We start from the raw sequence: 288,358 nt of genomic DNA, 5'->3' as shown, positions 1-288,358 counted from the left end.
GGGATGATAAAGAAAAGTCTTAAGGTGTTTGATTTTAGTGTTTGTATCTATTCAATCACCCTATTCTTATATTCTAGTCTATCCTGCTCAGGGTAGTGGGAGGCTGAGGGTTGATCTTGGTGACCCAAGAAAGAAAACAGACTATACCAGAATTGGTATAAGACTCACACACACTGACGCTCACTAACCAATCAATATAGAAACAGTGAACCCATCAGACATGTTTAACCTCTGGTTTACTAGAGGGATTCATTTGGATAATCCTATTCCATTGTCCTTTCAAATTACTTTTACAATGAAATATTGACACAAAAAAGAGCAGCAACAGGCTAGTGTTTGTATATGGATTAAAGCCAGCTCTTGCAGTACATGCAAATTCTGCAAACTGACCAGGTTTTAAAACCAAATTATCTTTACGACAAGAAAGTATAGCTCAGTTCACTGACTATAACCTGATAAACTGATAAACTATTTAATTTAAATGTTCACCTGCACTACTCATCACTGCACTATGTTATTATTATCTTGTCTTGGTATTTTATTTTATTTTAGTTTTGCACATATTAGTCTAACTACTGTTTATATTTATGTTTATATTTTTTTTCTAGTTGATTGTTATTTAATGTTTACATTATTAGAGAGAGCACAGTTCACCAAGTCAAATTCCTCGTGTGTATAACATACATTACATGGCCAATAAAGTTGATTCTGATTCTGCTCTGGGAATGCTATTATGGCAATTATTATAAATCATATTGTACTGTTGCTGTCTTTGCACCATCTACCAAAACAAATTCCATTTATACTTGGTAATAAAACTTTTTCAAATTCTAAATGTGAAACCAGCAATCAAAGGCATCCTGTTTCTTTAGAGCACGTGTCAAACTCCAGTCCTCGAGGGCCGGATTCCTGAGACTTTTAGATGTGTCCCATCTCAAACACCCCTGGTGGAGACCAATGTGTTGTGATCAAGCTCTGCAGAAGCACGATAACGAGCCATTCATTTGATTCAGGTGTGTTGGAGCAGGGACACATCTAAATGTCTGAGGAATCCGGCCCTCAAGGACTGGAGTTTCTTACATTGGTATTTCGTGTGAATATACTTGTCTTTACAATGAATGTAAACTCAACAGCCTTTAAAATCATAACTATCTGATGCTTGTGGGTGGTATCAGTGTGCCCGTATATACAAAGAATCCTAAGGCTAAAAGTAGCTCTTAATGATGTCACAGAAAAACCTTAGTTTTCCTTGCCTTTTTAGATTTTTCTTAGATATTTTCCTTGTTGGGTTAAAAGTAATTCACAAAGCATCTTAGGCCCTAAGAGAGCTCTTAAGGTGAAAAACTTAGTAGTAGTGAGGAGGACTTTTAAGAAGCCTAAAAGTGTCTTAAACCGACAAACAAATCCAACGTTGCACACCATTGAACCAAGCAGCAGCCATGTTGAAAGTCTCAGCTCTGTCTGTCCCTGAACCGCAGTGATATTTGAGCTACACACAGACAGATTCCTTGTTTTATCAATAGATAGTTTCTGGTTTGTTTTACTTTTTTCACACCATCCACCAAGTTGTATTGTTTTAAACTCTAACTGGCACTAAAACTATTCTGATTCTGACTTTTCTCTCACAGCGTAATGTATTGCTAATCCTTGTATTCCTGTGCGATTTGTTAGCTTCCTTGCTTGTGTGCTGTAATCTCCACCTTCGCTTTGATTGCAGCAGGTAGCAGTGCTTCACACTTATCTTGTGCCACACAGGAGAGAGAATGATGTATTGATTAGCAGGGCCAGTAATCACTAACAGCTGTCTGCGTCCACCATTATTATCAAATACATAAAGCAGTTAAATTACACACGTGTAAAGTTAACAATAACTAAATCAATATATTAATCTCCACATGAATGAGGTTCAAACATTTTAAGCTGTATACAAATTAATTACATTTTACTGAATTAAATTAATTTCTTGATTACACATTTCTTACACCATTCATTACTAGGAGCACAGAGCTCTGTTTTTTCTCTTTTTTTTTTTTTTTCCCCCCTTTCTCTAAAAACCAGATTGTAGCAGACTGCATCATACCCAGCAACGGGGTCAACCACACCTCCTTATTAAGATTAACATTTCTGTCAACTCTTTGCTCAGAGCTGCGCTCAGAAACTTCCTGAATCACTTTTAAGCTAAGATTCCTTGCTAGGAATGTTTAGGCTAAGTTAGGAGCTCTCTGAGGGAACTCTGAGAAGCTTTGTGAATACGGGCACGGGAGTATTAAATGTGCATCCCTCCAAGACCTCTGTCATTTATGTTTTCCTGTGCACATCATGAGGCTAAAAGAACACTAACCATGTTTTTATTGTTGCCATTAATGCTGTTCTTAAAAATCAAGCACTTAGGTGTTAGCTACCAACCTTAAAACCAGCACAACCTTCTCACATTAATCATTGCATTGTCAGTTACCAAAGCAGGCCGTGGGCCACGTCCACTCTGCCAGCACTGATTCAAATCGTTTTAATGGCCATCCCATGTGGTGAAAAACCTCCTTAGAGAAAACTGTGGTGGCAGGAGCGATTGACCTACAGTCCCGGCTGTGACAGCTGTGCGTGAGAGAGGTCGACAACATGAAGGGCAGCAGGCATTTGATTAAAGTCTCAGTCTAAGTTTGTAGAAACATGAATAATTCCTGATGTAAAAACTTACACTGACTGAGGGTTTCAAACAGAAACATCCACAAGCTAGGACACTTGGTGCAGGCCGGTCACAATAAACAGCATTAAAAACAAAGATTTACTTTCTGCTCAATAAAGACGATTATAAATGTGTGTGGGGGTCAATGCTTTGAAACTACTCCCTGATGCTAGCCATGTGCAAAAGCTTTCAACTGACCATAAGCCTTCCCTTTTATTTTAGTCTTATAGATAAAACCAAATTAATTTTGGTTGTAGTAAGATGGTCACCCACTTTACCTGGAAGCTATAGTCTGTCATTCTTCTGCAAGGTGTTTCAATTGCTAAGTGGGCGTGCCCATGGAAGGTTTTGGAAGAGCGCCCACTAGCTGCTCGCCCGTGCCCCCTAGCGGGTGGATATCGCCTTCAAAACCCCACCAGATCCACCACCCACCCCCACGCTGTGGTTTTTGACTGTTTTTGTAGCTGAGAGGTTTTTTCCTGGTTTTGTACTTTGCTCTCCTTTAGGAAATAAAGTTCAAAATCTGCTTTTTTCCCCTCGCCTCTCCTTATGTTGTTTTTCCCATTTTTCATCTAAATTTGAAGCGCCTCCAATGCACTTGGCGACCCACAGTTCTCGTCTCCCATGTTATTTGTGACTGTTTTTCCACATTTTCTTTAGACGGGAGGATACTGAAATGTTTGTACAGCACTTAGTGGTTTTTATCTGTGAAAAGCACTCTATAAATAGTTTACTTACTTTTTACAATTGTATTTGTTGTCTTTGTATTCGTCATAATTTAAATTTGTTTTTGTGAGAAATTAGTTTTCAATCAATATAGCAATAAAGTCCCTGATTAATTTCTTTTTAAATTGTTTTTAAACTAAAATACTGGACCTTCAATTTTTTTGTTTGATCATTTAAAGGGGACATATTATACCCATTTTTCACCTTTTAAAATGGTTCCCTGTGGTCTAAATAATACATTTTATTTGTAATGCACTTTACATTTGATACCAAAGTGCTACATGATTAAAACTATACAACACATGTAATAAAAAAACAGGACTAAAACAAGCATTTGCTGTTAAAAAAAAAAAAAAAAAAAAAGACAACACTAAAAAGAGGTATAACTGTTAAAACGAAACCTTGTGTAAAAAGTTGAGTTTTAAATCTTTTCTTAAAAGCGTCCACCACTTGCCGGACCCTGTGAAGTGGTCTTGGAGGGCATTCCACAGGTGGGGAGCAGCGGCTTCAAAAGCCCTGTCTCCTATGCCGAACTGAATGGGGAGCCAGTGCAGTGTACGGAGGATGGGGGATGATGTGCTTGTGTTTTAGCGGTACAAAAAACGTTTTTAATATTGACCTTTTTTTTTTTTCAATACCGCGCTCTTACCGAGGGAGCCGTAATTATAAAATTAACATTTTGACCGTTTTGCTTCACCAAATTACTCCAAAATAACAGATGCACACACTTGGGGTATTTGGAAGCTGTCGACTCAGTTTCAGGTCGAACTCACGCGTTTGGGAGATATTCGCTACACACACGCACGCACACAGACGTTTCTTGCTTTCATAGATGGATGGTTGCTGTCCTTCACATCAAAAGAAACACAAAGGTATTTTAAAATACTTGCATTTCCTCCATTTGTTGATTTCGTTTGCATAGTTGGGACCAAGCCGTCCTTCGGGAGAAGTTTTGTGGCCTGTACTACATGAGGTTATTGAAACGGTCAGGGGTGAAGTGGGTTGGCACACACAATGAAATCCAGCCACTTCCTTTTTGTGTCTTCGGCAGCTGGAGTTCGAAGCAAAGCCACATCTGGTCTTGGCAACCTACAACCGAGCAAGTTCTGTATTTCGTTTTACCTGTAGCCATCACTCCTTCGCTAGCGAGAAAAACAATGATGGACTTTGACAAAAGTTTTCATCAGGTTGGGGGTGGAGTCCATGGGTTGAGATACCATCGGAGGGGAGGTTATTTTCTTTCCTAATTTAGCTTTTGATGTCACAAACTGAGAAAACTTGAAACGGAGCACTTTTCTGTGTTGTAGGACTTACACAGACCACAAACAAAGGACTGGATGGGTTTATTTCACATTTTGTGTGTCGGTGGACACTCAAGTTACCTCATGTGTTCAACAACACTGCAAAAGTGGGTTTTTCATAATATACCCCCTTAAGTTATCAGCATGTCGATTTATTTTGTGCCCTGGTATTAGAACTTTTTTCTCTTTGGTACACATGTCTTGTGCCATATGTCTCTATTTTTACTTGTCTGTGAGTGGTGGACGGGGTTCTTAGAGAGGGTAGGCATTTTTAACCTTGTAGCACTTTGAGCTGCATTCTTCTGTCTGAAAAGCACTTTATAAATTAATTAATTGATTAATAAAATATTTGTCCACTTTAAAAAGGCACATTTAGTTCCACAGTATTTTTTAAATGTTTTTTTTTTTATTTGTTTGTTCTGCTCTGTGCTCCAGAGGAAAATGCAAGAAAAATGTTACGTTTTAGAACACTTTTGACATAATGCCAAATTGTTTAGATTAATGTATAGTTTTTCTGTATGTGTGCGTTATTAAATGTTTGCAATAAAAAAAATCAAACAAAACAAATGTGTGAAATTTTGAATTGAAGGAGGAAATAAAGACTGCTCTATTTAAAATCTAAGTGGTACAATCTACTGCAAGCAGTGCTAATGTACTATAGTATGAGTAAGTGTCTTTGCTTCGGCTCATTGGACTTTATCTGCGCTATTTTGACTCAGCTGATTTCCATTCTTTGCCATCCGTGACCCTTTTGTCTGCTCACATTAGAATAATGCAATCTTGTTTCAATTTTCCTCTTGTCGGCTCCACTTCATATTGGACCCTGGTTACATTTGTATGACTGTGCCCTTGCTGTGTCTCAAAATGTAGTCTTAGAAGCTTAACAGCAGAAAAATGGTAATGTCAGAGCTCTTATAATAATGTACCTTTATTACAGTGTGAAATGGAGTGATCAGAAGACAGCGTCTTCAGCCAGTTCTCCATCTAGAGGATGGGGAAATGGTATGCTATTTGAGTTAGCCAAAAGGCTACTTATGTAATATAAAACTAAAGCAACTTATGAAAGTATTGCCTCTCCTTTCTTTCACTGCCTTTTTTAACAACAACCACAACAGAAAGTCTGTGCCTGGAAGAAATTTCCCATTTTAAAATCATGCATATCGGAATGAAATGCATATTTCCTGTTTTTGTTCACTACAGTTGTGCACCACTCTGTTTACACAGCATCTCATTTGATAACCCTTACCCATGATTTGAACTGAATCTGACGTTTTGAATAGCTCAAAGATTGCTGGCTGGGTCCCAGTAGCAATTTCAAGTGTTGACAGACACACAGACTGCCCAGCAGATCACCGGTATCCAATGTTACATTTGAAACTCTCTGGAGAATGTAAATCAATAAAGCAATTGGAGATTACTTTTTCTTTTTAGATCAGGAGCCAGTCAGAGAGAAAAGTGTCAAGTGCTGTTGAAAACCTGTGGGGGGTTTCCCCTTTCTAGAGCCACCATTTGAAAGAACTTGAGCCATTAGGGAATATTAGATAGCTCACCACCACACTAGCTTGAATGGAAAAGGAAACACAGATCCATTCAGACCGAAACTCAACACCACTGTTCAAGGGAGCACAGTAAACACCAGAATGACTTTATCCTAGGTGTGGAAATGTTTAACTTACAGATTTATCAAGTTTCGTTTTCTAAATAAAGAGGTGGATATGCGTCACTGCAGATATCTCCTAACTTGGTCGTTTTTGCATTTTGGCCCTGTGATAAGCTGACCTATCCTCCCTTCAACAGGAGGGTCAACTGTGAATATCCTAGGTGGATCCCCATGACTATGTACAAGAGAAATGGAAGATAAAACAGTTTCATCAATTAAAAAGAAGATTTTTGTGATCAGCAAGGGAAACAAGCTTTAAATGCATACAAAGCAAGCGCACTCAGAGAACTCAAAACTCCACCAATCACCAAATCTCCCATTTGCCAGATATTGGCAGTTATCTGGATCATTGATTTAGGTCATGGTACAATGATCATTCACACTGGCTGTAATACATTTCCATCCCATTAACGATGCAGTAGGTATGAGCACACCCATTTTCTTTTTTTTAAATTGCTATGGCATGAGCAATCTTATTCCAATCCAGAATAAACTCTGTGGGGTCATTGAGCAACCAACCTGACACAACTGATTTCATAAAGATCAGTCAACTACCAACTGAGATAGTAATTTTCAAAATTTTGTCAATGACCGATCGAGATTTTTATATATATATTTTTTTAACTGATCCAGAATCGGTCTATTGATAGAATCTTCCATGGCAGAAGGTTTATCTTTGGTAAAAAATTTATAAAAATCTGTTAAGTACTTTTGACGTAATCTTGCGTGTGAAAACATCACGTCTGATAAATTACGATGTTCCCTGTACGGAATTACACAATTTGAAAGCCTGTAGTTAGTTCTAGCTTTCTCTCCGAATGTCACTGTGTCTGGAGCCTTTACACAAGGAGGCTGGAAAAAGCATCAACAATTTACAATAAAGTACTCTGTAGCGGACTGGAAATGTCTCTCGAGGCACAATATCAAACTCTCAGGGATCCCACCTTCCCTCGTCTCCTTTTCACTGCATTGCATCCACTTCTGAAGCTTACTTTGTGGGTTCTTATCAGTTTTTCTTTTTTTTACATCTTCCTCAGCGACATAAATTGCTGCTTTCATCAGCTGCTATCATACACGCCCTAGAGAGAGCGACAGAAGGAGGGAAAAAATATGGCGAGAACACATGCTGGGAAAAACCTTGCTTGGTGGGAGAGAATTGGAGTGTGTGCATTTGCAAGGTTTACTTACAGATGAGCAGTGTGTGCATGGGTTTTTTTGTTTAGGAGATATTTCTAAGCTCGTCTTCGACCAAACATGTATGTGTGCATCATGCATGTGAGCTTATGGCATGTGTATGGTTTAGCATAGAACGAAAGAAAAGGATTTATCAGCACGTTGTCTGCAGTGGGTATTTAAAGACATGAGATCATTATCCTCTGCTTGTGTTTTCCATCCCAACTCCGTCTTGGAGATCTAAATCAAAAAGCGAGTGTGTTTCAGACAACTAACAGTCCTGCATTTGTCTGCAGAAACACCAGAGATAAAAGTGAGGAAAGTGAATAAAAGCGAGAAGGGCCCACGAAGAAGAGTGCGTTCACATGCGGAGGTGGCTAATGCTGGCTTGTATTCTTGAAGCAATTTGTAGGCGACTATAATTGAATGTACAGTGAGTTTTGAACAGGATGCCCAGAAATTTCCAACTGCCCACACAAGGCAGGAGTCAGATTCAATGTTGGCATGTGTGCGGATTGTGAGCACCTACAATTAATTTTGTTAATAAACAAATTGCATACACACTGAGTTGTACGCTACAGCAGCTCTGTCATTAGATATGGATATACTATTCCTATCTCTTGTTCTCTCATTTTGAGATGTATTTGTTTTTTAACTGCTGTCATTTAGCTTCTTGTCTAGTGAGATACGTTTCCGATATGGTAGGCTTTACATGCTAACAACATTATGCCAATTACTCAGTGTAATAAGGCGAGACTAATGATTATTGGGATACCCTACTTATGACAGTTTGGATGGTGGATTACTGTACATCACTATGCCGTCTGAATAATCTGTTCTTGGGAAAACTACACCATGAAAGGATGAGTGGGGTACATCGGGGGAAAAGACCTCCAGGAGTTGCTGATATTAGTATTTGCTTATCCTTATATTCCCTAATCCTAAATCTTCATCAAGGAAAATCAGAAAAACCCATTGCATGTGTAAAATACTCTATATTTTGCTAAAGCTTGCTTAAGTTTATGTCTCAGAGAAGTAGCAGCTTCATTGTTTCTATGGCAACAATAAAATCTTAAAGGGGTGATAAGTCACAAAAGCTTGCGAGTATCTTTTGTGGGTGAACTCATGAGTTAAACATGACACACACAGGAATTACAGTGAGTCACAGTTTTCCCAGAAGTGTACAGCATTCAGCTCATTAGTATAAGCTAAAAGCTTGTTTCCGAGTTTTGTGTTTATTTTTTATGCACATTTTTAAGCACACTCAGAAAATAGAAACCATTATTCAATCACACTGCACTTAAATTAGTTGAGCTAAGCTACATCTGTGCCTACAACTGCCTCAGGGCAATGATTTTCAATGAATGATCTCGAACAATGAATATTTTAAACCTTTAATAAGAAAAAAAATATTTTCTACATTACAATTAGGGAAGTCAAAGGAAATGAGTAAAAGCCTGGATGACACAATTTGGTGTGGTTAAATAAAAATTTGATAACCTAGTAATCAGGTGGAGTTAAAGATTATTAGGGGGGTCTATATATAAATATATAGATCGTCTGGAGATTCGTGCCAACCACAATGTGTGTAACATACAATAATGCAAAAATTACCAGTAGCATAATTGATAATGTTGATTACAAAAATGTTTGTCCACGCATTGTTTTATGTTCATTCATGATAAAATCTGGCTACTATCGGCTTCATTTTTGCTGCAGTACCATACATGAGCTGCTGGGTGCAGTGTCGTTTGACCATTTATATTGTAAAGAAGAATTGCGCAGCAGAAGAACCAAACTAAAGTCTCAAAAGCCCCCGTAAACTCTGCATATGCTACTAATATGTAATATAAACTGTAATGGTTTAGCTTCATTTTATTATGTAGGAGGGTTCAAAGTGAATGTACCAACAGAAACAAATATTTGCAAACCTTCATGTTCTCCTACAGTGTTCTGGTCCGACTATAATTTGCTCTTCCAACTTCTTAACCTTCCCCAAATTATAATTTTGTTGACTTGTCCTTTTCTTTCTCTATATTCCTTTGTCAAACTGAAGTAGGACCGTTACAACGTCTAATCCATGCTGTCAAGCAATCCCTTGTGTTGCCACCATTACATATTCCCAGCCTTGTCTCTGTTATTCTCTGTGACAATTCTGTCAGCTGAATGTGACTAATTTTTGTCCAAAGACACTTGCAGTTGTCAAGCGACTGTGCAATAATTAAGATTAAGTCAATCAGAATTACACAATTTAGGTTTGAAGAGAAAATATACAATATTGACTGTTTTATAATGACTAATGGTGATGTAATAAATCTTGAGTTTTAACTGAGAAGAAGTCTAATTAGTGGCTCCAACTACAGTGTTGAAACTAAATATGAGATCCCTGATGGGAACTAAATATTTTTTAAGAAAGCTATCATACTTGAGGAATAACAATTCGGTTGTTTCCAGAATGTGCTTAAAAAAAGGTTGGCCATACCCGGAGCATACTATTACAATATTTGTGTGAGTGCTGGGGTTAGTACTTTGTGAATCATTTATTTGTGCTTTCTGATAAATTAGTGTATTGTAAAAACCAATTCCATTCAGTTCTCAATACAATATTAGGGAGAATAATGGGCAGGCAATAATGATAACCCCCCACCCCCCAAAAAAATTTTAATTGCAGTTTGATAAGATATCATCTGCAATTTGGTATACCAAATTGAGTAAGTATGTAAGTATCCCTACTTATTACTATTAAAAAAACTTTGATACACATGTATTCAGTGTTTACTTTTATTATTTTGATGTTGCTTTTGTCGTAAAGTTTGAGACAAAGAATATAGAAAGATATTTTTCTCTCTCTCACCCCCTACGATATATCTTGTTTTAGTTATTGCAATATCTTATTGCACAATTAATTGTCCCCCACCTTTACTCTTCTGTCATTCTCCCTTTTCTTTTTTTTTTGCAAAGCACACAGCACGCCTGTATTCACACAGACACACACAGCTCGTCCTCTTGCTGGATAAGATGTGGTCAAATGGAGTGTGTGGTTTCCTCTACAGTGTCCTCTACTGTTGGCTGAAAGTAAAACATTCTAAAGATAACAAAGCAACCTTTCTCCCTTTCCTTTTTTAAACAAACCAATATATGGTTATTGGATTTTGTCTTTTAATTAAAATAAACCACACACAGTAGCTGAAATTGAGGTTGAGTCAAAGTTCCATTATCTGTGCTTATGGTTACACAAAGACAGGTTCATTAGAAAGGTGTGAGGGACAGCTTTAAATAAGGTCGCGATACCAAATTCACAAGTCTGAATACATGCTGGTTACTTTACTAAAAGTAAAATTTTTAAAGACATAGTTATAAGCGATGAAAGTAACTAGTTCTTCTAACCAGAACAACGGGGAAAGGCCCATCAATCTTGAAGCAAAGTTGCAGTAATAGGGTGCTTTGACAGATTGTCCCAGAGCTAAGACACAGTAGCCTTGTGGTGGACAGTATATCCACCTATAGAGTGATGGAGACAGGCTTGATCTATGACGGTCCACCTGATTTACAGTCAAAACGAGAGCTGTCCACAGTTAAAATGTGCCAAAACAGTTGGCACACAACTGCAACTATCCACTGTTTTACAATACTAATATATTTCATATAATTTAATAGTTAAATACAGTATTATGAGATTATTTGACACTGTAATAATTATTTGTACTGAAGGTCCCAGAATCATAATTAAACGAACATGAAGATGTTATCAACCTATATTTAGAAATCTGTGAATAATGGAGGGCTACTTGTTTTAATCCTTCTTTGAATGTGAGTCTGTAAGGCGATAGAGTGGAGCAGCACAATAACTCCCAATAACATTTCTGCATGACAGCATTTAATTTGAGCGAAAATATGAAACTGAAGTGGCTTTATTTAATGATAAGAGCTTTGTGTCTATTAGTGAGAAGAACCCCACTGTGTGAGCACATTTCTGGACAAGTGTTTCCACAAGTGAGTGTGTGTCTGAGTACCTCTCACCTGTCTGATTTAAGCGTAAAGAGTACTTCAGTCAAACGCTGCTCATTCTCAATGCTTAGCTCGCTTCAGGCTCGTTTGACTGAACACTTGACAGTCGGAGCAGGTGGCGACATCAGGTGCCAAATCAGCCATGATGTAACCCTCTACATGGCCACCCACCATGCAGCTACACCAGCAAGCTGAGGATATACTGTACAGCAATGCCATGTGGTAGACCAAACATGAGACGAAGGATTTTTCCACTGTTCCTAAATTTAGAACGGATGTGAAAAGAAGTTTGAATGTGTGCAATGGCTTGAATTACTGCAGGACATTTATTTGATCCAGTGTTATACCTACATTTGGTAAATATTATGTTTAGACACATTTTGAAATCCTTTAACCCGAAGAATTATTATTTAATTTGGTTTAAACCTTTGTGTTTTGCACTACTTGTTAAGTCTTGTCATGCGGAAACATCCACATTTTAGCAAAACATATCCTAAAACCACAGAAAAGCAAAACAATAAACATAAAATAAAGAAAAAAAATGTATCAACATGCGTTGGTTTAGTGATACACAATAAAGCCATTTGTGACATGATCCTATATTGCCATTAGCTTGAGACCGCATAATGCAGTGTAGGCATTAAGGCTAAACCAGAGTAGTCCATCTCTCTGTCCACAAACTATTGAAGGGGAAGTATTAAAAAAAACCCACAGAAGCACATCATGAGCTGCATGTAGACATCTATATATATATATATATATATATATATATATATATATATATATATATATATATATATATATGGTTTGCCTCATCCTAATGATTTAAGCTGCTGTATAGGCGGTCCTTCTCCTGAGGCTTAATTTTTAGATGCTTATTAAGGTTATAGTGGAAAACTGAATCAAAATGAAAATATATGGTGTAAAATTGACAACAGTTCCTGAAATGCCTTTTTTTCAATTGACTTTTTAGCTTTTTTCATTATATTGTTTGTGTAAGTTATCAATGGCCAGGCTCAGCGATAGAGCACACGCTAGCCAAGCTTTCATGATTTTGCTGATATTTAAGCAGAAAGGCCACATACATTTTGCCCTTCAAGAGAACAGCCAATGTCTATTGGACATATTAAACTTGGTTGACACTGACAGCTTTGAACTCTCACCTGCACAAGTTGCATGGCATTGCTTGCGGCTATCGTGCTAATTTACATAGCCTCCCGAACTAATCTTTGTACATTTAATTGCTGCAAAGCATGAAATGTCCCACACAGACGATACAAGATCATCACTTTTTAAGAAACAGTTTTGTTTTAGGAGCCTCTTCCATCACCTTTATCAGATGAGCTGACGTGTTTTGTGCTTGTTTGACTCAATGCAATACAAGGGTAAGAAAAAACAATGGAATACCATCTTAAATTAATTATATCTGTGGTCACAGCTAACTGTTAATGTTTTACTCTGCTGCTGCTGCGATAAACACACACTCCTGAAGTAGTGTTAGTCAGACTCATAATCAGAATAGATGCTTGAGTAGCCATGTGTTTGACTTCAATATGTAGTTTATTGGTCAAAAACGACAAAACTTTTGTATCACCAAGGAAAGCCGGTTTGGAAATCAGCTGTTGGAATTCCACACCATAGGTGGAGTTTGAGATTCTTGCCAGGGGGGGCATCCAAAAAAAAAAGTCAGTATATTTAACGTTTTGCTTCACAAATAAGGAATGAAAACAAATTTACTAATCTGTTTTGTTATTCTGTAACATAAGTTGGATGGCCAAGATGGCAACATCTGCAAACGGTGGAGACGTTGCTCCTCAGTTGTCGTCAGAGAAGACATTTTACTGCTAAACACCAACAAAAAAATTACCTCACTACTCGCCTTTCTAACGAGCTTTTTTTCTCGTTTTCACTAGGAAAAAGTACCTCCTCTGTGGTTATATTCCCAGTGAGAGTGGTCAGGGAGGGGGAGTGTCAGCAGTTTTTCACTCTAGCTTTTCAGTCACCCCAAAAACCAAACTCAACCACAATTCATTTGAAATCCTCTCTCCTGGAATTTGTAATCCCAAAAATAAAATAGAAAAACCCATCTTACTGGTTGTAGTTTACAGTCCTCCTGTTTCATATTCAGAATTTCTCTCTGAATTCTCTTACTTTCTCACTGATCTGGTGCTAAAGCACTGATAAAGCAATCATAGTGGGTGACTTTAACATTCACGTTGATGATGAAAACAACAGCCTAAATAAATTATTTACCTCACTAATAGATTCAATCGGCTTTAAACAAAATGTAAACAAACCAACTCATTATCTTAATCATGTCCTGGACCTTGTTCTAACATAGGGTTTAGATATCAATCACCTGACAATACAATATATCCTCAAAACCCTATTCTTTTAGATCATTTTTTGTTATCCTTTGAATTTGGAATATTAGCTTGCCCAAACTCTGAGAGAAGAGTACACTAAAGTAGATCACTGTCTTAAAAAACGTAGCTAGATTTAAAGATTTAGTTCCATCACTGCTTACCTTTGATCCATATGATATCTCAACAGAGTAGTTATCAATGTCTTATGACAGAGACAATAGATGGTCTTGTCAATAGTGCAATGTTGTCACTGCTTAAAAAGAAGCTATGTCATAAAAAGGTAACTCCCAGGTATAATTCTGAATTGCTGAAGCCAGGCTCACCAAAAGCCACAGCTCTGTCGAACCCTCTATTCCTGTCAACCTGAGCAGTGATGACTTCATCTTCTTTACTGATAAAATTCTAACAATCAAAAACAAAGCTAATGTCCCAACTCGCAGGAGTGCTCAATAAGTTCATAAACAAAGCAGATCCTGAAATAACCCCGACATGCAGCTTTTATTTACAAAATTTTACTTCAATTGGTCTATCTGAACTGACCTCAATAGTTAGTGCTTCTAAATCAACAACTTGTCTTTTGGATCCAATCCCAACTCCACTATTTAAAGATGTTTTTCCACTAATTAGCACTAATATAGTGAACTGGATTAATGCATCTCTACCCACAGGCTTTTAAAACCTTTGTATTCAAACCTCTCCTTAAAAAACTACCCTTGATCCAAGTGACATTGTCCAATTTTAGGCTAATATTCAATCTCCCTTTGTTTCCAAAATTCTTGAAAAAAATCATGGCAGGTCAATTATGCGATCATCTACAAAGAAACAATTTATTCGAGAGCTTGCCATCTGGTTTTAGAGCCCATCACAGCACTGAGACTGTCTTAGTAAAACTAACCAATAACCTCTTAGCCTCAGAAAGAGGGTTGGTCTCAAATCTAGTACTCTTAGATCACTGTGCAGCCTTTGCAGCAATAAGTGATGATCCACTGTATCAGAGACTGGAAAGTGTTTTGAGATTACTTTTGTTGTAATTGGCGCCATATAAATGAGGTTGAGTTGAATTGAAAGTTTTGAAATTTGTATTTTGGAGCTGCCAAAATAAATAAATAAAACTTGAAATGTTCAGCACCCACTGTAACTTAAAGGAGAGAGTAGAGTTGCTCAAATTAAGTGGTGTTATGTTCTACATGATATATCATACAACACACATGTGCATTAATATGGGAGATACACTTAATATGGAGGGACAGACTTGCTGGCAGTTGTAAATCACTAAGTTAGATAACAGGTAGGATAGAATAAAATTATTCATATGAATTAAAAGCATAAAAGTCCAACAACATAGATTATGGCATCAAAAGTCTCAGACATTCACCGAAGGTGTAGTGACGTTGTCAATGTGCGCGGCCAAGGGATGCTGATTTATATTATGTACATTATATTAATAATTCAAATTTTTTAACGAATTTGGGATGAATACCGCTCTGCTGTAAAACAAGCCACTTCCAAAGTTTAATGTTTTAAAAGCTCTGATATGATTATTTGAAGCATGGAGTGCTTTCTTTATAACTTTAACTAGTATATTTTGCAAAAAAAACAGAAAATCTCTTTTCTCAAAAATTGAAGGTTTTTCTTTCTCTCATGCTGACTTTTTGCGTTACCTATTTTATTATCTCCTTATTACACAAATTTTGTCTACTCTAAACCCTTGTTGTGAATAACGAGAAGCACTCGTGACTAGCCTTGGCCTTTTGACTTTTATCTCATAATCAAGCCTCCCTTTTGGCTTAGCCCCCTTTTTTCAGAGAAATATTCTAGTAGATTATGCACTTGTGTTGGTGTTCTCAATCTTCTCACTCCATCACTCACAAACAAGACCCTGAGATGTGCAAAACCTTGTGACAGAATCCCTGCTCCTACCCAGAGAGAACATTTCACTGTTTTCAGAGAGAAGATCATGGCTTTCATACTTGAAGGTTCTATCTATACATCTGTCTATCTATCTATCCCAATTAGATACCTGTGATGGTTGCTTTGTTTGAACAGTATCCCAAGCTTGTTTCTGTAAAGTGGGAAATGTTAGTGATCAAAGTGGTAAAAGGCATATCTCTAGTTAAAATAATACCACAAAAGCAGGATCTGCATCGGCCTTTTGTGGACTGAATAACTTCAACAAAGGTCACGTCTTGACATTTATTCTGAAAAACTAAATAAATACAGGCTGACAACACCAAGAAAACTGGATCGAGTTTTATCAGTGAGGTTCTGAAAAAGAAGCAGGGCTTTGAACCTGCAAGAAATCATTTCATGTTGTCACTGCTTGATTAAACAAAAATCTTTGATGGCCTTGTAAGAAATAATAACTAGGTGTTCATGGGCCAGGTAGCTTTTTGTTCATTATTTGACAGTTTGTATACAACAAAGAAACAAGTACGGTGGTAACTGTTGTAAGACATGATTGCTTTTCAAAAGTTGTCATTTAAAGATAAAACTTGCATCTACCTGGACCTTCACAGCATCCCACTTTGAAAAATGATGAAGGTAGATGTTTAACACATCATGGACACATGAAGAGAAAACAAATCTACCTGACCTCACTGTTTGTTTGGTGCCAGTGTCACAGGCCTGCTGATGGCTGGCTGGCTGAAACACACTACAGTGTTTTTGTCAACTTATTACAGTAATAAATGAAGAAAATCTAGACGATCAAGTTGAGTAACCATTGACTAAGTCCAACAACAGTCCAACTCTATGTCGCAAAGGGGTATAGCATTACTGAGGTTACATTTACTGGACAGCGCATTGTTTTGCAACCAATTGTAGATCCAACCAAACTGAGACAGAGTTACAATATGTAGGTAAGACTGTGCCCAATATTGCCATTTGGTTTAGTTAAATGCGAAGACGGGCTTACCTTAAAAAGTATGTTTTTAAAAAAAATATCTGTTTAAAACCATCCTTTATGACAAAATAAAAAGTGTATGATCAGTCATACTGATAATGTGATCAGTATGACTGGTTACTGATTGGTTATCAGTGAAATCTCTGACTGGAGCGCCCATTGTTATTAAAAATTATAATTGTTCTCCTATGCCTTTTTTTGGTCACACATGGTATTTACAAAATTTTGATGTTTAAATCAGACCCATTGCCATAATCAAGCACCTAGTCATGCAGTCTCCATTTGCAAAAATTTGTAATACACAATGGTACATTCTGAGGAGCGCAGGGATGCCCACTTTGCAAAATAATGGTTTGTGAAATGTCATTCCTGCTGGATGTGCCTTCTTCAACTGTAAGTTATATTGATTAAAAAAAATGAAGTGTTTAGGAATAACCACAAAGCAGATGGCCCAAGAAAAAACACATAGCGCGCAAGCAAGGATTGTGCAAGAATGTGGAAGTGACGAATTGCGCTTCTCAGGTTTGGCAAATGTCAGAAGAACGTCTAACGCCTGACTGCATTAAACCTGTGAAGTGTTGTAGAGCAGAGATAAAGGTTTGGGCCTCTTGCTTTCAGTAAAGGGTAACCTTAATGCTTCAACATACCAAGACTTTTTGGACAATGCTTCGCTACAACACAAAGCCAAGAACATAAAGATATAGTTTGAAGAGTTTGGAATTGAAGAACTTGACTATCCCTCACAGAATCCAAAACTGAACTACATCCATCATCGTTGGGATGAACTGGAATGGAGATTACGGGCCTGGCCTCCTAAATGGATGAGCAAAAGTTCCCCTAGAAGTCCTCCAACATCTATGGAAAGACTATAATGAAGGGTTGCAGATGTTATGGTGGATAAAGGGGGGTGAAAACCAAAATAAAGTATATGTGGAAACATTGGTAATAGACTTTGTGTAATTTGTGTGAATACTTCAATTCAGATAGTGTGGAAACATGTTTCTATAGGAATGTTTAGGGAACCAACAGGTGTTGTGAAAGCATCAAAGGTCCCATAAGAGAAATTCATTCAATCTTTTAATTATTTTGCTTGCTGTTGCCTCCAAACTGTACTTTTAAAAAGTAAAATTAAAGATTGAGTCAGTCATCTGTGAAACAGTCTATATCTTATGCTCGTATGGGCATGTGTTGAGTGAATGTGCCAAAGCCAACTGAGCGGGGCAGTGGTTGACATACTTCTACCCAAAATCACAAAGCCAAAAAGAGATAAAAAGAGAAACTCAATTCCACAACAGCACTTGGTCCCAAGCCAAACATCCGCTTCCAGGAGGCTCTTAAGCCTCTTACGGCACTGGCTTCCCTTCTCTCATGAGCTTTTTCTTATTCTCACTCCACAACCCCATCCTCATTCATCTATCTCTTAACAGAAACACAGTCAGCAGCAAGGGCAAACATCAGCAGTTCATGCTGTTAGCCAAGCATGGTGGAGATAGGTGACTTGCACAACAAAATTAAGGAAAATCAATCCAAAAAAATATACGAGTACAGAGGAGAGAAAGTATGGAGGTAAACCGTGCTGAGCATACACATCACTATAAATATATAAAGCAGCTTAACTTTGTAAAATTAAAAAAATAAATAAATTGGGATTAGATTTGACAAAAATACTTTCTCTAGTGTTTGCATTTGTTCAAGGTTGCTCTTTATTACTTAATGAATGTCTGTGTTTTCCTATAATACAAGTAATGTAATTTTATTTATGGTAAGAAAAATACAGTGCTTGCATATTAGAAAATAACAGAAGACAGACAGTAAAATGCAAGGGCTGAAGGATGAAACATGAAAGAGAGCATCTGCAACCCACATTGCTGGCAACTCTGGGTACTTTACCTGCTGATTACCATCAGTAAAGTATATGATTATTTTTCTCCTATATTAAGAGGCAGGAAAAAGCCACATTGGTATGCATGTTATGTAGGCACTCTTGCATTGGGGACTGTTTCAGAATCTTCTATTCTTTTAACATAAGTGCAGTATTTAAAATTTGTAAATCAGATGAAAGTTATCTCCAAATGTCTTTTCCACAGGTTATATTATTTTCATCAGGCGATGAATTTGAGAAAAGCACACTATCATGCATTGGTACAGGAGCTTTTTTTCCTTTTGCTCCAAGAGACAGATGAAATGAATGGAAACGAATGATGAAAATACTAGACCTCATCTATGAAGGAAAAAGGTATTTGTGGGGAAAGGTTTCTTTTGACTGCAAAGGACTTGCGCCCTGTCAAGCGTAAATTCCCTGCCTGCCACCTGTTGAGGGCTTGAGATGGGCACCAGCAGACCTCTTTGACCCTGAACATGAAGAAGCAGATTGGAAGATGAATACATGAAAAGGTCTACAATCCTGCTAAAAACACTTTTTGTTATACTGTTAGATCGGGCCCAAAAAATCCAGCCTGACCCAACCCGGGCCTGCGGGCATGAAGCCCGACCCGAGTTGTATTTAATTGTAGGCCCGAGCCGGAAGCAAACTCGATGTAAATTGTTATTTTACGTATTGCTACTGGTAGATTAATAGCGCTGTGCCTCGCACAGCGAGGGGGGAGAGAGGAGATGTACACACACCCACTGCAGCTCTGCCCAAAAGGTGAATGTGAACGCTGAACAACAAAACGTAGCAGAACGCCATCAATATCCCATCCCACTATCACTTAGAAATTATACCACATTAATATAAAAGTGTTTTTGTTTATTAAAAAATAATATTAATGTAATAGAGATTAAAATGAAAAAAAAGTGCCAAGAATCTAAACTTTAATACTCGGTGAAATGGTCCTTTGTTCCTGAGAGTAGTGAAAATATTATGTATTCAGAAAAAAGCATGAAAAGAGTCCATTTTTACAGGATTCCAGCTACTACAGAAGTCAATGACCAATCCCTGACATTCGGGTTGAAAGAAAAAGACCAATCAGCTGCCCTAAAATTTATTCCTTGCTTGTGGGGGCGTGGGTTTGGACGGAGCCCTGGGGCCATATGGGAAAGGTGGAGCTTAGAGGAAGTCTTGCTAGCTTAAATATTGATAGCTTTTCAACATTACAAATTTCACCTTTAGCTAAAGTTAAAATAAACCATTGATAGTTTTATAAAACAGTCCCCCTGTTAATTAATTCCAGTCAGACAAGGTCACAGGGGATAAAATCATAGACTCCTTATAATTTCATTGGCTTTTTATGTTTTAGGACTCAGAGGAAACCGGGTAAATTTGGATAGAAAAACCTACTGTATGTAAACAAAGGGTATAAACAAGACCTAATCTGTGACGTATGAGCAGAAAAGCAGCATAGCGACCCTCTGACACACACACACTAATGAAGATTACCACAGTTTTTGCTTTTGTTCTTTCTTTTTCAGGTTATTTATCACTAGCTGATGCTTATTGATTTTGTGCTAGATATACATGTATAATTCCATTTCCAGTAGGACACACCTTTTAGTTTATCATGGCTACTGAAATAAAATGTGGTACTGTCAACAATGTATAACATTTATTAAAGTTTCACTTTTAATTGCAGACATAATTTGATTTAAATTGTTTAAATGTGTTGCTCTGTAGTTAGAAAAGTCCTGCAAAAAAATCTGAGTAGTGATCTTCTTCCTGGGACTTTTTTTGTGTGATGATTGGAGTTTGCCTTTAACAATACAGGAACTCATTGTTTCATTACCTGTAAACAAACAGTAAATACCAGATTCTTAGATTTATTTATTTTTTAAGATAAACATTGTTCTTATAATGATCATTATCATTTTTTAAAAGGAGTTAATATGGATAAGAAATGTTATCTTCAGTTTTTTTTATCAAGGCACCCAGATATCCACTGCTATAATTAACCTGGGACTGCCTGTTTGACAAACATATGTGATTTTTTTTTTTACTGCAGACGAAAGTCAGTTCCTGGAGAGATGTGATGCACAGTTTGAACTGTGGAAGGATATTATTAATGAGAAATAGATTTAATTCTTTTATCCATTCATAAAATATGTTTTGAAAGAGCTACATTTTTTTTCTGTCACACACAGCCACGAGGCATTTACTGCAGCTTTATAGTTAATTGCATTGGTGGTGAGCTATTCATCTCTGGTACAAATGCATTGGGTTTTATTGAAATCATTTCATGGCAGGGGCAGGGCAGATAGATAGTAAGTCCTGTATGTGGGGAAATTGCTTTTTCTTAAACTACTTTCTGTGTTTCTCCTCCTTTTTGGATTATTGACACAGAGAAGTCATTCACTGATGAGTCAGTGCGGCACGATGTAGAAAACCTATCTACAAATTGGTTTAACAGGGTAATGAGGTGGAGATATGAGTAAGCTTTCAGTCTTTCAGCTGCACCACCGTGTGCTCCACCGATTATCATTCCTTCCTGCCGACTCATTGCAGCAAACGGTCCACATGCAGCCGGCCTCATAGCTTCTTCAACCAGCTACAGATCCATCCAGAAGGACATATCCCACCACATGGCCAAAAACGCCCTTGAAAAATGCCGATCAATGACTTCTCGTGGGATGTTGGGTGAGGCTGAAATAGGAGAAATATAAAATGAAGGTGAAGGAGGTCAGACATGAGCTCTGGGAATAAGGACAGGGAATCAATGACTGATCGTCACTGTGCCTGCTTCAACCCTGACCCTCAGAACATTGTACTGACATACAATATTTATCTATTGATACATTTTATTCCACACTAAACCAAATTAGTCTATTTTTCTGAGTTGCTTTGATTGACTTTTTGTTGTCTTATTTGACCTACTGTGATCAATGTTGACTCTATTGGGGATTTTATTTGATAACTAACTGTAACTAACAAGGGAGGCTGTCTTAGAGGTGCTTTGTTTCAATGCCTTTGACAGGTCTCCTCATCCTCATTGGTTTACCCTAAGCTGAGTGGATTGGACTGCTGGACATAGCCGGACATTATTTCTTGTCAGTTTAAGACTTACCTATTCTTCATTTCATGTTGGTATCCCCAATTCCCCTTGCATCTGTCGTTAGGCTGATGTTTAAATGTTGACTTTGATAGGGTTTTATTTTATTTTATTTTTTCATATCAAGAAAACATAAAAAGTTTTGGTATTTCTTTGTTGTCATGGTGGTACATTTAGGTTTTTACATATTTTTCTTTGCAGGTTTTATAAATAACTTATGACAAAAATCAATCGTCCATTTATTCAAACCTATCACAGCTGATTTGCGACAAGTCAAACACATGCAAAAACTATATAGGCAAACATTTCAAACATCCCATATTAAGGGATAAAATAAATGTTTTAGTCACTAGGAGATTAAAAAAAAATAAAAACTTGGACTACTTTACTTGAAAATGTGGCCAAAACATTGAGTAGTCCACATTCCAATTAGAAATAATTTTTTGGGAAAATTTTGTTCATGTAAAATGTTTAACTATATTTTACCTGATTTTATAAAGTACTTTTAGAAAGATTTAGATACAGGTGGTGTCTGCAATATGGTTCCTACCTTTTGCATAAATTAAACAAACCATTTCGACTCATTTGTAAAGACAAACTATTACAAGAATCATTCCCCTCTTTTTGTTACAACATAGCACTATGTTTGCATTAAACAAAAGCCTATTAACTATAGTTCCTATGCGCGCAATGTATGTGATGTTACATCAGTGATTGTTTGCAAAATGTTTTTTTAAGAAGAAAGGCAGGAGAGGATCGGCGGCCCCTTTTGTTGAAAAACGCTCTATAAAAAATTTGAATTGTACTCCACTTCTCACAAAGATACAATCCCTTTTCCCAATGGAAGGGTTACATCTCACATACTGAGTCATTGTTCCCAATGCGTGCTCCAGTCTCTCCAGGAGAAGCATACCCCAAGCAGACCTTTTTCTACTTCTGTGGAGAGATTTTTCGAACTGAGCGGATCCCTGTGGTCCTCTGGCCTTTCATGTAAAGTCATACATCCAGCTGGGCCAACCACGCTGTAGAGCTAACACAAAGACACAAATGGGTGTACAGAAAAATGTAGGGTACTAACAGACCTGTAATGGACAAGAACTTACTGTATAGGCCTACTGGTTTCCTTTGACTACTAATATTAATGACTTCTTTGCAGCAAAAAAAAAAAAAAAGCATTTTCAGCCTTGATTGACTGACTCATAAGAATAATGCTGTAAACAAAGCCCTAATATAAGTGTGTTCAATCACCAAAAATGTGTTTTTTTAAAGTTTGCAAAAAGGCAAGGCAAATTTTTTTGTTGAGCGTATTTCACACTCAAGACAATTCAATGTGCTTTACATGGTTAAAAGTGTAGTTGTTTGGTATATTATTGTCAACATTAAAGGGATGTAAGTGCCACTTTTCTCTTTCAACTATTATATCTTTATAATGCAATTACAAGTACTTACGTTTCTGTAATTGAGTTGCTTTTTTGGGTACTTTTACTTTTTTGAGTATATTTCTAAATCAGTACTTTCACTTGTACTTAAGTATGTTTTAAAAGAAGTAATTTGTTACATTTCTACACCCATACTTACTTAGTAAATTCAACTAAAATGATCAACGGATATTGATCAACTACAAAAAATGAAATGACCAGACAACAATTAAATGCATTGCATCATAGCCGACCAACCAGAATAAACGTAATGCACGTTGCAAAACAGCATTGAATGCTAGTTATTTTTTCACTTTTAAATTTCATAAATTTAGCTATATTGGGAGTCTATATATGTGTATATATATATATGTGTATATATATATATGTGTATATATATATATATATATATATATATATTTTTTTTTTTTTTAATTTTGATTTGAATTCAGGTGTTATTTTATTTTCAAAATAATAATTATTTTCTTCAGATGCCTTTGTAGAAAATAAATTAAGTTCCAATTGTGCAAGATTTGGTCTCTTCCTTTTTTAGTTTATGCATGAGTTGGTGGGTTTGCATGTAGCTCAGTTGTATGTGTTGCTTGAATCTTGACCTACTTTGACCTCATAGCTGTTTTCACCCAATAGGCTACTTTATTATAACCATGCAAGTGCCAACCACTCTTTGTTATTACAACACTGTCCTGCAGACTATTCCATCTTACTTCTGGCAGAGAAGACACAGATAAGTGTAAAGACAGATCACCAGTCAATCACAAAGGTAATAAACAAAGACACAGTGTGAGGAAGCTACTCTTTGTAGAACATGCAAACATTGCACAGAACAACTGGGATGTGAACCCAGTTATTTGCAGCGATTAATCAGCATTGCTAACGACCAGTAAGTTACCAAATATTACACAAACAAAATATATAGATAATGTCAAATAACTTTCCTTTGCAATAGGAATATAATTTCCCTCAGAGTAATACCATTTCATTTCAATAGGCGAAATTTTTCGTGAGAGATGGATGAAAGGCCCATTTCTCCTTTTTACTTCACACACTGAACATTTGAACAAGCTCTGTTCCCTCCAGTGGCAGTGAAATTACATGTTGTTGGATAAAAACCAATTGGATACAGTGATTGTGTGGTCCCACAACTATCTATACTCCCACAGTACATCTTTTCTCACTGCAGCAAGGACTTCAAATGATTGACATCATAATAGGCTCATCCAAATTATGATAGAGGTCAAATTAGAATTTAATCATCTCCCTTTTACCCTCTCTCCCTTGAGGGCAAAATGAATAAACATCATTTTGCATGAGACTGATGGGCCAGTTATGCAGAAACTGTGATAACACTCAATTTTTTTTTCTTTTGTTGCAGCTTCAAAGAGTGAATGAGAGTGAAAGACGGAGAGTTCATAATAGGACAGTCTTGGATATGGAGATGAAGTGAGGTCGATAGAGATATATCTGACTTTCAGTGCTCTTGCATATCTGCACTGCTGACCTTGTTATTTTGGTCAAGACCTACAGTTTAGCTGTGTGACATGTGTAGCAAAAAGTTCAAAACACTTTATTACACTTTAAACACTTTATTTAGCATTCTTTAAAATGTTGTCCTTTTTGCTGATGTTTTAATCTGAGAGAACTAATGGGAACTGAGACAAAAACACATAAAAAGCTATAGCACATGTTTGAGTTTCATGGTAAAGGAAGTGGGCCTGTTCGATGTCACGATGTTGTTTATGTATAATTGGAAAATTGTGAAGCTTGGATATTTTCTCAAAGGATGTTTTAATGTTTTTCCTCTGGTACCTTTTGAAAACAAAAGTTGGATTAACTGGGGTTTGAATTAGATTAAAGGAAAGAATGTGTGTCTACCAGGGTTAGTTTCAATCTTCTAGCCCTGTTGTCTGATCTAACTAGCAAAGTGTTTCGTCCTTTTTTCTTTTCATTTTCCCACAAACCTCAGGCGGTTTACTTTCTCATCCTAATGCTTTTAAGAACACAGTCCTATAATGGTGTTCTTCCAGTAGTGACTCGCGTCCAGACAAGGTGGTGTTGGTCTGGGTGTGAAAACCATAGCTTTTTGTTATAATACAAATAGTTGTTCCCAGAAATGATGGCTGTTTGAAAATCTCCCAAACCTTATAAGGCCAGCCCAAGTTAAACAAGTGGGATTTTTTTGTTGTTGTTTTCATTTACAACACAGGTAGCTTTCCAAAGTTGATTATCATGTTTCCTGAATGTTTGTTGTTCATTTCTCCTTTGGCATTTCAGAAGGAAACATCAAAACCATCACATTCTGGGTTCTGTGGGTTTGTTTTATGTTTGTTTTTCATGCATCTGTTCAATTTGGATTTAATGAATCAGTTGGTTTCTTTTTCTGTTGGACTTTAGTTTTCTTTAGTTGGCCTTGTTGGTTGAATATATTTGGTCTGTGGGTGTGTGTTTAGGTCTATTCCACATGGCTCTTGAAGTTCTGTTCTGTCAACATAACATATCTTTCCAGTGTGTAAGTGAGTCTATCTCTTACTTCCTGTTCCCATTTGGGTTACCTTCCACTACTACTTAAGGGGCGCTTGATATTGAGATGAATACTTTTGTATTATCTTCTGGTCAGGGTTGTCAACTTTTAACTTCCTGTCCATGTTTCCTATTATTTGATGGCTCTTTGGGTCTTCCATTATCTATCCTTCCAACAGCTCCAACAACTTAAACAACTAATACTGCTGCGTCAGTTTTTAATTAATCATATACTGTAAGTTCCTATGTTTTACCTGAATATGTATTTGCTAAAGCGAGCTAGCAAACAGAATTGGATGCAGAGAGAATTCATAGGCCTGGAACAAAATCTATACCAAACAAACACAAAACAATTTAAGTCAGCTCATAACAGTTTTCTATTACTTCATTTTACCCCCACCAGACAGTCAGATAGAATAAAGATTATAGAGCAGGGTACACACTTGTTTTGTTGTCGAGGCTCTTCTACTTTGGAGGATGAGTATTTGTCTGCAGTGTCATCCAATCCACTTAGAGCTTGGAAACAAATGCTAGCAATATATTTAATACCCCCTGAGATCATGTCGCAGCAGGCCTGAGGCGGCCAATCGTTCATAGGGGCTCACAGGCTGCACAGGAATATAAATAAATAATTCAATATCAAAAAAGAGTGGAGCATTATGCTTTAGTGGGCAATAAAACATGTGGTGTGAAAAAGCTGGTGGCTGCAGCCCACAGAAAGCAAGCATACCCACAATGAGTGTGTAGGGGAGGGAACAGGGAACACCGGGAGCAAAGGGAAAGGGATGAAATACATTTTCACAGCAAATTAACTTCTCTTCATGCCTTGCTGAGTGCACAGACGGCCCACAATAAGGGACCCGCCTCAGATCTATGCAGATGGGACAGTGTCTTCTTCATCCTTTAATGGAAAGGTCTGTGTGTAGTGCAAGTATCAGAAAAAGTTGACCGACAACCTCAAAGAGAGAAGTGATGCTTCAAAAGGAGAATATTAGGAGCATTTGGGGCTAAAAGTAAGAAACCAAGCTTATTTGGTCATTTTGAGTATGCTGATTCAGAATATCAATGATCTCAAGCTGTAACTTCAGCCCTTCACCTCTTAAATTGAAAATCAGATTTGCTGCCAAAACAGCAGATTTTGACCAATCTTTAAAGGAGCATAGGGCAGATTTTAGAAATCAGAAATCTAGTGACACCATGGTGCTTAGTGTAACTGTAGCCATCAGCCAAGCCACCACGGGAACGCGCATCCGATGTTTGTTGATCACCAGAGCACAGCTGATACAAGAGGATGGATACTCGACCGAACCCTGACGGGACCCGACGGCACTGGACAGGTCGGGTTTAGAACTGGTGTTGGGGTTTGGTCACATTGTGTCATTTACGCTGCAGCATTCTTCCTTTCCTGCTGCAGCTGCCACGCACTGATCTGCGGTGAATGGAGAATGGAGCAGAGGACAGTTTTAAAGGAATACACCGTTGAAACACTCCTTGTACACAATATGTGTTATGGCAGTTATTATATTCACCATCATATCATCAAATGTGTGTTCATGTGTACAATTTGTCATGTTTTAATACATGATGACTGCATTACTCTTTGCACTTTTGAACAGCTGAGTCATGTTAACACACAGATAAGAACCCCGGCCTGAACCTTCAAGGCCAAACTCAAACTCACATGCAGATATACACACACTATCAAGGGCAGATACCAGTGGCGCAGGCCTTCCTCATAACATACACGTCTTCATCATCATCCTCCATCCCTTGGGCATCTGATCCCCTCCTTCTCCCTTCAGGGTTGGGACTTTTTCTCATATCTGTATAAAGCTTAAACTGTGAAACTGTTGGTCAGTCCTGTATACCCTGAGCCGGGGACAAGACCTTTTGGACCATCCTGCTGAGGACCTGGCCGCCTTTCCTTCCCACAGGATAGGGCTCTTTTTTTTTTTTTTTTTGTACTCCTTTTCATTTAGTTTTATAATAAATCTTTTTTTTATATAAACATCATCAAGCTTTGACTGGACATCATCATTCAACACAGCATAATTCATGTCACCAAACGAGGTCAACCGCAAATTTGCCATGACACATGAATTATCTTTATCTTTGATTATGTAAATAGATCCGATGGTCTCTTGCGTGTCTCTTGTTTGTGTTTCACTTTCTCTTGTTTCCCGTGCGCTGATCTGATGTTGACATTAACAGTTGTCTGTTAATAAAATCGGTGCTTACCGCTAAAACAAACGTACATATGTCATTTCTTTGACAAAAAAAAATGAGGTTTTCACTGTCTGGTCAGACTCAGACGAGAAAATGCAGCCCGATCCACACACTAACTGTGACACGTTTATTTATTTACCCGCCGTTTATTGACTGTTTACTGCAAGACCTGTGCACATGCCTCTGCATGCATCTGGGGAACCTAACAGTAGTTTGTCTTCATACTCTGAACAGAAATACAATATGTATCACACAATATTTTCAAAACAATAGGGAGAAATACTGTATGTGTGGGCTCATTCTCTTTGGTTGTGAGCGCTTCATCACCCATTAGCATTAAAAACAACTAAAAATAATGTTTATTTGTTCTCAAATCTTGCCCTATGCTCCTTTAACATTTTACAAACTAACAGATGATATAGATATATATGTATATAAAGGTAAATTTTTTGTCAAATCAATTTGGGATTTCCTTAAAATCCATACAAAAAACACTGTGCAGAGAATAAATCCCCACAATCCAGCATATTGTACAAGAATAATCATTGATAATATTAGCAATACTAATAATATAAATTAAATAATTTATTCATGTTCATGCAGAAAAGTTGTTCACTGGTATCACTTTGTTTTTTACACCCGCATAGAGCTGTACATTGTAGCTGAGTTTTTCGACATTTGCATCACAATGTTCTGCACAGTTGTTGGCACGAGGATGGTAAAATGGTAAATGGACTTGATTTTATATAGCGCTTTATCACCACACTGAAGCAGTCTCAAAGCGCTTTACATATCAGCGCATTCACCCATTCACTCTCACATTCACACACCAGTGGGACAGACTGCCATGCAAGGCGCTAGTCGACCACTGGGAGCAACTTAGGGTTCAGTGTTCAGGACAATTCGACACATAGTCAGGTACTGGGATCGAATCCCCAACCTCTCGATCAGAAGACGACCCACTACCACCTGAGCCACGGTCGCCCTGAAATAGAGATAAAATCATCTCTAAGCTAACCATGTCCATAGGCAGTTTTAAACTGTAAATCTGAGCATGAAGGACTTGGAATTCAGCTTGGGAACATGGATATTCAGAATCAGCATATCAAAATGGTCTAAAACCAAGACGTTCCCTGATTTTACTCCAATTTGCCACTAACCGCTAGTTCCAGCAATCTTTTAAAGAATCGGGTCTATGGGATAATTGATGTCTTTATAGATCAATGATAATATAATCTATTTTTAGCAGAATTGTGCTCATCTGCAGTATTTTATCAACGGACTACTGACTGCTGCTGTGGTGACATGATTCATGGGGGTTCTCCATGTCTTTACACTCCTTCTGTATACCTGGACGTCTTTCGAAGCAAAAGAAAGCAAAGTACTTTGGAAGGAAAATCACATTTAAATCCAAGAAAAAGAAAACCAAAGACCCATTAGAAGACGCCCAAAATAGTTTGTCTGCTTTAAAAACAAACGTTTCAAAAACAAAACTAATATATTTTGTCTGTGTGGACATGGAAAGTGCTCTTTATAAAGAGTAGAAACAAACACACTGAGAGTGATCCAATTATAACTGAAACTGCTGCATACATGTTTGAAAGGGAACTTTATATCTTGAGTCCAGTGTTGATAAACCTGTTTACAGAAGAAGGACGCACGGCTCAAGGTGAAGGAGAAGTCTGATGACATAAATGATTGAAAATAAACAAGGTTCTTCACAGCTCCACTGTCGGAATAGGAATATGGTCATGCAAATGGTTTCTATAGCTTTGTTTTAAAAGGAAAAGTAGGCGTTTAGCTTCCTAAATGTATATGTGGGAGTAAATTGTGTGTTCTGGAAAATCAGGTTTGTTAAGGAAAGTGAAGATGCTTTGAGGATTTGAAATTAAAAAATAATTATGAAGTGGTATTTTCAGTAGTGGTCAGAGTAGATGTGCAGTTCTCAAGCTTTTTCTCCATTTGTCACAAAAAAGATTATGGTACATAGTTTGTTGAGTTTGTTTCAGACCTGAATTCTTCTAATCCTTTTAGAAACACAACATCGCCATTTATTCAGAGAACAAACCTCTTAAAGTTAGTTAGATAACTAAAATATAAATGCCTTAAATGCATTTCTTTAAGAAGAATGACAAGGTTATGGCTTCATATTGGGTGAGCTAAATGAAGATATCATCTCAGCCCTGATAAGCCTATTTATAGAGAAAGCAATATCAATGCTGGAGGAGAAGCTTAGCAACAAGCCTTGAACTTTTTTTGTTGCTAAGGCTTTGTAATGAAGTAGTGCAGCTCTGACAATGCATTAATCTAATGTAAATTAGTTTCTGAAAGTACAAGACAGAAAAGCAACACATTGACTATTTAAACAGTGTGATAATCATTTTAATCATCTGCAATATAGGCTGTGTCTAACTATCCAATGCAACATTATGTATCCTATGTCTTTGTGTATAAAATATATAGAAAACACCTTAACTCATACAGATTTCATAAATTGTTTAATTTAATCTTTCTATACACACTTCTCGAGCCAGCCCAAGGAACTGAAGGTAGTAGAAAGAGCTAACCAGAATAATCAAAGTACAAGGAGTATTTCAAAAAAGCTAAAAACAAGTTTTCCCTTTTGTGTCATTAATTTAGTCATTTATAAAAGCAATAAGTGTTTGATCACTGAATCAATTAAAAACAAACATTCTATAACAAGAAAAAGTAGTGGTATGGATATGAAATTAAAAAAAAATTTGGAGGGACAATAAAATGTTGATATCATCCACTTATACACTGGCAAACCAAAGCAAGAAAATCAAATAAATGCAGTGCTTTGACACTGTAATGGTAAATGTGTTGCTTGTGAAGAAATGGGGCTTTAAGCACTGTTGTAGCTATTTATTTGGTGAAATATTTTATAATAAATATGATTTTATTAAATACATCAGGCCAATTCAAGCAAATTTCCACCCCTCGATTGCCGCCTGTAAACAAAGCAGAGTAAAAGAGAAGAAGTGAGAAGTAAACCAACTCTACTCTTGTTCTGCAAAGCATTGGTTCTTTAAGCGCCAAACTATTGCTTGTTTAGTACAGTAGGTCAGAACTTTGATTTTTATCATTTCTCTGTTTGTCTACTATTGCCACTTCATAAAACTTTAACCCAGGGATGAGTAACTCTTATCACAGTGGGGGCCACAACTGTATAGTTTACGCCAGAATTTAACGTAAAGACTGATCTGTACTTTAATACAAGAGAAAAATGTTTTTTTGTTTTGTTTTATATATTTTTCTCATCATTTTAGTATAATTTTGTTGTTTTGTTTTGTGTTTTTGGATCTGTTTTGTTTTATTTTTCTGACAATGTGTGTTTTTAATATCATTTCGTGCAGTTGCTTTGGGAGCTTCACAAAATTAGACCGAGGTCCAGGTCTGAGTTAGCCTGGGCCTGATCCACACACACAGAAGTAAGAATGATTAGGTCAGGAAAAAGGTATTGAGTAAGTTTAGTATGCTTTAAAAGTTTTAACATTTCCTACAATTAGATGATTAATGCATTGGGAAACATCCTTAGAACCCACTTCAGTGGTTTATTACTTTGGAAAAGTGAAGAAGTAGATGATTAAATAAAAGATACAATTGTAAAATACAACATACTAATTGTGAAGCAGAAAAGTCTATATTTCTTTAAAATGGCCCCAATCTACTGTTTTAGCTGCTGGCCATTTACATAACCAGGAAATGACTGTAAAGCCTGCTGCTCCATTTTAACCATTGATTTCCATTTTGATGGGCTGTATGCAGCAAGGCATACAGACTTTGTCAGTTGGCGAATCAGTTTTTCTGCAGCAGCACAAGAACTTGTTCTCCATCAACCTTATCATGTACATGTGTATGTGAAGATCCCTGCTGCAAGGATGCGGATGCTATCCCCTAGAATTTATATCAAACTGAGCGCAAGCATCCAAGAGAGCAGAAATAACTGAAACATGTTTTAAAAAGAATGTGACAGAGTAGAGGGCTGTCCTCACCTCATTCTCATAAAATTGCACTGTGCCACAGTTAGTAAAGGCACAAATATCTGTATTATTTATTATAGTAACATATATTTAAAACACTGCATGTGGATGTGGCACTTTTGCGTCAGACATAAAATATTAGGTGTGAAAAACAGGCACTAAGTTGCTGTTAGATGTATTACACTGAATAAAAATATAAACGCTTTTGTTTTTGCTCCCATTTTTCATGAGCTGAACTCAAAGATCTAAAACATTTTCTATATACACAAAAGACCTATTTCTCACAAATATTGTTCACAAACCTGTCTAAATCTGTGTTAGTGAGCGCTTCTCCTCTGCAGATAATCCATCCCACCTCACAGGTGTGGCATATCAAGATGCTGATGAGACAGCATGATTATTGCACAGGTGTGCCTCAGGGTGGCCACAATAAAAGGTCACCCTGAAATGTGCAGTCTTGCTTTTTTGGGGGAGGTCTGGGCGCATAAGAAAACCAGTCAGTATTTGGTGTGACCACATCTCCTTCTTACAGAGTTGATCAGGTTGTTAATGGTGGCCTGTGGAATGTTGGTCCACTCCTCTACAATGGCTGTGTTAAGTTGCTGGATACTGGTGGAACTGGAACACACTGTTGTATACGTTGAACCAGAGCATCCCAAACATGCTCAATGGGTGACATGTCAGGTGAGTATGCTGGCCATTCAAGAACTGGGATGTTTTCAGCTTCCAGAAATTGTGTACAGATCCTTGCAACATGGGGCCGTGCATTATCATGCTGCAACATGAGGTTATGGCTGTGGATGAATGGCACAACAATGGGCCTCAGGATCTTGTCACGGTATCTCTGCATTCGAAATGCCATTAATAAAATGCATCTGTGTTCGATGTCCATAACATACGCCTGCCCGACCATAACCCCACCGCCACCATGGGCCACTCAATCATAACGTTAACATCAGCAAACCGCTCACCCAGACGATTCCACACAAACATCTGCCCTCAATAATGAAAACCGGGATTGATTCATGAAGAGAATACCTCTCCAACGTGCCAGACACCATCAAATGTGAGCATTTGCCCACTCAAGTCAGTTAAGACGTCAAACTGCAGTCAGGTCGAGACCCCGATTAGGACAACGAGCATGAAGATGAGCTTCCCTGAGACGGTTTTTGACAGTTTGTGCAGAAATTCTCTAATTATGCAAACCGATTGTTGCAGCAGCTGTCCGAGGGGCTGGTCTCAGACGATCATGCTGGATGTGGAGGTCCAGGGCTGGTGTGGTTACACGTGGTCTGCAGTTGTGAGGCCGGTTGTATGTACTCCCAAATTTTTTGAAACGTCTTTGGAGATGGCTTATGGTAGAGAAATGAACATTCAATTCACGAGCAACAGCTCTGATGGACATTCCTGCAGTCAGCTTGCTAATTACACGCTCCCCCAGAACTTGCGACAACTGTGGCATTGTGCTGTGTACATTTTTAGAGTGGCCTTTTATTGTGGCCACCCTGAGGCACACCTGAGCAATAATCATGCTGTCTAATCAGCATCTTGATATGCCACACCTGTGAGGTGGGATGGATTATCTCTGCAAAGGAGAAGTGCTCACTAACACAGATTTAGACACATTTGTGAACAATATTTGAGAGAAATTGGTCTTTTGTGTATATAAAAAATGTTTAAGATCTTTGAGTTCAGCTTGTTAAAATGGGAGCAAAAACAAACGTGTTTTTGTTCAGTGTAATTAGTAAATTTTGTTTTAAATTTTTGTATAATGCAGTAATCCAAAAGCCTTCAACCATTTCATATATGTGGTCCTTTTTGTTTGAAATAAGAGACATTAACAGAGACAGTTATGTTCTGTATAATTCTAATATTATTTATACACAATCACCGGCCCTATACCACTCTGTTTTTGGTTCTGATCCTTGAAACAACACCTAGGAAAACACTCCCAACGGGAATCCAACAATACGTGTCTCATGTGGCACAAACATGGATATAATCTTATCCAATTTGAAACCCTGTCAGCAGAGATTTCTTCCTTCACGATAGCCACATTTGGAGAATTCTCTGAGGCTCTCTAAGCAAATGATGATGCAAGGCCTGGGAATAAAAAGAAACCTGTTAAATGAATAAAGAAAAACATATAAAACCAAAATATGAAAAATTGGATACAATGACATAATACCGTATCATACCAGAGATGACTAGACTTTTGTGGTAATTTATGATACAAATCCCAAAAGATTGTGTCCCAAGGAAAGATTGGACACAATCTGAGGACCTCTTTCTCATTCTTATCACTGAGAAGAGTGACTGTAGTGGGAACTAACTCAGAATTTTTCAATAGATGTCAATGAGATAAAGCAAACACATGTTCCAGCTTTTTAAACTAATTATCAACTCAAGACTTACAGAATATTAAATATACACTTCAATGAATAACGGTCAAAGTTTGCATCCCATCGTCCCATGCAGACTCTGAGCTTTATTCTGTTGCATGTGGAGACGGGGAGGTAATGAGGTCCAGACCAGATGATGGAAGTTGTACCTTAACTTCCTATCAGCTAAGTTTCTCCCAGTTGCTCCTTTGTTTTTAAATCCATCTCTGAACCTCCATGGAGGCTTAGGTGTTTTTCAATCTATCTTGGACTTTAGTCTCTCTCCTCTTGTCCTTATGTGTGATGATTTCGTCTTAGCTTTCAGAAACTGCCGCAATTTCTCAGGTAGAGCAAATACCAGTGGAGTTACGGTCATTTAAATTAACGTGTTCCCCTAGATGCGTTCAGGTTCTTTGGGAAACCAACACATTTTCATGACTTTGTAAAATCCAGACAGACATTCTGGATAAGATGTGAAAAGAGGACGTGTGCGAGTAACTCTGGACGCATGGTCACCCTACCTGACCAGATCATAATATGCCAATGCTGATTGGTTGAAGTCTCCAAAATGGCAATGCTCACATATTACCAGCTATTACGTGTATTTGAAAGCTAAAGGTTGACATGAATAACCGCAATGACATTTCTTACACGATAAAGTGACAAAGTTGCCAGTGTTATAACTTGCCTTGCGGCAAACCAGCACCACATTGGAACTGTTTAATGTTCAAACTGTAATTGCTTGAAAGTTTTTGATGCCATTTATACCAGTGAATGTAGAACTCACATCTGAAGGACTTCCTCACTCGATGCCCTCCATTGGAATGCGTTCGGCATTGTGCCAACTGTGTAACGTTCTGTCAGTTCTGGGTGAAACTTGGTGATTTCTTTATGCTTTTAGTGGCAGCAGAAAGGGAAAACAGGTGCTTGCACAGTCCTGGAGGACTTTTCAAGTAATGTAATAAAGATGCCAGCTGACAGATCCTGCTGTCAACTTACTGCTGTGCTCTCAGCATCTTTTCTTTGTTCTTACAGTGTTTGGTTATGTTTGAACAAAAGGTAGGATGTGCATATCCTTTTGACAGGTAATTCAAGCCCCCCTGAAGGCCATCTGAGGAGGGTTTGGTCTGACATCTTTGACATCTTTAGGTATTCTATTTTATTACAAATACTTTACAATTCCCTTTAGCAGATGCTTTTATCCAAAACGACATACAACACAAGCGGTTACGTTTAAGGGACTTGCTCAACACCCCACAGTGATGATCCAGGTTGGATTCGAACAGGTGACCTTCCAATTAGAAGCCCACTACCTTAAATCAGTGGTTCTCAACCTTTTCAGCCCCTGATCTCCAAAATAAAGGTTCAATAGACCGGGGACCCCCACTGTACCTGAAGGTGGTTGAACACAGACTTGAACATTGAAGAACAATCATGTGGAGAAAGGGCCATCTATAAGAGGGAATGAAGGGGAGAGATTTTTAGGGCCCATTCATAAAGTCAACAAATCGACGGTCCATTGTTCTATGAATCTATAATAATCACGTTGATTTATTTATATGAATAATATCCACTGTTATCCAGGAAGCTTATGATTAGTTGTGCCACAATATATAGTCATCTTAAAGATGTAAATCCTTGTTGTAATCAGAAATTAAAATGGGTTTATAGTGACCAAAAATGGTGGAAAATGTGGTGAGATGGGATTTTAAAAACCCCAGAAATTGCTTAAAAGTTGCACATTAGTGTGTCAAAAATGGACAGAAAAAAAAAAATGAAAAGAAAAATTGAAAAGGGTTCAAAGTGTCAAGATTGGCTTAAAAGTGGCAGAAATGGTGGGATGGGGGTTGGGGTAATGTATAAAATACCAACAATTACTTTAAATTGGCAAATAATGGGCATGAAAAAATGTGCATGTGGTTAAATTGGCAACAATAAGCATGGATATGATGAAAACAGGTTAAAAGTGACACTGATGGGTCAACATATGTGACATTAGGTGGGAAAAGTGGTGGAAAGGGTTTATAAGTGCCAAAAATGTCTTGAAAGTGGAAAACATTTACAGAAAAGGCATTGAAATTGAATTGAGAAGTGGTAAAAATGGGAGTAATGTAGCAAAGTGCATTAAATGGACCAAAAATGGCAAGAGTGATGAAAATAGGTTAAAATATGGTAAGTTTGGTGTTGTTGCAGAAAAAAGGTAAGAATAAGCAAATATGGGCTCAAATTGATCAAAAAAAATTCTTAGTTTCTCAAAGGCATCTGGCAACATCCTCCCAGTGTCACGCGACCCCAAGGTTGAGAACCCCTGCCTTAACCAATATGCCACCACTGCTAATATCTTGTTGTTCCATACAAGTAGACTAAGACATACTTTTCCTCTTGTGGCAACATATCCAGCTGTACAACAGCACTCCATGGAAGATGTTTGAAAGATGATGCAAGGAACGAGTCTCTGGATGTGCTTTGTATTAACTCGCCTCAAGGAATTCTCTACGGTTGCACGTTAATGAGGTGATAAAGTAGGAGATGAGGGGTGGGAAGTAGGTGTGAGCACAAGACCAAATTACCAGGGATTTCACTTGTGATCTGCATTTAAATTTATGTCAGAGATGAGCTGCGACGTGGCTGGCTACCAGGTGCTGGAGGGAAGCTTAACTGAGGTGGAAGGCTCATCAGTTCCTCTATCTTTCATCCAAGAGATGCATAAAATGTATGAAACAGACAACTGGCATGTGTGGATCATTGACAGTGTGCAGGCATCTTAGCGTGAGGTTGTTACTTTGAAAGTGATCCATATCCAGCATCTTTCTGATTTTGATCAGTCTTTCTCCACCTGTCTTTGAGCTGCTACAGTAACCACCGTATCTTTTTCTTTTCATTAGGACATCTGCAGGGGGTTCATGCAGCTTTTAACGGAAATCAAATAATGCTCTTATATATGAAGTCGGCTAAAAATACCAAAAACCATTTGACATTAGGATTTGTACTTGAATGGTGATCAGCAGGGGGAAAAATATATAAAGTTCTAACATTTTAACCTTTTCATTTTTTAACTGGGCTTTTGCTAGTCCACTGTTTTTCACGTATACATTCGTTTGGTATCCAAGCAGTTCTGTACATGGTCATGGAGGGCTATCCCAGCTCATGTCGAAGGCAAAACTTTGGATAAGTCTTTAGTCTGTTGTATTATTAACTAGTCAGTAGTTCAGACTCTTTCGAAGCATAACATGCACAAATTTCAAATCTTGACAAGTTTGTTTAACTAAATTGTTGAAAAAAAGAAATCCGTGTATCTAAAAGCCATTGATAAGTCCAGACTATTTTAAATATCTGAAAATAAGATGTTTATTTGGGACAAAAGGGAAATAATGGTTAGGGTTATAAAATCTAAACTAAAAGGAGAATATACTTAAAACTAGAAAGGCGACACAATGCAGAAAATGCGAGACATCCAGACAGTGCTAAATATTTATGCAGTAGACAATACTGTATTTTGATTATTTGCACATACTTGTTTCACTGGTAGATCCTGATGCCTTGGCCGTTTGAAAAGTAGCTAGGCACCCCTGTTGTAGACAATGTACTATCGCTACCCAATACCTCTAACCTGTGTATTGTCACAATATTATGGCCAATATCTGTATCTCCTTTTCTCTGTATATAGTTGTAGTGCAGTCTTTGTGTTAGTGCTGTGTTTATCCTATATTTTACCCCATTGCTTCTACCTTTATCTCTGTATTACCTTTTGTTCTTCTTGTTTAGCTGCAATATCGTCTTTATCTCTTTGGATTTTTCAATTAATCAGGCTTATTTCATGCCTCATTGGCCAACTCTGGCAGTCGCAGTTTTGTATCTGGGTTGAAGTAAAAAGATAACTCACAAAAGAAACAAAGATTGTATCAGCAGAGAAGAGGCTTTGTAATCATAGTCATGGTACAATAGTACTATTATAGGTGCTGTGAGTATAGCGATGAAAAACATATTGCTTAAATGTTATTATTTCAGGGGCATAACCAGGTTAATGATGCTTGTGACAAGAGATCAGTGAATAATATCAGGGGTTATAAAGGTCAAAAAGGGGCTCTCTTTTCAGATAAAATGTATAACATACCATACAATGTAAACGTATAACATTCCACTCTGGTGTGATGCTAAAATGACCCTCCAGCTTTTGATTTCTTAGCATTACGATAAAGCAAAAGTTGTTAACCGCAGTCACACGTGACAGGACTGGCAGACACACATGACTTGGCACAAGCTTTGATGCATTCACTAGAACTTTAGTAGACGGACCACAACCATGTTGCCTGTCAGGAAAAAAGCCTCTAACCTAATGTTTGATTGACAGCATGAAATGTTTTCCAGACTCTGTATGTAGCAGACAAATGAAGCAATCCCAATACACGCTCCTAAAAAGCTAAAGTTAGGGTCTTCTAGCCTTCATAGAGAACATATTTCAACTTTTGTGGAGAAAACCGTGCTTAAGTTCAAGCATCAAGCGAGAGAACTTTAAACAACAAACAATGAAGAGCAAAGTAAGCGCATTGCTTTAGCTAGGGTGACCATGCATCCGATTTCACCCGTACATGTCCTCTTTTCGTGTCTTGTCCGGAGTCATGAAAATGTCCAGGTTTCCCAGGAACCCTGAACGCTTGGGAACAGTTAATTTCAAAGACTATCACTGCTAATATTTGTTCTATCAGATATTTTTTTGAAAGCTAAGGAATTGCTCCTTAGAGCCAGTATCATGTAATTACAGTATTTGTACGCACACGTGATGGAATCAATAAAGATGCCGCTTTGTTTTGGCAAAATTGTCAGACACGCGGCAGAGAGAATAAAAAAGATTAAAGTTCAAGATGGATTGAAAGATTTAAGCAGGAAGATGCTCCTGGATAATAAAACCTCCATGGAGGTTTATGGATGAATAAATGTTGTTCTGCTTTTCTGTAGCTATTTTTTACGTGTCTACATTAATTTTTATTCTTTTTAAACCTTATGGAGTATAACAACTTATTTATCTACTATGTTGTATTTTGCCATAACAAGGTAGATTCAGAAAATCTCGAGTACTTTTTGAGTATGCTGAGGTTTACCCAAGTGTCCTCTTTTTTGGAAATCAAAATAAGGTCACCCTAGCTTTAGCCTCTACATGAAATACCTTGTGCTTTAAATCTAATGTTGGTTATATTGTGAATGGCAATTCTAAGCATGAAACAGAAAATGTGGATGTTGTAGTTGCAAGAACCAAATTTAAGTAGTAAATGTGTGCAATGAATTGATATAAAACATAGTAACAGTGAGGATCAGTCGTTTCTAAACAGCTCTTGAACATTATTTAGGCAGTGTGTGCCAATCACCTTTTGTTCCCAGCAACAAACAATAGGCTACCATACACGATGGCATTGTCAATCAAAGTGCCTGAGCATTCATGAAGCGACATGTCACTGATAAATGAGCTGGCTAAAGAGGCTTGTTCGTGACACACCATTCACATGATCCTGCCAACATTTGAGACCTCTTGAGGATTGTTCCATTATGGAAGCAGGCAGGGAAAGAAATGCACGCACATCTGCTGGAGCCACAGGGTCATAATCACACAATCTTATACGGTGTTACAAAGTCTCCTGACCCCTGTGCTTAAACACCAGGACGCCCCTGACCCTGTGACACCCAGCAGAAGGTAAATGCACCAAGCCACACAGAGAGTCCTAAATGCATAAAGATCCATTCAGTTGTTTTGTCGGTGGGAAGCAGAGAGCAGCCCACTTCCTGTGAAGTCATCAATCTCTGGCCGTGATTAATGAAGATGTAGCCAGACAGGAGATTTGTGTGCCTTCTTCACCCTCATTGAACATTTGTTTATGTCGCAGTGAATTTTCCCCCCGTTTTTGTCTGGTTTTGCTTTGCTGAAGAATAAAAGGTGAGAAAAGACAAGTCAGGGGAAAAAATTAAATGAAAATAAAACAAGCTGATTTTTTTGCTGATTCATGTCCTAAATAAATAGGACCTGTAGGCGTGACTCAACGCTCATGCATCAAACTCCTAATGTTATACTTATATACACTTGTGAATATATCAGTAACACTTTATAATAAGGGTCCCTTAATTAACGTTAGTTAAGACATTGTAAATAATTAATTAACAGTATAATAATAAGTTATTAATCATTATAATGTATTACCTAATATGAATGAATATACCAGTTAATGCATTATTCAGCAGTTAATTAATGTTTACTGCACAGTTATTTAAACCTTATTAGCCAATAAGCCTTGATAAAATTTACAAAATGTAATTACTTATCCATATGTATGCACACTTAATATCAGGGATGTAACGATTAATCGTAAGGCAGTTAAAAATCGATTCATAGGTATCACGGTTGATATCGATTTTCTGAAAATTGAATCGCAGTACTTTTTTTTAGGCGGCGGGCGGAGTCTGCTAATACTTTCTTTCTGGCCGCCTTCTACTCTTAAATATGTTAATAAATGATTAATTGCCCCTTTAGCACCGAAAGAATATCTGTAATATTACTTGAATATCTGTAAAAGTCACGTTTTTCTATTAGCTCTGTCTGCTAGCATAGCATCTCTTCTTCACTGCAAGAATTTCTGCATGCCAACCGACCACTGTGTTACCAGCGCCCTCTGCTGGTCCAAACAAATATGACGTAAATCAGTGTAATCACGGTTTTTTTTTTTTAAAGTCCAATTGTTAAGGCACAAAATACATTTTCAGTTGCACTTTTAAAAAGAAAAAGAACTATTAAGCAGTTTTGCATTGTTTATTATAGAACCAGAATTGAAATTAATAGGCTTCATTTTCATTTCTATTATTCCTTTATTTATTTCATTCAAGATTTATTTTTAGTTAAATTGCATTGTTTTGAATAGTTTATCAAGGGATTCTTTTGACAATTAAATATAAAAGGAAAATAATACAGTATTTTCTAGTTTTTTTCCCAAAAAAAAAAATTTGTCTACAGTCCCATTTTGTAAAATAAATCATGAGAGAATCGTATCGTGAACCCAGTATCGTGAATCGAATCGTATCGGGAGTTGAATGAATCGTTACATCCCTACTTAATATACATCAATTCATATATTAATAAAAACGTAATAACGTCTCTAGTAATTATTTATTTATGGTGTTTATTAAGTAAGGGGTTGCATAACATTAGCAACCTGACAAAAGCCAAAAAGCAATTATTGATTGTTAATTGTAATCAGTGACGTGCCATGAAGGGTTGGGTAGGCAGTGCGTTCCAAATCGAGACCACCAATGTCAACACCAATGACACTTCCATATGTTTCTGCTGGCAAGTGTTAATTCAATTCAACTTTGTTTGTATGACGCAATTTACAACAAAATCATCTCAATGCGCTTATCAAAATAAAAAAATTCATAATAAGAAAGAAAAAACTGAACAAGATCCACATGAACAAGCATTTAGCCATCTAAAAAAATCAACATTGTAAAACACCATTAAAGAAATATAGCCTCCATACTCTCCCAACAATATGTATCTCATGACACGGCAACACATCCATTGTTTGTGTTGGAAACACAGAAACCCAGAGAAAATGACAACAACAACTCAGAATAGCCTCAGTGAGGTGCATCCACAAAGCCTTACCTTTGCTGAAGGTCTAGTAGCTCAGGTGTTGGTCTCCCATCTTTTAAAAGCTGTCATTTTTCGGTAAAAGAAAGTTTTTTTTATCGTCTCTAGCGCTGTTATCCAGCCCACTAGCTAGAGAACGTAGCATCAGCCACGCTGTATCACTTCACTAATGTACTCTGAAGGTACGTATAACATTTAGCATAGCACGGTTACGTTCAAAGGCAGCGTAGAGAGTTCCCTTTTACATAATTGGTTTTCATCTTGGGGAACTGACTGCGCATGCGCAAACACATAAAAACACACTATGGAAACAGAGGCAGAGCATCAATGTGCTTTTGGGAGGGGGTGTGGCCTCCTCCTGCCTAACAGCAGAGTGAGACTGTGTAGCGTCTCTGTCATACCAGTAAATAGCGATGTTTAGTCATTTAGGCTATGAAAAGCACAAAATGTTGACACTTTCAAACTTATAGGTACTGTAGGCTATTGGAAGTGGAAAAATAAGTAATTTGTGATCATATTATAATTAAAACAAAAAACCAAAATATCAATTCACCCTTGGGTAGGCACTGCCTACCTTGCCTACCCTGACGGCACGTCACTGATTGTAATGCTTATGAGGCTCTCTCTACATTCATTAAGGTTTATGTCAACTTATTAATGCATTAACTGATATGTTATCTAATGTGAGGTAATACATTATAATGATTAGTAAAATATTAATAAACTGTTAATTAATGCTTAATAATGCATTAACTCACGTTAATTAAGAAATCCTTATTGTAAAGTGTTAGCAATACATCTTCTGTTTTTAATTTCAAACTTTGGGTTCTTATCAAAAACCCATCTGTGATCTAAATCCTATTTTGAGCTGGTTGTTACCATAATTGTAACAGAAAAAAAGATTGTTACAAGCCATTAAGCACATTGATAAATGTTTTTGTCACTTGTACTGTGTGTCTGGAAATTATGGGATTTAGATTTAACATTTAGCATTTAGATTCAACATTTAGATTTAAATGCAACGTTTAGTTTTAACATTGACATTATATTTTTATCAGAAAAGTAAAGATCACAAATTTAACAAATATTGCTGTAAACCTGGTCAAAAGTAACATTCAAACATTGTTGCTAAATGTGGCAAAAAGTTGCTGTTTGTTTTAGCATATGCAACATTTGTTCTTTGTTTATCAGATCCTATTTCATGTAAACCCAAAAAAAACAAAATATTCAAAGACAAATGGCCTTTTAGTCCCAAGTTATTAGTTGGTGCCCTTTGATACAACATTTTACTGACTTTATTAGATCTCAGAGGTTTAAAAATCAATAATGCTTGACTTACTCAGTCATTATTTGACCATTAGGTTAACACAGCAAAGTTGTTTTTCTCCTTCCTGAATTTTCCAGGTCCTTTAATTCCTCTTCTGATACTCTTCTAAATCGCAGTAAACATCTTTTAACCGTTGGAGATATTTTTCTTTTGGTCTGATGTTATTACTGTGCCATCACTTGGCAAAGGTTAGAATTTAAGCAGCTGCATAAAAATCTTCACGAACAAAGACTTGTGTAGAAAAAGTACACAAGAGTGTTTTCCTAATCTGACATGAGACAAGGTACAAGGTAAAGTGAGAGAAATTTATAACAAGAATATGAAAAATGTTATTACATTATTAGATCCGGCCTGCTTCGTAAACATGTGGGTGGTAAGGCAGCAAATGGATAAAGAAAAAAAACATTGAGAAATGTCTATAGCTTTACTTCTTGTTCACTTACTACTTTATTTTTTGCGTTGATCTAATCTTTCGCCGTTTCTTATTCCAAGTAGAATAAATGGGAAACTTTTCACCATTGTCCTATTCATCAATCATCTATACTTGCATAATCTAGTCAAGTGTCAGTACAGCTGGAGAATCCTAATATTAGTCTCCGTCACTCACGGTCCCATGTTATAAAGCAAGTGCAGTCAGTCCTGGCCGGGCTTGAATATTCCTTAATCATTATTTCCTCCAGAAATAAAATAGGAGACAGCACCATCTGGGCATGTTCTCAAAGCCCTCTCAAGCATAACACATAAGCACAAGGCACCAAGAAACACTGAGCGACTCGGCAAAGTATGTTACCCCAATGCTCACATATGTGACAGACACCCTCGTGAGATCATACCCTAGCTCACAGTTTTCATCCTTTGCAGTAACTTTCTCAGTACAAGCCGAAGCTGTGCTGCGGAAAAGTTTTTTTTTTTCTGACAAACTATTCCAACTGTCGAAGCTTCATCCCCTTGAGGAAAGCCAGTGAACATAAAGGAGCAAACGTATCATTGTGCATGAGCAAAAGGAAAAAAAATGCATCTAAGAGAAAGAAAGGGCACTTTATCTAAAGCTAATGATAGGTAGTAGAAGCTACCAACTTTCACTACAGAAAAAAAAGATGGGGGAATAAAAGGAAAGACCTCACCGATCGATTGGACTTTAAAAATGCCAGTAAAAGCTGAAAGTGAGAAAGAAAATGAGGCAAAGTTTTCCTCTGAAGCACAAAGAGTATAAAGCTCTTCCACTGGGATACTGTCACTTTTTGAGGTCTTTTCTTTTCTGTCACAAAAAAAAGAAAAAAAAAGTGCTGCTTCCTCTATAATCAAAAGTATACCTCATGCAGCTGGCAGACTGCTGTGCTCATGGACACCTGGCACAAACTGGAGGAAGTGTTTGTGCAAACACTTTTTCTTGATGTGAAACCTCCAGCAGGATGTCATAGTACTCACTTACTGATTAAAGCTATTTCTGTTCCCAGAGATCTACACCTTACTGGTTGTTTTGCCTGCGCTATTGGTAACTAAGGAAATAAATGTTTGTATCATCATTTCAGCAAAAGGTTCGAATCAGACTCCAGGCACAAAGGATTTTCTGTTGTTAAATCGCACTCACTCTCACTTTCTATTTTTGACTGCGGTGGGTGTTCACACCACTGCAGTACATGGATGGATGGATGGATGGATGAATGGATGGATGGATGTGTTGCGTACTAGAGACTCCTTTGCTGTTTAATGAAAGAAAGCTATTTTTGTTGTTACCATAGAAACAGCAAAGAAGAAACAAAGTTGTTCATTATTACATGATTATAGATTTGCCATATTGTTTGAAAAAATTCAAGAACTGCAGAATAAATGGTATGATAAAGGAGATATTTTGCAACTCTATTCAGTTGGATTAATTGTCATTTAGAAACATGGTTTAGGTCGAAAATTAACAAAGTGTCAGTCTTGGTCCCACCCCATGGCATAATATGAAATGATAAAAAACTATTTTAATAAATCTATTCACGAGCAACTAAATCAGTGATTTTCAACCTTGGGGTTTGGACCAGGGTCGCCTGGAGTTTAAATGGGGTCTCCTGAATATTCTGAAAAATTAAGAAATGAATTATTGAAATGTTTTAAATATTATTCTTTTTTCTAAAAATAAAAATAATAACACACAATTTTTAACAACATTATTTCTATAGTTTCACTTTGTGGATCTAGTTAAGCTAAAATGCAGTATTATATATATATATATATATATATATATATATATATATATATCTTTGGGGTCGCCAGAAATTTTTTATATCAAAATAGGATCACGATCCAAAAAAGGTTGGGAACCACTGCACTAAATAATGAAATTCTTTAACATGTGTGTTATCACTCTTTTATTCAATCATTATGCTCCATTGTTGTTTTTAAATAGTTTACTAAGCAAAATGTTGTAGTCGGACAAAGAAGTACTTGGATTCATAAATAAGAGAAAGGGATACTTGAACCAAAAAGTTTGAGAAATATGGTTCAGGCATTGGGGAAAGGTATTTTTTCTTTTGGTTATTTGACAATCCACTGAGAATGGAAAGGTGTGTGTAACTGCCTCGTGTGGCTTAGAGCTCTACTAAATTTGAAGCCATAAGCCAAACACATTTGTCAAAGCAGCAAAGTAGGTCGAAGGGGGAATAATGATTGTAGATGATACTATTGCTCAAAGGCAAGGCCACCTGCCATCTGCAGTCAAGATAAAGGGTAAAATGCGACTGACATGGCAGGGGCTTTTCAACCTGACATTCTTCACTTCAATTTATTACAAATCACACGACACTAAAAGGAAACCATAATATCGACAAGGTGAAAGATGTAACGTGTGAGGAAGTGATAAAATCTGGGTGACATTCACCAAGTTCATGGCGCATCCGATGTGTCTTTTTCATTGTATTGTATTACTACAGTAAGTAATCTTTGTTTTGTTGTTGCTGTTTCTCAAGTTAATCATTAAACAGCTGGGATTTTTCATTATTTGAAATAATAATTGTTTACTGATTGACGTTAGCTTGTTTGGCTTTGTAACAGAGTAAAAGATATTTAAAATTACATTTAAACAATTAGTCATTAGCTTCTGGCTTTTATGTCATTATTATGCTGATGCAATGATAACTCAAGTTTTTCTCCTTTTAAAAATTAAAAAGGTATAATAAAGACCTAAAGCCATTACATGTTAGTTCACAATGGCAAATATGCGAATCGATGGAGAAAATAGTGAACTATTTCCGTATTATTAGGGGGCCAAGCCCGCGGGGCCTGGGGACTGTAGTGCCAAAATCTGTGACCCGAAAAAATCTGTGACCGCTGTGGCTTCTTGGTGGTAAAGAAGAAGAATGCTACGTCAACTTTGTAAACCTCTTCGTAGCTATTAAGAAGCTATTTACTCCCCCTTAAACATGACGCTCCGGTGGGTGACGCAAATGCAGATTGAAGTAGAATTACAAACGTGTTTAAGGGGGAGTAAACGTCTGCCGAGAAGCCACAGGGATTGGAACTGTCACCACCTGTGGTCACGCATTTTTTCGGGTCACAGATTTTGGCACAACACTGCCGCTTGGCTTTGGCTCTCGGTGACGTCGTCAACATCGACTCAACTTGTATGTACTTAAAGTCAACCTTTAGAATTATGACCGGGGGGGCGCTTACAGCTTCTGTTGTCCTTGCGCGGGCAGCTTCCGGTGCTGCTTCTGTTTCAGTTCCTTCCGGTCCCTGCTGGCTCTGGGCCCGCCGGCGGGCACCCACAGGTCGCCTGTCCGGCATGGTCCTGGCCGCCTTTTGGGCATGGGCCTCTGCTTCTCAGCTGGGCTCGGTCGGGGGGCTCACTGAGCCCTCCCCTTGGGGTGCTGGGGGGTGGGCGTTGGCGGGGGGTCTTGGGATTGGGGTCGGTGGGGGGCTGCGTTGGGTCCTTGGCTCCTTGGGGGTCTCTTGGGTGTGTGTGTGGGGGCTGTGGCTGCCTTTCGGCCTGGGATCTCTGGGGTGTCTGGGGGGGCTGTTCGGTCATAGGGGGGTTGCCTGGGGCTCCTTGGCTCACGTTGTTTCTGTTGGCCTGGCTGCTTCAGGCCCAGGGCGGTGCTTGGGTTTGCAGAAACAGTTCTTGCACAAACATTGGTCATGGATGCACTGGTATGCCTTAGGCTGTGGGATAAACTCATACTGGGCTTAACCTTAGGCACGTTGATCCCAAATACCGGTTTTAGGTATAACCACTCACTCCTTCCCTCTTTTCACAGCCACCACCATTATACTTAAGCTAGGTGCTTTGTCACCCGCCTCAATTTCTCCACACTTGTCACCAGACTGGCTTGATTACACAACACAATAAGCACAATAAGCACAGCTATAACATATATATATATATCTCACTCTCTTTTCAAAACAGTCAACTCTTACCCACCCCTTCCATTTCCTACCCTGACTCCCTCTTCCCTGTTCCCTTCTCCCTCACATAGATGTACCACTGACCTCTCTTTTTACATCCACCCTTTAATAAAGCATTTCTTACCCTTCCTTAAGCATGGCTGGTGATGGTCACAATTATGCAATAACAGACATTCATTTATTTAATTCCAATAATAAAACATGCACTTAGTATGAGTAATACGCTAGAATGCAATTTCGAACACTCCCTGAAGCTACTTGTATAGGACTATTATTCAAGGGAAGTATGTGATTATCTTCAAGATACAAAGAGCTAAATATAGCATTAAGTTCACATGTTGCAACATGTTCTGAATACCAATTTCAATATGCAGTATGTGGTTTGTTTTGCTCCACCTATTTTTTTTTTTTTTTTACAAAACACATAGCATGTTTTCCTAAAAATGCACTTCATTTATCAAGGATAGTGATTTTATTATTAGGTGAAATTTAAATAAACATGCATGTGTCTGTAATAGCAGAACCTAAATATCAAATCTATGCAAAGCCTTTAAATCCTCATGATAAAAGATTAAAGGAATACCTGATAGAAATCCCATATTGTGCTCTCATGATGTGACATTCAGGTATCTGTGTGGTTATTTATAGCAACTGTGGAGCTGGAACAACTCCTATATTGAAACTTGGCTTGACAAAAAAGGAGAGATCCATTTAGCCCTAACTCAATAATGTGACAGATAACTTGGGATAGTTGTATCAAGCTGAATGACCTACTGGGCAGCTTCACCTTGGATTTGTGGAACACGTTAGGCTGACATTCAGCTTAGAGTCACAGCTTTAAGAAGAGCTGATCAAAGACGTATAAATATGATTTAGCACTGAACACAGTGACTTTTAGCTGTCAATGATGTTTATGTGTGACATTTAAAACTGTCTAATTTTACCCCAAGTTTGTCAAATGATGGATTATAAAAAATATTAATTCAAAAGTTTTTACATAGAACGCTTTCAATGTCTTCAGCATTTATAGTAGAGGGCTGAAATACTCCTCCAGGCCAATAGGTGGCAGTGTGTAGCACTTAAACACTGAAATGTGGAGAAAATGGTTTGATAGTGTATTTTTAATACATAAGCTATGCGTGTGTCACCAAAACTAACTTGTTTAAGCTACAACACACATGAGTGGAGTTCAATATAAGGAGAATAATTCATCATTAATCACAGAGACACGTTATAAAGTCTAAATGCTAAAGACTGCAACTATTACAAAACTTTAACATTCCATTTCTTCTGAAAGCTCATTATGGGTAAGGCAATATATTCATTTGAATCAAATGTGCACTGGTCTGATCTTTTGTTAATAGTTTCTAAAGCCTCCAAAAATATAAAATCAAATCGTTGTGTTGATAATTCCTTATGCTACAATGAACTCCTGAATAATGTGCTTAAGATTTCAGTCACGTGGTGGCTTTGGTTTTTTTTTTGTTTTTTTTTTATTCTCTATAAATTACAACATGATATTTATACACTACCGGTTAAAAGTTTTAGAACACCATACTTTTTCCAGTTTTTTTACTGAAAATTATTTAGTTGATTGTGTCATTGCACTCTGAAATGAAAGAATAGAACAAATTAGCAATTTGAGTTGAAAAAGAAATCATGGAATTTATGAACAATACTGTTCACCTGATTCTCATGAGGGTCTGGTACCACAGTGTGTTCTAACACTGCTTTTATACAGACAGAGGGGGTTGTACTGGAAGTAACAAAGACAAGTTGGAACACCTGTAGGAATGAGTAGCACCAGCTTTCAAGGCTGATTCAACCATTATTGCTGCAGAACAGCTTTAAATTATTAACCCACTTTGTGTTCCATGAAAAAAGCCTATTTGTATAATTCTGAAATGTACATTATTTTTCAGTTTTGGGTAAACAAATCTTTTTCTTTAACCTCTGGCTGTTTAGTGCTTACCTTTATACCATTTCAAGCTATTTATTGGACTTGCATGACTCGAATTGCTTGTCACAAACTTTGTATGACTTGGCTATGATGTACAGTATGCTTTTAAAATAAATAATAAATGCATACATACATTTCAGACTTAATAAATGACATGGATTTGTCCTTGTGGAAGACACTAACAAAGAACTTTAATGTATTAATCTAGGACATTAAGAACAAGCTGATATAGGTTTATTGATACTTTGTGGAGATTTGCTGTTAACAATTCATGCCCACACGGACAATTTTCTTTTATTGGTATTCAAACTTTATTTGGATATATTTAGTTCCTTCCAATCATCTCATAATATTACTTGATTTAACTAAATACCTGGTTGCCAGTTTTAGTGTGGGAGCAGAGCTAGATTTTGAACACTTTGCTCTCTCATGCCTGTGGGGCAGCACAGAGATATTTGCATTTGAAGATGCACCTGAGGATGAACCCAAAATATTTCGCTTACACTCGCCGAGCCACGCTAAATGAAAAGTAGCAAATCAAATTTGGAGTGGCAACCCATTTTCATATGGGCAGAAGAATGATCAAAGAGACGTAAAACAGTTGCCACAGTAATTTTGGCTGCGTTGCTGAAAGGAAAGTGTGACAATGCTATTTACATTCAGTTCTGAATTCTTATTACAGCAAAAGTTTGTGTAAATTTCACAGATAATCAATTGTTTCTAACGCTCAGACACGAGTGCATCTGAGTGCTCTTACTGTATGTCAGTGTTTCCACAGGAGCCACAACACAGGATTTCTTCCTCATCGCGTGTCAACACAAGCACCAACACACCACCAAATACTAATTTATTCGAGCTCCTAATTTGGTTCTCATTATTTGAGTTGATTGAGATGCCTGTTTCCATGGGAACCCTAAAAATGGCTCTTGACTGGAGCGTTGCCTTGCAGCCACACATCAAATATAGTTTGTATTTAAAGCTAATTGTGTACAATTAGTTTACCTTAACAAATACACTAAGTGCTAGTGTGAATAACAACTGAACTTTTCAATTAAGTGGATAACTACTATGCTATAGTAGAATTAGACACATTGGGTACATGCAAGTTCTCTCGACTTCTGAGTGTTATTTACATTTTATATTTACAGGTATTTTTTAGTGTGTGCAATGTGGTGTGTGAAACCAAAAATTTTAACTGCAAATTCACCATACCAGAAACCTTGAAAAGCTCCTCGGTTGCAGGGCCGCGAGGGTGGATGAGATCTACTCGAAGACCCCAACAACTATAAAAATACAAAACAAAAAAAAGAAAGAAAAAAAAAAAATATATATATATATATATATACTGTATACATATACATATATATTAGAGATGTACGATTCACTCAACTCCTGATACAATTTGATTCATGATACTGCGTTCACGATACGATTCTCACGATTTATTTTACAAAATGGGACTGTAGACAAATGATGACTGAAAAATATTCCTTTATTTTTTTGGGAAAAAAACTAGAAAATACTGTACTATTTTCCTTTTATTTTTCATTGTTAAAAGAATCCCTTGATAAACTATTGAAACAATGCAATTTCACTAAAAATAAATCTTGATTGAAATAAATAAAGGAATAATACAAATGGAGAAGAAGAAAAGTGCAACTGAAAATGTATTTTGTGCCTTAACAATTGGACTTGAAAAAAAAATAAAAATGTCATTGCACTGTATTTACATCAGATATTTGTTTGGACCAGCTGAGGGCGCTGGTAACCCAGTGGTCGTTGGCGTGCAGATATTCTTGCAGTGAAGAAGAGATGCTATGCTAGCAGAGAGAGCTAATAGAATAACGTGACTTTTACAGATATTCACGTAATATTACAGATATTCTTTCGGTGCTAAAGGGGTAAGGAATCATTTATGAACATGTTTAAGAATAGAAGGCGGCCAGAAAGGAAGTAGTAGCAGATTCCACTCGCCGCCAACACTTCTGGACAAGAGAAGGATAAATAAATAGCACCCTACTGCGATTCAATTTTCAGAGAATCGATATGAACCTTGATACCTATGAATCAATTTTTAACTGCCTTTCGATTATATATATATATATATATATATATATATATATATATATATATATATATATATATATGTTCTCCCTGCTATAGGGCGCCGATTGTTAAGTTGCGTATGCTAGAATAAACATTAACTTTTTGCAACATTTACAATATGTGTATACAATGTTATTACATTGCATCTTCCTTAAGTGATGTGATGACGTGACTGCAGATAACCTTTAACGTATTAAGGCTGGTTGTTTGACAACTTTAATCTGATTTAATCACTTTTTATTCTCCTATATGCTGGTCATCTTATCAAGAGTTGCCAAGACACTCAGTCAGCTATACAGAAACAAAATCGCATCACTGAAAACATTTTATATTGCATTTCTATTACATTGCATTTATTGGAGTTCTGGTGAAGATCATAAAACGTTGAGTTACAAATATTGCAACCACATGACGTTGACCATTTTTGTCAGGGACATGTAACCTGAAGAAATTATTTTGTTTTCACTCATGTTTGTGAAATTATAATTTTTACCTCTTGCTCCATCACAACTTTCATCATGGGATATAAACACACAGATTGGACACTTAACACACATTAAACAGAGATGCCTTTTTGGAGGATTTTTGAGTGCAACTCAAATCAATTGCAAATATGATGCAACAGAAATGAAGCAGAAGAATGTGGCATCCAATCAGAGTAGTGCCAGGCAAACCTCTTTACTGAGAGTGTCACACTTGACAGCCTTTGAAAAATTGAAGCAGGATTCATTTTAATAACATATGCAAGCTGTTTGCCAGCAGAGAAAACTCCAGGGAGAAAAGGTTAAAAAAGCAAGCCAAAAAAAGAAAAGGTAAGAATAAAACATTATAATATATAAATTAAAGATCTTGGATTTACATTTAATAGAAGTGATTACTCTCTTCATCAGTTTAACCTGGTGATAGGCCAACAAGGACAATGGAGATAGAGAATATGAAAGTACACACATCTCCAATGATCACTTTATAATCGCATTTGTTTTCTGATTTCATAGTTACATTATTTCTACTCATGCATTTGGGTTTTTATTGAAGTTATCATTAAACTCTGTGTGTATTTCCACCAATATGTTTTTGGCTTTTTTGGAAAACACATTCAAACAAGCCTAAAAGCTTTTATTTAAAGATACCTGTAGTGAATTTTAATTGCAAACTCTAGGGTGGATTTACTAAGATCTGAAATAAATGGTGGTAAACCAGTTGCTTCCCTAAATCCTTTAGTGATGCAGTTTCCTCACCTGCTGCGCAAATTTCACTAAGGGGTCTATTCTCCCGTCTGGCCTTAAACGCTTGCAGTTACGCACTTCTCTCAATCATACAAGTGCAGTTATTTTTTAATGTTAAACTGTTGCAAAACTCAAAATTCTTACAAAATCCTTCAATTTTCCTGAAATTATTACATAATATTCTTCTTAATCAAATAGAAATTTGTCACAAAATCTTTTAAATTTAAAGTGACAATGTGTTGGGACTAATATCTGTCACTTATTGCTTGGATATTGTCAGTTTCTTATTTAGTATTTTTTGTATACGTAGAAGTGCAAACTATAGGGCACAATAATGTTGAAATTACTCATTTTCCCGTATAAAATCTGTGGCCTACTTGAGATCAAACTGTTCCGTATTTGGCCCCTGAACTATAATTAGTTTGACACCGCTGTACGAGAGGTTTATTCAGGTTATTTTCTTTAAATTCATCTTCATTCATATAGCGCCAATTACAACAATACGTCAAATAGCTTGTACCACAAAATACAGAGTTATGATGAAATTACCAAACATTTACACATGAACAAGCAAGTAAATACCTTGTAAAGCAGCCAGGTGATGAAGAAACCTGCCTGTTGGTGAGAAATGGTCGCCTCCATAATGCTCATTGCTGTCGTAGTCAGTGTTATGACACAATAAGCGAGCAGACAAAATGGTGGCTAATGGAAGCAACATCTGTGGCCGGCTCCAGTGGCTGAAGTCTGCAAGTAACTGAGACTTCAGACACCCTGTTTAAGCTATACAGTCAGTTACCAGGAGATTATTGAATGATGGAAAAATTGCTTTCTTCAAATCGGTTATGGGAACATTTGACAGCTTCCCATGGGAGTGGTTAACAAAGACAGGAAGGGATATTGCAAATCATACGCATATTCATTTGTTTGCTTTAGAAGTATGTCATATGTAAACAGTAAAACCCTGTGAGTCATCCACATATCTAAGAATATAATAATTTCCAAAGTTAAACTAAATACACTTAAAATATCACAGTGCAACTACAATAACTTTCTTGCAAAACTCATTAATTAACTCTGCTGTAGAGTTGACTGTAATAGGGTTCAAAAACACTTTATTAACTGAAGCGTTTATAATTCAAATGAAACCCAGATACATTATGTTAAACAAATGAAATGAAAGAACTTTTGCAAAACGGTACAGTTTTTATATTAAGAACATTTCTCCAGTGCTGAGTATGATGATTAAAACTCCATCAGAAATCAATAGCCTATATTTAATTGTAAAAAGTCTAAACTTTGACATAAAATATATCATTCTTATATCAGAAAAACTAATTGTGCACTTTTGTCTCACATATTCTGTTACTATACTTTTAAAAAGGTTGTCACACAGGCTGAAAGCTATCATGACAACCCTAAAACAATAAGGAATAATATGCCATAGTCAACACTGATGCCCATATAGGTTTAATGTATAAAATTCAGGATCCAAAACAATATGAGTAAATGTGAAGAAAAAAAGTAGTTGCAGTCAAAGTTTAAAAGAAAAATCTAAGAGTTTAAACAAAGTCAACGTCATCATCTGCCAGGGCAGAACACACCACCGTCATTACAACCAGATTAAAAAGTTGAGGTTTACATCAGTGGTTCTCAACTGGTTTCACCCTGCCTGGGACCCACATTTTGCCATTAAATCGCGACCCACATTTTTTTAGAATTCAACCAACCAAATTAAGTTTTTCAAAAATTGCTGTTAAAAACATAAATCTCTATTTTCCTGTGCAACATGCATTTTACAGCATGCCTGTTAAAAGAAAAGTTTCTTTCAAAATTAAAGACAAGTCGAACACGAGAGACATTAAGTATTTATTTATTTTTGACCAGCTGTCCGCGACGCGCCCAGTACAGTTCGGTGACCCACTTTTGGGTCCTGACCCACCAGTTGAGAATTGCTGGTTTACACCATACCTTTGACCATTCCTGACAAGAAAGCCAACTCTTTTCAACTTGGGTCTGCGTTATTGAACATCGCTTTGAAAGGCACCACCATTTATCCCTAGTGCCGACAGACTTTTGGTTCTGTCTTTGTCTGAGAATGACTCCAGTTCTAACTGCTATGGGGGAAACTGTGGTATTTCTGCTCACCGTTACTTCTCTTGCTGATGTAAACAACAAACAGCACAAGGTTATAGCTTTGTAGTGAAAGTACAGGCAGTTCCCCCTGGATGATGTCGTCATCCCATGATGCTTTGCATTCCATTCAGGATGGTGGCCTCCTAGCTCATATAACTGTAAATAATGCTGATCCTTAAAAGGCTACAAAAGGATTATGAGTCAATGCAAGACATTTTTTACAACAATTAGAACATTTGGCATCACATTTGAAAAAAACAATGAAGGGTCCCTTTAATATTGTTCCAGTTTCTTGGTTTCTGCCTTTGAAACAAGAATAAGAAATATCCTATGTAATTTAAAGGGATTATTGGACATCGCTGTGGCTTGGCGGGAGTCTTTGTCTTTGGTGTGAAGTGGATTTCTTGGTCAAAAGGCTCCCACAGTGATGCACATTCACACTGAGTTAGGAAAGTCACAGGATAATGGGAGTCATTTCATCCTGTTGTGTTAATGCTTCTCCAACGTTGCATCCCTTCTGTTTTACACGCATGCGCGCTGTGAGCCGACACGCACACACACAACTGTGCTTCTTTCAAAAGAAAAGCAATGATCTCTTCTTTTTATATGTGAATGCGTCTAACAGAGATAAACATTTCATTCTTGTCCTATAGCAGCATCTAAATGTTTGTGCTGGTGAGGATCAAGGGGCTGTGAAGCACTTTTGAGGCTTCGACTATACGTCTGTTACACCGTGGACAAGTTGCCAGTTCATTGCACCAGTGACAGTGAAGAGTACTCAGGTAAACAGACAAATCAAGACTGACAGACAGAGATGGCTGCAGAAAACATAAAAGCTTTTTTTTTTTTACTAGTTTCCGTAGCAACAAAGGTCTCATCTAAAGGAGAGCTGTGCTTTGCTGTGCAGTTTAAAGTGTTGCATGAGAGACGGACTTGTTTTAACTATATCAGAAATAGACATGTAAACTCGTTGGACGGCTGTACTTTGCTGAATGATCTATCATTATTATTATTATTATGTGGGGCCTCAGTAAAACAATTACAAGCAGGGATAAACTGCAGTGTTTCTGTCCACAAGCACACACACAGTTGAGACTCAACGGGAAATCACACACAGCACCTGGATGAGTAACAGTTTATGTCACCAGGTTCAACGTCTCCACACCAGTTGATATGTAAGGTTGCACAGGTCATTCGTTTGCCGGCTGCAGCCAACACCACATCAGCAATATTAAACAGGCTGAGCGGGGGCAGACCTTCTTTTATTTATCATCCGAGCCTTATCATCCATGAAAACTGCTAAAAATCTGGGGGATCTAGGGGCAACTCAGTCGTAGCTCATCCATCCATCACCGCATCCGACCATAAACCCTTTCAGTCTATCCCTCCCCTCTGTAAGTCCTAAACCTGTCACTGGATCTTAATAGTTGTTGACACTGCAGGCACTGGGAAGAAGACAGCAGCCTCTCTTCCTCAGAACAGATGATATATGAATGATGTGAAAGTTATTAAATTGTGCTGGGGGAGGACCTAAATATTTGTTGGAGCATGTGTATTTCTAAAGATGGGAAGCAGTGAATTGTATCAGTTAGTGCCTTATTTTTATTGGTTGTTTTTTAATGGCTTTGCAATGCATGTATGTGATTCTTCCTAAGATGTTAAGGGGGGAAAAGTGTTTGCATTAAAGGGAAAAATAAGGAGATAATCAACACATAAAAATACTAGAATGCAAAGAAAAATTGTAAAAAGTGCTGGGAGCAAACTTTTTGGATGCAAATTGTAACCGTGATACAGCAGTGAGTTGTTTTCAAAGTTACCATTGCACTGGAGTAATTAAGAGCCAACATTGGTAAACATCTGGTCTATTTTACCAATTCATAAAGTGACCCTCGTGTACATACAGCTGCATAAATGGGGATCTATTAGCCTGCTGATAACAAAGTGATGACGCACTGAGCATTACCCAGAGTGTTATTAGTACTTTGTTAAATGTTGTAAGTCTGCTTATCTAAAAATAACAGGGAGGAAAAACAAAGACCACAGGAGAGAAAACGCCTTACTTTTTGCAAAGGGTCAGACCTACTGGTTTGCCAAACTGGGAGCAGCCTGAATTAGAGTTACTACCACTCTACATCAAGAGGAATCAGGGATGCTATTTTAGGCACCATGTTGGAACACTCTGGTACACCTTCATCTTTTCAAGATCTCCTGATTGGCCAGATAACTACTTCAGATGCCCATGGAAAAGCATGGATGGATGGATGGATGAATGGATGAATGGATGGATGGATGAATGGATGAATGGATGGATGGATACATACCAATGACTTCTATGGTTGTACTGGTTCATAAAACAGCACTCTACATCAGGTTGTCATTCATGAAGTGAGTGTCTTTGTGAATTACAACTTAATATTTTATTTCCATTACTAAGTGTTGTGGCGGTTTGGATGAATGACACGGAGTAACACTTTAGGGTTGCTGGTCAGATGCGGACACATGGTTTATCGTGTCAAAGGGTTTGGGAACAGATGTAGTCATAACAGAGCAGACCTTGGTGAATGCTATCAGTGGACGATGGTATCTGGCCTGATGAGGGAAGTCTGACCAGGAGAGAATCCTGTAATTACTAATTAAATACAGGCACTATGAACTCTGAGCCTACAATTTTTATTTATTTTTAAGTGCTGACTCGTGGATATTCTGAAAGAACCATTTTATTGCACCTGTTAAGGCAGCAGTGAGCATTGAGCCCATTTTAGTGCAAAGTCCATTTCTAATCCACTAATGGCAGCATTTTGTTGAATTATGCACCTCTTTGACTGCTGCTGTACTTATAATGAAACATAACTTCATAAAATCAGCCAACAAGTTCTTTTTCAACCGAAGTCCTGCTGTGTGTAGTGCGTTCAAAGTATTTTCTGCAATTTCATTGTAAAGTTTTCACTTATTTGGGCCACTTTTCATCTGTCTTATGTATTTCTTATTGTTTTATTTCCTTAATTGTACAATGTATAAAATATATTTGTATTTGTGACCTTGGGTTTTTGGACCTGAGACCTTTCTAGCTAGTGTTTACAAAAACATAGTGACGCAATGATACTAGGTACAATGGCTGATTTAATGTATGATTAGCTTTTTAGCATTGCAATGCTTTACGGTTTAAAAACCCAAATATGTCCATTTGTCCTATTAATGTTTGACTCCAAGCTGCATAATTTCTCAAAAAAGATTTTAAACTGTCTGGGTTGACTTTATGATGGTTTTTAATTATTCAGTTTGAGACAACACTTCAGTTTTTACACTGGCACAAAAGTGACAAATATCTATTGTTACAACATCTAAATCTTGTGTTCAATGTGTGTGTTTGGTGAAGCTTATCCATCAAGTTATTACCATGATATTCTTTATTTTTTAGCTAAAGATGAACAAACTACCAGTAAATAAGTCACCTAGCAACAAGAGCAAATACTAATATAGCTTGACGATATCGGTCTATTTCTGGCTGTTTAAGGTACATTAGTAGAATAATAGAGATATTAAAACTAATATCTCTTACGGAGTGTTTCATTACAGTATTGTGCTTTAGCTCAGCAATTTAACAAAAGGAACAAGACAAAAATCCACAAATGCATAACACATAAATGCTGAAACTTAGCCCCGGCCCATTAACAATAAAGTAGGAAGTCGGGGATGATAAGCACTCTAATGCATATTAAGCACAACAGTATTGCTGGCAAGAACCATTACTAGTCTTTATGTGAAAGAGGCTTTAATGGATAATTGATTAAGCCATAAATTAGCACCCCACAAACAAGCAAATCAAAAGAATGAAGACAGTCCATTTTTCACCATGTGAGGATGAATGCAGAGTGGAAAGTGTGTGTGCATGTGCCTGTGTGTGTGCCTTTTGAAAAAAGGTTGTATTTTAGTGCATTTACATAATAGTTTTGTCCATCACACAGTAATTGGACGTTTCCAGCACATGCAAATGATCATGAGTCCTGTTATAGCTACTGTTTATTTACTGTATTTCCTCAGCTCCGGAGTTCTGTCCATCATTTATTCCTCTGATTTTATTTACTGGTGCCATTGATTCATATCTGCCAAGTCATCCCACACACCAGTAGAATCCAGTTAATTTTATTTGCTAGGTTTGTTCTTATTTCCTATTAAAGTTTATTACCTTCATCGTGGAGGTCATATTTTCACCAGTGTTTATTTGTTTATTTGTTTATTTGTTTGTTTGTTTGTTTGTTTGTTTGTTTGTTTGTTTGTTTGTTTGTTTGTTAGCAGGATTACCTCAAAAGTTCTTATCGGATGTTTAACCAAAGATAGACCTTACGCCATGGGATTTTTGGAGGAGATCCAGATCAAAATAATGAATCTGGATCAATTTTTAAAAAAATTTAAAATTCCTTTCTTTCACCATTGACTACATTTTAAAAATTCATATATTGGTACGTCGTTGACCAATCTTAATGAAATTTGACTCAGTTAAGTCAGGTTTGTTCCTGAATTACCCCAACGAGTTTCATCTGGAAAGTTCGATTTCATAAACTGTACCTGCAAATACATCCTTTTTACGATTGATTTTGACATTGTCCTCTTTTCATCTACATGTTTGATCTTTTACATAGAGCTCCACGTGTCATATTCAAGACCAACGGGTCAAAGCCAGATTTTCATATTCCATGCATTGGACAGAAATATAACATCCAGATGAAAATCCATACAATAATACATGTTCTCGTTTATGTTTTTAGAGTGTGAGCTATTTTTCATTCAGTAGACAGGGCTTGAGGTTGACTGTAGATTTTAAGTGGTCTGTGTAAAGGGCTCTTGTAGTGAAAGGCTACACACTCTTTAAAAAAAAAAAACTACTCAGAGTAATGATTACTTGTTAACCTTGCTTTGTCAAAAGCAGGCATTTTTCTCCATTTGCTTGTATAAAATATCCATGTTCAATGAAAATATAGAAATATTAGATAAAGACAATTCGTTTTGGTAAAAAAAAAATGTTGAATTAAAGCTGGAATTTTGTGTGATACATTTTTTTTTTTAAAGCTGCATATCCTTACGTCACAGTTGAAATGGCACATTCTCAATCGGTCAACCTTATTGGCTGATAAAAGCTTTAATTATTTATTCAAATTGTGGACGTACTAAGTAATGACTCCTGATTTTCAATGTAGCAAAGTTGATGAAAAATGTACTCATAAAAACATGAGTTTTTGTAATTTATTACTTCCAGCCGTGCCTGTCACTACATTTCATGATTATTGGAAAACTGTTGAGTTTTTTAAACTGTATTTCCTCACATCACTCAACACTGTGTACGTTTGTTGGGTTAGTTTGGGCTGGAGACTCATGTTGGTCAGTGAAGTCAGCAGCAAATCAGTCGTATATTCTCCACTTGAACCATAATTAAATCATTACCATTCATGTTGAGCCTAAAACAATTGGAAAGTTCAGAGACTTTTCTTGAGAAACAAAACAACGGATTGAAGAAACCACGTTTGTCAGCATTGACTCTTCCTTTTATCTGTGTGCTATAACTTGAGTGAATGTGTCTTTTTCTTTTCATTTTTTTGTTGTTTTTAATTTCTTTCTGGCCTGTTACAGCGACTGCAGAACAACTATTATTCTGGTACAAACCAGTTTTTTGTCCATGTATCCTGACTATAAACAAATAAAATAGAAAAAAAAAAAAACTACATTGTCCATTTGTTGTTTTTCATTCAGGGTAGATTTTGTTCTAAATCACCAATGAAAGTGACCTTGGACCACCTATGTCAACCCACCCACGATCCTGTTCCTCGGAAAGAACATTTCAACTGGAGAAATACAATGGACAAAGCCAGCAGGCATTTGACATTTCTCTGACATTTTCCTTACCCCCCATCTCCATTCTTTGTACATACACCTACTGGTAAACAGTATGATGGTTTTACACAAAAGCTTGTTTTGTTTTTTTTGTGTTTTTACAATGGCTGACTGGGTAGCACATAACCTTTTACAAAGCGCAGAGGGAAAAACATGAGACCTCAGAATCTCTTATTCTGCTGCTTTAACTGGACATGTTCTGAGAATGTTGGATATTATAGGGGAAGTTTTGTTGTTGTTGTTGTTTTGTTTTGGGGTTTCTTTTTTTTGGGGGGGGGGTTAGAATTAACACACATCGTTCCAAGCATAGAAACATTTGGTTCGGTGTCCGTAAACAACAAAACCACATGGACAGCAACATGCACACCTCATACAACGCAAAGAAAAAATGGGCTTGCGTGATTTACTTTTCACCAGCCGTGTGTACTTTCATTTTCGAGGCTTAATCGTTGAGACAAACAATATTGTTGCTAAGCTAAGCAGGGCATACAGCTGATCACTTACTCTTCAGCAATGTGCTTTGTAATCAATTAGCATCAGTATAATTACCGTAGCTAAGAGGTAGTACAATAAATATCACTGTGTGTGTGTGTGTGTGTGATTGTGTGTGTGTGTGTGTGTGTGTGTGTGTGTGTGTGTGTGTGTGTGTGTGTGTGTGTGTGTGTGTGTGTGTGTGTGTGTGTGTGTGTGTGTGTGTGTGTAGATCTTACACTAAACATTTTAATGAAGTGAGTTTGTTATATGTAAAACAAAAAAGAAGATGACAAAACAATGTATTTTTGATTAATTTGTAATACAGCTTTGTTGTTGTTGGCAGTACGATAGCATATGAGTAAAGTGTATTAAACATTTAACATGTATTACTAATGTTATTAAATTACAGTTGGTTGTACTTTAAAAACTAATCCAGATAACATTTGAGTAAACTGAAAGTATATCTTAAAAGTTCAGACAAACTACAAAAATATATTTGTCCCTTGACTCACCTCTCCTGCTTCCCCAGCTGCCAACAAACACCTAATCACCAGCCTGCTCCTGAAAGTATATATTTAAAGTTCAATCAAACCCTAAAGATGCATCAATAGTGGTTAAGTGTTAAAGTTGGTTGTACTTTTTTGCCCCAATAAATAAAAAGTAAGATAACTTTGGAGTAAACCGAAGGAATATATTTAAAGTGAGGTCAAACTCCAAAAGTTTATGATTAAGGGTAATAAACTAGAAAAGGTAAAATCAAGATGAAATTTAAGTAAACTGAGAATATAGTTTGTTTTTGGTTTTTTAAAAAAAACTTTTCCAATAAATGATATATTCGGTTATTCCCATCTTGTCCAGGTTTACTGATCAGGAGTCTTTTCACAAATGCATAATGTGCACGTGGCATGATTTAAAAGTTGTTACATACATCACAAAAGCTTCCTTTGGAACCAGAACAGTAAAAACAATGTTTAAGCGGTGGCAAAATTTTGTAAACAAAGCTTGGATTTAAGTAAATTTTTCATTTAAACTTTAGTTCTCTTCACCCTGAAAATAATGATTGCATTTTTAATTTGTTTTGAAATCACTTTTTTCTTTTTTTCTTTTTTGACCTTTTGAAGATTATCCTAATATTTCAAAATGTATAACAGAATTGTATGTATTGCATGTATATATGAATCTTTCCATGTTCTGAATATGATTGGAGATGAGCCCAATGGCTCATTACTTATTGCTCACTTGATCCATTTTAGATATGCTTGTCTAGACTGTGGGAGACCAGGGGGGTATTGTAGAAAAGTCAGATAAATACATCCAGGATGTAGGAGAATGCGTGGTTAGACAAAGTCTGGTCGGCGCTATCTTGGACAAATTGGTTGCACGTTTGCCGAGGCAGGATAAAGAGATGAGGCGTAGTGAAGCCGGCAATGGATGTTTGAGATACTGTAAGTGGGCGGTGCAGCTTTCTGATGAAGACCGTGAATTTGATCACAGAATCACTGATGCTCAGCTTCAATTATACCTGTCCAACAGCTGCTGCTTCTGCTGCATGATGAAGAAATAATAGACATGATATGGAAAAAAGGAAGAGCAGCGCTGCTAAAAAGGAAAGAGAAGGGCTGCTAGACAATAGCCCACTGTATCAATGCATAATATGCAAGATCATATTACATCGTAATGCTAGCTCAGTGGTGGATTTCTCACCTCCCGTGCGGGAGACCCGAGTTTGTATCTTGGCTAATACATTAACTTGTTTTTTTTTGGGAAGATCAATAAAGGGAGAATATATTCTATTCTATTCTATGATAATCAAATAATCAGTGATTTAGAAAAGTGACCTCTTACTGTAACTCTTGCAGTTCACTTTATTAATTCTGCATGTTTGGGCTACTTATTTCAAGGCTATGTTACATATACGTGTAGATAAGTTTCTAGAAAGGATCTGTCATCTATACGTTAACAACAACCAACAAAAAAAAACATAATTCCAATAATCAGTTTAAATTAAAACTCTGACGGCAATTCCACAAACAGGATTTATTAGTATTAGAAAATAGTCAGAGGCCTGATAGAAAAATAAATGATATGAATAGTTTATGAATTATGTGAAACCCTTCATATTCAACAATACAGTATCCATCCATCCATCCATTTTCATACCCGCTTATTCCTGCAATACAGTATCCATTTTCTTATTTTCAGCACTCACTTGAAAAAAATATATTCAGTTACATTGCAGTTATAATGAGTAAGGTCAGATTATTCTGTATCTTTTCAAACTTTTCAGTGTTGGTGTTTTATTAATAAGGAAAATATTCCTAATAAACCGTCTGCCTTCTTCTTCTTTTTATCTTTATATATAAACTATGATAATAAAAAATATTAAAACCAAAAGTCAACGGACAAATTAAATGACTATTTATAATATTTGGGTGAAGAAACATGTAGAAAAACCATAAACATTCTGTAAAACACTCATTTTTCATAGCACTGACAGTAGGGCCACAACAGGGATAACTTTATCCTGGTTGTTAACCTGCTCTGCAGCAGGTTAGCTGTAGAGGCTAAATCACCATGGTTACAGGTTAGCTGTAAAGGCTAAATCACCATGGTTATTTGAATAAACTTGTCCGGCTTTCATTCAACTGACTTGGGGTTAAGTTTTTCAGGATAGCCAATTTTTCCAGGCTTTATCCCCTATCCTGGTTTTGTGCAAAACCCCCCAGATCAACTGGAAAACAGCCTCGTATTTTTTAACGTACCTCAACTTTATTTATAAAGAGCAAATTACAACAAAGTCATCTCAGTGCGCTTAACAAAATATACAGTCGAGGACCAGCTTTGTTTGATGTGATGTAAAACACTTTTGCTCCTATAGGCATCTTTGGGTTACAGCATTAGTACAGCAGTATTGCGTAACTACAACTCCGTACATCCTTATAACATGCTCAGAAACACATGAAAATAGATGTGTAAAGCTGTAACATCATTAAAGTGCTCCTTATATTCATAACAACAAGCATGTATGCGTCTGCAGCTGCAGCAGCTGTAATTAACACTCTGGATAATTTTCTTAGCATACTTCTGCAAACAGATGAGATTGCTACCAGATGCAAATGCACTGTACGTATTATCCATATTTCTATATACATAGTGTACACACCTCATTAATTAATCATTGCCCACAATCATCTGCTGCTGCTGCCGCTGTTATTATGCCGTCGTTCCCCAAGCAGGGAATCAGACGCTGAATAAATATGAAGCCAAAGATGTAGCCACATTGAAAATCTTTCCACAGCCCATTCGCGTAGGTCAGCTATAAGAAAATGACAGAATATTAATGTAGCTAAAGCTGGTACAAAACATTGCACGTTCTTTACTGTTGAACAATAGCAGTGAACAGTTTGTTCCTTAAATGTTGTTTTTCCGATTAAGGCAAGAGTGCTCAACAGCATGAAATAGGTCAGAGCAAAAATAATAGTGTTGTTTAGTTTGTTTTTGAATAAAAAACTGCAGTACAATGCTTTACCTTTTGCATATCGTAATTTGCGTGCATTGTTTAGATTCACAAAATTACTTAATATGGAAAAAATATTAGATTTTTTTTTAACCTTTATTTAAAGGCACACTGTGTAACATTTGGCCACTATGGAGCACAAGACCGATCACTTTCACGCAAGCGCCCCTCGTGGCCACAAGCGCCGCAGCACTGTCACAAAAATCAACAAACAGTCAGTCAGGCCAGCCTCCCCTGTCTTTTAATTGTGTATGCAGACACAGTTGACCTGGAACTTCGGGATAAGGATTGGCTTTAAGGACTGGGCTCACGTGGCGGTTACAGTCTATGGGCTGTAGGAACAGCCACCACCACCACCACCTCCTCTCCCGCGTCGGTGGTGCTCCCCCCTACTCCCTGGCATCGCCGCAGCCGTCGGCCCCCTTCGCCGAGGGTCAGCACGGTGGACGGGCGACCCCGTGCAAGCCAGGTAAGCTCCACCGACGCGGGGAGAAGAAGAGTGCGGCAGTGGCGGCTGCTCCTCCAGCCCATAGACTGTAGCCGCCCAGCACCGCTTCGCCAAGGTCACATGACCTGGTGAAAGACGGCTCGTCTCCTCCAAACTTACATGGTCGGTATTGCAAGAGGGAAACCCCACTCGAAGTCCAGCGCTGTATATTGGGCTGAGGAATCATTTACAATAACTCATATGAGTAAACTCTTTAGGTCAAAAAGTCCATGGTGTGCCTTTAATTAGGAGAGTCTCGTCATGAAGTAGTAGCAGAAGAAGAGGTAAGAGTAGAAGTAGTAGAAGTGGAAGTAGTAGTAGAATAAGTAGTTGTAGTAGAAGAAGAAGTAGTAATAGAAGAAGAAGTAAGAGTAGTAATAGAATAAGAAGAAGTTGTAGTAGTCGTAGTATAGTGGAAGAAGAAGTAGTAGTAGAAGTATTAGTTGTAGTAGCAAAAGAAGAAATAGTAGTAGTCAAAGAAGTAGTAATAATAGTAGTAGTAGTAGTAGTAGTAGTAGAAGAAGAAATATTTTTGGTTATTTTTAATAATATATATTAATATAAAATATTGTTATTACTCAACCATGCAACTTACTGATATGAATATCAATACATTGGATGAACTGTCAATTCAAAAAAATATCTTGTGCAATTCAAATATATTATCAATATATCTTTATTTCTCTGTATTTTTTATGTTGTGTGTGTATGTTGTACACATCTTTACTGTCTATGAAAATGAACCCTTTTTTGGGTGTGTACAAATCTAATTTCTTCTTTATATGTGTCACTACTAGAAATATCAAAAGTGCCGCATTCATAACACCAGTTTTCTCTTCACAACTCGTTCATCTTTTCTTTTGCTCTTTCTTGTAGCTACATTCTGCTGTGACAGCAGTTTTCCCACAGGGATCATTACACCTGCTTTACTTACTTCACACGCTGGCAGACCCAAATTGAGAGATCACCATGTTAAAATCATTCTTTTTGAATTTTCACATCCTAACTATATTTTTAAGCACACTGCATGTTCACTGGCACAAGCCATGCAGGCGTAGTGCACATCTTGTGCACCTGAAAACACATCCGCTGTGCACTTTTCGGCAGTTGTGTTGAGTAATTTCAGTACTTTATTTGTTAAACTGCTTTGGTGAACCTCCTCAGGGAACAGAGTGTATCAACTCCCACACAGGTTAAATATGCTACTCAGAGAGTGTCGACAGTTTGGTAACTTTAAATTAAGGAGACTTTTGGTTCAATGGCAGAGTTCGCTGAACCCAAAATTCAGATACTTGACACAGACAGTCCACCATCTTCTAAATTACAGACCAAGAAATCCAGCGTTATTTAATGTGAGATATTCATGCCAATGGGAAAAAAGTAGGTTTAATCCTGTAAAGGCTGAATCATTAAATGATTGACAGAAAACTCCAATGTTTTTAAACTGAATTCATGAGTTTTAATTTGTATAATATTTGATACATCCAGTTTCAATGCTGAAATATTGTTTTATTTTTCCAACAAAAACATAATAAATAACCAACATGTCAACAAATATTGGTAATTCCATTCATACAAAATTATTTTTTCACTGCTATTTTCATGCAACAATGAGATATCCACCAATCAACCTGGCAATATAACGTATAACATTTCACTTATTTTTCCTCGTTTTGTGGATCACAAACTTTTTATTTTGCATAGTGGTGGTCAAAACAGTTCCTGTTTTTGTTTAGATAGAGATGCACTCACAGTATACATGGGAAAAGTGGCCGTCACAGTGTTTACATCTCTGTCTGTTTCCGATATTGGTTTCCAAATTATGCAATTTAAACATTTATTTACTTTACTTGAAAAATAAAAGATATTTTTTGTTGCTTGATGATACGTAAAATGTAATACAATGACAATTGACTGATTTAGAGTTACATATACTGTACCTGCTATATCAAATCTGATCTATAATTTTCAACACGTTTTACCAAAACAGTGATTATGAAATATAAACTAAGATCATACTGTATCAACCCAGTAACTCTTCTTATTGATGTTTCAGTAAAAAAAATTGCCTGTTTTTCTTACCTTTAAGGGGGTATTGTGTTTTTATCACATAGTACCATTCTATAGCGCACTCCAATGATGATGCAACCTTATGTTGGTCTGTAAATGCCATAAATTAAATTCAAACGCCTTGCAGTAGGCCTCTGTCTCTTTAAGAAGCTCCTACCCGTTCCGACACGCCCCTTCAGCACACTCTCTGTGCTACTACTGCGTCTCCTCCAAATGCATTGAAACTATTATCCATCTTCGGTGCATTTTAATTTGACTATTGGAAAGGAGCTACACTTTTATCACTTGTGAACATTGGACATGCAGGGTATTGTGCATCTGTACGAATTTTGTTCCTGCATCTGACCCGGAAAGTGACTTTGAAGACGAACCTGAGAGAGTTCAGAGGCTTTTACAAGATGTGTCTGCTTGGTAAATTCAGTACTACATAATGAAACTATGTTGCAATGAAATCATAAATATAACATAAAATGCACAATGTTTTTTTTATCATAAAGGGCAACAGCTAAACATTTGATTAATATTTTATTTTTTGTTAAAAGCAACATAAATAATGAAACAGTCCAATCATTTTTGAAGAATGGTCTCATTTTTTGGAAGACTAAAAAGAGGGCAGTTGTCTTGGCATCCAAAGATACATCTATGAAGGCATTTTGTAATTTTGAAAAGTGTCTTGAGTACGATAAGCTCAGGACGCGCAATTCCACCAGGTGTTGGCCGTAGTTTTGTTGACGCTGTGCTGCTGCCTGCTCAAGACACGGATGAGGGGCACTCTGCTGTGGAGCGGTGGGCGGTGACGAAAGATCAGAGGCGTTTCCAGGAGGTGGGGGCGTTCCTAGAAGGACTCAGGCGAATCTACACCTAAAATGGATGCTGTCAGAGTTTTTAAAGAGTACTCAAACATACATGAATGAGACAAGGCAACATTCCAGGCATGTTTTTAATGAGGGAATGACATAGTAACATGAAATGAATCTTGAAAAAGTAAATTTTACATAATACCCCCCCTTTAACCTTTTCAAAATTGGAAAAGTTCTTCCTCTAAAACCACCTGTTTATCTTTCCTCATAAATGACAATCTTGTAGAGTTGCTGGAAAGACCTCTGCTGAACTAATTACTGTCCCATGGTAGATCATCCTTTTCTTGCATGTATATACTTGTATACATTTCATGATCACACTGATCATGTAGAGCAGTAGTAACCAATCTGTTTTGTCCCGTGTACCCACTTAGCATTTTTTTCTCATATGCTTTTCTCATTTGTGGAACAGCAAGCTCTCCGAAACCCCTAACTGTGTCTTCAACATTAATCTACAAATTCAAAACAATGAGTGGAATTTAAAAATGTGTTTTTTAAAGAAAACAATGTATGTGATTACATCAATAGTAAGTTAACATGGTATTATCAGAAGTGTAGTAAAATGGCCTCAACAGCAAATAATCCTGTTTCAATAAATTACAAGAACATATAGTATTTTATTTAGCAATAGTTTGTGGTGAATTTGTTAAAATATTTGCCTAAAAAGATAACTAGGAATATTTCCTGATTATTTTTATATTAATTATTAAATCTTTCCAAGTAGGCCCTGCAATGTGCTCTTGTACCCCTTGGGGTAAGCGTACCCATTTTTGGAAACCACTGATGTAGAGAGTTCCAAAACTCATGTATCAAATATGATACGTTTGATGTTATAGGTAAACAAAAACAGCTAGGATACCTTTAAAATAACTCCTGCATTAATAAGAATTCACGTTTGCCTTTATCCTCTCCAAATTGAACAACATAAATGCTATTCTTACATCCTCACTGCTCACCAAACCATTGCAAATTGTCCTGATTGGATGACATAGGGGGAATTGGAGTGCTTGGGTTCTTTCCTGATGCGATTTATATCCCAGCACAGGAAAAAAAACAACTAATGGCCCATTGGCAGCAAACAGGGAGCAGAAAGAAGCTGCTGCCGGTAATGAGGCCTGCCTGTGAGAGAGAGAGAGAAAGTGAAGAGAAGACAAGGACTCACAGAGAGCAGACTTACGAAAAAGCAATGGAGACAGAAAGAGGAAGGGATGCCAGATGGAGAGAAGGGGTGATAGGGAGAAGTGAGTGACAGCTCGTGACAACGCGAGAACGAGGTGACCAGACTAGAGCGAGAAGTGGGAGGGAGAGAAGGAGTGATTATAAACGGAGACAAAGAAAATGATTAGGCATCATGAAGAAGAAAGATTGAGTGACAAAAGGAAGTGAAGGTAAAAAAGTTGAGATTTCTGTTAAAATGGTTAAAATGTTTTTCAGATTTAATTCATTAATTTACATTTTGGCCAAAATCTCACTTACTTTGAGCTTTTTTCCGTGTAGCATGTTTGCTGCCTCGCTGTGACCTCTGCTTCACCTCTGAACGCTGCTGATCCTCTGACCTGCCTGAGAGAAGAAGAAGACAGCTGAAAGAAGTTTGCCTTCAAAAAAAAAATTGCCCTCTTTGTAATTCTTGAGCTGTCTTTGTTTATTTTGAGTCTTTTTTTTTTTTTGTTATTTCCTCACTGGCAAGCAAGAGACTCACGATTCCACACAGGAATCGCAGCGTTCTCTCAGATTTTCAGCCTCTGTGAACTCTGCAGCTATACTCCATGCAGCTCCTGGAGTTGTGTCATCAGGGCCAAGGTAAAAATGAGCATCGGATGCTCATTAAATTCAAGAAAATTCACATTTTAGCATGAATGAATGTCAAAACTGTAAAGTCTGTGTTTGTTTTTGAATGTACATAAGGGGAAAAGGAACAACATAGCTTTCTCAGTTGTTTCATGGCAATTGAAAGTAGTTCCTTCATCTTTGAAACACTATCTCATTTACATAATGTGTGAAAGCTTTTAATTATGATTGTCATTATTTTGGATTTGCGCATCGACAAGAAAGCAAGAAAAGGTGAGTGCATGGGTTAATCAAGTATCTGTGGGCTGACTGAAATGCTGTTTAACAATCAAGAATACATTAACAACAAGAATATTGTTAGAATTCAAATACTAAGAATGAAAAAAATCAATGAGGGTCAAAAGCTGAAAAGTAAAAGATTTCCTCACATGTCCCTCAGACATATTAATTTAATTATTTTTTTTCTTTTGTCTGCTATCAAAGATTAATCTTTTTTTTATTATTAGTACATAATAAAGGTTTGTCATGTGTTTTACACACGCTAAAGTAAACACTCCGGTAAAATGAATTTCATTGAACCTGCCTGCTTGATTTGAAAAGCACAGACTGCCTTTTCAAACAAATCCGACAAGTTGAAAAGATACTGCAATCTGGTAGAAAAACAAGCTGTCACTTGTAGTTGGCAAAAGCTATAAACATTTCAATAAAATAAATCTGTAATAACACATAATTACACTGCTTGCTGCTTAGTAAGAAATACATGGTACCACACAGCATCCCATAGGCTGACACCTAGGTTAAAGACTGAGGATTGAAAAATCTAGAATCTTCCAATAAAATCTAGAATATAATTTTAAATCCGCATGTTAGCATACAAAGGGCTGAATAATCAAGCTCCTGTATATGTTAAAGACTTGTTAGTGCCCTATTTTCTAGGCAGAACACTCCACTCTCAGTTTGCTGGTCTACTGGAAGTTCCAAAGTGTCCAGAAGTAGAACAGGAGGCTCCTCGCCTCTGGAACCAGCTCCCAGTCTTAGTACGGGAGGCTGCTACTCTCTCCACCATTAACTCAAAACCTACTTATTGGAAAAAGTGTATATTGTATAAAAGTGTAATCCTAACCACTAGAAACAAAGCCATAGACCTAAAAATAGGAACTAAAAATTCTAATTATATTGTAGAATACAAACATTTAATTCAAACACAATCCACCACCACCAGTGGTGGAAGATGATGGATACGGGGTGATATGGTTAAGATATGGCTTCACCTCCCGCACCTTGCCATTCAAGGATTTAAGGTCATTATGTGCATAACGTACATAACAAAATAACATTCCCAAGTTCTCTGTCAAGACCTTATAGAATTCAGGGGCATTTCACCTACATGTAGTCCTCTAGATAGACAGGGTTGTATTAATCCTCCACTACAGACCCCTGTAATATACCCACCACACTGCTTACACACCATTTACACTAATGTCCACCCCATACTCATTCTCATTCCACTCACACGTTGTTTAGCACCAGGTGTTTCCATGCAGGCAGACCTGCTAATACTGTATCATGTTTTTCTGCGGTCTGTGCCTTCTCCCCACCCTTCTCTCTCTTTTCTGTTTCAGGTGTCTTGATGCTGGAGCTAACAGTTCCTGATTCAACTAGTCTGGGACACTCTGATGTTCTATCTCCCTATCCTGTTCTGTTTTTCCTCTTTCTGTCCACAAACCCCAACCAGTCGAAGCACCACCTCTAAGCCTGGTTCTAACAGAGATTTAAAAGGGAGGTTTTTTTCCTCCCCACTGTAGCTGATGGTTGTTCGAGTGGAATTGTTGGGGGTTTTCTTAAGAATTTTATATTTTGATAAGTGCTGTGCTACAAGATGTCTATTGTTGTAATTGGCGCTTTATAAATAATTGAATTGAATTGAAAGGTGAAAGAAAAAGGGGGGAGAACTAGAAGAAGCAAATGAAAAGGTGAAGGATGAAGTGAGTGAATGATGCAGCATCATTAGTAGAGTGTGGACTTGCTTCTGACAGCTGCTACTTTACTCACACTGAGCACATGGTGAAATGAACACTCGTCTAACACACAAGTAGAGGAACACATCCAGGCATGTTGAAGCAGACGTAAAACATACGGAGTACACTCTCCTACACACCTGGATGCACGCAGTTAGCCACAGAGCTTGCATGTATCAGTGGGACCATAAAAACCCACAGCCTAATGTCTGCACACTATTATCCTCTCTGCTGGGATGATGTGCAGCCTGCTTGTTGTATGTTATCAGTATTTCAAAGTTTCAAAGTCAGTTATTGTCTTAAAAACACTTTTTATCTTGATGTTTACTGAATGATAAAGTCAGCTTGGTTCAGAATAAACATTAAGCTGTAATTAAGTACGATGCATTGCTTTTGTTAGTAAAGAAATTAATTTTTACAAAGCAGCCATAGTTTTTGTTGGTTTTAGTTTTTAACTTTGTTGTCAAATTGAAGACCTCATTATTCCCTTTGGATATTTTGAGTTGTTGTATTTATTTATTTTTTTACACTTAAAGTGCCCAACTTGCCACTAAGAGGATTTGTGTTCCAAAAACATCTATCAGCAATTACTTTGTCTTGTACGTTTTTGGACAACATGAGGAAATTAAACTGCTTGGGAAAAGCCCACACAGAGTAAATAACAGTAAATGGTCGTAGTTTCTTCATGTAAGATCAATTTTATTTTTACATCAAAAACTAACACAGTTCTTTTTAGATATTGTTGGCAAAGCCAATCAGATTTCTATACAAATTCAAAGATGAAATGGGCAGCATTTTCCAAAACTATCTACGACTGAATTTATTTATTTATTGAACTGCACTTTTGATGGCCAAACTATAAAAAAATATAGACCAAACAGGAATCACAGGAAGGGATTTTGCTCATAATTTCTTACATTACAAGCATTTGCCCACGTAAAAACTCTTGCTAACTTGACAGCGTGCACAAGCGTATGTTGCATCTGATTTACAAACCATGCTCACCAAAAATGTCATTTGTTAACCGTGCACAATAACACAAACAATATTTACAGCGCTATTGTCTCTAAATAAGGAGTTTTCATTCAAACATGCGGCCCAGGGGGAAAGAACTGGCCTGTGAGGTAAATTTACCAGATATGCGAAGGTACTGTAAGGGTAGCATATTTAGTCATCGCATTTGACAGGCGTGAGATACCAATCACAGCTTGACCCACAGATGGCTGCAGTAAGTGTTGGAGGAAGAGACATAGGTCAGTGGTAGGAACACTTTCATACAGGCCAACTGTTCACCAGAATAGGGCAGTGTTCGAAATGGCATACTCGGTACTACACACTATAAACTTATTGAGTATATACTCTCTACTCTATACTATAAGTATGGTTTGGACGATTAGGATGATGACCATTCCCATTGAAGTATACTTCGAAGTTTCCCAAGATGCATTTTGAACCGACAATGACAAAAACCTGAAGCACACTGAGGCTAAATATCTCTGTTTATTCGCCATCTTTGAAAGTTCTGAAAACATTTTAAGTGAGAAAGTGACCATGGTCTGGTCATTTGATCCATAAACTTTTTATGCCGACATTTCTGAGATTTCCGGAGAGTAATTTCAAAACAAGAGCCCTATAAACAAAAAAGAGTTCAAAAACTAATGGAAGACAAGAAGAGATGCTTTTGTTTGGATAACGAGATGTTTGACTTTTAGCTTGAAGCCAGTCCCAGGATGATTTTACGTTCCACTCACAATGTATCTTGGGGTGGTTGAGTATGACTAGTATGCTCACTTTGCATACTTAGGAAATGTCCCGATATATTATACATCTGGGTATTTCTCGCGTACTCAATCTGTTCATACTATCTAATGTGTACGCACTACATACTCATTTTGATGTCAGATTTAGTAATAGTAGTATGTTAGTATGTGATATGGAACACAGCCAAAGCATGGTTGTGTGCATCAGTGGTCAGCTTTAAAGCAGAAGTAATTTTTAAAAATAAAACACTGGAAATTAAAATTTTGCGGCACTACACCAAGTGGCCCACGGCATTGACTTTCATTCAGACAAATGATTCTATATAGCCACTGAAAAAAATCCTCATAATGAAAATAAATGAAAGGCTCAGTTGATTTTAACCTTTATCTTCTATGTGAATAGAAGTTTTACTAACGAATGTAACCCTACCATCAAAAGTAGTTGCTTCATGATTTTTTTTTTTCATCCTTGTGTGGTGTTGGTTTAGCCACAAAAACAAATTTAGACGAAGCAAAAGCTCTTGAATTTGAGCCTTGATGCAAGAGATGTTGTCATGGTTACAGCAATAAGCTTGTGGTGAGGGTTATTGGCTCCTTGGAGTTTGATTTGTTTCTAGGTTGGGACCCGTCTTACGCTGCAATTGACTGATTAGCATGATGTGGAGCACCTGTTGCGTCCAGTGTGTTACCAGGTTACAAAGTAATGGCTGCACTCACTCCTTTTGATCCTTTTCACAGGAACAGAAAAACCTTCAGAAGAGCCCCAGCAATGTTTGAGAAGAGGCAGAAGGAAGCTTAACGCTTATCTAGTCCTGCCGAATCTGGATCAGACTGACCTGAAAGTTTCAACACGGCTGCTGCTTGGTTCAAGGGTGTGCAATGTCGGACTTGTTTGGACTGCAATGATACCGTTAATAAATAATTTTGTAATGAAATAATTTATTAACGGTATCGTTCTCTACAGTGATGATGTCAACAGTCCTACCTCTTCAGTGATGATGTCATCAGTCCTACCTCTTCAGCGATGATGTCCCACCTTCAAACACAACATCATTGAGCCATCCATGAAAAAACTACTTACCCTCCCACTTTTCTATAGCAATACATACTTCCTACGGGCACTGCACCAGTATATATGATTAGTGTACACAACAATTTTGTACTGAACTAATGAAATTTCTTTGTGTTACAACTTCTAAGTTTAATATTAATACTGTTCCAAAGGGAAACCCCACAAACTGAGATGCACATGCTTTTCAAAGTTGTCCAGAATGTTCTCTTACTAAAGTTCAATTCCTCCCGCAAATCATCCTCTTCTTTGTAAGAGACTCAAGGTAGGAAATAGAAAGGGTGGGGAAGAATATGTTATTTTACAGTGAGAGTGAGATGTGAAGTTGTAGAACATATTGTGCTTATTATGTTGTGTAATCAAGCCAGTATGGTGACAAGTATGAAGCATAGATATAATGATAGTGTCTGTGGACAGGGAGAAGGAGTGAGTGGTAATACCTAAAGCCCAAGGCCAAGGCAGGCTGACTTGATAATACTGTATCATGTTTTTCTGCAGTCAGTGCCTTCTCCTCGCCCGGCTCAACTAATCTGGAACACTCCGATGTTCTGTCTCTCTATCCTGTTCTGTTGGTCCTTCTGTCCACTAACCCCAACCAGTCGAGGCAGATGATCTGCCACCTCTGAACCTGGTTCTGCTGGAGATTTCTTCCTGTTAAAAGGGAGTTGTTTCTTCCCACTGTCGCTCAATGCTTGTTCATGTGGATCTTGTTGGGGTTTTTTCTTTCTTATTATGAATTTTATATTTTGATAGGTGCATTGAGATGACTTTGTTGTAAATTGCGCGATACAAATAAAGTTGAATTGGATTAAAAATATATATTTTTAAGACCTCTAACCAATCTTAATTAAACAATTGTTTTTATTATCTGAACAGTCTAAAGTTATCCCACCATAATTTTGGTGCTAAAGCTGAACTTCTTCCTCCTTGATTCAGCGTCTCAAAATCCAGCACATGTCAGCTCCTGCTGTCTGTCAACAGTAACTAATAGATTGGACAGCACACTTCGGCTTTACCTACCATTGACAGAAAGGACCTGCCAGCACAGGGAAATGATTCAGAACTTTTAAAGTTTTAGCAGTAACAGGAAATAAGGGTGCTGATATATACATAGGAGACAATGCACTCACCATTGTCCATACATCTATTTTCTATACCCACTTTTTCTGGGAATCAGGGTCCCAAGAGCAAGCTCCTTCACGCTAGATATATTTGGTCCAACCTTAGGATCATTCCTTGTAGGAGTAAACTATAGAGTACCAAGAACAAACCCACACATTTATTGTTGCATGAAGGAATGGGAAAATACTGGCTGTTATGATATGGGACGCCGATTGTAAAGTTGCACAGGCTAAGCAAATTTGCAACTTTTAGCAACAAATCATATAAAACATTTTTCTCCTCAATATATGATGTCAATGTTAAATCTAAATGTTAACTTTAAATATTGAATCGAAATCTACATGTTAAATCTAAATGTTAAAGGTTAAATCTAAATGTCACGTGTGAAACTAAATATTTAGCTTATATGCAAATTCACCGTTTACATTTAGCATTCAACATTTAGATTTAAATTTTAGATTTATATTTAACATTTAGATCTAACATTTAGCATTTAGATTTAGATTTAACATTGACATTATATTTTTACAAGACTAAAAATATCCCAAATTTCACAAATATTGCTGTAAATCTGGTCAAAATAACATTAAAAATATTCACTTAGTTTTGTAAACGTGGCTTGTTGCTAAATGGTGCAGAAAGATGTTGTTTATTTTAGCATGCGCAACTTTACAATTGGCGCCCCATAATGGGAGGCTGACATATCGAGTGCTTCATCGTCTTCAAATGAAATGCAATAGTCTCACACATGGTTTTCAGGATAAGATCTTTTAAGCTTATTTTTTTATTTTGATGTTTGCTAAAGTTCATCACAGCATGACGCAACAAAACAACTTTCATTTCCCTCCATTTTGTGTTTTTCCTTACCACCAAAATTGTCCTTTTTCTCTCTCTCTCTCGCTCCCTTTCAGACTTATATTTACAAGCTGCAAGCTGGTGGCTGGGTAAAAATAGTTTCAGTGGTCGATCTGTAATTTGTGTTTCTGAGAAGCGCAGTGTATTGACTGTATGTACAGCATCCTCCTGCTCAGCCTCTCTATCTTAACTGACTGTGCCTTGCAGCAGAAGGTCCCCAGGGTGTTTAGGTCCACGCAGGGAGCTATTCCCACTGCAGTGCTGTGGAGCAAGCTGTCACCGGCTCAGCAAACAGGAGGCACAGAGGCTAAATGCCTGTTCCTGCCGAGGGAACAAGAAAGCAGAGGAGAGAAACAATGAATGGAAGCAAAAGGCTTGTTCAATAAATCCATTTAAGTTAGAGGTGAAAATGTTTGTTTTTTTCCCCCACAATGCAGCTTTTTCTGTATATCTGAAACTGTCCTTTGTTATTTTTCTGTGTTAATTCAATAGACTTTTAATCTAATTAAAACCTATTCATGGCTTGGTTTAATCTTTTCAGAGAACTAAGATGCCAGCAAGTTCACAAGCTGTTCCAACCTAATGCAAAATATATAACTTAAAGTCAGGATGTGGGTCCATTTCAATTGTAATTGCCTATTGGTAATTCATTAAAATTATGATGTAGATATAATTTAATTTGAAATTGATAAAATGTGTTGCGGTTCTAATCATAATTGAATTGTAATTGAGTAATTAGTTGGCATGTAATTGTAATTGTAATTGGCATGAACATTCTATAAAAACTGCCAATTACAATTTAATTAAACACACACCTGTGGAACCATGTTACAGTTCTATGGCTTTCACATATACTGTTAAAAAAAAAAATTCAATTAAAATATGTTTCATATCAAGTTTTCTCACTACCTGTCGGTTCTCTTCAGGATCATTTTACCATTTAAAAATAATTTGAAATCGAAGGATATAGAAAAAAGCATCAGACGTCCACAATAAAAAAAAAATGAAAACCAATATTTTCATGAATAAGGAAGCCTAACAAGGTAAACCAAGAGATGATGAACTAATTAGATGATAGATAAATTTTTTTTAGTATATTTTACAGCTGATTTAAGACATGGGTCCAAACTGTTAACCTGAGAGATGCTAACAGAAAGCTAACACAAGAGGAAGGATACCTTTTATGGGCTCTGTAATTGTGATTAAATGTAATTCAAACTTTAGCAATTGAGAACGTAATTGGAATTAACTCTCAGGGAGGAAATAGTAATTGTAATTTGAACTGTAATTAGGAAAAATGCCGGTCAGTGTAATCGTAGTTGAGTTGTAGTTGAACATGGATTATTGAAGACGTAATTGTAATTGAAAAATGTAATTGATCCCACCCCTGCTTGTAGTTTGTTTTTGGTTTTGTTGGGGTTTTTTTCAGTCTCTAGAAAAAGACATTTGAAAAAAGTATTCCATGACGATGAAAGTGATTTTTTTCACACTGCAGGCTGCTGATGCTTCCCCTCAAACTGCACAGATTGTTTGTTTGGTTCAAGCAATATCGCTGAGCTGTTTATGCACATAATAGTTATAATAAAGATTTTGCTGTGTTTACACTTGTGTGTAAAAAGTCTCTGAGTTTAGATGGGCTCTCACTCACACAAGCTGAGGCTGCAGACTGACATAGCAGTGGCTACCTGCAAGACCCGAGTGTCCCACATCAGCTTTATGGAGATCTAGGAAGTTTTATGACTGCGTAGCTGACGGCCCAATCGGAGAATACAATCCCATCTGTCGAGTCAGGCTGATCGTTAAAACCTGCATGAATAAGTAAGGTGGTTCTCAGGGCATGATCTTTTCCTGCAGGGGCTCTGGCACGCCGCCTGCCTGGGTCGCTGCCGACGTTTTAAGGCAGCGACCAGCAGCAATGAATTATATTTGGCTCTGTGAAGGAGCTATAGTGACCCCTCCCTCACTGTACAGGTTTATGCACTCCACCTCACCTACATTTATATATATATCTATATATACATTACCGGTCAAAAGTTTTAGAACACCCTAATTTTTCCAGTTATTTATTGCAATTCAAGTCATGCAAGTGCAACGAATAGCTTGAAATGGTATAAAGGTAAGTACTGAACAGCCAGAGGTTGAAGAAAATGGTTTGTTTCCCCAAAACTGAAAAATAATGCATACATTTCAGAATTATACAAATAGGCCTTTTTCAGGGAACACGAATTGGGTTAATAATTTAAAGCTGTTCTGCAGCAATGAAAGCTGGTGCTACTAATTCCTACAGATGTTCCAACTTACTTCCAGTACAACCCCTCTGTCTGTATAAAAGCAGTGTTAGAACACACTGTGGTACCATGAGCATCAGGTGAACAGTATTGTTCATGGATTCCATGATTTATTTTTTTTTTTTAAATCAAACTGCTTATATGTTCTATGCTTTCATTTCAGAGTGCAATGACACAATAAACTGAATCATTTTCAGTAAAAAAAATGGAAAATATGTGGTGTTCTAAAACATTTGACCGGTAGTGTATGTATATATTTGGTACTTTCACATTTTGATCTCACTAATTCATTGTTTGAAATAAGTTTATTAATGGGTTTCATTTTGATCCTTTACTTATAAGCCAGGTGTGGACAATCAACCCAATCGGACAGAACCATGTGTGGCCCAGAGGGAGGGGAGTGACAGTGGTAGAAAGCGTAATGTAAAAGGGTACAGTATAAATAATACACATTTGGAAAAACTGATGATAAACATTTTTATTAAAAGTTTTTGTTGGATTTGTAAAATCCCCTCACGGACTAATGGGTTAGTCCATTATCTATTTAGGGACTGTACATGTGAGTCTGTGTGAATGTGTCCGGTTGCTTGTGAAGGGGACACATTGTTTATTCTGTGTGGTGTGAAAAATAAAAGTCCAGGACAACAACATCTGCTGGCTTTATCAGTTTTCTTTATTTTTCACTCAGGCACCTTGGCTACTCCCTGTAAGAGAACCATCTAAAACTTACAGGCTCATACATTTCTTTGCTCACTATTTTCATCATTACGCCTCTGATGCAACAGCACAGCATCATTCTCGTCAGACATTACCATCGCAAGAAACGCATGAATTCAAATTGATGCGGTCAAATGTCTTGCTTTGATCTATTATTTCTAACCTTAAGACGAGCTCCCATTACTTAAGATCATTTATGTATGCTGCCTGTGATGAGAATCCAAAGTTAAACAGCTTGAAGTAAAAGTGTTGGTTTAAAAGATCAAAAAGAAGGCCTTTTTGTATTTCTAAATGAACATGACCTTGGGATAAGAGTTAAACAGATGTTCAAACAGTAGGGAAAAAAGATTTTTTCTGTCATGATTCAACTTTTTTCAGACTTATGCCGAAACATATTTTTATTTTTTCTAATATGTACAATGTATTCCTGTGTGTTTCTGTAGTGTTTACTGTGTTCTTCAGCCAGAGAGAAGGATGCAGTTACAAGTTGGTGTGTGGCAGAATCGTCGCTTCTTCATGCTAAAATATTTGATGCAATAAAAATGTCAAATGATGCCAGATGTACCGTATGTATAAGACATGACATGAGAATCAGAATTGATTTCTTCAACAGGATATATTTATGGTGCTCATGACCCTTTGAGGTGGCTTTGTTGAAATTTGAACTATCGTGACCACTGTTGGGCAAGCTAGGCCACTTGGAAAATGCAGTGAGATAAGCTAAGTTATTCTATAATAAATGAAGCTTCACTACACTGAAGATATATCCACCAAAGAAATGTAACAAGTTAAGTTACAATAAAATAACAATTACAATTTGAATAAACTTAATTCCAAGTCATTTCTATCTAGTGATCAATGAAATTGAGAAGAACTGGGGTGTATTCCATAAAGGAGGGTAAAAAAACTGAGTCTATCCATAAACTCTGGGTCAACATATCCCGCAATGGGAAACTCTGGGTATCGAATTCCATTACAGCTGGTATGAAGTGGGTCAATCAACCCTGAGTATATAAACCTTGGGCTACTTACGTGCACGATAAACAGCCATCATCAATGAATCAAAGGATACACGAACTACCATGGTAACCACCCGGAATAGAGTGATTTATTCACCCTGATGGGTGAAATAAGCCGGCGTTTGAGGAATATGAGCCTGTTCTGACTATAGAGGCTTGAATCCCCCGTGATTAGTTGTGCTTTTTGGTTGCTTCATCACTTTATTGCTTCAGTGGCGTGACGAGCGGGGGAAAATATGAATAAAATGTCTCCCTCATTTGAGCCCGAACATACTCAGAGTTTGAACATAACCCGCTTTATAGAATACCCCTCTGATCAGTTCAATTGTTTATTAAATACTTCTCTCTCAACAGAACCAACGAAAAATTATAATCACCACAAAAATAACAGGTGGTGTGTGTTCTGATATCCTAGGTATAAATTACCTTGTAATTCACTCTTGTTGTAATTGGTTTTTTTTATCTACCTCATTGTTTTGTGTTTTGATTAAGGTTAAGTAGCTTACGTAACCCGTTTATTCCCTTTTGGAATGATAAAGTAGTATTGCTATTGATCTGTCTGAGTTTAGAAGAATATTTATTAGCCACATTCTGCACTATTTTCATCTACACACACATTAAATGATCTATTTAAATTGACTGCAGCAACTTTTATTTGCAAAGAAAAAAAATGCAGAAGTAATGAGCTTCTGTGAGACGCTATTTGGCTACAAAAGCTTAACGAGTGAAAACGCTGCTACTTGAACAATTTGCCAACACTGATTGTGACATTAAACAATTGCTTCAGTTAGACAAAAGAAGATGCAGTCCGTTAAATAATGTGGGAACAACAGCTATAGGAAAACGTTATACTAGTGCCTCTGCTTCGTTGTCATTAGGGGGAGGAGCAGCTTCATCTAATTTCATCAGGAGAATTAAACTTACCTGTATCTAATATGATTCAAAATAAGAAGATACATTTGAGTGCCATCATAAACTGTGGCTCATGTTTTTAAGGTGAAAGTAGACCTAATCGTTGGACCTCAAAGTTTTAAGACTTTTGACGTCAGCGGACAGGTATTACAGGAATGATTGACAGGTGCCAATCATTCCACAGTTCAGGTACATTTTAATGGATAAGGAATCTCCACTAGCCAACACCCCCACCTCCACCCCAGATTTCCATCTACAGACTTATTGTCTAAGTCAGTGTTTATCAAGCTTTTTTCAGCCAAAGTACATGTTTTCAATGAAGGCCACCATCAACCAAAAATGTTAAAAAAGAAACGTTGTAGCCTATAGACCCTTTGATTGATTGTACACATTGCAACGTATTTTGTTGGGCGGGGCTTAGCCTGAACGCAAACCACCATAGATCTATTTAAACACTAGATAATTTACCCACGCTGTTTGACAATGTGGAGCGATGTAGCAACGTGGCGGCCATCTTACCTCAGACAGCTGTCCCCGCTCATTACATTGATGTCAATGGTTCATGTACTATTTAAATAACCCTAACTTGCACAATTTTTAACCAATTTTCAAACGGCAAGTGTCAATTTCAACATGTACAAGCATCCTATGTCATACCTACATTTGTAATAAGGCGAATCATTTGTAAATACATCAATATTTAGTTAAGGGTATTTTTGTTTCAGCTGATCACTCACCTTCCTTTCAACAGCTACCATAGAGCGCGTCAGAATGTCAGAACGTCAGTTGTCTGAGGTAAGATGGCCGCCGCTGAGCTACGCTGGTGAATCCCGCATGCTTCATCTAGTGTTTATATATATCTATGCTTTAGCCAGTGCCGTTTCCTGTTTTTGCCTCCAGCCACTCGTGACGTGGGCCATTAAGGGGTCAATATATGACAATATACAGTTATATTTCAGTAGTATATGTGCAGTAAAGTACAATTTATTTCTAATTGCAAACAAAATAAACAAACCAGTCAGACAATTGCTACATATTGCAATGTTTAGCATGAACAGAGTCCTTCAAGAAAACAGACATTATACAACAGAAAATACATTGAAATTTTATAATATCTATATATATGAACACAAGTGTGAAGCGGAACAGTGGTTGAAAAAATAAACAAAAAAATACAGCAACAATGTTTCTTGCGATCAAAGTTCTTAAGGCACAATCTTAAGAACTGCTTCCCACTTCTTTTCAGAGAAAAGTTGAATGCATTTTTGTGTGTACATTAACTCATTCACTGCCAACCATTTTCAGAACAGCTACCCCCTGACTGACAGCCATTTTAGAGCATTTTGACTGATTTTTAAAGACCCACAGAATATTTTGTACTGTGACAATTGAAATGAGATTCTGAAAGAATAGAGTGTCTACTTTGTTTGTTTTTAGCTTGTTTCGTTCCTCCGTAGTCAGCAATTGAATCAAGGCAAGTTTCACACAAATCGCCAGTTTCTGACAAAAAATTGAGAAAAAAAAGCTTTTTCAGTGACATTGAAACATTATTTTTTTTTTCTTTAGTGACAACTCAACATTGGTTTCCTTCTATAAACCCAGTCTCTCCCACCGTCAGTTCCCGCACACACAACTTCCTCCTCCTCCCTGACATGCCGAATGTCATCGCTTGCCCGGTTTGTTGATCGTTTTCTCTCACGACCGCAACACTCTCAATAGTCCACTTAGTTGCACACATGCTCTGGTCGAGTGTGAGCTGCTGGTAGCTTCACAATCTTCCCTCTTAGCGCCATTTTCTGCCTCGTCCCTGGCTTCTCCCTCCCCAGTGATGGTGATAATCATGGCTAATCTCTCATCCAAAGGTGCACTGCTGCCACCTACATGGTACCAGGTGGTCACTACATCATAGTACAAGCCTGATATTTATGAGAGAACTCCGTCACACTGTCTCCTAGCAACCCCTGTCGAAAAAACCCACAATTGATGTATTTTTACGTCAATGGCAGCAAGCGTTTTAAGTCAATGGCAATGAGTGAGTTGTAAAATAAAATGTACTTTGAAATTTCAAGTCAGCTTTTCCTTTAAGGCAGGCATTTATTTTCAAAAATGAATCAGTTTTCCTTTATTTTTCTCATTCACTTACCCTCTTCATTTCTCTGTCCATCTTTACCACTTTCCACGCACAAAGGAAACCAGAAACCATACCTCCTCCCAGGCTCAGCGAAAGCCATCCGACATGCTCCATTACGTTGTGCTTGTTCCAATTAAACCTGACACTGTTGGCTGTCAAGAGCATAGTGATACCCTGCAGAAAGGTAAGTCACTCCTGCAGCAACCCACTGCATATGAGGGGGTTCAATGGTTCAATGACGTACATTATGTTGTTACAAGAGGACCTAAGCTGACAAAAAGCTGTCCAAAGGTTGGATGTCCAAATTTGTGAGAGCAAGACGCAGTAGGAGCTTTTGCAAAATCATGACTCTTTGGTTAAATAAGTTAAATCATAATTATGTTTGTAAAGTGATTAACAGCTAACAAGTTTGCATCAGCTCTGATTATTAACTATGACAGGCAATATCTTTCATATTTATCCCTTCATTATGGCACTTGAGTGTAAAGTGGGTGCAAAGTATTGGGCAGTAATCAGTGATCATTTATTTAATGTGCTTGAAGCAGAAAACAATGACATTAACACGTTTCAGAAGGGCCTCATAAGGGTGGATAGAAGAGCATTTTAATGATTATTCATTAGTGGGCTGCTTGAAGTCAAAAGTGAATCTATCAAAAGTCTCTGTAGTCATAGAACCATCTTCTAAGGCAGAAATAGGCAACTGGCGGCCCAGGGGCCACATATGGCTCTCGGTCTAATTTTTCTTTATTAATTAATCTAATTTTTCACATTACAGAATAGCTTGAAAGCCACACAAACTGTCAACAAAATTTCACAAAATGACGAGAAAATAAAGAAATCTACAACAAAAATGCAGAAAATGAAGGAAAAGTACAATAACAAAAACACACATCATGACTCAAAAAATACACAAAACGACTAAAAACTGACAAAACAACAAAACCAATCAAAGACAAAAACCCTTATTACCCCCTGTATTAACGCTCAGATCGGTTGTTATTCTAAATACTGACATAAATGTTGATAATGTGGCCCTCGGATCAGATACAATCACATTTTTGTGGCCCTGTATTAGAGTTGCCCATCCCTGTTCTAAGGTATTTACAAAATCAGGGGCCAGTATAGTCCTAATGATAACTGCACACCCAGTGCAATGAGGCTGAGGGATAGTAATTCTAAGGGTTCCTCATTTGATGGGATGACTAAACTTGTAGAGAAGCTTGATATGTTTCCTCTGCAGCAGGCTGCAGTCCACCAACCACCTAGAACCAATCTGAGGCTTATGACGGCAGCAGCAGAGAAGATACATTAGGCTTTCCTCCTGCGGGTAATGAATGTAACTAATAGGAAGAGGCACTCTGTGTACTCACCATTAATATATGTAGAAAATACTTAATTCAGCCGATGCTGTTTGCCCCATTAAGCATTCTGCAAAGTTTTTTAACACTCGAAATTAGTTTGAAATAGACAGTCATTCCTAAGTTAAAAAGAGTGGATATTCTCAAGCTTTTTTTGTACTTTAGGAAAAACAAGAAACAGTTTTTTGTTTTTTGTTTTTTTTACTATTTAAATACTACAATATTCAGATATACACTTTAAATTAATAATGGTGCTCGGATTTAATTGTGAATATGAATAAATTATCACTCTGCAAATATCTAGAAAAGCTTTTACTACATTACATATATTCATAAAAAAACAAATTTTGACAGATTTGTAAACTAGGAAATGTTCTGAATGACATTGTTTTGGGCCCATCACCTCAACTTATTGACAGATTAATATAAAACGGATGTCTTTGTCACACAACCAAGTGTAAATTATTTATATGAGCTAATAAAAGTGATAAAAGCAAAGTAACATTGGCTGATGTGGCTTTTAAACTAACCTCAGAACATCTTTTCTTAATCAGTGTAGAACTAAACTAAAAAGAAAAATGTTAATGTTATCGCTAAAGAAAAGTGCTGGGCTATTCAAGTGTTGGTTTGTAACACTTGCTGAGATGGCGAAGCAGTTTGACGGACTGAACTGCAGAAATGGAGGCTGTGGAGAAATCAATTTAAAGAACTGTGCTCACAAACAAAACCTAATCACTGGAGAAAATGGCTTTTTACAACCAAGGTAAATAGTGTGTTTTTATACATTTTGAAAACAAGACAAGGCTAATGTGCACTGTAAACATTTATCTCAGAACAATAGCTATTAGAGGGTGCTGTGTGTGTGTGTGTGTGTGTGTGTGTGTGTGTGTGTGTGTGTGTGTGTGTGTGTGTGTGTGTGTGTGTGTGTGTGTGTGTGTGTGTGTGCGTGTGTGTGTGTGTGTGTGTGTGTGTGTGTGTGTGTGTGTGTGTGTGTGTGTGTCAAATCAACTACAATTACAAGCTTCTTTTGAATAGTTTGCCAACTTTTGAATATTTATTAAAGACTCTCGTTAATCTAAACATACATGTTTCCATACATATTTATAGCAAAGCCTTGCTAATAATAATGATTATAGGATTTTTCCCCTTCCCAAAACTTTATTTTTAATCAAACCTTCAAATGTTTCATTGATTGATTCAAATGTGATTTTCATACAAACAGTTTGAACAGATTGAAAGGATTTAACAACAAAAACAAACAGAAAAAAGGTATAAGAATAGAAAACCAAAGGCAAACCAACCCATACATGGAATCATTGCAGACATGCCCCACCCACTCCACAGCTCACTACCCAACCCCACCACTGTCCATAATGGCAGCCTCTCGATTGGTAAATTTGTTCCATTATTACCGTAATTATGCCTCAAGCATGGTAAAACCAAGATAGAGACGTCTTGTGAAACATTAGTGCAGTGGTGTCACTACGACAAATCATTGGCATAATTATTACACAATAAATAGATGAAATGTTTCTTGAAACATTTCAAATTTGAATAATCTGTAATTTGCTTGCAATCCAACAAATGTGTAAATGTCAAAACAAAACTCCCATGCTTTTCTGTCTTTTCACTTGACTCTAAAAAATACTTTCTCTGTAAAAATGCCATGTGCCAGAAAGTGTAGCTAAGACTTAATGTGTGATGTTAATATGTAACTATTCACATGTTTGTGGTATGGGGTGCTGGATTAAAAACTCCCCAACATATTTTGAACGTTTAGTTCACTTTCCTCGCATTTAGCTCATTTTTCTTTCATTTGAGACAAATTCATGTGAAACAACATGTTCCATGTTATTTTTAAAAATGTGTAAACATGAAAAATAAAAATAAATAATGTTGAATCTACATGTTAAATGTAAATGTTAAATGTAAATCTAAATGTTCAATATGAATCTAAATGTTAAATCTAAATGTTAACTCTAAATCTAAATGTTAACTCTAAATCTAAATGTTAAATCGGTCGCCAAGTGTAAAGTTAAATGTTTAGAAATTATACAAAATGGGCTGGTCAGCACCTTTCGATCACGAGGCCCCGCCCACACTCCACACACCCCACCCTCCAAGGTCTGGAAAAAGTGAGTTGACATACAGCATGCCAGTACTCTCAGTGAATCAACATCAGTTAAACTGTCTGAGGGCAGTGGTCTACACATGTCCCGCCCTTCTCCTCTCCTCTATCACTGAGCTGCAGTCAGTGATGTGGGCGGGGCCTCGTGATTGACAGGCACTGGCTTGCCCACTTTGCATAACTTCTAAACAGTACGCTTTACACTTGGTGACCGATTTAACATTTACATTTAGATTTATGTGTACACATTTTAATAATGATATAGAACATGCTGTTTTACATGAATTTTTTCTCAAATGAAAAAGCTAAATGTGAGGAAAGTGAGCAAAAAAAATGAAATATATGAGTTTTCACATTCAGCACCCCATAATATGGCGCACACACATAACCTGGAGGATGTGCCTCACGACCCAGAAACATGAATAGGAAAGTTACGTACTTCTTAACCCAGATGCTCACCAATCTCTCCTCATATCACTGAGATCCCCAAAACTATACTTGCTTCCATCAAAATATTTGCGGCTACCAATTTCAACAAAGTTAATTTACATTTTACCCAAGCATCTTGATACCACAATAACTAAGAATCACCATAAACTTTACACATAGTAAACATCAGAAGCAAACAGATAAAACCGCTAACTGTATGTAGACCTTTTCGTTTTCTTATCGTGCTTCTTTTTTTTTCCTCCTATCAAAGCAAAGGTAGCTCCCTCTAACAAGAAACTGCATTTCTTTGCTCACATCCCAGCAGAGGGGGGTGAGGCTTTCCTTTGAGCACAAAAGAATACTTCAGCTCAGTTTCAGCTGATAGATTACTTTTGCAGATACAGAAAAGACAGAATCAGTCCTCAGAGAAGTTTACCTCCTCCCTCTGTTCATCTAACTCCCAGGCTTCTGCTTTGCTTTTCCTGGCAGAGCGACTGAACGCCAAGGCCGAAGTAATCTGTGTGTGCCACACTCATAGCCCTTTAAGCAGACAAACGAGCCATTGGAAGTTTGCACCACAATCAAGGGAACAACCAAATCAGCTATAAACTATCTATAAACAGGGATACACATGGCTGGAGTATCTCCTTGATTTCCTGTGAAAATGTGGGAAAATACTGCGTACTAACTCCTCATTATACCCAGTGGAGATGTGACTAAAGCTTGGAAGTCGATGGAGGAGTTCAACTAAAGGACAGGGGGTGGGAAAAGGAGAGATGAGGAAGAAAAATAGGCACACAAAAAAAGTCACGTTCTAACAAAAATGACTTTGGGCAATAGCTTTTTGGTGCTTATGCAACACATAAAACAACAATTTTGTTAATAATGTGTCCTCGTGGGTTGCAAAGAGAAGCCTACTCCCTTACTTTGAAAAATGATTTCACTATTTCACAATAAATGACCCATGTGGGCTCCCTTTTATTTGTCGTCGAGGTTAACTATTTTTTACTTGTAATTAAATTAATGTAATCTTTTTATAGATTCATAATTAAAACATCCGCCTCACAGCAAGATGGTTCTGGGTTCAAGCCCTGGTGTGGACACCTGGGTCCTTTATGTGTGGAGTTTGCATGTTCTCCCCGTGCTGCGTGGATTTCCTCCGGGTACTCCGGCTTCGTCCCACAATTCAAAAACATGACTGTAAGGTTTATTGGAGTCTCTAAATTGCCGATAGGAGTGAATGAGAGTGAGCGGTTGTCTGTCTGTGTTGCCCTGCGATGGACTGGCGCCCTGTCCAGGGTGTACCCCCGCCCAGCGCCCAATGAGAGCCGGAGATTGGCACCGGCAGACCCCCGCGACCCTGTTAAACAGGAATAAGTGGGTCTGAAAATGGATGGATAGTTAAAAGGGTTCTCAAACTCAGATCAAAGCAGTGGAACAGTGATGATGTCTTTGTTTTCCTCTCTCGGTTTGTCTTTGGAAAATAAAGTTTTCCCTAAACATATTATTCTGTTTGGAATACCACTCTTAACTGCCTGAGATTTGTGTCTTCACGAGTACAAAAATGTGAGTCACACCACGACAGTAATGGTTACTTTAGATTTGAAAGGCTAGTTGGCTACGAGAGCTAACTTTGTGAGTTTAGAGCACATCATATCTCAGAGAGATCAATCAAAAAGTTTTGAATGACCTTTTCATGCCCTCACACAAGTGATTATGTCAGATCTCAAATGTGGAATTGACACCATTGATCACACTGTATGACAGCAGTAAAACCTGTCATTGGGATAAAAAGGGACTACAGAGAGTCAGTTTAAATGATATTTATGGGATAGGTTTTATTTAAAAATACGTTGTTCACCTCTTACACACTTGAGTTTGTCATGGTGTTCACCGGGTTCAGTGTTATGGTAGGCCTTTAAAAGTTAATTTACACCTCAGCCACTTTACTCTGAAAATCACATACCCATAACAATTAACAATTTTCTAAGCTTCTACATGACCTACATGGCTTTTTTTTTTCAGATTGAAGTAGGACCCTTAGTGGTTACAGATGATGCAAAATTTTGGAAATATATGATGCTGAGTGACAATAAATCATGTTTTAAATACAGAAATATGTTGTCCGCCCCAAAAAACCTCGAGATTTACATCAAATATAAAGCCTATTCTCAGTAGGGAAGGCTACAAAAGCAGAAATGATTGAACTAATGTATGGACATCAACTGCAGTATTTTTGGTGATGATATTAATTATAGACATTAGGCCAAAATACATGTGTTTTTGTACAAAAAAGTTCAGGGGGAAGCCCCCTTTGCCACAACTGTGCCAATTTTTTCCACAAGTTTAACAAGTGTGTAGCTGTATTATGTCATTCAAATTGATTCCAATCATTATTCATCTTATTTAAATGGTTCACAATGTGCTACAATCTTTTACAATCTTCCTGCTAAACAGACTCTCAATCTAGACTCCACACATAGCAAGAAATGGATTAAATGTACTCAGAAACACCAGAGCTTAAACAAGGTTTTAGTCAGAACCTTTGTTAATTTTGACAACAAATTTGTATTTAGTTTTAGTTTTAGTCATTGTCTTATGACTAAGATGCAACTTAGTTTTTGTCAAAATTTATTCATCACGGCTATTTCAGTTGTAGTGTAGTTTTAATCGACAAAATCACATTTTAGCCGACTAAATCAATAACAGATACAGTCGACTAAAATATAAAGCAGAAGAGTTAATGCTTCTTTTAAAGATTCAATTACCATTTAACAGCCTGATAAATGTGTGTAAATACACACAGGCAGATTTGATTAAATCAATGCGTTCTGATTGGATTTCTTCCCATGTGACAAAATTATATTTTAGGTTTTATTAGTTGATGAAAATATGTATATATTTCTATATGGTTTTCGTTCACATGTATTTTTCTTATTTGTCATAGTCTCATTATCGTCACCTAAAAAAATTTAATAAATGAACACCATGACGACAATTTTTAGTCAACAAATTGAACACTTATCAGAACTTTAATTCTCCTGCTACAACTAGATTAAAGCAATTACACACATGCAATGTGATGTGACCATCAACAGAATAGAGCAATGAGTGCTCAAACACCACGTGTCACAACAATATAGTTTGCATTAAGCACATTTTTGCACACATTTTAGCTTTTAGCTGAAATAAAGTTGAAAAGTACATGTAATCAAATGGAATAACACAATATTTGTAAATCATGGGTTTCTAAACTTGGTTTTAAACAACGGGGATCATTTACACGTCCTTGGTGCAAGAGGGGGGGAATTTGGGGTAAGGGGGGGTTGCCTTCTTTTAGGCAAAAGGGTGTATATAATAAATGATGGGCTTCTCAAAAAACATGACCACAATTCAACTTAACAGAGATTAAATATGTTTATTCATGGAAAACACCTTCTTTAACATAAAATGTGCATGTGTAATAACAAGTGTGGAATAAACCTTGAAATCCACAGACGTGGCAGAAGTTTCTAAGCGAAGAGTGAGAGTATTTTACCTTCATTATCACTGTCGGTTCTGCTTTAAAGAAATGTCAAGAAGAACTAAATTATCAGAACTTCCATGTCATTGATTTGATGGGGAAAATGCTAAGAATGTACAAAACCTTAGTTGTAAATCAGCCTGGATATAGAAGAGTATGCCAGAATGTTACAAAGTCAGGTTTCTTAGAAGTGACCTCTCTCTTTTTTTGTCCTGGAGTTTCCCCTGGTACATTTTCAATGGGCTGATGCTGCAGCACCCAAACGCCTTCATAGAAACCTTTTCTGATATTATATATTCTTCAGCCTTGTATCCACACTGGCCACAGTTACGTGATGTTTTTGAATTCGGAATTCATTATTCTGAATTAAATTATTCCGAATTAAAGTGTTCTGCTTTGTGTTTACTTGGAAATAGAAATTCTGAATTACATGGAAAACAGGTTTATTCTGCTTTATTCAATGACGCTTTAGGCCATCTTGGACTATGTCATCACCAGCGGGTCATTGCGACAGGACGAGCATGTGCAGAATGACCGGAATTAATTTAAAGTGGAAATAAATGTTTACAAGATAGAGGAAATATTTCATTCGAATTTAAAGTCGGAATAAGCCAGCTGCCTAATTTGGATTTAAGTTTAATTCAGAATGGCCTATTTCTTTTGGAACTAAGTGTTTGCAAGGTCAGTTTAAAGAGGATTTAACTTTTATTCTGAATTAAAGGGGAATTAAAGCTCTCATGTAAACGTGGCCAGATACAACTTTTAGCAGCACCTTAAAAAATTGGAATATTTCACTAATAAACACTATTCATAACACAAACTATAGCATACGGTGGCTAACGTAACAAATGAATCTGTTCATAGTCAGGATTGTGAGTTTACTTTGTGGTCATTGAAAATGCGACCAATGGCTACAGACAAAACATTACCCATTTCTGTTTTGCTTACAAGCATCCCCGAGGGCATGAGAAAGCCAATGGCTGATTATTCACAGTCACGCTCCACAGGCTCACTTCACTAAGTGAGAGTGATCACACGTCGATACCACATCCTCTACACTGTCAATATCTTCCTTTTCTCTAACACTTTGCACCTCCAGTTATACAAGTAAAAACTGTTGGTTTCAACTTGAAGGAATACATTGATTAGGCAATTAGCTGGTTAGCTGGCTAATTTAGAGATGCGCTACAAGGACTTTTATTCAGTTTGAAACGAGAAGCACACAGTGTTCTCTCCTCTTGAGTAACCACAAAATGATCATTAAACTCTCATTTTGGCATTACTTTGGTTTCTTTCACAAATAAACGTAACCTTACAACAATTTACTTTGTACCCGGAACTTGTTATAGCCTACAATAAAGAACTGAATCCCTACATGCAGCAGAAAATGTGAAAGGCATCTTTGAGGTTTAACCCAAAGAGCCACCAGGGCACCAACATGGTATCAGTCTTTGAATCTGTTTTGAATCAGTTGAGCACAAATGATGCACTTTGTGTAAAGATGTTTTCAGAGGTTGAAAAGGCAACGGTTTTTTATCTGGCTCACTTTCACATAAATCAAAGCAAACTGGTGGTGACACAAACACATTTAATGCAAGATAAAATGAGAACGGTACTAACTTTATGTTAGCTCCTGCTTTCTTAGCAGGAGCTAAGAAAGCCATTATTCATGTTTGCTTACTAGTGTGTGTGGACGTGTGTGTCTGCGTATGTGTGAGTGCAAATGTCAGGCTTCTTGTCCTCACGTTGAAATATGAATAATGAACATTCAACCAATCAAACTTTTGCAATAATGCCAACTGGAAATGTCAGCAACCTAAAGAGGGGTTGCTGTTTTTGTTTTTTTGACCACTTTCTTTATTTCTTGTTGCAGTACAGACATCAAGAGAGCGATGTCATGACCACGGTTCAGACTTGGACTCAGAAGCAGACTCAGACACGGGCTCAATAACATACATACATTTTATGACCCCCTTTCTCCTTTTTTAGAGGGTCTGCTGGTGCCTATCTCCAGCTTTCATTGAGCGTCACTTTGAACAGGGTGCCAGTCCATCGCAGGGCAACACACACACAGACGGACTCTCACTCCAATAATAAAATTGTGTAAGGGGACCCAAGTGTCCACCATAGTTTGAGCCTAAAGCTTGAGGCTTAAGTCATGCTTAGCTGCAATAGGCCATTGATCTTTGACGTGGTACAAAATGACCACGTTTCACACTTGGATGCAGAGTTTTACGTTATGTAATGAACACATACAGGTTACAATTTGGAAGAATGAAAGCATCCACACTCCACGTACACAAATGGAAAAATACATCAAGACAAAGCCATTTCATTAGGGCTGTAGATGGGTATCTTGAAAATTATCTGTTTTACAATTGCTTTACATTTAAACAGTAATTCGAATTGCTGTTTTTTGCATTGATTTGCTGCTCATTGTTTCAGACTGTAAGCGCCAAAACAGTAAAACCTTTCTTCCTGTCTTTAATTGCAGCCCCAGAAACTTTGCCACACATGATCTCATTAGCGTCTCTGAAGCTCGTGGGAAAAATTGTCCAGATAAGTTGATCCCTGGTGCTGAGTAGAGGCACCATCAAACATCACACGTTTTAAAAAGGCCTTTGTCTCGCTCGGGTGATTGTCTCAAATGGAAAGGAGGAGAACAACACAGATACGAGATGGGGGTGAGAGCAGAGGTGGGTGAAGAGGGAATACAGGCCATGTGGAATGAGAAGGACAATGAAACAATGTTTAACTCCAGAACCGCACCCTGTCCTCATCTGAAAGTGTATTCACCATTTTCCCTTCTTCAACCAGAAAATCTCGAAACGCCCGTGCATCCATCTATCAGAATGGATGGATAATGAGTGTTCTTCACTTTCGTAGTATGGAGGGCCAGTTATTAGCAGAAAAAAGCATTTAGAAATAAGTGCATACAATAAACAAAGAATACAGAAGAGAATAGTTAAACTTTGCTGAAACATCCATCGATCCATTTTCTGACCCACTTGTTCCTGTTTCCAGGGTTGCGGGGGTCTGCAGGCACCTATTTCCTGCTTTCAATGGGCGCTAGGCAGGGGTACACCCTGGACAGAACGCCAGTCCATCGCAGGGCATTTGCTGAAACAGTATTTGTACAATTCTTTGACTCGCTCTTCTAACTTCCTTCTTTATCTGCCAAATGTGAAAGTTGATGGAATCTGAAACATATCACAGTTCTCAATGTACAAGCCAGGGCACACTGTGGACATCAGGTCATCAGCCATTACACAGGGAATAGTTTTTAGTTTTAAACCAACAATTCCCAAAATTGTGAGTTATGTCCCCTCATTGAGCATTGTAGGTGCTGTAGATTTATGGGTGAGCTTCAAATTATTCAAGAATGTCCATCGATCCAAACAGATAAATTAGTGATTAAATGGATAAATTCAACAGCTTTCTTTATTTGACGTGTGATTTTTCAAATGCACTGTTGTATGTATTAGTCATGGGAGAAAAGTGACTAGAGATTGAGGTGCAGTTTGCAAGTTCTCACTCAGGTGTAGAGTTGTGAGGCAGTGCAGTAACCTGTGCACCACCAAGAAGTGTTTGTATTAAAATGAATGAAATGTGAATATTAAATCAAGAACAATAAAAATGATTTGTCTATTACTTTCAATGCAATCGGGAACATACACCTTTCTGCAGTGTATTTGCCCCAACAGCGTTGGTGAGGTATTTTCTTTCATTTACCTCTGTTTATAATTTGCCTTTAGGGGTTGTTTAATTTAATTTCCCTTTAAATCAATATTTAATGCAGTTTTTGTGTTTTTGCAATGAGTTTAAGAATCTGTGTCGAGAACCCACAACTTTCCTGAGGTAACATTGCTACATTGTATCGCTGAGCTTTATTAGACCACCACCATGCAGACGAGAAGATTCTTATTTACTAGAATATCTCATAAAAGCAAAGACATATTGAGGTTATGGTGAAATAGACTCAAGTGAAAAATGATAAATAAAATGAGAAGGAAAAAATAAATGACTGGCAGAAGGTGTCTATTAAGAGTTAGGCCCAATTAGATTACCAAAAATAGAAGGGAGAGGAAGGAAAGTAGAGAGAAAATTGGAGCCAATTGGAAGCATGCAAAGGTGAATAGGGGATAATAGTGCAACAGAATGAATGGCATGTGTGGGTATGTGTGTTTGAGCAAGAGAGAGAGAATCAGCAATTTGGAGTTATTTTGTCAACCAATTTTCTCCATCCACGGAGCAACAAGCTTCCAACTTCATAAAACACTGATTCTCCAGAGGCACAGAGCAAAGGGTGGGGGGGGGATTCTGAGAGGCAGCGTAGAGGGATAACAGAAAAAATTGATCGTGTTTGAGAGATGGTGGGATATATGGAAACACAACAGAAGATGAGAAGTTGGAAAATTGGACAATCAAACACGCACGGGCAGAGAGCAGACAATTTTAGAGGGTTGTACAGACGTCTAATCGATTCGATTCCATCGCTCTTAGCTGAAACCAAACCCACACACACGCAGAGAGAGAGAGAACAAAGCAGAGAGACAAATATTGGCACACAGTTGGAATTGTTGGAATGACAGCAGGGTACAAAATGAATATCTGTAATCAAAGGAAACATCTCAAACGGATCCAGCATGTTAATATTGATATATCACTCACTCATTTATGTCCTTCTCTCTGTGACTCTACGATTTATTGATGGAAGGAGAATCAAGACTGCTAAAGGCACAAATTAGGGGGAAGAGAAACCCTTCCTCTGCGGGAATAGAAAGTTATAGGAAAGGAAATAAAATCATCATGATCATAATTCAGAAAAAATACACAATAAAAGTTGTTTGGCTCTCCCCTAGAATCAATTTGTCATATTCAGAGACGGTCTGGTATGAGAAGCAATCTATTCCCCACGTTGAAGGAATTACTCATTTTCAATTTTCCTTGTTGACATTTGAGCCCTTGGGGCCAGGGCAATGTTTGCTGAGTGTTTTGATTTCCACATTTGTCATATCTTTTGTTTTGTTTGCTGACCACAAAAATGGACGACAAATGTGAGCGTTGCCAAGCATTAAAAATGAAGATGAAACCTATCTCACGTCTGCAAAATATGAAGGCTGCTGAGAGTCCATTTTAGTCTCGATATTCTGACGTGTAGAAAATGAAATCTCCATGGATTATCTATGGTAGAATATTCAATATCTAATTGATTTTGATAAAGATGTTGTAGATTGACTGGAGCACATATGAGCCCAGCTCTGAAGAAGCATCTGATTGGGTTCAGCCGTCTTTTTCTGGTCGTAGTACTATTTACTGTTTAGTTAGAATTTAGCTCATTTACTAATTAATGAATTGATTAAAAGTGTTACATCTTACCTTCCCAAAATGTAATACGTTGGTTTATGCTTGTGGGCTGTTATGTTTGAAGTTGATACATACATTTTATTCTTATTTTTTTGGCTAATTAGGGCCAAATAATCCCAAATAAGAGTTCCAATTGTTGAGCTACTTACCCCAAATGAGACGTCCTCTTTCTAATGACTATCTTCTGCCACAATTGGACCAAATTTGCTAAATCCGGACCAAGTTGGACATCCAATAACAATCCGATTTCAACAACTACAAATGGGCTAAAATTGGACCAAGTTGGACATTCCAATAATAACTAAATTTCAACGACTATAATGGTAATAAATTTGTACCAATTTTGACAGTCCACAAAACCCCCAATTTCGATGACTATTAATTTATACTAAAATGTATTAAAGATCATAAAATAATCAGTAAAAATATTTTTTATTTTTTTAAAGCCTCTGTCAAACACACATTTGCAGTGGCAGGAATCCCTCACACATATATTCCAGAATTACTTCACCAAAAATAATTGTAAATGTTTAATTTCTAGTCGTCTAACAAAGACAAGTACGTATTTATTGTTCGTGTGATGGGGACTTCATAATTAGCAACACTTTTCCACATGAGGCTTTTAAAGTAATAGAAATAATAAAAGCAAAAAAGAAGTAAAGGGGGTAAAATGCGGTGTACAATGACATTACAACAGTAAAAAAAAAAAAAAAAGCCATTTTCAAGTAAATAACATTAGTTACAAAGCAAAGGAAACCAGTTAAAACTATTCATGTGAGCACTGTTGTTTTAAAGCAGAACTAAGTAACTTTTTCACCTTAATAAATTCTTCTCGTAGTCTCGTAATACAATTGTTTATGGAGTATTTGGGGGGTCTTTCAGTGGCATTCTCACAGCTCTGTTCTCATTCTCGTGATAAGACGTACTGCTTTACGACAGCCCAATACACACTAAAGCTAGGCTATCACCAGCACCGTGGCTGCACACGGTTCTCTACAAATTCACTTTTACCAAACTTATATCATGGCGGGGCCAGCAAAAGAAAAAGGCAGAGAAGATTTTTGTCCGAGGAACGCAGCAACTCCATGCAGTGACAGCTCATCAGCAACACACAGCAAACACACACACTGTCGTCACAGCAACATGCACGCACACACACTCACAACCCAGTGCTCCATCAGGCAGCACACACACAAATATCCATCCATCCATCCATCCATCCGTTTTCAGAGTCGCTTTGTTAGCACACAAACAAACACATCACACCCATTTCCACACCCGCTTCCGTATTCCAAGTCATTCATTTATTTTACTTGTCCCTCTTCCTCATACTGTTCACATGGTCACATGGGACTATATGGGTGAAAGCACCCTTAGCGTCACTGTTGCATTAGGATTTTTCAGTGATCGGTTGCTACCGTTTTGGGAGAGCAAAGGTGCACATGTATCTGTGGGGTGGGGCAGGTGGCGGGGTGTGTGGAGTTTTTACATTAGTCGGTGACATAACCAAAAGGGACCTTTAGGGGGAGCGCTGAGCGCGAGTTACTTAGTTCTGCTTTAATGTTTGCGATTGTGTGAGTCTTTTGTAAGAAACATTGATGTTGTTCACTAATTTTAGTTTCGTGTGTAGAAAGTTCCAAAGTTTTCCTCTTTAGATTTATTCTCCCCTCAGACAGATGTTTAGGTGTAGATGTGACTTTGTGATCAGTTGAAACATTATTTGCCTATAAAGTTGCTGTGTCCTTTCTGCTAAATTTTCTATGTCAAGAAAAATATTAGTTTTCCAACTTGTTGAGGAAAAATGTCCTTGAGAAATTGCATATGTGAGCCAAATTTGACAAGCAACTCAACGAGCACTGGGCCATGTTTTTTTTTTTTTTCTAACCCTGGCAGGGGAAAGTGATGTCCCTATTTTTGATTTCAAGCAGAAATGACACAGTACAACCCGAGATGTATTCTTAAAAGCTGAAAAATTTGCAATGTGAGCTGCAGAGTCCTGGAAATTGGCAAACTGCTTGAAATGAAAAGTGTGACTTGTATATATATATATTTTTAATGTGAATGCGTCATTCCTGTGAGACACATCCTTTGTACTTGCATGTGACATCAGTATATCAGTAAATCAGTATATTTTCTACTTTCTTTAAAAAAAAAAAAAATGTCAGGACTGAATACGACGTCCCCTTTCTTGCCTAATTTGTACAGAAGCTAATTGCATTAACTGAAGAAAAAAAGTTTAGATTTTTCTGAATTGCTGAGATGAAAATTAGTGAATAAAAAAAAAAAATGATAAGTTTTTATAGAAAATATTTTTTCGATTTTTTTTTTGGAGGGATTTCCTATTTAAAAAAAACTTATCTCATCAACTCAGGAAAACCAAAAAATATTTTCTATATAAACAGAAAACAGGACCAATTTTTTAAATTTACTTATCTTTAGCTCATCAACTCAGAAAAACTGAAAAACATTTTACCATAAAAACAAAGACGGGGCCAGAAAATGTTTATTTACTTATCTGTATCTCATCAACTCAGAAAAACAGAAAAAGTTTTTTTTCTTCAGTGAATGCAATAAGCTTTTGCCATGACTGTCTCTCTCACCTTCCGTCCTTCTGCTCCACTGCACTGCCAACTAGGGTCAATTAATCATCAAATGCTATTTGCATATTTACAGTGGGGCTAAGCTAAGCTGATTACTGTTAGTCCAATAGCCGTTAATTCAACAGGGCTTATACTGCGACATAATGTGATGAGGATTTGAGGAAAACGGCTTTAGAGGATGTGATTGAACCTCATTCCTGAAAGCTTTAAATAAAAACAGGAGAGCAGCATCAGAAGCCTTCACCACAAAACTCAGTGCACATCTGAAACCTCGTCTCAAATTGGTTTGCTTCACAAAATCTACTTTTTTTATTTGTTTCTGCTTAGATCAGGTGTATGGGGTGCTGAATGTAAAAACTTTTTCATAGCCGACAATTTTGGAACATTGAGCTAACTTTCCTCACATTTAGCAAATTCTTCTTTCATTTGAGACTCAAATTCCTGTAAAACTTCATGTTCTATATCATTGGCTCCTGGTCCTTTTCAGAATGCAGTACAAACTTTTGCTTTTTGTTTTCAGTTCCATCCATGGCCTTGCACCTGCATATTTATGTGAGACTTTGACCCCTCACCAGCCCAGCAAAGCCCTGCGTTCTTGAGGAGCCCAGGTCATGTTACAAACAGTGGGGTGAACGTGCTTTTGCTGCGGCAGGTCCAAAACTCTGGAACTCGTTGCCGCTCGAGTTACGTGCCATCAAAGACCTGCCCCTGTTCAAAGCAAAACTAGAGACTCACCTGTTTAGAAGGGCATTCGACACATAGTTCTGTGCCACTTGTTAATGTGATAATGGCTTTTTTTAATCATAAATTATGCCGTTTTTAAATTGTATTTTTATTGTGTACAACACTTTGGTCAACTTTGGTTGTCGTAAAGTGCTTTAGAAATAAAACTGATTGATTTATTGATTGATTGATTGATTGATTGATTGTTCAAAATGTTTACACATGAAAAATAAATCTAAATGTAAATGTTATATCTAAATCTAAATCTCATGAGCGGCAGGCACTGACCAGCCCACTTTGTATAATTTCTAAATATTGAGCTTTACACTTGGCGACCGATTTAACATTTAGATTTAGATTTAAAATGTTAGATTTAGATTTCACATTTACATTTAGATTCAACCTTTAGATTTGGATTTTGATTTAACATCTACATTTAGATTCAACTTTTAGATTTAGTTTCAACATTTTCATTTAGATTTAACATTTATATTTAACTTCTACATTTAGATTTAACCTTTAGATTTAGATTTAACATTTACATTTAGATTTAACCTTTAGATTTAGATTTAACGTTTACATTTAGATTTGACATTTATATTTAACTTTTACATTTTATTTTTCATGTTTACACATTTTTAACAATGATATTGAACATGCTGTTTTACATGGAGGTGTGCATGCACTCATCCACTGCTTAGTGAGATTGGTATGGTAGTGAAATTTCAGCCAGGTGTAAAAAACAGTAATAAATAAATGAGAAGCCCACAAATAGCTCTGTGTCTTTTGCTGGCTTGTTTGGTTTGTATCCAAATGACATGCAGTCTAATTGGATGGCTCCCACCGTAGCGCTGCAGGTTTAAGGTCAACATGTCGGCATGTTCAACACCTAAACATGGAATCACAATCTCATCCGATGATAAGATGTGTTAAAATATAATTGAAAAAAAGGTATTTCTGATGCAAGACAGAGATTGGCTGCTTTGCTTTCCTGAAACTCCTCATTATTCTAATTGGTGATACATTACACCGCTGTTATGTTGGTGTTCACACATTCCAGGTGGAGCAGCGCAGGTCATGCATGTCTCGGAACAAGAATAACCATCTTCAGGTCCAGCTCAGACTGACTGTCTCTGTTTTCAAATTAATTTAGGCGTCTCTGTGTGAGAAAGGGCTGCCAGTGGCCTTTTCCAAAACTGTAACACTAATACAGTCAGATTTGTAATGTGACATCACATCCAGAAACGCACTGCAGATCGCAGGGTGTTTAATGGTGGTCACAGTATAGAAAATTAAACGCAGCCATTATTCAAACCTAGTCTCATCTAATCAACAGGATTACATTCCTAATCCTATTGATTCACACATCCTCAGTCGTGACAGCCAAACTGCTGAATGACAACTAATCAGGGAAGTACAATGCTTGTCTTTCACTAATCCGGCCACTTGCAAAAAAAGTTTCAAAAATTGTACATTTTATATCAAAATGCGTTGATCTTGTATCAGCTTTAATCTATGCACAGATAAAAGCAGAGTTTTAAGTGTCATTGTATCACAGTGCAATAATTTATTCACCTTTGATTCCCACTTTAACCCTCCCAGCATTAGAGGGCAACTGGAGGTGATGATTGCCGAGAATTGGCAGAACATTCCCATTCATTAACTCAGTTTGGATGTATACTATTTTCAACCTAATCTCATCCTTGTATGGGGTGCCGAATGTAAAAACTTGTTCATAGCCAACATATTTTCAACATTTAGCTTACTTTCCTCACATTTACCTCATTTTCCTTTCATTTGAGACAAATTCATGTAAAACAACATGTTCTATATTTTGTCAAAAATGTATAAACATGAAAAATAAATCTAAATGTAAATGTTAAATCTAAATGTTAAATGGTAAAACTAAATGTTAAATCTAAATTTAAAAGTTAACTATAAATATTACATTTAAATGTAATTGCACAATCTAACTCTAAATCTAAATGTAAAAGTTAACTATAAATGTTAAATGAAAATGCAATTGTAAATGTACATCTCAATGTTAAATGTAATGTAAATCTAAATGTTAAATGTAAATCCAAATGTAAAATCTTACACTTAAATGTTAAATCTAAATCTACATGTTAAATTGATCGCTGAATTGAAAGCTAAATGTTTTACATTTGGCACCCCATATTCCTGCTGACTCAGCAAGACATAAAAGGAAAACAAATAACAGTCGTACACTTTGTTAGGATCTATTCAGAGGCTACAATCAACCTGATAAGAATGTTTTTGAACTGTAGGAGAAAACTCATTGACTTTTTCAACAATGTGCAACACAAACTTGCAGAAGCTCTTAATGAAATGCAATCTTTGCTCAGAAAGCCCTGTGCCTCTGTGGAATCCATATTTTGTCACTGAGAGGCTCCTTCACCAACATCATTTAGTGAGAATTTTCACTATATTTGTTTGTTTTTCTTCTTCTTTTGTTATACCATAAGTTAACAATCTTTATTTGCACAAGACCAAACTGCAAACTCTAGTCTCTCAAATTATTATTATTATTATTATTATTATTATTATTATTATTATTATTATTATTATTATTCCTATATAAAATGTTTATATTTGGTTTGGTGCATGAGAGGTTCTTAACAGTTACATTTATCACACAACATCCAATCCAACATGTGGTTTTATTTTACAAACGTGCATCCTGTCAACGTGCAACTATTTGAAAACCTTGTAAAACTTTCTAGATTTTTCTTGTTTTACTCACACCACTGTGCATTTAGTATATATGTAGCATTTTGTGGCCACATTTAAATGTTTTGGTTTTATTTTTCTTTTGAATTGTCCATTAAGGGATTTTTTGTGTTTGTTTGTTGGGTTTATTTTAGAAAAAAAAAGAAAGAAAGAAAAATTCAACAAAAAAAAGTATTAACTCGTCGCATTAAACACAAAAAAAAACTTAATGACAAATCTTGGTGCAAAATACCCCGTGAAACACTAATGTATTTTTTATTAATGGATGGACAAACAGCAGTCTCATATTGAACTCTATAAATCTCGTGTTTTTTCTCTAATCTTCTTCTCATCTCTCTTTGAGCCTTGTTTTATTTTCTCACCTTTACCTCTCTAATCACCTCTTCCTTTTTTAATTTATCTTGCTCTCCTCTCCTTTCTGCTTCATGAAATGAGACAGCGAGTTGGGGGCAGTGGTGGTAGAGGTATTACGCTGGGATTAGGCCTGAGACGGCTTTAATTCCACCTTTTGAAATGAGTTCCAAGCTGTAGCCAAAGAGAAGGCCGCTTACGACACACATGCACACAAACACATTCACTTTAACCACGCACCCATTCAGATACTGTGTACAAAATATAAAGATTACATAGACAATGCAGAGAAACATGAATTTATGTTTTTCATGTCTTTTTAATTTAATCTCATAATTATATTTCTTCAAGCCTCCTAGCGATCGTCACATGGTGTGGACATATCGGGCACATGTTAGTCTTAAATGTCATGTGATACAGTTTATATAAGTAAATGAAACAACTTATAGAATACAACAGCCAATCACTGCTTTAAAATGGATTTGTATGATTTTCTTTTTTATGTGTTTTTTAATCATGCTTATGAACACGTGGTGTTTTACTGCCCCCTAGTGACAACATGCGGAAAGCATGTTCACGTAGTTTAACATCAGTCCAAAACAGTAAATGACATGTTGTACCAGCAATTATTAATGGCTGACCCACTAATCACTTATCATATATGGAGTAATTTGTGTCAAACAACATTTACACTTTGAAAACTTTGTTCACTCTCTGAGTTACCAAAGACATGACCCTGAATCACTGTGTGGACGAAGGAAAAAGGAGATTCTCTGTAAGTGGATGTAATGCCAAGGCGAGCTATATTAAATGGTCGCCACATGTCAGAGGTGAAAAAACGACTGATTTGATTTCCTAATTTGAAGACTTAACATTATTTCTTTCAAACCAGCAAACATGCTTAATGACCTTATGGATAGAAACTTTCAAATAGAATGCACTTAAAGCTACAGTATGTAAGTTTTTTTGGCTTCATTTGGTCAAAAATCCATAATCACCTGAGCATATTGTAATTTAAAGTGTTCTGATAGGAAAAGGGACCTCTGCTCCTTCTCTTGGCTCTATATAAGAGCTTTAAAAATCCAGGAGCGTGAAGTGACTTTTCAGCCAATCAGAGATCTTATTACATAGTGCTTCATGAGCTATTTTGGGGTGTTACTATTGGCTTCCCAACTAAAGTTGATGTGCGTTCACGTCCTCCGTAGTAAAAGTACAATGGTGGATAATCGAGCAGGAGAAGTCCCCCTCGCAGCATTAGGCACAATTCAATTCAGTTTAACTTTATTTATATAGCGCAAATTACAACAAAGTAATCTCAAAGCACTTAACAAAATATAGAGTCCAGTAAGAAACCCAACAAGATCCACATGAACAAGCATTTAGCGACAGTGGAAAGAAAAAACTCCCTCTTCTTTATAAGAAGAAATCTCCAGTAGAACCAGGTTCAGGGGTGGCAGCCATCCACTTCAACTGGCTGGGGTTAGTGAACAGAGGGGAAAACAGAATATGATAGAAAGGATAGTCCAGACTAGTGTTCCAGACTAGTTGAGCCACAAACCAATGATCACCATCCGAGTGTCCCAGACCAGTTGAGTCGCGAACCAATGGTCAGTCCATCTGACTTTTCCAGGCTAGTTGAGCCGTGAACCATCGGTCAGGAACCGCCAGCTCCAGCAAGACACCTGAAACAGAAAAGAGGGCGAGGAGAAGGTACAGACTGCAGGAAAAATATGATACTCTATGATACATTCGTTCCTAGTGGTTGGGTTAACATTAAACATTTTGCGGCATCCTCCATGCTCGGAAATGCTACCACTACAGACGAAGTTTCGTCTTGTACTGGTCACATGTAATGATATATGGGGTGGACATCAGTGTAAATGGCGTGAAACAGTGAGAGCAATATGATGGTTATGCAACGAAGTACAGAAGTGGGGGGTTGTCTACAACCCGACACAACTGTGTCTGACTGGACATCATCCAATTGCAGCCCATTAGAGCTATGTGTAGATGGTGGATTATGTTTGAATATAATGTTGGTGTTGTACTATATAATCTTAGTTTTTAGTTCCTATTTTTAGGTTTAGGGCTTTGTTCCTAGTGGTTAGGTTAATGCTATTATACTGTATATGCTTTAGCATATTAGTAGGTTTTGAGTTTATTTTTAAAGGTGGAGAGGTATAGCAGCCTCCCATACTAAGACTGAGAGCTGGTTCCACGGGCGAGGAGCCTGGTAGCTGAATGCTCTGCCTCCTGTTCTACTTCTAGACACTTTAGGAACTTCCAGTAGATTAGCAAACTGAGAGTGGAGTGTTCTGCCCGGGCGATAGGGCACTGACAGTTAAGGCTCAAACATGCTTGAGCGTACATCAGCAAAGTGGAATCCGCCAGGCCAATTAACTGCTAAGCTCAGATTTTACTACCGCGTGGAGTTCTCAGCGTAGTTGGTGTAAGACTAAACACTGCTTGGCATTGTATTGACCCGCATTAAATGTAACACGGACCTGCATTTCACCGTCTGGTCAAACAAAGCAGTAGAAATGAACAAGAGCTTAGAGTGGAGACTGGCAAACGAGCAATGAAAGTAACATCGCAGGAATACAAGGACTACAGAGAAGCGCTAAGAATTGTGGGAAATGTAGGATTTTAATGGAAACTACTACGCGGTGGTGCGCCAGAGTATGTAAGCTCTGAGATGTGCGGACCATTCGTGCGGAGTCCATTGTGCGCAGAGTATGTTTGAGCCTTTACACGGCCAAGCAAGCCAAAAAAGGAAAAGCAACTGGGAGAAGCAACAGTCTAAAGTCCCAAACATACTAGGGTGATGATGAGTTCATCATTTGAATCAGGTGTGTTGGAAGAGGGAAACATCTAAAACATGCTGGATTGTGGTCCTTGAGGACCAGGATTGGGGACCCCTGGGTTAAGGTTAGGGTTAGGTAGGGTTGGGTAGGGTAGGGTTTGGGGTTAGGGTTAGGATAACATAGGGTTAGAGTTAGGGTAACAAACGACACTCAATGACAGCCTTCATGACACCTTACTCAAGCTAATGACAGGTGTCATGTCATAATAATGAAAGCCTAATGTCATTCTTTATGTATAAAATTTCAAGTGTTACCAAAGTGGCTACGATTAGGCAATTGGTAAAGAGAAAAAAAGGAAAACTAAGATTTTTTTATAAACTTCTCTAAGAAGGACTTGGATTTTGTCTTAAATTCTGTTACAGTGAATATTGAAACAAAGACAGATAGTTAAATCAAAGATAACTGCTTTAATGCTTCATTTTTTTGAAGAAAAAAGAAACAATCAGTTTTGTTTTATTTGTTTGTTTGTTTGTTTGTCCAGATTTTGTTCTGTCACCATTTTCAGGCTTCTGCATCATTCAAACCTTTTCAGAGCCAAATGGTTAAAACAGAAATCACATTTTTCCAGGAAACCGTATCAATCCAGACAATCCTCGTATACAATTCAGTGTTTTCTTTACTTCACGTTTTCTTCTCGTAGCCTTCAAATGGTGATTCTCAGCTGTGAGGGACAACCAGCCAATTACATCTTCTTCCCCTCCAAAGCCCATTAATCACCTCATTACAAAAGTCTCTCTTTCCTTAAAGGAGAGTTTTGTCCTGCTATCACACTTTATCACATTAGTGCTTAATTAAGAATTATGTCCCAGCATCTTGGTTTTAATTATGTGAATGCCGGTCTCCATTTGTAAAGTCGCTGTGTGGCGACGTGCAGCAGAAGCAGCCACGGCAGAAGAGACACGGAGGGGAAAACGGGCTGTGGCCTTTTGCTGAAGTAATGAATTTAGTTTTAATGATGACAGAACGCAGGGCAGAGCCGCCGGGCGACAGAAGCTTATTTCATTGAGGGAACATTAGAGATGAAAAGTAAAAAGGAGCTAAGAAGTATAGGGTAAGCTTAAAAAGCTGAACTCACCAATGTTAACATCTGCTGTTCAAGGTGATGAAAGGATGTTCCATTCAGGGCTCATTGCTTCTTTTACTTTCGTTATAAAGAGCTAGGATGAGAGCTAAGAGGCCAAAAGCTTGTGCATCTTGGGAAAGTTTATTCCTTTGATTCTGAATGCTTTTATCTTTCTAACACAACATGTAATGCTGTGATAAAAACTCACTGTGAGCCAACATAGCACAAAAAAAAAAAACGAGGATATACTGTATATACAAGTACACAAAATGACTGTTGATGGCTGGAATAAACACCTTCAATGGCTGACGTGATCTTTGCGTAAAGAACATGAAACAGCGCTGATGGGAGCAGGACATCCTCAGGTCTCAGAGTCATTTATCAGACCAAATGGACTCATGACTCAGCAAAACCTCTGTCAGATGAAAAGGCATCACTTGTCAAACCCAACGCCGTCAAATGACACTGTGTCAGGCGTCAAAATAAAAGTTGTCAGGCTCAACAGCCTCAGTTCATAAAACACAATATGGTGTTTTATTTTGAAGGAACTAGAAATACACATGAAGAATTAAGTTGAAAAGCCGTTCTTTCCTTTTATTTTTTAAAAGTTAAGATATATCAACAATTTGTTTGATTAATAAATACATAGTTAAATGAAACTTTTATTTTGAAGCCTGACGGCTTTTGGTTTGACGAGTGAGACCTTTTCATCTGACGGAGGTTTTGCTGAGACATGAGTCCATTTGGTCTGATAAATGACTAAGGTTTGCCTGATACCTCACTCTGAGACCTGAGGATGTCCTAAAACGGGGGTCACCAACACGGTGCCCTCCTGGAACATGTGAGGTGCCCTCAGGAGCTCTAGTCACCAATGAGCTTCATCTAAAATCTGATTTACTTTACAGGATTCTAACTCACAAAGAAGTGTTGCAGATTTTGTCTATGGGTTGTGATATGCTCTATATGAAATATATTTTATATATATTTTTATACAATATATATTTTCGTAAAATATGACATGACTCTTACATTTTACAAATGTTATAAGATTAGTCAAAAGTTTTTTGTTTGTCACGAGTACAATAGGAAGATGATAATTTTCTATGAAATGTAATGAAAATGAAATAATTGCATAAATTAGAAGAAATAAAGTGTTGAATATTGAAACTTAAATATTTCATTTTTATAAGTTACTGCTTACTGGGGTACATGTACCCCTAGGGGTACTTGAACACCTCTCAGGAGGTACACAGAAACATTTGTCATTTTTTTTTTTTAACATTTTTTTTTTCATACTTTTTTCTCATCCATCAATAATAATTTGTGGCACAACTCTTTAAAATACACCAAAAGGTGAAGTTCAAATTGTAAAACGAGTAAAACATCAGAAATGAATGAATAAAAAGGCCTAAATTCAAGGTTAATGTTGGACAAGACACAGGAAAAAGTTTAGACGAGCCTGCAGACACAAATAAATAATGTATAACATGAGCTAAAGGGTAAATGGGGCAATAAAGTTTAGGAAACACTGTTCTAAAGTGAACTGTGAACATTTGGTATTTAAGAAGTGCTTTTCAAACTGGTAGCCCTTTGGACTATTCAGTACATGTGAAGTAGGGGTTGAACGACTACATAAATTTAAAGGTCAACTCTATGTGCATACTAGTCGAGTCGACTACGACTAGTCATTGACGTCACCAAGAGCCGAAGCCGAACCGAGTGGCAGCCGAGTGCCGGTGTTGTGCCAAAATCTGACCCAAAAAAATCTGTGACCGCAGGTGGCGACAGTTCCAACCCCTGCGGCTTCTCGGCGGACATTTACTCCCCCTTAAACATGACGCTCCGGTGGGTGAAGTAAATGCTAGTCGACGTCACGTAGACAGACTGGCGAGACAACATTAGAGTCGACTAATCGGCTAGTCTGTTCAACCCCTAGTGTGAAGTAGCGTACAGTTCCTAAAAGGTTGGTGATTCCTTGAGTCCAAACTCAGTCCTGTCAGACTAAAATGTGTCACTTCTCTAACACAAAACATTTCATTGTAAAAGATGAAGATAAGAAGATATTTCCTTACACATTCAACTGTATGTACTTATCAAGTGTGTCTCAGCTTGCAAAATAGTTAACATTTAACCTCCCAAATGCTTTTACCACAAGTGACTTTTTATTCTTGGTCTGTTTTTGGAGTGTTAGGCAAACCACAATAGACTCTTCAGAGTGTCACAGCATAGTGAAGGAAGACTGGGTGTCTCTCACCTTCAATTAGTGAGACAAACAGTTGGGGTCAGAGCAGGAGGGAGTGGAGCTTTGAGTTTGTGATGTGCTAATGACAATGGGGGCCGATGCGGTAAAGACAGAGAAGCACAGTGGCTCCTCCCAAGGTGCGTGAAGCAGAGCAGTCAGTCAGATATGATCAAAGTTGATGTCTCCATTTTCACTGTCCCGCCTCTGGCTGATCTCTGCTGCGTTTCGAGCAGATTTCTATCAACACCTTTCTCATAACATTGTGAGAATAGTTATAAATTGATCAGCGCTGGAATTGGATTTTTGTTCCTCGTGCTTTAAAAAGGTATTACCTCAAAAATGACACAATCACTTTCTTTCCTTGTTTCAAATGAGGGAATAAAAAAGCAAGTTTCCTTCTGAAGCCACCATATTTGATGATTTTTTTTTATACGGTATTGCCTGAAAAGCTAATTAAATTGTACTGAAAGTTGAATTACACCTATTTAAAAGAATTCTAGAATAAGGCTCTCATTGCTGACACATTGCAAATTGCTTTGCTTTTTAGTTTGTTTTTAAAGTTGGGACAACATATTGTGAGGAGAGGTCATGTAGAAAAAATCCACATGATCAACTGTGATATTGTTTTTTTATTTTGTATATTCCTAATCAGTTGAAAAGGTCATACCCAGAGTAAATATGTCCAGAGTTCAAATCAAATAAAAGCATGGTTATTTTTCAAACTGCAATTTTTCCAAAAATATTGTATGGTTATCGGGAGCCTATTATCGTATCATGAGGTCAGTGTCATTCGACCTCTATTTCATTTATTTACATGAATTTCTACAATTTGTTTTTATCTTAGCTAAACTTGCACACACCCAAACATATTTTTGGGTTGTGTCTCGTATACGTTTCTTAGTTGCTTTCTTTCCATTTGAGCTTTACAAATGTGGGAATTACCACATTTTAGAGATTGTGATTAAACATTTTTTTTAGAAAAAGATGTGTTGTTCCCCTGGTATATTTTTTCAAAACAATAACAGTATTTATCTTCCTTCCATACAAAAACAAAATTGTATTGAGAGTTAAACAAAAACATTCATGTTTATTATTCCCCCCTTAGAGATTTGTGCACATCTGTGATGCCTATATAATTCCAATTTATTAGAATGCAATGGCAACAGCGCAGGTGTGGTTAGCCACAAAGTTTAATTAACAGCACTGTGCCCCTTCCAGTTCACCTCTATCCTCTGTTTATTCCAGTTTTCAGAAACAATTTCCTCCTAACAAGCACACATACGTACAGACGTGGACAAACAGGGAGGCACGTACACAACAACAAATCTAAATGCATAATGTTAATACAGAAAGTTTTTTTTTATGTTTTTTTTTTGCAGTCAGAAGAAAAATCTCTTTAGTTTTTCCATACCCTCAGCTGACCGTCTGCTGTTATTGCTGAATTATTACAGAACCAGGACGTTTATTTGGTCAAAACAGAAAGTCACTGCACCATACAACCAAAAGGTGCTGCTGTAGAAGGGAGTACAGAGAAACTAAGCTGGATAGCTGGCCTAAATACAATCAGGCCCAGCCAGGCCAGGTGTGCATCGTTTTAGAGTAGAACCACTATAGTCAAGGTTTCTGGTGACATTTTTAGAGCGACGCACATTGTTAGAGAGTGAGAGCTGTAAGACACGAGATAGTCCAAGTTGTATCAGATTTGTGGATAAATCTGAGTTCCAGCCATATGACTTTGGACCAGTTATTTGTACATTCGGAGGGTGAAAAGAAAGTTCGCCTTGAGAACAGGAGCACAGAATCAAGCTATTAGCTACCTGTAACACTGCACTAGGGATTGAAGTCGGCAGACTGCCAAAGGTACACAGGTAAGTTTTTCATTTTAATGTGTTTGATGCCACTTTACTGCATGGACTAAGGAAATAAAGGGGCGCACGGTGGCTTAATATCTACCTCACAGCAAGAAGGTCCTTAGTTCAAGCCCTGGGGTGGACTCTTGGGTCTTTTCTGTGTGGAGTTTACATGTTCTCACAGTGCTGTATGAGTTTCCTCTGGGTACTCCGGCTTCCTCCCACAATCTAAAAACATGCCTGTTAGGTCGATTGGAGTCTCGAAAGGAGTGAATGTGGTTGTGTGTATGGCTGTGCTTTTCTCTGAGATGGACTGGCGCCCTGTTCAGGGTGTACCCCCACCCAATGCTCATTGAGCGCTGGAGATAAGCACCAGCAGACCCCCATGACCCTAAAAAAACATAAACAAGTGGGTCAGAAACTGAATGGATGGACTAAAGAAATTAGGCTGGATATTGAGCTGCATGGTGCTAACTGTTAGCCACTATTAGATAACCAGTCTGTAGTATCTACATTAGTGTGAGCAGACTGTTTTGTCAGATACTGTTATTAAGAAGTTGAATTAAACTTGATTTTATTCTCAGTGTTATACTTAAGGCTACTAATACTGAGCCCAGCTAGCTTCCTTGGTAAATAGCACCTCTGTGTCCAGCTTTTTAGTGTTGGCACATACACGTGCAACAGAACGTCTATGATGGAATTTGATTATTGGCTAACAATGATCATTACACTACATATCTAGCCCCTATACTAAGTCTGTTCAGGTAAGAAGTAATACCCCACGGCCTGTATAAAAAGTTTACATCGATCATAAACAGTTTGAATCGATAGCGTACCTCTGTTAGCTGTAGCACACTTTGAGAAAGGCTGTTCTATTGGCTAACCGTAGAAGATGTATAACTTGAGATTTTACTTGATGACAAAGAGTTTTAAAAGTCAAGGTCATACGCAGAGTTTGTGGGGGCCCAAACTTTTGAGACTTTAGGTTGGTTCTTCCTCTGCTGTGCAACATCACTTCACAATGTAGATGGTGAAGCGACACTGTGCCCAGCTGTTCATGTATGGTACTGCAGCACGAATGAATACATTTAATTATATTTTTTCTTTTGCCCCCTCTGGCAATAATTTCAAACTCCCCCTTTGGTTAAGATGTATCATTAACTGAGGAGGTGGCGATAACTGAACGACATAGAAATACTGAATTGTCAGATAAGCCTAAATATCACTTGTGAAGGATCGACATCAGCTAAGGTGGTACAAGCCACAGGTATCTGCACCTAGAGCATAAAGAGTAAAGTTCTACTACAGTGTTTAGTCTGGTTTCTGTCAGTGGTAAAATTGTTGATCTTTCATTTTTGACATCACGTCAGAGGTAATTTGGGTCCTATACAACGTGGTCCACTGATGATCTTGATGGCACAATCTTACACAAGTTTATCCCTCCCATTCAGCTAGTTGTTGTTTACGATACCAAATTTAAGTTTCCTATGTGGTGTACTTCCTGAGATAATGGAAGCTGAAAATCGACAAATACACCCCTCACTAAATCGGCCATATCTCAAAAAGCCTTTTATCTGATCAAACTGAAAATTTACAGTGTGCTTATTGAACAATTGGTAAAAAAAATTTAGAATTTCTTTAGATCGAAGTGCGAGGAATGTCCTAAAAATATATTGAAATGACATGGAATGACCCTGCTAACAAACGTGCCTAATCTTTCACACTTTAAAAACTAAGTTTGTAATGATTAACTTTAATCTTTAAGATGAATATTGTCAAGATTTTATTGCCGAAAGTTTAAATGAATCTAATTCATCACAGTTTATGTCATTTTTAAAAACTAAGAGTAAAATTATTGTTGATCACTTTTAACGCTGGTAAACACTTTCTGTGCATCAACATGATATACAATATACATTTTATCCTCTGCAGACAAAGCTTGTTGAAAACTCTGTGAGCGTAAAATAGTTGCATCATAAAATGAAACCAGAATCTAAACAGATGCACTTTTTATAGGCATAGACTAAAGCAACATTTAATCTTGATGAGAGCGCCTGTATTCAGAGTCCTGTGATGATTAATACTTGATAGCAAATGCAATCAGGAGGCTGAATGATTTCGTCTCAAGAAATGTAAACACACACAAACAAATGCACAAAAATGCGCGTTTGAAAAATAAGCCCATTTGGAGGCAGGCGTAGTAAAATGATGCTACAAATTGAATGCAAAGTAGAAGTGATGAGCGTTCTCGATTTGCCTGCTCTGCAGTTACGACTTGCACACAAAGTAAATAAGATCAGAGGGGCGGGGCTCTGCTGTTGTGAAAGTCTCTCCCCTTTCAAATGTAATTAAAAAACTTTGAGTAAAGGAATGAATCAAAGGCTCTCAGAGGAGAACAGATAAACCTCACGTGGCAACAAGTAAGGGGTTTAAACTGTTTCCTAATGGCTCTGCTTAAAAGCCCTCTGATATGTTTTGTGCTGTAAATGATCAAACCCTTAATAATGATCTTTATCAGAGCGAAGGAGGAAATGCTCACAAAGGATGAAGGGGAGGGGGGTTGAAACACCAGAGGCTACAGCGCTCAGATGGGCTAAAGGCTAATTGTGTCTGAAATGAGATTTGGAGAATTTGAACCAGCAGAGAGTTTAGCTGAGAAGTGGAGAGAAAATAAACGCAGGTCACACACAGATAAGCATGTCCGCTTCTAGTCTGACTTTGTTTGTGCGGCTCTTTGTGGCTGTGCCATCTCATTAATTAGGCTGACTTGGAGGAGCAGAGCCTGCCATTACTTAGCATACTCATCTTTCATTTCACTCATTTAGACAGTCTCTCTGCTGCACGGCCGCTTTGATTAAATTCATGTATCAGCAAATAAAAGTCTCTGCAACCATAAGAACCATGGAAATCAAACTTAAAATGCTCCTGTAAGATAAGATAAAAAGACTGGGTGACTATATGACACATGCAGAGTGGGCATGAGGTATAAGACCTGAAATAAGTGCTAGAAGAGCTTTGTGGTTTGTCAAATGGGGAGAAGTGAGTAATGCAAGTATATTTAAATGATTGTGGGAGCCTGAGAAGACATGATGGAGATGTGAGGAACGGCGTAGATTGGCCCATATAAAGAAGTAAATATAATGTAGCGTCTCCAGCTGTGCACTGATCTCCTCTGGGTGTGAACGGCATGCAAATACAAGGTGATAGATGCATCTGGTTTGGTCTAAATGGAACAAACCAGTGAGGGAGAGGGAAAGACAAGGCTGCGGTTGCTCAAAGACTAATGGGTCCATTAAGAGCTTTAAAGGGGCGGCCATTTGTTTGTCGTGTGTGACTGGATGAGGATTCACTTCATTAATAAAGGCCGCCGCTTACCAACAATGTGGTTAGGTGTCTGTTCTCTCTATTTTCTCCTCAACAGGCCTCTTTCTCTTCCCTTTAATTGTGTTAAGGCGTGTGTGCGTGCATGTGTGTCTATTGCCATTGAAACGGTGCTCTAATACTGAAAACTCTAGTTACAGAGCAACTTTTTTCTTTTGCACCCCAATGAGTGAAAAATGGTCAGCTCCATCCCAACAAAATGGGTAAAATAATGTAACTATTATTGAAAGGGGTAAAAACATAGGCGGGGCTTGAGATTCTTGCCAGCGGGGAGCAAAAGAAAAAATAGAATTAAATATATAGACCATCTCGAGAGTCGGACCAACCACAATGTGTGTAACATATACAATAATGGAAAAATGATTAGTCACATAATTGATCATCTTGACTACAAAATTGTGCGTCGACGCGTCGTTTAATGTTGTACATTCATGATAAAATCAGGCCGGTGGCCGCTTTCCGCTTAATTTTTGCTGCAGTACCATACATGAACTGCTGGGTGCAGTGTTGCTTCACCATTTACATTGTGAAGAAGAATTGCGCAACAGAAGAAAAACCAACCTAAAGTCTCAAAAGTTTGGGACCATTTCACTGAAAACTTGTACTAAACACCTGAGGTAAAACTAACATATGTGACACTAAACTAACAGTAATATGTTGGAATCAAAGCAGCAGAAAACTATTTTATAGATAAAAAAATCTCAAAAACATTTCAGCATGGTCACATGACTCGAGCACCAAAAAATAACTTGTATTCTACTAAAAAGAACAAAAATGGAATCCATATACAGGTATACTACAGTCACTGTGTTTTATGGAACTTAAAATATTTTTATATTATCTGCTTTATATTAAGAATTGTATTTTTTCAAATTAATTAATAAATAAAAACTCAGCGTATGGTAAAATTAATTGTGACTCTCCTTCTATAAATGTGCAATCACATATTTTAGAACAGTAAAAATAATAATTAAAAATTTATTAGTAGGGGTGGGATCATTTTTGTTACCTCCTGTCATAACGTCAGTCCCACAGTTTGAGAACAGCTGACTTGCACATATATATAGAACACATACATTCTCTTTTACTCCAAATGACTTTCCCATACTTCCCATGAACTTCCCATTTCACGAGCTTAAAGGCCATCCGAGGACACCCTGCATGTTGATTGGATAACGTCTTCAGTGGTTCACTGAGTTTTTTAAGAATCAGACACCTCCCATATCTCAGCGTATTACCCTTTAAATCTGAGACGGTGCTGATGGATTGAGCTCTGTTCACTCAGTATGGTAATACTGCTTGAATGATGTGATTTGCTGGGCTAAAATGTAATAAAAGCTCACGACTATTAATGGAGCCTGTCATATCAACCAGCTTGTCAACATAATTGCCACTTTCATCTGCAATTAGATTCCACTGCATTCCCTGATTTCCATTTCCATGTGCGCCTCAGAGCAGTCCGATGGTCACTGGGAATTTTAATGTCGCCCAGCAGAACATTTTAGTGGAGACAAATCCACATGAGCCAAATTTTCCATCCCCTCCCTAACTATCTGAAAGTCAGATGTTGTCACAAACAGGGTGCATGTCTCCTGACAGGTCAGTCCTAAACTTTTCTCCTTCAGAGGCGTCTTCACCTTGTTTGTCCTTCTTCTTACCCCTGGCTCAGTTCAAGTGAATAAAGAAATCACAGTGTGGAGTGGTTAAAGTAATTGCCAAGCTGGCACATTCCCAGTTCTTCTGAAAAGACACGACAGACACTTCAGAATGTTAATGGCCACCACGATCCAGGGAAGGCAATGCAGGCTCGGCATATGCACAGCTCGTGTGTGTGTGTGCGTGTGTGCGTGGATACTCTAATTCTTTAGCAGGTTCCTTGTTCATTCCATGACCTTCTCTCTCTACGGCCATTTTCCTCTAATTGCTCCGTCCTTTTCTAATTGAGACTTTTTTTAAAGTGTTAAGCTCTTAATACTGATGAGTCACTGTTACTGCTATTTGTTCATCTGGACAAAAGAGAAAAATATCAAACTCGATGCTTGTTCTTTCGGTACTAGAAGGAGAACAGCAGCAGTCCAACATGACTTTAAAGGTCAGGGTCCACCTCATTTTTTAGAGCAACGTCATATTCCTCCATAAACATCAGTCCTAAAACGGAGGACATTAAAAGTATTCTCACCCGCTTTACTACTACTAACCCTCTTTGACCAGCAGTAAATAGGAACCTCTATGCATGCAGTCTATCATCATGATATGATGAAGTGCTCCGAGTCTTAATTTAAAATCTTTGAAAAGAGCATATATGGCAGAGATGGGCAACTTACAGCTGGGGGGCTACAACAATATGATTGTCTGATCCAAGGGCCAGGTTATTATCCACCACCACAAAGTGTGAAGGGGGATATAGGTCCGTCTGTCCATCCGAGTTAAAGGGAACAACTTTTCTCAGAAACCGTTTGAGATACAATAACCAAATTTGGTGTGTGGTTTCAGGGTATCAATACTTTGATGGAGTTCGAAAATGAGAAGCGCGCAATTATTTTTTTCTGGAGTTATTGCACTTGTTCCATTTATTGGACTATGTTCGAGGTCTCGTACATGCCACAGCATAAATGAGTCAAATATGAAGCGTTCCAAAACCTACAACAGCAGCAAAAAAGAGGCAACTTTTAATGTTCATATTCTCAGAGATTTCCAATACAAGTACTAACTAGGCCCAGCTCTGCTGAGCTTCTGAGATCTGACGAGATCTGCCATGACAGGCAGGTCTGGCCACATATATGTAGACTTACCCCCGAAATGTGGGTATTTGTCACTAATTTTTGGGTTTTAAAATAGCCTTATCTCAGAAAAAAAATTCCAAAGTTTTTCCATTTTTATGCCTTACTGCGGCTGATTTTGGATGTTAGTCACTTTTTTCATCATTTTTCATTTTCCACTTTTTTCTCATTTTTCATGCCGTACTGCATTTTCACCCCAGTTTAAATGTGCACATCATATTTGCACTAGTTTATAAGGTCTTGTAATTCTTACCTCAGAAACCTTTTTCCAAAGTTTTCAATTTGTATGCCTTCCTATAGCCTTACCTCTGATTATGGGTGTTTGTCACTTTTTTTCTCATTTTTCCCGCCTTACTGCATTTTAATGTTGCCATTATTTAATGCTCTAATGGAGGATCAAAGTTCTACTAAAGTGTTTGGATATTTTTGAAAATGAGACGAGACCTACAAATGCTTGACTTTAGCTATTTGAAAGTAATAAATTACCAATTTCAGTCATATTTGCCAGTTTGACAGTACAGAGGTTGTTGAACACTGTCTGCATTATTGTGCACAGTGATATAGTTCAAGTAGTTTTCTTGATCATATGTTTGAAAGAAAATATGAACCTTTTATGCAGATATTTACTGTACTTTGTTCGACAATATCTCAAATAATAGAAAAGTTATAAAAAGCAAGGAGTGCCCAGCAATCTATTAGAGAGCAACTACTCAGTCGTGCTACTGTATATATGGCTGATGGATTTGGATCATGTAAAAAATGTGGGATTGTTAAAGTAATCTGGAGGCTTGTTTCTCTATTGTTGCAGCAGGTTCTACAGCTGATTGGTTGGAGCTCAGGCTGCAGGCGTACATCTGTCAGGCTTCCAGACATGTTGCCATGAGCACCAGCATCAGGTATGGCTCAACTCTGTGACATAATGACAGCACAATTTTTGTGCAGCAGACTTCATCGCCCACATGTCCGACGTTATTTGAGTTATTTGTCGGGCCACAGTTTAGGTTTCTTTTCCTAAAGAAACCTCTCTGTTAGTGCAGGGGTTACCTGAGAGTATTACCTGATAAATGTTTATTTTTCTTTCTTTTCGATTCTACATAGGAAAGAAAAATGTTCCTCTTTGTTGTTACTGCATGTCAGCGTGCACCAACCCTCTTTAAGAAATTGGCTGGAGTCCATTTTTTCAATGTTTCAGTCCTTCTGGTCGATTGGCAACAGCTTAACTGTTGCTTCTTCTAAAGCTTGTCTTTTAGACCCAATTCCAACCTGTTTAAAGCTGCTGAAGACAATGATTTCTTATCAGATACATCCATAGTGTAGGCCTCATAGATCAATTGATCAAAGATGATTTGGAAGATGTAAAAGGTTACTATAGCCTTATCTGTAGAAATATTCAATTTTTATCCCTTACTATGAACTTTTCTCAAAATTTTTTTTCTTTGTTTTTTATTTCATGGCTTACTTCATGCCATAGTAGAAAAAAATCCTTATAGCCTTATCTCAGAATAAAATATTCTAAAATGTTTCCAACATTATACCTTACTATAACCCTATTTCAGAAAGAAAATTCTAAATGTTTTCATTGTTATGCCTAACTATAAATATACTGATTTGGGGTGTTTGTCACTTTTTTCTCATTTTCCACATTTTTCTCATTTCTCATGCCATACTGCAATTTCATCCCAGTTTAAGTGGGCTCATCAGATTTGCACTAGTTTTGAGGGTCTTGTGATAACCTTATCTCAGAATTTTATTTCCAAAGTTTTTAACTTTTGATGCCTTACTATAGCCTTACTTTTGATTCTGGTTGTTTGTCGCTTTTTTCTCATCTTTCATGTCTTACTACAGTTTAAGTGTATGCATCATATTTGCACTAGTTTTGAGGGGCTTGTGATACCCTTATCTCAGAAAAAAATAAAATATTTCCCATTTTTACGCTTTGCATTACCACAGAAAATAATCCAACTTTTTTCATCTTTATGACTTACTTTTGCTTTATCTAAAAAAAAAAATAAATTTTTTCCATTTGTATGCCTTACTATAGCCTTATCACAGGAAAAAAATCCAAATGTTACTATTTTTATGCCTTTCTATAGCCTCATTAGGTGACTGCCACCCGACTGTGGCACCTGTAATTCTCAGAGGTTTCCCATTCAAGTACTAACCAGGACCAGCTCTGCTTAACTTCTGAGATATAAGATCGACCATGACAGGCAGGTCTGGCCACATATTGACTTACCCCCGAAATGTGAGTGTTTGTCACTAATTTTAGGGTCTTCTAATAGCCTTATCTCAGAAAAAAAATTCCAAAGTTCATCAGTTTTTTCGCCTGACTGAAGCCGTAGCTCTTATTTTGGGTGTTTGTCATTTTATCGAATTATTCACGTTTTCTCATTTTTCATGCCCACATGCATTTTTATCCCAGTTTAAGCATATTTAGACTTGTTTTTAGAGTCTTGTGATATTCTTTTCTCAAAAAAAAAAATTTTTTTTTTTTCATTCCTTACAATAGCCTTACCTCTGATTTGGGGTGTTTGTAATTTTTTCTAATTTTTCACTTTTTGTAATTTTTCATGCCGTACTGCATTTTCATTCCAGTTTAAGTGTGCAAATCATATTTAGACTTGTTTTTAGCGTCTTCTGAAAACCTTTTTTCAGAAAAAAAAAAAATCTAATTTTTTTTCAATTTTATGCCTTACTATAGCCTTATTTCTGATTTGGGGTGTTTGTCATTTTTTTTTCATTTTTCCTGACCTACTGCATTTTCATTCCAGTTTAAGTGTGCAAATCATGTTTAGACTTGTTTTTAGCATCTTGTGATAACCTTTTTTCAGAAAAAAAAAATCTAATAGCCTTATTTCTGATTTGGGGTGTTTGTCATTTTTTCAAATTTTTCACTTATTCTCATTTTTCCTGACCTACTGCATTTTCATTCCAGTTTAATTGTGCAAATCATATTTAGACTTGTTTTTAGGGTCTTGTGATATTCTTTTCTCAAAAAAAAAATCAAATTTTTAAAAAATTTTATGCCTTGCTATAGTCTTACCTCTGATTTGGGGTGTTTGTAATTTTTCATGCCCTACTGCATTTTCATCCCAGTTTAATTGTGCATAACATATTTAGATGATTTTTTTAAGGTCTTGAGATTTTATTTTTTCAAAAAAAAAAAAATCTAATTTTTTTTTCAATTTTTATGCCTTACTATAACCTTATTTCTGATTTGGGATGTTTGTCATTTTTTCAAATTTTTCACTTTTTCTCATTTTTCATGTTTTACTGCATTTTCTTTCCAGTTTAGTTGTGCACATCATTTTTAGACTTGTTTTTAGGGTTTTGTGATATTCTTTTCTCAAAAAAAAAATCTAATTTTTTAAAATTTTTATGTCTTGCTATAGTCTTACCTCTGATTTTGGGTGTTTGTAATTTTTTGTAATTTTTCATGCCCTACTGCATTTTCATTCCAGTTTAAGTGTGCAAATCATATTTAGACTTGTTTTTAGCATCTTGTGATCACCGTTTTTCAGAAAAAATTTTTTTTAATTTTTTTCAATTTTTATGCCTTTCTATAGCCTTATTTCTGATTTGGGGTGTTTGTAATTTTTAATGCCCTACTGCATTTTCATTCCAGTTTAAGTTTGCAAATCACATTTAGACTTGTTTTTAGCGTCTTGTGATAACCTTTTCTCAGAAAAAAAAATCAAATTTTTTAAAATTTTTATGCCTTGCTATAGTCTTACCTCTAAATTTGGGTGTTTGTAATTTCTTGTAATTTTTCATGCCCTACTGCATTTTCATCCCAGTTTAATTGTGCATATCATTATTAGATGATTTTTTTAAAGTCTTGAGATTTTAGTTTTTCAGAAAAAAAACAAACTTTTTTTTTTTTTCAATTTTTATGCCTTCCTATAGCCTTACCTTACCGTGGTCAAGTGGTAGTGGGTCGTCTTCTGATCGAGAGGTTGGGGGTTCGATCCCAGTACCTGACTATGTGTCGAAGTGTCCTTGGGCAAGACACTGAACCCTAAGTACCTCCCAGTGGTCGACTAGCGCCTTGCATGGCAGTCCTGTCCCATTGGTGTGTGAATGTGAGAGTGATTGGGTGAATGAGCTGATATGTAAAGCGCTTTAAGACTGCTTCAGTGTGGTGATAAAGCGCTATATAAAATCAAGTCCATTTACCATTTACCTCTGATTTGGGGTGTTTGTCATTTTTTCAAATTTTTCACTTTTTCATGTCTTACTGCATTTTCATTCCAGTTTAAGTGTTCACATCATTTTTAGACTTTTTTTTAGGGTCTTGTGATAATCTTTTCTCAAAAAAAAAAAAAAAAAAAAAAAAAAAATTTTTTTAAATTTTTATGCCTTGCTATAGTCTTACCTCTGATTTTGGGTGTTTGTAATGTTTTGTAATTTTTCATGCCCTACTGCATTTTTATCCCAGTTAAAGTGTGCAAATCATATTTAGACTTGTTTTTAGCATCTTGTGATAACCTTTTTTCAGAAAAAAAAAAAATCCAATTTTTTTCAATTTGTTTGCCTTACTATAGCCTTATTTCTGATTTGGGGTGTTTGTCATTTTTTCAAATTTTTCACTTTTTCTCATTTTTCATGTCTTACTGCATTTTCGTTCTAGTTTAGGTGTGCACATCGTTTTTAGACTTGTTTTAGGGTCATGTGATAATCTTTTCTCAAAAAAAAAATCTAATTTTTTAAAATTTTTATGCCTTGCTATAGTCTTACCTCTGATTTTGGGTGTTTGTAATTTTTTGTAATTTTTCATGCCTTACTGCAGTTTCATCCCAGTTTAATTGTGCATATCATTATTAGATGATTTTTTAAAGTCTTGAGATTTTAGTTTTTCAGAAAAAAACAAACTTTTTTTTTTCAATTTTTATGCCTTACTATAGCCTTACCTCTGATTTTGGGTGTTTGTCATTTTTTTTTATTTTTAATGCCTTACTGCATTTTCATTCCAGTTTAAGTGTGCACATAATTTTTAGACTTGTTTTTAGGGTCTTGTGATATTCTTTTCTCAGAAAAAAAATTCAAATTTTTTAAAATTTTTATGCCTTACTATAGTCTTACCTCTGATTTTGGGTGTTTGTAATTTTTTGTAATTTTTCATGCCCTACTGCATTTTTATCCCAGTTTAATTGTGCAAATCATAGTTAGACTTGTTTTTAGCATCTTGTGATAACCTTTTCTCAGAAAAAAAAATCAAATTTTTAAAAATTTTTATGCCTTGCTATATAGTCTTACCTCTAAATTTGGGTGTTTGTAATTTCTTGTAATTTTTCATGCCCTACTGCATTTTCATCCCAGTTTAATTGTGCATATCATTATTAGATGATTTTTTTAAAGTCTTGAGATTTTAGTTTTTCAGAAAAAAACAAACTTTTTTTTTTTTTCAATTTTTATGCCTTACCTTACCGTGGTCAGGTGGTAGTGGGTCGTCTTCTGATTGAGAGGTTGGGGGTTCGATCCCAGTACCTGACTATGTGTCGAAGTGTCCTTGGGCAAGACACTGAACCCTAAGTACCTCCCAGTGGTCGACTAGCGCCTTGCATGGCAGTCCTGTCCCATTGGTGTGTGAATGTGAGAGTGATTGGGTGAATGAGCTGATATGTAAAGCGCTTTAAGACTGCTTCAGTGTGGTGATAAAGCGCTATATAAAATCAAGTCCATTTACCATTTACCTCTGATTTGGGGTGTTTGTCATTTTTTCAAATTTTTCACTTTTTCAAGTCTTACTGCATTTTCATTCCAGTTTAAGTGTTCACATCATTTTTAGACTTGTTTTTAGGGTCTTTTGATAATCTTTTCTCAAAAAAAAAAAAAAATAAATTTTTTAAAAATTTTTATGCCTTGCTATAGTCTTACCTCTGATTTTGGGTGTTTGTAATTTTTTGTAATTTTTCATGCCCTACTGCATTTTTATCCCAGTTAAAGTGTGCAAATCATATTTAGACTTGTTTTTAGCATCTTGTGATAAACCTTTTTCAGAAAAAAAAAAAAATCCAATTTTTTTCAATTTTTATGCCTTACTATAGCCTTATTTCTGATTTGGGGTGTTTGTCATTTTTTTCATTTTTCAAGCCGGACTGAATTTTTATCCCAGTTTAAGTGTGCAAATCATATTTAGACTTGTTTTTAGCATCTTGTGATAACCTTTTTTCAGAAAAAACTAAATCAAATTTTTTTCAATTTTTATGCCTTGCTATAGTCTTACCTCTGATTTTGGGTGTTTGTAATTTTTTGTAATTTTTCATGCCCTACTGCATTTTCATTCCAGTTAAAGTGTGCAAATCATATTTAGACTTGTTTTTAGCATCTTGTGATAACCTTTTTTCAGAAAAAAAAAAAATCCAATTTTTTTCAATTTTTATGCCTTACTATAGCCTTATTTCTGATTTGGGGTGTTTGTCATTTTTTCAAATTTTTCACTTTTTCTCATTTTTCATGTCTTACTGCATTTTCGTTCTAGTTTAGGTGTGCACATTGTTTTTAGACTTGTTTTTAGGGTCATGTGATAATCTTTTCTCAAAAAAAAAATCAATTTTTTTAAAATTTTTATGCCTTGCTATAGTCTTACCTCTGATTTTGGGTGTTTCTAAATTTTTGTAATTTTTCATGCCCTACTGCATTTTCATCCCAGTTTAATTGTGCATATCATATTTTGAAGATTTTTTAAGGTCTTGAGATTTTATTTTTTCAGAAAAAAACAAACTTTTTTTTTTCAATTTTTATGCGTTACTATAGCCTTACCTCTGATTTGGGGTGTTTGTCATTTTTTTTTATTTTTAATGCCCTACTGCATTTTTATCCCAGTTTAATTGTGCAAATCATAGTTAGACTTGTTTTTAGCATCTTGTGATAATCTTTTTTCAGAAAAAAAAAATCTAATTTTTTTCAATTTTTATGCCTTACTATAGCCTCATTTCTGATTTGGAGTGTTTGTCATTTTTTCAAATTTTTCACTTTTTCTAATTTTTCATGTCTTACTGCATTTTCATTCCAGTTTAGTTGTGCACATCATTTTTAGACTTGTTTTTAGGGTCTTGTGATAATCTTTTCTCAAAAAAAAAAAAAATTCAAATTTTTTAAAATTTTTATGCCTTACCTCTGATTTTGGGTGTTTGTAATTTTTTGTAATTTTTCATGCCCTACTGCATTTTTATCCCAGTTTAAGTGTGCAAATCATATTTAGACTTGTTTTTAGCATCTTGTGATAACCTTTTTTCAGAAAAAAAAAAAATCTAATTTTTTTTCAATTTTATGCCTTACTATAGCCTTATTTCTGATTTGGGGTGTTTGTTATTTTTTCAAAATTTTCACTTATTCTCATTTTTCCTGACCTACTGCATTTTCATTCCAGTTTAAGTGTGCAAATCATATTTAGACTTGTTTTTAGGGTATTGTGATATTCTTTTCTCAAAAAAAAAATCCAATTTTTTTCAATTTTTATGCCTTACTATAGCCTTATTTCTGATTTGGGGTGTTTGTCATTTTTTCAAATTTTTCACTTTTTCTCATTTTTCATGTCTTACTGCATTTTCGTTCTAGTTTAGGTGTGCACATCGTTTTTAGACTTGTTTTTAGGGTCATGTGATAATCTTTTCTCAAAAAAAAAAATCAATTTTTTTAAAATTTTTATGCCTTGCTATAGTCTTACCTCTGATTTTGGGTGTTTGTAATTTTTTGTAATTTTTCATGCCCTACTGCATTTTCATCCCAGTTTAATTGTGCATATCATTATTAGATGATTTTTTAAAGTCTTGAGATTTTAGTTTTTCAGAAAAAAACAAACATTTTTTTTTTCAATTTTTATGCCTTACTATAGCCTTATTTCTGATTTGGGGTGTTTGTTATTTTTTCAAATTTTTCACTTTTTCTCATTTTTCAAGTCTTACTGCATTTTCATTCCAGTTTAGTTGTGCACATCGTTTTTAGACTTGTTTTTAGGGTCTTGTGATAATCTTTTCTCAAAAAAAAAAAAATCAATTTTTTAAAATTTTTTATGCCTTGCTATAGTCTTACCTCTGATTTTGGGTGTTTGTAATTTTTTGTAATTTTTCATGCCCTACTGCATTTTTATCCCAGTTTAAGTGTGCAAATCATATTTAGACTTGTTTTTAGCATCTTGTGATAACCTTTTTTCAGAAAAAAAAAAAATCTAATTTTTTTTCAATTTTATGCCTTACTATAGCCTTATTTCTGATTTGGGGTGTTTGTCATTTTTTTCATTTTTCAAGCCGGACTGAATTTTTATCCCAGTTTAAGTGTGCAAATCATATTTAGACTTGTTTTTAGCATCTTGTGATAACCTTTTTTCAGAAAAAAAAAAGCACATTTTTTTCAATTTTTATGCCTTACTATAGCCTTACCTCTGATTTGGGGTGTTTGTCATTTTTTTCATTTTTAATGCCTTAATGCGTTTTCATTCCAGTTTAAGTGTGCAAATCATATTTAGACTTGTTTTTAGCATCTTGTGATAACCTTTTTTCAGAAAAAAAAAAAATCAATTTTTTTCAATTTTTATGCCTTGCTATAGTCTTACCTCTGATTTTGGGTGTTTGTAATTTTTTGTAATTTTTCATGCCCTACTGCATTTTCATCCCAGTTTAATTGTGCATATCATATTTTGAAGGTTTTTTAAGGTCTTGAGATTTTATTTTTTCAGAAAAAAACAAACTTTTTTTTTTTTTCAATTTTTATGCCTTACTATAGCCTTACCTCTGATTTTGGGTGTTTGTCATTTTTTTTTTATTTTTAATGCCTTACTGCATTTTCATTCCAGTTTAAGTGTGCACATAATTTTTAGACTTGTTTTTAGGGTCTTGTGATATTCTTTTCTCAGAAAAAAAATTCAAATTTTTTTAAATTTTTATGCCTTACTATAGTCTTACCTCTGATTTTGGGTGTTTGTAATTTTTTGTAATTTTTCATTCCCTACTGCATTTTTATCCCAGTTTAATTGTGCAAATCATAGTTAGACTTGTTTTTAGCATCTTGTGATAACCTTTTTTCAGAAAAAAAAAATCTAATTTTTTTCAATTTTTATGCCTTACTATAGCCTTATTTCTGATTTGGAGTGTTTGTAAATTTTTGTAATTTTTCATGCCCTACTGCATTTTCATCCCAGTTTAATTGTGCATATCATTATTAGATGATTTTTTAAAGTCTTGAGATTTTAGTTTTTCAGAAAAAAACAAACATTTTTTTTTTTTCAATTTTTATGCCTTACTATAGCCTTATTTCTGATTTGGGGTGTTTGTTATTTTTTCAAATTTTTCACTTTTTCTCATTTTTCAAGTCTTACTGCATTTTCATTCCAGTTTAGTTGTGCACATCGTTTTTAGACTTGTTTTTAGGGTCTTGTGATAATCTTTTCTCAAAAAAAAAAAAAAATCAATTTTTTAAAATTTTTTATGCCTTGCTATAGTCTTACCTCTGATTTTGGGTGTTTGTAATTTTTTGTAATTTTTCATGCCCTACTGCATTTTTATCCCAGTTTAAGTGTGCAAATCATATTTAGACTTGTTTTTAGCATCTTGTGATAACCTTTTTTCAGAAAAAAAAAAAATTTAATTTTTTTTCAATTTTATGCCTTACTATAGCCTTATTTCTGATTTGGGGTGTTTGTCATTTTTTTAATTTTTCAAGCCGGACTGAATTTTTATCCCAGTTTAAGTGTGCAAATCATATTTAGACTTGTTTTTAGCATCTTGTGATAACCTTTTTTCAGAAAAAAAAAAAGCAAATTTTTTTCAATTTTATGCCTTACTATAGCCTTATTTCTGATTTGGGGTGTTTGTCATTTTTTCAAAATTTTCACTTATTCTTATTTTTCCTGACCTACTGCATTTTCATTCCAGTTTAAGTGTGCAAATCATATTTAGACATGTTTTTAGCATCTTGTGATAACCTTTTTTCAGAAAAAAAAAAATCAATTTTTTTTCAATTTTTATGCCTTACTATAGCCTTATTTCTGATTTGGGGTGTTTGTAATTTTTCATGCCCTACTGCATTTTCATCCCAGTTTAATTGTGCATAACATATTTAGATGATTTTTTTAAGGTCTTGAGATTTTATTTTTTCAGAAAAAAAAAAATCTAATTTTTTTTTCAATTTTTATGCCTTACTATAACCTTATTTCTGATTTGGGGTGTTTGTAATTTTTTGTAATTTTTCATGCCCTACTGCATTTTCATTCCAGTTTAAGTTTGCAAATCACATTTAGACTTGTTTTTAGCATCTTGTGATAACCTTTTCTCAGAAAAAAAAATCAAATTTTTTAAAATTTTTATGCCTTGCTATAGTCTTACCTCTAAATTTGGGTGTTTGTAATTTCTTGTAATTTTTCATGCCCTACTGCATTTTCATCCCAGTTTAATTGTGCATATCATTATTAGATGATTTTTTTAAAGTCTTGAGATTTTAGTTTTTCAGAAAAAAAACAAACTTTTTTTTTTTTTCAATTTTTATGCCTTCCTATAGCCTTACCTTACCGTGGTCAAGTGGTAGTGGGTCGTCTTCTGATCGAGAGGTTGGGGGTTCGATCCCAGTACCTGACTATGTGTCGAAGTGTCCTTGGGCAAGACACTGAACCCTAAGTACCTCCCAGTGGTCGACTAGCGCCTTGCATGGCAGTCCTGTCCCATTGGTGTGTGAATGTGAGAGTGATTGGGTGAATGAGCTGATATGTAAAGCGCTTTAAGACTGCTTCAGTGTGGTGATAAAGCGCTATATAAATCAAGTCCATTTACCATTTACCTCTGATTTGGGGTGTTTGTCATTTTTTCAAATTTTTCACTTTTTCATGTCTTACTGCATTTTCATTCCAGTTTAACTGTGCACATCATTTTTAGACTTGTTTTTAGGGTCTTGTGATAATCTTTTCTCAAAAAAAAAAATAAATAAATTTTTAAAAAATTTTTATGCCTTGCTTTAGTCTTACCTCTGATTTTGGGTGTTTGTAATTTTTTGTAATTTTTCATGCCCTACTGAATTTTTATCCCAGTTAAAGTGTGCAAATCATATTTAGACTTGTTTTTAGCATCTTGTGATGAACTTTTTTCAGAAAAAAAAAAAATCCAATTTTTTTCAATTTTTATGCCTTACTATAGCCTTATTTCTGATTTGGGGTGTTTGTCATTTTTTTCATTTTTCAAGCCGGACTGCATTTTTATCCCAGTTTAAGTGTGCAAATCATATTTAGACTTGTTTTTAGCATCTTGTGATAACCTTTTTTCAGAAAGAAAAAAAATGCAATTTTTTTCAATTTTTATGCCTTGCTATAGTCTTACCTCTGATTTTGGGTGTTTGTAAATTTTTGTAATTTTTCTTGCCTTACTGCATTTTCATCCCAGTTTAATTGTGCATATCATATTTTGAAGATTTTTTAAGGTCTTGAGATTTTATTTTTTCAGAAAAAAACAAACTTTTTTTTTTGGTCAATTTTTATGCCTTACTATAGCCTTACCTCTGATTTTGGGTGTTTGTCATTTTTTTTTATTTTTAATGCCTTACTGCATTTTAATTCCAGTTTAAGTGTGCACATAATTTTTAGACTTGTTTTTAGGGTCTTGTGATATTCTTTTCTCAGAAAAAAAATTCAAATTTTTTAAAATTTTTATGCCTTACTATAGTCTTACCTCTGATTTTGGGTGTTTGTAATTTTTTGTAATTTTTCATGCCCTACTGCATTTTTATCCCAGTTTAATTGTGCAAATCATAGTTAGACTTGTTTTTAGCATCTTGTGATAACCTTTTCTCAGAAAAAAAAATCAAATTTTTAAAAATTTTTATGCCTTGCTATATAGTCTTACCTCTAAATTTGGGTGTTTGTAATTTCTTGTAATTTTTCATGCCCTACTGCATTTTCATCCCAGTTTAATTGTGCATATCATTATTAGATGATTTTTTTAAAGTCTTGAGATTTTAGTTTTTCAGAAAAAAACAAACTTTTTTTTTTTTTTCAATTTTTATGCCTTACCTTACCGTGGTCAGGTGGTAGTGGGTCGTCTTCTGATTGAGAGGTTGGGGGTTCGATCCCAGTACCTGACTATGTGTCGAAGTGTCCTTGGGCAAGACACTGAACCCTAAGTACCTCCCAGTGGTCGACTAGCGCCTTGCATGGCAGTCCTGTCCCATTGGTGTGTGAATGTGAGAGTGATTGGGTGAATGAGCTGATATGTAAAGCGCTTTAAGACTGCTTCAGTGTGGTGATATAGCGCTATATAAAATCAAGTCCATTTACCATTTACCTCTGATTTGGGGTGTTTGTCATTTTTTCAAATTTTTCACTTTTTCAAGTCTTACTGCATTTTCATTCCAGTTTAAGTGTTCACATCATTTTTAGACTTGTTTTTAGGGTCTTTTGATAATCTTTTCTCAAAAAAAAAAAAAAATAAATTTTTTAAAAATTTTTATGCCTTGCTATAGTCTTACCTCTGATTTTGGGTGTTTGTAATTTTTTGTAATTTTTCATGCCCTACTGCATTTTTATCCCAGTTAAAGTGTGCAAATCATATTTAGACTTGTTTTTAGCATCTTGTGATATACCTTTTTCAGAAAAAAAAAAAAATCCAATTTTTTTCAATTTTTATGCCTTACTATAGCCTTATTTCTGATTTGGGGTGTTTGTCATTTTTTTCATTTTTCAAGCCGGACTGAATTTTTATCCCAGTTTAAGTGTGCAAATCATATTTAGACTTGTTTTTAGCATCTTGTGATAACCTTTTTTCAGAAAAAACAAAATCAAATTTTTTTCAATTTTTATGCCTTGCTATAGTCTTACCTCTGATTTTGGGTGTTTGTAATTTTTTGTAATTTTTCATGCCCTACTGCATTTTCATTCCAGTTAAAGTGTGCAAATCATATTTAGACTTGTTTTTAGCATCTTGTGATAACCTTTTTTCAGAAAAAAAAAAAATCAAATTTTTTTCAATTTTTATGCCTTACTATAGCCTTATTTCTGATTTGGGGTGTTTGTCATTTTTTCAAATTTTTCACTTTTTCTCATTTTTCATGTCTTACTGCATTTTCGTTCTAGTTTAGGTGTGCACATTGTTTTTAGACTTGTTTTTAGGGTCATGTGATAATCTTTTCTCAAAAAAAAATCAATTTTTTTAAAATTTTTATGCCTTGCTATAGTCTTACCTCTGATTTTGGGTGTTTCTAAATTTTTGTAATTTTTCATGCCCTACTGCATTTTCATCCCAGTTTAATTGTGCATATCATATTTTGAAGATTTTTTAAGGTCTTGAGATTTTATTTTTTCAGAAAAAAACAAACTTTTTTTTTTTTCAATTTTTATGCCTTACTATAGCCTTACCTCTGATTTTGGGTGTTTGTCATTTTTTTTTTTTATTTTTAATGCCTTACTGCATTTTCATTCCAGTTTAAGTGTGCACATAATTTTTAGACTTGTTTTTAGGGTCTTGTGATATTCTTTTCTCAGAAAAAAAATTCAAATTTTTTTAAATTTTTATGCCTTACTATAGTCTTACCTCTGATTTTGGGTGTTTGTAATTTTTTGTAATTTTTCATTCCCTACTGCATTTTTATCCCAGTTTAATTGTGCAAATCATAGTTAGACTTGTTTTTAGCATCTTGTGATAACCTTTTTTCAGAAAAAAAAAATCTAATTTTTTTCAATTTTTATGCCTTACTATAGTCTTACCTCTGATTTTGGGTGTTTGTAATTTTTTGTAATTTTTCATGCCCTACTGCATTTTCATCCCAGTTTAATTGTGCATATCATTATTAGATGATTTTTTAAAGTCTTGAGATTTTAGTTTTTCAGAAAAAAACAAACATTTTTTTTTTCAATTTTTATGCCTTACTATAGCCTTATTTCTGATTTGGGGTGTTTGTTATTTTTTCAAATTTTTCACTTTTTCTCATTTTTCAAGTCTTACTGCATTTTCATTCCAGTTTAGTTGTGCACATCGTTTTTAGACTTGTTTTTAGGGTCTTTTGATAATCTTTTCTCAAAAAAAAAAAAAAATAAATTTTTTAAAAATTTTTATGCCTTGCTATAGTCTTACCTCTGATTTTGGGTGTTTGTAATTTTTTGTAATTTTTCATGCCCTACTGCATTTTTATCCCAGTTAAAGTGTGCAAATCATATTTAGACTTGTTTTTAGCATCTTGTGATAAACCTTTTTCAGAAAAAAAAAAAAATCCAATTTTTTTCAATTTTTATGCCTTACTATAGCCTTATTTCTGATTTGGGGTGTTTGTCATTTTTTTCATTTTTCAAGCCGGACTGAATTTTTATCCCAGTTTAAGTGTGCAAATCATATTTAGACTTGTTTTTAGCATCTTGTGATAACCTTTTTTCAGAAAAAACAAAATCAAATTTTTTTCAATTTTTATGCCTTGCTATAGTCTTACCTCTGATTTTGGGTGTTTGTAATTTTTTGTAATTTTTCATGCCCTACTGCATTTTCATTCCAGTTAAAGTGTGCAAATCATATTTAGACTTGTTTTTAGCATCTTGTGATAACCTTTTTTCAGAAAAAAAAAAAATCAAATTTTTTTCAATTTTTATGCCTTACTATAGCCTTATTTCTGATTTGGGGTGTTTGTCATTTTTTCAAATTTTTCACTTTTTCTCATTTTTCATGTCTTACTGCATTTTCGTTCTAGTTTAGGTGTGCACATTGTTTTTAGACTTGTTTTTAGGGTCATGTGATAATCTTTTCTCAAAAAAAAAATCAATTTTTTTAAAATTTTTATGCCTTGCTATAGTCTTACCTCTGATTTTGGGTGTTTCTAAATTTTTGTAATTTTTCATGCCCTACTGCATTTTCATCCCAGTTTAATTGTGCATATCATATTTTGAAGATTTTTTAAGGTCTTGAGATTTTATTTTTTCAGAAAAAAACAAACTTTTTTTTTTTCAATTTTTATGCCTTACTATAGCCTTACCTCTGATTTTGGGTGTTTGTCATTTTTTTTTTTTTTTTTTAATGCCTTACTGCATTTTCATTCCAGTTTAAGTGTGCACATAATTTTTAGACTTGTTTTTAGGGTCTTGTGATATTCTTTTCTCAGAAAAAAAATTCAAATTTTTTTAAATTTTTATGCCTTACTATAGTCTTACCTCTGATTTTGGGTGTTTGTAATTTTTTGTAATTTTTCATTCCCTACTGCATTTTTATCCCAGTTTAATTGTGCAAATCATAGTTAGACTTGTTTTTAGCATCTTGTGATAACCTTTTTTCAGAAAAAAAAAATCTAATTTTTTTCAATTTTTATGCCTTACTATAGCCTTATTTCTGATTTGGAGTGTTTGTAAATTTTTGTAATTTTTCATGCCCTACTGCATTTTCATCCCAGTTTAATTGTGCATATCATTATTAGATGATTTTTTAAAGTCTTGAGATTTTAGTTTTTCAGAAAAAAACAAACATTTTTTTTTTCAATTTTTATGCCTTACTATAGCCTTATTTCTGATTTGGGGTGTTTGTTATTTTTTCAAATTTTTCACTTTTTCTCATTTTTCAAGTCTTACTGCATTTTCATTCCAGTTTAACTGTGCACATCATTTTTAGACTTGTTTTTAGGGTCTTGTGATAATCTTTTCTCAAAAAAAAAAAAATCAATTTTTTAAAATTTTTTATGCCTTGCTATAGTCTTACCTCTGATTTTGGGTGTTTGTAATTTTTTGTAATTTTTCATGCCCTACTGCATTTTTATCCCAGTTTAAGTGTGCAAATCATATTTAGACTTGTTTTTAGCATCTTGTGATAACCTTTTTTCAGAAAAAAAAAAAATCTAATTTTTTTTCAATTTTATGCCTTACTATAGCCTTATTTCTGATTTGGGGTGTTTGTCATTTTTTCAAAATTTTCACTTATTCTCATTTTTCCTGACCTACTGCATTTTCATTCCAGTTTAAGTGTGCAAATCATATTTAGACTTGTTTTTAGGGTATTGTGATATTCTTTTCTCAAAAAAAAAATCCAATTTTTTTCAATTTTTATGCCTTACTATAGCCTTATTTCTGATTTGGGGTGTTTGTCATTTTTTCAAATTTTTCACTTTTTCTCATTTTTCATGTCTTACTGCATTTTCGTTCTAGTTTAGGTGTGCACATCGTTTTTAGACTTGTTTTTAGGGTCATGTGATAATCTTTTCTCAAAAAAAAAAATCAATTTTTTTAAAATTTTTATGCCTTGCTATAGTCTTACCTCTGATTTTGGGTGTTTGTAATTTTTTGTAATTTTTCATGCCCTACTGCATTTTCATCCCAGTTTAATTGTGCATATCATTATTAGATGATTTTTTAAAGTCTTGAGATTTTAGTTTTTCAGAAAAAAACAAACATTTTTTTTTTCAATTTTTATGCCTTACTATAGCCTTATTTCTGATTTGGGGTGTTTGTTATTTTTTCAAATTTTTCACTTTTTCTCATTTTTCAAGTCTTACTGCATTTTCATTCCAGTTTAGTTGTGCACATCGTTTTTAGACTTGTTTTTAGGGTCTTGTGATAATCTTTTCTCAAAAAAAAAAAAAATCAATTTTTTAAAATTTTTTATGCCTTGCTATAGTCTTACCTCTGATTTTGGGTGTTTGTAATTTTTTGTAATTTTTCATGCCCTACTGCATTTTTATCCCAGTTTAAGTGTGCAAATCATATTTAGACTTGTTTTTAGCATCTTGTGATAACCTTTTTTCAGAAAAAAAAAAAATTTAATTTTTTTTCAATTTTATGCCTTACTATAGCCTTATTTCTGATTTGGGGTGTTTGTCATTTTTTTAATTTTTCAAGCCGGACTGAATTTTTATCCCAGTTTAAGTGTGCAAATCATATTTAGACTTGTTTTTAGCATCTTGTGATAACCTTTTTTCAGAAAAAAAAAAAGCAAATTTTTTTCAATTTTATGCCTTACTATAGCCTTATTTCTGATTTGGGGTGTTTGTAATTTTTCATGCCCTACTGCATTTTCATCCCAGTTTAATTGTGCATAACATATTTAGATGATTTTTTTAAGGTCTTGAGATTTTATTTTTTGAGAAAAAAAAAAATCTAATTTTTTTTTCAATTTTTATGCCTTACTATAACCTTATTTCTGATTTGGGGTGTTTGTAATTTTTTGTAATTTTTCATGCCCTACTGCATTTTCATTCCAGTTTAAGTTTGCAAATCACATTTAGACTTGTTTTTAGCATCTTGTGATAACCTTTTCTCAGAAAAAAAAATCAAATTTTTTAAAATTTTTATGCCTTGCTATAGTCTTACCTCTAAATTTGGGTGTTTGTAATTTCTTGTAATTTTTCATGCCCTACTGCATTTTCATCCCAGTTTAATTGTGCATATCATTATTAGATGATTTTTTTAAAGTCTTGAGATTTTAGTTTTTCAGAAAAAAAACAAACTTTTTTTTTTTTTCAATTTTTATGCCTTCCTATAGCCTTACCTTACCGTGGTCAAGTGGTAGTGGGTCGTCTTCTGATCGAGAGGTTGGGGGTTCGATCCCAGTACCTGACTATGTGTCGAAGTGTCCTTGGGCAAGACACTGAACCCTAAGTACCTCCCAGTGGTCGACTAGCGCCTTGCATGGCAGTCCTGTCCCATTGGTGTGTGAATGTGAGAGTGATTGGGTGAATGAGCTGATATGTAAAGCGCTTTAAGACTGCTTCAGTGTGGTGATAAAGCGCTATATAAATCAAGTCCATTTACCATTTACCTCTGATTTGGGGTGTTTGTCATTTTTTCAAATTTTTCACTTTTTCATGTCTTACTGCATTTTCATTCCAGTTTAACTGTGCACATCATTTTTAGACTTGTTTTTAGGGTCTTGTGATAATCTTTTCTCAAAAAAAAAAATAAATAAATTTTTAAAAAATTTTTATGCCTTGCTTTAGTCTTACCTCTGATTTTGGGTGTTTGTAATTTTTTGTAATTTTTCATGCCCTACTGAATTTTTATCCCAGTTAAAGTGTGCAAATCATATTTAGACTTGTTTTTAGCATCTTGTGATGAACTTTTTTCAGAAAAAAAAAAAATCCAATTTTTTTCAATTTTTATGCCTTACTATAGCCTTATTTCTGATTTGGGGTGTTTGTCATTTTTTTCATTTTTCAAGCCGGACTGCATTTTTATCCCAGTTTAAGTGTGCAAATCATATTTAGACTTGTTTTTAGCATCTTGTGATAACCTTTTTTCAGAAAGAAAAAAAATGCAATTTTTTTCAATTTTTATGCCTTGCTATAGTCTTACCTCTGATTTTGGGTGTTTGTAAATTTTTGTAATTTTTCTTGCCTTACTGCATTTTCATCCCAGTTTAATTGTGCATATCATATTTTGAAGATTTTTTAAGGTCTTGAGATTTTATTTTTTCAGAAAAAAACAAACTTTTTTTTTTGGTCAATTTTTATGCCTTACTATAGCCTTACCTCTGATTTTGGGTGTTTGTCATTTTTTTTTATTTTTAATGCCTTACTGCATTTTAATTCCAGTTTAAGTGTGCACATAATTTTTAGACTTGTTTTTAGGGTCTTGTGATATTCTTTTCTCAGAAAAAAAATTCAAATTTTTTAAAATTTTTATGCCTTACTATAGTCTTACCTCTGATTTTGGGTGTTTGTAATTTTTTGTAATTTTTCATGCCCTACTGCATTTTTATCCCAGTTTAATTGTGCAAATCATAGTTAGACTTGTTTTTAGCATCTTGTGATAACCTTTTCTCAGAAAAAAAAAATCAAATTTTTAAAAATTTTTATGCCTTGCTATATAGTCTTACCTCTAAATTTGGGTGTTTGTAATTTCTTGTAATTTTTCATGCCCTACTGCATTTTCATCCCAGTTTAATTGTGCATATCATTATTAGATGATTTTTTTAAAGTCTTGAGATTTTAGTTTTTCAGAAAAAAACAAACTTTTTTTTTTTTTTTAATTTTTATGCCTTACCTTACCGTGGTCAGGTGGTAGTGGGTCGTCTTCTGATTGAGAGGTTGGGGGTTCGATTCCAGTACCTGACTATGTGTCGAAGTGTCCTTGGGCAAGACACTGAACCCTAAGTACCTCCCAGTGGTCGACTATCGCCTTGCATGGCAGTCCTGTCCCATTGGTGTGTGAATGTGAGAGTGATTGGGTGAATGAGCTGATATGTAAAGCGCTTTAAGACTGCTTCAGTGTGGTGATAAAGCGCTATATAAAATCAAGTCCATTTACCATTTACCTCTGATTTGGGGTGTTTGTCATTTTTTCAAATTTTTCACTTTTTCAAGTCTTACTGCATTTTCATTCCAGTTTAAGTGTTCACATCATTTTTAGACTTGTTTTTAGGGTCTTTTGATAATCTTTTCTCAAAAAAAAAAAAAAATAAATTTTTTAAAAATTTTTATGCCTTGCTATAGTCTTACCTCTGATTTTGGGTGTTTGTAATTTTTTGTAATTTTTCATGCCCTACTGCATTTTTATCCCAGTTAAAGTGTGCAAATCATATTTAGACTTGTTTTTAGCATCTTGTGATAAACCTTTTTCAGAAAAAAAAAAAAATCCAATTTTTTTCAATTTTTATGCCTTACTATAGCCTTATTTCTGATTTGGGGTGTTTGTCATTTTTTTCATTTTTCAAGCCGGACTGAATTTTTATCCCAGTTTAAGTGTGCAAATCATATTTAGACTTGTTTTTAGCATCTTGTGATAACCTTTTTTCAGAAAAAACAAAATCAAATTTTTTTCAATTTTTATGCCTTGCTATAGTCTTACCTCTGATTTTGGGTGTTTGTAATTTTTTGTAATTTTTCATGCCCTACTGCATTTTCATTCCAGTTAAAGTGTGCAAATCATATTTAGACTTGTTTTTAGCATCTTGTGATAACCTTTTTTCAGAAAAAAAAAAATCCAATTTTTTTCAATTTTTATGCCTTACTATAGCCTTATTTCTGATTTGGGGTGTTTGTCATTTTTTCAAATTTTTCACTTTTTCTCATTTTTCATGTCTTACTGCATTTTCGTTCTAGTTTAGGTGTGCACATTGTTTTTAGACTTGTTTTTAGGGTCATGTGATAATCTTTTCTCAAAAAAAAAATCAATTTTTTTAAAATTTTTATGCCTTGCTATAGTCTTACCTCTGATTTTGGGTGTTTCTAAATTTTTGTAATTTTTCATGCCCTACTGCATTTTCATCCCAGTTTAATTGTGCATATCATATTTTGAAGATTTTTTAAGGTCTTGAGATTTTATTTTTTCAGAAAAAAACAAACTTTTTTTTTTCAATTTTTATGCGTTACTATAGCCTTACCTCTGATTTGGGGTGTTTGTCATTTTTTTTTATTTTTAATGCCCTACTGCATTTTTATCCCAGTTTAATTGTGCAAATCATAGTTAGACTTGTTTTTAGCATCTTGTGATAATCTTTTTTCAGAAAAAAAAAATCTAATTTTTTTCAATTTTTATGCCTTACTATAGCCTCATTTCTGATTTGGAGTGTTTGTCATTTTTTCAAATTTTTCACTTTTTCTAATTTTTCATGTCTTACTGCATTTTCATTCCAGTTTAGTTGTGCACATCATTTTTAGACTTGTTTTTAGGGTCTTGTGATAATCTTTTCTCAAAAAAAAAAAAAATTCAAATTTTTTAAAATTTTTATGCCTTACCTCTGATTTTGGGTGTTTGTAATTTTTTGTAATTTTTCATGCCCTACTGCATTTTTATCCCAGTTTAAGTGTGCAAATCATATTTAGACTTGTTTTTAGCATCTTGTGATAACCTTTTTTCAGAAAAAAAAAAAATCTAATTTTTTTTCAATTTTATGCCTTACTATAGCCTTATTTCTGATTTGGGGTGTTTGTCATTTTTTCAAAATTTTCACTTATTCTCATTTTTCCTGACCTACTGCATTTTCATTCCAGTTTAAGTGTGCAAATCATATTTAGACTTGTTTTTAGGGTATTGTGATATTCTTTTCTCAAAAAAAAAATCCAATTTTTTTCAATTTTTATGCCTTACTATAGCCTTATTTCTGATTTGGGGTGTTTGTCATTTTTTCAAATTTTTCACTTTTTCTCATTTTTCATGTCTTACTGCATTTTCGTTCTAGTTTAGGTGTGCACATCGTTTTTAGACTTGTTTTTAGGGTCATGTGATAATCTTTTCTCAAAAAAAAAAATCAATTTTTTTAAAATTTTTATGCCTTGCTATAGTCTTACCTCTGATTTTGGGTGTTTGTAATTTTTTGTAATTTTTCATGCCCTACTGCATTTTCATCCCAGTTTAATTGTGCATATCATTATTAGATGATTTTTTAAAGTCTTGAGATTTTAGTTTTTCAGAAAAAAACAAACATTTTTTTTTTCAATTTTTATGCCTTACTATAGCCTTATTTCTGATTTGGGGTGTTTGTTATTTTTTCAAATTTTTCACTTTTTCTCATTTTTCAAGTCTTACTGCATTTTCATTCCAGTTTAGTTGTGCACATCGTTTTTAGACTTGTTTTTAGGGTCTTGTGATAATCTTTTCTCAAAAAAAAAAAAAATCAATTTTTTAAAATTTTTTATGCCTTGCTATAGTCTTACCTCTGATTTTGGGTGTTTGTAATTTTTTGTAATTTTTCATGCCCTACTGCATTTTTATCCCAGTTTAAGTGTGCAAATCATATTTAGACTTGTTTTTAGCATCTTGTGATAACCTTTTTTCAGAAAAAAAAAAAAATTAATTTTTTTTCAATTTTATGCCTTACTATAGCCTTATTTCTGATTTGGGGTGTTTGTCATTTTTTTAATTTTTCAAGCCGGACTGAATTTTTATCCCAGTTTAAGTGTGCAAATCATATTTAGACTTGTTTTTAGCATCTTGTGATAACCTTTTTTCAGAAAAAAAAAAAGCAAATTTTTTTCAATTTTATGCCTTACTATAGCCTTATTTCTGATTTGGGGTGTTTGTCATTTTTTCAAAATTTTCACTTATTCTCATTTTTCCTGACCTACTGCATTTTCATTCCAGTTTAAGTGTGCAAATCATATTTAGACATGTTTTTAGCATCTTGTGATAACCTTTTTTCAGAAAAAAAAAAATCAATTTTTTTTCAATTTTTATGCCTTACTATAGCCTTATTTCTGATTTGGGGTGTTTGTAATTTTTCATGCCCTACTGCATTTTCATCCCAGTTTAATTGTGCATAACATATTTAGATGATTTTTTTAAGGTCTTGAGATTTTATTTTTTCAGAAAAAAAAAAATCTAATTTTTTTTTCAATTTTTATGCCTTACTATAACCTTATTTCTGATTTGGGGTGTTTGTAATTTTTTGTAATTTTTCATGCCCTACTGCATTTTCATTCCAGTTTAAGTTTGCAAATCACATTTAGACTTGTTTTTAGCATCTTGTGATAACCTTTTCTCAGAAAAAAAAATCAAATTTTTTAAAATTTTTATGCCTTGCTATAGTCTTACCTCTAAATTTGGGTGTTTGTAATTTCTTGTAATTTTTCATGCCCTACTGCATTTTCATCCCAGTTTAATTGTGCATATCATTATTAGATGATTTTTTTAAAGTCTTGAGATTTTAGTTTTTCAGAAAAAAAACAAACTTTTTTTTTTTTTCCAATTTTTATGCCTTCCTATAGCCTTACCTTACCGTGGTCAAGTGGTAGTGGGTCGTCTTCTGATCGAGAGGTTGGGGGTTCGATCCCAGTACCTGACTATGTGTCGAAGTGTCCTTGGGCAAGACACTGAACCCTAAGTACCTCCCAGTGGTCGACTAGCGCCTTGCATGGCAGTCCTGTCCCATTGGTGTGTGAATGTGAGAGTGATTGGGTGAATGAGCTGATATGTAAAGCGCTTTAAGACTGCTTCAGTGTGGTGATAAAGCGCTATATAAATCAAGTCCATTTACCATTTACCTCTGATTTGGGGTGTTTGTCATTTTTTCAAATTTTTCACTTTTTCATGTCTTACTGCATTTTCATTCCAGTTTAACTGTGCACATCATTTTTAGACTTGTTTTTAGGGTCTTGTGATAATCTTTTCTCAAAAAAAAAAATAAATAAATTTTTAAAAAATTTTTATGCCTTGCTTTAGTCTTACCTCTGATTTTGGGTGTTTGTAATTTTTTGTAATTTTTCATGCCCTACTGAATTTTTATCCCAGTTAAAGTGTGCAAATCATATTTAGACTTGTTTTTAGCATCTTGTGATGAACTTTTTTCAGAAAAAAAAAAAATCCAATTTTTTTCAATTTTTATGCCTTACTATAGCCTTATTTCTGATTTGGGGTGTTTGTCATTTTTTTCATTTTTCAAGCCGGACTGCATTTTTATCCCAGTTTAAGTGTGCAAATCATATTTAGACTTGTTTTTAGCATCTTGTGATAACCTTTTTTCAGAAAAAACAAAATCAAATTTTTTTCAATTTTTATGCCTTACTATAGCCTTATTTCTGATTTTGGGTGTTTGTCATTTTTTCAAATTTTTCACTTTTTCTCATTTTTCATGTCTTACTGCATTTTCGTTCTAGTTTAGGTGTGCACATCGTTTTTAGACTTGTTTTTAGGGTCATGTGATAATCTTTTCTCAAAAAAAAAAATTAATTTTTTAAAAATTTTTATGCCTTGCTATAGTCTTACCTCTGATTTTGGGTGTTTGTAAATTTTTGTAATTTTTCATGCCTTACTGCATTTTCATCCCAGTTTAATTGTGCATATCATATTTTGAAGATTTTTTAAGGTCTTGAGATTTTATTTTTTCAGAAAAAAACAAACTTTTTTTTTTTCAATTTTTATGCCTTACTATAGCCTTACCTCTGATTTGGGGTGTTTGTCATTTTTTTTATTTTTAATGCCTTACTGCATTTTCATTCCAGTTTAAGTGTGCATATAATTTTTAGACTTGTTTTTAGGGTCTTGTGATATTCTTTTCTCAGAAAAAAAATTCAAATTTTTAAAAATTTTTATGCCTTACTATAGTCTTACCTCTGATTTTGGGTGTTTGTAATTTTTTGTAATTTTTCATTCCCTACTGCATTTTTATCCAAGTTTAATTGTGCAAATCATAGTTAGACTTGTTTTTAGCATCTTGTGATAACCTTTTTTCAGAAAAAAAAAATCAATTTTTTTTCAATTTTTATGCCTTACTATAGCCTTATTTCTGATTTGGGGTGTTTGTAAATTTTTGTAATTTTTCATGCCCTACTGCATTTTCATCCCAGTTTAATTGTGCATATCATTATTAGATGATTTTTTAAAGTCTTGAGATTTTAGTTTTTCAGAAAAAAACAGACTTTTTTTGTCAATTTTTATGCCATCCTATAGCCTTATTTCTGATTTGGGGTGTTTGTCATTTTTTCAAATTTTTCACTTTTTCTCATTTTTCATGTCTTACTGCATTTTCGTTCTAGTTTAGGTGTGCAAATCATATTTAGACTTGTTTTTAGCATCTTGTGATAACCTTTTTTCAGAAAAAAAAATCAAATTTTTTAAAATTTTTATGCCTTGCTATAGTCTTACCTCTGATTTTGGGTTTTTGTTAATTTTTTCATTTTTCAAGCCCTACTGCATTTTTATCCCAGTTTAGTTTAGCATCTTGTGATAACCTTTATTCAGAAAAAAAAAAAAAAAAAATCCAATTTTTTTTCAATTTTTATGCCTTACTATAGCCTTATTTCTGATTTAGGGTGTTTGTCATTTTTTCAAATTTTTCACTTTTTCTCATTTTTCATGTCTTACTGCATTTTCGTTCCAGTTTAGTTGTGCACATCGTTTTTAGACTTGTTTTTAGGGTCATGTGATAATCTTTTCTCAAAAAAAAAAAAATCAATTTTTTTAAAATTTTTATGCCTTGCTATAGTCTTACCTCTGATTTTGGGTGTTTGTCATTTTTTCAAATTTTCTCATTTTTCATGTCTTACTGCATTTTCATTCCAGTTTAAGTGTGCACATCATTTTTAGACTTGTTTTTAGGGTCTTGTGATATTCTTTTCTCAGAAAATTTTTCATGCCTTACTACATTTTCATTACATTTTAAGTGTGCAAATCATGTTTTTACTCGTTTAAGGGTCTGTAATATTTTTTTCTCAAAAAAAAAAAATCTAATTTTTAAAAAATTTTTATGCTTTACTTTAGCCATACCTCTGATATGTGGTGTTTGTCATTTTCTCTCATTTTCACAGCATATTTAGACTAGATTTTAGGGTCTCGTGATAGCCTTATCTCAGAATTTTTATCAAAAGTTTTTGGATTTGAATGCTTTACTTCTGATTTTGGGCATGTCTATTTTATCCCAGTTTAAGTGTGCTCACTATATGGACATTATTTTAGTGTTTGAAGGATTTTATGTTTAAAGAATATATTTTATTTTGTACAAAAAATAAGTAAATAATAACTTTTTGGTAATTTGACAAATAATAGTTTGAATAATCATGATTTGAATTATGACTAAAATAATCATGTTTTTTTTTTTTCCATTCAAGCAGCCCTATAAAATACTGTGAAAATGCACAAGTATAGAATATTGGAGTACTATCACAAGCACTGCTCAAACCTATTTGTGAATGCACATAATCAGAAAGCCATGTTGACTGAATAGTGGAATAGGTTTGTTAAGCTACGCGATAAGACTAAAACTGGTGTGAACATACTATACATCATGGTTAGTGAAAGAAAAAGTCACTAAACAAAGGTCAACACGTCCTGTTCTTGCTCCAGCTCTTTATCTAAAAGTACAAGTGAACAACAGACGAGATGCGATGAGCAAAACCTTTATTCTAGACTCACCACTCTCACTGTGACAAAAAGGAGAAGGGTGACATTAATAAATGTGATTCACAACACAAGGTCTGTGGTATGTACACAGTAACAGGTATTTAAAAGTCAGATTATCAGTAGTTTAATCATCTGTTTGTAGCACCTAAATAGCATAAAATGTTGTAAATACATGAAAAGCAAAGAGTGAGGCATGCAGTTGTTCTTTATACAAACTGTGCCTGTAGAAATCTGTCAAAAAATAAGATTACTTTTAAATTGGCCAGGTTTGAGAATTCAGTTTAGAAAATCAAAATAGAAAGGTCACAGTCATAGAAAAACATTTTACACCATCTATGATACACAATGCATAATAATAATAATAAAGATATTAGGGTTCCTATATTTTACTTTTTCCTATACAATAAACAATTCCGGAAACACAAACTTTCTGTATGATGATAATTCTGGGCTTTTTAAGAGAAGTTGTGTTTGCAACATAAAAAAGTTGAATGTTGGAAAAACAAATTATAATGAGCAGTTATTAAATGTGAACCTTTCTGTTTTGTATGTAATAATGCTAAATAAGGGTCAAGTGATGTCAACTTGTTAAGACCTTCCCTGTTAACTACTGTGATGCACTTTCATCTTGATCAAAAAAAAAGCATCTTCCAGATACATCTACGTGTTGCGTTCATCCTATTTGACTCACTAGAAATAAATCTTTCAATAAGGGACTAAGACATTTAAATACTGACTTCCTGCTACAATACATTTTACATCCCAGTTTCCCCCCTACTTACCTCCCGACATAACACCATACAAAAGAAATATTCACACGAACACTGCGACACATGTCGGTAGCGATCCGATTAAAAATAGAAATCTCGTTGCTGGTTCAGTTTAACAAAACAGAGTTTAAGTAGAGCAAAAGTCTGCTGGGGCCACAATGCTTGAGGGCCATCATGTTGATGTTCTTCCTGTACAGAGGAAATGTGACTGAGCTGTTACCAACTAACTGCAACGAGGCATGAAAATAAAGCCACCAGGAAACGTATCTATATTCAAATAAAGAAAAAAAATATCAAACTAATAATAAAGTTAGACATGAAATGCTTTACCTTCTTTTAATGCTCCCTCAGAGCAGGATAAAGCACCACTGCAAATTTCAGAACCCAAACATAGGAAGGTAACATGCACTATGAGAACGCTGAGGTGTCCCAAGTCTTTTCCTGCTGCTGACGTTTCAAAGACCAGAAGAGGAAACAATAGAATTCATCTTCATTAGCTTCATGGGCACCTGTCAGCTCAGTGGTGACCAATCAGTTTTTTTTTTTTTTTAAAACACGGGGCCGGAGCCGATGTCGTGAGGGAAATCTGACCGTAGGAGGTTCTCCATGTAGGTGACGTAGCCGCTGCTGGGTGTGTAGCTTTCAGACATGTGCTGAAGTGGCTCAGGGGGAGACGGTACAGACAGGAGGGGGTCCGAGTTCAAAGTGGACTGGAAAGAAGCCGGCTGTGGAGTCAGGGTGGGGTCTGATACCAACGTCGACTGTGTCAGCGCGTCAGTGAGAGCTACGCTCGTGTCCATGGAGGGCTCGGGGGCCACGTGAAGAGACTGAGGCAGTGAAGCTGGCATTCCCATAACACTGGGATCTGGTGCTGGTACTGTGGGAGGGGCCGAGGTGGAGGGGCGGGCGGGTGTGCTCGTGGTCTTCATTGAGGTGTAGGACGAAGGCCTTGACTTTGCCGGCAGGCGCGGCCGCTTTGCTGCTTTGGCTCCATCTGCTGATGAGTCCTGGGGTATGGGAATAGCCTGAGAGCAGAGATACACACTTGATATCAACACTCACTCACCACAATCCAGCCTAAACATGATCAATATCTAGGAATTGGGTGATGGTGTGGATAGTAATATATTCATTATATGATGAATTTCACATTTTGATCATTAATCTGCAATACTGAAATATCACATCCACCAAACACCAAATCTCCTCTTTGCCAGATATTGGCAGTGATCTGATCATGGTACCATGAGATCGTTCACACTTTAAAGGATAGTATGAAATTTCTGTAACACTTTACTTGAAGTTTTATACATAAGGCTGACGTTACACTGTCATTAGCATGAATAAGGTGTCATGAAGGCTGTCATTAAGTGTTTGTTACCCTCAGGGTTCCCACACTTTTTTCACAATTATTTTTCAAAACACTTCACCAAAGTTCCATGACTTAGTTCTGAAACGCTAAGATCTATTCAAGTGTACTAGTTTACATCCAGCATGGCCAGGGCTCTCTTCTCTCTTCAACCATTGTTGGTATTTCACATTTTCCAGACACGTAGCATTGAATGCACATTTTCTGTGCATTTCTAAAAGTTTGGTAAACCATTCTGACCACCGATGCTCCCAGGCCCGTCTATGCAGCGTGCAAACTAACTTATCCGGAGTGAATTTGCATAAATTTGTGAGATCTCGTGATTCCTGCTTAATGGTGCTGCCAGTATGCAGCACTTTCACTTTGAGATACCGCATAACATTTTTGGGGTTTAATATATTTTAAACTTTAAAATAAAATAGGCCATATTTCCAAAACAGTGAAATTATTCCATGACTTTTCAAGACTGGAAAATCGTTTTTTCCAATTCCATAACTTTTCCAGGAATTTCATGACCATGGGGACACTGTACCCTAACCTCACTAGATCCCTCCCCCAACCCAAAAAATGCCAACATAGCTCCAAAGGTGTCATAATTTAGCATACGAAACTTAATGACAGCCTTCATAACACCTTATTCAAGATAATGACAGCGTAAAGTCAGCCTTATGCATAAAACTTCAAGTACAGTGTTACCAAAATTTCTATCCCCATTAATAACTATACAGTAGGTCAAAGTGGGCACCCCCATTTTTTCAAAAAAAATCGCAATGAATTGTGCAATCTGCATCCAATCTGAATGAAAGTCGGTGATGTAATTGAGAAACCAATCAAACATAACAGAGTTAATTTTCATGAAGATTGGTAACTTATCCAGAATCAGTATATTGTTCTGGTCCCCCTACAAAATGTATTGGAATCTTCCATTGCGTAAGGTCTATCTTTGGTTAAAATTTTGTCAAAATCCTTGATGAACTTTAGATGATATCCTGCTAACAGACAAAAACATAACTAAACACCAGTGAAGAAGTAAAACATTTATGACCAGGATTGTACAAACTTATTCCTGGAGGGTTGTAGATGTTATAACAAACCTGAAACTAATGAATGTATCATCATACAGTTCTCATCAAGTCTGGATTGGAGAGTCTATGTGATGTGTTGTTGCTGTGAGGAATATTTAGGATTGCAACTTCTCCAGGAATGCTTTTGCTTTCTATCATATTAACATCACAGAGCAGCTTTAATTGTATAAACTTCACCTTTTTCATTCTTCACTTTTACAAATGCCAACAAAGGCCTTAAAACAAAGGAGGCACAGATCTTTATTTCTAATTGCTGTCGTTGGTATTCTGTATGAGTCGCAGTCAGATACTCACCAGTCTGGCTCTAACTCTCTTGGGTAATTCCTGGTCAAGATAAAAGATCTCATTCTGTTTCAGCATCAACTGACTTTGGTTCTGGAACTCAACCTGGACAAAAACAAAACCAAACATTCAGTCCAATCTAGTCATTTTCCACTCGCTTACTCAGTCCAGATTTGGGGTGGAAAAGAAAGAAATCCAACCACACTTCAGTATTAGAGGTGACACCAAAGAGAAACAACTTTGTTCAGATAGCAAAACAGGCCAAATATGTGAGTGGTGATGAAAAGAGCATAAGGGCTGGCTCGCTGACTTAAAATTCAAAGTTGAACACGGGCAGTCACAGGTTGGATCACTGGCATAACAAATGGTTCTATCAACAGCAGTGTGTGCTCCTGTGAAAATGTCCTTGACCACGGCACTGAACCCCAAAGCTGCTCAGCGACTGGAGAAGGGCTCCAGGTAAGCACTTTAAATGCAAATGTGGATTTCAAAAAATACTATACAAAATGCTGAGAGGAGATCAGGGTGGAGGGCCTGACTCTGCGACCAGCTGAGGTTTGTTTCTTAGCATGTCACAGCCGTGCTCTGGTGTCAAAGGAGCCTCTGAATGCTGAGGACACTCCTCACCACACAAAGTCTCTTCAAACAACAGAGAAGGAAGGAAGAAAACTTTGGGCTTGTGGTTGTTGAACAGATACAATACATGCAAACAAACCTGTCCTCAAGCTGCTACTGCTAGTTTCTACATCTGCCCATTTTTTACCCAGTCGATTTGATTAAAAACTGCAAATGCATCACTTTGATACTATAATGCATATTGTCAAACTTAAAGCCTGGGGGCCAAATTCAGCCTTTCAGAGCATCCGATTCGGCCCGCAGGAGAAAGTGAAAATGACAGAAAAAACATAAATCATCGTGTAAATGACCAGTTACAATAATTCAGTTGTAAATTGTTGTTGACAAAACTCTACATTTTTCTCAAATTATTCCACAAAATCTCTCCAAATTAAAAAAAAATTGGTTATAAATCAAAAAACATTTAGGTATCTGTCACTAATTGCTAAAATATCATTGATGCCTTCCTTACTTTAAATCTAATTTATTACTTGAAGTATTAATGTTGAAATTGTTTAGTTTTTATTTCTTGTGATCCAACTGGTCCATATTTGGCCCTGGAATTAAAATGAGTTTGACACCCCTGCTATGATGTACTGCCCCTTTATCTTTAACATTGGACTGGGTGATGGAGGTTGTCTTTACCTGGTAGAAGTTGTGGGGATGCTCTTTGATGAAAGACGCATTTTGACACTGACCCTCAGGTGAGCAGACCACGATCAGCTCTCCGTGTTCAGGAGGCCCGTTGTGGAGGCAGTCGTGGCTCTGGAGAAGAAAGGAATCAAGATTTAGTTGAAAACGAATGTGGTCCATCAATATAACCAGAAAAAACTATTTTCCATTCAACATGCCTGTTCAGATAAGTTTGTATGTCTGTGGTTTGTCATCTGTACAAAACCCTTAAAGGCATATTGTTCAATATTGATGAAAATATTTAAAACCCAAACAAAAAGAACTCACCACTATGTTTTCTGGGTAGAGGTTGTCACAATATGAACCATCTTCAAAGTTGACCTCGTAATACTTCTGTGTGGCCATGCCGATGATGGTGCAGTGGTAGAACCAGCCGTCGCTGTTTCGGCCAATCACCTTCTGGCCTAGGGTCGGACCCTGTGGGCCTTTGGGTGCAATTGGCTTGGTAGGCTTTGAGAAGGAAAAACACAGACATTAGATAAGACTTTAAAAGGGTACATAACACACAAAGACAATGAGACTGTTTTTGCCTCATGTGTACGCAGAAAGCCGTCAACTCCCAACTCATGACCCTGTGATTTGTGACATGGAACTGAAAGTAACCAATAAGGAAGCAAGCTGTGACTGAGGAACATGTTCTGTGTTCAAGGTAACTCAGAACTTGGAATTTCCCAGTTTAATATTCTGATCTTCAAGTTTGTTGGCAGAATGTTAAAATATCTCAAACATATCTATAATATTAGATCATCTATCCTGACTTTACAGAGTGTCACTTCAGGTGTCATTTCAAGTAACTTTTTCAAGTAGGAGGTCGGATAATCTCGAGTTCTGAGTTACTTGGAACGCAGCATTAGATCTTGTTAGATCGCGCAGGAATTCAGTCTTGGAGAAAACACACACACAGTACGATCAAAAACGTTATTGTATAGTACTAGATATTACAAGGGGTAGGATCACATAAGTTTATACCTCTTACTCCTTTTCGAACACGTACAGGCTTCTCGTGCAGGACTTTGTAACCAGTTATTCTCACTTTGCTTTGTTTGATTTTTTTTTAATTATTATTATTTTTATTGTGGTAAATACACTGCTGTTGTGTTCATGTTTGAAATAAAAATCAAATCAAACAAAACTCCTTAATTTGGACTGCACTTGAAACCAAAACATACTTTCAATGTAACCATTGAGTCAGCGTTTCAATAATTAATGAATTTCCTTCAGAGGGTTCATAGGCACACGTTAAGGTCTAACTCACTGCCCTCATCTCTACGTACCTTTTGCATGAACTTTTTGTGTTTGTGGCAGGTGACGGACACCACGTAGGGCCAATCAGCAGGCTTCATGTTGATCCCCGCAATTTGGGCACAGGTGACGTGGAAGGAAGTGGCACAATTCTCGTGCGAGCACTGGATGCAGGCGCCGCGGTTCTGATTAGCGCTGTTGCCATGGCAGAACACACATTTCTGTATCAAACATAAAAAACAAAACAAAGAATGGAATGCGCATCAGTGATGATTGGCCTCCAAAAGACCATTTCCTACATTTAAAACAAAAAAGGTCAAAACAAAACGCTAACACAGCTAACCTGGAGAACAGGTTTAATCTTCCAGTGTGTGTCACAAGACATTGTAGTAATCACTGTTTTTATGATTATTTCTATGAAGCACTGGATGAAAAAGCAGCGTTATGATTTTCTCGTCCTCTAAACTCGTTCCGTTTGGTACTCCAACACATCTCTACTCATTAAAAACCGAATGGGTGATTTTAGCTTCACAAATAACAGTGGGCAATCACCAGTGTCTGTGCTGTGATGACATTTTCATTTTCTCTAACAATGTTACATCTGCTAGTAACTGACTCCACTGTCACTTTGACATTCAATATGTTTTTTTTATTAATGTTTATTTTTCCCCCCATCACTTCATACAGTACGTAGGAACTGAACAAATGTCTGCCTTAAGGTGGCGCGCACACACACACACACAAGTGCTCAAGCTTTTACTGTTTAAATCAAGACTATAAGCGTATAATGCTCTTTCCTTACAGCAACATCCACTTAATTTCCCTTTATATCTGTTCTAATTTAAATAAAAGGCTGAGACACTGAGGATTAACAACAAACCAAATAACAGCAACAACCCCTGACAACATGTTTCTATTAAACTACGCATTTCATTTCTATAGTTCCAGCATTTATCATCTGTAAGCATTTAAGGCTGTTTGTGCTACGATGGTCGTTCCAAATCCAACATAATATCTCCCCAATCCCTGGCTTTAAAGGATCTTTATCTCAACGTCCTCCTTTGTAGTTGTTCACCCTCTGAAAATCTATTTTGTGAGCAGCTACAGCAGTGTGCGCCTGGGCCAGTCATTAAAAAAATAAATAAAACTTCTTTATTAAGAAGTCAATACCTAATTTTTGGACTGATGCGGGAGCGATTTTTCACCAGCTGTTGAGGATGGTGACCTCATAACTGCCTAGCATTAAAATTCCAGTTAAACAAAAAGGAGAAGAAGAAAAAAGTATTAAATGTGTAATAATACACTTAACGTTCAAATAAAACTCAGCATTAGAAGGAAAGTGAAATCTGCTTTTAGCGATGTCCCAATATCACTATTTCCACAACGAGCAGCAATACTCAATGTGTTCCCAATACTAAATATTTATTGATGTAAATGCATCTGCTTTAACGCCCTCCTTAAAATACTCCCACACTGCCGACATCGCTCTTTTTATCTTGAACTTTATTTGGAACCTAAACAAATGTATTCAAAAGCTGCAGACATTGTTCTTTCACCACCAAAATATATAATCAATATAATAAATCAAATTGGTTGAGGCTGGGAACATTCCGAATACTCAAGTATCAACTTAAATGTTATTGTTTACCTTTTGAAGCTACTCATCCATCAGTGTTTCCACACCCAACTCTAAGTTTAAAGTTTTGAAAGCATAACCAGAGATTAGTGCTGTTCTCCTTGGTATGAAGTCATGTTGATGGCAAAGGTCAGACAAATAAAAACTGTTCTGTGATGACCGAAGGCAAAGTAACAGAAAACAGAAAAACCTAGTGCAGTGAAGGTGTGTGGGCATTGTGAATGTAAAACACATCAAACAGGAGGAAACTGCAGCAGATGGTGGTTCGGTCAGATAAGGACAGAAGCTGCAGTTGACCTGAAATGCTCAGCAAGACGAGACAAATAAGAAGAATAGAAAAACACTTTGCCTTCTATAAGAAGCGTTGAATTCTGTTGAAACAAAAAAAAAAAGGAAACAACCTCTGCTCACGTTGACCTTGTGCATCTTTTATCAACACCTCCAATAAAACATTCTATTTTCATACTCCTGAGATGCTGGTAATGTTAGTTTGAAAAGCTGGCACAGCTCTAACTAATGTGTTTGAATCTAACACTATTTTACAGACTTTAAGCCTCACTTTTGTATCGGTAGGTTTCCAAGAATGCCCAAATATTAAGCTGCGTTCATTGGCTCGGTCAAAAATGCTGATTGAAATCTTTTTATGCATTAGCATATCGCTCTCATTAAAAGGTTATCAGAGCCTTTCTGGGGCGGGGTCTGTTTACGGTTACAGTCACTGCATTCCTTTGAGCATCTCCTCGCTGCTCAATGTCTGCATATGAGTGCACAGATTTTTATACAAAATGTAACTTTATTGTTTTGGATGAACAGGTATATCATTAGAAATCAAAATAACTAATGGCCCGTTTACACGACAACGTTTTGCTTCGGTTCCCGTTTTCGTTTCCAAAAAGTTCCGCATTCACATGGTAACGTTTTCAAAACGATCTCTGTTTACATGAGACCGCTGGAAGCATAAAAAACGATGTAGTAAACATGCCAAGCCAATGGCAGATGGTGGTATGATTTTGCAATGAACCACAATCAGCCAACACAAGAGTGTCTGTGTCATCACTCTTTGGATTTAAACAGAATTTCTCCAACAAACTGTTGATTTACTTCACCATCACTTGGATCAGTGGAGATGTTTTTCATGCCTGTACCAGATACTGACCACAATCACAGTGCTGCACTCCAACTTAGGGATATTTGTTCGTACCCAGGGTCGCGCTTAATTTCTATCATTTTAACACGGACTCTGGTTGGACGCTATGCAGTGAAGGTGATGTTTCAAAAAGCCCAAGATGATGCACAAATGTTTGCTGTGGAGGTAAATGAATGACTGTCCTCTTGTATATTCATAAATGATGATGGAAAATGCATAAATGACTAGTTTTTGACTCATTGTTGTTGTGTGTGTCACATTAGAGAGCAGCTTTGCGCTGTGTGTTACAGCAGTAAACCGCTACGTAGTATCACATGAAGTTGTTTGTCATGTTTACAGTTTAATGCAGAACAAGTGACTCATAAATAAAGATGGGTTATTAAAGAAACTCACCTATATTGCGTGCCACGCAAGGCTATGAATAGTGTCGTCATCAATAGGTTCAGGTCAGAAATAAAGAGCGATCGATTTTATTCTGGTTTAGGTCGTATTCTGACGGCTACGGGCTGGGTTGGGTCTAACTTTGTAGGACTGATTAAAGCTAACATCTGGAGCTGCAGTGTGTATGCCAGTAACACAGAAAGTTACGTAGTTTTTTAAAAAACTTCCACTATGTTATATTAGAAAAACGTTCTCGTGTAAACAGGGCCTAATATAATCAATTTAATAATGTTTTCCTTAGATTTGATTATTTTTATTACATAAAGATAATGGATTATTGGCAGCTGCGGGTAACCTAGAGCTGAAAACTATTTTTTTCTCCAACGACTAACGCTAAATCAATTTTGAATTCTAAAACTAATGAAAATTTTTTATGTTTTCCCAATTTTAAAGTTAAAACGAATCTATTCTATAAAGGTGATAACTATAATGAACAATAAAACTGCAAAAATAATACTTTTCTCCCCTTCTATTAGATTTTTATTGTCTATTTAATTCACACAAATTATTCAGCAGACAAAAATATCTCTGAACTTATGGTTAAAAGTCAGTTCAGAGGTTCCTCACCACAGGTCCTTGATGAGTACCAGACTGTGCACCTGCTGAACCCCTGGTCCACGCAAAATATGACTGGTTTTCAAAATACCGGAGTGAAGCTCTCATCCATATCATTTCATATACCCGCTAAACCATGTGCTGTAGTAACTACAAAGAGGGTCTTTTCACGTTGTATCTGTTACGGCAGGCGACACTTCTCCATCAGCAGGAACGCCAAGCTTTCCAGGTTACTTGGCCATCGCAATAACACAGTAACACATAACTTTCTCAAATGGAGTAATGATGTGTACAGCATGTTTGGTATTTATCTTTACTCGCACAATGTGCAACTAAATTATTTTTAGGGTTTGCGCAGATTTTTTTTAGGTGGAAATGCGAGTGAATTGTTTGCACTGTAGAGCTCTGTTGAGATACGTGCTCAACATCCAACAGTGATGGCTTACAGTCGATTTTAACCGGCAACCCTCCGCTGCTTTCCTGCTACGCTAACAGTCAGATTATTCTTGATAGAATACTTAAAAGGAAGGGGGTGAAAAGGTAAAGAGTGGGGGCGTCTAAATGCGGAAAGAAAAAAAACAGATGATGAAGGATTGGCAGGAAAAGAGTGACGCAATTTGTGTTCAAAGATGCTTCAAGCCCATGGAGCTGATGCATTCTATTTGGTGCAGTAAAAAAAAAAATGACAGCTAATGGTACCACCACTCCCTTTGCCAAATCTCTTTTGTCAAAGTCCCCCAAACAAAAACAAAAAAAAAACAAGTAACATTCAGGGAGAAAAACCTCAATACCCCAGAGAATAAAGATGAATGAGCAAAAGTAATATTAGATATGGGAATTATGTAAAGATTTTAATCTTCCTATTAAAAATCTCTTTATGAACTCACCAGATTCTTGCGCGTTTCTGGAACAGCACTGACGTCCACTGGCTCTCTTTCAACTGCATTGACAAAACGAGCTTCAGCCACAGCGATGGCACAGATGATGTGCACCCAGCTGTAGACAGTGAAAAAAACAGACACGCCCATTATGAGAACTCTTATCAACAGGAAGGAAGAAAATCAAAACTGTGCTAATTAAAGTTTAAACAAAGAAAAATATATTGAACTGACCGATTGTCTGTGGTAATCTTCAAAGCCCCACCTCTCAGGTTACAAAGACAACACTCCTGAGAAAACATAAATAATGAGGATTTTAGCCTCATTGAGCAAAAAGTGCATCATATGCAAATGACAAAACACCAACTGTGTGTCTGTCCATGCAATTCAACATTCCCATCATTGACCATCAACACTGCCTTTACTCACCACTGTCCAGGCTCTTGATACACATCTGGAACACATCCATGAATCATTGAAGGAATCAGGTTTCACACCGTAACAACCTGAAAAGAGGTTGAGAGTCATTAAATCACCACTTCCTGTTTCAAAATGCAGTGAGTTATTTTTCATGAAGGTGGTCAGCAAGTCAGTTTTCTTTTTTTAAAGGAAGAAAATAAATAGATAAAAAATTATTTTATCTACAATTTTTGTTGGTCAACAGAGTTTCAAAGAGTGACAAAACCAGCAGTGCTCTGTCCAACACTTGTGTCTAGTTCACCACTGGATAACAAAATAACTGGCCTCAAAGTCACATTTACACACACACCAAGAAGATGTTGTTCTTTTAACCGGACACATAAATTAAACTTTTTACTCTTAAAAAAACTTTTTTGCTTCGTTGCAGTCTTTGCACTTTTTTTTTTTTTTTTTTAATGGGACTCCAAATCCCACGATGCAATGCTTGAATGTTTTATGAAGTTCAAGTCACATGACAACAATCCCATTGTTATTGTGGAGTCAGTAACAAGCTTTTAAACTTCAATTTCTACCTTTCGACGTGTGTGCGAGTAAATCCTTGTCAGAAAATTCATGAGAACAACTTCTGGATGATATACAGGTACATTTTTAAAAATTGGAGTTTACATAAAACTCTCACAAGAAACAAAATGGTTTCCACTCACTGGAGTGAACCTGCATGTGACATGATGAGCAGCGGATCAGGAGGCTGGTGCCGTCATCCCCGATGTGACAGTTGGTGGGTGGCGGCTCTGTAGTCCCTGCTCCAACACTGAAGCACATCTCTGGGACAAGAGGGCGAGTCAGGTTTCCATGGCGAGGGGTGGGGACGGTTGGCGTGACACTTCGCGTATCATTTTGTGGCTAAAAGCGGAGGAAAGACCAACAAAAACAAATCCTCAAACTGCTCCTGCGAGTAACCAAAATTGCTACAAAACTCTAATGCTAACACATTGGTTCAGTGTTTTTCAACCTTGGGGTCGTGGCCCTATGTGGGGTCGCCTAGAATTTAAATGGGGTCACCTGAAATGTCTAGTAAATGATAATAATAAAAAAATTACTCATAAAAAAAATATATAAATATTATTTTCCAGTTTACGACACAACTTACTTATAACTTATTTATAAAGCGTTTTCTGCAGATAAAATCACAAAGTGCTGTACAGAACAGAGGAGAAATTAAAACAGGAGCAACATCAAAGAAGGATAATAAAAATTAAAATCTATTTAACTAAAAGCTTCACTGAAGAGCGAAGTTTTCAAATGTTTCTTAAAAGAGTCCACAGTCCAGCTCCCGGAGGGACTGGTGCAGGTTATTCCAGAGTCTGGGGGCCACAGCCTGGAACACCAGGTCTCCTCAGGTTTTAAAATTTATTTTTGGGATCTTTAGGAGACCCTGGCCTGAAGAACAAAGGGTGCACCCTGAAGTGTAGGGGCACAACAAGTCTGATATATTGAGGGGTTATGTCACGCTCAGAAAGTCAGAACTAAAATTTCATATTCTATGCGTAGAAAGAATGGGGGTAATGTGGGATGTTCTAGGGGCACCAGTCAAAAGTCTGGCAGCAGCAATCTGTACGATCTGGAGTCTGATTAGGGTCGACTTATTAAAACAAGTGAAAACAGAATTACAATAGTCAATGCGAGACGATATAAACGTGTGGATGATCAATTCGAGATCTGAATTTGATAATAAGTTCCTGAATTTAGAGTAATTTCTCAGGTGATAAAAACAGTTTTTTGTCAGTTGATGACAGTGACCCTCCAAAGACATTGCCTGGTCAAACACAACCCCAAGGGAGTTCTTAATCAGAGGGATCTTTTTATCGGGAGCGATGATCAGAGTTTGTTTTGTTAGAATTTATCTGGAGGTAATTCGATGACAACCAGTTTTTGATACAAGAGGACGGCTGCTCAAAGCAGCAGTATAAGTGATGGTGTCAGCAGCAGTCTGATACTGGTTGCCTGTATTTACATGCACAGAGCTGCTCTTCTCTTCTTCATGACGTCTAAGAAACAGCAGAGTTGGAACTGTCGCCCCCTGTAGCCACAGATTTTTTTGGCTCACAAATTTTGTTTATCAAATCTCGGTAAACAAAAGAGGTTTCCATCGACTTTTTTTTTAGCTTCTACTGATTTCTAGAGCAACCCAAAGCAGCACAAGTTGTCATTTTGACTGAAAAAGCTGCTAAATGATCTTGAATGCTTCACCTCCTATAGAACTCATTGGGCTGAAAGGGGCTATTTGCATCATCAATGACGTCAACTCAACATGTCGGCGCACGGGGTAAAGTACTCCCAGTTTTAAAAGTTAATAAAACGAATATGGTGCAAAATAATGCATTTTGTTAGGCATAGATCTTCTAATAAGGACATTTAAAAATGTCCACACATTGGTAAAAACAGTGGAGGATTCTTTTCAAGTTTATACAGTACATAAGGCTGACATTACGCGTTCATTATTATGACATGACACCTGTCAATAGCATGAATAAAGTGTCATGAAGACTGTCATTAAGTGCCATTTGTTACCCTAACCTTTAACTCCCAACCCTAACCCCACTAGATCATTCCACCTAACCCAAAAATGCCAACACAGCTCCAAAGGTGTCATAATTTAGCCAACGACACGTAATGACAGCCTTCATGACACCTATTCATGCTAATGAAATACACGTGTGTGTATATTGATATATGTAAACTTATGTACATAACCTCTTTCCCCTTTTATAACACTTACATTTTGTTCTGAGTATATAGAGTAAAACCCTATTTTTATTTTTTCTTATTGTTTTGCACATCACAAATGTAGGTTTTTTTTTATGTTTATTATTTTCATGTGTACATCGTTCTATGTCACACTTGCTTTGGCAATGTAAACTTGTTTCTCATGTCAATAAAGCTGTTTTGAATTTAATTGAATTAATGACAGCGTAATGTCAGCCTATGTGTAAAACTTTCAAGTAAAGCGTTACCAAAAAATGTCTTTGGGGTCACCAGGAATTTGTGATAGCAAAAATGGTGTCACGACCCAAAAAAAAGTTTGGGAGCCCCTGCATTAGATAGTGCACTAGTGTGTGGCCTTACCTTTGTGTAGGGACAGAAGATTGAACAGACGGCACAGTGAGGCTGCAGCGCGGCCACAGCAGCGTTGAATGCTTTCTCTGCTAAGAAGTTGGGTGAGCGATTCTGCCAGAGGTGCTGCTGCTTCTTCATGTTGCTGTCTATCGGTCTGGGAGAGGACAGCTCTGTGGGGAAAAAATGAAATCATTTGTGTGCAATCAGAATAAAAAAGTAAAGGAAATAACACACACTAAAGCAATGCTAGAAGCTTTTCATTTCTCTCTAAAATGCACATGAAGCGGTTTTTTTTTTTAAAAGGAACACCGAAATCTTGTGAAGTGTTCCCAGACAATAACAACAGCATGCTGACTATAATTGGCCAGTGAACACAAACAGCAAAAACATCGATAGTGTGCTGTCTCTGTGTTGGAAATCAATTTTGCAGTGAAGCCCCTGAAGCTACGGATCCAGAACGCTTGTTAGACCTGGACACAAAGCAGAAAAACCTACTGTCTTCGCATTTAACTGTGTCTGCTTTCCCATAAACAGTTTCTCTTTCTCTCTCTCTCCCTCCCTTCCTTCCTCCCTCTCTCTCTCTCTTTCTCTCCCTCCCTCTCTCCCCATCTGAAGGACAGGCCCTGTGTCGGGTCCCTTGCTGCCAACTTGAAGTGACTTTGAAAGCATGTAATTGGAAGTCATGATCTACGGATCAATAAGTGTCAGTCAAAAAATGAAAAGAAAAACACAGAGGGCTTGCAGTCTTAAATTCATTGGCCCACAGGAAGACTCGGTCTGGCATGTTTTTTTCTTTTCCCAGATCAATCTTCAAAACAATAGGGTGTTCTCTCGTTTAAACATCATTGAAATGGGAACAACCGGCAGGGTGGAAATAATAAGTAAAGCTGTGGGGAAGGAGAACCGGACATAAATGATAGGTGTGCCAGTATCAGGGTTGGGGTTCCAATTACAATTATTTCCTGCTGAAAGTCAATTACAATTACATTCTCAATTTCTAAAGTTCAATTACAATTAATCACAATTACTAAGCCTTTAATACAATAAAACCCTCACAAAATTTCACCTTCCTCTTGCGTTAGCCTTCTGTTGGCATCTCTTATGATAACAGGTCGGTTTTGAGAGATGATTGATTATTCCAAGAGCAAAAAATTACAATTAAAATTATAATTACGTCATAATTGTAATTAATTACCAATTACTAAGGATGCACCAATCAATCGGCCGGCTGAACGATCGGTGCCGATTTTCCTTATTTTGGGGGGGTCGGCGATCGGCCCATCTTAGCATATGAAACCGATCTTTTCCACCAATTTTTTCTACCTCTACAATCGTCTTAAAGTCTGTCATAAAGTCAGTTGCTGTCCCCTTCTGCTGTGAAATGACTGACAGACCCACCCACCAGCTCATGTGTTCATGTGCTGTGCATGCTTATGCTAAACAGCATAACAACAACAGTCACGGAGGCACGGTTAGCTTAGCATGTTCTGCAGTAGTACACAAAAAAAGAGAGCAAAGGATCGCAATTTATAATTCCTGTAACACGGAAATAAGTCCTGGTGGAGCTGCAAGCATAACGCTATCTCATTCACCATAAAACACCACCACACTGCTGAGTGTGTAGCATTTGAAGCAAAAAATCAAGCTAATGCTAAAGCTAAAGGGTCAAACAGCCAGCGGAGTGCTGTTAGTGCTTGTGAGCAGTGAAAAGAGAAAAGCAACTATGAAGAAAATTATGGAGTTCATGGCTTTGGACATGAATAAAAACCGTCCACTAATGAATAAGTGACTGTAATAAGTGTGAGAACAACTAACCAGTGCCATGTTCATTCAATCATTACACATTGACTTATAAAAATGTTATACATGATGCACTTTATTTTTTAGAATGTTTGACTTTTAGGAGCTTTCATCTTGTAAAGAGTTGCAGATTATTTTTAGATTGATATTTCTACATTTAAATATCCACAAAGCTGCTGCATTTGGACATGTTTTTTTTTAATTTTTGCACTACAAGGAAAACTAAAACTCAGGACACATTATTAGTCGTTTAAGATGTTTATTTTAGTTAATCCTGTAAATTATTATTTTATCATCTATGCCAAACCCTGTGATTTTCTTTATTTGTTAAACTAAAATACTGCTGTACACGTTATTTTTGGCAAAGAGCTCTAAACAGGTCTGCAGTGTAACCTGATGGACAAGTTTAGTTTGTTTTTAAAATGTGGAAAATTAAAGAATAAGAAAGTGATATAATTTAGTATTTCAGACAGCAATGCCTTTAACTTTTAATTTATATTTGAGATAACTACCTCATGTGCAGTTAAAACAACACGTTTGTATTGTTTCGTGAATATTGTTGAATGTTTTACAATAAAATAAGATTAGAATATTCAAGGTGTATGCTCTAACAAAAAAAAAAAAAAAAAAAAAAATCGGCAGGTCAGGCTTTTAAAAAAAAAAAAATTCGGCGATCGGCCAGAAAATTGAAATTGGTGCACCCCTACCAATTACAATTATAATTGACCCCAACTCTGGCCAGTATACTGTTTTTAAACTAATGATAGATGTCAGCTATGATAGTGACAGTGATAAACCTCGTACCTTTTTCACTGGTGGGGTCCTGCTTGACGATGGACAGAGGGGACCGTGTGGGTGGTTTGCTCAAAGGGTGACGACGGCTCTTTTTCACCTCGGTGGGCATCTTCATCTTAGAGTAGGTAGCCTGTTAAAACACAGAAATCCAATTTAGACGATAAGATTTCTTTAGGTTGTTTTCATTGCAAACCGTACTTTCTATCAGAAAAAGAAGAAAAGCAAGGAACGAGTACAGCTGTGAGTTTTCACACCACTTTCCTTTTATGAAACTTGATTTGTTATGCATTAATCAACACTGACATTCACCTACACTCTGATTTGTTCTGTGAATATAATTTGCAAATGAGAGTGAATTACTGCCAAGTTGTATTATCTTGCTTTACATCAACACTTTTTTTTTTTTTTACAAACTGCACAACCATTTTAAAACCAGCCTGCCATATAAATACAGATCATAAGGTGATATGTGCTTTTGCAATGAGTCTCACCTGCTGCATGGGACTCTCATCCTTCCTATTATCAGCTGGGATATCAATATGTTGCGGAGCATCTGCAGGACCTTTACTTTCTCCACTGGTGTCGGCTTTGGCAAAACGCTCAAAGGCTTCCTCGAATCCAGTCATGGCTGAATGGATATTGAAAGACTTTTTCGAATCCTCAGTTTCTTCTGACAGAGTTGGTGGTTCTTTTGCAGGTACAAGAAAGAAAAAGAAAGTCAAAAGCTGCACTGGTGCTCATTAAAAAAACCTACTAAACTTAAATTTTGTTTTACTTAGTATCAGGGTTGGGCTCAAATACATCTTTCAATTAACCAAGTGAAATTACAATTCAATTTTGGTTACGATAAGAAGCATCTTTTCCCAACTACAAATACATTACAATTATCATTTTTCCCCTGAAAGTCAATTACAATTACATTTTTAATTACTAAAGTTCAATTACAATTTTACTAACTTTTATTTATAAAGTGTTGTGATGATTGTATGTAGTTTTGTTTTACATTTATATTTTAGTGCGTTTATTATAACTAGTACAGTGCCCGTCGGAAGTATGCATTCATATAGTGGGCGCTTAAGGAAAGTTGTCAATTACGGGCATAATAATATACTCTGTAGCATTATTAAGGGGTATATTTGCAGGTGCAAAGTAAAATAACAAGTGCAATTTCCCTGGTTTAATTCTATGAGACATGCGCATGATGAATGTGTTGGTTTTTTTACTCAGTAATTTTTAAATTTTTTGTTTTAATTATTGTTTGTTGTTGCCATTGTAGTGTTATTCTGGAGTCATTTTGTGTATTTTTTTATGTAGTTTTGTGCATTTCTGTTGTCATTTTAGTGTAGTTTTTGTATAACTATTTAGTTTTGTGTATATGGAGTAATTTTTATATTTTTGTTGTTGTTTGGTGTATTTTTCTGTAATATGTTTTTTGGAGTCATTTTGTGTGTTTTTGGAGCCTTTTGTATATTTTTGTGCATTTCTGTTGTCGTTTTGTGTATTTCCTGTATGGATATTGTTTAGTTAGGGGGGGAATCCATTCTAAATTCATGCGCACCAGTCCATCCACGTGTACCTGCCTAACTTTCACTAAACTTCTCTATTAGTAGTTAGGAGTAGTGGCAGGTGTGTCATGAGAGAAGCTGCAGTAATCAGGTGACCTTCACTATGTAACATGTAAACACTTAGATCTGACTCAGAGCGTAACACTACAGTCAATACCACCCTATGAACGGGTGTCGAGACAAAGACTGTAACCGGACTAAATGGTGGTCCTTTATTCACTCAACACTCACATACCTGCACGCATGTCACGTAGACGGTGATCGATAGTAAAGCCCACCTGATTGATGTGTGTGTGTGTGACTCTACCTGAGACTCTAATATCCTCCGTTGGTTCTCTCACACACGCACCGCGAAAAAATGTGCAGCTTTCAACACAGCAGCCATTGCCGTCAATAACGGTGAGCTCTGTCCGGTCTAAATAGCGAAAGGTCAAACCAACATGAAAATAAACGTTTTGAAACATTATCACCAAATAAGGAACAGTAAAAAGTATGTTTCCTTAAAAGAGAAGTCCACGGGAGCACACTACCACGCTACGGACGTGTGTCGTGACACAGACTGTAACCGGACTAAATGGTGGTCCATTATACAACTTCCGGGTGAGGTCCGTCCGGTCTAAATAGCGTACGGTCTAACTAACATGAAAATAAACGTTTCGAAATGTCATCACTAAATGAAGAACAGTAAAAAAGTGTTTTTCCTCAAAAGAGAAGTCTACGGGAGCTCATGCATGCACCGGAAGTGAGCTGTGCAGTGAAATAGATATAGATGGTGCGCTAGCGCCCCCTCACACCCTGAGGTCAAAAGTTGAGTAGGTTCATTTCGGGGGCGTCCAGAAGTGAAATAAAATTAAAATAAACATTTTGAAATGACCAAATTACTCCAAAATAACAGATACATACACTCGGGGTATTTGGAACCCGTCGAGTGAGTTTCAGGTCGAACTGGCACCGCGTCGGGGAGATATTTGCCGCACGCACGCACGCACACACCCCCTTGCTTTTATAGGTAGATAGCTTATGTAAAAACTCGACTACTGACGAGTTAGAATTTAGCAATAGCTACAAACTCTTAGTACAAAACATCAGTAACATTCACATTATTATTACTTATTGTAAAAATTTCTATTATAACGTAGCTGTAATCCACTAAGCCACAACTCTTCTCACCCTTACCACCAGTATGAGTGTAAAAATTCACTGACAGGTAGTGGGAAAACTTCACATGAAACATATTTTAATAATTGTTAACTACATATGTGTAAGCCGTAGACCCATTTTGCATTTACCATATTTTCCGGGCTATTGAACGGACCACTGTATTGGCCGCATTCCAATAATTTTGTAATTTTCCAAAAAAAAAATTCACAAAGGCCGCTCTGTGACATAGACCGCACCCTATTGGCTGATGAGGGTGCCATTCAAATGACCCGGCCAATCAGAACGGGCAGGTAGGCAGGCTGCTGTACTCCTATTAACAAAGGTTTCAGTGTATTTCTGTGTATTCTGATCAGTTTCAATTGATTGGTTTCCATCTCCAAATGAAATCACCTCCTACCTGCCTATCTGTCCATTTACAGCTTTTTATGGTCACTTTTACTGGAACCAAACTGATACACACCTCTCTCCCTCCGCTGCCCGTGCACTCACTCAGAGTCCAAAGCCGATCGCTTCTGAACAAACCTAACGTGGTTATTTGACAACTTTAAGCTGTTTATTGTTTATTTCTATCATAAACCGGATGATTTTTACTTCATCCGGAATGTTTCAGCGCTCGCTCTCTCTCTCTCCGTGTGTATGTCAGCTGTCAGCTGTGTACGATCGTTCCTGTTAAACCTAATGTAGTAATTTGACAACTTTGTCATTTATTATTAACTACTATTAAAAACTGAGATATTACATTTTAAACCTTATTGTACAGTTCATACACTGAATAAATTACAATTGAATTACGATTACATTGGCAACATGTTTTTAAAACTACAATTAGCTACATGCACAATTTGGCTTCCATTAACTCCCGGTCACAGTGTGTGGGCGAGGACTTCCGGTCCCAAAGTCCTGCCAATCAACCTGGATTATTGTTCTTAGCAAAGCCAGCGAGCGCTGGAAAAAATTAGTATGTTCAGAGTCCAAAAGAGGAGATTGGCCTATTAATGGGTTGGAGGTTCAGCATTACACTGTTGTGTACCTAGTTCTACCTGTTCTTCACGGTACAACTCCTGTATTAGCTTCCATTGCTTCCCTGCTGATAATGCAGCGCGTCAGCAAAGGCTAGCCAAAATCCGGAGATATAACTTCACTCCAAGTAGGGACACAAGAGTATGTAGCTGGCATTTCTTACCCAGTGATATTGTGCTTAACCATGGGGACAGAGTCTGCTAAAAAGGGGGGCTGTTCTATTTGAGTGGAACAACTACTCATTGCCTGAGCCAAGAACTGGTGTGTGGGAACGTAGGCCATGGCAGGAGAGCACTTCAGCTGCAGATCCAACTGAGGACTCTTCCGAATCGGAGATGGAGGTGATGGCCCTGGACCGTGATTATTGTGTTTCGCTGGCAACTAGGGTAATGGTCAACGAGTCGCAAACTGAAAACGAGGACCTGCGGAGACGACTTAAGCTGGCTCTGAGTCAAATAGAGCGGCTGCAGCTGCGGACGCGTTTTTATCTGGAGCGTTTTGCTAACGCAGATGACCAAATTAGCCAATAGGCAAGTTTGCATTTTATATTCTGTATTTAGTTATAGTAACCGGTGAATGTAGTATTCAAAGTTAAGTCAGTGTTTCAACTAATACAATACAGAAAAATATATGCATATATTTAGATATTTTTTGGAAGCGTTACGCGCCTAGAGCTAAGTTGCTAAACAGCTCCATAAACATTCAGTGCTGCTGGCGTAGAAGAGCTGTTACATACTGAACTGTCAAAATCCAAAACACTTTTATGCACCATCATATGGGGCACAGTGCAGCGAGAGCTGTCAGGTATTCGGCCGCTCACATTGTCCCGTCTTTGGATCAGTGAGCCCTCGGTGTCAGGGGAAAGTCCATTAGAGCAGTCTACGGCACCATTCAGCAACTGTTTTGCAACATTTGATGATGAATGACTTTCACAATTGCCACTTAAGTGCTATTGTTTTCAGCCAGCGAGGAACGGAACCGGAAGTTGAGAATCAAACCGTCAAATGTGGAAATAAATTTTGTTGCCCGGTGCAACAAGCCGATTATGATTATCCCATAATTGTAATTTACTATCAATTACGTGATTACAATTATAATTGACCCCAACCCTGGTCAGTATTATGCAGTTTCTAGGACCTGCTCACCCTCTCCAGTGGAGATCTCTGCAGCTTTAACAGCAGCTTTAGCCGCCTCCTGCTCCTCACGCTCCATAGCCTCCAGGGTCATCATGGCCTCCCGAGCCATACGCTCCTCTCTCTCCTGCCGTCGCTGAGCCTCGCGCGCCTCCACCTGACGCTGATAATCAGCCGCATTCAGCTCGATGCCCTCCTCCGCCAGGACTTTTACCTCCTCCAGCTTTAGACGACGGAACAGTTTCATCTTCTGCATAGCCCTGTGGACAGACAGAAAGTTAAGACTCTATTCAGGGTTGGGGTCATATACATTTTTCAATTACAATTACGTTTTCAATTATTCACGTTCAATTAGAATTCAATTACGATTACGTTGACTGGCATTTTTTCCAATTACAATTAAACTGGCAATTATTATTTGCTCCTGAAAGTCTATTACAATAACCTTCTCAATTACTGAAGTTCAAATTTATATAATCACAATTACTGAGCTTTTAATAAATAACCCCATAAAAAATATCCTTCCTCTTGTGTTAGCTTTCTGTTAGCATCTCTTATAATGTGTCAGTTCTGATCCATGTCTTAAATCAGCTGTAAAATACACTAAAAACAATAATCTATCATCCAATTTGTTTTTTTATCTCCTGGTTACCTTGTTAGGCTTCCTAATCAATGAAAATATTATTGATAATTTTGGTCTGGGAGTCTGAGCCTTTTTTCTGTCATTATACCCATAGATTTGTATTATTTTAAAAATGACAAAATGATCCTTAAGATAAGTTGATCTGAGACATATTTTAATTATTATTAACTACGTATGTGTAAGCCATGGAACTATAACATGGTTCTCCAGGTTTGTTTTTAAAAAATGGAAATGACCTGAATTTCCATGACAATTACATTTATCTGAACTCAATTACGATTAGAATTGCAATTATGCCATAACTGTAATTAATTATCATGCAACTACGCTGCTGCTTATAATCTGCTATGCCACAAGTCTGAACACCCAATTCAGTCATTTTTTAATTTCAATAACATGATAATTCTATAGAAAATACCGGAAAGAGGATTTCCACCTATGGACACTCACCTGCGCAGGATGTTGGCTCGAAAGGTGACGCGGTCCAGCCTCCAGCGCTCCAGTTCGGGGCTGCTGACCTCAGTGGGCTTCAGGTGGTCTAAAACTGTGATGTCTTTGCCCTGCTTCCACATTTCATAACGGTCTGGCTGTAGGCAGCGAACGAACACGTCCATTGAGATCTTCACCATGTCCTTTCTGCAGGTACACTAAAAAAAATTGATAATTTAGGAAAAGAAAAATTAGCTACCGTTCAGCACACCACAAATTGTTTTATGACATAATTAAAAAAAAGAAGAAAAATCCCCAATGATAAAGATGGCAACCACACATTACTATATATGTAGACAACAAACAGATGTGACAGAGGCTTCATGCCATTCAAAAACATTTACAGCTAAATTGTATGCATTCAAACCGTAATAGCAAAAGTCATTATCATTAATATGAAGAAATGACAAAAGCTGCAATTTGAACTTCAAATGTTTACATAATGTCATTGCATATGGAGGGGGCCATTGTGCTGATTGGAGGAAAAAGCTGCTAAGGACGCAAACGGTATCGGAAGCAAATGAGTTTTTGTAGCAATCACAGCAAGAAGTTTTAGAAATGAGAGGGATAAAAAGAAGATGATAAGACAAACAAAACTGTGGGAGGAGAAAGAAGGAAGAAAGAGAGTGTGGGGGGGTCAGCAGCTCTATTTATTTCCTGCTGTGCTTAGCTTGCTGAATTACATTCTGGCTTCTGTATTTCCTCCGCTGTACTGACGGCATTGTGTTCAATTACTGGAAACACAACAAAACCCACTTCCACAGCAAAACAATATCTGGCCTACAACTCATATAGACAGCATTTGATGGACAGAAGCATTAAAATATGATGTGGAGTGGTGGAGGTGGTATTTCATTGTGTGTGTGTGTGTCATGGAAAACATATATTAAAAACCACACATTAACTGTAAAAGCATGATAACAGTTTGTAAATGACAAAAAACCCTATTTTACTGGTAAATGATCTAAAATCTCATTTAGTTTTAATGGTACTAATAAAAAAAATGGTAAAATGCTCACAGGCAATGCTGAGTTTCTCTATGTTATCATATAAAAACTTAATTAGAGGAAACATATTTGAGAGTGCACCGGATCTGAAGAGGGGAACACGTGCCTTGAGGTGGGCATTCGATGAGCCTTGATAATCCTAATGAAGCTAAATTGTTGAAGTTACAGCAAATCTCAATCTTGGGGGACTCTAGGAATCCAAAAACTCAGTGAACGTGACGGATGTCAAAAACAGAACGAGGTGTGAGCCTGACCTAAAACCAGAGTACAGTAGCTAGGAAACATTGATAATCTCATCGCACAAAACCCAATGACTGAGGGACAAATCCAGCCTTAATTACAGACTGTTTACTTCAAAATGCAGCAGTGCAGAAAGGAAACTCTTTAGTGTATCGGCTTGCGTGTAAATATCATAAACATCCTTGATTCCTCCCTGAGAGCCAGAAATATACTTAATGACTTCAGATTTCACTAAATTACTCTCCTTTTTCTCACCCCTCTCACATGTTTTCTTAACCATCTGCATTTTTTTCACACATCCTCGTTTGACAACAGCTGTTTAAGATTCTAAATAGAAAAAAAAAGAGATTTAAATGCAGACATTTTGCAATAAAGGGATGATAATAGGGAGGCGTAGGGAAGTCAGCACAGGGACGCACTGCTACATCTGTCATGTTAGGCACAAACTTTTCTTAAGTGAAAATCAGATGTGATTAAACAATCTGTGATATTCTATAAAGACTGAAGCTTACACATGAAAAGAATCAGCTTTACTAAGTGATGAAAGAACTTTTGAGATGGAAAACATGTTTTTTGTTGGATAGATAATTTACTTCTATACTTCCATAAACACACACACCACACACACACACACACTAAACCTTAAAAAGCCTTTTGATATTTAGCTGTTTTTCGTTCATTTTAAAAGAGGCCTTTTGGTCTTTACTCTGCGCTTGAGCGTTGAGCAACGACACGCAGACCTAAATGCAAGAGTTTCTCATTACCGGTAACCTTGTTTAGAGATTGAAAAAAAAAAGTGGAATAATCATCTGCAATTTATTAGTGAAATGGGGAAAAAAAAAAAAAAAAAAAAAAAAATTCACATTTTTGCTCAAATTCAGGAAGATAATTTCCTCCAATGATAAACTTGCATTAACAAAATGTAAAAAGCCATTGAGTGTAGTGTTACATCATTTTGAGTGTTTTTATTTGTTTGGCTCTAAATATTCTGGCCATTTTAAAGGCTATTGTTTTTATATTTTTATTTGCTTAATTTTTAAGTCCTGTGTATTGTACATTTATAGAAAAGGAGATATGCAAATTTGTCCCATTGACTCCCATTGTAACTGCATATTTTTCATATACTGTAATCATGACATATCATATTGCTTTTTCAATAACACCTAATAGATCAAAGCAAAGGCCTGGATTTCTTATCTTGAAAAATATACAAGGTAAATACTGCATATTTAGGGTTTTTCCTGCTCAGAAAAAAATTGAGGTTCTCATAATAAAAAGTCCAAAGTAACATGAAAAGGGTTTGAAATGTACATTTTATATCTATGGATAGGTAAAAATCTAATGAATAAAATGAATGGAGAACATTTTATTGTACTTTTATGAGACGGACCATTTGTGTACACAAGGTGCACAAGTTAATTTAAAGGAGTGCACAAGAGTTAAATGTTATAGGTCAACCTTCAACTCTTTCCGTATTGGCTTCTGAAGTTAATTGGGTTTCATTTAAAGGCGCTAGATTAGCTTAATGACATCCAGTAAGCATTTTCCAAGGGTCACATTGTGTGTTTTTTGTTCACAAACATGTTAATGTTATACAATCTGAAGAAGCCTAAAACCTAGTGTATATTTACAGAGTTTGTGGAGAAGGTTGATTAAGACTGTGATGTCTTAAACAACAGAAGTATGTGCTCACACAGAATGTAAGAAGGGCTGACAATGACACTGCAGGTGTGCTTTCGTTCTGCCAGTCAGACAGATGGGTCAGCAGCTGAGGAGTTTGTATTTAAAGAAACAGACATTAAGCTTACACCGACTCCCTCTCTCAGAAAACGGTGACGAATTTGATACAGAGCCTCATCGTTCACTGTCCAGTTTGGTGCTGACAAATCAGGTTTTCAGTGCAGTGAGGGTGGGAAAAGGAGGACGGACGGCCAAACAACTTAACAGATGGCTTCAGCCAGGGATGAAAGAGAGAAAGACGTTGATGGAATTAAATGGCCAAAACTGGCAGGACAAGAACTGTAGATGTAAGTCCATTTATGTAATTGACATTAAAATACAAATGAAACAGTTTATTATGGGGTAAACCAAAAAAATACAAACAGCCTACAGTGGGTGCGAAATGCTTGCAAAAAAAGGTGGAGTCATGTTGATCAGCTTAGCTTTAGCACCACACGTCTTCTACTGACTCTGTGACTTTATTTAAATCACTTCTTAAAACATACTTTTATCGGAGAGTTTTCCCTGATTTTAAAGAGTAACTAAACCCCTGCTTTCTGCTGACCTGCCACTAAGGGGGGAATTAAAAAATTGCCTTGATTATGGGCGGGGCTCCTGACTCAGTAAGACAAGCCCAGTTAGGTAGCCGTTCAGTGCTGACAGTGACAGACCGCTGCCTGCTCGACTACTACACACAATACACAGCCCACAAGTATAAGCGTGCACACACAGGCTATATTACTGACAAAGAGTGCCTACTCTACTCTCGCCATGAGCCTCAGAACACCGCATGCATGCATGCACGCACACAAGTATATCTGATATTTTACAACGAAATACACAAAATTAAAATACTTTTACTAAAATGTGAAGAGTGGGACTAGGATCAATAAACAGCACTACTTAATACCCAAATACATATGTGTTTAGCAGAAAAAAGTGGGTTTGGGGTTTAGTGACTCTTTAAATAACTTCTAACTTGTTCTGTTTTTATTTTAACTGTTTTAATCTCTGACCAAAACTCAAAGGGACAAATTCACTAAAGGTTTAGGGGCATTAAAACGTGTGCAAACGTCACTCCACACGCTGGGAGGGAGGGGGTGGGAGATGTACTTACGAGAAATGGCACCCCTTAAATCTGACATAGCCGAGTAAGGCTAAAACAGGGACGGACGGACTAACGGGCACACACATATGGGCACACACACGGGCACACACACGGACACACACACGGACACACACACACAGCGAGGAGAGATGAAGAGGGAAAACCAGGTAAAGAAAGGAAAGGAGAAAAGGAACCTAAGTTTTTAACCAGAAGACATTGTAGAGTTTTTAATTCCCAATCAAACCACACCATGTCAATTTCATGCTCAACGGCTCGGAGGCAATGAAGCAGTTTGCATCCGTGCGAGAATAGGAAGGTGCCGTTATTGAGGGTGACAGATGGTGTGCAGCAGAGAACCAGACGCTGCTTTTATATTTGGATATGATGTACTGCATCAACTTTTGGGTGGAGCAAATCACACATCAGATCCTAACTAAAGTGTGGCCACATCTCACAGCACTTCTAATATTTTGCTTTTGTTGCAAGCCTACACACAGTCTAAATTTAAAATCATGACCTACTACACGCTTGTGTTGCATATTTGATAAAAGACTTAACGTCCAACTTGTAGCAAGGTAAACTTGTTTTACAGTATATTTAAAAGTAATGTGGGTCAGTGCATTTTAAAATGCTTTGAACATCCTTTAAAGCAATATTGTGAAAGAAAGTCAACAAAACTTTCACAAGAATATCTATAATACAACAATCAATATCAATAGTATCAATAGGAACTGGAGCCTTAGCATTCACACACTTCTAGCCTAATCCATGCTTAGCAGTAAATGTCACATCTATGGTTTCTCTTCCAAACATTTTTTTTTTTCATCCTAAACCTTTTAAGGATGATGTATTAATCCCTGCTACAGATAATGTGTGCTGGCCTTTTATAATCTCACTTGTTTTTCTGATGGTTGCACATACTAACTTTTCATCTAATAAAAGCCTTTTTTCCCACTGCACTTTTTGTAAATTGTGACTGTATTTGATTCTATGGACTTAAGTATTTCTGAACTTCCAGCAGCTTCAATGCAATAAGTCAGAATACACAATATAAGTCAAAAACTGAATTTGCAAAAAGCTTTCATGCTGAGCGTTTCCCCTGTTCTTCTGTAGATCTGTGGTTACAGGTGTGTACATGGCACGTACTAAATGGGCAGGTGAATTAATTACTCTCCAGCTGTTGTTTGTATATATTACTCGCTCTCAACATTAAAAAGACTGTACTGAAAAGAGTGTTCTGTTTGCTTCCTTTAAAATATCACATTATTGAGTCCATTAACCCTGAAACAACCTGAGACACAAATATTCACCCTTAGGACAGAATAGCCATATATAAACAAAGCAAAGTAGCCTGCGTTGTGTAATGGGATTACTTAATTGGTTTACTGCTTCACCCATGTCCATATTATTTCTATTTTATCAGCTTTCCCTTAGTTGATGAAATTACTGCCATAATAAATATCCCAAAATCAAGCCAAAAAAGTATTATTAGGCATTAATTAAGTGAAATCTTGTAAAAAAAAATTTAATTCCACTCAAATGGTGCCAGAGCACTGTATATGAAATGTTTACGTATTACAAACACTCTCTCCAAATTTAACCACCCGTTTATCAGGGAAAATTTGCATTTATGGGTTATCTGCATCATATACTGTAACTATTTCCATTCCAGTAAGCAAATTATGCATTTTCAAGTTCTTGGTTTCCTCATTTACACCAATATTTTTGTCAAAAATGAATACCTTCATTCTTATTTGGTCTTACCTGGGTCGCCATTTTGCCATAATCCACCCAGCGCAAAGTGGCAAAGTTTGTTGACTCAGCACAGTTGAATCCATGGTTGAAGCCGGCATGGAAACCATAGGGGAAAGTGATCATAAATTCACCCTCATTCTGAGTTACCTATGTCCAGAAAGAAAATCAAACAGACATCATTATTAAAAATATTCATTCAAAGTGGGCAGTTAGACACTGGTTACCTGATTCGTTTCTATCATTAGAGTGTCAGAGAGCTCAGAAAACTAAGAATTTACTTTCCGTCAACTTTTGTGATTTGGAAGTCAAACTATGGTCACTCAGAGTGTCTTCCCATGAGTTCAGGTATTCGGAGAACTCGAGGACAAGTTAAGCACATTCTTTTTTTTATTGTGTTGCGGTAAAATTTAAGCCTGACAATTCTTGAATGTGGGTTTTGACTCCTTTGTGACAACTGGATCCCAGCAATCAAAAGACTCATCCAGCCTGGCGCGGTGACAAGGCAAGATAGAGAGAAATAAGTAGATATGCTGGAAGTAAGAGATAAACTTCCTAAACTAAAGGCAGTATGGATATCAAATCCCTTTTTTGGCTTTTGGGAGGAACACAAGAAAGTTTTATTTTCACTCATGGATGAAGGAACATACTGTAGGTGTCACAAGTAGCTCTCTGTTGTGATAATGACATCTTGAGGGGAGAGTGACAAGGTACGTGAGGTACTGGGAAGAACCCATCACTGACTGTGAAGGCCTTTGAATTCTGCTCTGTGCCACATTTTCTTATTTCTACTTCAAACTCGCAGAGATTTTTGCACTACATGAACTTTCATTTGCACATTGAACAGAAAAGACAGAAAGAGGAGAAAATGTAGCAATTAAATTTCTCAGACAGACAAGAGAGAAGGTCTGTCTTCATACTGTACAGTTACTACAGACAATGTCAGTTGTGGTGAGGTATTCAATATCTTCAGTTTTGATAGCAGTTGTTTCTTGGCAGTGTCTCAATCTGTCATCATCATTTTTGTCAATACAATAATACTTCAGATTAGTATCTATAAATAACACAGATTAAATTATTTAAATTTGTATTAAACTAAGAAATCTCTGGTTTGAAATACTGTTAATGGTTATGTAAATCAGTTACCACTCACCCTGTCAAAGGGGATGCCATACTTCTTCAGAATCGATGGTGATATCAAAGTCATCTTGTGGCGAAGAAAGGCATCGCAGCCTTGAGCACTGCCAGGGAAGAAACCTGCAGAGAGCGACAGTGTACATTTCTCAATAATTACAATGAAAAGATAAAATGTCTCCCACTGTAGGATTTTAAACATAATGTGCAAATCTCAAAGTCAAAATGTCTTTATAACTAGTGCTAATATAATGCACCAAAAGCCACCATATAGGATCATTTTCGCAAAATCTTCTTTTCAGGACATCACTGCATTAAAAGTAGCCATAACCTGTTATTTCCATGGAGAGAGATATTATGTGACCTAAAATTAGGCTGGGGAGGGTCTATGTATAGGTATTGGTTAGTATCGGAAATAAAAAATGTAGTGTTGGACAATATCAGCGTACTGATTATCAGCTAAAAGCTAATATCGAACATCCCTAGTATGGAGGCTGTAAAAGATTTAGGCAACAAGACTGTAAGTGGTGAGTGTGCAGTAGAAACACTGTAGGAAATGATTATATCGGCCTCTGCCTGATATTCCATGCATAGCAAAGATTGTACATTACTTATCAGTAATTATATAACTGCAGTGGCATTTATTCTGGAACAATGATTGTATGCCAACAAAGTTGCTTTGCCACACTTTCAAACAGAAAATGCTCATTTTAAATCTGCTGATGCTGACGCGTGTTAAATCCAATAAGAAAAGCTCAAGACTCCGACCACTCTAAACACACAGTCTAGACTAGGTCTGCAAAGCCAGACAAAAAATAAACTTGATTAAGATGAGCTTTGGTGTCAAATTACAGGGACCTGATGCTGCAGTGTTATAAATTAAATTACCATGTTGCATGTGAGTTCATCAAGATTCTAAGGAATACTAATATTTGTTAAAGAATGGGTTGATGATGCCTTTGCGACAATTGCATTCCTGTCCATCACAACCAAACTAAACATTTCCCTTCAAATGTGCTTTGTTGGTTCAAACGTGCTGTTATCATATAAAAGCAGCAGCACCAAATGCAAGGAAAAAAAATGCAGCTATAGCGATTGTTTTAAGTATAGTCTCATTTGTTTTTCCCCGAGATACAATTAATCCAAAACAGAACAGGGTCTAAAATAAAAGTCTCTTTAAATGGTTGATGCTTCTGTACCCAAGGTCACCGCTAAAAAAACTTCTGCTTTTACAATGCTTCATAAGGGCATGGATTGTTTGCTATACAAACGTGAATTTACAACAGTTGCTGTTTTGCAGATAAAACATCTACTTGCCAGCCTAAGTAATGTGTAAATGTTAATTTGGCGTTCCAAAACTAAACCATTTCTTAAACAAAAAAAAGAGACTTTATTTAAACTAACACAATTTTTTCCTTCAAAGGCCAAACTTGCTCTCAGATACAGAGAGACTTGGAGGGGATTCCTAATCAAAAGACTCCATCAGTCACTCTCCTGCTACTTGGAGCCTGTGGCTGCCAGTGCCTCGGAGGGGGTCCATCCAAACTTCCCCCCAGTTACACTTTAATGTGACTGACAGTATAATCAGCAAACATTTTGTCCCTCATTTCCGCTGCATTGTTTCAACCTCTGTTCCACTCTACAAAGCAAAAGTGGAAAAAAGGGACTCTCATTGCCCGCTGCTTATTGAAGCTGATAAAAGTTGAATAATGTGCCGATGGAGCTTGGTATTAATTCATATTAAAACTCGGCTGTCTCTCCTGAGTTCGCCACGGGATAATATTAACTTAAAGGCTTTGTTATTTCCTTTTGGGTTTGGAAATACCTTTCCTGCCTCTAAACCATGGCTTGCCCTTACCCCCATAAAGCTTCTGAAGCCACAACTGCAATCATTCAAAGCCAAGTAGAGCTGAGAGCCTCGGGTTCAGTCACTATTTCAAATGTCTGGGGTGGAGTTTTCAAGAAACTAGGCTGTCCTCCCAGTCTCTTTTGGCGTTCCTGCTATACTCATAACTGTCTTTTAGGACCTCGTAAATATCTGGCAGCCTGTGCCGACAATGGTTTTGATAGGTCAGTGGGTGCCTGTTAAATAATACTGGCAGGGCCTCCCTCCGACTGCCAGCTGCTTGGACAAGAGGAAATAAAGTTATGGGACAAAAATGAGTTGACATGACTAGATACAATACATAAATATAGTATATCCAAGCAACATGTGCTTAAGAGATGAAGAGTGAAAAAATATAATTAGATCTCAGGACAGATCATTTACCTTAGATCACCTTTTCCGTTAATCTCTTCAGTAACAGAACCTAATACAAAAAACTGCATTAAAATTCTTCTGATGCTTTCCGGTATGTCTCATGTCAGTGATAAATAACAAACTAAAGTTCCTATTTCCTGTATATTACAGCTTACTGTCAATATTCCAGGCTTTTAATAGTCGAAGAAATACCAAACCTTTATTAGATTTATTTTAGCCTATAACATTACATACATAATGCATTTAGGGGTTATGTCTGGTGAGCTAATGTTAGACATCAAACATTATGAACTGGGAAGCTAATTAGAACTGAAAATAAAACTGTAATGGCACAAGGCTCAGAACAAACATTATTTTAGCAAAAATGCCTTCAGTGCGTAGATGTTGAGAAACCCAGAACAACTGTGGCTACAGATGTTTTATCTCCACCGTGTTGCAGGGGATTGAATAACCAATGTTTTACAAGCCGTTACTGGGTCAGTAAAACAACACAAAAGCCCAACAAAACACACATTGGGACCAGACATTGTACAAACGGCACTGATAGGGATAATAGCAACAATTACAGCTGATTCATAGTCTGCATGGTTAGTCAACAAAAACAGCAGGGCTGTGAGAGCTAAAACAGGAAGACATCAAATCAACTTTTCATTAGAGTTCACATTTTCTCCACTGTGGAGTGCTTTCGCTTTATTCAGAACTGATTTCGGAGTTACTCTGAAAATAAAACTTCTGCTTTGTCTTTTTCAATCTACTGACGATGGGGCTACGCTCGAGTGATCAGTGACCCATCTCAAAAATGAGGACAGAGGGTCTATTTAATCAAGTTTGGATTAGGAAACTCCACCTTATCTAAACACTATCAACCTCTGAACAAGATGCAAGACTAAAGTTAATCCCTATTGATCAAAACAGTATAATTGGAAAGAGAAACACAAGGAGGAGGAGGTGGAAAGAAATCGTCTCAAACAGAAGGCACAGTGGCAAAACCGACTTACTTTTATTCATCTTAATTCGCTTCGGACAACTCTTTAAAGAAAAGTCGGTAACACTTTATTTGAAGTTTCATACATACGGCTGACATTACGCATTCATTATTATGACATGACACCTGTCTTTAGCATTAATAAGTTGTCATAAAGGCTCTCATTAAGTGTTGTTTGTTACCCTAACCCTACCTAACCCTACTAGATCCCTCCACCTAACCCAAAAAATGCCAACATGGCTCCAAAGGTTGTTCGCGAAAGGTGCCATAATTTAGCAAACAAAACTTATTGACAGCCTTTATCTTATTCGTGCTAATGACCGATAATGCCAGCGTAATGTAAGCCTTATGTATAAAACTTCAAGGTGTTACTGAAAAGTCTAATCCATGTTTTCTCCTGGCAATCAACAAACAATAGGATGTTTGCATAAACTAACAGTTATATGTCCTACTCTATCACATGGAATCAACAGTTTTTCAATAATGTGAAAATTCTAATGACACAATGGCTGCATGATAAATCAATGTTCAATCGTAAGCGAAAAACTTATTTAGGACGATGAAAACGAAAATCGCCAGATGAGTTTGTTTCTTTAACCAAAAGTGATCAGTTCTCTATTATGTCTTAAGCTGCTGTAGCAATATACTCGTCTCTCAACTGTCCTCCTCTCACACCAATTAAAATTAAATTAATGAACTCATGCAGATGTTAATGTTTTCTGTTATTTTTTTCAGTTTTTTCATATTAATCTTTTTTTTTTTAAATTAAATTAGTTTTATCTCCTATGAGGAAACAAAATAAATACTAATAAAAAAAAAAGAAAACCATAATTAAACAAAAATGTAAGTCGAAAATAAAAATGAAATTTCAAATGAGTAAGATATAATTAAAGGTAAATATAAGTTGAACTGATATGGATTATTCTGACAGTATGAGAGCAGCATTAACGTCACTCAATTTCCCCTCAGGGCGGAATGGTTCACTGAATCTGAGTAGGTTTATTTAATTAAGTTTTGATCAACTATCATGATGATGTCATTCCAGACAGCACTGATTAAACAAAAACAGCTGACTCATGTTTTCACAAAGTAGTTGATGAAAAACGGGCGGAGCTTCACAGACAGTAAAGTTAAGCGGAAACTGGTGGCTCTGTATTTTGGAGTGAGTGATGAGTTGCATAATTTTTTGGTAGTTTAGACGGTGTTTGAAGCGGCCAGGACGGGAGGGGGCAGGCGGTGCACCTAATGAGTCGTCCCCAGGTGGATCGTCACCAGTGGATTCCGTTTTCATTGGTCAATTCCGTGATTCCAATAACGTGGATTTTATAGGTTGTTTAAATAATGAATAGAAAGTCCTTCATGTGAAAAGCTTGCAGCTTTGTCTTGGAAGAAGAAGAGTAAACTACTCACCACTGTACGGTCTGTGTGAAGGCAGCCTCTGCTAAAGCAAGGCAGCACAACAAACCTATTTTCACACGTCCAGAAAATCCACACGTGGAGAGTGGAATCCTGTGTGTTGCCTAGTGAGCTGAAACACCACTAGCTCTGGAGCTGATAACGCTAGCAGCTTCATTATCGCGTGGTGTCCCTTATGACAAAACAGAAGCTATGTGGAAAAGGACTACAGATGGGATGGCATTTCCCATTTCAAAAAGACATGATCCCAATATATACACTACACAAGAGGGTCAACGATGTGACACCTACATTTTCTGTCAAAATGCATTAAAACTGAGTTAAAAAAAAAGGTTTAAATGCATTCGAAGATGTCATATGTGTCACCTATATATGTACTCACTTTGAACTTTTTAAAAAACAATACTTATTTGTAATTTATTCTTTTATTTAAAATGTCAAAAGATGTGGTGCGACTCTTATATTAAAAATCACTATAAATTCGATTCAACTTTATTTATATAGTGCTCATTATGACAAAAGTAATCTCAAAGCATATGTTCAAATTTATTTTTGAATTAAGTGATTTGTAGTCCTGTATAAAAAAAACTTAAAGTAATTCTATTTTTATTTTCATTATAATATACATGCAACTTTGTCATATTTAATATGCTGAGAAACTCCTGGTACACCCATGACCCAAAAACAACATTTTAAAATCTTTGCTTCTCTATCTTCTGTAGTTTTATAAAACAAAAACTTAAGTTTTTAGCAAAGACAATGGGGGTTATTATTTTTGCAAATCATGCAGCTCTGTGTTACACAAGAGCAGACAAATTATTAGTGTCATCTTTAGTACCGTTATCTCATTATCGGATTCTTTCACTTCACAGTCTAGACAGTTTAGTGGTCTGGCAATTTTTTTGCACTTCTTTTCAGCACCAGTGGCAGAAAAAGTGAAGATTCTTCTTCTCAAGGCATTCTCAGAACAGAACCCTTTAAGTGTCCCAATTACTCCTACATACATGCCTTTGTCAGGCGGATTGTAGAATTCTGAGCATATGAACAGCTGTGAAGTGTGCTGAAGAGCAAAAAGAAAATGTATGCTCGTCCTCACCTTGTGCGAGCCGCTCCAGCCTCTTCCCATGTTCTGGTGGGACAGCGTACCTGTAGATAGAGAGCAGAGTGTAATCATTTAGAATTCAGTGAGGAGTTTGGTGGGTACATAAATATAGACAGTTTGATTTTCTCCCTTCCCGACCAAGGACGGCAAAATGCCAGATTACCCTATGTCAGAGGTCAGCAACCTTTATCACTCAAAGAGCCATTTCCCACAGAAAAGAAAGCATTGGGAGTCACAAATCCTTTTGACATTTAAAATGAAGATAAAACTATATGGAACAGTTTTTCTTTTACCATTATGCTGTATACAGTATAAACAAACTATAGTGTGTTGCATTTATGAAATCAATTAACAAGTTACAAGAACCAAAATATTTTTAACTCTAGAAAAAAAAAGACTGGGTTTAAATAAAATACAAAATTTTAGTCCTTTTTGTATTAAAAAAAAAAAAAGCTGAACTTCAGTTAAAGGTTCTCTCTTTGACAGACTTCGCAGAGAGGGCCAAATCCCTGATTTCTTGCACAATTTCACTCATTTTTTAAGTCTGTGAATAGATGTTCTGAAATCTGAGTTTGAAAGCAATCTGACCTTGTAGCATTAAACATTCTGTTGCCTTTAGACACTTTTCTTTTCTTAGATTTATCCATAGTTGGCCTACTTGTGGTCGGAAAATTACAGAAATTACGCGCCGGTGGGTGTTACACATTGGCGTTTTTAACGCATATGATGAGTGACAAAAATTGAACATATTATATTTTGATTTCATATTCCATTTATTTTTGATTTTATTTGATTATCCTCAAATTTAACATTACACTTAAAAAAATTATTAAGCAAAATTAATGAAAATGTCCAGATAACGGGTTCTGAAACGAGTCAGGGCCGACATTAACTTGTTCAATATTTACATCCAAAAGTCTTCGGGTGGGGAATAGCAAACTACTCCCGAGTCATGGCTCCATGAAATTTGACGTGGAGATGAATAAAGTCAATCAAGAAGCTATATGACTGAGGAAGAAGGAAGCAGGCGTAAACTGCTAAAGTTCTTCTTTTCTTTTTTAATGTTTGAGATTCTTCCATCAAAAATAGTCCCAAACCACCATAATTCCCCCCTCTTGTGTGTCCACTTCCAAGTTGTGTGTTGTGTTTTCCAGTTTTTTCCATGTTTCTGCATCTTAGTTAGTATTAAATCATGTTTGATCACGTGAGACTGCAGGCTTGGAAGAATACCTTCATGTGTGAGGTCTATGATATTTAAAATATCTCTGTGGATTTACTAAAATCCTCCCCGCTTTAAAGGCTGTCAAACATTCCTGATATGAATTATGTAAAGTAGGATGGAAGTCTTCCTATCTGTAAATAACTCCATTAAAGAAAACTATGACTTCCTTAATCATCCAACAAGAATTGCCATTTGCCAACAATTATTCCATATTATTTTACCACATATAAAATATATAGAAAATTCTATCATTTTTTTTTTCTTTTTGCTTTACATTTTCCTATCGCATGAAGTATAGGTATTGTAAACAATAGAGCATTACATTGGCATTGAGAGAGCACATCTATTTGTAAAACAACGTAGGATGGTGTGAGCTCAGCCCTTCTCTGTTTATTTGCAAAGTTATTACACCCTTTATTACTGCAATTATTTCCTCTGGGTAGTTTAAACCTCCAGAGACCTCAGGCAATAAGCTGCAGCTGAAAACAAAGCCCACATTTCTCTGTTCTAAGTGAATCAACAGCACCGCGGTTGAAACAAATGGAGACTGTGAAGAGAAGAGAAAAGAAGTCGAGAACAAAGATGGAGAGATAGGACACAACAACATTTAAAAAAAAAAAAAAAAAAAAAAGAATGTGAGCACGGCGGGGAGAAATTGAAACTTAAAACACAAAACACAAAATGTGGAGTCCATCTCAGCCAGTGCACGTTTTTTGGTGCCACACTGCCACCTGTAGACAAGACAGTGAAAAATGGCTGCTTCTCAGAGGGACTTGATTTTCCCCAAGTACTTAGACATCAAAGGCCTTCTGACCTCTGCTCATTTTGGGGACAAGTGACATCTGACAAGAATGACAAGAAGTGCAAAAAAAATCAAGTGATGATCTCAGAGCTGTAAATGATCTTTATTGAGATATGTGCAATTAATGTCTCTCCCTCTCTGCCATAAATTTAAGACCATACCCTCTCTGTGTGTGTGACCATACTTTCAAATCCTGCAGTTTGCACCCAAACGTAGACGGAAAAGAGAATAATGATGAAAATGAATCAGGTTGTGTGAGGTGAAATTTGTCCTGAGGCGATAAGACCAAGGACGATCGAAAGCGATAACTTTTGAATGCCACTGGTTCCCATTATCCTTCAAAGATACTTTGCACATACTTTCCCTATAATGTGCACATGGTCTTTTACTGCAAACAAGTTTTATAATGAAACAAACCCCATAACTTTGATTAAGGGACTCTAATTTTTTCTCTGTGTGACAAATGTATTGCTGCTTGGCAGTTGGATATGGTGGCTCCCAGCGAGGAGGTCAAGTGATAAGAGCCCTGGCATGTCTGGGTAAAGATTCTATCACTGCTTCCCAATTTAGAATCTACATGGTTCATTTTAAGTTAGACTTAACTAATGTATGGTCATGTAATTTATCAGATGGCATATTTTATTGGCATTGGCACGATACAGAACTTTTAATTTGACGAAAACAGATGATTGTGTGCATCCCATATTTGGTTTTCTTCCTTCTAGATCCATCACCTCTGCGATTCAAAAAGTAGAAATGGAGATTTTTTATTTTATCATGTGCATTTCTGTTGTCCGTTTGTGCATTTTTCCAGTAAAATGTATGTCTTTTTGAGTCATATTGTATATTTGAGTTATGATTTGCAGGGTTTTTTTTGGGTCATTTCTGTGTATTTGTGTTGTCGTTGTTTGTTTGTAGTACTGTGGGTCTGCTGAGTCCTTTTTTTGTTTTTCTGGTCTTTTCGTGTACTTTTGTCGTTTTTTGTAAAAAAAATTTTTACTCATTTTCTATAATTCTGTTTTTCCTGTCTTTTTACTGTAATTTTTTGTGTGTATATTTTAGTGTGTTCTTGCTGTTGTGTGTATTTTTCTGTTGTTTTGTGCATTTAATTTGGGGGCCACACAAAATTAGACCAAGGGCTGCATGTGTCCCCCAAGACGCCATTTGCCCCTGCCTGATCTAAGGCCACAAGTGTGACATGAGCAAAAACTAGATAGTGTTTGCACAAAGATGAAGGACTGACATCAATCATCTCTAACTCTGAGATAGAGAAAACAAATGTTTCTGAAAAGACTTGAGTATTCTTTAAATTGTCTTCACCTTTGGCCTTGAAGGTGCTGTCCGTATGAATGAGTAAAAGACCTCAGAGTGCTTTGTATCAGGGAAACATCCCCACGATGGTCCCCCTCAATCCCAGCTACAAACTAAATAAATCAACAGATTGGATGTGTGCTCTCCGGCTTCCTGCCACCAAAGCCTGCAGTTACCATGGCAGCGACTCACACGACACTGCTGGAGCAGACCAAGACGTGCGCACATGCACACACACAGTAAATAAGTGTTGAAATTTTTTACAGAGCCAGGAGAAGGATATGAGATACACATCACTTTGATTGCAATATGCTCAAAGATGATTATGGATTTTTGACCAAATAAAACCATTTAAAAAAAAAAAAAATTTAAACTTACAAACCCCAGCTTTAACAATATGAGCAGAATCTGATCTTTGAATTTACAATATTAGCTAAAGACTAACTTAAAAGGAGGAGTTTGAACCAAAATACAGCTTTAAGACATACAGAGACATTTAGAGAACGGATTTAATTTGGTGTAAACAAGGGACGTAAGAAACCAATTAAAGTCTTTTAATCATTACAAGAACTAAATCAAAAGTAAAAAGCATCTCCAAACAGCAGAAGCTCAGTTACCATCGAAATAAATAAATGCAAAACTTTCATATTCCTATGGGAACTATCTGGTGAAAACGGTTCAAAGCCACTGGACTACAGAGGGGAGCTGAGAACTGATGGGTTTTAAGATAAAATGCTCTCATCCCCAGAAAGTTGCAGCTTCAAAATAATCCTTTCAATTCTCTTTTGCCAGCTTTTTCCTACCTGGCCCTCATAAGCTTGGAGGCTCGTCTTTCATGCTACAGCCGACCTACTGTTGTGTGCTGAGGTATGAAGGGTAGTCCAGAGGGTTTCATCATCAGTAAAAAGCAACAGAAGAAGAATGATAGAGGAATAAAGACAGGGGGAAAGTGACTGGTAGCTGGGTGAGTGTGTGTGCGGGTGGGGGGGGGGGGGGGGGGGGCAGTTGCAGTTAGAGTCGAGACCGACTTTGATGGGAACAGAGTTGCAGGGGGAATGGAGTTAATTTCACAAACCGCTGCACTATGAGTAGGGAGGCAGAGAAAGACAAAGGTCGCAGTGTGTGTGAGTGTGTGTGTTCTGTTCCGAATAAACAGACAAAATGAGGTTTTCTTTTGGAGGAATGTCGGAGTGTGAGAATAAGGAATGGCCACATGTCAAAGTAAATATGGTTGAAAAAAATAATCATCTTGAGAAAAAAAACATATACAACAAACGTAAGATTTTATGTTAATAAAAATTATTATTAAGGAAATTATGATGTAAAGATAAACAATCCACCACCTTAATCTGCATCCCTATATAGTTGATATATATGGTTTTTCTGATATGATGATATACCCTGCAAATATATATCCAAGTAATGAAGAAAAAACACCCATTTTAAAAACGGGACATTACAGTAGTTAATAATTTAAAAAATAATAATAATAATTAAAAAAAAAATATATATATATATATATATATATATATATATATATGTTGATTGTTTGCGCAACAAAATTAACATCAAGTAACAATGGATTCTTGCCGAGTTCAAATGAGACCTTTTTTCTCAGCCGTACAATCGAACTTCACAAAGTGTCTTTGTATTGAAGACACTTTTGTCAAAGCTTCGTTATGAGCATTACACTGCAATGAACAGAATATTCTAAAGATATTGTTACATTACATATAAGACAATGGATGACATGTTTACTCTTGTGTATGCATGATGCAAAATGACTTCCTGTCTTACACAAAGCCGATAAATGTTTGGGGTTTGGGTTTTTTTCTCCTAGACAGTATTTGTACACTAGATGGTGCTGTTACCCACTTTGAAACACAAGAGCTTTTCATGCAAGAAGGAAATGACCTTTTGTGTCTTGCATTGCACTCAGCATCTGTAAGCTAAGCTTGGATTGTGTGTAATTGTTTAAATTAAATGTGTCAAAACATTCAGCGACCAAGTGCACTTTTTTAAAATGAATTAAATAACATGAAATAATATTCAAATAATCTCTCTCTATAAACAAAGGATTATGAGGTTTATTACTGACCAGGACTTGGACTGTCCAAAGTGCAGGTAGTTGATGCTGTACAGGTCCATGTCCTCTGTGTGCCAGGCAAATGTAGTCTTCCACATGCCAAAATAAAGGTAAGGGGTGTTTACGCCCTCAATGACGATGCCGCACTCCTGCTCCACCATGTCCAGTAGAGTGTTGAGGTGCCCAATGTTCCACTCGTCAATGTCCTAAAAAAAAAAAAACAGTTTGAAGATGGCATCAAAAGCTTTTGAAAAACACAATGTCGATAAATGATCAGTGACTTGCTCTTTGCTCATGTAGTAGTTAGCCAATTAGTAGAAAACAATGGCTACGCTCTTAAAATACATTTTTTTAAAAACATGCTGTTTATATGTTATTCACAACACCATATCAGGGCTTCATTAAAATAAAGAAACATTAAAAATCTGGATACTTACAAGATCAAAGTCATAATATTTCGAGAATAAAGTTGTAATTTTATGAGAATAAAATCATAATGCTTTTAGATTAAAGTCGCAATTTTTCGAGATTAAATTTGCAATATTTTGAGAATAAAGTCATAATTTTATGAAAATAAAATCTAATTACAAACAGGATCTACTTTGTGTTGTGATTATGGAGAATGTGGAACAGTTAGTGAGATTATACTTCTCTTTAGGTTTCACACATGGTGAAATACTGAGCCTTTTGGCCCATCATCACCACAATATTAACAGTTTAAGGACTTTAAAGTGACTTTGCAGACGTTTGCATTTGTTCTGACCAAAGAATCCGACTGATTTGGAGCAAATGGCAATAGAGGAACACGGACTTCTGAGCATTATACCATTACAAGTTTTTTAAGATATGGTTTTATTCTCATAAAATGACAACTCCTTTCTGAAAATATTCCAACTTTATTCTAAAAATATTACTACCTTAATTCCATAGTGCTGAGATTTCTTTTTATTTTCATGTGGCCCTAATACGCCATTATAGTTATTTGATGAAATCACCAATTTCAATTTGACTAAAGTTCATTCCAAAGTAATTCCAGTGCCAACAATTCTTTTGGGTGCCCCTTTAACCCAACAATGCTCACCTTGTCATATATAGAGCCACTGACGTCAGCGCCATAAATTGGAGACACGAACGTCAGATTTTTCCAGTACTTCCTCTCTAAATCATCAAAGTCTTTGTGGCGTGGTGTGCAGTACCTGAAACCAAAGCACAACTTTAAACTGGATCCATCTTTTTTTTATCTGTGGTTTATTGACATCATATTTACATTCCTGAGGTCTGTGTTCAACCTAACCATTGCTTGATACAGTCCTCAACAAATACACAAAATGATGAAATCATTTTATATTAAGCAAAGTTCAAGCACTTCATGGCCAATGCTTTATTTTTTGTTTTTAAGCAAATTAAAACAAAATGTTTAACAGGGAGGAAACTAGGTTTGCTCTGGTAGATATATTACAGATTATAACTTGAAACAAAAACTAATCCCATGATAAGTAAAAATCAATAATAATATATCGGTTTCTAACATTCACTCTCTTCAGACACAAGCATTTGTGATGGACTCACTTCTTGCTGTTGGCCAGTTTACGGTATTCACCAACAGTCATAGATTTCTTCTGAATGTTGTACTGTGTGAACAATCCTGACTGACCGGTCACGACCTGCATGATAGGAGCTGGAATCACCATGGCCTCAATTGTCTCATAAGTGCTGCGTGGTTTCCAGCCCTCAGGGGGAATCACCTACAACAGCAAAACAAATGATAAATACACATAATAAAAGGGCAGTCTGAAAAGAGAGAGAAAGAGAAAGAGACAATTTAAACCAGATTGTCAACTTTTAGCACAGGATCAGCAGTGCCATGAACTGTGTGATTGTCTGATCTGAGTTACACATTATCAATATTCATGTCAGCATTTAGAAATAATACCAATCTGAGCATTAATACAAGAAGGGAAGGACCAAAGGCTTGTTTGTCTTTTTCGGTGGTTTTGAGAGTTTTTAGATTGATTTTGTATTTCTGTTTAAAAAAAAATTGCCTTTTCAAAACTTTTTTTTTTTTTGCATTTTTGCAACCATTTTATATATTTTGGTCATATGTTTTTGTTCTTTTGAATGTTTCTGTTTTGTCATTTTTTAAATGTTTGTTGTCACTGTGTGTGTTTTTTGTTTTATAGAGTCAAAGTGTTTGTTTTCATCATCATTTTGCATGATCTTGTTGTCACTTTGTGAAGTTTTCTGTCATTAGCTGAATTTTTGTCGTCGATTTGTGAATTTTTCTGTTGCTTTGTAAACACTGTGTGTATGAAGTCTTTTTTTGTGTGTATTTTGTAGTGATTTTGTGTTTAGATGGTTGCCAAAATGCATTTGTTGTCATTTTGTGTATTTAACTATTTTTGTGTCTGCTGTGTCTATTTCATGAGTCATTTTGTTTTTGTTGGTATTTTGTGTACTTTTGTTTACTTTTTGTGCATTTTTCAGTCATTTTGTGTGTTTATAGATTTATTTTGTAAATATTTTCTGTATTATGTTGTATTTTGTCCTTTGTTTTTAAAAAAAGAAAAAAACAAAACTATTTTTGAGTGATTGAAACACTTGGAGCTGCCCTGACCTTTGCCAGCCCAGCACGGTGAGCCCCTTGGCTCTCCATGTAGACAATGTATTTAGCAAAGTCTTTAAACTCCTCCATGGTGGGCCGAAAGGTCATGATCTTGCAGTTGGGGTTTTTGGCAGGAGCAGGTGGGTTAGGTGCTAGCAGAGGTCCAGGAGGAACTTCAGCACCTGGACACAGGTCAGGGGTCACATCTGGAATCATGGGCGGAGCTGTGGTGCTGTTCAGAGCTCCAATCTCTTGCGAGCACTCGGCTGTATGGACGATCTCTGCTATTGCTGGCTCCATGGTGGGAACCAGTGGTTGGGCTGGGCTGAGAACAGGAGGAGAGGCTAAAGCAAGATGAGGAGTAGGCATCGGGTCCATGACTATATCAGTAGCCATTGGTCAAATGGAGAATTGCAGGTAAACCTGGAGGAGAGAGAACAGCCAGTCAGATTCAGCTCAGATAAATCAGACAACACAAGGAAAAAGACAACTGCATTTTTGGACGAGTGTGTACCCTCTTACTGCAATATAAATTGTTCTTCATTTGTACTATTTCTTTATTTATTTCATTCAGGATTTATTTTTAATTAAACTGCATTGTTTTTGCATAATTTATCAAGGGATTTTTTTCACAATGAAAGATAAAAGAAAATAGTACAGTATTTTTTCTTTTTTTCAAAGAAAAAAAAAATTTTCATTATCATTTGTCTACAGTCTCATTTTGTAAAATGAATCGTATCGTGAGTTGAGTGAATCGTTACATGCCTAATGGCCTCATATAAAAGGATTTTCATTATCAGCGAGTGATTAAATAACCCCAAAGTTGGGGTCCAAAATAAAAATTAAGTTGCATTAAGAAAAAAATTTTTATATCCCAAGAAAGAGTAAGCTTTATACCACCAATTAAAACAGAGATCAGATTTTTTTTTATTTCTTATTCCCAAATGCAGTTATGGGCCAATAAAAAAAAAAAAGTTGTTTTTTTTTTTCTTTCAAGAGACTGTTACAAGAACCAATGCAAATATCTGACTAATCATTAGTGATTTGAACAATCTATGTAGATACTGTAGCTCAAAGCTGATAAAGCTACACTTTCTTTCAAAATTTGAGAGGCTGGCATGTCCACCAGATAGGATGTATAGCAGATAGCTTTGTATATTCTGATAGAGTAGGTGGAGCTTTATTATTATACCAAATTTCAGTTTCCTATGTGGTGTAGTTTCTGAGATATTGGAAGATATGGAATAAAGATAAGGATGAGCAAAAATCAACACACACACACACACACACACACACACACACACACACACACACACACACACACACACACACACACACACACACACACACACACACACACACACACACACACACACACACACACACACACACACACACACACACACACACACACACACACACACACCTGACCTCACAAAATTGGCCGTACCTCAAAAAGTGTTCATCCCATCAAAAAAAAACATTTACGGTGTGCCTCATCACGGAACAATTGGTGAAAATTTTAGAATTTTTCAGACCTAAGTGCATGGGCCATTTGTGAAATTGTGACCCAGTATTTAAATTCTGAAATACCTGCTGAATCCGTGTACCCTTCATTCTTTGGTTATTCTGTTTTAAAACCAAATAACAAATAACAAATAAACGGTGTGGTTATTTTGTTTTACTGTTTTAAAATCAAAACAGAAATACAGAAAAGCAGAATTTTTCTGTTTCAAAAAATATATATTGTTCTGTTTGTGTGATATTTGGATATTTACAGGGAAATTAGAGTGAGAGCTGATTCAGCTGAAGTCCGCTGCACCTCGTTTCCCTTCCCAGGTCCTGGACCAGGTCTCCGCACACAATAGGACTGTTTAGGATGTATTTCGTTTCTGGTCCTGCTCCTGTTTTCATGCAGTCTGTGGATGTTTTAGATCGAATAAAGCTGCTCACATTTAAAGTGAATTGTTTTATGGTGTATGCAATCTAAACAGTTTTACAGTTCAAATAATATCCAGATAAACTGGTGACTATCGACTGTGAGGCTGGTGTGAGGAACAATAGATTTTAGAACTTCTACCATTTGACTTTGGCAAAAACAATTACAGCTTTTTTGAGGGCAGGAAAAACATCTATTTTGCACGTTATAATCCACTAAAGGCAGCCTTCAACACACGGAAGTTGATCACAAGAAATAAGGAGCACCAGTAGATTCATACACCACATGTGGTTCCTTTAATCACATATCATGTGCATGTTTTACAAAACATCCATTTTTTAGGTTTTGATTTAATTAGGTATTAATAACGCTACAATTCTCCAGTAATGTGAGTTGTGCGTTGCTCCTTTTTTGTCCGGGAGCTAAAGTCCGCCCAGTCACCAGTTTATTTGGATACTATTTGAATCGTAACACAGCGAAACAAAACATAAACTTGAGCAGCTTTTAACGAGCTAAAACATCCACACACTGAATGAAAACATGAGCAGGACCAGAAAACTGCTGAAATGAATCCTAAACAGTGTGTGGAGATCTGGTCCAGGACCTGGGAAGGGAGGTGCAACGGACTTCAGTTCTCAATCTGATTTCCCCCATCACACAAACGGAATAAGTTTTTTTTTTTTTTTTTTTTAACAGAAAAACGCTGCTTATCTAGTTTTTCAGTTTTGGTTTTAAATCAGTAAAACAAAATAACCACCCCACTGTTTATTTGTTATTTAGATTTGGTTTTAAAACGGAATAACCAAAGAGCAAAGGGTACAGGGATTTGACTTGCACAAACAAGCATATTTGTTTATGACACGACTCATTGAAACAGAAAGAGAAACCAATCTAAGCACACTTTCACACCTAGAACTTATCAACTAATAAAATAATTTACCCTTTTGTCAAGTTTTAGACTAAACATGCATAATGAAAAAAATAAAATAAAAATGTTTTCCAGCAACAACAAAAAAGTAAAAGTTAAAAAATTCCCAAACTAGTGAAAGTACAGAAATCTCTCAACCTATCACATCAAATTATCTTGGCAGTCTATAAATTATGATGTACAACATTGGGATTTTCAGGCCACCTATTTCCCCCTTGTACCAAAGACTCCTAAATATTGGCACAATTTGATGGTATGCAGATACCAACTCACCAGATGTGAATTTATATATACATACATTTAACACAATTTATTCTTAAACCTCTTTCAAACAGGTTAGTGTGCTGGACAATTGGTTTCCCTCGGGCAGCAATTCACTGTGGTATGACTAAACATGAAGCAAAAACTCTTCAAGAAGAAAAAAAAAAAAAAGTTTTACTATGGCCACAAAACACGTAAAAAATGCCTATTTATAACAATTGAGGATATAACACTATCTGTATGACTATGACACTTTAACTCGACCTTATTTTTGCAAGCAGGCTGTTAAAAGGACATACATTTTATTATTTAGTTTATATTAATACATTGAAAAACCTTCACCACTGTTGTTAGATTTAATAATGATAAACTTAATATAATTTAATGAGATTCCGGTCTAATCAGCGGAGGCTAGGCCACATGATCCCACAGCTGTTAAACTCACAACAAGAAGAGGCCTATGCACAGCGTTTAAAGCCAAAGCGGCCCGACGCTCAGTCTGCAGCACAAAAAAGGTTACTATGGTAATACATGTTAAATAGTTAGTTGCATTAGTAGACGCTTTGGGTTGCGCGATGAATGGTAAGCGTGTTTGATTCAGTGACATCAGAGCCATGTTTCTGTCTCTAAAGCAGATTGCCTCCGGCTGCTGCTAAAGGTGACGACAGCCCGTGCAACTAGCAGCAACTATTAGCAACGTCTAGTAGCAGACAACAGAACACTGCCACCGGAGAGTTCAGTAAAGCTAACAATCACTCACTCACACACACATTAGTGCAGCCTATTATGCTTTAAATACCACACAGTATACAAGATAATGTTTGAAACCTCAATGCCCTTCTAGCTAATACTCGTTAGCCACTAGCTAGCCACTTCCCATATCTGCATTTAGGGGAAAACAAACCGCTACGGCGAAGCCTCGTCGAACATGAAAGATGCACAATTTACATTAAAGACGATATGGATTGCAATGCTAGGGCACTTTACCTCCTGCGGTAGAGAAAATCCCTCAGCCAAGATTGCCGAATTTGTTTATTTTGTGTAACAAAAATCGACAGGATCAATTTTCTTCTCTTGAGCATTAGCAAGTAAAGACCTTAGCAGATACGCCCACTACATAATTCCCGTCCTGTGATTGGCTAAATTGTGTCAACGACTACGTAGGTTGCGTAAACACTTGGATGTCATTGGACAGTTTTGTAATAGGCGTGTTCAATAGCCAATTATAGTAGACACTGGAATCGTCCATCAACTGCTTGGCGTGCACGCCACGCACGTACACACACTACCGGGTTTACTATGTGGAACGTCGTTTAGCAACCAAGAAGGAAATGATAGTATTATGTGTGCGGATTAATAATTGGTCAAAACTAACAATCTAAAGTGATGTGATATAATTCAATGATTTTAAATCAAGGCTATAAATCCATAAGTGGGTTTTTGTTGCCGAAATGTCCGTGAGTTGGAGCGTGTTCTTCAAATTACATTTAACAAAGAACAACCTGAAACAACCTCACAAACATTCCTAATGTTATCTTAGGTCAGGGAGGTCATTTGACAATCCAAGTTTTTTTATTTTTTTTTTAATTTTAGCTTTTCTACTAGAATAAGTACAGTCACACAAAGAAGATCCATGCCCTGGAACAGATGCCAATCTATATTTAGTTTAAAGTGTGGCAGACAATCCACAGGAACGTGTTCTTCAAAGACAGCAGGAATAGCAACTCAGGAACGGGTCAGATTAGGTCTCTCCAGAGAGCCTAAACATTGAAAGAAACTGGCTCAACGTGCTCCTTTAAATGCCAAGAAGCTTAACTTTATTTAATCTTTTCTTACTGCAAAATATAGCATGCTCTGTAATTTGACAAAAAAAAAAAAAAAATTAAAACAATATGCAAGTATATACACTAATTTGTCAAATCCTGTTTTAGGGTTAAAGGCAAATTTTCAAAACTTTATAATTCAGAAATCCCAGCACAATATCTTACACAAGACTGACACAAACAAATATACATTGTTTTTCGGTTATTTTTATTGAATATAATAAAAATGTATAAACAACTTTGCACTAAACGTGTGCAAACCATCCTAACAGTACATATCAAAACTACAATGAATTAAAAAAAAAAAAAAAAAAAAAAAAATTGTACAAATTCAAGAAAATATACATTTCCCAGTCAAGAATTTCTATCGCCAAACAGTGGAGGTGCTGGCACACTGCTCTATAAATTTCCCCACTTATTCAATTACAAAGGCATTTGTAGAACGCTGTTAATAACAAGGTTTTAGAAGTATGATTACTCGAAGAGGCAGCTTTTGAAATTTACAACGGATGCAAGCAATTCAACATTCTTTTTTTTTTTTTTTTTTTTTTTAGAGACCAATAGAGACACAAAAGGTAGACTGGACACCATTTACACACAGAAAAGCAGGCAATGGACTACAACAAGATGGGATTGGGGATTTTAACGGTTTCAAAAATACAAATTTCTACGGTTACAATGTATGGAATATCTACAGAGCTACACTGACAGGAGCCCTATGGAAATCTTAGTTGGTTAAACACTGCCTTTTCTTTAGACAAGTAAGCGTTAATAAAAGAAGGGTGAACCAAATCAATGACACTGAATTCCCAGTTTTTAACTCATATCGCTATTCCTCCTTTTCGCTGCAGCATTCTATCAACTTTTAACGGTTATACTTCAAGCTACCTACTTCAGAGTTCAAAGTCTCTTAGTGACAGTCTCCCTTGTTAGCTCAGAGTAACCATCACATTTGTTACTCATTTAACTGACAAATGCTGGGGCGAATGAACCAATTAAATTCCCAAAGCTAAATTGCTCTAAAATGAAAGTCAACATGAGAGCAAAATATTGGGAAATACTATTTAAGAACACCTATTAACGAAAGAAATGTAAAGCAGCTAAAAGCAGACTTTTCCTTAAGATGACATCAGCATTGGTTAATGGAACAAAGTTATAATAAAAAAAATTAAAGTATTGATGAGTAACGGTGCAGTTTTAACAGAACTTTCAAAAAAAAAAAAAAAAACACCAAAATATGAGTTTCCTGGTAAAAATGAAGCTTCAAAGTCCACAAATATTGTACTTTTAATTAAGATTAATCTGGAGAATATATTAAGAAACTGATTCTTTATCGGCTGTGCTGAGAATGCCCTTACAGTTGAAATTGTGATTCTTTGAGGGCTGAGTCGACTGAACCAATGATCATCGGCCATTGCTGTACCCAGGGTAAAACTGATTCAAAATATCTTGGAGAGGTTTGTTGACAGCCATGGAGTAGTTCTTTCCCAGGTCATGTCTGCATGCAGGGCAGGTGTACACCTCGGCTTTGAAAGACCTCTGAAGACATTCCTAGAAGTCATAAAAAAGTAATACATCAGTACTTCCACACACACATTGCAGCAACTGAGCCATTCTGGTCTATAACCATCATACAAAGGCATGATCACAGGACATGGATTTACAGGCAAATCTACCCAAAATGCTGTTTAGGACCTTAAATAATGTAATTTAAATATCCCAAACTGTATAAACCCAGCTCATTGGTGGGTCTCTCTTACCTTGCAGACATTGTGTTGGCACTCGGTGGTGATTGGCTGATAAACCAATTCTTGGCAGCAGATGCACAGAAAAACCTCTTCAACTTTGCTCAAAAATTTCTGGGGAAAAAAAAAAAAAAAAAAAATCAGAAAACATGAGTTGTATGACCCATCTTATTCTGACAGTGATGCATTGGTACCTTTCACATTCAAACTGATACGGTTCCAACACATGGTACCAGGGAATCAGTACCTGTACTCAATGCTACCAATTGTCTGTGTGTTTATGTGGTAATAAATGTTTATGCATTCAATAATAAATCTCAATTTAACATACTGATGTCACAATATAAAAACTTTAACAAATAAATCAAAACATTCCACTGTTTGTATTTTAACAGTTTTTTCAACATGAAAACCCTCAACTACAACTACACAGTGTTTTCTCTTAATAATGCACAAATTAAAATCCAGCTCTACGTACTACTATTCCTTTCCTCTCTGGACAAAAAAAATCATGAAATGGGGTCCATCCATGGAGGGCAAAAGAGTTTAAAAACAAATAAGCAAAAGAACATGGAGTAAAAATAAAAACCGGTATATATTAGGGCTGAACGAATAATTGCATTTGCGATATCGCAAATTGCAAAGGCTGAAAGTATTTTATTTTTAATTTTGTTCTTGTAAACATGTAGACTGCACTTCTCAAACACTCTCTGAACTTAGGACAGAACATGTTTCATGAAATATAAAGTTAGTTAGATATGTTGAAGATGTAAAACCACAGATTTGTTTGCTTTATTGTTGTAATCTGTGCTTTAAAATGTATATTTTATATTTATTTAAAGGGGACATATCATGCTAAATCCACTTTTTTTAGCCCTTAAATGCATTTTGTTGTATACTTAGTGTTTAGAAGTATAGAAAAGTTTAAATTAGTCTCTTCAGGTGCTCCGTTGATATCTTTTTTTTCTGTTTTGGTCATATTTTTCAATCTGTTTAAATTTTTCTATTCTCTATTACGTTTTTTGAACAATAACATCACAGTATTTGCAGCGGAACTGCCAAATTAGGACATCAACTCCAGGCCCAACACTTCGAGCAATCCGCCATTTGTATTTCTCGCTTTTATTTTGTAGTCCAAGCTCAAAGATCCCGAAGTTACTGGGGCTCCCTGGCCTCCGCTCTTTCTGCTGGCCTGGCTGCATCTGCGGGTCCAGGGCAGTTCCTGGGCTTGCAGTAGCGTTTTTTTTTTGCACATATACTGGTATACGATGCACTTGCACGCCTTGGGATGTGGGATAAAACTCATACTGGGCTTAACCTTAGACACGTTAATCCCAAATACCTGCTTTAGGTACTACCATTCACTTATTCCCCCTGTTCACAGCCACCACCATTATAGCTAAGCTTCACACTTGTCACCATACTGGCTGGATTACACAACATAATAAGCACAATATATTCTACAACCTCACATCTCACCCTCACTGCAAAACAGTCTATTCTTCCCCACCTTTTCTATTTCCTGCCTTGAGTCTCTCCTCCCTGCTCCCTTTCCCCTCCCCTTCCCCCTCCACTTAGGTGTAACACTGCTCTCCCTTTTTATATCCTCCCTATACTAAAAGATTTCTTACCCTACCTTAGGGAGGGCTGGTGATGGTCACAATTAAGCAATAAAATAAATCAATGTATTTTATTGCAATAAAATATGCATTGCTGTCTCATAATGATTGCACTTCCTGTGGTGTTGACCTTTGACAGCATGTGCAGACAAGTAAAAAAAAAAAAAAAAAAAACTACATTTGCCTTAATCTGAAAGATGCAAATGTGTCCTCGCTCACCGGTCCCAGTGACAGAGACTCCATGGCCTCATCCCACAGTTTCTTATTCGTCTCGTCATCCTTGATGAGACCTTTCTGCTCCCGGGAGAGTTTGTAGACCTCAACCTTGATTTTCTTTGGAGTCTTGCTTGGTGATGACTTTGCTGACTCTAAGGCGGGGAAAGGAAAAAAAAAATTGAAATGCATGTTTATACATTCTGGATTTATAGAGAACAAAAGGACAACTACCAGCAGCCAAAGATTTATACTTTTGTAGCGATAAAAACAGTGAATTGGCTAAAAATCTGTGTCAAATGTTATGTTCAAGTGCGAATGAGCATGAGGACTTCTAAAAAATTTAAAGTGGCAACCCTCACCAATGTGATGAATAAAGTCCTGACACACTCACCACTGCTTTGAGATTTTCTCTTCCTTTTTGCCTTGCTGGGAGTTGCTGCCGCCGCCTCCTCTTCCTCATCCACTTCATTTTTGTTCTCCTTCTCTTTCTGATAGCCGGCGGGATACTGCAACCAAGTCAATGAACATTTACACAAAAGTAGATTATAATGGATTTAAACACCCTCCAACATTTCCTCTATTCAACATTTAAAAATTCTGAACTTTCAACAAAGTTAAGATTGCAATAATTTTCAGATACAGGATAGCTTTAATGAAACCCGCTGCTAAGACTACACCGTCTTCTATTGTTTTTAACCCTCTGGGGCCGACGAATGCGCCGGCGCGTCCTGATCACATGATCTTTTTAAAGAGCCAATAGCGGTAAAGCACAGCATCCTTGGATCTTCGTTTCAACCCGTGTTGAAAGTCTTTAAATCATGATGTTAGGCCAAATACAAGTGGAGTTATGAGGGAAAATGTGCACGCGAGGCTCCGTGCAGGAAGACCGCTGCAGAGCTCGTCTTAAACGAAAGCGAGAGTGCTGTGCAGCAAGAAAGAACCATGCTGAAACTCATTATAGCTTTTTCCTATTGGTTGAGAAGAAGGATACCATTGTCCAATCATAATGTCCACATATAGCGGGGAAAGAGGGTGAGTTGAGAGTTTGAGATAATAGTGATTATTACTGTGATTTGACTGTTTAGTTAGAGTGTAGTGAGTGAGATTGGAGTGTAGTGTCTAATACCAACACAATGAGGCACAAATAATTTGCATTTCCCTGTATTTGTGATTCATACTTTTTTTGTAAATAGTTGTACAAAATCGCCTGAGACATTGATTGCATTTCACTGTAAATAGCTACTGTTTTTATTCATCTGTATATACGTTTTTGAAATATATAGTTTAGATTTGCTAAACAAGCAACAAAAATAATTCGTTAAAAATGTTTGTGACTTTTATAGTAAAAAAAACCAAACTTTTCCCCACTCGAATTTGAGTTTTTATAGTGGTTTTAGATCCACTGTTAATACAGTATACCATATTAATGAAAATACTTCACAGTCAAATTTGGGGGGGCTGTCCTGAAAAGAATGATACCAAACAAGCAAGGTTTATGGATTTCCTTATATGAAATATAAAGGTAAAATCAAACGCAACGAAAAAACAGCAAAAACGCCTTAGGCCCCAGAGGGTTAATTGGCGGGTGGCGGCCAAGGGATAAGTAAATGTTTGTTAGACTGTTTTCAGCTCCACCTGTATTGTGAGGCCGAGCTTCTTGATTCGTTCCTTTCCGTCTCTGGTCCATGGTGCAGGCTCGTCATCATCCCGTTTCAGCAGATACCTCCACACTAGAAACCCAGACTTGCCCTCGGCTGGCCAATACTTTACAATCTGCACGGGAAAAAAAGTAAAAGAGCTTTTTTAAAATTGGCCTTAAGGAGAGAAAAGGACAGAATTTACATTAAATGTAGTGAAGCACATTTGGTCTTAATCACACAGTTTTGATACAAATTTCAGAATTCATTGTTACTTAAGCTTTCCTGCACAAAGTTCTTACCTTATAAATGCCATCGTATCGGTTTCCTTCCTCAGGGCTGTATTTGCTGTGTTTCCGTCCTTTGCAATTTCGCACAACTCGAACAGGTTTACCCTCCTTCCAGTTCTTGGACTCAGCTCCATTTTTGTCATTGACGGGGACATTACAGTTAAGAGCGAGTGCTCTGAGGAACCAAAAACATAAGATGAATAAAAGCAACAAAGCAGACCACAAACCAGCACAAAATCCAATTATGTCGATGCGGGTTGACATAATGGTGTTGTTGTTCAGTGCTGTACCGGTTCATGTGTGTAAGGGTCTGATCACACGACTGCTCAGCGGTCCTCTTGTTTCCTGACAGGTCTCGTCCTCCTGAGCCAGTGTACGTGAACTCATTGCCATCATCCTACAGTAAGAAAAGATTCAATTACACAAATGGAACATTTTGTGTGCAAAACGATTATGACACCTGTCATTAGCGTGAAGTGTTGGGTCTTGTACCCTAACCACAATAATCCCTCCACCAAACCCAAAAAATGCCAACATAGCTCCGGAGGTGTCAATTTAGTGAAAGGTGTCATAATTTAGCAAACAACACTTAATGACACCTTATTCATGCTAATGACAAATAATGTCAGCCTTATGTATATAACTTCAAGTAAAATGTTACCAAAACTGCTACAAATATCACACAACCCAATGTGAATTTTTTCCTGGGAAACTTGAAAAAAAGAATTTAAAATAAGAGTTGTTAAAAGGCTATTTCTAATTACAACAATTAAAAGTACATGCACATACCACATCATCCTCATAGCCTCCTGCTAGCACCAGAGAATATGCGCCATCATTGCTCCTGCCATGAATCCCAGCGACATGTGGTCTGTGGACCCCAGATTCACTGACCTAAGTTTAGAAAATATTAACACATGTTATTAACGGTCATCAAACATACCAGACACTACATAAAACTGCAAGTTGCGCAATTGATTCTTAGAAAGCGTAATAATCCAAACCAATGTTGGCATTTTGAAAACTTCCCAACAATGTTTTCAACAGGAACTTTTACAGTCTGCTTAAGGAAATGTATCATTTAATGAAACTAACCTGCACTCTGAACTTCCACAGAGAACCTACTGGGATGCCAGGGATCGGGCCGTAGTGGTTGGACGGGACAATAGTGCACTGCTTGGTTCGACCAACACACGCCATTCCCTGAGGGGAGAAAAATTCACAAATCTTAACAGAGCATGTCAAAGACAGAGGGAGATACAACCATCAATATTTAAAGAACGGCATTAAACACTACATTTATAATATAGCTATTCAATCTAAAAAGAATGAACATGTGAACATAAGGACAATCACCTTTCCCCAGTCCCGCTGGCTGGAGGAGCTGGCAGAGGCCATCTTAGCTTTTTTCTTGCTCTCCTTCAGCCGTTCACCAGCTCGCACAACCTCACTGCTGTCGTTACGGCAACCTGGGCAATACCTGAAGACATGCGATTGATCAGAAGGTTAAGTTCAGAATTTTAATGGCATACATGAATAAGTGTGTGTGTGTGTGTATGTATATATATATAGCAGGACACCAAAGCTGTTATTGATCTATTGTTGATATGAGATAATTTCCTAAATAGATATAACACCAGAAGGGTCATAAAACTACTGACCAGTCCTCGTCATCTGGGATGGTGGTGAGCGGTGGGTTCAGGCAGTAGGTGTGGTACGCCATGTCACATTCATCACACAGCAACTGCTTATCAGGGTCCTGCTTGATGCCACAGATGTTGCAGTTGCACCAGCGGCAGTTTTTCTTTAGATCATCCTTACAGTGTTTACACTCTGGGCCATTGGATCCTTTGGAGTGAAGCACATTTGTATAACAAATTTAGATACCAAATTTACTAAATCAAAAAGATATCCCAATGCCCAAACCCAAGGAATGCACTTACTTTTTAGTGGACTCTCAGATCCTGATGGGAGGTCACTTGGAGAACCAGGCTCCTCTATTTTGTAAATTTCAGTGAGGAACAATATACGGCAGTCATTCAAAGAGTCTCCAGCATCACTACAGGCAAAAGAAAGACACAGTGGACTTGGTGAACATTTAGAAAATTATAAAAAAAGTGAGGGATAAAGCCATAATTAATCGGTGAAGAATAAGACTTCCATTTTTTTACATTTCGGCCTAATAACTGAGCCCTTTCCTAAACACTCATGACAATTCCTGTTTTAAGCACCAAAATTCCTACCCCAGAATGATCTTGGCATGAATCTCTCGCTGAGTACGGGTCTCCCTCCTCTTCTGGATCTCAGCATCATACCAGTAGCCACGTTCCTTCGGGTCATCTGGATTGTAGTTCACCATGACAACCATACCTGGCTCAAGCTGGTGCCACTGGTACACTGTACGAGCACGTGGACGGACGTCTTTGCCAAGCAGCTCAATCACTCCATTCTCTGGGTAACTAATGAAGATATAACATGAAATGGTATTTTACTAATGGGTTAGGGTATGGGTTAAGGTACATAAAGACAGTGAAGGAATTACAAAAACACCCAATATAAGTCCTTTATGTGCAATTCAATTGGCGAGATTGTTACTATGGTATAAACAATAAATTGCCATTTTAAATACTCTGGGATCTTGGTAAGATTTAGGGACATTTACCGTAGCATTTTTTTATTTTACAATTCATATAGTGTGCCTACAATAAAGGTCTTAGGTTAATGTTTGGCTAATTTCATATACAAGTAAGCCATGACCTTGACAATATGGAAATAATCACATTGTGTGATGAGAATGATTAACAGCAGCCATATGTTAGCATATAATCAAATATATTCCAAATATTATCCTTTAAGTTTAAGAATTACCAGTTGTTCAACTTTTGTACAAATAAGATTAACTGATAATATTTCAATGCAATTAGGATTTACAGCCCCATTCATTTAAGCAGTAACTGAGGTCCCTAAACAGATACAATTTAAATGTTTATCATACACCAAACATTATAAAAACCCAATTATTGAGAAACAAGTACCACACAAATATTTTGTAATCAAAAGCCAGTATGTTAAGATTTAGTGAGCTCGCTGTGAACATTAAACTAAATAAGTAGCTTTAGGGGAAATAAATCTTTGGTGTTTAAACTATTTCTGTTGCGTAATATACACCGTTTACTAGGGCTGTAGTCAACCAAGGAAATGGTTGGTCGACCAAGACTAAGGCACATGTAGCAATTAGTCGACCAAAAAAAAAAACAAAGGAGAATGAATGAGCAGGTGCAGAGGATGACAACAAGAAAGAAAAAGAGACAAATACTTTTGTTTTGGCGTTTCTTGGTGTTGATTTGCTTTTAAACACAGACCATCTATGATATGAACCGTATTCAAGCTTTGACCAGAACCCGACAAAACAAAACTGACACAGACATCTCAGACAGACGTTAGGTATTTTTCTCAGAGCTCGACCTGAAACTGACAATTAAAACTTATTTTTTCCTCATACAAATGACATATTTATGTTTGTTTTAGTGGTAAGTCTGATTTTATTTATAAACAATGTCAACATCGGATCAGCGCACGGGGAAACAAACGCACATCAAACACAGGTGTGCAGTGTGTCCCGCGGCACCAGGGACAGTGGATCCATTTACATAATCCACGTATCAAATATCAGGATAATCCATGTTCTTGTGTTTCAAGCCTGTTGTCAGCTGAAGCCCCACATTTTATTTTTTATTTTTTGCAGCGCAGCACGCACTCACACACAGCTGTTGCTGGACATAGAATCATTTTTAGGCATTAAATACATTATATTGATATTTAATCCTTATGCATTGCATTTTTTTTTTTACAATATTGAAACTGATACCATTGCTGGTCATCCAATGAAAATCTTGGTCGACCACAACGGCATCGACCAATTAGTCGACTAAACGACCCAAGTTGGCAGCCCTACTGCTTACTGCCTCATTGTCATATTGTAGTTCAAAGCCCAAACAGTTTTATACTCATTCATTAATGTGCGACGGAACGGGTGACGTTGGTTGTTTTGTTTTTTTAATTCTGGAAAAAGGCTAAAAATTATGAGGACAAAGGACTCTTACTCTTCGTATTTGACATGATAAAGAACTTCCTCGGCTGGCTCAGCCTCAGCTTCTTCTTTGGGCATCTTTGGCGTCTTGGTCACATTCACGATCTGAGCCTCAAACCATGCTCCCATGTTTAGGTCTCTGGCATCAACCAGTTCATTGATCTTTAGACACACAAAAGACATTTCAATGAGCTTTAAAAAAAACCAAAAACACACAAACCAGAAAACAAATTATTACAACTGGTGCTGAAGCTATATTTTCATGCATGTTTTTACATTATTCTGCCATTTAAATTGGTACATGGGAATCTCTACATCAGTTTGAACATAATGGAGCAGAATATAATTTATTGATCCTTAAAGAGTAACTAAACACCAGGGTTTGCCTCGATTATGGGTGAGGCTCCTGGAGCAGTTCAGACACGCCGAGTCTATACTATAAAATAGACAAAGAACAATCTAAGCTATGTTAACTACCTACTCAGTACTCACTAAACCTCTATTCCACAAGTGTTCATTTTTATAGGAGGGGCGGGGCTAAACAGTGATGTAAGAAGCCACCAAAACATCCCAAACCACCATTCTCAGCCAACAACAAAATTTGATTGTAATATCCAGTTCACGCTTACATTTTTACAAGAAAATACACCAAATTGAAATACTTTGACTAAAATATCAGGAGTTGGACTAGGATCAATCAATAACATTAAATCAAACCAAAATGCATTTATTTTCAGCAGAAAAAAATGGATTTAAAGTTTTGTTACTCTATAATAATAATCTCTCAACACATTAAGTGTCACAATTAATAAACGTACCTTGAAATGTCCAAATCCAGGGTCCACGAGCTCTCCCGTCTGGGCAGAGGTTCCAGCAGCCTGAGCTTCCACCTCCCCGTGAGTGGAATTCTTATCAGACTCGCTTTGTGTCGAACCACAACCTGAATCAGAGTCAGAGAGCTCCGCCTCTTTCTCTTTGCGTTTCACATCTTGCGTCTTCTGCCTGACAAGGAGCTGAACGATGTCATTTAGGCCCACATTGTAATCAAAAATGGTGTGGCCATCCTCCATCTGATTGGATAAAAATACATATACTTATATACTACAAAAATATTAATATAATTAACGTAATGGGCAGCTTTTAGAGTCACAGGCTGTATAAAGTTTAATAAACAACAATAATAGTTGCCACACCATGTATCCGTGGCTGCCTCACCTGCTTGCCCCGGTAAAAAAGCCTCTGCCTTTCTGGCTCCACATTAAAAAGCTCCATGATTTTTACACGGAGCTCGTCCACCTTGGTGAGTTTGGACAGGTCATCCACTCGATGAGTGTCCTTCCCATCCATTGTGCGCACTTGAATCCACATTGCAGCTGCCCTGCGTAAAAATAAATAAATGACTTAGAATTTTAAAAATCCCAATATCAAAACCAAGCTGAATCATAATCTACACAAGAAACATTTGGCATTAAACATATTGCCAAGTGAATTATAACAAAATGGCTCTTAGGTAATCTCATTTTTGGAACTTGTAATAAAAAAAATTATTCAAAATCTGATTCTATCATATTGCATCTGCAATATTTATTTCTGACCTATCTTACTGAAATGCACTGTAGTAGTGTAGTGTTAGAAGATCTATTACTACTTGATACTAATTCTACCATTGGTTCAATAAAAGTCATGGGCATTTTTTAATCTAGCTGCATATGATAAAAGGAGAAAAAAAGAAACATGTCATATACAAATATGCACTGAAATTGTCTATCATCAAGTATCTATTACAGAAACTGTGATGGCTCCAAAATATGGAGCTTTGAGTAACAAATGTGGAGCATGAGAAAATAGGGATTTTTTTTTTTGCACTTGCATGACAAAATAAAATGGTTGGGATTTCATACTTTGACTAAAATATAAGGAGTTGGACTAGAATCAATCAATAAAATTACATAAAACCAAAATGCATTTATTTTCAGCAGAAAAAAGTGGATTTAGGGTTTCGTTACTCTATAATAATCTCTCAACACAAAGTGTCACAATTAATGAACGTGTTTTCATTTGAAAAAGAATAATACACAAGTAAGCTCTGAGCTTTCTGCCTCTTCCTGCACTGTATGTCTATTTATGTGATATTATGCATTCATTTTTTATTGTGCAAAAGAGATAAATAAAAATAAATATAATTTTAATCATTACTTAATTTTATTCTTACTAGACGTTTCAGGCGACTCCGTTTTATTTTCAGGTGACCTCACATGGGGTCACGAGCCCAAGGTTGAAAACCCCTGCCCTAAACCGTGATTTGGCTTAACAGTTCATAGTGTTTGTATATAAATCATGTATAAATGTACCAATCCTTCTCCTCAGTCTAATGACAGTGTCCAGTTCTAGGCAGGATGAAAAAGAGAGGGAAGAACCTCATTTGAATACAGTGCGGGAAACTCCACAGGCCACGCCCAGTTCTTTTCAAAGCACATCCGGACGCGAGGGAGCGCTAGCAAACAAAGCGCCCCCCGCCACAAAACACGCCTCAACATGAGATACACGGACTTAAAACACTTTATTAAACAATAAGATGCACATTTGTTTACTCAGAAAGAATAATTCCGTAAGGATATATTAAAAAAATAAAATAAAAAAATATTGCATTTAATGTGCTTTTCAGTATGAACTCTGAAGTAAAACCGGTTTCACTCATGGTTTTAATAAAACACCAAATATCACCATATAAATCATGAAGAATGGCAGAAAAACAAAAACATGCTGAGAATCGTTGTCTTAAGCGCTGAAGGTGGAAACAGGCAAGAGGCGGGTTTTAGATCCATCATAAAACTACAGCAATGTAGTGCTAATTATTTTTGTCCCACAAGTTAGACGACATTGTGATACATAATACGTAATTGTTATTCTAAACAATCCGCCAAGCTTAACACCAACTCACAGCAATGCACGCAGCCAGCAAACAACATAAAACTTTACATTCGCGGAGAAATATCTCATTACGTGCATAGTCAAATGTATAAAGTGCTACAAAAAGCCATTGAAGTGCATCGACGAGTGAACAGTTTAAATATTTTTGTTGGATTTTCGCTGGCTGACTGTGTAAGTTGGTGTAAGGAGCCAACAGAAAACGAGGCAGGACTTTATCAAGTTAGCTAGCGTCTAAGCTAGCTGCTGAATGAAGACATCAAGGACTTCCATTATCAAAGTTAAGGAATTAAGAGGGAAAAGATTAGCTTTACCTTTTATTGTTTGTCCAAGTGAAAACAAGAAAACACCGTTGAAAGAATAACTTCCACGTTTCCTCCTGTATCTTTTGATAGTTTGGCACGACCAACTCTAAACCTTGTTAAAGAGCGATCAATGAGTTATTCTTTAAGACTTCAACGTCCCGCCTACTTTAGAGGTTCTGGTTCACCATTGGCTCACAGTGAGCCACTACGCTAAGTTCATTGGCTGCAAGACCTGTCCGTCAAAAATCTGGTTGGCGCTTAGCTTCAGCGCGCGAAATGGCAATCTCGTGAGTAGGGCTCGCCTCGGGATAAATATCGCGAGATTTCATAGTTTACTCGCAGGTCTGGCCCCCTTCCAGACAGCTGGAGTATCCCAGTAAACAAGCTCAGAAATACTAATATATCACGTACTTTAAGGCATTTTTCCACAATCATGGAAAAGTTATCAATAACAATAACATGCAGTCTATCATTTGAGAACTAACTGACTAATCACTGTCGGACAAACATGTATAATAAACGAGTATGTGATGTTTGTTAATCCAGTGTTTCTAAAACCTTTTGGATACAAGGGAGAACATTTTACAAGGATTCCCTCATAATGCTCAATTCAATTAAACATCATTTATTTTAATTTCTTGCCCTAAATGCCACAGGAATTACAGTTTCTACTGTATGACGTAAAGTACCTGTACTAGTTTTGTATATAATTTATGTATTACCAATTGACAAAATATCTGCACATTTATCTGGGGGAAACATTTAAGTACTTTATTGCATAATTCTTTTGCTACTGGACTAATATAGGGAAAAAAACTTGGGCACCTCTGTGTAAACCTTCTGTCATTCTTTTAACCCTGCTTTCATGTGACTTTTATTATTATTATTATTATTATTATTGGAGGCCTTAAATTTCTGTAAATAAATTTAGAATATTTATTTAAATAATCAATAATACACACATTCAGGCCAGAAAAAACTCTTTATTTGTAAAGTTTTCTAAACCTAAAATTAAAAACAATATTTTACTATATGAGTGCTGCTGATCATACATTATTGTATGTGCTGCCTATCATCTTGCTTACGTCGGACTGAAACATATAACAAACATTTTTCTTAAGTTTAAGGCCAAAGTCTAGGAAATCAATTTTAACAGAGAAAACCAAGTATAGTTTGTTGATGGGGGGGTTACATGCACATAAAGAAATATGCACACTAAATGAAAATGCAATAACATTTTTTAAATTTAATTGAATAAGCTTAAAGATAAAAAAAATATATATTAATTATAAATGAAAAACACAAAAAAAACTGAGGCAATAATTTACATCATAGTGATTCAAATGCAACCAAATTCACAAAATAAATACATGAGAAAAAATTAAGAAAAAGAAAGAAATAAAAGACAAAATAGATTAAAAAAAATCTACTTGTACATTTAGGATTTAGGAAACTACTATTTGAAGTGAACATTACTTATTCAGAATAATAATACATGTAACTTCATACAGTTCAATATAAAATCAGGGGCTTTTGATGATTTGGAAAAACTCAATGATCTTTGAAAAAAAAAAAAAAAAAAACGAGGTAAAAGCCGGTAAGTTATACAGACTGTTAACAATGATAAAACATGTTTTTTAGTTAACCACCTCTGTGATTTCCCCATTACAGGACATCAGTAATGCAGAATTAGCATTGATTAGTGTATATGTTTGTGGTACATACGTGTATACATGTGCTTGATGTCGTGTTTTCATGATGTGAACCTATTTCCAAATGTCTAAAAAGTGATGCAGGACAAATTCAGCTTCATCCAATCAGTTCCACAGTCTTCAATTGTTAATTTCTGTTGAGCCTTTAACCTCCAGCTTCAGTTTCCTGTTTTTAACCAATAGGTTTTGTCATCAAAAAGTATTTTTTCCCCCCCAAGACCACTACTTTTTTTTCAGTTTTTTTGAATTTCAAGCAGCTTTTATCTTAAGGTGTGTCATCTAACAATACTTAACAGTTTTATAACTGCAAAAAAGATTGATTTTGACTAAATAAGTTGAGGGAGTTGCTTTTCAGTCTGTCGTAAACGCCTTTGGCTATTTTTCCATCATCAGAAAAAGACACTTCCTGCCTCTATAGAGATTTTTATTTTATAGCTACAGTGAATGTATATTCTGTACCTAATGTAAGAATGTTTATTTGTGTGTAATTCCCCCCCCCCAAAAAAAAAAAACAGTTGATGCACTAATGGCCTTTCTGTTATGGAAACTGGTGCTTTATGCTGATGACAAATGCTGAATCAGCTGAATGGTGTGTCTGACATGATGGATTTTTGACAAAGCTGCCCGGCGGGCACAGAGCAGCACTTGGAGCTCAGCGAGGATGACAGAAAGTGGACACGGCAGGACAAGTCCTCCAGGAAATCCTTCTGTAGCTTTGTTATCCCCTGTGAAAGCACACCAGGCAGCACATGCACACTTTGAAGTAGGGAGTCCACTTTATCGTCCAGGGCAACGATCCGGCGGTCCAGCTCTCCGCTTCGATGCTGCAGCTCCGACACCAGGTCGTACATCATGTTCTGAGTCTTGGAACCAACATGAAAATATTACACTGAAGTAGAAGTTGATGATAATGTTATAGATTCATACAACTTAGTGATAGAGAGAAAGTTCTATTCCACAATCTCTAACGTTTTTAATAAAGTATGACAAATCCTCAGTTAAACAATAATATACATTCGAATGTGTTGTTTTTCCTTTTGTCCCCTTGTGATGAGCTGTTTAATTTACAATGATATACTGTATATAGCAATCTTTCTATAATGATAAATATAACATTAATATGAGCTATTTGATCTATGGATATGTATAACCTTTTTATAATGATAAAGAGAATATATTAATAGGAACTATTTGATGAGATATTTAATCTACAATGATATATATATATATCTTTTTACAATGATAAACATAATGTATTAAAACAAACTATTTGATGAGCTACTTAAGATAAAATAGTTTAATGATAAATATAATATATTAATATAAACTACTTGATGAGCTCCTTTGTCTACAATTATGTGTATAATATTTATATAATGATAAATATAACATATTGGTATAATGAGGTAGATAACTATCTTGTAAATAGCTATTACCAATATATTTATTGTTTAATGTAATAAATGTAATGTCTATGTATGTTTTTTGATGAGTTTTGGTCACATGATCTCTCTTGCACGGCACATAAACACCTGTTTTGACTTGTTTTAATCATGTCCTGATGACGACGCGTCCACATGACATCCCTGTATTAAATAAAGGATTTTACACCTCAAGAGTCTCTCAGATTTTCAGTTTCTGCTGCTGCTGCTGCATTCCATTGTTTTTTGACATACAGGAGAGGCAGGCCAATTATTACATTCTTCAAATGACTTTATATTAGTTTGTTAATACCAATGAATAATTATCTTTCAAACAGAAAAAAGGTTTGTTTACAGCTGCATCACTTTACTAATGGAAGCTAATAGTTAAGACAGTAATTCAAGCAGTATAATTCAAGTACAATTGTTTCTCATTTGTTGCTTGTTGACATTAAACCTCAATTCATTTATGCGTGACAATAGTAATTGGATCCTTTTTTTTTTTTTTAAATGTACTTTTAAGTTGTACTCGACATTTCAACAGTGCATAATGCATAATACAAACCTTTGCAAGATCAGCAATTGTGTTCGCCTGGTCTGTCAACTTCCTTTGCTCCAGTTTGACTTCCCGAAGTCTGAAGTTCCAAATTACAACCAGGAAAACATAAGGGGATGGGGGTTGGGGTGATGGTGGGGGGGGGGGGGGGGGTACCAAATTAAAACATTGTTGGACACAGTTTGTCTTTAAACTCACCTGTTCCATTCCATCTATTACCTGCAGGGTTACAGTCTCACAGCGGATGTGACTTTGATACTTACCGATGAATTGCTTGTAGAAATTTACGCTGATGGTGGCGAACTCTTGAATGGTCAATCTTCTTGACCAGCTTGGTGTTTTTATAAATGAGCCAAGTCTCTCTCAGCACATTTGCTGCTGTGTTTTTTATCTGCAAAAGCAACAGAGTGCTGAATACACGCCACAGCAAGAACGCACAATGGAAATCAAGCACCAGATATGTCTCTTTGGTAACACTTTACTATAAGGGTCCCTTAATCAATATTAATTAATGTATTATTAAGCATTAATTAACAGTTCATAATATGTTAATAATCATTTTAATGTATTACCTAACATTAATTAACAAATCAGTTCATGCATTAATGAACTGTTAATTAATTTCTACTACACATAAAAGTTACATAATGTTACTATTCTTATGGGTGCACACTTAGTAAAATGTAATACGTTTCTATTAATCATTTACCTATGGTGTTTACATTAGCATTAGCAACCTGACACAAACCCTACTAAATGAATGAGAGTGATATTAGCATTACTTAACCATAGCTAGCCATCAGTAATATGCTTTTTGGCTTTTTAGTTTGTGTAAGGTTGCTAATGTTACGCAACACTTTACTTAATAAAGAGCATAAGTAATGATTACTCTAGACGTTATTACGTTTCACAAATCAATTATTGCATATGAAGTTTGCATACATAAGGATAAGTAATTAAATTAGGTAACTTTTACAAATGCTTAATAATGTTTTAATCAGCGCTTTGCAGTTAACATTAATTAACTGCTTATTAATGCATTAACTGTTCATTAATATTAGGTAATACATTATAATTATTAATAACTTATGATCAAACTGTTATTTAATGTTTAATAATGTATTCACCAACATTAATTAAGGGACCCTTATTGTAAAGTGTTACGTTTCTTTTATATTCATTTACAAGAGAATGTACACATTGGCTAAATATGCACATATAATTATATATTTGAATGTATCACTGTTTCTGTGAGTAATGAGAGGACCTTCTTATAGAGTTGAGTGTCCATCATGAAGTTATGGACGTGCTTCTCCGCTCTGGTGAGTTCGGACTTTCTTGCAACAACAGCCACCACTAATGCTGTGCAACCTGCTCCCTGTGGAGAAGGAGGAGAACCATAATTAGCAACACTGCAGAATTGGAAAAGGCATTTTGTGTTTGACATTTTTATTGGTAACTGGTAGCTGAAAGAGATTTGTAGCCTTCGTCAAAGTTAATTATTGCGTTATGATAGCAGAGAATTCAAGGCCATGCTCCCAGACTCCAGTGTTAAGCTGTAGAGACATTTCAGATACTTTTACACAATCCCTTCTTGGTGCACATTGGATTTAAATCTCTTATGATTGAGATGTACTGGACACCTCCAAAACTTGTTGGAGCAAAGTGATAATAATGTCTATAACTTCCTCTTTTTTGGTACATCCCAGGTTGTATAATAATCACGTAATGTTTCTCACCATTATTCCTGTTAACAAACAAACTCCTTTTCCACAGTAAGTGTGAGGTACCATGTCACCATAGCCAATGGACAGGAAGGTGATGGAGATCAGCCACATTGCACCAAGGAAGGTACTTGTTACTTCCTGTGCATCATGATACCTGGTGGCACAGACACACACTTTAACAGTTGCTGTTAAAGCTTTAGAAAAAAAAAAAAAAAAAAAAAAAAAATGGGTTCAGGAGGATATTTGAAGGCACAAATGCAAAATTATAAATATATCTTTTGAACTTTAAACATAGTGATTATTATTATATTCTTTAAAACTGCTTTGATACATCTTTTATTAATCTCTTTATGTCCAAAACTCGAGTTAGCTGTACTAACAAAAGCAAACCCAACAAAATTTGTGATAGATAGTGAGCGAATAGTCACTTTGAGTTATTTGATTGGGAATTATCTACAAACGCACTGGCACTGTATTTTTCTTCATCTTTTATAATAAAGATGCAGCGTTGTGTGCAATACTTAAAATAGCTGCACCAAATAACACACACTTTAACAAGCATTGCAAAAGAAGAACCCAAATGTTCCCCAAGCTGAAACTGCTCACATATCATCTGTTCTCGTTACCGTGCACACTGCTTTTGCACAGTAAGTGTGAGAGATCATGTCAACTTAACCAACAGATCGAGAAGTAATATAAATCTGGTGTGGCCTAATTAATCTACCACTAAAGAACAAATAAACGTTTTTTAGGCCTTTACCTCTCACATACACGTACAGTCCATGCAGCGATGATCCAACAGGTCACACTGAAGACAAGCAGGACTGTGCCAGGGCAGATGGTCATCAGCGTCTTCATCACAAAACGAGTGTCAAAGTTGATCTTGTTGAGTGCTCCGATGCTACGAGAAGACGCGTCTGTGAACAGTTTGCTGTGGAGCAGCATCACCCGCCCAATGAGGTAGAGACGCAGGAACATGGGCACAGAGAGGAAGATGTCGACGTCAGCATCCGTCTCAGACGTGTAGCTGAAGTTGAGCTGAGTGGTCCAGGTGAACACGTACTGACCCGGGATAGGATGGATAGCACACACAAGCAGCTCCAGCACCACAAAGAGAACCCGCTGACATGTCATGGCTACCCTCCAATCATCTGCCCCATTGTCAACCATAAAGAGCTGCAGAAACAATAAAGATTGAGGTATATAAACATTTATTAAAATTAGTTATTCTTAATATATAGTATATATTAAAAGGTACCTGTAGTGAAAAGGTATATAAGAAAAACAATTCCATAATGTATTACCAATAAACAAAATATGTGCACCTTTCTATGAAAAAAACACATTAAAAGGACTTTTTAGAACAATTTTATACCTTAGGGCATAAACTATAGGGAGCTACCATTTTGGTCTGGATATGACGCACCATCGTTGATTCCTGTTAGCTGTTGCTATGCAACAGTGATCCGTTAGTCAACAGTTTCTGAACAATAGCGGAGTGTACAGCGAATGGTATAATAACAAGAGATCCCACAGAAACATTTCCTTTGTGTCTCTAAGCCAAATAATTACACTAAGTCAGAGTTATCCAGCGTTGGCTCCATAATATCGGTATGGGATACACACTTAAAACGTTTTCGTTTGGACGAAATTTGGTGATATGGAGGACCGCTTCGAGCTGAGCTGCTATGAGAGGGATCTGCGGGCTAAGCTAATAGACAAAAAGCCAAAGTTACGTCAGAAATCAGACGTGTGTCGCGACAGAATTTCTTCACAGAAAGTTTCAAAGCAGCTCGTAAACGTTTCTGCTTATAGGGGATACTGTCATGCACTAACCGCATCCCCACCAGATTGTTAATGAATATAATGTGGTTTTACCATCAACCGATGACATGATTTGTTTAGCTAACCCAAAGGATCATGTTAGATTATACAAGTCTAAGCAACCCTTAAACTGACTTACATTACTGTAATTACATTGTTGACTTATGATAATGCTCCAAAAACCATCCATTATCTGTAAAAGATGATTCGTCTGAAAACATAATCACTGGTGGATGCACATAGGCGAAGAATATTTCCTATTTGAGCCTCGCTTACTTGAATCTCTCTTGCGTGGTACATCACAATCAGTACCAGAAGAATTGCAGTAGAAAAGCTGATCAGGCCTTTTAGTACAAAGGAGTACATGGATTCCTACACAAAGGCAAGAAATAAAGCAAAAGCATGGTTAATATGGAAATAAGGTACCTCATTGGTAATCCAAATTTAAATAGATGCAAATGAATATAGAGTTCTGCAGCAATACTGACTTTTATTTAACAATTTGTTTAGCAAAACAAAGGGAGTTACTATTTTCTTTAAGGACAATAGGCTATAAATTATTAGTGCATTATGCAGAATTAGAAATAGCTTTTTTGCAAAATGTTAAAAAACCTATTGATTTTCCTGGCACCAGGTTTAAGCACGAGCGTTACAATCAGACCCTAATATTGTGGGCAACATTCATTGTTGAATTTCTCTCTTTTTTCCTGTTTTAATTATTTTTTTAGGGTTTACGTTTTCAAATTTCTGTAGTCAATCTCAGTCAGTTTAACTGGAGGGGAAATGACAGTATAGTCCCTAATGCTAAATCTCTATTTAGACTATGCCAAGGTTCCTATTTTAATATGGCCTTCTTTGTTTGTTGACTAAAACATATAAAAAGATCTGCTGTACCTTGGTGTAAACTCCTCTGGACAGCTCAGTTTCAACGACCATGACAATAATGCCGAACATGCCACAGACCAAGGCGTAGTCGCTCAGCTGTTTGCGTTTCCCAAAAAGAACTTTCCTCTGGCCCAGTCGGTAGCTGAAGTCTTTGGTCTTCTTCTGTGCTGGCATGCTGCCTTCACCCATGTTTCCACTGTTGGCCTTACTGGAGTCCTCCCGGGTGACTTTAGAAAAGGCGTCCTCGAGGATCGCGCTCTGGAGTAGTTGAAGAGGTGGCTGGCTCAACTGGAGATCTGTAAGACTTGAGCTTAAAGAAGCGTGGCTACTTAGCTTTAGTATTGCTTCCCCATTAAGGATATCTTCACTTTCCAAAGTCTCAGGAAGTTGAGGGCTTTGTTTAAGAAGGGAAACTTTAGACCCGTTAAGATGTTGAGGATTGGTCTGTGGAGTCGGCGTTGGGAAGCAGGCAGCACATGTATAGCAGAAGAAAAAAAATTGTATATTTTACCTTCATAGGTGCTTGTATGGAGTTCATGGGTCAAAGAGTAAATAAAAAAAATATGATACAGATTGTTTCAGAATAAAAGACACTCAGAAAAACAAAGGTTAACATAACTGCCTTATTCAGAATTGATCGGATAAAAGTGACTTTCTGTTCATGTTCTCGGTATACTCCACTGACCCTTATTCAGTAAACTCAACAGCACTTTTTTTAAAATCTTTTTTATTCTTTCACTGGTCATTGGGGGTTTCATTGCATTAACTTTTAAAATGCAAACAAGACATTTTTGTGGTTAAAGTAAACTATATATATTTGTTTTCTGTTTTGATCAAATAATCATCTTACAAATTCTAGTTTCTATTCTTAATTAACATTTTAGTTAAAAATGTTACAAAGTGTAGTACTTATTATTAATTTAGTTTTTGTTAGTGTTTTCTGCTTTTTTTGGCTTTAAGGGGTCTGTTATTGCCACATCAATCAAATCCATTTGATGAGATACGTTTGTAGTAAATGTAAATTTTAGGTTCATTAGGGACCCCTTTACTCTAGATATTTGTGCCAATAAGAAAAAAAATTTATAAACAGAAAAAGAATTTCTGCCATAGATAGAAAAAACCTGTACCTGGCTTATTCTTGGTCTTTGGACTAAATCATGGTTCTCGAGGGAGCTGCACTGGCTGATGGAGAAGGACCGCACACTTTTGTTACAGACTGGTGTAGGTGACCTCTTCCTCCACGGGGAGCCTCTTACAGCTTTGTGAGGCTGATGGTGCAACTTGGGGAGAAAAGACGGATCCCCGGAGGACCTCAAAGTTGGATCAGGAGGTGTAGCACAGTCATGTTTTGTGGTTTGAACCAACACAGGCTCTTTACCAAAGATCTCTCTCCAATTGATGCCTTCATTGGAAACCGGATGAGGTAGTGCTCTCTTGGTGGGGTCGGAGGAGTTGATAGGAATGTTGAATAGATTTGGACCAATTGTTTGGCTGCTGTTGCTGAATTTGAAATGATTGCACGATTGTGCATTTATTCCATCTGAGTCCAAAGACATGAAGGCACCTTTGGGGGCATTTGTTTGGGGTTTCCATGGTTCTCCCTGGTTAGTCTGCTGTGGTAATACCTGGTCAGTGTTAGTAGTTTGGGCTCCTTGAGAGAACGTTTTATTGTGTGCTGTGGATGATGGGCTTCTTTGATTTGTAAGCCAGGAGAGGCAGCTTGGGGCTGCAATGGAGTTGTGTTTTGACTGAACACTCAAAGTCTCTGAGCAATTATTGGCATTCGGACAGGGACAACCACATCTTTCATTGTGGCTTGTCTGCTCCATACTGGTTCCTGCTTCTTCTGTAGATGACCGCTCGTCTCCAATGCTTCCACAGAGCAGAAGCCAGTCCTGATCACCAATCTGCGATAGTGTTAGGTTTTGGGTTTTCAATGGTGACATTTGCTCTGAAACCCTTTGGTTTTGGATTGCGTTGGAACCTTGTTGGGGCGATGACGCTAGGCAAAAGATACTCTTCCTCTGTGTGGTGGAAGGAGATTCAGCTGAACTTCCAGAGTGGGGCTTCCCCTCTGGAGCCTTTGTCAAAGATGAAGGACCACCTGAGGTACAGCGTGTGTGACCTCCATCTTGAAAGACTTCCCCCGTAGAATCAAGACGATGTGTTGCATTAGTGGGTTTAACCAAAATCAGCCTCATGATATCTTAGCAGAGCTGAAACACAACACATGGGTTTAAGAAATGTCTGTGAAAAGGTCAAATCTTTTATTTCTTTCATAATGAACTAAAGGAATACAAACTCAAATTGCTTTGATTGCACTTTGAAGACTGTTTTGGTTATTAGTTATAACTTGAGCAATGACGAAGAAGACAAACGTAGCTTACCTCCTCTGTGAATGAATGACAGTTTCAATGAAGTGCCTTGCATTTCAGAAAAATAATGGGAGTAAGTATATCTAAGCCATCAGTAGCATTCTTTTAGGACCGATGCGTGAACAGAGGAAAGACATGCTGCTTCTCATCTAAAATGTTTGGGCTCAAATCCATTCGGGTTGTCAGAAACAGGGTTTGCAACGTTCTGTGTCTCGGTTTTCTCTTCTTGTCCATGATGGACTGACAACCTGTCTATGGTGTCGCCTGCTTAAGGAATGGGCCATGACCCAGACCAGAATCAAGACTAAACAGTTATAGCTTAAAACTGCTCACATTAGTAATCACTTGAAAAAAAAACAAAAACATTATTAATTATATCGTTTACTCTCCACCTTTATTTGCAGCAAATTTTTGACCTGGGATACTGGTAAATGAAGAACTGGAAAAATGAAATGAGGAAATTCTCAAACAATTAAACGATTGTCAAAGAAAATATTAACTGCATCTGTTTTGGCTTTATGTGACGTCTAAATGACATTAAAAAGTCAAAAACATGTGTTTAACTTAGTAAATTGTTTGACAGTATCTACAATAGAAACATAGTCTTTAGAAACTTTACTCAATAATTGGGAACAAAAGTATTTCTTAGCACCTAAGGTTATTTTTCTTGTTCCCCCCGAAAAAAATCACATTTTGTGATTTTGACTAGTATAAAAATCCAACATAAAACTAGAACAAATGTTATTGGTCATGTGTGTTTTGAAAAAATTTAAATAACTCAATGCATAATACTGTCAAATATTACAACAGTAGTAAAACAACTTATGACAGATATTTCTAATACAATACAAACAACTTTCTTTGGAGATCATTTAGTATTTTTAAAGCTTAGTTAAAAAAAAATAATTTATTTATTATATTAACATCTTCCTCTTCTATAGGACTTACCTGTGTATTTTGTTTATCATTTGGTCCAAACTTGAAGAATCTGGTCACAAAGCAAAAGTCTGTCTGCCTCCATCCTCTCAGCGCTCATGTTAAGAGGAAGAGAAGCAGTCAGAGTGGGTGTCAGTCAGCAGCTTGCCTCCTTTGGTCTGAGCACTTGATAAAGGAGCTTCAGAGATGCTTTCCTTTGAAAGTAAATCATTAGAATTCAACATGAAGGAAGAAAAGGGTCGCAGCTGACCCACCAAAGGGTTGCCATGCAAAATAGGCCTGGAGTGGGAGGGTGCAGCGACAGGTTGGGGTGCAAAGACTAACAGCTAAAATGTGTTGAGAAGCATGTAAAGGCGGGAACATCACAAACAGAGAGGCTCAAAGAGGTTCAAACAAACCGGGAGTTGTCTGGTGGGCAGCCAGAAAAAGGAAGGGGTATTATTAGGTTTCAATTAAACGAGGGAAATTAAAGGTCGCTTTGACTTGTCATTGAAGCTTTTTGGTTCAAAGGCCTTTGTGACGTCTCTTATCTCCTCGGCCACAAGGGCCTGCAGGACAAACAGGTCCTTTCAAAAATCTGGTTCTAAATAAATCAGACAGGGTGGTTAAAGCTTCATCAATCTTTGAAATCATCGTCCCTGAAGACCCAACATATTAGCAACTGAAGAGATTTGCCTTAAAGTGTAAGTTGGAATGATTTCAAAACCATTACATCAACAAGATGTGGCGTGCAGCTGCAACTGTTTCTTTCACAATTTGAAACAACACAATTGGTTGGATCTTGTATTATCTATAGGTAGAGACATTTCCTGTTATTCTAATGAGTGAAGGATGCTAGAGCCAGGATTCTAGCACATTCTGCACAGATGCTACTGACAATTTCACTGACCGTGGAAAGAAAGCAGATTTTATAAACATGCATGCTGTAAAAGGAAAGAATCCGATACAAACCCGACATCGGTGAGAAGCAGTGCTGAAAAACTTCACTCCATTAACTCAATATGTCTCTACTTGAGCTCAATGTGTGGAAACACTGGTACTAATTGGTACTCATAGTATTTCCCACTTAGGAACAAAGTTAAAAACCGTATTTGTGTTTGTCGTGTCAAATCCGACCATTTTTTTTCAGCCCGCAGGAGAAAGTAAAAATGACAGAGAAAACATGAATCATTGTGTAAATGAAACTCAACAATATTTGCAGGGGATCAGTTTTCCCGGTGCTTATATCACATGATTGCAGTCATTTGTAATTGTATATACCTGAAAAAACTCCAAAGTCTTAAATCTTCCGCAAATTATTACATAATAATTCCCTTAATGAAATAGAAATTGGTCATAAAATCTAGAAAATTTAAAGTGAAGATCCTGTTGGGACTGATATGTCACTTATTGCTTGGATATTGTGGGATTCTTATATATTTTGTTTTTTATGTATACGTACAAGTGCAAACTAGGGCACAATAATTTAGAAATGACTTCGTTTTCCCCACATTAAATCTGTGGCCCCTGATCTATAATGAGTTTGACACCCCTGCTCTACATGGATCAATATGTCTCCACAAATTGGTTCGATTTTTTTAATCCAATCATTCTAAATCTATGATTGTGTAGATTTTCTTTTCATTCCTTCATCTGCTATCATAACTGTAAACAAAGCATATACTAATACTTATGCTATAGTAAAGCAACATCAGCTGTTTGCTGTGCAGACACTATGTGGCATCAAACACAAATACAAAGCTCACTGTTTGCTGCCTCAGCAACTCACCACATGAATGTTGCTGTGCTGTAGAAAACCTTTGTTGTGACCGACAGTGCCACTCACCATATCAACAAATAGGAAACTACAGGAAGAACTTTACATAACTCACTGGATTTATGCTTACCTTTGAAAGATATGTTAAAATTAACTTCTTTTAAATACAGATTAATGATTCAAAATGAAAGTCAAATGTAGCTGGAATAGTTCATAGATTTACACAGTTCTGAACTATATTTTGAGTCCTCTGCTTTTGGTAATTTATCTCGTGAAAAAAGAAAGCTGGCTACAAGCCAATGGACCTGGCAGGAGAGATAAGAGAGGCCACATTCAGCTCCTGCAATGTTCTTTACAAAGAAACTAATGAAAAACATGTCAATCACTTTCTTAAAATATTACTCTAAATGCAATTGGGGTCCAATTTTTTCAGTTTCTTCTAATTCTTTTAAGGATGCAACGATGGATAACAGCTACATGGCTCAGCGAAAACTAAAGATTTGTATGTTTAAAGTAACTATTTCGATTAGTTAGTAACTTGTCAATGCTAATTAATGGACAAGACTCATGAATGATACTTTCAAATTAAATGAACCACAAAATTACAAGTGAAGATCCAGAGGTTGGGTTTTACTATCATTTGAAAGATGAAAGCAGTGCAACACAGTTAGGAGGATTCAAATTCTCCGAGGTTCATATTAAACTCCTGTTTCTAATGTAATGTAATGTTAAGCTAGTGATGCAAACAATTCCCACCTGAATAAAACCAGCTTATCAAGTTTAAAAACAATACAAAAAAAAAAAAAACACTTGCTTTTTAGATTCTTTTATATATTTTTGAGTGTTCGTAATTTCTCTGCAACGCAACATGACCACAACTTTCCCCTTAAACCTTGTGACTGAAAACTAGAACAAAAAATAAATAAATCCTAGACTGGAATGTGTAACTAGGTTTTCATGTTCACTTAAAACAGAGACGAAAAATTTAAAAGCACAACAAAATGCTGATGATTGAGCGATAAACTTTAATAAGTCACTCTCACCACATCAGGCTTTGCACCTCCACAGTAGTTCTAAAAAAAACCAAAACAATATGTGGTAAATTAATTCTACTATAAGAGGCAATATTCACAAACTTAGTGAAAACTAGTCTTTTCTTGAGAGTGAATTGAATGAGAAAGTAATGATTCTAAAGATATGACAGATTAATTTAAAGGTCATTCTCAACATTTCTCCATGATGGGTCACTAATCCAGAGGAAATATTTAAAGGCAAACACTATTTGTGTTGGAAGTATGAGGGGAAATGGTACGTTCACTTTGAGTTGTAGGCAGAGACGCGTTGATTGAGGGGATTCTCTGGAGATTTTGTCCACTCCTTCTTCAACTGCTGCTTCAGCTGCGACAACCTCATGTTGGGATTCTCCTTTTTTAGCCGAGGCATGTTTGCCTCTTCAAAGGCGGCGAACGCTGCTTTCATCCTCCGCTCTGGGTGGCGCTCCAAGTCCTCCGGTCCAACGCTGGCAAGAAAACAGATTCAATGGTTTAAAATAAAAGACAAAATTCAAATACCACACAAAAGATCAATACCTGAGCACAGCAATGGCATCCTCTATTGTTCGGGCTTCGACTGACCCTTCCTCAGCGATAATTCTGTTCACATTCTCCTCCAATGGAGTCTCCAAGTGGCTCTTTTCTGCAAACAAAAAGAAAAGAACCCTGACTTCTAAAATAGCTTCCTGCTTTATAATGTTTCCGTTATTGTATTCCAATACTGTTCCATTCTTAAAATGCACCCTCAGCTTTACCTTTGGGCTGCTGGTTCTGTTCCTGGTGCTGCTGCTGCTCATTCTCAAGTGTTTCCTCAATCTGGGCACGGGTTATTTTCCCACCAGATGCAGCCTCCTTCTGAGCTCTGCCTTTCAACGTGGAAAACTCTTCATCGAGAAGACGCTGGTTTTCCTTTTTCCTTTCTAGGAGTTCAAGCCTTTTTTTCTCCTTGTCATCCTGCAGTAAAATGTGTTATGAGTGTGTGTAGAAATACTGAAACCAGAAATTTTCAATCGATCCAAGAGACAATACCGATTGCAAAATAGTGATTTTTTTTTCACATTTCTACAAATCCGTCAGCTCTTGAATTGTTTTTATGCCAAAGAACAAAAATGTTTTAGATATGCCTATTTTGAAGATTTTCACTAAAGCATATGTGACAGACTCAGGTCTTAAATTAATTTCTAGATTATATAAGGACTTTCAAGAGACTAAAATGGTAAATACTGATTATATAAAACAAAAATGGGAAAGAGAATCAAATAAATTAATTTTGGATCATGTTTGGCTAAAACATTGTTCCTTTCAGTAGAAAATCACTAGTTAAAATTTATAGAGACGTTTCGGCTGGAAGAGCCTTTGTAGACCCTTCATGACACCAGCTCAGGTTCACATTATTCAGGCACTTCCAGCTGTTGCAGAAACTGTGGTGCCCAGGGAGTGTCACAATACCATATGTTTTGGTCATGCCCATCACTACAACATTTTTGGAATTTGTTAAATTAAAATTGCAAATCATTTTAAATCCACAAACAACTTTAAACTGGGACAAACTATTTGGCTCATTATATTCTATTGATGCAGATAAAGAGACAAAATGTCTGTTTGGTATGCTGAGTTTAGCAGCACGAAAAGATGGTTAGAGTCTTTATCCCCAAACTGGGATGATTGATATAATTTGGTATGTGCAATTTTTGTTATGAAACAAATTACATTTCATAAAAGACTCCAAACAGACAAGTTTGACAAAATCTGGGAGAAATGGAAAACTTACATCTTGCTCCGGAGACCCGAGTATGTATGATCCTCTGTATTACATATATAAACTGTAACACAATCATATAATTGTATTATGTACACCTCTTGTTTTTTTGTTCTGTCTTAGTTTTCTTTTTGTTTCTTCTGTATGGAAAATTTTGGGAGGACAAAAAAAAAGAAAGAAATACAGAAACAGAAAAATATGATTGGGATAGCTGCTCATAGCATAACGTGTCCAATAAATGACTTCAGAGTTCCTAATAACAACCAAACACTGACTAATAAATAGTATTTTGTCTTCTGATTTATTTGTGTCCACCTAAAACATATTTTTCTCATTTTTATTGACTTCCCTTAAACAGTCATAAACGTGATCTAAAAAATGTACCATACTAATGTTATTTATTTTTTGTTTTATATTACATAGTTGTTAAAAGTGATGTGATTAATAATGTTTTTCAACCTTGGGGTCACATAGAATTAAAATGGGGTCATCTGAAATGTTTAGTTTTTAATTGGTAAAAAATTAAAAATAAATAAAAATGTAGGTTAAAAAAATATGTATTTTATTAAATAAAATTATTTTCATTATCAAATTGTTCTTTTTTAATTATTCTTTTTCAAATGAACACATCACACACAATAAGTATCAAACAACAGTTTTCTATACTTAAACATTCTCAAATACAAAATTTAGTTCATATAAAATGTTGTATAAAAATATCTGTGGTGCATCTTGTCCCTTTGTGCACTAATCCTGGCTTCTCTGTATTTGTAACACGCTTTAATACATGATCAAAAACTAATTCAAGAAAAAAAGAAAAAATGTCTCTGGGGTCGCCGGACATTTGTGATATCAAAATGAAGTCACAACCCAAAAAGGTTAAGAACCTCTAGACCAATAGTGGATTCCAAATGTGAGTACAGTTGTTTTCACAGCCTCAGCTAAAGTTAGAATACACATGCAGAAGAATAAAGATGCTCAATAGAGTGTTCACCTTTCTTTGACCTTTCTTCAGCACATGTTTATCAGTTTCTTGCCACATTGCATCCTCTTCCTCCTGCTTCTTGCGGGCATCTGCCACTGCCTTGGCCTCAGCTTTGCGGGCTCGGGCGGTGGCTGCCTTAGAGTTCTCACCCTGGAACTTCTTAGGCATCCCAAAAGCTGCTGTCAAGCTGACAAGGAATGGGAACAAATATATTAATATATTTGTTTATTAGGGGATCCCCATTAGCTAGTGCCATGGCAACCAGCTAGTCTTCCTGGGGTCCAACCAGCAAACATGCAACAGAAACCATTTACAAATACAAAATTTGATTAAAATGACAAAAAAATTTGATTAAAATGGCATTACTCACTCACAAAATCATACATATTACAATACATTACATTTGCAAGGATAAAACATAGCTAAACATAGCTAATAATACAAAGCATCTCACAGTATATATAATATTAAATATAAGAAGAATATGAGTGTCGAATCACACCGTGTATGACAGCTTGTTGAGTATAAGGTTGTGCTCTAGTAGTCTAGTTTTGCCCACCAACTTCTTAGTATCAGATACTACAGTATAGCTTTAGAGATTTAGTAGAATAGGGTCTCCCGATCCGATATCGATATCAGATATCGGTCCGATATCAGCCAGAAAACGAATATCGGATTTTATCGGACTGCATCTAAAATCTCTGATATAAGCTCTCCGATAAGGTTTAGCTCTTTCTGTCCCCATCCTCAGTTGTTCCCACCATATACTGACAGTAAAATATAACTGAACTGTGAATTGCTGACTATTGTTCTCTGTTTGAGTAACATCACCCGATCAAGCCTTTTCTAACATTCCACACTTCAAAATAAGTAACAAAAGTAGGTATATGATTCGTGGTGATATTGAATCGGATCGATATCGACCATTACGCAAGGCTGCAATATCGGTATCATATCGGATGTGGAAAAGTTGTATCGGGACATCGCTGATAGGCAACCCTATTTTTTTAAATAAAGAATTGAGATGTAATGCGGAATCTGTATCCAATCTGGATGAAACTAGGTGGGATAATTGAGGAACAAACCCGACAGAAGTCAAATTTCCTAGAGATCGGTTTGTGACAAACCGAAATATAAATTTGTTTAATTTCGCCAATAATGAAAGATAGAGATATTTCGATTTTTGAAAGTGATACAGAATCTGTGTTGGCCTCCAAAACATCTCAAAAGATGTTGTCTGCTAACAGACAAACAAATAAATAAAGGTCAGTGAAAATGAGGTAATAATCTTAAAAATGACTGTTATTTTGGATCATTGAGCCACTAGGTTTCAGGTTAGTTCTTATTCTATATTAATCCCATGTTTGCCATGTTACTGCTCAACATGATTACTTAGTGTTCGACTGTAAAGTGTGCACCAGCTTTTACTGCAACGTAATTAGACACAAAAGATACCATTTCACTCAATATCTTTAAGAATTCAAAGAAAAACTTTCACATATAAAAAGCAACAGTCGGACCTCAACCAAAAGGTCCTAAAAACTATTAAAGTAAATATCTACATTAGAAAGAAAAGCCTTAGCAAAGTCTCTTTGTAGCACGTTAGCATTAGCATGTAGCTCATACCCTGTTGTGTCTGATTAGTTTACGGGGTAACAAGAGGACTGGTGGCTGTGCTGCTTTACATAAGATTAGCTCAGAGTGAGGCCGTGTAAATAATAGTCAAACCAAAGAAGATGTCGGTGCAGTTTACCAGAATTAGTTGAAACCCGCACCGTAAACGGACGGCTGTTCGATGTTGATGTCCACGGAGGCGACAGCCGCCCCCTCTTACAGCTGTGCGCACTCTGATGACGTCACGTAGGTGTTGATCCCAAAAGGTAGGATGCGTCCGAATATCCCCTCCTATCTCCTTTCCTATCCACTGTTCTTAAACCAACGATAGTGTTTAAGTGGTGGTCATGATAAAAGAGCATTCAAATTTTCTTTAAGCTTATGAAAAAGTGGATAGGAAAGGAGATAGGAGGGACTATCGTCTTCCTTTCTTTTATTGTTAACTGTGAACTTGTGTATTTAACATTTACTTCTTATTTCAGGTAAAAACCTGCTACATGGCCTGTCTATGACACACGCACACAAAGACCTTTCTTGCTTTTATAGGTAGATTATTACTCACCTTTGTTACAAACGTTGCTCACTGAGGTCACCTGCTGCTCAATATTGGTTTTTTTTTTTAGGACATTAGACCCACTTTAGTTGTTTTTAAAAGCCCTTTGCCCAGTCACTTTTGTAGATTCTACTCAGCTTTAAACTTATCCTGAGTTACCATGACTACCTGTCAGCATTGACCTGTTCTGCAAAGCTGCATTTAAGACAATTTTATGAAATAATTTATTAACGTATCATTGCAGTCCAAACAAATCCAACGTTGCACACCCTTGAACCAAGCAGCAGCCATGTTGAAAGTCTCAGGTCAATCTGAGCCTGATTCGCAGAGATATTTGAGGAACAGACACACACAGAGAGATATTACTTGCTCTATAGATAGATAGAAGATGATTAATTTATTCCATAGGCAGGATAACAAAAGGTTCCCTAGTTTATGTCACAACAGTAAACAGCAGTTGAAGTTTTGTTTTTTTCATGTTGGGAGGAAACTGAAGCAGCTCACACACAGGTAGAGAAACTAAACTCATCTCCTCTAGCATATCTTTCCACATTATTAATAGCTCGAAATACAAGGAATTATCTTTCTTGTTCCACTATAAATGGAAACAATGGAAGTGCCAAAGAAAATATACACAGTAAATGAGTAGGGATATCAAAGTTAAAAATATGAAAGGTTTATTATCATAAATATTGTACATACATTTTCAACCATGATAGATTCTAATAATTAGTTTAGGAAGAATGAGAAACTGGAGCTAAAAAGACTGATTTCAGAAGTCATTATCACTCTCCTCCAGCAGAGGGGGTCCCCTTCCTACTGTAGAGGGCCGATAACTCCTGGACATTGGACCCTCCAAACCGTTATCCTCCAGAGCTTGGCTCTCCTCCTCCTCGCCGTCTTCATCCTCCTCGTCATCATTATCCACATATATCTCACTGTTTTCAGACTGAAACAGTTCAGGATAAGAAACTCAAAAAGAACAAATAAATGAAACAGCTACAGGTGAGGAATGCTTTGGCTCACAAAGGGAAAATGAACACAAACTAAAGGTAAACCTCTAATCTATAAAATAACTGATTCATTCAAAGCTGCTACAAATGATCATTTATCATTAGATAAAATCATAGTGTAGGCCTCATAGATCAATTAATCGTACATCATTTACTCCAAACAGAAAGAAAAAAAGTAGAAATTGCAGCTTTAAAATTAATTTTCATCTCCACTGTAAACACTCAGTTTGTTGACATTTTCATGCATTGCATTGTGGGATGTGGAGTCCCGTAAATGGATGCATGGAGGTGTTTCTACTTCATTTTTAAAGTGATTTCTGGTGTTTCAGTGATTCTCTTGACACTATGTTTGTTCTAGTCTGTTTCTGGTATTCCCTGTGATATCAGAACAAAGTAAAAACACTTCTATACACCCATCTCCACGACTCCATATCCCATAAGGCAATGCGCAAAAAATGTCAACAAACTTTCAAGCAGCAATTCCAACCTTTCACATCTTTTTTTTTTTTCAAGCTAATAATCTTCAATTTATTGATAAATGAAGCTTATACTATGTGGTAGCAGCTTTAAGTATGTTTATAAGCACTTTTAACAGATACCAAATAAAGTTCAATCTACTGTAAAGGGTTTAGAGAATGCATTTTCTCTTAACTAAACACACAAACCTGTCCTTTCCGCTGTTTGGGAATTTTTAGTATTGACTTTCTGGAAACAGCTAAAGGGTCCTTCCAAAATAAAGAAATGAATTTACAAAAAAAAGAAGGAAACCAAAACATGTGAGATTAGATGATCAAAAGTAAGCCAGAAGATTTGCACACTGATCACCATCAAATATTTCACGTGTAGTACATATTGTGAACTAAAAAATGATTGATGGGATTGCTTACCTCATCAGTTTCCCCTCCGTGCATGTTCCCAATGAAACGAGTGCTTCGGCCTAAAGTTTGAGGGAAGCATAGCAGGTAATGGATATTTAGAAGATGGGAAATAACGAACGAGTGTCTTTTTAAAGATTTAAAATGTCTTTTATGTCAAGAAAAGAAGGATATATCAATCATGTCATCTGCACACCTGCCGTGTTGCCGTTCTGTGTGGGCCGAGGCTTGGAGGGCCGCCACTCCTCCATGTCACTGTCTGAGCCTTCATCCTCTAAAACTTCCATATCAGAGTCGTCATCTTTCACTGCAACATACATAGCACAGTAAACTCCTGTGCCAATCATTAAAATAACCGGGATAGTGGGAATCGTGGTGCGACTGTGTGTCTCACAGGAACTCTTTATCAGGCCACGCTCGTCCTCCCTCAGTTTGTGATCCATCGTCCTCAGTGTGTTTTCAGCCTCCTTTACACCACACAAAACAACAGCTATGAAATGAACATGCTTATGTCTTACAAAGGCCTTTACCCTAAATAATGACATTTCTTCCTCGCTAATTAAAAAAATCAAAATAATTAGTGATATTCTACACAGCGTTCTTTAATTTAAGGCCACTTGATGCAAAGTACTGTATTATTAGGACTTGTGACGTTCCAAAGCAGAAAGGAATCTTTTTAAATAATGTGTAATATTTTTATTCATTTTCTTTGTCACAGTAGTTTTTTTAAGGAGGACTAAACATACCAAAATAAAAATACGTGAATAACTAAATAAACGTGAAAAATAACAAAAAAATAAATAAATAAAAGTGGAAAAAAACTTCTTATTCATTTAATCATGTATTTTATAGATATAAATAATTTTATTTTTGTTTTGTTTTTATTTTTACTTTCATTCTTTTATTTATTTTTGATTTTGGTAGATTTTTCCCTCCATAGTTTTTGGTAAACAATAACATATTGGTATTTGTATTTCCTCAGGCAGAAGAAACAATGCAACAAAGCTTAAGTGTGGTCCATTATCCAATATGAATAACCATTTTTACAACTCAGGCCAATAACACAATCCAGTAAAGAAAGAAAGAAAATGTGTGAAAAATCACTAAAATGTGATTTTATTGATTTTCCTTGCTGTACATCGTGAAAACAAATGTTTAATATTTGTACGCAGCTCCCTGATTAATGGCTAATTTGCCCAAGCTTGAAGACAGTGTGTACCTCAAACATCTCCTGCTCCAGTCGGTTGTATTCATCGAGGTGAGACTCCAAGTGAGCGAGGTTTCGAAACTTATCCACGTAGGTTTCATACTGCTTCTGCAGCTCCTCCTCAATCTTCTCATACTCATCCATGAATGATGGCCTAATAGATTGCCAGATAAGGCACAATAAAATTGAAAAATTTTGCCCACACCGCGCTGCTTCCACTCTTTGCTTCTCACCTCACACTCTGCAGTGTCTGCAGCCTTTTACGATTCCTCTCCAGCTCCTGCTTCTTCTTCTCTATTTTTGCATCCAGGCTGATCTCATCGGAGAGAACGTTATTCATCATGCGTTTGGTTTTTTCAACATTTTCCTGAAACACAGAGGGAAAGTCAGACTGACCTGGTTTAACAGCAAAAGCAGGACATTTTAAATGCCATCTTTGATGAAAACAAAAACAAGATACAGACCAAAACATCTTTGATGGCAGCTCTCAGTGTCTTTTCTGTCTCATTAATCTCCAGAGGTCGAGCAATGGCTGCAGTTCTTACTTCCTGTGAATGACATAATAAAGAGCAGTGAGATCATGTGTACTCTCACTGACATTAAATGGAGAGATTTTACTGGGTTTTTTTTTTATCTCTCTGCTTAACAAAAAGCCTACACATGGTTCCGTCCCCTTACCCGTAAATCCACTTCTTTTCCCAGTAAATGATATAGAGATGCTCCTTTAGATGTGACTTCAGACGCCAGTTGTCGAGCTGCTTTTAGATCTGAAATCTAAAATGATGAGACAAACTTCATCAGCAATTGTTACAGTCTCTTTAAATAACCAATTAGGATGCCAGGAAAAACAATGACAACTATGGTAAAATAAAGCTGAAACCATATCAAACTACAACAAAATAAGAAAGATGCTGAGAGCAAGAAGTTTGAGGTTTTTAAACTGTCAAACACATAGTAGTAATTAAAAAAAAATATCACTTATATACAATAAACTGTGTTTAAGCCTTAACGCCATCAAATTAGATTCTCACTCTTGAGCCGAGGTCAAACTTAAACTTGTTATTTTCCTCTTCCACTTTCTCCCCCAGAGCCATCTCATTGGTTTTCATTGCATTATAAAGCACTGAGGTGATCTTCAGCATCTCTTTGACTGCATAACCGTCAGCCTGGTAAAGATGCTTGGTGTTCAGCTTAATGTGGGCTTTGGTTACCTACAACAAAAGAGAAACGCTGTTTAGAAAACATTTGTCACAAAAAGGTACGGTGATTGCTGAGGATTTAGTAAATATGAAACATGATGTTACCATAAACTGTGCGACAGCTTTTATGAAGAATATTCTGTCTGATTCTGTCTCCACATCAGCTGGGATATCCGTGTGAGGTTCATATCTGCAAAGTGAATATAAAAAGTACGAACATGATGAAAGATCATCTAAGTAGCTTTTTTAATAACATGGTTTAAATAGTTTTTTTGTTAGATGATGCAAAGTCACTTGTGTTTTAACATTTCAACCTTTTTTTTTTTAACAGAAAATTGCTTTAAAATGTGAATTTCCAACTAGTAACAAAAGTTGTGAAATCATGAGCAAACAATACCTCCTCACAAGCCAAATAAGGATTTCTGCCACCAGAGTGAAGTTTGGGGATTTAAAGTTCTCCATAGAAATGAGACGAGGATACCCCAACGCCCTCATCGTTTCTGTGAAACCTACAAAACAAAATAGGAAGTGTCTATTGATACGGAAACATTATCAATAACCTCCAGGACTATGGGTACGTTTTCCGGACCTTAGTTTCGACCTTTTCTGTGTTTTTTCACCATGGCAGGATGGCTTAGTGGTCTAAGGCGCCTGACTCAAGAATTCTTCCTTCCGCTGCCATGGGTTCTAATCCCACTTTTGTCACATAATTTTTTTCATTTTAACATATTTAACAGGGAAAATTCCACCTTTAAAAGTACATATACAAAAAAAATAAACATTTTAGACCATTTCCTGGTTTAGGGCTAAAATAACAGGGTTAGCGGGCTAGCTAAAAATAAATATGACCTACAATAAAACTGACACATAGTGCACCTATCACGGCACCTAAACTGGCCAATGCGAGGCCATGCGTATGAATACACTGGCAGTCTATTGATAGGTTTCCGTATCAAAATAGAAATTGTCTATTTGTACGATTGCCGTACGTACAACCCTCCAGGGCTATTGGTACGGTGAGTGAAGTACGCGTGCGTAGCGTTTTAGGGTTGAGGTTAGTTTATAACCCAATATCGCAACAATTTTTAGGGGTGAGGGTAAAAGTCAGTCTTAGTCACGCGACCTAAAGTGACCAATGACTGACCTATCACGTGACCTAAACTGGCCAAACCAGGGGTGCTGCGTACTGATAGAATATCGGTATATTGATACGGCAACCGTGCGAATAGCCACTGCCAACAAAATACAACTGAAGTAACAGCATCAGTTATACATAGGTGCATTAATAAGAGGAAAGAAACACTTACTTCTCAAATCTCGGAAAGACATGTCTATCAGTTCTGTACAGCTAAATGTGCACTGGGATGTTCTGGAAAAAAGGAGAATATTTAGTAATTAATTACCCGTTCACCTAACACAGTGGTTAACGTCTCTGCAGCCTCCTCCACCGAATATTTTAGCAACTCTGACATCAAATTTACAATTGAATTGCTGTCAGTCTCTACCATACGATAGTGGTTCAACCGGAAAACAATTAATGGCAATAAAATAGGCGTTCTGTGTCTTCTGTTATAGGGATTCCAGAGACAACTACCAAATACTTGGCTAGCTTGTTGCTAGCTCAGAATAGCAACTTCCTCATAAGATACAGTGTCCACGTATTAATTTCACGACTTTAGTAGAGGCAATGACACGAAAACATACAACAAACAGCCACATGTTGTTACCTGCTGGAGTTAAGTTACCACAGTCCGTGAAAACAACGATTCTTTAGCACATCAATTGATGTTATCTGTTTATATAGCGGCTAGCATACGACTTCAATTGCTGTTACTATGGAAACCAATTCTTGTACGGAAGCCGGGTGAGATTAAAAATGATCCCCCACCTCTACCAGGGCAAAAATCACACTTAATTTCGAGCAAATATGCATTGCAAATTTTCAGGTGTTAATGAGACATCACAATTATTCAAATTTGAATCCTTCTGTCGTGTTAATTCGACTAATAATAATTTACAAACCAGCACTTGGTTTCACTTTTCTCACAGTGGAAACCACTACAGTGAAGCATCGCTCGATTTGAATGCTCCTTTGTTTACTTTCCCCCCAAATTATCCACAACAATTAAACTATTTTTCTAGGTCCTTTAAATACGTTTTAAATCCCCAGACAGATACGATTTTTTTCAGTACTAAGTTATTATCTTGTTGTTCTCAAAATAGTTTTGTTTTTTGTGCATCTGAGAATAATGATCACAGGAAAAAATTTGATTTTAAACACCCAGTAGCTCGTACTATTGTGCTTGTCTGTTGTCTGTGTAAAGTTGTGAAATTCTCAACAAAATGACTTGAAGGTTTGCACAAATATTTGTCAATTAAAAAAATTTATAGGGCAAAAAAATAAAAATAAAAATAAAAATCTGCCAATATGCTTTAGTTTGGAAAGTCGACTCGGTGTGTGATTTGTAAATTTTGATTTGACATTTTTAGGTTAGTAAAGAGCCGTGAAAGTTGTGTGGACTGGTGGGAGAAGGTAGGTGGGGTTATTAGTTATGTGTTTATTAAGTTAAGGGGCCGAAATATGATATATGTATTCTTCTTACTGCTCCTTTTCAATCATGAAAATGTTTCATTTGAACTGTGATTTTATTTGATGTAATGATCTATGTTGGTTTGAATTTTCATGAAGGGAAAAAATAAATGAATAATTTTCGAATTGTCAAAGATGTTGATACAATGTGAGCCGATTTGCCAAATTATTCTGTGTAATTTAAAAAAACAAATATCAAACTAAAACATGTACAATGCCATGTCGCTAGATGCCGCTAGTGGGCGACATGTTGTTTTTGTGGCACTTTTTCCAAACGTGGCAGAGCCGCACTTCCTGACGCAGGCAGGGCGCCATGGAGCAAAGCGGGAATCTCGCTAACAACAACACCTCCGAGGCGGGCAGCGAGCTCCCACCCTGCGGCCTCCACAGCAAACGCCTAAAGGAGTTAGAAAATGTGGCCCTGCAGACAACACTGATATCACAGATGGAGACGGAATCCGGGGTTGCTACCGGGAGCCAGGCTGAGCAGCAGTCCGACGAGAGCGGGATGCTGGACGGCTTGTCTTTGGACCAACGACCGGTAGCGCTGCCGCACACCGAGGAGGAGTCAGCGGAGCTGGGGAACAATGTGGACAAGGGCCTTCCGGAAGAAGAGAGGACACTGACGGACCATTTGAATAAAAGACTGCTTTCTTCGTTTTTGGAAAAGCTGAACGAAAGGGACCTGGCTCTTCCCGGGGTCCAGAGCCTGGACTGCGCTGTGGCTGACGAGGACTCAAACAGGGCCGCAGACGAGTGGTGAAGAACCGCAGCTTGAGGTCCTGGGCTCGGGAGCAGCACGGCATCCTGCAGACTAACACCGCACAACATCTGTACATGACATGTTTACTTTTTTATAAGCCAAAAAAAACTAAAAAATGCAACACTTGGCTCCTGTCATGTCAATTGTTTATGTACTCCAAAAATTAAAATTAAAATGCTGTAATTACTACAATGTGTCTGTATCTTTAACCCTATAGAACTCTATTGCTAAAATAAGTAACACTGTCTATATAATATACCAAATGAAAGTAATTATGATACAAATGCATGACAAATTAGAGTTCTGTTCTTTTCCAACAATGTCATGCCTAAAAAAAATTAACAAAAAATTGGAATGTAAGGAGAAATTCTTAGAAAAAGATTATGAAACTGGAAAGTTTAACCCACAGATTTATAGGACAATTGAGGCTTCCCTGGTGACATTGCAGGGGGTACTTGGGAAAAAAATAACATTTAATTTAAATCATTAGGAAATGTTCATTTTTGGTCAAATTCACCACAAACTAACGGTACAATTGCCAAATAAAATACTATATTTTCTTGTCATTTATTGAAACAGGATTGTTTTATGCTGTAAAGGCCATTTTATCACACTTCTGTTAATAGGAGGTAATAATTTGCTACATTTTAGAAAGGAGACTGTATTTACTTATTGAAATAATCACATAAAAGTTGTAGTTTAAATTTCACTTTAAATCCCATTCATTGTTTTGAATTTGAAGATTAACCCTTGGGGAACCATTGTTGGGGACACATTTAGGGGTTTAGGTGAGCCCGCTGTTCCATAAATGAAAACGCATATGAAATTATGGACGATATGAAGAGCAGGTACTGTACAAATGATTTGATGAACATGCGAAACGGGTACACGGGACAAAAAAGATTGAGAACCACTGACCTATAGACACATGAACAGCTGCAGGAGAGGGGCACAAATAAAATGTCATTTTTTGTTTACGTAAAAATCACCTACCTGACTAAAATATTTTTTTATTACTGTAGGGTTTTCCTTGGAAATCACCACTTAGTGATATTTTTTTTAAAATTTACAACTACTGGACTAAATAAAGAAAGCATGAAAATTTCAGGGCCACTTTTACTTACCGGTACTTTATTCTCTTAATCACTCGAACGTGTGCCTATAGGGAACCTGCCGATAGTGTTCTAAGGTTAACATAGTCAACAATACTCATTAAAACAGCCTAGACTAAATCATAATCACCAACATCTCAACACATTACACCTGCTCACTTTCAAAGTGAGTCAAAATGATGGAGAACATTTATTTTCCTACTTTTGTATTCTATGAATATGTCAGAAACAGCTTGCGTTGCTTCCTGACATTTTACAACCCATCTACATAAAAGTGCACCGAAGTAGGACAATTTAAAATGTAACACAAGTGTTGAAGTCACTGTAGTTGAGGAATATTAGCTATTTTTATTATTATTTTTTTTCAATATGACAAAATATGAAACTTCTTTTGAAGATCACAACACAATGATTGCATTTGATCAATGTTCCAATCTCAAACTGGTTTCTTTTGACTTTCGAAGCTACTGAACTGGCAGAGGCTCTCGCCAGGACCAAATCATGATTTAATGTTTTTATTTTGGTAGACAATCGCAATATAGATTTTTTAAACCCCAGCTTGAATGTAATGGATAAAAGAAAAAAAAAACAAGGCATCTCTTACCAGTTAATGTGCATCTGTGCATTATTACATATATGGAAATTCCCCATGAAAGTGTCTCATGTCAGGGTGATGACACACAGAGATGAGAAATTCCCTTTAAAAAAAAAAATAAAAAAATAAAATAAAATAATTCAATATAAAGACGGGATATAAAAGATACTGAAAGACATGAAAAATCACTTTTGATAACATTCCCCTAAATCAACAGATAAACTTTGAGGCTTAAATTGATGTTCTCAGTTTATGTTTCTTTTTCTTTTTCATGTGTGCCTTCACTGTGAGGCGTCATCAGAGGTACACAGTGTGGTTTGTCTGCTGCCTCGTCTTCCTGTAACGATAACAACAGTCTGAGTTCAAACAACAGGAAACCTAGGAAGAAAAGTAACAATTTATTCTACTATGTAAATGATAAATTCTGTGGTGACAGGTGTACACTATATATAACAGTTACCCCACATACTACTTTACAAACAGATGTTAAAGGTTTATTTTTTGACACGTTGATACAAATATTTTTGAAATGATGTATTCACGCTGGTTTCTCTACCTGTTTAATCCTCGTCAGGTTCACAGGTGGCTGCAGACTATCTGATTTTGCATTTTCCATACAGCAGCGAAACACTCTACATGTCAATAGAGTCTGAAGAAAAGAAGATATATTTATGCAAAATCCATATCTTTAGACTCGACTGAGGTAGGAAACAAACCTGGACTAAAGGCAAACCACAATATCTATGACTGGCTTTTAGATATAATGGTTTCACTAAAAATGTTTGTTAATAAGAGTAAGAATTCCACATTGTTAGAAGAAACAACCCCAACACACCAATGCATATATCTCAGTCAAGGTTAGACATTGTTTTCTGCTGTTTAGTTTTTACACAACTTCTTTAATAAATAAAATAAAATAGTGCTGGCATGACAGTACTTACTCTGCCTTCTGATTGCACCGCCTCTTTCTTTTTTTGCAAGTCCCACCATAACAATCCTTCTTTAATTTGGCTTCTTTTTGTTGGTCCTTCGGTAGGAGAAAAGAAATGTGATTTTTATTTATTTTTTTAAAGCAATGTTAACTCGTATTTAAATCATATTGGCTGTATACCCGGTAAATATAAATGAAAATAGATTTCATATTTTTATTACATAATGTATAGTAGTGTTATTGGTCTGAAACATTTTAGGGTTTTTATTTTATTTATTTTCTGTTTTACCTGTTATGTAGCTCACAATCAGCCCCACCAATACAACTGAACTGGTTGCCATGGCGCCAAAGTAGAGATAAGACATGGAGTAAAAGTTGTGCAGTCCCCTAATTTAAAAAAACATAAAGAGCAATTATACTTTTGTACGGTACATATTATCTTTCCCATAGCTCAGGGGTCGACAACCTTTACTTTCAAGGGAGCCATTTTGCCTAATCTCACCTGGATTAAAGTACTTCCGGAGCCAAAAAATACTTTCTCAATCAAGACCATATAGTATATAAAATTCTATACAGTTCAAATTATATCGAATTATTCTGTGTAAGTTAATGTATTTGAAGTGCTACAAAAAATAACTTCAATTTGATAACCCATGATCATGTTGGTCACCACATGCTAAGTGATCATTTCTTGCAACATAACAAGCATGCATATTAAACAAAATGAACAAAATGAAAAAATAAATCTTTCTCCACACAAATAAAATCTCTATTTTCTGCCAGAACAGTCTTTTTGTTAGTTATCTTACCAGGGTTTTAAAACATAAGGTTAGCTACAGGTGCAAGGCAAGTTGATGGTCTGTAGAGGTTTCAGGAGTTATTGCACAATGTGATTTATTTTTAGGTTAATCAATTGTTTTGTCATAATTGTATTTGAAGTTGATGTCATTAATCATCAATACCCTAGTATTAGTGGCAGCAGGTTCTCTGTGTAAGCATCTTTACTGACCACTCAATATTGGGATGAAGTGGGACTGAGATGGACTGCTGGTCCTGATTATAGCTGGTGTTTAGGGAGATGTTGGTGAATCCACATTCACTAGTGAAGCTTGGCAGCACACCCATAGTCTCCTCACTGGGAGGGTAAATAGTTGAGCCCACTGCCAGCCACAGCGAGACACAGAAGCCTACAAATATTCCTGAGAACGCCCCCTGAAAGACAATGAAATATTCCTCTGGTGAAGCCATTTCTTATTGTAACCCCCCCCCTCCACACACACACACACACACACACACACACGCACACACACACACACACACCCTGTTTACTATGGAGTAAAGATCTTTCTAAGGGCTTTACTATATTCATTCAATTATGCAGTGACACAAACATTTACATTTAAGGAACCTAAGCTGATTGCACAAGCAAAACATTTGACCTGGTATTAGATTGCTGTCAAAATGTGCTGTGCATCTTTAACAAAGGAACTGTATGAAAAGTTCCTTTACTGCACATGTGACAAAATCAAGGCCCGGGGTCCAAATCCGGCCTTTTAGAACATCAAATTTGGCCCGCTCAAGAATGTAATAACTATAGAAAAAGCATGAGATATTTTGTAAATTACCAACTAATTCAGTTGTACTGTAGAGATGTCAGCCCCTCCAAATACAAAAAACATAATAAATTCCACAATATTTGCAGAAATCAGTTTTCCAGTTGTTATATCACATGACGGCAGTCATTTTTATTCTCAAATTGTGAAAGAAGTCTAAATTTTTCCAAAATCTGGCCATTTTTTTTCCTAATTATTCCATGAAACTTCCCCAAATTCCCCAAAATCAGATCCTGTAGTTACTAACATACTCATAATTTATCATTTATAAGTCGAAGTGCAAACCAGGGCGCATTAATGTTGAATTTGCTCTTTCTCCCTCCTAAAATCTGTTGCCCACTTAAGGTCAAACTGCTCCGTATTTGGCACCTGAAATAAAATGAGTTTGATACCCCTGCTTTACTGCATGCCTTCCTGTATTCGACCAACCAAGCATATAGCCTATTGAAATTCGACAACATGATGATTTGATGTCATGTCCCTCACCGGTTTGTTTGTTGCTGGGAAAAACATTCCTAAAATAAAGACCCCCAACAAAGGCCCACTGACCACACCCATGACGGTGAAGGATCCCTGAGGAGAGAGCAAAAGGAAAGTCTGGAGAATCAACCAAATCGAAAAATGATTTCAATTTGATAAAAGTGGTAAATTAAACAAAAACTTTGGCAATCAACATATAAAAAAACTCTCTCAGCCAGAAATGTGTAATACCTGAAGAACTCCCCAGTCCAGCTTAGAGGACAGAGCAGCTACAGTGATACAGCCAACTCCATAAAGGAATGCTTGGGAAAAACACATGGAAAAAGTTGTGAAAAAATTAGAACGAGTGAGTTGCAACATTGTTTGTTAGATGTGTGTCATCCACAATGCAAGAAACTCTCATGACCCCCGTAGTTAAAGTATTATAAATATTACACAGTCATGGTTTTTGTTATTAGCTTCCTGTTTGAGAAACTAATAAGGAATACTGAGTGGGTGCTGTTGTGTTGGAGCTCATTGTGCCATTTTCAGATTGTTGTCCCTGTTAAACAAAGGCATGATGTTTTAGTTGGTTTTTAATAAGAATGAACCTACAAAATCCTCGAGAAATTAGAATCAGTTTCTTCTGGGTCATGTGGCACAGATGAGGTTTCAGCAGATCTTCCATCGTCACAGCAGCCATGGCGTTGATGCTGGTGGAGGCCGTACTGTCCAAAAGACACACACTCACTTAATATCCACCATCGACTGATGCAACAATGGTGTTGACAAAAAAGGAATGATAGGACCCCATTTATCTTCTTTTCCAGTTTGTTTAAAAGTCTGGCAATTAAAAATGTAGCTAAAATCCACAATGTGATGTAAATTTACTCGATCATTTTACACTTATGATTCAATCGTAGATCATTTAACATTTATGCACATCCATCGACAACTGGGATTCCTTTATATTGAAAGAGAAATTTAATAGACAACAGTTTAAAAAAGTTTAAGGGTAAATAAAAATACACTAATTATAAATAACAAAAGTGTCAAATCATAAGTGTAAAAATGGTGAATCATTTTGTTCTTTATTTCACGCTGCCATGAGTAAAGAGACTAAAGTCTAACTCGGGTTTAAGGCAGGAGGAGCCAGGAGGAGGCCACGCCCTCTCTCAATTGCTGCTCTGCCTCTGGCCCTCATAGCCTATGTTTACATGTTTTTGCACATGCGCAGTCAGTTCCTCAATATGAAAACCATTTACGTAAAAAGGAAGATCGTTACGCTGCCTTTGGATGTAACCGTGCGATGCTAAATGCTATACGTACGTTCACAGTGCATTAGTGCCCACTGCTACGTTCTTTAGCTAGTGGGTGGTATAACACTATAGGCAGGATGACAGCGCTAGAGACAATAAAGAAACTTTCTTTTGAGGAAAAACAACAGCTTTTAAAAGATAGGAGACCAACACCTGAGTTACCCGACCTTCAGCAAAGGAAAGGTCAGAAAATTGTTAGTACTTTACACAGTGAATGGTATAAAAGGAAGGATTGACTTTGTGAATGCGACTCACTGAACCGGCTGTTCTGAGCTGTTGTTGACATTTTCTCCATGTTTCTGTGTTTCCAACACAAACAACGGATGCACTGCCGTGTCATGAGATAAATCTTGTTGGGAGAATATGAAGGTTGCTATTGAATAATTGTTTAAGTTTCTTTAATGGTGTTTAATGATTTTGATTTTGTTAGATTAACACTTGCCAGCCGAAACATATGAAATTGTCATTGGTGTCGACATTGGTGGTCTCGATTTGCAACGTGCCTACCTAACCCTAGTGCCCGAGAAGTGCTTGCATTGTAAAAAGGTTTTTGGTATGACTTCCCATACAGGGATTACTCCTGAATGGTTCATTTAACGTCCTGTACTGTGTACCACCCTTTTACACTGACTCGCCCCGATCACAAAACTAGCCACTGATTTTGACAACTAAGTAAATAATTTAGTCTTGGATCATACTGTCTCTTTACGGAAATAATGCATTAGTTGTAGTCAGGTAAATAAATTTATAGTTAATGATAAACTATGCAAAGTAAAAGTGAATTAAATTAGCATCCATTTTATGATGTGGTTGAAATACCTCAGAGTCCCACTGTACGCACAGGCAAGGAAAAGACCAGGAAATCCAGGGTGACTGCTGAATATTTCTAACACAAAGTATGGCATGTACTGCAACAAAGCAAAGATAGACAAGAGTGAGTAGTGATTAGTGAATTATGTTATCCTGTATAATTTATTATATTATAAATGCATGCTAAAGACAATCAAATGTGAAATGCTAAATGAGAGCATATCTTTACTTTATTAAAATTACTTTCAAATACATTTCAGATTATCATTCTTAGAGCTTTTTAGTTACCAGATCAGGGGAAGAAATCTTCCCAGACTTTAAGGGGTCACAGTTGATATAATAGGCAAACATGACGATGCCGCACGTCGCAGCACCGCTCACAATGAGGCACAGGCCCAATTGGTTCACCAGCAGCGCCCTGTGAACAAAAGTAAACTATGGGTTTAGCAGCAGGTTGTCAATTTCCTAGTAAGAAAAGAACTTAAAAGTCATATAGGTGCATATTAAAATGAAATATTTTCAACTGATTTGGGAAGGAGCTAAAAGCTGCACAGGGCATTGTGTAATGATTAATGCTCCAACTGCTGCTATTAAACAAAAAACATTCATGCTCAATTAAATAGGGATTGAAAGCTTGCCTCACAGCCAGAAGGCGATGATTTTGTTAAATCTTTTTATTATTATTGCATAAAAAAACTGAAACAAACACCATATGGCATTTATAAACAGTTCTTTCTATGTGTTAAATGTATTTTATATATTCTACATGTCACTATGATTAGCACTTTGTCCCACCAAGTTTTTTTAAAGGTGCTTTATAAATAAAGTTGGATTAGATTACATCAAACCAATGCATGTTTCCATTTAAAAAACAAAAACATTAATGCACATTGTGGAAGACATTGAAGTCTAATCTTGGACAGAGATGGTGGTGCATTGATTGTGGAGTCTAATTCAGGGGTCACTAACCTTTCTGAAACTGCAAGCTACTTCAAAGCTAGTGAATAGCCCGAAGGGCTACCAACTTAAAAAGCACTTAGGGCCCTATTCTCCGGTCAGGCCTTAAGCGCTTTTTTATACGTCTGCAGTTACGTGCTTCTCTCCTACACGTATTCTCCAGTCCAGGTTCCTGACACGCCCACCGTGTGTAATTCATCCAAAAGAGCATTGTCTGTGAATGAAGGCGGTCTGAAGCAAAGGAGGTGAACTGGGTCATGATGTCATTTTTTGGGGGGCTATCTAGAAATCACGAACGCAGCTTCCACCATCCTCCCAGGATAAGGAGTGGACGGCATGGGTAAAATATAATTAAATGTAACACATTTTGTCCCGTCTAGAACTGGTAAATGTAAATATATTAGAAGAGCTGATGGTCAATCCTTTGGCGTGGTTGTGTGTCTCCCCTCAACCCCATGACAGTGTGACAGATTCTTTCTGGGAGTTTCTTCTGCAATATTATTGTACATGTGGCTTAAATTGTAATTAAGTACAAACTTCTAGTGCAATATATATATATATATATATGTTTCACCTTATCGGGGCGCTGCACTTATCCCAGGTTCAGAAGTGAGTAAAATGAAAATAATTTAAGTCACCGGGAGAATCTGCGTAAGGCCAGATTTGAATGAGAACACCCACATTTCAGGGTCGCTCCCTTCCCAAAGTACGTAACTGGGATCAAGGCGCGCAGCAACTGACTTCAGTATAGGTAGAGAATAGCGCGCAGCCAGAAACGGCGCCGCTGTGTGGCTTTTTTTCCCATTTTCACTTGAGGCTTCAAAATGCAGCACTTTATTTCTCCTAATTTTTGCAATTGTTTTTTTTCCATTAGGTTTCACAGAAAATCGTCATGTTCCTATTTCACTTGTCAATAAAAACTTTAAATAATTGTTAAAACGTAACGAGCTTTTACGATTTAACCATTAGGTCATGTTTTTCGAAGATTCAGTTTGTTTTTTTGAAAAAAAAAAAAACCATCTTATCACAACCCATATATCAAATCTGCAACACCGAAACACATTTTTCACAATGTTTTAGTGAAAATAAACATTTAAAGAGAAACAGATAAAGTGCAGCAATGTGAACTCTACTAAGGCACCGACTACATCTGTCATCTGTATTTCTCTGCGTGGGTTTGATTTTAGATTGATCTCATTGGTGATGAGAGCTCCAGAAACGGCCTGAGGGCATCTGACATAGTGCCCGTGGGCTACCTAGTGCTCATGGGCACCATGTTTGTGATCCCTGGTCTAATTACTATTGTTTATAAATTCAATGTATCTTTAATTTGATGCAGAACTTTACTCACAACTGGGCGTCCTTTTCGGTCCGGCAGGATATGTAGCGTTGAACTTGTGCTTGGTTCACGCCGTACATGGAGAGCCAGACCATTGAACCACCAACAGTGAGGCTCCAGAAGGTGTAACGTTGCCTCGGATCAGCATTAAAACTGTGGGAGAAAATCACACTCACACTTACTAAGACAGCATATCAGAATATCATATCCACCACTAACAAATTGATCTTAGTTATTTTTACAGCGATGAAATGAGTACTGTATTCCAACAATTTATCGATATTTACTATGATTGAAACCATCTCTAAATCGATAATGAGCTGATATCAAACCATGTGAACATTTTACAAGCTGACAACATTTTTACTCGTCAAAATTGATGCGTGATCCATTGCTGGCGATCTCCAGTACCCTTGAAGGGCCACCAACCAGAACTGTGCCGTGGATGTAAATCGCCATGAAGCCGGACAACATGACAACAATCTGGAACACATCAGTCCATATCACAGCTTTCATGCCCCCCTGCAAACAAGTGAAGCAAGAAAATGATACAACTTTTGATACATTCAAGAACATTCTTCAAGTCATTCTATATAAAAATGGCTTGGATGAATCATGTTCTTACCAGTGTGGTGTACACAGTGCAGATGATCCCAGTAGAAAACAGTGACAGCCACATATTAAGTCCAGTAGCTGGGAAAATAAAGTATGTTTTTAGAGGTCATTAACATTTGCCGAATGGTGGTTAAATGTGTCACTATCATACCTTGATTAAGGATCAAGGCTGGTGCATAGATGACAATTCCTGTGTAGAGCAGCTAAGAAACAAAACGTCTTTTGTCAATTTTGATTAAACATCTTTAAGTGAAGATGCCTCAATTAGACCAAATCTGAAGTACATGCAGGTGCAGATGAATGATAACATATTTTAATATAAAGGCACCTGAACAATCAATTTTTAGGAGCAAAGAGGGAGATAAAACAAAATGGTGTTTGTCTCACCGTTGCAAGGAGAAACTGGACACTTCCCAACAACTGCATTCCTCTGCCAAACCTCATCTTCAGATACTGACAGGCAGATGTTCAGAGTTAAAAAAAAGAAAGTAATATCTCTCAACTCATCCATCCTCACCTCCGATATTTTCTGTTTGATGAACCACAGTGAAGTTTCAGCCCTTTATCCCTTTTTAATCCCTTAAAAACTTTGATGTTTTGGTGTGCTGAAAGGTCATTTCATTTGCACCATTGGGATGTCTTCACAGGACATCTTGTTACCACCTCCAAGGAGGTCATATTTTCACCAGCATTTATTTATTTGCTCGATAATGTCAAAATTACTTAACAAAAATAGACTTTACAGCAGGGGTCACTAACAGAAATACTGAAGTTTCAAATTACCACTTCTGAAACATTTCATTGGGAATCATTTTCTTATTTTACAAGCCACTAACTACTCTTTTACTAACCGAAGCATATTCTTACAATTTAACAATTATGTAAAATTATATAAAACGCCACTTACTTCTTTAAAATTCTATTTATTTTTAAGTTTTTTAGAAAAAAACCCATCAAAATCTAAACACCAAATCTACAGCATCTTTCATGAAATCCTATCTGTGATACTTTAACACATCTGTTTCAATGTTTCAGTGAAAATAAACATTTAGTTCATTACAATGCAATAACGGAATAATGGAAGATTCCATTAAATTTTGGAGGTGATCCGGATCAATATACTGATTCTGTTTTAATAATCTTAAAATCCCTACCTCTTATTGTTAGCAAAATGTAAAAAATTTAATTTGTGCTTCGTAATGACTGATCTTTAGGAAATTTGATTCCGTTTTTGTCAGGTTGGTCCTACAATAACTACATCTGGATCGGATCCGTATTGCGTATTTCATTGCGATGTATCGTTATTATTGGGGATATAAATTTCTTTCACGCCTTTAAAGTGTGAATGATAATGGTACCATGATCAGGATCACTGATCCAGATAACTGCCTATATCTGGCAAAAAGGATATTTGGGACTTGGCAGAGGTTTGTGCAATCTGAGTGCTCTTGTTTTTATAATGACATTACATACATTTCCTCCTTTAGATCAGTCCCTGTTTGATTTTTGGATTTGTGTTTGTGTATTTTATGAGGTTTCAATTTCATGTTTTGATCTTTCATAACTCTTGTGTTTCACTTTGTGACACCACCCTGTGAGAAATCCAACTTCAGACCCTTTTTTTCACAATCCCATTCGCAGCTACAAGAAGATCAATGTACTGTTGACACGCTTTGACCCTTAAGCATACAAAGCCACCAGCCAAATCAATGAATCAATTGTTTACCTAAATAAATCAACAGCAAGATTGAATCACCCCTTTTTGGCTTGAGGACAACAATCCAATGATTATTTCTCAAAGTAAGTGGACCAATAACTTGGCTTCATTCTGACCTGATTGGTGCTGGTGATGCCAAGGCGAAAGAAAACTGGCAGGAAGAAGTAGGCAGTCAGCAGGGAGTTGATGCTTTGTCCGAGGCACATGTAGAGAAATTTAAAGCCGTAGCGAAACCCCTCAGCTGGAACTCCAAGGACTTGTACCGCTGACATAAAACTGGCACAAAGCGACAGCCCGACAGGCACCGCTGGCATGCTCCGACCACCTGTGAAGAAGTCATCAGCGGTGGCATTGCCAGACTTCTTCTTCTTCAGGGCCTGGAAAAGCCCTATGATCATTGACACCATCAACATAGAAGCAAATACTGCATAATCAGCCAAGACAAAGCCTGGGCGATCTTCCATTCTTTGACGACTTCCTTCTTTACAGAGTTGATTCACTCTCCGTTTTGGTGAATCTGTTAGAATAGATTACAGTTACCCTTTGATCTGATAGAGTTCTGAAAGTTCAATGAGTATTTCAGAATTTTGGGTAGTATGCTATGAGTTACCTCTATGTGAAATATGTTGCTGGCCCTTCAAGCTTTGAATCTCTCATTCTGATATATTAAAAAAGGCTCAATTATCCAAGGAATAGAGGCTTTATTTCTTTTTGATTTTCAATAAAATATGTGGATAAAACCAAAGATGGGTGACCACTATCTTTGCCACATTGCAAGTGAGTAAAATGGACAAAAACAACCAAATGCAGGTTATAGTCATTGTGATCATATTGATTCATTCATCAAACCAAGGCACTATGGATATGGATGGAAGTCATTTCATGTAAGGATCGTCCTTTAATTATTTGCAATGGCAAGAAAAGAGCTGTTAAAGATTATACTTTGTTTGGGGGACGCCGGTGGACGCGGACGATGTAGGACGCGTGTTGCGGTAGCTCCGGGGAATGTGACATTTTACATATTTATCCGAAGTTATAAAACTGTCCACGGGTAGGACTTAATTTGCACTGTGCGGGCCTCCTTCCTTGGCGTCTTAAGTTGAGAAATGGCGAATTTTAGACCGAGAAATGAACCATCTAAAGCCGGCCGCGGTAGGCCGCTGCAAGCCCCGGAGGCTGGGTCTCCGGCTAAGCCCGAAGCTAACGAGGATATGCTCCGCTGTATCAAAGATATGATGGACGATCTTCGAACGGAAATCATTTCCAAGTTTGAGTCCATAATATCCAAATCTGTTAAAACTGCAGTTTCGTGTGCCCTGAAACCTTTGGAAGAGAAGGTTGACTCTCAGAAAGAGACTATATCGGACCTGGAGCGCTCTGCTAATGAGCATGAAGCTAGGCTATCGGGCCTACAAGCTAACGTAGCTAAGCTGTCGACGACGGTGGAGTCCCTGGGGAAAAAATGCGAGGACTTGGAGGCTCGTTCCCGGCGGAACAACATTCGGCTTGTGGGCCTGCCTGAGGGAACGGAAGGTCCGAAACCCACAGAATTTGTGGCCAGGTTGTTGAAAGACATGTTGAACCTCGAGGCTGAGCCCGAGTTAGACGTAGCTCACCGCACGTTGCGGGCTAGGCCGCAGGGGAGCGAGCCTCCTCGGCCGATGGTCGTCAAAGTCAACAAGTTCCAGGTCAGAAACTTCATCCTACGTCGTGCTGGGGAGGCTTCACCTTTGTCGTACAACGGGAAAAAGCTCTACATCTTCCAGGATTTCACCTCTACTGTGGCCAAGCAGAGGGCGGCGTTCACTAAGGTAAAGAAGGAGCTACATGCTTGTGCTAACGTGACGTTCGGCCTCCGGTACCCGGCTACACTTCTTATCAATCTACCTGACGGCTCAACCCAGAGATTTGTGGACCCGGACAAGGCGTTTGAATATGTGACTAAGAAGCTAAAGAAGACCCAGGGTTCAGATGATGACTGACATCTGGGGGCACAGTGAATCTGCTGCTTTGAGGTTACAGACTCTTCTTGAATGGTATATTATTATTATTGGTTATTGTGCCTTTAAATTTCTTTATTTTTTTTTATTTTTATTTTTTATTTTTTTTCTTCCCAAATATTATTTATAAGGTCTTCCTGCCAGGTTAAGGTTTGCATGTTGGGCTCCTTGTAGTATAGCATTGTTTCTTAATGATGACACTTTATTCTTATAAAGAGGGTTCAATGTTATTGTTTTTCAATTGATATTGTGGGACAGTTCGTTTTTACATTCCCCAAAACCGTCTAAGAGTACGGATAAGTTACAAGCACCAGCAGGGTTTGGTTTGTTAAGTGGTAAGTTAGCACGCACCTTTTTAGGATGCTTCTGCTAGGAGAGAGAAGGGAGGGGGAGGGGTCTTGGGGGGATTGTTCGTTCAGAGTTCAGGGGGGATGGCACATCTCTTTATATATTCATTTATTCATCTTATGTGCTCATCAATCTGTTATATCTGCTGTACTTTTTTTTTTTTTTTTGAAGGTGATCCTTTTCCAATGTAATGGCCCAGCCTAATAGTACACCACCTAGTGTGGGTGGAGATATTAAGTTTGTTAGTTTTAATTGCAAAGGCTTGAACAATCCGATTAAACGAAGTAAGGTCCTACATTATCTACATCATCTTAATGCTCATGTAATTTTTCTGCAGGAAACCCATTTAAAAGATACAGACAATTTTAGATTAAAACGGAGTTGGGTAGGTCAGATTTTCCTTTCCTCTTTCTCCAGTAAAGCGAGAGGTGTTGCGATACTTATACATAAAACTATTCCTTTTGTTCATATTAAAACCATATCTGATCCTACAGGCAGGTTCATCATTGTCATCGGCCAAATTTATAATGTCAAAGTAGTCCTTACTAATATATATGCTCCTAACTGGGATGATGAGGCTTTCTTTAAACGGGTATTTTCACTGTTACCAGACTTAACGAAACATAAATTAATTATGGGTGGAGATTTTAATTGCTGGTTGAACCCCTCATTGGACCGCTCCTCCTCGACCATAGTGCCACGATCTAGGTCGGCCAGGGTAATTGAAGCTTTCATGGATGAGTTTAATATTATTGACCCATGGCATTCTTTTAAACCAGACAAAAGGGAATACTGTTTTTTCTCGCATGTACACCGGACTTTTACACGCATTGATTTCTTTTTGGTAGACAGCTCACTTCTCACAGCAGTTTCTGATTGTAAATATGACCCGATTATTCTGTCGGATCACGGATCAGTCTCCGCTAATGTATATTTTCAGAAATTCTCACATATACGGCCGCCCTGGCACCTCAACACACAACTTCTCTTGGAGAAAGAGTTTGTTGAACATATATCAAAGCAAATTGACTTTTTCTTCCAAGTTAATAAAACCTCAGATGTTTCAGCTTCCGTTTTGTGGGAATCGATGAAAGCCTTTATAAGGGGGGAAATTATTTCCTATGAGGTACACCAGAGGCGGTCTGTGAGATTGAAACTGAATAAACTATCCCAGCATATTGCGATGTTCGACTCTCAGTATGCCACTTTAAAACTACCAGAAATCTATAAGGAACGCGTTTCCGTACAAACAGAATATAATCTCATTACCTCTCAACATTCCACCAGACTTCTACTTCTTTCAAGATCAAAGTTTTATGAGCAGGGAGATAAAACTAGTAAATTACTGGCTCACCGTTTGCGTCAAAAATCCTTATCTCGATTAATTCCACAGGTGAAAACAACATCAGGTGTCACATCAGACCCATTAGAGATCAATAGATCGTTTACAGAGTTTTACAAATCACTGTATGCATCTGACCATTCTCATGTTCCTCAAGGTCTTGAGTCTTTCTTTAGTAAGGTTGCCTTGCCTGTCTTGGATCCAACTGTGGGTGAGGAGCTGGAGCGTCCTATCACAGCTCTCGAACTTGAGATGGCCGCCAAATGTTTACAAGGTGGCAAAAGCCCGGGTCCGGACGGCTTTCCGTCAGAGTTTTATAGAACATTTAGGAAGCAGTTAGCCCCTCATTTGTTAGAAATGTTTATTGAGGCTTCTGTTTCGGGTGAGCTCCCTCAAACTTTAAATCAGGCGTCTATTTCGCTGCTTTTGAAGAGCGGCAAAGATCCACTACTTTGCAGCTCTTATCGTCCTATCAGCTTGCCAAATGTGGACTTTAAACTGCTCGCTAAACTTTTAGCCCTTCGTTTGGAGGGTGTCCTACCATCAATCATTTCTCAAGACCAAACAGGATTCATTCGTAACAGACACTCCCTTTTTAACCTTAGAAGGGTTTTTAATGTAGTATATAACCCTCCTTCAGAAACTGTCCCTGAAGCCTTGTTGGCACTTGATGCTGAGAAGGCTTTTGATAGAGTGGAGTGGGACTACTTGTTTTCTGTTTTGGGAAAATTTAGATTTGGGGCAAAATTTATTTCTTGGGTAAAGTTATTGTATTCATCTCCACAAGCCTCTGTTAGAACAAATAGCACAAACTCAGAATACTTCCGGTTATTTCGCTCCACCAGACAAGGTTGTCCACTAAGCCCTCTTCTGTTTGCCATGGTTATGGAGCCTTTGTCAGCCACTCTAAAGTCCCATCCTGATCTCAAAGGTATAACAAGAAACGGGGTGGAGCTGAAGGTCGCCCTTTATGCAGATGACCTGTTACTGTTCTTGTCTGACTTGTCTCGCTCCATTCCCGCCGCTCTTTCAGTCCTCAAAACTTTTAGTGAGATTTCAGGATATAAATTAAATTTGGAGAAGAGTGAAATTTTTCCTGTGAATAAATTAGCCAAGGATTATCCACTGGGAAAGTTTCCATTTAAAACATCAAAATCAGGGTTTACTTATCTAGGAGTATATGTGGCTGACACTTTGATTAATCTTCGCAAGAGGAACTTTGACGCCCTACTTGAACAAATTAAGCTAGATTTTGAAAAATGGTCCTTACTTCAGCTTTCCATAGCTGCTAAAATTAATTCCATTAAGATGAATATTCTTCCACGCTTCCTGTATTTGTTGCAATGTGTTCCAATCTTTCTTCCTCTTTCCTTTTTCAAATCGATAGATAGCCTTATGACAAACTTCATTTGGAATAAAAAACCACCCAGGTTGCGACTTCAGATCTTACAGCGTCCCAAAGAGCTAGGTGGAATGGCTCTGCCAAACGTCTTATTTTATTATTGGGCAGCAAACATAAGGAACTTAAACTACTGGCTTTGTTTTGATAATATTGAGAACCCTCCATTATGGCTGGCTATCGAAGCAAATTCCGCACTTCCGGTGACATTGAAATCCTTACTTTACACTCCTCTTTTATCTTCCACTTCCCCTTATTCAAAAAATGTCATCGTTGCCTCTTGCCTCAAGATTTGGAACCAATTTAGGCGCTTCTTTGGGATGCAAACCTTTTCTGTCCGTGCTCCAATCTCAGCAAACCCTGCCTTTCCCCCGTCCCTGTTAGACGGTGCGTTTTCATTGTGGGGTAGGCTCGGCATTAAAACTTTTAGGGATCTTTATATAGACTCGACGTTTGCCTCTTTTCATCAGTTGGTTGAAAAATTTTCTTTACCTCAAAGTCACTTTTTCAGGTACCTCCAGGTTCGTCATTTTGTTCGTAACTTGGGTCTGAATTTTCCTATCCTCCCCTCATCATCAAATTTGGAGATTTTCTTGGTGCCTCTTCCCTCATTGAAAGGTGGAATATCTGTCATATATGCTAATATTCATAAACTCTGCTCAAATTCTTCTTTGAATACTCTTAAAACTGTCTGGGAGACTCATTTGGGACATAATATTTCGGATGGGACCTGGGAAAATTTTTTGCAGAGGGTTCACAATTCCTCAATTTGTGCTAAGCATAGCTTCACTCAGTGTAGGATTTTACATCGAGCCCACTACACTAAAGTGAGGCTGTCCAAAATATATAATACAGTTTCTTCTCTTTGTGATAGGTGCAAACATGCTCCAGCTGATTATATACATACATTCTGGCATGCCCCTCTCTGAGTACGTACTGGTCTGAAATTTTTGATGTGTTATCCAGGGTCACTGGGAAAATTATAGTTCCAAATGCTTTAACTGCTCTTTTTGGTGTGTTGCCACCTGCACTTTGCCTTTCCTCTAACCAAAAGGACCTGGTAGCATTCTCATCCTTTTTGGCGAGGAGGGCGATTCTTCTGATGTGGAAATCATCAGCTCCACCTACAAGTGTATATTGGATTAAAGAGGTGCTCTACTTCCTTAAATTGGAAAAAATCAGGCTGACCCTCTCTGGATCTGAGAAGTCCTTTGGAAAAACTTGGAATCCTTTCTTTTCATATATCAAAAGTACAGAATGCCATCTTGATGTTGACTGAGAACCTGTTTTAAATATTCTGTCAATTTTTTATTATATTCAATCTAGTTTTTTTTTTTTTTTTTTTTTTCCTTTAAGAGGTGTGCTCGGGGAATGTTAGGGTAAGGATGTGGGGGTTCGAGTTTGTATATGTATGTCTTGTCCTTGTATGTCGTTTAAAAAAAAAAAAAAAAAAAGAAGAATTTTGTATGAAAAAAAAAAAAAATGTATGTAAAATGTTCTATTTTTCTTCAATAAAAAAAAAAAAAAAAAAAAAAAGATTATACTTTGTTTCATTGCTGTTTGAACAAGATTTTCTAGGTTGTAGTTTGACGAGTCTTCCAAGTGCAACCTTTAAGGTTTGTTATAAAATTTACCATTAACATATCAGCCAAAATATTATGACCACTGGTAGGTTATGCAACACCAAGGCTCTCTTTATCATCATCTTATAACATCTGCACCACCTAATTAGTGTTACCATGTTTGTTATGGCGACCGTGGCTCAGGTGGTTGAGGGTCGTCTTCTGATCGAGAGGTTGGGGATTCGATCCCAGTACCTGACTATGTGTCGAAGTGTCCTTGGGCAAGACACTGAACCCTAAGTTGCTCCCAGTGGTCGACTAGTGCCTTGCATGGCAGTCCTGTCCCACTGGTGTGTGAATGTGAGAGTGATTGGGTGAATGAGCTGATATGTAAAGCGCTTTGAGACTGCTTCAGTGTGGTTATAAGGCGCTATATAAATCAAGTCCATTTACCATTTTTTACCATTTATTATTTGTTATACCTGTATGTTTAGTCTGTTTTATTTTTTAGAGTGATGCAAAAAAAATAATGTCTTGTCATGTTTTTCTTCTGCTGCTGTGAATTTCCCGATAGTGGGTTTACTAATAACAAAATACATAAACATAATAGTCATTATCATAATGACACTTTAGGGGGATTTGACATATCAATCATGAATAAATGATCATTTTCTAGTTCCTTTTATGCAAAAAGATCAAATTTAATGGAGCAACATATGGTTACATCATCACATGAAAAACATTATTTTCTATCATATACATACAGCTGGAAAAGCCCTAGTGAAACAATAAAAAAATACTTTAATGGATGTCTATAAAAAGTAATTAACTAATGCTTCTCTCGTCTCCTTTTTCGGCATGTACAAAAAAAAAAAAAAAAAAAAAGTAAAAAAAAAAAGTGAATGTAACCATGTCGGAAATAAACTGAATAAATAAATAAAAAAAATAAAAAAAATAAAATAATGTTGTATGCACACAAAGCTTTACATTTTAGGCACATTCAATCATGAAAATGAAAAGTATTACATTCACATTCACCTGGTTACTTAAAGTCAAATTAATAGGAAAAAGAATATACCATCTTATATGACTGTCCTGGTAAAACATTGGATTCTTCACATCTTGTTGGGAAAAATAACTTGGCACCCATTTGACAATTCTAGCATTTTATTAGAAAAGGTTTGAAGACTCACCGATGCTTGGCTGCTTCCAGGGAAGAGTCGGGAAGGAATGTGCTATCAGCTCTGGTCACACACCAACAGCTGCCCACATCTTCAAACTCCAGCAGGTTAGATTATAAAGTGTGAGAGTACGTCATATACTCTTCTACACTAGTAAGACATGTCTGACAGTGTCAAAACTACCAACCAATCCTTAAACGTATATAAAGTCACCTGACACCTGTTCTTCTTGTTCTTGTGTACACTAGATACAAATCGTAATTTTTTGTTATACCTGTTATACCTGTATGTTTAGTCTGTTTTATTTTTTATAGTGTGGCAAAATAAAAATACTTTAATGGATGTCTAGAAAAAGTAATTAACTGTCCAGGAAACTTGTCTTATACCCGTAATATTGTTAGGCCAGGCTACCGGACTCAAAACGCCACTCACTTTGTTGTTCTTGTTGTTGTGTACACTAGTTAAAATCGCGACACCTCTGTTATTTGTGACCTGATCGGGCTGAAATTTGGTAGGTATAATCTATGGATGTGTACGCATCGACGCTCACAGCCCGATTTTTGATTTGGAGCCCCAAAAGAAAAAGAAAACCGAAAGTCAATTTTTCATTTATTTGTGAGTCACATATTGGCGTTACAGAATCATTGGCGCATACCAATACATAAATGGGGCCCATTACCCATTACGTGTCATGGGGTGCCTCCTACGTTAGTTCTTGTTAGATTGAAATGCAGTTTGGTATGAACACTATGAATGAATATGATAAGACGCTCAGAGCCCTTTTTTACAAAATCAGGCCCGGTCCAGTAATTTCCAAACTTATGGAAACATAGCCGTGTGATATATCATTTCAAAGGTAATTCAACGTAGATTGCACTTATGCCTCACACAATTCAATGAGGGGCCCAGGGGCTCACCCCCCTTTTATCTGCAATTTCAGGTGGTAAAGGGGTCGTCTTCCGATCGAGAGGTTGGGTTGATCCCAGTCTATACCAGTCTATGTGTCATGGGCAAGACACTGAACCCTAAGTTGCTCCCAGTGGTCGACTGGCGCCTTGCATGGCAGCTCTGTCCCATTGGTGTGTGAATGTGAGTGTGAATTAGCTGATATGTAAAGCGCTTTGTGACTTCTCTGTCTTCTCACTTATTTGTGAGTCAAATATTGCGACATGCCCCAACGCACGCGGGGAAACGGAGTCCCTTTACTGCACTTGTAACACCACATATTTCTCCCTATAAACAAAATAATATTTACCCCTCAAAACAAAACCATGCTTATGCATCTTAAACTAGCACTTCTGAATAAGCACTGTAATTTTTCTTATTAAATTCTAACTTAAAAAAAAATCAACTTTTTATTATTGCTTAGAATTCGGGTACCTATAAAACTGTCCATGTTGCTATTTAAGAGCTCTCAATCAGTCTCTTAGGTGGTTGAATCTGTCTCTTGGGTCTACCCAGCCTTTCTAGTGATGCAAAAAAAGCTGTTGGACCACAGTAAGCATGGTCAGGTCCGATGTCAGCTGGCTCCATCGATTCCGTTGTGTCCCACTGCTGCGTCTCGTGGGCTGTTGTGTCTTTTCTAGCCAGCTGTAGTTGAAGATCCATGCGAGCGACCTCTTCATCCATTCTTCCTTAGTCATAGTATCCCCCAAGCGGACCCAAGAGCAACACAACAGATGACCAAAGTGGGTTCCAAAGAGTTTATTGACTGATGGAGGGAGTGACTCCCAATGCGGTGGCAGGCAGACAGGCAGAAAACTGGAAGAGAGGAGAACAAATAACTGATTATGAAAAGGGTCTGAAAACTATTGTGTAGAAAATCTTTCCTCGTTCTTAGAAATCTTTTAGAAGATAATTGGCCAACAAGATTCCACATAGATAAGTAAACAATCTGGCAGCTGGAATAGGAAACCCAGGGTTCTTAAAGGCTGTGTTGATTGGAAATGGGAGGAAGCTGAGGAACCAGGTTGGATAAGGGCTGGAACCAGGAAGAGGTGGGCTGTCCAAAAGATGATGGGCCACACCCCACAAACGCCAACAGGCAGGGGAAGAGAAACAGGGAACATGGTAGAAAAGGTGCCAGGGCTGTAACATCATTCTTGACTTCAGGTGCCTGGGATGATGTCCATGAGAGACATCAGGTCTCCAGGCTTCAGCATAGGAAGGTGTTTTGCAGTCCGATCGTGGCAAATTTTCCATCTTTATCCGCTTATAACTTCTGACACTATGTGTTTTCTGTCTTTAGCTGCATTGAGCAGCAGACGATATATTTTATGGCTTGTCTTAACAATTTGTTTAATGTAAAACACAATCTAAAAAGAGCAACGTGGCTAACAGCATGCATAAAGTTCCAGGGTCTACTGTGCATGCCCCAACACGTGTGACATGCTGTTACATCACTGCAGAACCCCAGACGTGCCAGGTCATGTATTCTACAATTGTTTGTTTGTTGTTGGATTTCCCATAATGTGTGCTATCAGATTAACACCTCGACCTCGGAAAAATCGGAAAAAATTTAATCTTCAGATTTTTTGAGGGGACAATACATAGAAAGGATTATAGTAATAGCTAGAGTAATTTCCATCCTTAGTTATCAAATGTACTAAGGGAACTAAAAACTCAAATTCTATATTAGAACACCAACATTACATTCAAACTGAATTGGTGATGGATAGAATAGAATAGAATAGAATAGAATCAACTTTATTGGCCATGTAATGTATGTTATACACACAAGGAATTTGACTTGGTGAACTGTGCTCTCTCTAATATTGTAAACATTAAATTATAACAATTAACTAGAAAAAAAATATATATAAACATAAATATAAACAGTAGTTAGACTAATATGTGCAAAACTAAATAAAATAATATAACAAGATAAGATAATAATAAAAATAATATTACTAATAATAATAATAATAATAATAATAATAATAATAATAATAATAATAATAATAAGATAATAGTGCAGTAGTGCATGTGATGAGTAGTGCAGGTGAACATTTAAATTAAATAATATGTACATGAACATTCTCAGTGATAAATTGTTCCAGAGTTATTACATGTTTAGTTCCAGGGTTATTTCACAGAAACAGGTCTGATACTCTTTGACTGTTTAGTGTTGATCAGAGTGACAGCCTGGGGGAAGAAACTGTTTTTATGGCGGGTTGTTTTGGCGTACAGTGATCTGTAGCGTCTGCTGGAGGGGAGGAGTTTGAACAGATTGTGTGCAGAGTATGAGGGGTCTGCAGTGATGTTATCTGCCCATTTCCTGACCCTGGACAGGTATAAGTCTTGGATGGAGGGCAGATCGACACCAATGATCTATTCAGCAGTCCTGATTATCCATTGTAGTCTGTCTGTCTAGTTTGGTTGCAGATCCAAACCAGACAGTGATGGAGGTGCACAGAACAGACTGAATGATGGAGGTGTAGAACATAAACAGCAGTTCCTGAGGCAGGTTGAACTTCATCAGCTGACGCAGGAAGTACATCCTCTGCTGTGCCTTTTTCCTGGTTGTGTCTATGTGGGAGGTCCACTTCATGTCCTGTGAGATTGTGGATCCCAGGAACCTGAAAGAGTCCACAGTAGCCACTTTGCTATTCGGAATAGTAAGGGGGGGAGTGTGGGGGGGGGGGGATTCCTCCTGAAGTCCACTGTCATCTCCACAGTCTGAGCGGGTTCAGTTTCAGATGGTTCTGCCTGCACCAGAGAGCCAGCTGTTCCACCTCCCGTCTGAAGGCAGACTCGTCCCCACACCGGATGAGACCGATGACGGATGGATGCGGGTAATGTGATTAAGATGTGGTCTCATCTCCCGCACCTGACCCTTGCCATTCAAGAGCATTCCTTCTACACATAGTCCTCCAACAGGTGCTGTCTAGACAGACACAGTCATGATGGGGTTGTAGTTCATCCCCCACTTCTGACCCCTGTAGTATGCCCACTACACTGCATACACACCATTTACGTACTCATTCTCATTCCACTCACACATAGTCTGGCACCAAGTGTTTCCGTGTGGGCTGACCTGCTAAAATTGTATCATGTTTTTCTGCAGTCTGTGATTTCTTCTTGCCCTTCTCTCTCTTTTCTGTTTCAGGTGTCTTGACGCTGGAGCTGGCAGTTCCTGATCTGTGATTTGTGGCTCAACTACACTGGGACACACTGATGTTCTATCTCTCTATCCTGTTCTGTTCTCCTCTTTCTATCCACTAACCCCAACCAGTTGAGGCAGAAGGCTGCCACCTCTGAGCCTGGTTCTGCTGGAGATTTCTTCCTGTTAAAAGATTGTTTATGTGGATATGTTGGGTTTTTTCTTAAGAATTTTATATTTTAATAAGCGCTATGAGATGACTATTGTAGTTTGCGCTAGATAAATAAAGTTGAATTGAATTGAATGTATAATGTTCTTTTTATCTTGGTTTTACTTTGCAAATGGCTATTGCCGGGACAGCAAAGTGCTGTGTTGGTTATAGCACGTCCTTCATTCAACACCCTGGGGTGTTATCTAGGTTGTTCCTGTGTCAAGTTTGCATGTTTTCCCTCTGCTTATAAGGGTTTTTTCCCCCCCCGAGTACTCTCGTTTCCTCCCACTATCATCTCGAGATTGGAGTTTGAGTGGTTTTCTATTTGTGTTTGCCCTGTAATGTACTGTATGTCATTTTTTATTTATTTATTTTTTTTTTTTTACCAATTACCTGTTTATGTTTTTTACATTTCTCCTACAGAAATGTAAACCACTTGTTGAGTGCTCACACTGTTTTTGTGCAGGCTGTCCGGATATTTAAACTTGACTTTTTCATCTGATTTTATTTCAAGTGATTTTAAAGGTCACAAACCAAGTGAGACAATCGACAGTTGGCCAGTTAACCAAGGAGAACAGAGTGCCATGCTGTAATGCTGTAAAAAACATATATTTTTTTTAGGTTAGATCAGATAATAGAAACTTTATCAGTAAAAGATTAGCAATCAGTTTCAAAACACAGTGTCTTTAATGTCACTGTTCACAGAGTTCAACAAAACTCTATTGAGAAATAGTAAAGACACGCACCTGTTATATAAATAAATGAAAGAATCATGACGTAAAAATTACATTCAAACCCACAACCATCTAGGTCAGAGGCAGTATTGATCACCTTTATGTAACAAAGTCACAACAACCAATAATGTTGCTCAATCAGCGTGCACTGTAAATGTATGTGATGTCTCTTTTGAATAACATTTAATGCTTTCATTCTCCAAAACAACCTTTCCGTCTGTAAAATAATAAAAAACAAATAATATAAAAGTGAATTCCATAATGTTTATAACTTCTCCAAAACAAAAACAAACAAAAAACAGAGTAACCTGAAAGAGTTCAGTGTGTGGTTTTCACGAGGCTATAACAGGAAACTGAGAGCTCAAGAGAGAAACTGGCTGTCCTCTGGTTCTGTTTTCTCGTAATGTCAGGCAAGTTTAAATAATGAAACTGAGCACAACTACAGAAAAGTCACAAAGCATTCTACAACCACTGAAGTACTGTACTACTAACTAGAAAACTTGGCATCACTCGTTGACAGATATTTCTTCAAGAAAATATTTTGCTATTTGAGTTATTTCAAAAATTCTATTTTGTCTCTTTAGTTTTACGTTTCCATGTAATAATCATTTTTTTTAATATTGCGATTGGCAAGACAATATAAAAAATATTGAAAAGATGAAATGTTTTCTTCTCAATTTTTGCCCAAAATATTGTGATAAGCATGAACATATTCAGTGTTTTTTATGATCTGCTCGTCTGAACCAGGAAACCCTCCTGAACTTCCTGCCAACCCACACAGCGCGTGAAAGTGTCAGAGAAGAACATTTTTGTTCAGAGAAAGAGTGATTGAGTTGAGGACATTTACTATTTAGTATGAACAACCTGCTACATTACTGAAGTCACTCAATATTTTCACCGTCGTCACTGAAACTGTAAGTATATCATCACTAAATGGATATCTTGATAAGATTACATAAACTATTTTCATTTTTAAGTCCAAAAAAAGCTTTTATATTAGGTATATTTATCAAATGGTTGGGTAAGAAATCATTATATGTTATATGCTGATGACATAGTACCTTGAATATCAATAAGGTTTTGATAAGTAAAAAAGTTTGTAAAGGAGTAAAAATCACAATGTATTGTTTGCTACTTAGTTTTTGGCTGTATTATTAGACTGGTTCATGGAGGGTGAGGAGGAGTCAACACCTCTGGTCCTCAGAGACAGAGGAGACAGCCAGAGGTCCAGTTCTAGTTCATCCTTCAGATTGCAAGTACACCTCTACTTCATCCCTGGCCTGAGAGATGCAACAACATTAATCCTCCCCCCTGGTCAAATATCAACAGAAAGTGTCTGCATTCAAGCAGGGGAAAAATGTGGTAAGACCTTTGAATTTCTAAAACCCTGACTAAAACTTTAACGCTGTTTGTAGAAAAGATTTTGGCACAGTTTAATATCTTTCTAAATTCTCTAAAATAGTCAAACTCAGCCACTGAGCTGTTTTTCTGTTGTTATTTTTTATGCAAATTCCTGGAAATTTTACTGGAGGTATTGATGGAACTGTGTGAAAATGCACGGTTCATTGCAATTAGTCACAAATTTGCTTTGTGCACCTTTCATAAGTGACCTGTGATTCACAAAGCACCACAAAGCAAACTTGTCAGGAATGGTATATGAGTAACAGTGTTGGGTAAGTTACTCTAAACTTGTATGATATTTATATTACTAGTTACTGGGATAAAAATTTAATTTATTTGTATTACAATATGACTGTTTTTTAAAATGTAACTGAGTTACACTACTTTGAGTTACTTTTGGTCCAGAACACTAATTCTATCACACTGATAGTGTTCGAATAACATCGGTCTAAGTTTTGTTTCAAATACTTCTGCTGTTTCAGGAGCAGAAAGCTCTTTTTGTTCCCCATAAGTTATATTTAACTATAATGATCATCATTTTTTCCTCAAATAATTGCAAACAGTGAGAAAACAAAGCAAATATGCACTTAAATTAAATATGCATGTTACTGAGTTACTTTAATTGTAACTAGTAATATATTACCACTTTTCACTTTTGTAACGCTTTACACTACTGAGGTACTTCAAAAAGGAATATATTACTGTAATATATTACAAAAATAACTAGTTACTCCCAACATGAGGAACACAAAATGAAGTTTAAGGACATGACATGGCCTGCAATTGTCCCAAGATATAATTCAATCAAACATCAACACAATGAACAGGAACAACAAGTGTGATCCACATAGACTCAAAATGAAAGGCGGGAGATGCTAAAGCTTCAAACTAACCATCAGAGGTCGAAAGTTCATGCCTTGACAGCCAGGCAGTTTAAAATGTTGGGGCTGATCAGTGTGTAATTGGGTTGAAATGACTTGAGTTTATTGAATAACTCTGAAACAATCTCCATCCTCAGGAATCCTCCCTGTACATCTCAGTCTCTTTGGTTTGGCATCCACTGATCTCTCATTTTGGTATCCTCCTTCACACATGTTTGACGCTGATGAAAACATACACGTTCACTTTCGAGTGAGGTGAGTGAGTTTAAATTGAGGGAGCTGATACATGTAGTTCATGGATGGTGAACTCAGTGTGTCGTCCCACTTTTAGTTATACTTTCATGTTATAAATGGATGCAATGATTCCTTTAGGGTAGGATGTATCAGGGAGTTATCACAGGTGGAGGCTTAACTAAATTATGGGGTTTTTTTGCATGTGAAGGTTTTTCTTTGAGAACTGGTTCGGACAGGGAGCGCGGACATCGTACCGCTACAGTATGACCAGAGACAAAATCAGTCCCGTGTTGGACTGCAGTGTCATTGATTATCTTTTTGCTCAGGTAAATATATCTTTTTTCTCTCATGCGTGTATTTAGGCTACATCCCTTTTTTTGGGCTTGAATTGAAAAAACTTTGAATTACGACAAAGATTTTCTTTTTTATATATATATAAAAAATCCTGGTAATTAATTAGAGCTCATTCTAATGTTGTTTTCATGGAAACATGAAAATGATGATAAAAAACCTTGAACCTTGAAGAACTGCAAAAGCGTTTGGGTTTAAAATTAGAGTGATTTGTTTTTCTATCATTTTTCTAAGTTTGTTTAAAGAGCTAAGTTTGTTTTATAACTCTTGAAGTCTTTCTGTGTATGACCATATTCACACTTTTTTATGCCTGGATACATTTTAAAAATATTAACCTGTTATTTTCTAATTACACCATCACTCCAAATGTAGGGTCTAATATGAGTTTGCCTAATGGACATACTGTATAAAAGACTGACCTGCCACTGATATTTGTTGCTTAGATGCGAAGTGACTTTATTGAAAGTGAGGCAGGAGTGTCTCCATCTTTAAGTGCTCAAGATGAGTGTCTTAGCCTTGCAGTCTTGGACTTGTGGAGGATCGCGAAAGAGCGACACCAAAGTGTGCAGGAGCTTTTCAAGACCGTCAGGTAAATGTAAATACTTCGGTACACACTATGTGATGAAACAAGTTAAACTTGACATGTCTGAAGCTTTAAAACCACCCATCTCACCTATTTACAAGCTTTCATTTGAAACTGTCATTTTCTAAAGAAAAAGTGATGTTTATAATGAAATATAAATGGACAATTGATTTCCAAACCTCACTTCTCTTTGTGCAGCTACAAGTCATGCTTACCTAAAACCCACCGGCAAGACATTCAAAGGCGAAACCGCCTGGATCGGTTTCGGATTCGAAACATCCTCAAACGTTTCTTAAAGAAGCTCAGCAGCTGCTCAGTTGATGACTGCAGCTTGAAACTCAATTACCTGATTGAATTAGCCGGTGTTGTGCCATCTTTGGGAAGTGAAACTTTCCTTGTCAATCATTCCTCCTCCCAATCAATGTCAACTTTCTCTTATGTGAAAGTCAACGGCGAGACGGGCATTCAAACCAGTGCCAGCTGTCATACAGGAGAAGCCCAGGTAAAAGCATGCTTGTGGCGTGTTTCCATTGGTTATATCGGCTCTACACGGCTCCGCACTCCTCGCTTTCAGGGCCTGATACTGTTTTTCCGGAGCGTTTTCTTTGAGCACGAAACTGCTAGACTCACAAGAACACCAACAAAAATCAATGGTAGCCAAATGCTTCCTATCTGTGCGTGAGGTGATGGCTCTGATGATTCTCAGACCCAATCAGTGTCTGCTGTGAGCCGACGACACATTTTGAGACCAGGGCTGCCTTTTTTGGAACCTCAAAAAATAGAAAGTACTAAAAAAGGCAACACCAAGTACCACGGAGGAGGTACTTTTTCCCCAGGGTAAAAATGCAAAAAGAGAGTAGAGTCGAGCCAAGTAGAGCAGATACCGCCAGTGGAAATGCGCCATAACTGTGAGCATGTAAGTGAAAACAGTATTTGATCCTGAGAGTTAATACAGTATCTTTAAGAAAACTTCTTCTCTTTCAGCAATGGCGGACCTTCTGTGATTTTAGTGAAATCATTGACATTAGTATAAAGAGGGTGTCCCACGAAAAGGTTCTCCAAGACAACAGAATAGTGACAATTACACGTAAGGACGACAGATGCATGGTAGGAGACCATTTACATGTTAATAAAGTTCATGTCATTTTTAACATATTTACATTGTTGTAAAAAATGTACCAAATTATTTGTTATTATCATGACAGGAAGCTATGTTTCAAAGTCTGAAAGAAGCCATCTCATTCGTGTCACTTGTTGACGGATACTTTAGGCTGACAACAGACTCGAGCCACTTCTTCTGCCAGGACATTGCCCCTCCAAGTCTTCTAGAAGGCCTTGAAAACCACTATCACGGCCCCATCATGTGAATGATTATCAACGTTAAAATTGGTGTCAACATTGACAAACACAATTATGCTTATTTTTTTGATATTTTTGTTTGATCAGATCAGAGTTTGCAGTCAACAAGCTCAAAAAGTCTGGTCACAAAGGTGGAGCTTTCGTTCTGAGACAAAGTCCAAAGACTTACAACAACTTCTTTCTCACTGTTTGTATTCAGGTAATTATTTGAAACTACATCAGATTACTTTATTCATTCATTCATTAATGGTGATGGGGATCTGTTGTTACCTACTGTATTTCCAGCTCTCAAAGGGAGAGGGTACATCATGGACACGGCAGCCCATCCCATTAATCAACTAATAGAAAGATCTCAGCTTTCTATGACTGAGAAACAGAAAAACAAATCTACGATTTTAAGAAATCTTTCAATGGATTTTGATAAATGCCTTAAAAAAATAGTATTGTCAAGCTAATTATTTAAAAATTATAATATCAAAAACAATGTGTATGCGACTTACCTCACTTGGTGATCAGACACTGATGTCCGTCGTGACAGGAGGATGAGGTCAGGTGTACACAGTGGGTTTCTCACAGGTTTCTCTCATATCTGATGGAAGGCATTAAACTAGCAGGAGTGAGCTTGTCCTGCTTTAGAAAGGTGTAGGAGCTAATTCTCAGTCAATCTTAGTCACTCTTTAAATGACAAAATCTGTCCTTGGATCCAGGAAAACTGAATAGTAAGATTTTAAGGCTCTCGTGTCTTTTTTACTATAGGTTGAATATCGAGATAAAATATTAGGCAAAGTGATGCTAATGTTGGCTCTCGTTCATAAAATGAAAGCAGTGAAAATAAAATCCCAAAATAAGTTTAATTTAGGACCCACAGGAGAGTCAAAAACTGATTTGCTTTATTCCTACATCATGTTTTCATAAATAAATACATAAAACAAGTATGTCATTTTCTAAAATCACTCAGATGCATCAGAACAATTGATAATTTTACTTACAGAGTAACTAAACCCCAAAAATCCTGAAAACAAAGGTATTTTGGTATGAAGAAATGTTGTTGATTTATTATTGTCCAACTCTTGACAAGTATTTCAATTTGGCATATTTTGTAAAATGTAAGAGTGGCTGGCCTTTATACGTTGAAACCTGGCTATTGCAGATAGGTTTTGCTATTGGCTGAGAATGGTTGGTTTATGGCGTTTTGGTGGCTTCTTACATCACAAACCACCACTGTAAGCTCTGCCCCTCATTTGAAAACTAGCGCCTGTTGACTCTGCGATCTGTTGCAAGTAGGTCGGATTGAGAGAATTGTGAATTTATTGGATTTCCAGCCAAACCTTGGGATTTAGTTAAAGTAAAGTACTATTTAGAAATAATATATTTTTGCATACTGTATATGGGTTGGTATTATTGACTGATGGCATAGCAGTTTGTCCAAACCAAGTTATATAATTTTGTCGTGGATTTCTGATTCCTGTATAATCTCATCTTGCAGACTCCACTTGGACTTGATTATAAAGACTGTCGCATTATTAAGAACGGGCCCTACAGCATTCCTGGTGTCAAGAAAACATTTTCCAGTCTGAAATGCCTCACCAGCTACTATCAACACAACAAGCTACTGCTGGCTGATGTACCTGTCAAGTTAGGACACTGCTGCCCTCCTCGACCTAAAGGTGCTGAATGTAAACTTTAAATGTGTGCACTATCACATTCATCTTTTTGGTCATGCAAACAGCATTATTAATAGTGTTTGCAGCTTGTAAGCAATGTGAAGTGATTTAGCAAGAAAATAAAAAAATGTTTTGTGCGTCCTGATTTAACTTTTTATTACCTAAAGCTATTTATATTTTTCTATTCTTAAGAGCTCACCAATTTGATCATCATGCGCACCAGCAGCTCTGTAGAGGCTCAAGGGTCTCCAACACCAGAAAGAAACAAATTCAGTCACATCCAGTTTCACACAATCAAATATGAAGACTTGAAATGGGTAAGTTTGCTGCATGACACTGTCTGCAACAGCCCATTAATACAAACTAGACATTATCAGATGCATCTCCAAATATTTCATGAATAAAATGAACCAAAGGAGGTTAAGATAGTAATATTCTTGTACATTTATTGCTGCTGTAAGGATGAAAGCCTTGGACAAGGCTCATTCACCCGCATTTATAAAGGTTATCGCACTGACATCCGCGATGGAGAGAAGCACTGCACAGAAGTCCTTCTGAAAGAACTGGATGCATGTCACAAGAACTGCTGGGAGGTTAGGATCTTGCACATGAACTTATCAAATCTGTGATGATTTACATAAATATTGTTCTAATTGAGACCTGTGCCTTATTTCCTTCACAGTCATTCTTTGAATCTGCCAGCTTGATGAGTCAGATTTCCCACAAACATCTGCTTCTTGTGTATGGTGTCAGTGTTCACGGAGAAAAAAGTATGTTGACAGTAGGATTGAACATTTAGTCTGTAAAAGATGAGGCAAAAATTCAAAACAATAGACAATGATATTAATTACAAACCATTGTAGAGCCCTAGTCAGATTGTTTCAGACCATGTGGATGGTTTTAAGTGCAGCCATAGAAACCAAATGTTCTGTTCCTTGCAGACATCATGGTACAAGAGTTTGTCAAGTATGGGGCCCTTGACCTTTACCTGAAAAGAGGCAAAACTGTGTCAGTGAGCTGGAAACTGGATGTGGCCAAACAGCTTGCTTCTGCCCTCAACTTTCTGGTAAGATGTTATATTAATCTCTTAACTTCTTTGACGAAGGAAAGCACTACAGGCTAACACTGGATCTGAAAAGAGTCACTGTATGACTCTGCAATAACATGCACTCTGATTGTGATATAGGAGGAAAAAAACATTGTTCACGGAAATATCTGTGCCAAAAATCTGCTACTGGCCAGAGAAGGCGATTCCTCACAGGGCATCTCACCGTTCATCAAGCTGAGTGACCCGGGCATTAGCCTGGCAATGCTGGGCAAGCATGGTGAGAGAAGCCAAGAAAAAATGTTAATCAATGATTGCATGTGCTACTGTGAATGTGTTGCTCTGAACAATCTCAGATGGCTCATTTTTCTATTTTTTCTCCAGTCCTCTTGGACAGAATCCCTTGGGTGGCACCTGAAGTGCTGATATCTTCAGAGAACTTGACCCTGGAGTGTGATAAGTGGAGCTTTGGCGCCACTGTATGGGAAGTCTTCAACAATGGAAACTCCCCGCTCAAAGGCTATAACCTGAAAGAGGTACCGGTTGTTTTTCTTTCTCCCAAGTGACCCGGGCACCAAACTGACCAGTCTACAACAATGAAGAAATTGTTTGGTACTTGTTTAATACCACAGGATTGTGCTAATAGTGCCAGTAGTGATGTGCTACTTTCAGGATGTACTTTCAGCCTTTTGTTAGCTGAGACTAACACTGAGAGAACATAAAACTAGAATATTGAAACAATTTGTCAAGCAAGCAAGTCCAGTGAAATTGCCAAATGAATAAATTGCACAATGAATAAATAAAGCTAAAAAATACATGTATTTATTTATAAATAAATATAATACACATTATCATTCAATGAACTGTTAAACATGGTCTTGCTCATCATGTTCTAAACCACTTCATCCATTAGAAATTTATGTTGCAAATCATGAGATTTACACTAGTTACGTACCTTTAAACTATAGACACTTCATTGCAGGAATTTTTTATGAATAGGAAGTAATGCATATCTTGCAAAGACACTCTAAATCAGAATAAGGGGTGCCCACCAGGTCAGGCCTGGAGACCCCCTCATCCAGCATGTTTAAGATGCTACCCTGGTTCACTACTCCTGATTGTCAAGGTTATCTCGTTATCAGGCTTTCTGTTGAGCTGCATGATTAAATCATGATTAGATTCAGGTGTGTTGGAGCAAAGAAATATCTAAACATATTCAATATTCAGAATTGGAATTGGACTTGAGCACCCCTGTCCTAGACTATGGGTTTAATATGTACTAAAATGGTTCTAGATCAGTGTTTTTTGAAGGCACATTGTTGTTTCCGGACCCATGTGTTGCCTAAACCTCTGACTTTATACCTTAAATCGGTTTTAGTTATTCCCCCCAAACAAATTGAGTTAGGGCATCATTGGCCACGTTTGCATGGGAGCTTTAATTCCTCTTTAATTCAGAATAAAAGTTAAATCCTCTTTAAATGGAATTTGGTAACACTTAATACCTGATGCTGATTTAATTCCAAATTAAACTTAAATCCGAATAAGGTGGGTGGTTTATTCCTATTTTAATTCCAAATTAAATGATTCCTCTTTCTTGTAAACACCTAATTCCCCTTCACGTTAGTTCCGGTCGTTCTGCGCATGCACGAATTACCGAAATGATGCGCTGGTGACGACATAGGATGGCCGCTCGGACTCCAGCCAAGACTATTCATTTAATAAGCGTGTTAGAAGACATGGATATAATGAAAAGAGTGAATGGACGGAAGCATAAACATGCGGACATTCACAGAAAGTTCATAAAGTTCGTTTTTCACTCAACATACTGTATAGTGGAGGTAGAACAGCTGTTGCATTAAACTCTGGCTTTGAGTAACCAAAGTACGGACTTCTAGCTCCCTTTTCTGTTGCTCTATCTATCTTCTTCTTCTTCTGCTCCGCAGAGCAAAGCGAAACCATGTTATTGTCGAGCTGCTGCTTCAAAACTACAATAAAAACAAAAGTGAAAACAGTTCTCATGGTGTTTTCTATGTTGTAGCTGAAAACAAGAGGTTTGTTGTGTGTTTTTTCCCGATAGACGTGATGTGTCACCCCATCCAATCAGAACCCTTCCCAACCCCCAGACAGAAAAAATAAAGCCAGATAAACTATTTTTTTATGTAAACCTCAATTCGAAATTACTATTTCCATGTAAACACAAAGCACAACACTTTAATTCCAAATAATTTAATTTCCAAATAACATTCCGAATTGAAAAACATCATGTAACCGTGGCCACTGTCGTTAATTCATCAACAAATATTCATATCATCATACATGATGCCCCCACAGTTTACAAATGCATGTTTTGAAAAACACTTATAGAACAATCACGAGGTCGTACGTTTAATACATGAGATTGAAAAGACTAAAAATGATCATCAATCCTATCCTGACATTCACTCAGTCGATCACTACTGCTGTCATCTTTTTCTACAGAAGCGTCGCTTTTACGAGACTTTCCAGCGGCTGCCTCCCTCCCAGTGGGCAGAGCTGGCCGATCTGATCAATCACTGCATGGACTACCAGGCAGATTTCAGACCTTCTTGTCGCTGTATCATCCGTCAGCTCAACAGTCTCATCACCTCAGGTAATAGCATGCATCAGAACTTTACTTAGGTTGCTTTTATCAATAAGTGTGAGTGGATAAAATTCAGAGATCAGATCTTGATAACCAGATATTATCCAGGTATTCGGTGTTAAAGGTTAAAAAGGGGGCTGTAGTTCACCTTATAATTATTTTATTTTCACAAATTATCCAAAATAGAATTAAATCCCAATGGAGTTCAATGCATAAAATGACATATGTTGACCGGTTTTTATTTGGGTTGGATAGCTTTCTATTAAGATAAGAAACAATGGCAACTCACCATAACTTCTGTTTCCATAAAATGCTGCTTTTAGAAGAAGTAATCACTTAACCTTCTAAAATGACTTGAGTAATAATTATTTTGAAAAATAGTATTTTGGAGTAAAGTTTCTTCACTCCACTGTAAATCATCATGTATTTTACCAATTATGTCCTGTATTTTTTCATGATAGATTATGAGATACTTCACTCCACTGAGCCTGTAGCACAGAGCCCCAGACCTCAGGACCTCAGCCCTGTATCACAGGACGAGACCTTATTAGAGGAGAGACATCTGCGATACGTCAGCTTGCTGGGAAAAGTAAGTGGGACACCACAGACTGGATACTAAAAATCTATTCCTCAAAGCTTTCGAATCTAACGATCAACACTTGACTCTGTGAATTTAATTTTCTTCAGGGAAACTTTGGGACTGTTGAGCTCTGTTGTTATGACCCAATGGGTGATAACACTGGTGAGCTGGTAGCTGTTAAAAAGCTGCAGCCCAACAAGCATTCGACACTGGAAGACTTCCAGAAGGAGGTGAAGACACTGAGTGCGTTACACTGTGACTACATCGTTAAATACAGAGGCGTATGCTACAGCATGGGTGAGAACAAAGACAGAAGAAAACACTCAATAATCTTCAGAAGAAACTTGTTGGACTGACAGACAGACAGAACTGTTTGTTCAAATCCTGACCGGAGTGCTTTAAGGCGGGGATGCACTGTGCGATTTTTGGCCCATTTTGAGCCGATTTTTCACTCGTACGTCTAATTTTGGGATTGGGCCGAGACTCTGCTAAATCTTGTGTCATGCATTGTGTAGTATACATGGGGTCACAAGAAGCGATTAACAACTCACGACCAGGTCTCGATCCGCAATTGTCATGGTCATAAGAAAATCAAACATGTTTGAAATCCTGGTCGCCCCTCGTGAGGATATCGCACTGTTGAAGCAGTGCCACGGACTCGCTTACTTCAAACTTTCACACTGCGCATGTGCAGACACTGTAGGACTGCTGTAAAATTGACAGACCATAATGTCAACTTTTATCCAACTAGTTCCTGGTCCATCTCATCGCCGCCTTTTCTTTTTTGAAGCTCTTTTTGCAGAGATTTGCGAGTGTCTTTCCACTTCCAGGTTCTTCTTCTTCTTCTCTTTTAATGGTGATGCTTCAGAGTTCTTCTTCTCCTAATTTGCATTTCCAGAAACGAGACGACGACGTGTCGTGTTGAACGTACAATGTGAGCAGACAGGTCGTGTCAGAGTGTCGGTTCGTATAATGTGAGAACATGAATCTTGAGCTGCGCACATTCAGACTCTGCAATGGAGTCGCATAATTTGAGTTCAGTACAATTGGAAAAATTGCACAGTGTATGCCTGCCTTTAGTAACATTATTGTTTCTGCATTTGTTTCTGAACCCTGGTTTTGTATTTCCAGGCCGGCTCACTATGAGCTTGGTGATGGAGTACCTGCCCTACGGCAGCCTCATTGGCTACATGGAGAACCACAGGAATAGTATTACCATCAAGCGAATGCTCCTTTTTGCTTTTCAGATCTGCAAGGTAATTAATATTTAATCAACCCAAAGGATTTCCAAGTCATTAGATAATTACAGAATAGACCATAAAGCCAACTTTTATTTCACTAAATATATATTGATGTTTAAACCCATGTTTAACCAACAAAATCAAAAAATGGTGTTTAAATTATTCATAACAAGATGGCAATTTCAAAACATAAACAGAGAGACCAGATGAAGAAGGAGTTGGTTATTTCACTCTCTCTTGTATTTTTCCAGGGTATGGAGCACTTGCAGACCCAGCGCTACGTTCATCGTGACCTTGCCGCCAGAAACATCCTTGTAGCCAGTGACTCTCTGGTAAAGATTGCTGATTTCGGGCTGACGAAAGTCATTCCATCTGACAAGGAGTACTACCGTGTCACACAACCTGGAGAGAGCCCCATCTTCTGGTACATTTCTGTAACTTTAAATTCAATCAAAGGTTGTGAGTTGTCTGAATATTCAGTTTGTACATTAATTGGCTTGCAGTTTTCAGCTCCAAGCAATAGGATAACCAAAGAAGTAGAAAGTACAAACCCATTTCAGGCTAATCCTCAAAATGAGGAACAAGTTGATAAAACCGCATGAAAGAATACAAAGGTTTTGTATGACGCAGTGCTAAAGTATAAAGCCAATGCTCTTGCTAACTCAGGTATGCCCCAGAGTCCATCGGTGAGTCCAGATTCTCCCACAAATCTGACATCTGGAGTTTTGGAGTCGTGCTACATGAACTCTTCTCTTACTGTGACATAAACTGCAATCCAAAAAGAGTAAGTTCCGTAACATTATGGAATAAATGGATGTTCACAACAATAGTGTTTGTTGTACGTGTTTTGTACTCATAATAAACTGGGTTTTTTTAGCTCTGTATGCAGGAAATCGGACCCAATGTACAAGGAACATCGATTTCAATGCTTCTTCTAAATGCTCTGAAAAACAACTGGAGGCTCCCTGTTCCTCCAAACTGTCCACCAAAGGTATTTAAAATTAAATAATATATTTTAAAAAGTTTTTTAAAAAATAATTAAGCCCAACAAATGTTTTAGGGTTGATATATTACTGTTGGCTTTTTGTTTTTGTTCCTCCCTCCAAAACCAGGTATGCAGCTTGATAAAGCAGTGCTGGGAATACGACTTTAAGGATAGGCCATGTTTCTTCATCCTGGCAAATCAAATAGAAACAATCATGCAGGATGAACGAGAGAACTCCAAAGGTTGAAGAGAACCACTTCACTCACACCCAACAGCAACTTGTTAATGTTCTCTGGTTCCATTGTAACATCAAAGAGCAGCAGCAGCTTGTATTCAGCTTCTCACAAAACTACTCTGATTTTAAAAAAAGAAGTTACTAAACCACTTCTGAAAACAAATGTATTTGGTTTTGAAGTGTTGGTGATTAATTCTAGTTCATCTCTCGAAAAATGTAAGAGTGACTGCCCTCTATGCTTGAAACCTGGCTATTACAATAAAATTTTGGCTTTCTGTCTCACTGTTAGCCCCGCCCCTCTAATAGAAACTAGCACCTGTGGACCCTGTAAACTGTGGTGAGTAGGTTGGATTGAGATAATTGTGAATAGAGAACTATAGTGAGTATTGAGTAGGTAGTTATAGCATAGAATAGATTGTTCTTTAGACATTTTATGGTATTGACTGGGCGTCTCTTAACTGCTTCAGTAAGTAAACTTCTACAATGTAACTGTAACTGAGAGTTGGGGTTCTGCAGGTACAGATGAAGGCGTGCAGTCTTGGTTTGTTTTTGTGGCTTTTCTTGAACATGCTCAGAATCAGTGCGAACAATACCAAAACAGTCCTCCATGGTGCTCTGCATGACCAGAGTTCATATCCCTAGACTCCATTGCGTCCAACATACAACCTCCCATTCCGGCTGCTACTCACACCCCACAGTAACTTTTTTCTATTGATTTTAGCAAAAACAATATTAATGTTGCTAAAAACTACCAAACATTTATTCACTTTATGTTTTTATTAGTTTAAATGCTTGATACTTCATGTAAAGGAGCCTCATTTTGTATGGGACGCATGGGAAACAAAAGGCAACCAAAACAACTGATGTTCAATGCTCGAGTTACCATTTTTGGCATAGCTGAATAAAATATGTTGTGAATATATTGCCTATCCAACAATTTTGGAAAACTGCAAGCACATGCCAATTTCATTCACAGCAATTATTTATAGAGTATTTCAGATTTCAGAAATATGTTTTTATTTGGTTTGTCATACAATGAACAGAAAACATGTAAATAAAAAAAATAAAAAAATGTTTTATGGCATTTTTTTTTTACTGCATGCAGAGGAAGTGCTATGGCCATTAACCAAATAAACTATATATCAACATCCAGCTAATGAAAAAGCAGTGTAACATGTGTTTGAGGTACAATAAAAAAATAAATAAAAAATAGCCTGTGTGACAATACTTTTACAACTTCTTTTAGTCAAAGATACCAGCGCTTTCCTAATTCTCTTATAGGCTGCAGTGTCCACCTGCTGCCTTGTGTTCTTCTACTCCTGTGCTAAGCACAGATTAGGTTCTGGAGTTTAGGCCAGATTAAACGCACTCAAAACACCTTTACTAGAGTTCCCAGTGTCTTGTCATATGATCCCTTATAATAGAAAGCATGTCTCCGGATACAGAATTCACTATGACACTACTATGGTTTTTAACAAAATAAACATCCATTCAAAAGTAGTGTTGATTAAAAATATGTCATTTGCTGCCCTTATTTTAAAAGATTTTGCATAAAATATGTGCAGTACACAGCTTGACCCCTTTAGTCCGTAAATACACGCATGATGTAAAACCTACTATCAGAGACCAATTCCGGTCTGAAAGCTTTGATGGTTTTGTCACGGGTAGCAGACGGGACCCAATCGCAGGACTCAGAGGCAGGTTTGCTTGGCAAAGTCTTGATTTCTAACAGCAGACAATAAGACTGACGTGAAGTGCAGGACGATCCTCAACCTGTGGTGCGCGGCCAACGTAGACTCCAGACAGACGATTAGGACAGACCAGACGTGAAAGACTAACATACCAACAAGAGTGATACACACAGGCAGGATATATATAGGTGACATGATGATTAGCAGACTGGCTACAGGTGTGGTGCTGACAGGACCGCCCAGAACATGTGACCCTCCCACCAGTTGATGGTGATCCTCAGCCTAGTCCCTGACAGATTTTGAGTGCATAGTCTGATTTTATTCAACCCACAGATTATAGCTGCCTTAAAATTTCATTAGATTGGAAATTAGGAAGCAAGTACACCAATAGGAAAATATTTCTAACTGTACACGACTGCCCTATTCTTCAGTTGCACAACCTGCTGGTTTTACAAAAACATGAAGTTTGCTACTACGACAGCATTCTCTTGTCACCAACGCAGACTAGATGTGGATCGTGAATTCTGCTCCACATAAGATACATCTCAGTTGGAATGAATCTGTGTACCAGTAAAATCTCCTTGTAATAGCAAGGATCGTACTCATCGATTGACTTGGAAGGAATGTGCATCCCTGCTGTCTTTACACCCATATGAGAAACAGGTTGAAGCCCTGCTTTGGCCAGACACATCCCCATGTAAACATCATCAATAGGAAGAATAGGGATCGACTTAGACATATTATATATAACTGAAGCCGTGTAGCCAGACAGAAGAAAGCCTCCCCCACCACAGTAGGGAGGGTATTCATCTGACTCCTGCACCTGAACCGGTACGAAGTATTTGCTTTCTGGAGAACGAATGGGACCCACATTGTAGAGCAGGTCACCAGTAAACAAATGTTTGCTTCCATCATTGTTGGGGACGCCTTGGAGAAACTCAACCATGTTGTCCGTGTTGGCAAACACGTCATCGTCCCCGTTGAGGTGGAAGTGAGCATTTGGACAGTTTCTTTCTGCCCATTCCAAGAAAAGTATCTGTTTCAAAGTCAAGTTGAAAAACGAGTCATCAAAGTCCCATTGGAGGATGTCTTTGTGCTCATGATGCTCCAGCTCAAGCAGTTTGTTCATTCTTTGCGTCTCAAAACCAGTACCAGATGTTCCTGCAATAAAGACCCTACGAATCCATACTCCGTTGTGTAATCTTTCTTTAGCCCAGGTTTTTCGTAGCACCTCTCGCCGTTCATAGTTCCAAGGTGAGCTCTTGATGACCAGAAGAAGGAAAACATCCCCAGATCTCTCAGCCCCTCCACATTTATCAGGAAAGTCCAGTAACATGGGGAAGTGACGACAGTGTCTATAGTAGAGGAAATCTTTTATCGTATTAGGCAGGCTGTTGAAGTCTAAGACGTTGGAAGCCGACATGTTTCGTTGACATTTTGGCCAGGAATACACGTAAGAGTCATTTGTGGTTGGTTTTCTTTTTTGATGGATGTCATTTCTAATCTGAACATGGGAACTAATAGTTTGTATATTTTTAAAATCTTTGCAGAGATGGAGCAACCACACACCAAGAGCTCCTAACATCAGTAAAGTTATCACTTGAATGCATCTCCTTGAAAACCTGCAGTTAGAAGACAAATGCACATTTTACAATCAAACAGATCTCAAAGGTAATGCTGCACATCAAGAGTATAAAAGGACGACTGAAGCCGACACCTTCACAATGTTTGTAAAAAAAAAAAAACACAAACAATATTTAAGGTAAAAACTGCATTAAAAAGACACTGGAATATAAACACAGTGAATCAGAGTTTATTAAGGTTACAATCCTATGGTAAACAAAATAGTTTAAATTGTGGAGAAGAGAATCATCACCTCATCTCTGTGATAGACTGATGTCCAGTTCAGGGGGTTCACCACGTCAACCCTGATGTCAGCTGGAATAAGCTCCTGCTCCCCAAAACCTGTAAATAAAGTACAAATTAAATATGAATGAATGAACAGTGTTGGGGAGTAACGGATTACATGTAACAGCGTTACATAATCAGTAACTGTAATCAGTTACAGTTATAGTTTAAATGGTTGGTAATCGTAATCGCTAAAATCAATAGATTACGCAAAGTTACTTCTCAGTTTTGAAAGTGTATTCACTCCCAACATGGCAACGCGATGCTTTTCCCAGAACCCCCAATGTAAATATGAAAAAAAACTATTTGCGTTGGTCATGAGCTGCGGGAGGAGGAGCTGGAGCCAGAATCGGTAAGAAAGCATTTGTTGTGTTGTCTCTGCAGCACAGAGCATGTATGAATGCTGAGATGACGGCTCGATAAAAACTTCCTCAGTCTGTACTTTCCGCTGTGACAATGTTTGATGTGGATGTGTGTGTGTGTGTGCGTGTGTGTGTGTGTGCATGTGTGTATTTAATTGCAGGTGTTTTTAACATGATGTTTTACTACCTGCCATTGATTCCATGGCCACTCCTTTTGTATGATAATGACCGTGGCTCAGGTGGTAGTGGGTCGTCTTCTGATCGAGAGGTTGGGGGTTCGATCCCAGTACCTGACTATGTGTCGAAGTGTCCTTGGGCAAGACACTGAACCCTAAGTTGCTCCCAGTGGTCAACTAGCGCCTTGCATGGCAGTCCTGTCCCACTGGTGTGTGAATGTGAGAGTGAATGAGCTGATATGTAAAGCGCTTTGAGACTGCTTCAGTGTGGTGATAAAGCGCTATATAAAATCAAGTCCATTTTACCATTTTGTATTTAGTAACATATCACACACTTCTCTTATTCTACATTACACTGTTCAATTAAAATGTGTTGCCTGAACATGATAATATTGAGAGCTGAACAGTAATTCTGATATCTGATTCATTGTTTTTTTTTTTTTTCAATAGTTGCAATTTTATTGCAGTTGTTAATCACATTGATTATTGATCAATATTATTGTTTCTGCCTGTTGGACTGTTTATTGTCCAAATATGTATATGATTTGCTTCCTTTGATTCATCCTCAGGAGATACTTTGATGTTCAGCTGAGTTCAGCTGCTCATCTCTCACAGTCTGAACGTCTCACTAATATTTAAACTAATAACTAGTTATAAAGAGGATGTTTTCAGATAAATATTACATACATGTAGACTATTTTTGCGTTTAAAATGAACTGTTCTAGAAAAACAAAACCTTATGTAATAGACAGATAGCAGCGTCCCTAATCTCTATCTTCTTATTATTATTATGTGCAGTTACAGATAGCCTACTGTCTACAGTTAGCACTATGCTACTGTCTACAGTTAGCACTATGCTACTGTCTACAGTTAGCACTAGTCTACTGTCTGCAGTTAGCGCTAGGCTACTGTCTACAGTTAGTGCTTAGCTACTGTCTACAGTTAGCGCTAGTCTACATTCTACAGTTAGTGCTAGGCTATTGTCTACAGTTAGGGCTAGTCTACTGTCTACAGTAAGCGATAGTCTACTGTCTACAGTTAGCGGTAGTCTACTGTCTACATTAAGCGATAGTCTACTGTCGACAGTTAGCGCTAGTCTACTGTCTACTGTCTACAGTTATCGCTAGTCTACTGTCTACAGTTAGCAATAGTCTGCTGTCTACAGTTAGCAATAGGCTACTGTCTACAGTTAGCGCTAGTCTACTGTCTACATTAAGCGATAGTCTACTGTCTACAGTTAGCGCTAGTCTACTGTCTACTGTCTACAGTTAGCAATAGGCTACTGTCTACAGTTAGTACTAGTCTACTGTCTACAGTTAGTACTAGTCTACTGTCTACAGTTAGTACTAGTCTACTGTCTACAGTTAGTGCTAGTCTACTGTCTACAGTTAGTACTAGTCTACAGTTAGTACTAGTCTACAGTTAGTGCTAGTCTACTGTCTACAGTTAGTACTAGTCTACTGTCTACAGTTAGTACTAGTCTACTGTCTACAGTTAGTGCTAGTCTACTGTCTACAGTGAGCGATAGTCTACTGTCTACAGTTAGCGATAGTCTACTGTCTACAGTTAGCAATATGCTACTGTACAGTTAGCAAGGCAGCGCTAGGCTACTGTCTACAGTTATCAATACGCTACTGTCTGCAGTTAGCAATAGGCTACTGTCTACAGTTAGCGCTAGTCTACTGTCTACAGTTAGTGCTAGGCTACTGTCTATTTCCTTACATACAAAGTCCTCCATGATATGGTAACATGGTTTGTTGAATAGACGAGTAGACTTAACACATTACATTTAAAACAGATGATTAAGGCTGCAACAGCGAATTAATAAAATCAATAAAAATCAAATATGAAAAGTGTTGGCAACAAATTCCATCATCAATTTGTTGCGTTGTGAAATTTATGTCACTGACCGTAATGCAGAGCTGTTTGCTTCACCTGCAGAGATTTGTGCGCACACACACCACACAAACTCCACAAATGTTTGTGTGCGCACCACGAGTGTTTGTGTGCGCTTGCGTGAGAGACACTTATTTCAGTTTAATAAGCTTAAGCAGGGTTTAAATGTCCTTCATAGATAAACTGTATGTTTTTAAAAAAAAACTTCTGATTAATCAATGAATTAATTGACTGATTAACCTATTATGAAATTAAGCGCTAGTTGCAGCTTTGTAGATGATTATTCTGAGTATGTGTTATTAATATGAAGTGTAATATCACTATCAGCATCTATAGAGGATGCATTTACAATAGTTATCTTTATTATTTTCATTCATTGGCTGCATTCCTACACTTAAAAAAATGTAATTGAATGTGGAAGTAATCCAAGTAATCAGATTACAGTAGTTAGATTGAGTAATGTAAATTACATTACAAATTACATTTTTGGGCATGTAATCAGTAATGTGTAACTGATTAGTGGGATCCTCAGTGTAGAGTTACAGAGTCTCAACAACTCTGTCTCCACCTTTTCTTCTGCACACACCCAACACAGCATAACGTGGATGGCTGTTCATCATAGGAATGGGATCCACACAAGGTTCCTGCTGCTTAACAGAAGGTTTTCCTTGCCGCCATGATGAATTCATGTTGGGTGTGGGATACATATGTATGTGTATATATGTATATATGCATATGTGTGTATCCATAAAATGAAGAGTCCGTCCTTAAGACTGCTCTACTGTAAAGTGTCTTGAGATACCATTGGTTATGATTTGGCGCTATACAAATAAAAGATTGATTGATTGATTACATTTTGAATGTAACTTTCCCAACACCGTGAATGAACCAAGTCAGCTCACACTTGCGTGTCATTAAGATTAAAATTCCTATTTTTGAAGCCATGATTTATTACTTACATAAAGGACTCATTTTGGTTTTCTGGTTACCTAAGCCTGATAAGGGTGAGGCAGGCAGATTTATTTGGCTGCCAGGGTGTTTACGCAGGTGCATTCCTTCCTAGAAGCAGAACAGTTTCCAATTGTCCTCAACATACTTGGTTAAACTTGTATACGTTATAAAAATCTGGTATTGTAAATTCACCTCCAAGAAATTCTAATTAACAAGTCTATAAAAGCAAGGCATCTCTGTCTGTGTGTGGCTCACATATCTCTGTGGCTTTCAACATGGCTGCTGCTTGGTTTAAGGGTGTGCAACGTCAGATTTGTTTGGAGTGCAATGATATCGTTGATAAATTATTTCATAAATGCAGCTTTGCAGAACAGCTCAATGTTAAGATATGTGTTGAAGATGTCACAGGTTCTCTCGAATGAAGCAAGTTTCTTTGCTGCTGCTGATGATGTCACAAGTTAATAGGTTCCCAAGACCGGATAAAGAAGTAGGGTTGGGTGTTTTAGCTAGCAATTCCACCCCACATAACAGTCTTTTAATTAAATTTGATATTCTAATATTTAACGATACAGGACAAATATGATTTATGTAACGTGGGTCTAAAGCAAGTCATGAAGTAATTAGAAAACAAACAGTGAGGTGTTCAAAAAGTATTGACTACTTTTTTTTAATTTAAATTACTTTCTTATATAGAAAGGTTAACTGGAGCATTTTTTTCCATCTTCGTTGTGTTTCGTGTCAAGATTTACTGCAGCCGATCTCTGCGTGTGTTTGCACCTGGTTGTCAGTCGTACTATTTTCCGGTGCTAAAAAAAAATCACTGCAAACAGTTCCAGATTTGATTAATTGCATTCCGCCTACTAAGTCACAGAAAGCCAAACACACACTTCAAACTGACAGACTTAAGACTAGTGAGAGAAAGGCACCAAATGTATTCATCCAGAAGAATGACCTTACTTCACCTTAACTTTCTCTCCTCTGTTAACCTCTGTGGAGGATTTACTATCTGGGAGGGTCTTCCTGCTGCCTTTTTTAAATCAAATCCAACGTTATTTAATTTCCTATTAGTCCAACGTGCTTTCTTTTCCTTTTTTCCCATGTACTATATGTAGCTCTTGTCAAACAAAGCAGCCTCATCAATGTATTCCATCACATGTATGAGTAAAAATTATCAATAAGACATAATGGCTCTAAAGAGCAACTTCTAAGCTTCCAGAAACTGTTGAAATGTTTCCAATACAGCAAATATTGGGGAAGTTACAGTAATTTAAACATGTTCGTTGTAGCATGTTAAGTTTTGGTGGGAATCCCAGAGAAACTGGAGAAACAATCAAATATAATTTTGATGGTTGTCAAAAAAAAGTGATCAAATAATGTTTTAAGCATAGAAAACTATACATTTTAGCCACATTCAAGCATGATGTTAATGCATCTGAGATGAAAGACAAAAAGTATTACATTTATATTCACTTGGTAAAAGCTCATTTAAAGGAAAAAAAGTACATGTAAAATTACCTTGGTAAAACATTTGATTCCTCACATCTTGTTGTGATAAATAATTTAAAACCCATTTGACAATAGGTCTAGCATTTTTTTTAGAAAAGGTTCAAAGACTCACCGATGTTTGGCTGCTTTCAAGGAAGAGTCAGGAAAGAGTGCGCTATCAGCTCTTGGCACTAATTTTTATACTCCACTTTTTCAATTTTCTTCAGGGAACCTTTGGGACTGTTGAGCTCTGTTGTTATGACCCAATGGGTGATAACACTGGTGAGCTGGTAGCTGTTAAAAAGCTGCAGCCCAACAAGCATTCGACACTGGAAGACTTCCAGAAGGAGGTGAAGACACTGAGTGCGTTACACTGTGACTACATCGTTAAATACAGAGGCGTATGCTACAGCATGGGTGAGAACAAAGACAGAAGAAAACACTCATTAATCTTCAGAAGAAACTTGTTGGACTGACAGACAGACAGAACTGTTTGTTCAAATCCTGACTGGAGTGCTTTAAGGCGGGGATGCACTGTGCGATTTTTGGCCCATTTTGAGCCGATTTTTCACTCGTACGTCTAATTTTGGGATTGGGCCGAGTCTCTGCTAAATCTTGTGTCATGCATTGTGTAGTATACATGGGGTCACAAGAAGCGATTAACAACTCACGACCAGGTCTCGATCCGCAACTGTCATGGTCATAAGAAAATCAAACAAGTTTGAAATCCTGGTGAGCATATCGCACTGTTGAAGCAGTGCCACGGACTCGCTTACTTCAAACTTTCACACTGCGCATGTGCAGACACTGTAGGACTGCTGTAAAATTGACAGACCATAATGTCAACTTTTATCCAACTAGTTCCTGGTCCATCTCATCGCCGCCTTTTCTTTTTTGAAGCTCTTTTCGCAGAGATTTGCGAGTGTCTTTCCACTTCCGGATTCTTCTTCTTCTTCTCTTTTAATGGTGATGCTTCAGAGTTCTTCTTCTCCTAATTTGCATTTCCAGAAATGAGACGACGACGTGTCGTGTTGAACGTACAATGTGAGCAGACAGGTCGTGTCAGAGTGTCGGTTCGTATAATGTGAGAACATGAATCTTGAGCTGCGCACATTCAGACTCTGCAATGGAGTCGCATAATTTGAGCTGGAGCTGAGTACAATTGGAAAAATTGCACAGTGTATGCCTGCCTTTAGTAACATTATTGTTTCTGCATTTGTTTCTGAACCCTGGTTTTGTATTTCCAGGCCGACTCACTATGAGCTTGGTGATGGAGTACCTGCCCTACGGCAGCCTCATTGGCTACATGGAGAACCACAGGGATAGTATTACCATCAAGCGAATGCTCCTTTTTGCTTTTCAGATCTGCAAGGTAATTAATATTTAATCAACCCAAAGGATTTCCAAGTCATTAGATAATTACAGAATAGACCATAAAGCCAACTTTTATTTCACTAAATATATATTGATGTTTAAACCCATGTTTAACCAACAAAATCAAAAAGTGGTGTTTAAATTCTTCATAACAAGATGGCAATTTCAAAACATAAACAGAGAGACCAGATGAAGAAGGAGTTGGTTATTTCACTCTCTCTTGTATTTTTCCAGGGTATGGAGCACTTGCAGACCCAGCGCTACGTTCATCGTGACCTAGCCGCCAGAAACATCCTTGTAGCCAGTGACTCTCCTTGTAGCCGTGTCACACAACCTGGAGAGAGCCCCATCTTCTGGTACATTTCTGTAACTTTAAATTCAATCAAAGGTTGTGAGTTGTCTGAATATTCAGTTTGTACATTAATTGGCTTGCAGTTTTCATCTCCAAGCAATAGGATAACCAAAGAAGTAGAAAGTACAAACCCATTTCAGGCTAATCCTCAAAATGAGGAACAAGTTGATAAAACCGCATGAAAGAATACAAAGGTTTTGTATGAAACAGTGCTAAAGTATAAAGCCAATGCTCTTGCTAACTCAGGTACGCCCCAGAGTCCATCAGTGAGTCCAGATTCTCCCACAAATCTGACATCTGGAGTTTTGGAGTCGTGCTACATGAACTCTTCTCTTACTGTGACATAAACTGCAATCCAAAAAGAGTAAGTTCCGTAACATTATGGAATAAATGGATGTTCACAACAATAGTGTTTGTTGTACGTGTTTTGTACTCATAATAAACTGGGTTTTTTTTAGCTCTGTATGCAGGAAATCGGACCCAATGTACAAGGAACATCGATTTCAATGCTTCTTCTAAATGCTCTGAAAAACAACTGGAGGCTCCCTGTTCCTCCAAACTGTCCACCAAAGGTATTTAAAATGAAATCATATATTTTAAAAAGTTTTTTAAAAAATAATTAAGCCCAACAAATGTTTTAGGGTTGATATATTACTGTTGGCTTTTTGTTTTTGTTCCTCCCTCCAAAACCAGGTATGCAGCTTGATAAAGCAGTGCTGGGAATACGACTTTAAGGATAGGCCATGTTTCTTCATCCTGGCAAATCAAATAGAAACAATCATGCAGGATGAACGAGAGAACTCCAAAGGTTGAAGAGAACCACTTCACTCACACCCAACAGCAACTTGTTAATGTTCTCTGGTTCCATTGTAACATCAAAGAGCAGCAGCAGCTTGTATTCAGCTTCTCACAAAACTACTCTGATTTTAAAAAAAGAAGTTACTAAACCACTGCTGAAAACAAATGTATTTGGTTTTGAAGTGTTGGTGATTAATTCTAGTTCATCTCTCGAAAAATGTAAGAGTGACTGCCCTCTATGCTTGAAACCTGGCTATTACAATAAAATTTTGGCTTTCTGTCTCACTGTTAGCCCCGCCCCTCTAATAGAAACTAGCACCTGTGGACCCTGTAAACTGTGGTGAGTAGGTTGGATTGAGATAATTGTGAATAGAGAACTATAGTGAGTATTGAGTAGGTAGTTATAGCATAGAATAGATTGTTCTTTAGACATTTTATGGTATTGACTGGGCGTCTCTTAACTGCTCCAGTAAGTAAACTTCTACAATGTAACTGTAACTGAGAGTTGGGGTTCTGCAGGTACAGATGAAGGCGTGCAGTCTTGGTTTGTTTTTGTGGCTTTTCTTGAACACGCTCAGAATCAGTGCGAACAATACCAAAACAGTCCTCCATGGTGCTCTGCATGACCAGAGTTCATATCCCTAGACTCCATTGCGTCCAACATACAACCTCCCATTCCGGCTGCTACTCACACCCCACAGTAACTTTTTTCTATTGATTTTAGCAAAAACAATATTAATGTTGCTAAAAACTACCAAACATTTATTCACTTTATGTTTTTATTAGTTTAAATGCTTGATACTTCATGTAAAGGAGCCTCATTTTGTATGGGACGCATGGGAAACAAAAGGCAACCAAAACAACTGATGTTCAATGCTCGAGTTACCATTTTTGGCATAGCTGAATAAAATATGTTGTGAATATATTGCCTATCCAACAATTTTGGAAAACTGCAAGCACATGCCAATTTCATTCACAGCAATTATTTATAGAGTATTTCAGATTTCAGAAATATGTTTTTATTTGGTTTGTCATACAATGAACAGAAAACATGTAAATAAAAAAAAAAAAAAAAACGTTTTATGGCATTTTTTTTTACTGCATGCAGAGGAAGTGCTATGGCCAATAACCAAATAAACTATATATCAACATCCAGCTAATGAAAAAGTAGTGTAAAATGTGTTTGAGGTACAATAAAAAAATAAATAAAAAAATAGCCTGTGTGACAATACTTTTACAACTTCTTTTAGTCAAAGATACCAGCGCTTTCCTAATTCTCTTATACAGTAGGCTGCAGTGTCCACCTGCTGCCTTGTGTTCTTCTACTCCTGTGCTCAGCACAGATTAGGTTCTGGAGTTTAGGCCAGATTAAACGCACTCAAAACACCTTTACTAGAGTTCCCAGTGTCTTGTCATATGATCCCTTATAATAGAAAGCATGTCTCCAGATACAGAATTCACTATGACACTACTATGGTTTTTAACAAAATAAACATCCATTCAAAAGTAGTGTTGATTAAAAATATGTCATTTGCTGCCCTTATTTTAAAAGATTTTGCATAAAATATGTGCAGTACACAGCTTGACCCGTTTAATCCGTAAATACACGCATGATGTAAAACCTACTATCAGAGACCAATTCCGGTCTAAAAGCTTTGATGGTTTTGTCACGGGTAGCAGACGGGACCCAATCGCAGGACTCAGAGGCAGGTTTGCTTGGCAAAGTCTTGATTTCTAACAGCAGACAATAAGACTGACGTGAAGTGCAGGACGATCCTCAACCTGTGGTGCGCGGCCAACGTAGACTCCAGACAGACGATTAGGAAAGACCAGACGTGAAAGACTAACATACCAACAAGAGTGATACACACAGGCAGGATATATATAGGTGACATGATGATTAGCAGACTGGCTACAGGTGTGGTGCTGACAGGACCGCCCAGAACATGTGACCCTCCCACCAGTTGATGGTGATCCTCAGCCTAGTCCCTGACAGGTTTTGAGTGCATAGTCTGATTTTATTCAACCCACAGATTATAGCTGCCTTAAAATTTCATTAGATTAGAAATTAGGAAGCAAGTACACCAATAGGAAAATATTTCTAACTGTACACGACTGCCCTATTCTTCAGTTGCACAACCTGCTGGTTTTACAAAAACATGAAGTTTGCTACTACGACAGCATTCTCTTGTCACCAACGCAGACTAGATGTGGATCGTGAATTCTGCTCCACATAAGATACATCTCATTTGGAATGAATCTGTGTACCAGTAAAATCTCCTTGTAATAGCAAGGATCGTAGTTGTCAAATGACTCAGAGGGAAGTTGCAGCCCTGCTGTCTTTACACCCATATGAGAAACAGGTTGAAGCCCTGCTTTGGCCAGACACATCCCCATGTAAACATCATCAATAGGAAGAATAGGGATCGACTTAGACATTTTATATATAACTGAAGCCGTGTAGCCAGACAGAAGAAAGCCTCCCCCACCACAGTAGGGAGGGTATTCATCTGACTCCTGCACCTGAACCGGTACGAAGTATTTGCTTTCTGGAGAACGAATGGGACCCACATTGTAGATCAGGTGGCCAGTAAACAAATGTTTGCTTCCATCATTGTTGGGGAGGCCTTGGAGAAACTCAACCATGTTGTCCGTGTTGGCAAACACGTCATCGTCCCCGTTGAGGTGGAAGTGAGCATTTGGACAGTTTCTTTCTGCCCATTTCAAGAAAAGTATCTGTTTCAAAGTCAAGTTGAAAAACGAGTCATCAAAGTCCCATTGGAGGATGTCTTTGTGCTCATAATGCTCCAGCGCAAGCAGTTTGTTCATTCTTTGTGTTTCTAAACCAGAACCAGATGTTCCTGCAATAAAGACCCTACGAATCCATACTCCGTTGTGTAATCTTTCTTTAGCCCAGGTTTTTCGTAGCACCTCTCGCCGTTCATAGTTCCAAGGTGAGCTCTTGATGACCAGAAGAAGGAAAACATCCCCAGATCTCTCAGCCCCTCCACATTTATCAGGAAAGTCTAGTAACATGGGGAAGTGACGACAGTGTCTATAGTAGAGGAAATCTTTTATCGTATTAGGCAGGCTGTTGAAGTCTGAGGCGTTGGAAGCCGACATGTTTCTTTGACATTCTTGCCAGGAAAACACGTATAAGTCATTTGTGGTTGGTTTCCTTTTTTGATGGATGTCATTTCTAATCTGAACATGGGAACTAATAGTTTGTACATCTCTAAAATCTTTGCAGAGATGGAGCAACCACACACCAAGAGCTCCTAACATCAGTAAAGTTTTCACTTGAATGCATCTCCTTGAAAACCTGCAGTTAGAAGACAAATGTACATTTTACAATCAAACAGATCTCAAAGGTAATGCTGCACATCATGAGTATAAAAGGACGACTGAAGCCGACACCTTCACAATGTTTGTAAAAAAAAAAACACAAACAATATTTAAGGTAAAAACTGCATTAAAAAAACACTAGAATATAAACACTCAGTGAATCAGAGTTTATTAAGGTTACAATCCTATGGTAAACAAAATAGTTTAAATTGTGGAGAAGAGAATCATCACCTCATCTCTGTGATAGACTGGTGTCCAGTTCAGGGGGTTCACCACGTCAACCCTGATGTCAGCTGGAATAAGCTCCTGCTCCCCAAAACCTGTAAATAAAGTACAAATTGAATGAATGAACAGTGTTGGGGAGTAACGGATTACATGTAACGGCGTTACATAATCAGTAACTGTAATCAGTTACAGTTACAGTTTAAATGGTTGGTGATCGTAATTGCTAAAATCAATAGATTACTCAAAGTTACTTCTCAGTTTTGCGAGTGTATTCACTCCCAACATGGCAACGCGATGCTTTTCCCAGAACCCCCAATGTAAATATGAAAAAAAACTATTTGCGTTGGTCATGAGCTGCGGGAGGAGGAGCTGGAGCCAGAACCGGTAAGAAAGCGTTTGTTGTGTTGTCTCTGCAGCACAGAGCATGTATGAATGCTGAGATGACGGCTCGATAAAAACTTCCTCAGTCTGTACTTTCCGCTGTGACAATGTTTGATGTGGATGTGTGTGTGTGTGTGTGTGTGTGTGTGTGCATGCGTGTATTTAATTGCAGGTGTTTTTAACATGATGTTTTACTACCTGCCATTGATTCCATGGCCGCTCCGTTTGTATGATAATGTATGCTTTATTTTGTATTTAGTAACATATCACACACTTCTCTAATTCTACATTACACTGTTCAATTAAAATGTGTTGCCTGAACATGATAATATTGAGAGCTGAACAGTAATTCTGACATCTGATTCATTGTTTTTTTTTTTTTTCAATAGTTGCAATTTTATTGCAGTTGTTAATCACATTGATTATTGATCAATATTATTGTGTCTGCCTGTTGGACTGTTTATTGTCCAAATATGTGTACGCTTTAAACTAAAGAAATGCTTAAAAATGCCACACATTGATTCCAGAGCTCATTGGTTTGTTTTCTGTTTGATTTGCTTCCTTTGATTCATCCTCAGGAGATACTTTGATGTTCAGCTGAGTTCAGCTGCTCATCTCTCACAGTCTGAACATCTCACTAGTATTTAAACTAATAACTAGTTATACAGAGGATGTTTTCAGATAAATATTACATACATGTAGACTAGTTTTGCATTTAAAATGAACTGTTCTAGAAAAACAAAACCTCATGTAATAGACAGATAGCAGCGTCCCTAATCTCTATCTTCTTATTATTATTATGTGCAGTTACAGATAGTCTACTGTCTACAGTTAGCACTATGCTACTGTCTGCAGTTAGCACTATGCTACTGTCTATTTCCTTACATACAAAGTCCTCCATGATATGGTAACATGGTTTGTTGAATAGACGAGTAGACTTAACACATTACATTTAAAACAGATGAATAAGGCTGCAACAGCTAATTAATAAAATCAATAAAAATCAAATATGAAAAGTGTTGGCAACAAATTCCATCATCAATTTGTTGCATTGTGAAATTTATGTCACTGACCGTAATGCAGAGCTGTTTGCTTCACCTGCAGAGATTTGTGCGCGCACACACACCACACAAACTCCACAAATCTTTGTGTGCGCACACCACGAGTGTTTGTGTGTGCGTGCACAGAGTGTTTGTGTGTGCTGCATTTAAACACTTAAAAAAATCTAATTGAATGTGGAAGTAATCCAAGTAATCAGATTACAGTAGTTAGATTGAGTAATGTAAATTACATTACAAATTAAATTTTTGGGCATGTAGTCAGTAATGTGTAACTGATTAGTGGGATCCTCAGTGTAGAGTTACAGAGTCTCAACAACTCTGTCTCCACCTTTTCCTCTGCACACACCCAACACAGCATAACGTGGATGGCTGTTCATCATAGGAATGGGATCCACACAAGGTTCCTGCTGCTTAACAGATGGTTTTCCTTGCCGCCATGATGAATTCATGTTGGGTGTGGGATACATATGTATGTGTATATACGTATATATGCATATGTGTGTATCCATAAAATGAAGAGTCCGTCCTTAAGACTGCTCTACTGTAAAGTGTTAAGATTAAAATTCCTATTTTTGAAGCCATGATTTATTACTTACATGAAGGACTCATTTTGATTTTCTGGTTACCTAAGCCTGATAAGGGTGGGGCAGGCAGATTCATTTGGCTGCCAGGGTGTTTACGCAGGTGCATTCCTTCCTAGAAGCAAAACAGTTTCCAATTGTCCTCAACATACTTGGCTAAACTTGTATACGTTATAAAAATCTGGTATTGTAAATTCACCTCCAAGAAATTCTAATTAACAAGTCTATAAAAGCAAGGCATCTCTGTCTGTGTGTGGCTCACATATCTCTGTGGCTTTCAACATGGCTGCTGCTTGGTTTAAGGGTGTGCAACGTCAGATTTGTTTGGAGCGCAATGATATGAGAATCAGCACCTCCAAATCCAAGTCCATGGTTCTCGACCGGAAAAAAGGTGGCGTGCCTTCTCCGGGTTGGAGATGAGGTTCTGCCCCAGGTGGAGGAGTTCAAGTACCTCGGGGTCTTGTTCACGAGTGAGGGAAGGATGGAGAGAGAGATCGACAGGCGGATTGGTGCGGCGTCTGCAGTGATGCGGAGTCTGCACCAGTCCGTCATTGTAAAAAGGGAGCTGAGCCAAAAAGCGAAGGGTGTAGGGTGGCTCGGCTCTCCCTTAGAGATAGGGTGAGAAGCTCAGTCATTCGGGAGGGGCTCAAAGTAGAGTCGCTGCTCCTCCGCATCGAGAAGAGCCAGATGAGGTGGCTCGGGCACCTAATTAGGATGCCCCCTGAACGCCTCACTAGTGAGGCCTCACTAGTGAGGCGTTCAGGGCACGTCCCTCCGGAAGGAGGCCCCGGGGAAGACCCAGGACACGCTGGAGAGACTATGTTTCTCGGCTGGCCTGGGAACGTCTCGGGGTCCCCCCGGAAGAGCTGGAGGAAGTGGCCGGGGAGAGGGAAGTCTGGGCCTCCCTACTGAGGATGCTGCCCCCGCGACCCAGAAACGGCTAAGCGGGAGAAGATGGATGGATGGATGGATTAACTGGAGCATTTTTTTCCATCTTCGCTGTGTTTTGTGTCAACATTTACTGCAGCTGATCTCTGCGTGTGTTTGCAGCTGGTTGTCAGTCGTACTATTTTCCGGTGCTAAAAAAAATCACTGCAAACAGTTCCAGATTTAATTAATTGCATTCCGCCTACTAAGTCACAGAAAGCCAAACACACACTTCAAACTGACAGACTTAAGACTAGTGAGAGAAAGGCACCAAATGTATTCATCCAGAAGAATGACCTTACTTCACCTTAACTTTCTCTCCTCTGTTAACCTCTGTGGAGGATTTACTATCTGGGAGGGTCTTCCTGCTGCCTTTTTTAAATCAAATCCAACGTTATTTAATTTCCTATTAGTCCAACGTGCTTTCTTTTCCCTTTTTTCCCATGTATTATATGTAGCTCTTGTCAAACAAAGCAGCCACATCAATGTATTCCATCACATGTATGAGTAAAAATTATCAATAAGACATAATGGCTCTAAAGAGCAACTTCTAAGCTTCCAGAAACTGTTGGAATGTTTCCAATACAGCAAATATTGGGGAAGTTACAGTAATTTAAACATGTTCGTTGTAGCATGTTAAGGTTTGGTGGGAATCCCAGAGAAACTGGAGAAACAATCAAATATAATTTTGATGGTTGTCAAAAAAAAGTGATCAAATAATGTTTTAAGCATAGAAAACTATACATTTTAGCCACATTCAAGCATGTTGTTAATGCATCTGAGATGAAAGACAAAAAGTATTACATTTATATTCACTTGGTAAAAGCTCATTTAAAGGAAAAAAAGTACATGTAAAATTGCCCTGGTAAAACATTTGATTCCTCACATCTTGTTGTGATAAATAATTTAAAACCCATTTGACAATAGGTCTAGCATTTTTTTTAGAAAAGGTTCAAAGACTCACCGATGTTTGGGTGCTTTCAAGGAAGAGTCAGGAAAGAGTGCGCTATCAGCTCTTGGCACTAATTTTTATACTCCTGGAGGTGTGACTTCAAACTGTCTCCTTCACCAGTTACACAGGTTTGACAGCATCAAAACTGAGATGTTATTGCTTTAATTAATCTGTATTTTTATAGTTGATCTATTTAAGCTTTGTGTGGGTGTTTTTAGCTGTCTAAAAGTCATTGGATATGCATTATTTATATGGGAAGGCTTACAGTTGTGGAGGAACAACTCTGCCGTAATTAGAAATAAATAAACAAGGGCATATATTTGGGTATTATGTGATTTATTTATTTACTTTTGGCATATATTTAGGTATTGAGTGGCTTATTTATTCATTTAATAATGACATTTATCTCTAGGTATTGTTATTTATTCATTTATGAATATATTCTTTTATTTTTAATTATGGCAGAGTGTATCCACCATACTCGTTAAAATGGTGTCTTTAATCAGAATCAGAATCAGAAATGTACAGTTTTTAGGACAGTACAAGGAATTTGTCTTGGTAGTCGGTGCGCGAAACAAAAAACAAAGAAACAAGCCAGTAACAATAATAATAATAATGATAAATATAAAGGATGAGGGATAAATAAAGGATAGATAGAGAATAAAGGATAAATAGGATAAATATATATATATATATTAGTGGGTGACTGGGGGTGTGTTCATGTGGATGGTGGCAGAGGGAAAGAATCTGTTTATGTGTCTGGAGGTTCTGGTCCTGATGGACCGAAACTTCCTTCCAGAAGGGAGAGATTGAAACAGTTTATGACCGGGGTGAGAGGGGTCGAGATGTTCAGCTCCCACTTGAGGTCCTGGGTGATGATGGTCCCCACTGTCTTTAAAGCGTTGAGCTCCAGGTTGTTCTGGCTGCACCAGGACACCAGCCGGTCT

At 36.9% G+C, this 288,358-nt stretch overlaps 10 protein-coding genes and 1 long non-coding RNA gene across 20 annotated transcripts; 3 read left to right on the top strand and 8 right to left on the bottom strand.

The window, feature by feature from the left end:
- Positions 1 to 144,178: 144,178 nt before the first annotated feature.
- On the bottom strand, positions 144,179 to 191,090 carry kdm4b (lysine (K)-specific demethylase 4B). Its single transcript, XM_028444013.1, has 22 exons — positions 190,954 to 191,090; positions 186,851 to 187,261; positions 185,806 to 185,981; positions 185,318 to 185,432; positions 184,249 to 184,442; positions 178,810 to 178,859; positions 173,072 to 173,175; positions 171,931 to 172,068; positions 166,054 to 166,250; positions 164,973 to 165,220; positions 160,573 to 160,769; positions 160,091 to 160,211; positions 157,496 to 157,656; positions 155,074 to 155,272; positions 154,379 to 154,455; positions 154,184 to 154,239; positions 153,959 to 154,067; positions 149,325 to 149,513; positions 148,318 to 148,500; positions 148,003 to 148,122; positions 146,755 to 146,847; positions 144,179 to 145,031 (listed from the first exon to the last, which is right to left on the bottom strand). The coding sequence occupies exons 2-22, from the start codon at positions 187,232 to 187,234 to the stop codon at positions 144,555 to 144,557; spliced, it is 3,588 nt and encodes a 1,195-aa protein (XP_028299814.1). The 5' UTR covers positions 187,235 to 187,261; positions 190,954 to 191,090; the 3' UTR covers positions 144,179 to 144,554.
- A 1,054-nt stretch (positions 191,091 to 192,144) lies between these two features.
- uhrf1 (ubiquitin-like with PHD and ring finger domains 1) lies at positions 192,145 to 204,784 on the bottom strand. Of its 2 annotated transcripts, none has more exons than XM_028444014.1 (17): positions 204,629 to 204,784; positions 202,602 to 202,764; positions 202,205 to 202,456; positions 201,400 to 201,548; positions 199,540 to 199,755; positions 199,240 to 199,355; positions 198,958 to 199,144; positions 198,653 to 198,776; positions 198,392 to 198,499; positions 198,086 to 198,190; positions 197,587 to 197,693; positions 197,309 to 197,471; positions 197,005 to 197,142; positions 195,761 to 195,875; positions 195,373 to 195,521; positions 193,550 to 193,648; positions 192,145 to 193,340 (listed from the first exon to the last, which is right to left on the bottom strand). In XM_028444014.1, exons 2-17 carry the CDS (start codon positions 202,752 to 202,754, stop codon positions 193,194 to 193,196), a joined length of 2,328 nt encoding a protein of 775 aa, XP_028299815.1. In that variant the 5' UTR covers positions 202,755 to 202,764; positions 204,629 to 204,784; the 3' UTR covers positions 192,145 to 193,193. The 2 variants fall into 2 exon arrangements, with proteins under 2 accessions (XP_028299815.1, XP_028299816.1); XM_028444015.1 differs by having other exon boundaries at positions 202,602 to 202,759.
- Positions 204,785 to 206,150: 1,366 nt separating this feature from the next.
- On the bottom strand, positions 206,151 to 216,255 carry LOC114461487 (small conductance calcium-activated potassium channel protein 2-like). Its single transcript, XM_028443584.1, has 10 exons — positions 216,068 to 216,255; positions 213,872 to 214,960; positions 212,754 to 213,188; positions 212,136 to 212,231; positions 210,796 to 211,211; positions 210,048 to 210,189; positions 209,576 to 209,686; positions 208,572 to 208,699; positions 208,318 to 208,387; positions 206,151 to 207,194 (listed from the first exon to the last, which is right to left on the bottom strand). The coding sequence occupies exons 2-10, from the start codon at positions 214,943 to 214,945 to the stop codon at positions 206,910 to 206,912; spliced, it is 2,757 nt and encodes a 918-aa protein (XP_028299385.1). The 5' UTR covers positions 214,946 to 214,960; positions 216,068 to 216,255; the 3' UTR covers positions 206,151 to 206,909.
- A 2,561-nt stretch (positions 216,256 to 218,816) lies between these two features.
- On the bottom strand, positions 218,817 to 223,470 carry ccdc124 (coiled-coil domain containing 124). The gene is made up of 5 exons (XM_028443593.1): positions 223,361 to 223,470; positions 221,617 to 221,794; positions 219,619 to 219,817; positions 219,401 to 219,506; positions 218,817 to 219,330 (listed from the first exon to the last, which is right to left on the bottom strand). Exons 2-5 carry the CDS (start codon positions 221,773 to 221,775, stop codon positions 219,126 to 219,128), a joined length of 669 nt encoding a protein of 222 aa, XP_028299394.1. The 5' UTR covers positions 221,776 to 221,794; positions 223,361 to 223,470; the 3' UTR covers positions 218,817 to 219,125.
- A 964-nt stretch (positions 223,471 to 224,434) lies between these two features.
- cluap1 (clusterin associated protein 1) lies at positions 224,435 to 229,939 on the bottom strand. The gene is made up of 13 exons (XM_028443592.1): positions 229,796 to 229,939; positions 229,376 to 229,437; positions 228,466 to 228,577; positions 228,174 to 228,258; positions 227,901 to 228,080; positions 227,548 to 227,643; positions 227,334 to 227,417; positions 227,103 to 227,236; positions 226,882 to 227,023; positions 226,057 to 226,129; positions 225,859 to 225,969; positions 225,675 to 225,724; positions 224,435 to 224,723 (listed from the first exon to the last, which is right to left on the bottom strand). The coding sequence occupies exons 2-13, from the start codon at positions 229,395 to 229,397 to the stop codon at positions 224,547 to 224,549; spliced, it is 1,266 nt and encodes a 421-aa protein (XP_028299393.1). The 5' UTR covers positions 229,398 to 229,437; positions 229,796 to 229,939; the 3' UTR covers positions 224,435 to 224,546.
- A 2,919-nt stretch (positions 229,940 to 232,858) lies between these two features.
- Positions 232,859 to 250,887, bottom strand: slc5a5 (solute carrier family 5 member 5). Of its 7 annotated transcripts, XM_028443588.1 has the most exons (18): positions 250,733 to 250,887; positions 243,499 to 243,546; positions 243,005 to 243,405; positions 241,559 to 241,624; positions 241,323 to 241,374; positions 241,182 to 241,249; positions 240,924 to 241,078; positions 240,569 to 240,709; positions 238,549 to 238,678; positions 238,270 to 238,358; positions 236,747 to 236,859; positions 236,384 to 236,454; positions 236,159 to 236,245; positions 235,069 to 235,271; positions 234,349 to 234,446; positions 234,070 to 234,155; positions 233,685 to 233,777; positions 232,859 to 233,465 (listed from the first exon to the last, which is right to left on the bottom strand). In XM_028443588.1, the coding sequence occupies exons 3-18, from the start codon at positions 243,350 to 243,352 to the stop codon at positions 233,379 to 233,381; spliced, it is 1,887 nt and encodes a 628-aa protein (XP_028299389.1). In that variant the 5' UTR covers positions 243,353 to 243,405; positions 243,499 to 243,546; positions 250,733 to 250,887; the 3' UTR covers positions 232,859 to 233,378. The 7 variants fall into 7 exon arrangements, 6 of the variants coding, with proteins under 6 accessions (XP_028299389.1, XP_028299387.1, XP_028299392.1 ...); XM_028443586.1 differs by lacking the exon at positions 243,499 to 243,546; XM_028443591.1 differs by lacking the exon at positions 243,499 to 243,546 and having other exon boundaries at positions 243,005 to 243,276.
- A 5,652-nt stretch (positions 250,888 to 256,539) lies between these two features.
- LOC114462144 (tyrosine-protein kinase JAK2-like) lies at positions 256,540 to 269,916 on the top strand. 2 transcript variants are annotated; one of them, XM_028444811.1, is made up of 24 exons: positions 256,540 to 256,681; positions 256,907 to 257,129; positions 258,187 to 258,304; positions 258,492 to 258,609; positions 259,078 to 259,223; positions 259,416 to 259,719; positions 260,202 to 260,324; positions 260,423 to 260,580; positions 260,664 to 260,775; positions 262,063 to 262,243; positions 262,433 to 262,557; positions 262,702 to 262,833; positions 262,923 to 263,010; positions 263,182 to 263,306; positions 263,427 to 263,565; positions 263,670 to 263,821; positions 265,764 to 265,914; positions 266,367 to 266,494; positions 266,593 to 266,782; positions 267,617 to 267,741; positions 267,978 to 268,150; positions 268,393 to 268,510; positions 268,604 to 268,717; positions 268,839 to 269,916. In XM_028444811.1, exons 2-24 carry the CDS (start codon positions 256,934 to 256,936, stop codon positions 268,956 to 268,958), a joined length of 3,336 nt encoding a protein of 1,111 aa, XP_028300612.1. In that variant the 5' UTR covers positions 256,540 to 256,681; positions 256,907 to 256,933; the 3' UTR covers positions 268,959 to 269,916. The 2 variants fall into 2 exon arrangements, with proteins under 2 accessions (XP_028300612.1, XP_028300613.1); XM_028444812.1 differs by having other exon boundaries at positions 256,547 to 256,681; positions 256,926 to 257,129.
- A 682-nt stretch (positions 269,917 to 270,598) lies between these two features.
- On the bottom strand, positions 270,599 to 277,633 carry LOC114462167 (N-acetyllactosaminide beta-1,3-N-acetylglucosaminyltransferase 3-like). Of its 2 annotated transcripts, none has more exons than XM_028444851.1 (3): positions 277,549 to 277,633; positions 272,514 to 272,602; positions 270,599 to 272,259 (listed from the first exon to the last, which is right to left on the bottom strand). In XM_028444851.1, exons 2-3 carry the CDS (start codon positions 272,516 to 272,518, stop codon positions 271,110 to 271,112), a joined length of 1,155 nt encoding a protein of 384 aa, XP_028300652.1. In that variant the 5' UTR covers positions 272,519 to 272,602; positions 277,549 to 277,633; the 3' UTR covers positions 270,599 to 271,109. The 2 variants fall into 2 exon arrangements, with proteins under 2 accessions (XP_028300652.1, XP_028300651.1); XM_028444850.1 differs by lacking the exon at positions 277,549 to 277,633 and adding an exon at positions 274,994 to 275,055.
- Positions 277,634 to 277,653: 20 nt separating this feature from the next.
- LOC114461689 (tyrosine-protein kinase JAK2-like) lies at positions 277,654 to 279,249 on the top strand. The gene is made up of 4 exons (XM_028443970.1): positions 277,654 to 277,832; positions 278,663 to 278,787; positions 279,024 to 279,145; positions 279,225 to 279,249. Exons 1-4 carry the CDS (start codon positions 277,682 to 277,684, stop codon positions 279,247 to 279,249), a joined length of 423 nt encoding a protein of 140 aa, XP_028299771.1. The 5' UTR covers positions 277,654 to 277,681.
- Positions 279,250 to 279,403: 154 nt separating this feature from the next.
- On the top strand, positions 279,404 to 280,078 carry LOC114462165 (uncharacterized). Its single transcript, XR_003673918.1, has 3 exons — positions 279,404 to 279,505; positions 279,600 to 279,713; positions 279,835 to 280,078. It is a non-coding gene; the product is annotated as an uncharacterized LOC114462165 (long non-coding RNA).
- A 951-nt stretch (positions 280,079 to 281,029) lies between these two features.
- Positions 281,030 to 287,940, bottom strand: LOC114461907 (N-acetyllactosaminide beta-1,3-N-acetylglucosaminyltransferase 3-like). Its single transcript, XM_028444399.1, has 3 exons — positions 287,424 to 287,940; positions 283,516 to 283,604; positions 281,030 to 283,261 (listed from the first exon to the last, which is right to left on the bottom strand). Exons 2-3 carry the CDS (start codon positions 283,518 to 283,520, stop codon positions 282,112 to 282,114), a joined length of 1,155 nt encoding a protein of 384 aa, XP_028300200.1. The 5' UTR covers positions 283,521 to 283,604; positions 287,424 to 287,940; the 3' UTR covers positions 281,030 to 282,111.
- Between the last annotated feature and the right edge of the window lie 418 nt (positions 287,941 to 288,358).

Source organism: Gouania willdenowi, chromosome 4 (assembly GCF_900634775.1).
Source record: "Gouania willdenowi chromosome 4, fGouWil2.1, whole genome shotgun sequence".
Lineage (NCBI taxonomy): Eukaryota > Metazoa > Chordata > Actinopteri > Blenniiformes > Gobiesocidae > Gouania > Gouania willdenowi.
The sequence above is the reverse complement of the archived record's forward strand: the minus strand, read 5'-3'. Positions and strand labels throughout refer to the sequence as shown.

Coding starts and splice junctions, on each gene's coding strand:
- kdm4b (XM_028444013.1), bottom strand. CDS start 187,234: ATGGCTACTGATATAGTCATGGACCCGATGCCTACTCCTCATCTTGCT. Junction 154,456..155,073: donor TCACATGCAGGTTCACTCCA/GTGAGTGGAAAC, acceptor ACCTCTTTTCAG/GTTGTTACGGTGTGAAACCT. Junction 148,501..149,324: donor ACAAAAAGTTCATGCAAAAG/GTACGTAGAGAT, acceptor TCCTTCTCAAAG/CCTACCAAGCCAATTGCACC.
- uhrf1 (XM_028444014.1), bottom strand. CDS start 202,754: ATGTGGATTCAAGTGCGCACAATGGATGGGAAGGACACTCATCGAGTG. Junction 202,457..202,601: donor TTTTTTACCGGGGCAAGCAG/GTGAGGCAGCCA, acceptor TTATCCAATCAG/ATGGAGGATGGCCACACCAT. Junction 198,191..198,391: donor TGTGGAAGTTCAGAGTGCAG/GTTAGTTTCATT, acceptor TTCTAAACTTAG/GTCAGTGAATCTGGGGTCCA.
- LOC114461487 (XM_028443584.1), bottom strand. CDS start 214,945: ATGAGGCTGATTTTGGTTAAACCCACTAATGCAACACATCGTCTTGAT. Junction 213,189..213,871: donor AAAGACCAAGAATAAGCCAG/GTACAGGTTTTT, acceptor CCGACTCCACAG/ACCAATCCTCAACATCTTAA. Junction 208,700..209,575: donor ACACTCAACTCTATAAGAAG/GTCCTCTCATTA, acceptor TTGCTTTTGCAG/ATAAAAAACACAGCAGCAAA.
- ccdc124 (XM_028443593.1), bottom strand. CDS start 221,775: ATGCCTAAGAAGTTCCAGGGTGAGAACTCTAAGGCAGCCACCGCCCGA. Junction 219,818..221,616: donor TGAAGAAAGGTCAAAGAAAG/GTGAACACTCTA, acceptor ATTTTACTGCAG/GATGACAAGGAGAAAAAAAG. Junction 219,507..219,618: donor ACAGAACCAGCAGCCCAAAG/GTAAAGCTGAGG, acceptor TTTTGTTTGCAG/AAAAGAGCCACTTGGAGACT.
- cluap1 (XM_028443592.1), bottom strand. CDS start 229,397: ATGTCTTTCCGAGATTTGAGAA. Junction 228,081..228,173: donor AAGCTGTCGCACAGTTTATG/GTAACATCATGT, acceptor CTTTTGTTGTAG/GTAACCAAAGCCCACATTAA. Junction 225,970..226,056: donor TGGCCTGATAAAGAGTTCCT/GTGAGACACACA, acceptor TGTATGTTGCAG/TGAAAGATGACGACTCTGAT.
- slc5a5 (XM_028443585.1), bottom strand. CDS start 246,642: ATGTTGTTTTCACCTGTGGAATTAATCGAGATAAGGATTTTTGACGCA. Junction 241,079..241,181: donor GCACTGTGTACACCACACTG/GTAAGAACATGA, acceptor ACTTGTTTGCAG/GGGGGCATGAAAGCTGTGAT. Junction 234,156..234,348: donor GATTGTGAGCTACATAACAG/GTAAAACAGAAA, acceptor CTCCTACCGAAG/GACCAACAAAAAGAAGCCAA.
- LOC114462144 (XM_028444811.1), top strand. CDS start 256,934: ATGGAGGGTGAGGAGGAGTCAACACCTCTGGTCCTCAGAGACAGAGGA. Junction 262,558..262,701: donor AATATGAAGACTTGAAATGG/GTAAGTTTGCTG, acceptor TGCTGCTGTAAG/GATGAAAGCCTTGGACAAGG. Junction 263,011..263,181: donor CAGTGTTCACGGAGAAAAAA/GTATGTTGACAG, acceptor TGTTCCTTGCAG/ACATCATGGTACAAGAGTTT.
- LOC114461689 (XM_028443970.1), top strand. CDS start 277,682: ATGGGTGATAACACTGGTGAGCTGGTAGCTGTTAAAAAGCTGCAGCCC. Junction 278,788..279,023: donor TTGCTTTTCAGATCTGCAAG/GTAATTAATATT, acceptor GTATTTTTCCAG/GGTATGGAGCACTTGCAGAC. Junction 279,146..279,224: donor GGAGAGAGCCCCATCTTCTG/GTACATTTCTGT, acceptor ATTGGCTTGCAG/TTTTCATCTCCAAGCAATAG.